Source organism: Pongo abelii, chromosome 3, assembly GCF_028885655.2.
Source record: "Pongo abelii isolate AG06213 chromosome 3, NHGRI_mPonAbe1-v2.0_pri, whole genome shotgun sequence".
NCBI classification, from domain to species: Eukaryota; Metazoa; Chordata; class Mammalia; order Primates; family Hominidae; genus Pongo; species Pongo abelii.
The window spans coordinates 210841209-211129566 of record NC_071988.2 but is presented as its reverse complement, the minus strand read 5'-3'; the positions used below and the strand labels follow the sequence as shown (position 1 = coordinate 211129566).

The window sequence follows — 288358 nt, the reverse complement described above, 5'->3', positions numbered from 1 at the left end:
TTTTAATTCTTGCTCACCAATAGTAGTATCAGGAAACCAATCAGTTCCTCTTCAATGGAATCTTTGCAATAAGACATTTTAGTTTCTTAACCTTGTTAAGCCAAACATATTTTTTCCTTATAAATGTTTGTCTTACTTGCAAGTAAAGGGGAATTACTTTGACAGATCCAAATTTACTATGTGTAATTTTGTCTTGAAGATAAATTTGCTTTCAACAAAAATTTGCTGAGTCACTGGACTCCAGATTTTTCAGATTTGGTTTTCAGACCTTCTAAATGAAAATGTGTTTCATTTTTATCTGCATTAATTTTAAATGGTCACTAGTTAATGAGTTATCTATAGCAGTTCAACTTACAAAAGCACTTCATGTATTTAGGTGAAAATAAATAGTGTTAAAATTTTAAAACACAATTATTGTGTTTCTTTTAGTTACTTTTTGCTGATTTTCTTTTATTTAAGTATATAACATGAAAATGGAATTAAGCCAGAGTTCTGGCGAATATTTCTTTTTGATACATAAAATTTCACTAATATTTATATTAAGTAAAATCTCTATTAAATACTTTGTTTTTAATGGCTTTCCAAGCTAGTTATATAGTTTATACCTTTAAAAAGAAGATTCAGTTAACTAGAATCAATATTAGGGAAAAATTTTATATACATTTGCACATATGTAATAACATTTACAACTTTTTATAATTTATAGATTTGTAGGGAGATTTCTGTTGAACTGATTCTAGACACGTTTTTGTATCTTAAACTATTTAATCTATCTATAAACTATTTAATCTATTAAGACTAGCTGTAAATACAAAGTATGTCTAACCACGACTATCCACATACCTAAACTTTGATGTCTTAGAAACAATATAAAGCAAAAATCCAGACTTCAATGTACTGATTTCAGAAACGCCTTAATATTTACACAACACTCTAAATAATGTGGTTTAGGCCACTAAAATTAAATAAATTCCTATTTTAAAATACCTCAAGTTAAATTGGTTATATATATAGAAGTACAATATATTTAGAGTTTTTTTTACACTTTCTGTTCTTGAGTAAGCAAGATTTTTTTATCCTTTCTTTTTTAGACCAGACAAAAAATTTCACATGAGGAACATTTGAAATTATTAATGAGAGAAAAAAATGGCCTTGTCTTTTATAGTAGCATTTTCTTTTAATAGTTCTCTCTGAAAAATTGTGAACCAAAATGGAAAATAAGTTGGAATGAACTTAGAACAGATTTTAGAAGGCAAAACATAAACCATCACTTGGAAAGTGGTTTTTAAGCATTAATTTTACACATATTATTTGTTAACTCTAATGTCACTCAATTTGTTTCTTACTTTTACATTTGTTTTTCAATTTTAATTTCTCTTAAATGTATAATTACACAAATGCAGTAGCCAGTGAAATTAAACCATCACACAGAGAACTCCAATATTTTTGTCTAACTGTAGCTTCAAAATTATCTAAGTGAGCATTGGCTGTTGTTAGAAGGAATGTGCTATTGTGGAAATAGTCTTAAGCCAAAAGAGTTGGATTCTATTCCTGTGTTCTTCATTTTCTAGCAATAGTGTCACGAATTAGTCACTTTAAGACTCAGATTCTTCCATCTCTGCAAGGAACAATTGTATATTCTTAGTTGATCTTTCAGGATTGTTACAATAAACTGGAATATAAACCAATTAATTACGAATAAGACATTATAAAAGTGAATTATATAATGCTCAACGTCATCTCTCTGCATGGGTGCGTATGTATTTTTCTCCAATCTGTATTCTAGTAGAGAGTGTTTCTGAAAAGACTTGGTGTCTGATGCCCTGTCTATGTCAAAAGCAGTTCTTATCACATGTGTATCGCATATTTCTAAAGTAATACAAACAATAAAAAGAAATTAAAACCTTTATAGGTCATTTCTCTTGTATAGCAATTTAACTATTGATTCTGGGGTGTTTTTTCAGATTAAAATCTGGTGTTTGTGGAAAGACATTTTGTCTTTTCACTGCTTTATTATTAATAAATGACTGTCACTATTTGTGGAACTACCTGTGCCAAGGCCAGCTTAATTTGGATGGAGTATTTTCCCTAGCAACTTTTGGAAATACCACAGGCTTGTGTCCTGATGTTTGAGGAAGAAACATCAATGATCCTCACAGTGTGTGGTCTCCTAATGAGCTATTCCAGTCTCAGATGCTGAATTTCAGCCCTCTTGCTAAGTGTTTTAACTTCTAGACACAATTCATATGTTCTGTAGCTTTATGGAATTACGTACAAAATGTTTAAGTCAAAAACAACTTTCTTCTCAATAAAGTTGGAGTAGATGGTGTGAATTCTTATCTCACTGAAATTCACTTAAATCAACATTTGTTATCTAATGCACAGAATGCTAGCATGGAAACAGCAAAGAGTTTTTTAGTTTAAAACTTAAGAGTCAGTTCTGAGTATTTAACCGATCTATTTTTAACAAGCACATCTGTTCTGCAACTCAATTTTTTAATCTTAATAAGGGTGTAGAACTATATATTTTATAAGTTCCATTTAAAACTGTTGATTCTATGAACTCCAATATTCTAGACAGGTTTTGTTTTGAAAAAACAAACATCTTCTTGAAGTCTGTGTAAGCCATTTTTAATAACCCAATTTCAGCATATATGACAGAGGGTCTGGAATGGGCCTTGGTCACTCTTGGAAAATACTGTTTTTTAGGTAGCTTGCTAAATTGAAATACAACTCTTATTATAATGTGTCATGGCAAAAAAAGGTTATGAAAGACTCTCTGTTCTGTGATTATAACAGCTGTTTTATAAGCATTTTAGAAGAAAACACAGCATATATATATATATATATTTGATTTTCATGGAAAAAGTAATTTACAATTTGGCTTAGATACTTAATCATCATGCTCAGCATGTAGCTTAGAAATTTTCTATCTGGATCAATAAATGCTGTTAAGTTGCATAAAAAGAATTTAATATATTGCATTCTCAGTGTTTTGGAATGAATACAAGTGTGTGTATATACATATATACACACACACACATACACACACACACTGTTTAAAAAATCAATTGTACAAAATATGCATATTTCCAAATTATTATTCTTTCATAAAGTAAGAGCAACAAAGATAGCATTATTTGATTGACAATTTGGCAATGATACTATTTCTTACACCAGGTATACAATCTGACATCTTTGCTGGTCTTTCAATATGCTCAATTATCTGGACCTGTTTAATATGCCCAGGCTCCTACCTGTTGCTCATCCACCTTGATCTGCTATCCTAGTGGTTCTCGTCTTCACCTTTTCTCATCCATTCCTTTCTTAATTCCCGTCTCTACGTTGTTGTCAAGAATGGTGTTTCCATCTGCTGAAAACTCCCTATTTTCATATGAATCATGTTTATTCCTTAAAAAGTATGACCATGCCAGTGATTCCAGTGCTTTAGAAGGCAGAGGCAGGATAATCACTTGAAGCCAGGAACTTGAGACCAGCTTGGGCAACATAGGAGATTCCTTCTCCACAAAAACTTATTTTACAATTAACCAGGTGGGGTGGGATGTGCTTGTGGTCCTGGCTACTCAGGAGGCTGAGGCAAGATGATCTCTTGAGGTGAGGAGTTCAAGGCTGCAGTGAGCCATGGCTGTGCCACTATATTCCATGGCTGGGCAAGTGAGTGAGACCCTGTCTCAAAACAAACAAACAAATAATAAATGAAAAGCATACTATGACGGCTGCAGTCCACCCTGACTTCTCTCTTCTTTGAACTCTCATTGCATTATGACAATGCCCAAATGTTTAGAATTTTACCTGCTCTAATTTTTGTGTTTTCATTTGCAGTTGAAACCACATGAGATTTTAGGTCTTTTGGAGACAGGGACTTGTGCTATATTTCTTTGAATTACCCTCCATCTGCTTTATTTATGACTGACAGTCATTAAGAAACTCGCATTTCTTGCACCCCTTCCCTTTTAGTAACAGTCATTTGAGCCCCTAATAGCCTGATCTGTTGATCAATAACTGGTTCCAGAATGGGCATGTGAACCAGATGGTCCAATCAGAGTAAGACAGAGGATTTTTCTTTGATGGTTAAGGGAAAGGAAACTTTCTGTTCTAAAGTCTGCGGTGTGCAAGGGTGATATGGTTTGGCTCTGTGTCCTCACCCAAATCTCATCTCAAAATCCCCACATGTGGAGGGAGAGACCTGGTGGGAGGTGATTGGATCATGGGGGCAGTTTCCCCATGCTGTTCTCATGATAGTGAGTGAGTTGTCATGAGATCTGATGGTTTAAAAGTGTTTGTCAGCTCCCCCCTCGCTCTGTCTTTCTCTCTCTCTCCCCTGCTGCCTTGTGAAGACGTGCCTTGCTTCCCCTTCACCTTCACCTTCCACGATGACTGTAACTTTCCTGAGGCCTCCCCAGCCATGCAGAACTGTGAGTTAATTAAACCTTTTTGTTTATAAGTTACTCAGTTTCAGGGAGTACTTTTATAGCAGTGTAAAAATGGACTAATATAGGGGATAAGGCTTGAAACCCCTGCAGCCTTTTATCACCACTAGGGAAAGCATCCTGAAAAGATGCCGTTGGAACAAAGTGCATCAGACAAGAAAACAGCAGAGAAACTGAGCTGCTGGAGACCAAGTTGATCCATACACAAAGCTGCCTGCTACCTCTGGTCTTGTCTTGTTTCCTGAGGCAACACATTCTCTGTATTGTTTAAGCTATGTTATGTGAGGTCTTTATGGTACTTGAAAATGGTTCTGTTCTAATTGATACTTAGACACCACGAGCAACAATTTTGCACTAGATAATTCCTAGGAGATATAATACAGAAGGACACATACCATAGTTTTATGTTTGCTTAAGAATAAGTTTTGAGGCTTACAGTAAGAAAACACTATAGAACTTATTCTAGTGTCTCATTCTTGCATTTGTGAGTCTATGTGTGTGTGAGAGAGCGAGAAAGAAGAAACACTATGGTGAGTTGCAATTTATTATTATAAGATTATGTTCTCTGAGAAGCAATTAACCTTATTCTAAGGTGTAAAACAGTGGAGGCTAGTTACTCAAATGATGCTCTTAAAATGACTTTTGAAAAATTCATATAATTAGATAATTGGATATTTAAATGAAATTTTTGAAATATAATACCTATTTTTATTCTTTTGTAAACACTTTGGTTTAAGAAATTTTTTACCTACTTATACATTTCTGTTATCTGAAAGAGAACAATGGTTTTTATAAATAGTAGTCGTGGCTGATAGGCAGTCTTTTTCTTTGACTTTCTTTCCCCTGGAATGTGGACGTGCAACTCTAGGCCAAACACTTTAGATTTTAATGTGTTAAGACACTGTTTTATAAGGGAAGCTGACAGAGTTGGTTTGAGGGAGGAAAATAAAAAAGAGAAGAAAAGATGCATTCCAAATGTAGTTAACTGCTTTTTAATTGGCTACTAAGCATTGTTAGTATACTGCCCATAAATCCAAGCTTTTGATGTCTTAAAATATAAAATGTCATTAGAAAATTAGGACATATTCTTAGGGCTTTTAATGGTAGACATAGAACCTGGTTTAAATTTGGATCCTCAAAGCTTTTTGAGAGTGCACAGATCTCTCAATGATTCTGGAACTGTTTTAAGGTGAGGGGAAGGTAATCAGAGCCCAGGAATTTTGTTGCTTAGAATTACTATCAAACCACTTCTAACAAGAGCAGCTGGATGCCGGCTGGATGGCACTATCTTGGATAAGAAACATAGTTCAGTAATCTTTTAAAAAATAAGATGTGTGTCAACAAAAAGGAATGTTAGTTAAAGGGAAAATTTGAATTTAGAAACCCTACACTGAGTGAATTAATTGACCCTAGTTCTTGGTATTTATGTTGAGGTACCTCATATTATCATTGACTTATTCATTAATAATTATTTAATGAGGACTTATGTGTGCCAGGTATTCCTCCAGAGATTGAAGATAAAAATCACTGTCATCGAGATTGTGGCCCAGTAGGTGAGTCAGACAATAAAAAATATATGTATATATAAAACGTAATGTATATTAGCAACCACTGAAAGAAAAACATAAGAAGGGGATTTAAAGTGCTGGTGTGAGTACAGGATGCCTGTTACTTTTAGAAAAGATGACAAAGAAGCACTTCATTAGAAAAGCTTCTGAGTAAAGATTGGAAAGTGCAAGGAAAAACAGCAGCTGAGGCAGAGTGAAGGGCATGTGCAAAGGCCCTGAGGCAAGAGCTACTTAGCAAACTAGTAAAAAATAGATTATTAGGACATGAGATCAGAGAGGTAATAAGGGAGAAAATCTTCATTAAAGACATAGTGCATATACATGTATGTTTATTGCGGCACTATTCACAATAGCAAAGACTTGGAACTAACCCAAATGTCCATCACTGATAGACTGGATAAAGAAAATGTGGCACATATACAGCATGGAATACTATACAGCCATAAAAAAGGATGAGTTCATGTCCTTTGCAGGGACATGGATGAAGCTGGAAACCATCATTCTCAGCAAACTATCACAAAGACAGAAAACCAAACACAGCATGTTCTCACTCATAGGTGGGAATTGAACAATGAAAACACATGGACACAGGGAGAGGAACATCACACACTGGGGCCTGTTAGGGGGTGGGGGGCTAGGGGAGGGAGAGCATTAGGAGAAATACCTAATGTAAATGATGAGTTGATGGGTGCAGCAAACCAATATGGCACATGTATACCTATGTGTCAAACCTGCATGTTGTGCACATGTACCCTAGAACTTAAGTATAATAAAAAAATAAAATAAATAAAATAAAATAATACAAAAACTCTGAAAAAAAAAGGCATAGCATATATATTGACATTTACTCTGAGTGAATTGGTAAGCCACTAAATGTTTTCATAATCAGTTCTGTTATTTCACTATGTGCAATAGTTTTTTTATTATTATTTTTAACTTTCCTTTTTTTTCCTCCCCTGTGGTGCCTTCTATTTTTAACTGGCAATTCAAACAATCGCTGTTACATCTCAGATAGTTCTTATGTTTCTCTCGATGTTTCTTTTTATAGCTTGTGGAATTCCCAGCAGGTAATTTCTGAACCTTTCTCCTGCTTCCTTCCCCTCCCCTCTCCCTCCTTCTCCCTTCTCCCTTCCCCCTCTTCCTATCCTCCCCTTCGCATTCTTTCCTTGTCCTCCTTTACCCCCACTTCCTCTTCTTCTTTTACTTCTTCTCCTAGTAAATATATTCTAGATATAGTCACTTTTCTAAATCTTAAAGATAATACTGAAACCAATTCAGTAGTCCCATAGATAAGTTCTTTTGGATAAACATAGAAATTGACCCTCTGGTCTTAAAGCTCGAAACTTATATTTGCTTTATCTGAGTTCCTTCCTCAGGCAACCACTTTCAGGCTTCTCAAAAAATATCAAAGAACTGAAACTCACCAGATCACCACATCCAGACAATGAGATGCCAGGCCTTTCATTCCTCATGATTGCTTCCTTGCCCCTCCCCAGTTCCTGCTTTCTTATACATTTCTCACACATCTTCCCTGCTATATAAGCCTGAAGTTTTACTTGGTCATGGAGATGGATTTGAGGCTGAGCTCCCACCTTCTCGGCTGCGGCACCCGATTAAAACCTTCTTCCTTGCCAATACTCATTACCTCAGTCACTGGCTTTCTGTGAAACGAGCAGCAGGCCCTAGACTGAATCCCTCGTGTTTCGGTAACACTACTACTTTTGTTTTTCTGTAATAGATGGCAAAGTATGAAAAGTTCATTTATCTTCCTCTGCACTCATTCCTGGAAAAGGAGTGAGTTACTCAGAATTGGCATTAGCCTGTGCCCTGTGCCACACTCACGGTTCACATAAGTCCTGCTAGACATAGTACCTCTATCACAACCTCAAGTTCAGAGCACTACATCTGTCTATGCTAGACATAGTACCTCCTATTGCAACCTGTGCCCTGTGCCGCACTCATGGTTCACATAAGTCCTGCTAGACATAGTACCTCCTATCGCAACCTCAAGTTTAGAGCACTACATCTGTCTATGCTTCATTTTTGGTGTCCACCAGGATTTGTCCAGGTTAATTCTGCAGGACTAAGGATGTCCTGCTATGAATGCAGAATTGTCAGATATAGGCTGATTTTGAATTTTCTATTTCAAATGGAAAATTGTGTTTAATTCAGAATATTTATTTATTTATTTATTTATTGAGATGGAATCACACTCTGTTGCCCAAAATGGAGTGCAGTGGCACAATCTCAGCTCACTGCAACCTCTGCCTCCTGTGTTCAAGCAATTCTCCTGCCTGGACTACAGGTGCATGTCACCATGCCTGGCTAATTTTTGTATTTTTAGTAGATTCAGAGTTTCACCATATTGGCCAGGTTAATCTTGAACTCCTGACCTTAAGTGATCCACCTACCTTGGCCTCCCAAAGTGCTGGGGTTATAGGCATGAGCCACCGTGCCTGGCCTTAATTCAGAATTATTCTACAATTCAGAGCTATCAAGGACACTTCATTGATACATCCTTAAAATCAGGTTATGATTGTTTCTATTTCATTTTTATTTTATTACCTTTTGTGTGTGTGTGTTCTGAAATGTCTTCTTGAAATTTATTCTTCATGTATATTTTTAAATTGTTTTGCATTAGAAATATTTATAAAGCATTTATTACATATTCTGAAGTACATGTATAAATTTATACTTTATAAACAAATGGGATATAATACAGGTTGATAACATGCTACCAGCTGGCCATTATGTTAAGCCATGTTAACTCAGAAAGCTGCTCTAATAATTTCCAATCAAAAAAGTAACCTGTAGATACACTATTTCACACTCACTAGTATGGATGAAAAAAGTTTAAAATCCAAAAAGGTTTTGTGAGTACAGAGCAAAAGGAACTCTCTGCCCCTGCTGGTGGAATTGCAGTTTAGTATAATGACTGTAGAAAACTGGCAGTTGCTTCTAAAGTTAAACATATATTGATCTTATGACCTTGAAATTCCATTTCTAGGTACTAATCTTAAAAAACAACAACAACAACAACAAAAAAGAAACAAGGCCAGGCGCGCAGTGGCTCACACCTGTAATCCCAGCACTTTGGGAGGCTGAGACAGGTGCATCACGAGGTCAGGAGATTGAGACCTGCCTGGCCAACATGGTGAAACTCTGTCTCTACTAACAGTACCACCAAAAGACCTCTACTAACAGTACCACCAAAAGACTTGTTTGAGACTGTTCATAACAGCTATATTTATAAACTTTTTAAAAAATTGGGTTGACCCAAAATATCTAAATAGGAGAGTATCTAGAAATAATAGCATTTCAGACAGTGGAACATTACGCAGGAATCCTGATAAATGCACCAACAGGAATGACTTTCAAAGCATTGTCTTAAGTTGGTGATGCTAATTGAAAGAAGCGAATTATTAAGAAGAAGTGAATTCTTATTAAGAATAAGCGAAACAAATGCATTGTGATAGAAATAAGCTGCCGTTGCCTTTGGGCCACGAGAGTTGACCAGCAGGGGCATGGGCATGAAGACGCTTTCTGGGACCTTGAAAACAACCTAGATCTTGATTGAGATGCTAATTACATGAGTTTATATATTTATCAAAATGTACGAAAATCAACACTCAAGATCTGTGCAGATGAGGTATATAAATTTTACCTCAATAAGAAATAATTTTTTAAATTATAAGTTTTATATTACCTTTTTTCTAAAATGGATATGAATTGGTAATACTAAAACAGTAGCAAAATTTGGAAATAGAATGTTCATTTCTATTTATTCATATTTGTTCATTTTAGCATAATCTTACAAATTAAAATAACACCATTAAATATCAATATGCCATTTTATTGTATTGCTATTGGATTTTACTTTTTTTGTCAAAAGTGGTATTTTCAAGGGTATCAGAATATATTCCTTTTAAGCAAAGGCTTTTTGTTAATATTATTGTAAATATAAAAATCATACATTATTATTAAACTATTATAAATATATCTCATAAATATAAATGTCATAATGAACACATCCCATTGATTTTTAAAATTGTAGTATTAACATTATTCAAGAAGAATAGCACATATTATTATATATATTTCTCTGTGATTTTAAAATATGAAAGATAGCACAATACATCAATACATCCCCTTCAAGTAGTGGTATTATTATGTTTTTTAAATTCCATTTAAAATTCTCCATACTCACAATTTGGTCCTCACTGTAATTTTGACCAACATTTTAAGTTTCATGGCAGGTGACTGGGACCCAAAATGCTGTCTTACAAACTTATGAAACAAATTATTATGAGTAGAAAGTAAAAGAATGATTTCACTTTACCAAGACCTGTTCTCATCTATATTCTTTCATTGCCCACAAGTGCAGTATGATTGATCAAAACATTTGTGGTGGAATACTGATTAGCCTTTAAGAAAAAGAAAGGCTAAGCTTACAAGACTTTATTTTCCATTAAAAACACATAATCCTAATATCAATGGTTTATATTCAAGGGAGGAACAAGCTTTGTCTTGGAGAGCTAATGATAATACAGTGATGATACCTATTGTTATTGAAATTATTTTATGTGTCACCATAATTGTAACTGCCCAGGTGATTTTTAAATGCACATTTCTAAATTCTCAGTAAAATTCAAATCATCTGGAAAAAAATGAGTTAATAAAAATGTAAAAAGGAGAAGTGATATAGAAAGAAGCAAGACATGATAAATAAGATTTTTTTTTCCAAATTCAGATGATATTACAATATATATGCAATTACCAAATTGTTAGGAGTAAACAGAATAACCCCTTAAAGCAGACCATTCTTCAAAATGGCAGTCACATTCTTCGATACTCAACGGAGGTCCTCTGCCCCAGAATATTATTATGATTATTCCCAATTTCTTATTCCTGAGAGGACATATCATAAATTCTGTTATAATTTCAAATAAATTAATTGCCACACCCACAAAAGCAAGCCTTTAAACTTGAAGCAGTGAATTTTGTTACCATTAAAGAAAACTCTCTAGCTTTAACACTGATGTTACTACTCAGTTTCCTCTGCTAACGGGCATTCAAATTAACCGAAGTCCAATCGTTGGATGTTTTCAGCATTGCCAAATCTAGCATGTTTTCTTTAAACTGAGTGACATTTTTTTTTATAAGGTCTGTATTCATGGACAGGACGAAAGTATGTGCCCTATTTACATTTAAATTGCATATACATTTGATTTCCTACAGTTCCAGCGATGACTATCATCTTTAATAGAGTATTTCCATCTTGTTAGTGACTGATATTTGGAGTGAATAATTTTATCTGAGAATTTTTAGTTTCTCACACTTTACCATTAAATAGTCCCAATTTATGAAATAACACTTTGACTTTTTGAGAATATTATGCACTGTTTATTGCAAATATCTTCCCACTTTAACTTCACGTCAAGTAATATAGGAAGGAAAGATAACTGAAAGTAAAACATTGGGCATGAATGTCACATTTCTTGGCAGATTTTTAATTTAGCTTCTTAACCTTAATGTGAGATAAATGATACAATCCTCATTGCAGGGATTACAGTACCATTTAAATATGTGACAACACTAGCGACAACATCGATCAGAAGCTGTGCAGGTGTGGGGGGGTGTCTTTAATGGACATAGATTGTCCAGACCTCAATCACAAATCTCATTCAAAAGACAGCCTTTCTGGTGGCTAGTGACCCCTCCAGGGAACTCAGAGCTTCCATTTCAGCGTTTCTAAACATGCGATTTAGGTGGGTGGCTTTCCTGACCTTGTGACACTGTGCCACACCAAAAAAAAAAAAAAAAAAAGGAAAGAAAAGAAAGGGAATTTCCATCTTGTTTGTTCCTCGAGCCTATCTTGGAAAATTAAAGAGACTGTGTCATATTAGTGAACATATGAACTTAACATCATTCACTTTTTAAAAAGAATTTTAGTGTAAAATACAACATTGTATTTTCAGTAGTTTGGGGAAATTATGATTGTTTGACAGTTCAATTGAATTGTAGTCAGTAGTATTACTGTAGATGAATTGTCTAAAGATTGGTAAGTAATTTTAATAGCAATGGAAAACAATGTTATGTAAATACAATGTTCAATAGGTAACAACTATTATTCAATAACAGATGAAGACAGAAAACTGTTCACATACATTATGATATAAAGAGAAATGGAGAAAATTGGTTAAGAACATGAACTTTAGAGTGCTACAGCTCTTTTAAAATGTGTCTAGCAAGTTTTCCAGTTTTCACTGGAATCTCCGCTCCCATCAAAAAAAAAAAAAAAAACCCACAAAAGACTTGAACTCTAGAATCAAGTTGGCTGATTTTCTATTCTAGGCTAGCACTTCTCAAGTGCATAACTTTCATCAAGCACCCTGTCCTCTCTGGGCCTCAGTATGTTCATCTATAAAATGGTGGTAACTCTGATGTCAGGAGTTCAAGACCAGCCTGGCCAACATGGTGAAATCCCACCTCTACTAAAAATACAAAAATTAGGCCGGGCATGGTGGCTCATGCCTGTAATCCCAGCACTCTGGGAGGCAAAGGTGGGTGGATCATGAGTCAAGAGCTCGAGACCATCCTGGCTAACACGGTGAAACCCCATCTCTACTAAAAATCCAAAAAAATTAGCCGGATGTGGTGGCAGGTGCCTGTAATCCCAGCTACTCGGGAGGCTGAGGCAGGAGAATTGCTTGAACTCAGGAGGTGGAGGTTGCAGTGAGCCGAGATCGCACCACTGCACACCAGCCTGGGCGACAGAGCGAGACTTCATCTCAAAAAAAAAAAAAAAAAAATGGTAGTAACACTTCTAGGCCATTCTTAGGGCTGTTATTAAGATCAAATTAAGTGATACACATATAGCACATTACCTGATGGCCATCAGTAATTATTACATAAATTATGTATGTTTCTGTATTACTTAATACCTTAAAAGAATACATTTTATATCCACTTATCATGATAGTTTCTAAACAGATTTATAGATTGGTTTAACTCAGGTCATAATCTCAGAAATTTATATACTTAAATTATGTTGCAGGAGTGCTGTTAGAAAACATTTATTCTTCCAACACTTTTAGAAATATCTGTTACTTTAAAAGGGCAGGGATAAATCCACTCTTCCTTTCTCTAATTTCCACTTCCCCAGCACTGTTAAATTTTCTGCATGTTTGTTTACATAAACACTGAAAAAGCACAATGTGACTAGCATTTTCTATGTATATAAAGTATTGAAAATGCCCAATAGCTTTAAGACATGGTGAATGTATTACATATGGTTCAATTGACATGAATGAATTTGCAAAAATTTGTTTCCTCAAAATATTTTTACTAACTGGAAGATTGGCCGTTATCCATGGTGGATGCAGAGAAGTGTTTCTAGAAGGAGCTCTGTCCCCTGAGAAGCTGCTAGATGTCCTGCCTGACATATCCCCTGAATTGGAAATTGCTGATAATTAATGATTTGTGCATCTTTACTGGGTCATTCTCCCGATGTTCAAATTCATCCTCCCTGAAGTCTGAATTTTGTCCAGCCAGTTGATAATTTAATGCACTTGTCAAACATCTTTCACTTATTCTCATCATTGATCTTCCCTTGGGGTTTTTGACTGTCTCCTGCGGTGTTCATACTGAATGTGTAAGATTCAATTAAGGTCTTGGAAGGCATCTCAGTCTCTGTGCCTTTCATCCTTAGTGGCTGTACTTCTGTCTCCTCGAGACAGTTGCTCAGTGTATTCCTTACTCAAACAGCCATCGTCAATGGTGATTATAATTCTTGCTTCATTTCCTATGCTTTGGTTCACCACAGACACCTTACGGATACCACAGGCATTAGCATCAAAGGTGATTTCAATCTGAAGAATGCTATGATACTCATGAGAAATGCCTCAAATGTCAAACTTTCCAACTAAGATTTTCCCTTCTCCATTGCTTCCTCATCTTTATAAATTCAAACAGTTGTCGGAATGTAAGGTCTGTGTCTCCTTGGTGGAAATGGGGCATTATGTTTGATCACAACAATTATGTCTTCATTATCCATTTTAATACCAAGGGAAACATGAGTGATGTCCAGATACAGAAAAGCCTAACATTTTTTCACTTATAATGAAAAACTATAAATGTAAGCCTCTTTGCCAATATCATTTTTATAATGAAGAAACCAGAACGAAGCTACTCTAGGAATTTTCCATTAATGTATTGTAGAGCACTGATCTCAACTGTCTGCACTGACAACTTGATTTCCTGCTCAACTGCTCCATCAAAAACAGACGTATTGCGGCTCATAGTCTGGTTTAATTACTTACTATTACACGAATCTTGCAAAGATTTCTGGAACTTGGGAATATACATACTGCCTTGACTCTATGACTTGTCAGGTATAAAGCTTTCTTTATGGGGTTTGGGGTGCTTGTCTTTACATCAGCTTTCAATCCTCCAAAATGTAGACTTCTTTATAGAAGAAATGTTTCTCAATATTGGTCTGAATGTTGATAGAGTACTTTAACATGTTTGTGAACTATGCAGAGTCAAGAAGCAGCATTTTGTCTCAGTTTTGTCATTTTGTGATTGTATTTCAACTTGGTGATGAAATGGTTAAGCATTGGATTGTCCACCCAAGTGGGTGTACCTAGTTATGACTTGATTTTAAATATTTTGTCCTCAATACTAAGGGTGAACATATCAAGGTGCCATGTTTAAGGTCACAAATCAACGCCAACACACTTTTTAAAAATCAACACACTTTTGGGCCTCAATATTTTGTCCAAATTATGATCAATAACAGTGACAGTTGGCTGATTGGGATTTTAGTTACAATAAATGCAGCAATTATGTAAGTGTCTTCATAACACTGGAAAGTTACTAACATCAGTGATTCTGTGACAACAACTATGATAGGCTTCTGAAGTTTTCTGTATCTTTGTCAAAATCATAGAAATTACCTCTTCTGGGGAGATGCTTTTGTTCTCTCCCTTGTTCTCCACCTGGAACTGGGCATATTACCTATCATTCACTATCATAGATAGCCAATGCTTCTTATCTGAATGGGCTGTTACATAACCAAATCTACATCCAGTCATCTGCTTGGCACCAGAAGCTGTTGGTGGGCTTCATTGAAACATGATTCTTTCCAGCAACAGTGATCAATCATTCTGTCAGTGTAGCAATATGACTCAGAATTGTCTTATTTCACTGATCATTGCCAATGATCACACTTTTCCATGTTGGAAAACACCTAGCCTGATATAGATGGTTTCAAGATCGTTGTCAACTGGCAGCACCTTTGATGTATTAGGAAGACAGATCTGTCCCACAGGAGGAAGATGTAGAGAAGATAGTGGTGCCTATGTCACATTCAATCCGTTGAAGTCACTTTTAATGTAAAATGGTAAAGACATTCAAGAACAACCTTTTCAAACCCTTATCAGATTCTTAAACCACAATAAACCCCATTCCAGTGAAAATGCTAAATGGAGAGAGCTCTTGTTTCTAGCAGGCTAGGGGAAAGAGATGGAGATGGGAGTGCCTCCTACAGTAGCAGCAGTGCAAAGGACCTAAAGGCAAATCAGAAAGTCATTCCGCGATGTACTAAGGGTCAAACTAAGAGAAAAATAATGTGAATATGGCTTAAGCAAAATGAAGCGTGCCAAGAGGTAATGTTTGGTTATATTGAAATCAAGAAACCATAGAATTAAAAAAACAGGTCAAAAGTGATAAAGTGGAGGAACAGTACGGACAACTTCTGTAAATGTAAAGCCGGAACCTTTATGTGATCTTATGAATGCCTCTGATATACGTGGGCCCATGGTTTGGGGCCAATGACATAGCTGTCATTCAATTGATAGCTAAAAACTTCCTATCACTGGAAATCATTCCCTTCTGAGGAACTTTTTTCATATTGATCAAGTTTCTGAAATGGCATGGATTAAATGTCCTCATCAGCCATTTGATTTTCTATAAACTTAAGCCTCTTTTTCAATATCATTTTTATAATTAAGAAACCAGAACAAAGCTACTCTAGGAATTTTCCATGAATGTGTTGTAGAGCATTGATCTCAACTGTCTTCTAATGGATTTATAGTTATAATAAAGTGCAACAAATGTCAGGTGTTTTGACAGCTATTTCACTACCTGGTACTCATGTTGAATTTACTACCAATTTAGTTTATCTTTTTTCACTTCTGCTAAGCTATATACATTTCCTAAATTTGTTGTTATGATTATGATATTCTGGATAAGGTCATTCTTGCATTGCTATAAAGAAATGCCCAAGACTGGGTAATGTATTTTTTTAAAAAGATGTTTAATTGACTAGCAGCTCTGTATGCTTTACACGAAGCATGGTGCTGGCACTTGCTTGGTTTCTGGGGAGGCCTCTGGAAGCTTACGATTGTGGCAGAAGGTGAAGAGGGAGCAGGCACATCACATGGCAAAAGCAGAAGCAAAGGAGCAAGTGAGTGGTGTGGTAAGTGCCACACATATTTAAAGGACCAGATCTCATGAGAACCCACGCACTATTGCAAAGACAGCACCAAGCCATGAGGAATCCACACCCATGGCCCAAACACCTCCCATCAGACCCTGTGTCCAGCATCGAAGATTACAATTGAACATGAGATTTAGATAAAGACAAATATCCAAACTATGTCATATTCCATCTTTTTAAGTTCCATTCAGTTTTCAAGTTTACAAAACCTATATTGCATGCTTGTTCTCTAGGAAGGGAAAAATTTCACAAAAGAGGAACCAAAATTTAGCCTCATGGTCAGAAAAATATAAAGTGTAAAACTATTTTTTACTTTAAATGTAACAGATTTTTTACCTGTTAACTCTTCAAAAGCTGAGAGTGATATTTCTATATGTATTGAACATGGAAATTTGTATTCACAGTGTGTCCAGCCGGACAGGTATTTGCAGAGAAAATTATTCTCTATTTAATCAAATATATCTTGAATTCGGATTCTATCATTCAACATCTTTAGAATTCATTCCAAGTTTGTATGCAGTTAGAACTTCTGAATTGACAGCAAGTCTTGTGAAACTTTTTACTAACCTACCAAATTTTATTAGAATTGATCTCATGTCTTTTCCACAGAGTAATCATTAGAAACACTATCAAATATCTTTTGTAGGTCCTGGGAATCAGCCAAGTATTCCTGTCAAAGAAAGAAATATCATAGTTGACAAAATTATTCTCAGATTTCTTCCAGCAGGTAGAAGCTAACTTTAGATATTTGTTACTAATTATATTTATTTGCATCTCATCTTTTTATAAAAATTGCTTGAAATTGTAGCTAGCTTTAACATTGAGTATTTAATTAATTTATCTGATAATCTTTGAGGATGGTGTGTGGTGGTTTAAACAACAACAAAAATCCACAACCTTTTGAAACTCTCTCCCTTGAGAGCTGGAGGTCCACCCCCAATCCTTGAATCTGAGTGGGCTGGTGCTTGCTTCAACCAGTAAAATGCAGCAGAAGTCACATAAGGTTCCCTGAGGGTGTTTAAAGGGCCATGTAACTTCCTCCTAGTTCTCTTGGCACACTCACTATGAGGGGCGTCAGGGATCATGGAACAAGTCCAGCTGCTCTGGGATTGACAAGTTTTGGGTCTCTGGTGGAGAACCCCTCTCGAAGCCAAACATCTTGGCCATCCCTACCAAGGTGTCTGACGTGAGTGGAGCCATTGTGGGCCCTCCAGTTCATTCCACCCACCGGCTAAGTGTGGCTGAATGGCCCAGTTGAGGCCATAAGCAGAAGACTCACCCCAGTCCCTGCAGCACACAATCCATATGATGTTATAAACATGTATATTGTTTGAAGCTACTAAGTCTTTTTTTTTTTGAGACAGAGTCTCACTCTGTCACCCAGCCTGGAGTGCAATGGTGCAATCTTGGCTCACTGCAACCTCCACCTCCCAGGTTCAAGCCATTCTCCTGCTTCAGCCTCCCGAGTAGGTGGGATTACAGGTGCCCGCCACCATGCCCGGCTAATTTTTTCTATTTTTAGTAGAGACGGGGTTTCACTATGTTGGACAGGTTGGTCTCAAACTCCTGACCTCGTGATCTCTCTGCGTCAGCCTTCCAAAATGCTAGGATTACAGGCGTGAGCCACAGTGCCTGGCCTTAAGCTACTAAGTCTTGCAGGTAATTTGGTTTACAGCAATAGTAACTAGAAAAGGGAGACTGCCTTTTTTTCTTGTTTTAAAATAATAAATGTAGCACTGAACAATTTGGGAGGCAGAATGCAAGTACTATTAATTGATAAATGGTTTTCTTCCATTTAAATTCTTTTTTTATATGATGTCACTCTAACAATTCTTCATTTTTATTTTCATATATGTTTTGAGAGCTGAAAATTATACTCAAATGAAGTTTGAAATTGTATTTATCTTACAAAGCATTATCTCAAAAAGCACAATTCTTTCAATCTTATGGATTTAATAACTCAAACATAAATAATTTCTGACTTGGAAATCCTGTGGGAAATGAATAAATATTAACTGTGATGTTACACTTATGAATACTTTAATTGGTAAGATTTATCAATCTCATAGAGTTCATCAAATTGAGATTTCAGAGACTGTTTGCCAAGAAATTGGAACTTTTCTGTATTCCTATATTAGGTAAGTCATCTTAAAAGGTAATTGAGTCACCTAATCAAATTCTCAGTGTTATCGCCTGGCAACTGAGATACTTCCAACAGATAAATAAAATGTGACAGGCTGTTTTTTTTAATGCCTACTGATAAACTTCATAGACCATTGAGATAACAGAGCAGTCTGTGTACCTGCTAAGAGTTTAATTTAAACCAAATAAAGTTAGAGAAACAATAATTTATAATTCACCAAAAGCTTATTATTACTTCCTTCTGAGCCAGTTCAGTTACTGGCCAGAATAAAACATCTGCATGCTAGAGTTTGGAACCCAGAGTGTTCACTATGACTCTATCATACTGAGTCAACCTTCTCAGTTATCTATGAGACCATCAATTCTCAACTGCTCAAAATATTTGCTCCAGCAATCACTCCTTCTCCTGAAATTTAATATTTTCCCTCTTTCCTGGATTATTCTCATCAGCATACAATACCTGAAAAATTTCTATTATGAAAACAAACATTGTGCCTTTTTTTTGCCATGTCTCCATTTGTCCACTTTCCACTTTCCACTTGTCTATTCCCTCTTAAAGCCATACTCTCTGTCTCCAGCTTCTTTCCTCCTGTTCTCTTTGAGGGCACTGCAATCAGCTGAATATGCTTTCCACTCCACTGAAACCATCGTCAGGGGCACCAGTGACCTTCATGTGGCTAAAATCAGTGATCAATTCTCAGCCCTCAAATTACAAATTACTCTTTCATATCAGCAGCATCTGATGCAGTTAATTGATCTCTTCCATTAAATCATTTTCAAATTTGCCTTTCTGCAATCCACGACCTCGTGGTTTTCCTCTTACCTTATTGGCTACCTAGCGTTCTCATCTTACTTGCTTGTTTATCTTTTTCCCCTAACTCCTAAATGTACTATTTGTGTCCTCCGACGTCTTCCCTCCTGCATTGTTACTTCCTGGATGATCTCTTCCAGCCTCGTCTCTTCTAATATGACTTCTATATTTATGAATCCCCAAATGTGCACCTGCAAACTGAATCTTATCCATGAGCTCCACAGTCGCATATCCAGTTTCTTACCTTGATTTTTCCTTGATGTTACAAAAAAGTCTCCATCTTTAAATGTACAAAACATAAACTTTGACCCTCTTCCCTTTCTTCTTCTCAATCATATACAATAATAACTTGCATTTTATTGAAATTCATTTATTTATACACAGAAGTGGGAACCTGCAAAGACCTAATGACTTTTACCTTCTAAATCCCAGTGATTTATTCTACCAACAATTATAATTTTATATGTAATCCCCAGTTTTCCTCTGTTTATATAAAAAATAATTTTTTCCAGTCTAAACAATATTGCATCCATATATTATTCAATAAATTGTAAAAGGCTTTTACATAGATAATTTTATTTGGTCAATATTTAAAAAAGTGAAAAAGACTTTTAAAAGAATATCTTTCCTATTTCTCCACATCCTCTCCAGCACCTGTTGTTTCCTGACTTTTTAATGTTTGCCATTCTAACTGGTGTGAGATAGTATCTCATTGTGGTTTTGATTTGCATTTCTCTGATGGCCAGTGATGATGCGCATTTTTTCATGTGTCTTTTGGCTGCATAAATGTCTTCTTTTGAGAAGTGTCTGTTCATATCCTTCACCCACTTTTTGATGGGGTTGTTTGTTTTTTTCTTTTAAATTTGTTTGAGTTCATTGTAGATTCTGGATATTAGCCCTTTGTCAGATGGATAGGTTGCAAAAACTTTCTCCCATTTTGTAGGTTGCCTGTTCACTCTGATGGTAGTTTCTTTTGCTGTGCAGAAGCTCTTTAGCTTAATTAGATCCCATTTGTCAATTTTGGCTTTTGTTGCCATTGCTTTTGGTGTTTTAGACATGAAGTCCTTGCCCATGCCTATGTACTGAATGGTAATGCCTGGGTTTTCTTCTAGGATTTTTATGGTTTTAGGTCTAACATTTAAGTCTTTAATCTAGCTTGAATTAATTTTTGTATAAGGTGTAAGGAAGGGATCCAGTTTCAGCTTTCTACATATGGCTAGCCAGTTTTCCCAGCACCATTTATTAAGTAGGGAATCCTTTCCCCATTGCTTGTTTTTCTCAGGTTTGTCAAAGATCAGATAGTTGTAGATATGCGGCGTTATTTCTGAGGGCTCTGTTCTGTTCCATTGATCTATATTTCTGTTTTGGTACCAGTACCATGCTGTTTTGGTTACTGTAGCCTTGTAGTATAGTTTGAAGTCAGGTAGTGTGATGCCTCCAGCTTTGTTCTTTTGGCTTAGGATTGACTTGGCAATGCAGGCTCTTTTTTGGTTCCATATGAACTTTAAAGTAGTTTTTTCCAATTCTGTGAAGAAAGTCATTGGTAGCTTGATGGGGATGGCATTGAATCTATAAATTACCTTGGGCAGTATGGCCATTTTCACGATATTGATTCTTCCTACCCATGAGCATGGAATGTTCTTCCATTTGTTTGTATCCTCTTTTATTTCATTGAGCAGTGGTTTATAGTTCTCCTTGAAGAGGTCCTTCACATCCCTTGTAAGTTGGATTCCTAGGTATTTTATTCTCTTTGAAGCAATTGTGAATGGGAGTTCACTCATGATTTGGCTCCCTGCTTGTCTGTTATTGGTGTATAAGAATGCTTGTGATTTTTGTACATTCTTTTACACTGTTGGTGGGACTGTAAACTAGTTCAACCAGTGTGGAAGTCAGTGTGGCAATTCCTCAGGGATCTAGAACTAGAAATACCATTTGACCCAGCCATCCCATTACTGGGTATATACCCAAAGGACTATAAATCATGCTGCTATAAAGACACATGCACACGTATGTTTATTGCGGCACTATTCACAATAGCAAAGACTTGGAACCAACCCAAATGTCCAACAATGATAGATTGGATTAAGAAAATGTGGCACATGTACACCATGGAATACTATGCAGCCATAAAAAATGATGAGTTCATGTCCTTTGTAGGGACATGGATGAAATTGGAAATCATCATTCTCAGTAAACTGTCGCAAGGACAAAAAGCAAACACCGCATGTTCTCACTCATAGATGGGAATTGAACATGAGAACACATGGACACAGGAAGGGGAACGTCACACTCTGGGGACTGTTGTGGGGTGGGGGGAGGGAGGAGGGATAGCATTAGGAGATACACCTAATGCTAAATGGCGAGTTAATGGGTGCAGCACACCAGCATGGCACATGTATACATATGTAACTAACCTGCACATTGTGCACATGTACCCTAAAACTTAAAGTATAATAATAATAATAATAAAAAGAATATTCTTATTTTTCAATAACCCCTGGCAGAACTAAGGAGTTACACAGGGTCCCTCACCTGAAGTATCAATAGAAAGACTAGAAGCCATTTTCTAGGAATTCTTTCTTTTTTTTTTTTTTTGAGACAGAGCCTTGCTCTGTCGCCCAGGCTGGAGTGCAGTGGCGCGATCTCAGCTCACTGCAACCTCCACCTCCCAGGTTCACGCCATTCTCCTACCTCAGCCTCCCAAGTAGCTGGGACCACAGGCACTCGCCACCACGCCCGGCTCATTTTTTGTATTTTTAGTAGAGATGGGGTTTCACCGTGTTAGCCAGGATGGGTCTGGATCTCCTGACTTCATGATCCACCCACCTCGGCCTCCCAATAGGAATTATATTTCTATGCTCATCTGATAAATAGATCATCTATTTGGCTTCTGAACTCCTACTACTGAACAGGAGTTTCAGGAGCTTCAGGAAATCCTCACCCAGCTTTACATACCAAATTCTAATGGATACTGTATCTGTGGCTGTAGTTTTAAATTCTACTGTTTGGATACGTCTGTATGGTCCTGCACCTACCGACTGCTTCAATTATTGAAGTACGATCTAATAACCTTGAGGCTTATCATTCACTGGACTACATTAAAAATTATTGGTCCTTGGCCGAGTGTGGTGGCTCACGCCTGTAATCTCAGCACTTTGGGAGACAGAGGTGGGCGGATCACGAGGTCAGAAGTTTGCAACCAGCCTGGCCAACATGGTGAAACCCCGCCTCTACTAAAAATACAAAAATTACTAAAAAGAGGAATTTGTGGTAAAAGTACTAGATTGGTCTCACACATCACTTTGGAGCCACCAAAGAAACCTCACTGAAATTATAGCAACGGTGTGAAAAAATAGCCTTACAAAGACAGAAAAAATGAAAAGAGGATGCAAAAATGAAAAGGACAGTGGTTAGAAATAGCAAGTGACCTGCAGGTGAGAAAAAGTTAAAGGCTAACATCCTACCAGTGGGCAAAGGGTAAGGGGAGATGGAAACCAGGACACTAATGTCCATGGCAGATTCCAAGTAGGTCTCAGAAAACGGAGGAAGCCTACGTTGGACACAGAGTGCTTGCGAGTGGGAAAAGTTGAACACATCCAAAGATTTTGAAAGAAGTCAGACCTCTTGGTCTCTACCTTCCAACCCAGAAAACTAGCAGTTAATTACTGGCTCCAAAGGTTGAAGATTTTTCTGAAGAGTTTACATCAGAGAAAATTTTGATTTGTGGAAGATTTAGTTAAATTATTCCTGTGGTCAGTGAGTATCAGAAGCCAGACTGATAGGCCCATCCCAGAGGTAAAGGATTTCTCTGGTAAGTTAACTAGGATAAGAGACAGTCCAGAGAGACACTGCTAGATGTGATTATCCCAAAGAAAGAGTCTAAATTTTACCCACGCACTCTATAGAGAAGCCCATTATTCATAAGCCCATCATTCTTCCTTAGGCCTGGAAGTTTAAAAATTTTATTTTATTTTATTTTGAGACAAGGTCTCACTCTGTCTTCCAAGCTGGAATGCAGTGATGCAATCTTGGCTCACTGCCTCCACCTCTCCATGTCACTATCTCATCCTGAAATATAAGCTGAGGGACAAGACATACCGGATTTTGAGGACAGTTTCAAATAAGAAAAACAGAGTCCAAACCCCAATAAATTAACAAACAAAAAGTATTTGGTGGAAACTGTGATATTTCCAGAAAAGAAAGTAGCCTAGAAATAAGTAACTGATGCACTCGGAAATATTGGAAGAAAGAAAATATCGTACCATGAAATTAAAACAAGATGTTATATTTTTTAAAAATTCAAAAAATCATATAATTAGTTATGCACACACACACAACGGTAGCAGAAAAATCAGTAGGAGATTTAGATGTTTAATTTGAGAAAATCTCAGTAGAGTTGAACAGAAAGAAAACAAACTGTAAAAGTGGATGAAGAAGTAAGTAAATGGGAAGATCCATCTAAAGCATCAATATTCCTAAAACAAATTTTCTCAAAAAAGAGGAGGAAACGGCAAAAATATTCAAGAAACAAAGAAAAAATTTCAGAACATACTCAGACATGAATTTCCAAGTGGAAACTCCACTGAGGGCCTGTCATAATAAATTAAAAAATGGCAACTCCAGCCTGGGGGACAGAGCGAGACTCTGTCTCAAAAAAAAAAAAAAAGAAACTAGAACATGATGTGAAGCCTTCATATTTCTGACAAAATAATTTTTGATTCATAATCCTATACACAATCAACTGCCAATCAAATGTGGGAGTTGAATGAAGACATTTTTTAGAACACAAGAGCTATAGATATTAGCCTTCAGTGCACTGTCACTCAGGGAGCTACTAAAGAGTGCACCTTACGAACATGAGAGGTAAAATTAAGAAATATCTTTTGGAAGCCTGGAGAGGCGACTCACACCTGTAATCCCAGCACTTTGGGAGGCCAAGGTGGAAGCACGACTTGAGCCTAGGAGTTTGAGATCACCCTGGGCGACAAAGTGAGACCTGTCTCCACACACACACACAAAGGTAAAAATTAGCTGAGTGTGGTGTTGCATGCCTGTACACTGAGGCAGGAGGATCCTTTGAGTGCAGGAGGTTGAAGCTGTGATAGCACCACTGTGCTCCACACTCGAGCCTGGGTGGCACAGAGAGACTCTGTCCCAAAATATAAAAAGTAAAATATAAAGAAAATCTTTTGTGGCCTGCGAAAGAGGGGAGACGGCCCAGGAAAAAAAGAATTAAATCATGTGACAAGATTGACAGAGAAAGATTAGTGAGGCACTGTTCAAGATACAAGTGACAGATTTAGGACTCTGGAAATTAGGTCTCTATAATAAAGAAAATTTAAAAAGAAAAAGTAAATAATCATAAATAATTAGGTATTCTGCCATATTTTAAATATTACACATATTTTAGACTAATATATCAGAGGACAAATTTCTGATATGTGCATGTGAAATTTAAGAATAAAAATGCAATATTCATCTATAAGTACAAAATGTTACACAAGAACAAAATTATGCACATTGTACAAGAAATGATTCAGTAACAAGTAATTTTTAAATAGCCCAAAAAATGTAAATATTTCAATACTGATTAGACCAGAAATGATTGGGATATATATATTCCCTATACATAGCTGGTGTGCGCGTGTGTGTGTATCGCATATATAACTGGGATGTGTATGTATATCTAAATATATATATCCACATTTATATACACACACTATATGTGTATGTATGTCTATGTATGTTTGTGTATATATAATATATATTTCATGAGAAAAAGCAAAATGATGTATTTATGTGTATGATTAGATGGATATAATAAATTTAAATGCTGTTTCTTTAGAAGAATGGCAATAGGTAATATCTAAAAGTCACAAATATGAAAACACATTTATTTGTATTCAGTTTCTTAAACTATGGCTATGTATTGCTTTGCTAGAAATAAAACTAAAGTTACATAAATTAAATGAAAGAATAGCTAAAGAATCCTGAGAAACAAGGATGAAATTGGAAAACTCACGCATACCCATTTCAAAAGTCACTACAAGCTATGGTAATCCAAGCAGAGTGATTCTGACATAAGGATGGACAAACCAACAGAATAGAATGGAAACTCTAGAAGTAAATCCTAACATTTATGGTTAATTGATCTTTGACAAAGAGGCAAAGACACATCAATGAGAAAATAATTGTTTTTTCAACATGTGCTACAAACCAAACTAGCAAAAAGATACCACTTCACATCCACAAGAATGGCTGTCACCAAAAAGATAACAAACACAAGTGCTGGAGAGAATGAGGAGAAATTGAGACCCTCGTTCACTGCTGCTGCAAATGTCTTAGGCTGGTGCAAAGGTAATTGCGTTTTGTCAGTACTTCTAATGGCAAAAGCCGCAACTACTTTTGCACCAACCTAATAAAACAGTACAGTCACATTGGAATATAGTCTAGAGGTTTCTTTAATGATTAAACATAAAGTTTCCATATGATCCAAGTTATTTTGCTCCTGGATTTCATATCCAACAGAAATGAAAACATGTGTCCACAAGAAACTCATACATGGGTGTTTGTAGCAAAATTATTTATAATAAACAGTGAAAACAACCCAAAGTCTGTCAACTAAGAAACAGATAAACTAAATGTGGAATATTTGGCCATAAAAATGAGGAACTACCGGTACATGCTACAATATAGATAGACCTTGAAAATGTTATGCCAGGCAAAAGAAGCCAGTCACCACAGGCCACATAAGATGTGACTGTATTTGAAATGCCCAGGTTACTCACGTCCATTGAAATGCCCAGATTACTCACATCCATAGAGACGCAAAGCAGATTCAGGATTGTCTGATTTGGGAGCTGAAGGAGAAGAACATGGGAGGAGCTGGGTTTGCAGAGCAACTGCTGGCAGGCATGAGATTTCTTTCTGGGGTGAGGAAACTCTTCTGACATCCTATCATGGTGATAATTGCACACTCTTTATGCTAAAAATCCATTGAGTCGCACCCACAAGTAGATTTATGGTAAGTAAATTGTATCTCAATAAAGCTGTATGTATTTTTTAAAGAGGTTCAGAAAACAAATAAATTCAGCTCTTGTTCCATAGCTCATAAATTACTTCCCCATTGTGGCATGTCTTAGCTGGCTATAGCCACCAAGTTGCTATCAGCACTGACCACAGCTATAGAAAGAGCTACTCCTCCTAATACAGTTTTAATACCTTTTAAAAAACATAAGGTAGAATAATTCATTCTTACATCAGTATTCTGCATTAGGCATAGTGGAGCCTTCCCCAAAATGGATTTTTCTGCATAGAATGGTTCACGGAATGGTTACAGAATCAAAAGACTATCTTTGATTTAACATGCAGGCTTTCCTGTAAAATCCACTTTCAGATGTTTACAAGGTGTGAAATGCTTTTCACATTATCATATTCTCGTTCATTAGGTGCATTTGGGAAAATGCAACAAGGCATGCTGGATCCACAGGTCATGATACATTGTCCTGTGTGAGAATTCCTGCTGTTTCCCTGGTGATTGAAAGACACTGAATGGAACGCAATGAAGAAAATCCACCATCGAATAAATACAGCTATTTCTTTCCCCCACGTAAAGCACCGTTTGAGGAAGGGTAAAATGTTGATGTATAATAAATCATAATGCTGATTTGAAAAGCTGTATTCTCACTATTGATTTGAGAACTCTTTGACAATCTCATAAATATTAACAGCACATCTTTATTGAGTGCTTATAATATGCCAGACACTATTCCGTCCTTTAGTAGGTCTCTTCAGAGAGTCTGACACCTTCAGTAAGAGACATTCACATCTATTTTCTTTCTTTTCTTTTTTTTTTTTTAAGATGTAGTCTTGCTCTGTTGCCCAGGCTGGAGTGCAGTGGCATGATATTGGCTCACTGCAACCTCTGCCTCCCAGGCTCAAGTGATTCTCCTGCCTCAACCACCCGAGCAGCTGGGACTACAGGTGCCTGCCACCACACCCGGCTAATTTTTGTATTTTTAGTAGAGATGGGGTTTCACCATGTTGGCCAGGCTGGTCTCAAACTCCTGACCTCCACCCACCTCGGCCTCCCAAAGTGCTGGGATTACAGGTGTCAGCCACCGCGCCAGGCCTCACATCTATTCTCTCTGAAGCCTGCGACCTGGAGGCTGCCTCTCTATGACAAGAGCCTTGGCTTCATAACCCCCTTTACCTTAACTCAAGCTGACTTCAACTTTTCAGGCAGAGCTTATCCCTTTCAACCAATTGCCAATCAGGAAATCTGTGAGTCCACCTAGACCTATAAGCCCCATCCCCAGCTTTGCATTGTTCTGCCATTCAGGACCAAACGAATGTATACCTGACATATACTGATTGATGTCTTATGTCTCCCTAAAACATACAAAGCCAAGCTGTCACCCAACCACCTTGGCACGTGTTCTCAGGACCTCCTGAGGCTGTCATGGGTCATGGTCCTTAAACTTAACAAAATAAACTTGTAAGTTGATTGAGACATGTCTCAGATACTTTTGGTTTACAAACCTGTTGAATGAAATTCAGCCTAAAGCTGCCTCCTTACATATTTTAAGTTCGGCCTAAAGTTTTTGTAGCACATAGTGAACTATAAACCTAAAGGACGTGTAAACAGACTGTAATCAGACTGTAATCTACTCTTGTGCCAATCGCCGAGTTTTGGCCAATCCAAGACGTATAACTGTTCAAACTGTGTTCACATAAAGCAAACATGGAGCTGTTTCCAATATTTCTGTTCCTGTACCTCACTTCCTCTTTCTGTCTTCTGTCCATAAGCCCTCTTCCACCACATGGCTGTGCCGGAGCCTCTGAAGCTACTCTGGATTGTGAGGCTGCCCAGTTTGAGAATTATTCTTTGCTTAGTTAAACTCTGTTAAATTTAATTTGGCAAAGGCTTTTCTTTTAACGAACCAGATCCCCTTTCCCCAAATCCAGCCATAAAACCTACAAGTATTACTCGAACTTTCCCTTTGCCTTTTTGTGTAAAAGCTGGCCATAGAGAAATTATCTGGCCTATTTTGTTTGACGTAGCACATAAAATCCCCATTCCAGAGAGGTCCTGTCCCACCCCAGAAGGAAGGACGCTGCTCAGACAGGCCAGAAAGAGTCTAGACCGACAGGCCTTGCTGGGTGACCCCACTCCGTCTATTAACAGTAGATCACACCCTTTGTGTCCGTCCATATTTCTACCTGGCTGTCCATACGCTGTTAAATCTAAGCACAAAATGACAATTTCCCCTTGTGAGTCTTCATTCTGAAGGCTCCTATATACACACATTAAATGGATTTGTATGTGTTTCTCCAATTAATCTGCCTTTTCCAAGTTGATTTTTAGTGAATTTTCAGAGGGTGAAGGAAACCCTTCCTCTTGGCCCATACATATTCTTCTATTGAACCTCTACGTATGTTCAAATTAATAGCTTTAGGTAAATAAACCTAGATTTTTCAAATGTAAAGATTCATTTTAAACTAATACTTACATTTCTGTCAGCATGTAAATGTGTCTTTGGGGTCTTGCAAGCTATTACATTATTTGGGCTAATTTCTATTACGGTACTACAAACTAAAGTACTATTTAAAAATGAAAATCAGGCTGCATCTGAGTTGAAACTGTGAACAAATAGTTTTGAAAGCTAGTATTTATGTTAACATTAAGAGGGGCCAATTTGTAACACCATCGTCCCTCAGAAGCAATAGGAAACAACTTCAAATAGCACATCAAACTTTAATTTGCTCTTTGTTATGTTTACAGCATTTGTAATGTAGTATTTTTACAGATAACAATAGTGATGTGGTTTGGATGTGCGTCCCCACCCACATCGCACATTGAATTGTAATTCCCGGTGTTGGAAGTGGGGCCCAGTGGGAGGTGATTGGATCATGGGGGTTAATTTCTCAGAAAATGGTTTAGTACCATCCCATGATAGTGATAGTGAGTTCTCATGAGATCTGGTGGTTTAAAAGTAGGTGGCACCTTCCCTACCGTCTCTCGTGTTCCTGCTCCTACCATGTAAGATGCTTACTTCCCCTTTGCCTTCTGCCAGGATTCGAAGCTTCCTGAAGCCTCCCCAAAAGCAGAAGCTGCTATGCTTCCCACACAGCCTGCAGAACCATGAGCCAATGTAACTTCTGTGCTTCCCACACAGCCTGCAGGACCATGAGCCAATGTAACCTCTGTGCTTCCCACACAGCCTGCAGGACCATGAGCCAATGTAACCTATTTTCTTTATAAATTATCCAGTCTCGGGCACTTCTTCATACCAATGCAAGAATAGTCTAACACAAATAGATTCTCCTGTTTAAACCTAAAGAAATTTTTATCACAAAAAGTACTTCTTTATAAAGAAAACTAATAAAATTATTTATTTAACTGACATTTTAACATAGAATACTCTCATAATCATAAATAACGCCATATTGGTAATTTGAATGGTAAAGAAATAGTTTTCAAAACTGCATATGAACTTTAATATTTTTCTATTTTCCTAAATTAATCCTTATGTTTTTATTTAACACATAAGACAGAGATAAACTTTTGCAAGTTTATATGTATTTCAATAAAATCTGACACCTACATATTCTTAATACCTAAACAATGCTTTATTCCGTAGGATCAGCTATAGAAAAGACAGAAGAAAATAACAGGTTTTGGATGACCACAGGCTTGAGCACTTATCAAGGAAGAATTAGGGTAACTCTAAGAAATTGCTAGAAACGCTTTATTGCAGTTGTCAACAGCAAGCAAAGTTTTCCCTCATCTCTGTGAGATTCTTTTCACTAGCAGCAATTTTCAAGGCTAAGCACTAGAGTTCTATTTTTACCAAAAGAAATAAGTAGAACGAAGGAAGTAGGAGCTTCAAATATACAAGATAAAACGAATATACGATGACTGAAATAATGGAAACCAAAATATTTTACCCCAAAATACCCTTCTTTGATATATTTTGAGATGGATGTTCAGATGGCCTATGACCACAGGCAGCCCTGCAAAGGTCTTCTGTCGGGGAGACTTGCACCTGCAGGGAAAAATCCACATCCACGCAGCCTGGCTTTCTCTGAGACCCTCCCTTGTCCAGATCTAGAAAAGATTGGCAGAGAGTGATGCCTTTAAAGGTCTGAAAGAGACATTTCCCATCTATTCCCCCTGAGCCCTGCTGCCTGGGAGGTTTCATCTACGTACTAAGACCACCTTTGCAGGCCAGGCCTCCTCTTCTCTCCCTCCCATACCCTGTCCCTTCTAAAGCTGCTTTACTATCATAACCTGTTTTCCCAAGATCCAAGCTTATATACTTTCTGTAACCTCCAGATGGTATAAAAGCATCAACTATCTGGACATTTTTTTGGTGCTCGTGTATTTAGTATGCCTCCTGCGTGTGTTAATAAATTTGTATGCCTTTTCTCCTATTACGTTGTCTTTTGTCAATTGATTTTCATTAAATCTTCAGAAGGCAAAAGAGAAGTTTTCCCTTGGCCCCCACAATGGCAAATGAAGTTTGAAGGTTAATGTTTTGTCCAAAAAAATTCCAGTTTTCTCAAGTCCATATATGTTTTTTCAAGGCAAACCACCAATTCTGAAGCTTGATTATTATTATTGATACATTATGTATTATATTTACATTAACTGATAGGTTGGTTATTGGGAATTTGTAGGAATAAAGCATTTTTTTAAAAAATGAGTAGGACATATAATTTTTTAAGGTCATTCTACTAGTATGACTCATACTAGTACAAAATTCTTTCACCTTTCTGAAATGCTCTAGATAAAAGATACATTTCAAAATCACAGGCCCTTCCCAGATTCAGGTACCTGAACATGATGATTTGTTCTAAGAGGGCTCACCTTATTCAAATGTACTCTCACCGAGCACCTCTGAAATTATGCTAACAACCAAGGTTAGAAAATTTAAACAATACATCCTGTGTGATGTCAAATACATGACTTGGATTAAAAGTAGACTCTAGAAAGATTATTTTTATACTTCATTCCTTCATGTTGTTAATTATATACCTCACAAAAGTATATAGCTTAGATTTTATCTGTAGTTAGATTAAATACAGTGATTATTCTGATGAGTAACTACTGATAAATCTGAATTTATTATAGCTGCAACTGTAAATACACTCTATAGCCTCCAATTCTTACAGTTCATTGTGTTAAAAGTAAAGGGGAAACAATGCAATACTTTAATACTTATTTTTAAAGGGGTAATAATAATTTCCCGAAGTTTTTAAAAACATGAAATTGTAACAATTTTAACCTGTAAATTCAGTATCTACTGATTCTATAATAGAATTATTTGAATGTGACAATAAATAAATCTAATTAGATTACAGGAAATGGGGATTTACTGGTAAAATAATAACTTTCTGAAATAACAAAGTATATGAAGAGTGTCCAGTGTTTTGTACCAGTCTCTAGTGTATTTTAAAACCATAAAACCTGGCTAGGCGCAGTGGCTCACACCTGTAATCCCAGCACTTTGGGAGGCCAAGGCGGGTGGATCATGAGGTCAGGAGTTCAATAACAGTCTGGCCAACATGGTGAAACCCCATCTGTACTAAAAGTACAAAAATTAGCTGGGCATGGTGGCACACACCTGTAATCCCAGCTACTCAGGAGGCTGAGGCACAGAATTGCTTGAACCTGGGAGGCAGAGGTTGCAGTGAGCCAAGATCGAGCCACTGCACTCCAGCCCAGGCATCAGAGCGAAACTCTGTCTCAAAAAAAAATCCATAAAATCTAATAATATTCATGAACTATGTGTACTGATATTTCTGCTGTATACAGAAAGTTCTCAAAAGAAACTGACAAGAATGAAGCCAGAGCTCCGTGTTCCAGTTGTTCCTGATGTCTTCACAGAGATGGCTACACTTCTTACAAATATTACTAGACTTGTTAATAAATGGGTTGATCTGTGGCCTCCACAAGAAAATGGTGAGTAAGAAACCAAATTAATAAAGTGATGTAAAGTGGAAAGATCATTGATTGCACCAAACCCTAATGGGGAATGCATTTATTTTATTTAGAGAACGAAAGGTAAGAGGAGAAAAGATAAATGCAGTTGGACTGTTGATCAGCTATTTTTGGGGGATTGAGGAGAAACAGGTGTGTTCCAGGATGTTGGATAAAATATTGGAAAGTGCAAATGGAATAAGAAGAAGCTACACAACCTCATTAATTATAGCATAAAACCAAAGTAAAAATATGAGAGACAATTATTCACCTGTCAGATTAACAAATACATAAAAGTTTGTTAGTACTTTGCCTTCAAGCAAATGGAGAACAGAACTTTGTTACCTTATTGATAGGTGTATAAATTAGTACAACCTCTAAAGAGGGCGATCTGGCAATATCTATAAAAGTTGGAATGTACATGAATTTGGCTCAGTAATTCCACAGCTTGAAATGTATTTTCTCCTGTATTTATATATCTACATGAAAATGACCATGCCTGGATCACCACTCCCCATAATGTACCTTTATTTGTTTTAGATTAATAGCAACTTACAGACCAATCATGATTAAAGTAGTTCAATCAGTCTTGCTGAATACATGTGATGCAATACTTGTGTAACATTAGAAACATGGCATTTTCCCAAGACATGTTGTCAGTGGGGAAAAAAGTACAGAACACTAATGCAAAATAAGCTGCAATTCAGGTGTAAAGAAATTAGGATGTCTAAGTGTAGCTCTCCATCCAGGTGTAAGATAGCCATGAGAGGATAAAAAAGAACTGGAAAGAGTTTTTGTCTCTGGGGGAAAAAAATTGAAGAATGGAGGGTTAAGGATAAAACCTCATTTTCTCCTGTAAAACCCTTCAATTGTTTTTATCATGTGAACATACAATCTATTTATATAAAATGAAAGAAGAAGGAAGTGAAGAAATGAACGAGGCAAAGTCTGAATAGATTATTGACCATCTAAGGGATCCTCCCACCTCAGCCTTCCAAGTAGCTGGGACAACAGGTGCACAACACTACGCGTGGCTAAGTTTTAAATGTTTTGGTTGAAAATGGGGATCTCGCTTGCGTTGTCCAGATGGGTCAAACTCCCAGCCTCAAGCAATCCTCCCCCTTCGGCACTGGGAATACAGGTATGTGCCGCCATACCGGCCCAGTCACTTTTGAAGTGTGGCATACTCCAATGAGGATGAGCAGCCTGGCTTGACTGGGGATGCTGCAGTCATTTTGGCCTTGTAGACATGGTCAAAGCTTAATGATTCACTTCCTACATAGGTGCTATTTTGTGTGGAAAGAGTCAGGACAAGGCTGAATTACTTTTCTTAGTGTATTTTGGTTAACTTTCATTCACGTTCAAAAAGGTCAAGAGCGATGGAAGACCCAGGTCAAGTTCTCTTCCTATAAAAGGACCTTCCAAATTTCTTAGAAATCATAACTGCTGTCCTTTAAATGGCAAGAAACACTACTCTTATTACCTGTGTGGTTTTTTTGTCTTTAATATCATTCTTGGATTTGAACCTAGAATTGTTTTCATTTTAGTTATTTTTAAGACATTTTTAGTGCCTAGGTAGGAAATATTCTCTTATTTGAGTTTCAGAAATCATATTTTATGTCGTGAATATACTTAAAACAAAACCCATCCTTAGCCACACTAAATTATTTTGAAATTCAGTAAGACAGCTTAAATTTAATGTGTATTAAAATGTATGTGTGACTAAGAATGTCTTGTTTAAAATACACTTGCAATATAAAATCTGATATCTCTCCATATCATGTACTATGACTTAAATAGAGACATATAGTTTACAAATAGAATATACTGCTCAAACTATTTTCTAGAAGTACTGAGACTTTTATTTAACACCATCATGCCACAAAGTAAAACCAACAAAAATGTTTAAGCTGTTTACCTTTACTTCCCCACTTATCATTAGTTCTCTGTGAAAATATTTCCTAACGTAATGCATTTTGAGTCTATTTTAGCAAATCTCTTGAGGTGTTTATATTTTAAAGTAGAGTTTGTCACTTCTTTTTAACATATTCTTGAGCAAATAATTCTAAAATGTGTAAACAAAATCAGGTAGATAGAAAGACAGAAAAATATGTACCTGCAGCTCTCAGATTAAAATCATTACATCTGACTGAAGTGCCATATAAGCAAACGTGTCATTTCATAAGAAAACAATTTTTCTTCTTTGCCAAGGCAATTTCATTTTTTTATTATAAAGTGTTTGGTCTGAAATTAGTTCATGATATGTGTTTTTCAAAAGCCCTAGAGAGGAAATTTATTAAACACAAATACTTTGTTTTTATATCGTCTTAGAAATCACTTTAAACCCTCATATTTTAAATCTTCATAGACTATAAGTTAGTATGAATGAATAAAGTGCAAATTGTATCATGTAATATAGCAATTACTGCACAGAACTCTTGTGTTGCCTTTCTGCAAGTGAGCAGGGCTCCAAGCATAACTGATTTGATGTAATTTTGGTTGTTTCAGTCACAAAGCTCTCTTTATGAATTGGGCTCTATGGAAATCTTACTTAGGAAATGGGAAGTTAAACAGATGAATTCAAACCACCTTCCACCTTGGCGCATGGAGACTTTAGTTAGTTTCACGTGCCTCTGGGAGGCATCCTGAGCTGCCAGTTGTGCAATAAAACCTAGCTATAAATTGCTTGAAATTGACTGCCTTTGAGTCTTCAAGGACTAGATGAATAGGAAAGATTATGGTTTATAACTAGATTATAAGATTCCCATGGGAAATTGAAGATGTAGAAATAACAACCAATAGATGTGGTTTTTTTACAAGGACTTCTGTAGCTTTCCAAAAATGGCCAAGATAAAAAAATTAAACCTAAAATAACCAAGTTGCTTCCCTGAAATTGCATTCCATGGCAGGTTTTGAATATTGCATTATTAAATATGATTGATTTTGAAAATATTAGCATCACAAAATTTATAACACTTATTTCATTTTATTAATTTAGTATTATTCTGCTGCTGATTTACTTTTAAAAGATAACAAATTGTGTCATTGTTTTTACAAGGGTCTTACTAAGATATGCTGAGGTCTATGATACTTTCAATAAGAAATCCTATGAAAAATTTTTATAAGCATTTCAATATGAAAATTAAAAATAACAATACACAAAGTGGCAGTTTAAGAAGAGATTAATCATGTAAATACTCTTTACATATAAGAAAATATTTCTACATCCTCAGTATCTAAGACATACCATGCAACCAAAAATATTAATTGAATACATACATATATATATATATATTTTTTTTTTTTTGAGACAGAGTCTCACTCTGTCACCCAGGCTGGAGTGCAGTGGCACGATCTTCGCTCACTGCAAGCTCCGCTTCCCGGGTTCACGCCATTCTCCTGCCTCAGCCTCCCGAGTAGCTGGGACTACAGGTGCCCGCCACCACTCCCAGCTAATTTTTTGTATTTTTAGTAGAGATGATGTTTCACCATGTTAGCCAGGATGGTCTCAATCTCCTGACCTCATGATCCACCCTCCTCGGCCTCCCAAAGTGCTGGGATTATAGGCGTGAGCCACTTCACCCATCCAATTGAATAAATATTTTAAAATTAGGGGAATTATGCAACTTTATAAGAATGTGAAATCTGGGATATTCAACTGCAAAAACTGGCCTATAGTATGAGGAAAATACAAATAAATGAAAAGGATACGCTAAATATAGCTGATGTAATATCTAAAATGTATTAGTTAAGAAAAAAATCCAGAGACTAAAGGATCACGCATTTCCAGTTGTGTGAAATGAAGACAGGTGCTATGAACTAAGAAAATCCAAAATAGCAAAAAATGCTGGGCTGAAAAGCGGTAGTCATTTTTCAAATGGTTTTGGTGAGGCTACAAGGCCTGGCACAGCTTTCATCTCCCAGCATCCTGTTCTATACACAATTTGGTGTTTAATGTCTAATACCTAAGAAATGAATTTGGTCGGCCCTTTTTAACGCATTTAATAAAATGATGTGACAGTCTGTTTATTCGTTCAATAAATATTTATTGAGAACCTACTAGGCTCTACATACTGTTACAACATTAAATCATTAAATAAGGTGTTTCTACAGAAAAACATAATATTTGTCCAAAGCAGAAACAGCTGTAGGAACACTGAAACAGTGGCGAGATGCTGGAAGAGTAATGCTGCCTTCACAGGGGAAGTGACTTTCTCTTTTCCCCAAGTGGATTCCAGGGGCATCTCTTCCCATAAATATTTACTACCCTAACCAGTCGTGAATCCGGGATCATAAATTAGAAAATTGTGATAAATAACTGCTGCTTTTTAAAAAAGAGTGTATTTCTTCAGAAATGTCTAGATATCATGGAATTATTCAGATGTCTTTATACGGCCTCGTACCACTGAACTTTAATCTCTTTAAAGAATCGAGCTTTAAGGAGAAGGAGAGCTGAAGCACATCTTGGAATATAAACGATTTCTGACATGCATAGTTTCCCCACATCCCTGCTATGAAATGTTCTCAATAACTATCTTTATACAAGTCAGTGGCTCCACAAGTACGACATGGACAATGTTTAAAGGGTAAAATTCTCTCAGCTGCCTGTGGCCTCCTCACTGACGTTTGGCAGTAATGTCAACTGCAAGTGATCTGATTTTCCCCTTCAGTGTACCAGGGCACATTTCTTATCTCCAAGATTCAGTCAGGCAACAAGCTTCAGCTTGTTGGAAGAAAAAAAAAAAACAACTAGGTTTTCTTTTTTAAAAATATCATGAAAAATGTTTCCAGACTTGCAATATGGGAAAAAACATATTTAATCCTTGTTGTAGTTTTGAATACAGAAAGACAAACTGTTCAGAAACTTTTATTCCTATTCCAGTTCTAGGTCTCATTTTTGGGCAATCCAAATTCATTTCCACAATGTCTTGAATCATGATTTCCATAAGGTCAGTCACATTACTTATAACATGCCATTAATAAGGTTTTCCAATTGCTCACTGATGAAATTCAGTTTCCAAGAACAATGCAGGATTTTCAGATTTAAAAATGACAATTTTATTGCCTAGCGAATGCTTTCATTGAATGTATCAATTTTACATTCTGGAATATAGAATATACAAGAGTAAAATATTTTTCTCAAAATATTTCATATTAAAATGGAGGGCAATCTTACAAATTGTAACACAAAGCCAGAATTCTATAAGTAAATGACAATAATATAAGAATTGACAAAATAGAAAATTCTAATTTGTAGTAAAGTTAAAAAGGATACTCAAGTGTAGTTATTATTATCCTCACTTGTTTGATTAGCCAACATTAAATAGAAATATATCATCTACTTTTATTGAAAAGGCATTGTTTTTTCTGAGGTGTGTGCATTGTACCAGCTATTTTGCAATGTAATTAGGCAATGCCTATTATAGTTTACAGAACATACATCTTTTTGATGGAGTCTAGCTCTGTTGCCCAGGCTGGAGTACAATGGTTCGATCTTGGCTCACGGCAACCTCTGCCTCCCAGGTTCAAGCACTTCTGCCTCAGCCTCCTGAGTAGCTGGGATTACAGGCACCCAACCCGATACCTGGCTAATTTTTGTATTTTTAATAGAGACAGGATTTCACCATGTTAGGCTGGTCTCGAACTCCTGACCTCAGGTGATCCGCCTGCCTCAGCCTCCGAAAGTCCTGGGATTACAGGCGTGAGCCACCGCGCCCGGCCAGAGCATACATCTTTGACTTAACATCTTCACTTCTTGGGATGTATGACATAGAAATTAAGTCTCATGTTTTAAATATTTTTATGCAATGGTGCTTAACGCAGTATTATTTATAGTGTTAAAACAAGCAGAAACAATGGAAGCGCCCTTTAGTGGGAAAATAGTTGCAGTTTATAAACATCATGAAATATTATATACACAGTCACTAAAAAAGAATGTTAGAATTTCACTCGCTGGCCAGGAAGGCTCCCGGATGCACTGTCAAGTGAGAAGAGCAAAAGCCGAGGAGTCAGCATAAAATGTGTGATCCCTTCTAATGAAAGGTCAGCATAAAATGGATGGTCCCTTCTAAAAGGCAAACAGCAACAGGAAATGTGTATGTCTGTCTCTATTTTGGATATAACGCTACTGGAATGGAGAAAGCTGTAGTGAATCATACTAAGCTGGTAATCCTGGCTACCTGGTAAATTCAGTGCCTGAAGGGAGACAGTTAAAAGATAGCAAATGTAAAGAACATATATATATATATTCCTGAAGAGTAAAAGAGAATACAAATCCTAACCATTCCAGGTTTCTTCTTTATTCAGTTTTGCCTTTCAGCGAACTATTTATTTATTTGTTTAAAGTAAAGCTGCTTGCAGGAGGGACTTGCTGAAAACTCTCTGAGGGCATTGTGGTATGTAGACCTGGTTCTGTACCTGATCTGACTGTATGAGAGTCATGCAGCCCCAGGGTCCCTGAGTCAATAGAAAGAACCTAGATTTATATTAAGATTGCTCTAAATTTGTGATCTGGTTCTACCCCTTCCTGGATGTGTGAATTTGAACAAGCAAAAAAAAAGTAAAGCTGTTTACAATGATGAATGTACATGGAGCAAATCTATGTATATGTTATTTGTCTAAAAGTTATTTTTGTGAATATTTTTTCAAAAATCAAATTAAAAAACAGATTCATAGAAAAGAATGACCATCAAAAGTGTTATCATTGACTATAGGTAATTTTTATCTTTCCTTACTAAAAAAATTAATAACTTTTTTCACAATTATACTTGTATAATTACACATTTACATTGTTTCCAGTTTTTAACACTATGAATAACACTGCATTGAACATTTTTGTACATAAAATGTTTATGTGTCTGATGATTAAGAGATGAGATGAATTAAAATTAGTTTATAAATAATAGAAAAATAAGTTTGAACTCCATTGTTTTAACTTCAGTGACTTGAAGATATCATAAAATTCCCAAAGTAAATTTAATTTTCATATATATAATGAAATTTAAATGTGCTTGCTATTTTTAATGTACTAGAGTTATTAAAATATTAAGCTACAGTAAGGCAAATGTTTGATTCACTACCTTAAATTTCTAGTCTCATAAGATCCTTCTGAAAAACACTGAGTCTCTGCGAGCTAGATGAAAGTGTAGAGCCACTAATGGCTAAATAATGTGTACGTTTCTAAACTTGCAGGTATGTTACGAGAGTTTATTCATCCACTTTTTCTTTTAATATTCAAGACTTTGTTCAGACATAACAAATAGGATATGTGTATCTGTGAGGAGAACAGGTATCCATGCATCTTCATGGATGAAATAAGAATCTCTTTTTCTGTATTAATTTTTCTACTATCTTGATGAACATATATATGAAGGAATGATCTTTTTCTTGAGACGGAGTCTGGCTCTGTCACCCAGGCTGGAGTACAGTGGCGAGATCTCCACTCGCTGCAACCTCCATCTCCCAGGTTCAAGCAATTCTCCTGCCTCAGCCTCCCGAGTAGCCGGGACTACAGGAGCACGCCACCACGCGCAGCTAATTTTTGTATTTTTATGAGAGATTGGGTTTCACCATATTGCCCAGGCTGGTTTCGAACTCCTGACCCTGTGATCCACCTTCCTTGGCCTCCCAAAGTCCTGGGATTACAGGCATGAGCTACGGCGCCCAGCCATGGAATGACGTTTTTCAATTACATCCAACAAAATAGGAGTGCCACCTGATTTTTACGAAACCGTCATCGAACAGGAAGACTCTCCTTTTTACCTTAAATGTTGTGCTGTGCATTCTGGAATTAGGATGCAAGCATTTTGCTTGGACAGCATGAGAACTTCTCTGGACAGTTCAATGTCTGGGCCACGGCTACCAGGTGTGACAACTTCTGAAACAGCCAGAAAATGCCTGTCAAAAGGAGAGCCTGCCGGAGTTGAGAAAAGTGACTGCCTTTCTCATCTATGCTCATTTATTTTGTTTGCTGTCCCACATCATACTTCACTGAAAGGCAAAATTGAACAAAGAAGTAATGTGGAACGCTTGGGAATTTTATTGCCTTTTACTCTTCAAGAATATTTTTTCTGAATAAATGGAGTTGAAGGGAGTGTTGGATGGTGAGGGGTTTGGAAAATAGGAATGACAAAGACTGTTCTACAGTTGTATAAAGAAGAAGAGAACGTAGAGTAGAGAATTTCATGATACAAATAATCGAGCAAGCTACAAATTAGCACATTTGTAGACAGACTTAGAAATTTAGAGAGACTTAGAAAAATCAGTCTCATGTCTAGACAGTATTCCTTCTTCCTGTATTTTGTGTGTCTGCTTTTGAGTGATTTTTTTTTTAATCTAGGGGCTGAGGTTGTTGAGTTTCTAATAGAGACCATGTTTGCTTGGCTCCTTCATAATCTATGGAAAACGTGGTCTGTTGTAAACTTGAATTCCACCCAGCAGGGCCCCAAGTCTCCAGTCAGCCCTTAAAATATTGACCAGGAATAAAATACAAATAAAAAGATCAATTGTTTTGGCTGTGTTAACAAAGCCATTTATTCTCAAAAAAGAAAGTAAAATGTTGTTTTTCTGTGCTCCAGCCATGCTGTGTGATTGGTTTTTATCTCACTATCACATGCACTGCACGAAGAGAAAATTGGTAATCACATGTTTAAAGAAATTCTGTTCAGCTACTAAAACAGTTTACCTTGAAAACTAGTACAATAAATCTGTGTGAAAAGATATCTGTCATGGCATCAGAATGTTCCCTTCCCGCTACTTTCCCCAAATGTTGCATTGCTAGTAGGGCTGAGGGTGCAGACTCCCCTCTCCACTCCCCAATCCATACCCCCCCCAACACACCATCACTCTCTAGTGGAAATAGTTTATGGCTAATAGCACTTTCTTCCAGATGGAGCAGACAAAGCTATTTATAATTAGTGTAATTACCCCCAGAAATTTAGACAGACTTAGAAGGAGTCTCTGTAGAGTTATAACAGAAAACCAAACTATTTTTTCTATTCTTACACTCAACCTGCAATCCTGAATACTTCATGTCTGGTCACCAAAAGGAATGTGTGAATTTTTCCCCATTAACAACCAATCAATTAATTCTCCAGCAGACATTGGCAGGGTGTCCTACAACGTAACTCAATCCTGACACTATTTACCTGAAATTAGCCTCAGATCCCACAGGTGGAGAGCTCAGTCCCCAAGACTGTCTCCCACTTCAAATGACAGTTGCAAGTGCCCGGTTGTGATCTGTGCTTCTGACTGAGTGGCTGTAAGTTGGGGTCTCCACAATCCCCTCTTTGGTTCGATTAATTTGCTAGGACAGCTCACAGAATTCGGGGAAACGCATTACTGATGTTTACCAGTTTATTGCAAAGGATATTACAAACTGTGCAGAACAGTCCGATGGAAAAATGCATAGGCAAGGTACTCGGGAGGAGGTGTGGAGCTTCTGTGTTCTCTCTGAGCACAGCACCCTTCAGACGCCTCCCTGTGCGCAGCTGTTCAGAAGCTCTCTGAACTCAGTCCTTTGGGGTTTTATGGAAATTTCATTACATAGGCACGATTGATTGTATCATTGGCCACTGGTGACCAAGTCAACTTTCAGCCCTGTTTCTGACCTGGAGGTTGGGGGCGGGGCTGAAAATGCCGACCACGAGTCAGTCCTTGGTCTTTCTGGTGACTGTGCCCTACCTAGATGTTAGTTAGGGGTCCTTAACCACCAGTCATCTCATTAGCATACAAAGGACACTATTGTGTCTCTGGAGATTCCAGGGGTTTTAAGAGCCATGTGCCAGGAACCCGGGGCAGAGACCAAATATATACTTGTTGTCACAATAACCACAGAGTCTCATCCTTCATTTAATGACATCAGGCTATGCTTTCTCTAGTGTAGGACTAGGACATGTTAACAAGGCGAATGGACTCCTCTTACATGAGATTAGATTGTTTTGTCTTCGAGAAGAATATATTCGACATTTGCTGGTTGCATTGACAGCATCTTTAGACGTTCCTGTCTGGGTGGTACTAACAGTGACCCCCCTCAGTGCATGGCAAAAAGTGTCTATTTGTCACCTTCATCGCTAATTGTTGGCCTAACTGTACAGCATGCGTGACAGAAATGCTCTGCAGTCACTGAGCAGATAGCCCCAGCGGAAGCCTGCGGAGTGGGCAGGCTTGCCTCATCTGCAGCAAAGGGTGGCAGAGGGCAGGAGGCTGGCATTCCACCCTGGGGTGTCCTGACTCGTGACATACAATAATGATGTGACCAGCCATTTGTCACTAATAATATTTAAAGTGCTAACATTTGCAAACACTTTATTTTTTAATTATTAATTACAGACAAGCAAAGGTATGAAAGTGACTATGAAGTAATTCACAGTCACTAGCATTACAACATTTTGGGTGGTTGGGGTAGGGTAGAGGAAGGGGAAAGGGAACAGTCTGAGGAAGCAGCAAGAGGATCATGCCCAAACCTAGGAAATTCGGAAAAGATTCGCCCATGTGCTAAGACCATCTTTTGTGTATGTTGAGGTTATGATGAGGTTAAGAAAAAAAGTGTGAGGATTGCTGATGCAGAGGAAAACGGACAACAGAGCTTTGAAAACGGAATTCTATGCAAAGTCTAAGTTGGGTTCTTTCCTTTGTTATATGTTCCCGTGGATAAAACAAATCCCCTAAGAGAGCAGGGAAAGGCAGTGAGGATCGTCTCTGTGCTTGGGAATTATCCATGTACCTCAGAGACGTGGGAGGCCATAGCAGTGCTGAGGGCTTGGCTCCCTGCCTGTCCTGCTGATCAATCAAACCAGGAACGTGAACAGAGCAGAGACCTTCGTTTATGCGAATAAGTCCAGGAATGAAATTCTCAGCAGAAGGGCCGACATATGAAAAAGCACAAAAGTGGAATTCAACACCATATATTTTGAGAACTACAAGCAGTGGATATTTCAATTCTGAGAGAATGAATGCCACATGTAAGTTTTATATGGAGAAAGGAAGTAAGGGTGCATTACAAGATGCATCACACTAGGCAGGTGTGAGGCATTGCTACTCCCACTGTCTCTAAGAGCTGCTGTAAAAGCCGCAGGAAAGAATGCATGTAGAGTTACTTTGTAAACTTCAAACCTAGCTTACAAATTATAATCAACAGAAGATATTTTGTACCGGGTAGATTGTTTCAAACTAGAGAAAAATGTAAAAATATAACCATGTGGGCCAGGCGTGGTGGCTGATGCCTGTAATCCCAGCACTTTGGGAGGCTGAGGTGGGTGGATCACATGGTCAGGAGTTAAGAGACCAATCTGACCAACATGGTGTAATCCCATCTCTACTAAAAATACAAAAATTAGCTGGACGTGGTGGTACGCACCTGTAATCCCAGCTACTCAGGAGGCTAAGTCAGGATAATAGCTTGAACCCAGGAGGCGGAGGTTGCAGTGAGCTGAGGTCGCACCACTGCACTCCAGGCTGGGTGACAGAGCAAGACTCTGTCTCAAAAATATATATGTGTGTGTGTGTGTGTGTGTGTGTGTGTGTATAAAACCATGTGACACTTTTTTTTAAATCTATATTATTGGAACTCTTTCTTTTAAATGGAGAATTATACATGGGTTTCCTTTTTACTTAGGGTATAACACATTTTAATATCTATTAAAAAGATCTATTCATTGGTCATGGCCAATTAGACCATTGGTTTCCAGCTTGGCTGTACAAAGAATTACCTAGGACACTTTTGAAAATACAGATTTCTAAGCTCATCCCAAACCCAGGCTAGTGAATGAGAATATCTGTGTTTAGAGCCTTCATTCTCTGAGATTTTTGCCAAGTGCTCAGCTAGGCTAGAGGTAGTCCTCTCTGCCCTGGTCTGTGATCTGCATTGGGTCACCACTGAATCCACAATGCCATACCCAGGGTATATTAGAGAGGCATTTGGAAACTGCCTGCTTTATTTCTAAAACATGCCTTTTGATATCCTAAGATATCTTCCTAGTTCTTGCCATCATCACATCACATCTCATTACTTCTGAAATATTGCCATTATCCCTGATTCGATTTTTTTAAATTCAGATTTTTTTCCTAGATATCCAAGGTACTAGGCTTTTTTCATAATTGTAACACACATTAAGAGACCTGAGTTATATAAGCAAGGTCATAAGGCAGTAACAGAGTAGAAAATAATGATGATGACAATTGGAGAAAAGGAAATAAAGTTAATATTATTTGAAGATAATATTGTTGTTTACTTTGAAAAGCCAAGAGAATTAATGGAAATTTGTGTATACCAGGGAAGATATATTTTCTGTCTTGTCATCGTAGCCACCAAATTGAGTTCTGGCACTATTTTATTTTTTAATTTTATTTATTACTGTTATTTTTTGAGACGGAGTCTCTCTCATTTGCCCAGGTTGGAGCACAGTGGCATGATCTCCGCTCACTGCAAGCTCCGCCTCCCAGGTTCACGCCATTCTCCTGCATCAGCCTCCCGAGCAGATGGGACCACAGGCACCCACCACCACGCCCGGCTAATTTTTTGTATTTTTGGTAGAGACGGGGTTTCACCATGTCAGCCAGGATGGTCTTGATCTCCTGACCTTGTGATCCGCCTGCCTCGGCCTCCCAAAGTGCTGGGACTACAGGCGTGAGCCACCGCGCCCGGCCAAGCGCTATGTTATTTTTGAAACATAGGCATGCAATGTTCTGAAATAAGGGAAACATTAAATACAAATGAATCTCATCATTAATTTGGAGGTATGCTAAGGAATATACACTTGAGGGAATCAAGCCTCAGAGAGGTTAAGCAATTTGCCAAACATCAAAAAGCCAGAGTGTGCAGCTGAGCCATGATTTGAACCCAAGTCTAACTGACCCCGAGGTCATTCTGAAAGCACAAAGCTGGGGCTTGGTGGAAAATAACTTTCTTCATTTTCCAACTGCTTTATTATTTTTAACATATTTTTTTAAAAATGTGTGCTGTTCAATCCAATAGTATGGCTATTATAAAGTCTAATAAAAATAAAAAACATTGTATCAGCAAATTCTTATAATGCAGCTGAAACCCTATTTCTGTCTAAACTTGTTTATATATTTTTTTTTTTTTTGAGACGGTGTTTCACTCTTGTTGCCCAGGCTGGAGTGCAATGGCACGATCTCAGCTCACTGCAACTTCCACCTCCCATGTTCAAGCCATTCTCCTGCCTCAGCCTCCGGAGTAGCTGGGATTACAGGTGCCCACCACCACTGGCTAATTTTTGTATTTTTAGTAGAGAAGGGGTTTAGCCATGTTGGCCAGGCTGGTCTTGAACTCCTGACCTCAGGTGATCTGCCTGTCTCGGCCTCCCAAAGTGATGGGATTACAGGCGTGAGCCACTGCACCTGGCCCTTAAGATTTTTAATAATGGACTAATATATTATTATTATTATTGTTGGAGACAGGGTCTCACTCTGTCATCCAGGATGGAGTGCAGTGGAGCTATCTCATCTGACTGCAGCCTCGACTTCCCGGTTTCAAGCCATCCTCCAGCCTCAACTTCCAGAGTAGCTGGACTACAGGTGCACACCAGGCTAATTTTTGTATTTTTTGTAGGGATGGTGTTTCTCCATGTTGACCAGGCTAGTCTTCAACTCCTGGGCTCAAGCAATCTGCCTACCTCAGCTTCCTAAAGTGCTGGCATTACAGGCGTGAGCCACTGCGTCCAGCCTACTATATTGTTTTTAACCTTATTAAAACTTTGACCCACAATATGCCTCATATTGCATTCAGGAAATACAAATAATAATACTTGGACCTAGGAAATAACCCTTCCTACTCTTACTTTCCTTTGCATCATGATGAGATACTTTTTTGCTCTTAATGTAATGAATTTTAAACATGCCTATGCATTCTTGCAGTGATTTCTAATAATGCTTGCTGCATTGGTTATTTACTGCTGTGTAACAAACTGCACCAAAACCACCATGTTTTATTTCTGCTAACTCTATAAGTAAACAGGGCATTTGTTCTTCTCACCTCCCCTGGGCTGACTGCAGTGGCACAGGCTGCAGGCAGCATGGCTGGAAGTGAAGGTCTGAGTGGGCGGCTCTCATATTTCTGAGCCTAAGTTTCAAGGCTGAAATGACTGAGACAGCTAGTCGTCTCTCTCCATGTGGTCTTCATTCTAGGCTTCTTCACATAGTGTCAGAAACATTCCAAGAAAATAATATTGGAAGCCACAGGCATCCTGAGTCCAGGGCTTAGAAGGCATGCAATATTACAGATTATTTGAGTACAGGAAATTACAAGGTCCATCCAAATTAAGAGATAGGGAAGTATTTTTCACCTCTTAATAGGAGCTGAAATGGAGTTACGGTCACAGTTAAGGAACCACACTTGAAATAGTCAGATTATTCACATACTGCAGGGGTGAGACCCATAATAATATGAGAGGCAGAGTCATCACTCTTGAAATAGTCAGATTATCCACATACTGCCGGGGTAAGACCCATAATAACATGAGAGGCAGAGTCATGCAGAAAAAACAGCATAAAACGTGGAGGGCAAACGCATGGCATCAAGCCCCAATTTCCCCACTAGATATGCATTTGTAAGCAGTGACTTCAACTGTGTGTGGCTTAAACCTTATTCACCTCAGCTGTACAATAAAGGGGCCATTCCACCCTCACAGCATCGTCGTGATGATTAGGTTCCATTGCATGCACAGAAAGAATTGTAGAGGATTAAGTACTGAGTTAATATGATATATTCTATAAATATCAAGGTGAGAATTGTTTACTTCCCTAGACATCTTCTCAAGACATCTTAGGAAGAGCCCTGTTAAGGTTTGTGTGAAACATTTTCATGAGCCACAGGAGGCGAGAGTGAGATTTTATGCAAATATTCAGATATTAGAAAGTGATTGCTAGATCCTGTATATTACTACTAATAAAGAACAAAGTGGTCAGGCAAAATGGTCCATGAAAACACAAATTTGTGGTAATTCACATAAATTATGACGAGAGCTTTAGATGTACACAGGCTGTAAGTAGGGTGTTCCAAGCTGAATTTACCTCTTTTCCAAAGAACAAGGATTTAGCAGCAGATCGCTAGATTAAGTGCAAACAAATCAGAGAAAAACTTGCCCAATTGCTTTGTGATTAAATTTCAAACAATTGATTCAGTTAAATAAGAGGCTAGAACTTCAATTTCCCTTTTGAGTTAAGTTTATTGTTGCTTTTATTAGAAAACAAATGGTACAAACTTTCTGGACCACAGAAGATCAGCAGTATTTTTTCCTTCCCTGGCAGAACTGAGAATAAAGGTGCAGCTTGGAAAACAGCCCAACTTACTTAACCTTCAGAAGACCAGATGCACCTGTATAACATTAATGCTGCTGAAATTTGCAGTTGTCACTGTTCCTGAGACAGGTCTCACTCACTGCTGACATTGAGTAACAGAGCAATGAGGCTTGCAAAGAAAGGCAAATACAAGTTTTATTGGTACAAAGAGAGCGACATTGCTAACTAATGACTTCTGTCCCTTTAAATTATGGCTGGCAGGGATTTGCTACAGCAAGGCAATATCTTTCAAATAGCCCATCAAGATCCCCTCAACTGCCATAAGTGTCAGCATCCACGTGCCCCCTGCCTGGGCCATCTCTTTGAGGACAATGTCCATGCCTCTGACTTTGGGCTACGTTTTCACTTGAAACATTACAAGGTTTACAGGGGATTGGTGACTTCTTATCTTTTTACTACATTTGTTTTTAGGGAAAATCTGTGAGCCCTTCTCAAAAACTAATGGAGGATGTAAATTTCTCACTGGTCTCAGACCACAGGTTATAAATGGATTAACACTTAGTGCAGCTCTGTCCTCACCCAGCGCCCTCCCCGTTCCAGGCATTCCATTTGTCACATGGACCGTTCCCCCACCGAAGCACCCTGATTTCCATTCTTTCACATTTTTACAGTCTTCCCCTAAGTTCTTTAATTTCTATATAATTTATCTCCTTCATTGGGAGTTACTTCAGGTTGTAACTCAACTAAAAGATTAAACTATTTTAAAACAATGTCTGAGTGGCTAATGTTGATATATCTTTTTTGTTTCTTTGTTTGTTTTTTAATCAGGGTCCATTCTGCCACCCAGGCTGGAGTGCAGTAGCACGAGCCGGCTCACAGCAGGCTCATAGTCGCAAGTGATTCTCCCGCCTCAGCCTCTGAGGTAGCTGGAACTACAGGCCTGTGCCACCATGCCCGATTAATTTTTAAAACATTATTTTTAGAGATGGGGGTCTCACGATGTTGCCCAGGCTGGTCTCGAGCTTCTGGGCTCTCACCTTAGCCTTCTAAAGTGCTGAGAGTACAGGTGTGCGCCACTACACCCTGCCTGAGGTCAATTTTTTTCTTTTTTTTTTTGAGACGGAGTCTCGCTCTGTCGCCCAGGCTGGAGTGCGGTGGCGCCATCTCGGCTCCCTGCAAGCTCCGCCTCCCGGGTTCCCGCCATTCTCCTGCCTCAGCCTCCCGAGTAGCTGGGACCGCAGGCGCCGCCACCACGTCCTGGTAATTTTTTGTAGTTTTAGTAGAGACGGGGTTTCACCGTGTTAGCCAGGATGGTCTCGATCTCCTGACCTCATGATCCGCCCGCCTCGGCCTCCCAGAGTGCTGGGATCACAGGCGTGAGCCACCGCGCCCGGCCCTGATGTCAATTTTTAAAATAAACTTGTTGAACTCTGGGCCAAACCTTAACCTAGCATTCACAAAACAAACCTTCAAGCATTTCCCCAAATGAAGAAGGAAGTGTGGCGAGCGGCCGCATTCCCATTCACGTCTGTATCATGACACTTTGGAGCCCCCAGCTTCCCTGCTTGGGATTTGTGCAGCTCCCGGGATTGTGGGCGCACGTGTTCTGGGCAGAAGCCCTGTGTGTCACTCTCTTGCTGGGGCTTTCTCTGCCTGATATCGGCTCCTCATGAAGCTGCTCAACAGGCACAGGCTCAGTGAGGTTTCTGCAAGGAGTGGCCCTGGTGAGACAGCCACCGTCAGTGCCCAGGGTGTGAGCCCCTGTGCCCATGACAGCGCCCCTGCCTGGGCCTGGGTCTTCCTTCATTACCAGGGTGGGCCCAGCGTTACTTACACCAGAGTCCCACAGTCACCTACACAAACGAGGCTTCACCCTGAGGCCCTCAGCTCCCAATCTCTTACAGGCAACTGAAAAGAAAAATATACATCTCAAAAATACACAACAGTTTTCAGAACCAGAACAAGCCCAATCCTTATTTATAAGAAAATAAAAGCTCTCTCAAGGGTACAAAATAAAATGCAGCTCAGCAGGATACACAGACAACATTTTCCATTATTATATAGAGCAATATTTTCCTTGGGACCAGAGCATTTCAGAGCGATGTCTTTCTTACTGTGGTGTCTAAGGTATATTTGCATAACTGAAGATCTGGTCTTGGGCACATCCCTCTAATCCCTCAAAGGCAGAATCTGCAGAACTGTCTTCCAGCCTTTGTTCCTTAGAAGACAGGAATCTGCGTTTTTCTTTATCTTCCATATCAATGTTTCAAAAATCCGAAGGCCAAGTTGCAGCTGGAACTCACGCTCATTGCACTGGGAGTGAGCTGCTTTTGACTTCAGCAACCTCTGCAAACAGAAAGCAAGTTACCTGGAAGTGGAAACTGAGGCTTCAGAGAACAGCACACGACACTATTGGGAGGCCTCACTGCATGCTTTTACATCTTCCCAACAACTGTGAAAGGCAGCCCCTGGACCACACAGTGTACTGCTGAGTGCTGAGGACAGAGTCTGCTTCACCAGTGTGAAAACGGGACAGTTAGAAAGTACGGAATCCACCCACTTCCAGTCCAGAAACATCTTTAGCACCTCTCACTTTTCCAGCTTCTCCAGCTGCTGCCAGGGCTCAGCAACTCTAACACTTCCCTGCTGACCACTGGTGCTAGGAGAGTGACTGCAGTATCCATTCAGGGTAACTGGCATAATTAACCACATTCTTTTGCCTCTGTTCTCCCATCTCCATCGTGCTGAATTCAGATATTGAACTCATGTTTTTACTTAAGAAATATGTGATTATCTTTTGTGAAAACACAACCATATTCAGAGTACAAGCGTCTGTGCATTTGTGTGCTAACTCTCAAGAGATTCAACTAGGATTCTTAGCTAACTTTTCATACACATAAAAAAAATTTAAAGAACTTTTTGCTACGTTCTTTCTCTTTGGCCTTAAAATTGTATGATATGAAGCACTTTCACATGAATACATTAAATTCGTGTATTCAGAGAAAAGGCTTTGCTTTGTTTTTGCTTCTCTCGGTAGGTCTTTTTGATGATGCTCATTGCACAGGGCAATGTAGAGCGCTAGAAGTTAACACAGGAGCCGCCAAGATCCTAATGCTGTGTAGTTGTTGAGACATTCAGCTGTTAGTGGACAGAGCATTCAACAGAGTTAAGTAGAACTAAGTGCCTTCCTTTTTATTTTAATATAATGACTGAAAGAAGAGAAAAAAAGCACAAGATAAGAGACAGAGCAAATCTGCATGTCACCAACCAAAAACAATGGAGTTAGTATGTTTCCAAGGAGTTGAAATGCTTCTTTTATATTTTTTAAAATTTATAAAGAATAGAAATTTATTATTTATTGTTCTGGAGGCTGGAAGATCCAAGGTGCCAGCAGATTTGGCAATTCTGATTCCAAGATGACACTGCATGCTGCGTGCTTCAGAGTGGAGGAACACTGTTCCTCACATGGCAGAAGAGTAGAAGGGCAAGGAGAAGGTAAGAGAAGGCAAGAGGGGGCCAGACTCTACCAGTCCCATCCATGAGGGTGGAGTCATGGCCTAATCACTTCTCAAAGGTTCCACCTCCTAATATCGTTACAATGGCCATTCAATTTTTTAATAAATGGAAGCACTTGATGTTTTAAAAATGGAAGCACTTGATGTTATGAAAAAACAGATGCATAGATGGATAACCTTCCTCTCTCCTCTATTTTTCTTCCCCCATTGCTCCTTTTATTTATTTATTTGTTTGTTATTTATTTATTTATTTGCTTTAGGTTCTGGGATCCATGTGCAGAACGTGCAGGTTTGTTATATAGGTATGCATGTGCCATGGTGGTTGGTTGCACCTGTCAACCCGTCATCTAGGTTTTAAGCCCCATGTCCTTTAGGTATTTGTCCTAATGCTCTCCCTCCCCTTGCCCCCAGTCCCTGACAGGCCCTGGTGTGTGATGTTCCCCTCCCTGTGTCCATGTGTTCTCATTGTTCAATCCCACTTATGAGTGAGAACATGCGGTGTTTGGTTTTCTGTTCCTGTGTTAATTTGCTGAGAATGATGGCTTCCAGCTTCATCCGTGTCCCTGCAATGGACATGAACTTATACTTTTTGATGGCTGCATAGTATTCTGTGGTGTATATGTGCCACATTTTCTTAATCCAGTCTATCATTGATGGGCATTTGGGTTGGTTCCAAGTGTTTGCTATTGTAAATGATGCTGCAATAAACATATGTGTGCATGTGTCTTTATAGTAGAATGATTTATAATCCTTTGGGTATATACCCAATAATGGGATTGCTGGGTCAAATGGTATTTCTGGTTCTAGATCCTTGAGGAATCACCACACTGTCTTCCATAATGGTTGAACTAATTTACACTCCCACCAACAGTGTAGAAGCATTCCTATTTCTCCACATCCTCTCCAGCACCTGTTGTTTCCTGACTTATTAATGATTGCCATTCTAACTGGTGTGAGATGGTATCTCATTGTGGTTTTGATTTGCATTTATCTGATGGCCAGTGATGATGAGCATTTTTTCATGTGTCTGTTGGCTGCATAAATGTCTTCTTTTGAGAAGTGTCTGTTTATATCCTTCGCCCACTTGTTGATGGGGTTGTTTGTTTTTTTCTTGTAAATTTGTTTCAGTCCTTGTAGATTCAGGATATTAGACTTTTGTCAGATGGGTAGATTGCAAAAATTTTCTCCAATTCTGTAGGTTGCCTGTTCACTCTGATGCTAGTTTCTTTTGCTGTGCAGAAGCTCTTTAGTTTAATTAGATCCCATTTGTCAATTTTGGCTTTTGTTGCCATTGCTTTTGGTGTTTTAGTCATAAAGACTTTGCCCATGCCTATGTCCTGAATGGTATTGCCTAGGTTTTCTTCTAGGGTTTTTATGGTTTTACATGTAAGTCTTTAATCTATCTTGAATTAATTTTTGTATAAGGTGTAAGGAAGGGGTCTGGTTTCAGTTTTCTGCATATGGCTAGCCAGTTTTCCCAGCACCATTTATTAAATAGGGAATCCTTTCCCCATTGCTTGTTTTTGTCAGGTTTATCGAAGATCAGATGGCTTGTAGATAGATGTGTGGTGTTATTGCTGAGGTCTTTGTTCTGTTCCATTGGTATATATATCTGTTTTGGTACCAGTACCATGTTATTTTGGTTACTGTAGCCTTGTAGTACAGTTTGAACTCAGGTAGCATGATGCTTGCAGCTTTGTTCTTTTTGCTTAAGATTTTCTTGGCTATATGGGCTCTTTTTTTGGTTCCATATGAAATTTCAAGTAGTTTTTCTAATTCTGTGAAGAAAGTCAATGGTAGCTTGATGGGAATAGCATTGAATCTATAAATTACTTTGGGCAGTATGGCCATTTTCATCATATTGATCCTTAATCTCCATGAGCATGGAATGTTTCTTCCATTTGTTTGTGTCCTCTCTTATTTCCTTGAGCAGTGGTCTGTAGTTCTCCTTGAAGAGGTCCTTCTTGTCCCTTGTAAGTTATATTCCTAGGTATTTTATTCTCTTTGTAGCAATTATGAATGGGAATTCACTCATGACTTGGCTCTCTGCTTGTCTATGATTGATGTATAGGAATGCTTGTGATTTTTGCACATTGATTTTGTATCCTAAGACTTTGCTGAAGTTCTTTATCAGCTTAAGGAAGTTTTGGGCTGAGACGATGGGGTTTTCTAAATATACAATTATGTCATCTGCAAACAGAGAAAATTTGACTTCCTCTATTCCTATTTGAATATCTTTTATTTCTTTCTCTTGTCTGATTGCCCTAAACAGAACTTCCAACACTATGTTGAATAGGAGTGGTGAGAGAGGGCATCCTTGTCTTGTGCCGGTTTTCAAATGGAGTGCTTCCAGCTTTTGCACATTTAGTATGATACTGGCTGTGGGTTTGTCATAAATAGCTCTTATTACTTTGAGATATGTTCCATCAATGTGTAGTTTATTGAGAGTTTTTAATATGAAGGGATGTTGAATTTTATCGAAGGCCTTTTCTGCATCTATTCAGATAATCGTGTAGTTTTTGTCATTGTTTCTGTTTATGTGATGGATTACATGAATTGATTTGCATATATTGAACCAGCCTTGCCTCCCAAGGATGAAGCTGACTTGATTGTGGTGGATAAGCTTTTTGATGTGTTTCTGGATTCAATTTGCCAGTATTTTATTGAGGATTTTTGCATCGATGTTCATCATGGATATTGGCCTGAAGTTTTCTTTCCTTGTTGTGTCTCTGCCAGATTTTGGTAACAGGATGATGCTGGCTTCATAAAATGAGTTAGGGAGGAGTCCCTCTTTTTTTATTGTTTGTAATAGTTTCAGAAGGAATGGTACCAGCTCTTCTTTGTACCTCTGGTAGAATTTGGCTGTGAATCTGTCCTGTCTTCGGCTTTTTTTGGTTGGTAGGCTATTAATTACTCCCTCAATTTCAGAACTTATTATTTGTCTCTTCAGGGATTTGACTTCTTCCCGGTTTAGTATTAGGAGGGTGTATGTGTACAGGAATTTATCCATTTATTCTAGATTTTCCAGTTTATTTGGGTACAGGTGTTTATAGTATTCTCTAACGGTAGTTTCTATTTCTATGGCATCAGTGGTGATAGCCCCTTTATCATTTTTTATTGTGTCTATTTGCTTCCTCTCCCTTTTCTTCTTCGTTAGTCTAGCTGGTGGTCTATCTTTTTCTTTCCCCCACAAAAAACAAGCTCCTGGATTCACTGATTTTTTGAAGGGTTTTTCATGTCTCTATCTCCTTCAGTTCTGCTCCAATCTTAGTTATTTCTTGTCTTCTGCTAGCTTTTGCATTTGTTGGCTCTTGCTTCTCTAGTTCTTTTAATTGTGATGTTAGGGTGTCTACTTGAGATCTTTCCAGCTTTCTGATATGGGCATCTAGTGCTATAAATTTCCCTCTTAACACTGCTTTAGCTGTGTCCCAGAGATTCTGATATGTTGTCTCTTTGTTATCATTGGTTTCAAAGAACTTATTTTTTCTCCCTTAATTTCATTATTTACACAGTGGTCATTCAGGAGCAGGTTGTTCAATTTCCATGTAGTAGTGTGGTTTTGAGTGAGTTTCTTAATCCTGAGTTCTAATTTGATTGCACTGTCGTCTGAGAGGCTGTTCATTATGATTTCCATTCATTTGCATTTTCCAAGAAGTGTTTTTCTTCCAATTATGTGGTCAATTTTAGAATAAGTGCCATGTGGGACTAAGAAAAATGTATATTCTGTTGATTTGGGGTGCAGAGTTCTGTAGATGTCTATTAGGCCCACTTGATCCAGAGCTGAGTCTAAGTCCTGAGTATCCTTGTTAATTTTCTGTCTTGTTGATCTGTCTAATATTGACAGTGGAGTGTCAAAGTCTCCCACTATTATTGTGTGGGAGTGTAAGTCTCTTTATAGATCTCTAAGAACTTGTGTTATGAATCTGGGTGCTCCTGTTTGGGGAGCATATATATTTAGGATATTTAGCTCTTCTTGTTGATCTCTAAGATTTGTAGGTATCTTAGTAGATCTGTAAGAACTTGTTTTATAAATCTGAGTGCTCCTGTATTGGGTGCACATATATTTAGGATAGTTAGCTCTTCTTGTTGATCTCTAAGATTTGCAGATATCTTTATAGATCTCTAAGAACTTGTTTTATGAATCTGGGTGCTCCTGTATTGGGTGCATATGTATTTAGGATAGTTAGCTCTTCTTGTTTCATTGATCCCTTTACCATTATGTAATGCTCTTCTTTGTCTCTTTTGATCTTTATTGGTTTAAAGTCTGTTTTATCCAAGACTAGGATTGCAACCCCTGCCTTTTTTTGTTTTCCATTTGCTTGGTAGATCTTCCTCCATCCCTTTATTTTGAGCCAATATGTGTCTTTTCACATTTGAAAAGTCTCCAGAATACAACGCACTGATGGGTCTTGACTCTTTATCTAATTTGCCAGTATCTTAATTGGGGCATTTAGCCCATTTACATTTAAGGATAATATTGTTTTGTGTGAATTTGGGCCCGTAATCATGAGGCTACCTGGTTATTTTGCACATTAGTTGATGCAGTTTCTTCGTAGTGTCATTGTCTTTATATTTTGGTGTGTTTTTGCAGTGTCTGGTACCAGTGTTTCCTTTCCATATTTAGTGCTTCCTTCAGGAGCTCTTGTAAGGCAGGCCTGGTGTTGACAAAATCCCTCAGCATTTGCTTGTCTGGAAAGGATTTTATTTCTCCTTCACTTATGAAACTTAGCTTGGCTGGATATGAAATTCTGGGTTGAAAATTCTTTTCTTTAAGAATGTTGACCCATCTCACATGCAGAGACACACATAGGCTCAAAATGAAAGGATGGAGGAAGATCTACCAAGCAAATGGAAAGCAAAAAAAGGCAGGGGTTGCAATTCTAGTCTCTGATAAAACAGACTTTAAACAAACAAAGATCAAAAGAGACAAAGAAGGCCATTACATAATGGTAAAGGGATCAATTCAACAAGAAGAGCTAACTATCCTAAATATATATGCACCCAATACAGGAGCACCCAGATTCATAAAGCAAGTCCTAAGTGACCTATAAAGAGACTTAGACTCCCACACATTAATAATGGGGGACTTTAACACCCCACTGTCAACATTAGACAGATCAACGAGACAGAAAGTTAACAAGGATACCCAGGAATTGAACTCAGCTCTGCACCAAGCAGACCTAATAGACATCTACAGAACTCTCCACCTCAAATCAACAGAATATACATTTTTTTCAGCACCACACCACGCCTATTCCAAAATTGACCACATACTTGGAAGTAAAGCTCTCCTCAGCAAATGTAAAAGAACAGAAATTATAACAAACTATCTCTCAGATCACAATGCAATCAAGCTAGAACTCAGGATTAAGAATCTCACTCAAAACAGCTCAACTACATGGAAACTGAACAACCTGCTCCTGAATGACTACTGGGTACATAATGAAATGAAGGCAGAAATAAAGATGTTCTTTGAAACCAACGAGAACAAAGACACAACATACCAGAATCTCTGGGATACATTCAAAGCAGTGTGTAGAGGGAAATTTATAGCATGAAATGCTCACAAGAGAAAGCAGGAAAGATCCAAAGTTGACACCCTAACATCACAATTAAAAGAACTAGAAAAGCAAGAGCAAACACATTCAAAAGCTAGCAGAAGGCAAGAAATAACTAAAATCAGAGCAGAACTGAAGGAAATAGAGACACAAAAAACCCTTCAAAAAATTAATGAATCCAGGAGCTGGTTTTTTGTAAGGATCAACAAAATTGCTAGACAGCTAGCAAGACTAATAAAGAAAAAAAGAGAGAAGAATCAAATAGATGTAATAAAAAATGATAAAGGGGATATCACCACCAATCCCACAGAAATACAAACTACCATCAGTGAATACTACAAACACCTCTACGCAAATAAACTAGAAAATCTAGAAGAAATGGATAAATTATTCGACACATACACTCTCCCAAGACTAAACCAGGAAGTAGTTGAATCTCTGAATAGACCAATAACAGGAGCTGAAATTGTGGCAATAATCAATAGCTTACCAACCAAAAAGAGTCCAGGACCAGATGGATTCACAGCCGAATTCTACCAGAGGTACAAGGAGGAACTGGTACCATTCCTTCTGAAAGTATTCCAATCAATAGAAAAAGAGGGAATCCTCCCTAACTCATTTTATGAGGCCAGCATCATTCTGATACCAAAGCCGGGCAGAGACACAACCAAAAAAGAGAATTTTAGACCAATATTCCTGATGAACATTGATGCAAAAATCCTCAATAAAATACTGGCAAACTGAATCCAGCAGCACATCAAAAAGCTTATCCACCATGATCAAGTGGGCTTCATCCCTGGGATGCAAGGCTGGTTCAATATACACAAATCAATAAATGTAATCCATCATATAAACAGAACCAAAGACAAAAAACACATGATTATCTCAATAGATGCAGAAAAGGCCTTTGACAAAATTCAACAACGCTTCATGCTAATAACTCTCAATAAATTAGGTATTGATGGGATGTATCTCAAAATAATAAGAGCTATCTATGACAAACCCACAGCCAACATCATACTGAATGGGCAAAAACTGGAAGCATTCCCTTTGAAAACTGGCACAAGACGGGGATGCCCTCTCTGACCGCTCCTATTCAACATAGTGTTGGAAGTTCTGGCCAGGGCAATTAGGCAGGAGAAGGAAATAAAGGGTATTCAATTAGGAAAAGAGGAAGTCAAATTGTCCCTGTTTGCAGACGACATGATTGTATATCTAGAAAACCCCATTGTCTCAGCCCAAAATCTCCTTAAGCTGATAAGCAACTTCAGCAAAGTCTCAGGATACAAAATCAATGTACAAAAATCACAAGCATTCTTATACACCAACAACAGACAAACAGAGAGCCAAATCATGAGTGAACTCCCATTCACAATTGCTTCAAAGAGAATCAAATACCTAGGAATCCAACTTACAAGGGATGTGAAGGACCTCTTCAAGGAGAACTACAAACCACTGCTCAAGGAAATGAAAGAGGATACAAACAAATGGAAGAACTTTCCATCCTCATGGGTAGGAAGAATCAATATCATGAAAATGGCCATACTGCCCAAGGTAATTTACAGATTCAATGCCATCCCCATCAAGTTACCAATGACTTTCTTCACAGAATTGGAAAAAACTACTTTAAAGCCCATATGGAACCAAAAAAGAGCCCACATCGCCAAGTCAATCCTAAGCCAAAAGAACAAAGCTGGAGGCATCACGCTACCTGACTTCAAACTATACTGCAAGGCTACAGTAACCAAAACAGCATGGTACTGGTACCAAAACAGAGATATAGATCAATGGAACAGAACAGAGCCCTCAGAAATAATGCCGCATATCTACAACTATCTGATCTTTGACAAACCTGAGAAAAACAAGCAATGGGGAAAGGATTCCCTATTTAATAAATGGTGCTGGGAAAACTGGCTAGCCATATGGAGAAAGCTGAAACTGGATCCCTTCCTTACACCTTATACAAAAATCAATTCAAGATGGATTAAAGACTTAAACATTAGACCTAAAACCATAAAAACCCTAGAAGAAAACCTAGGCATTACCATTCAGGACATAGGCATGGGCAAGGACTTCATGTCTAAAACACCAAAAGCAATGGCAACAAAAGCCAAAATTGACAAATGGGATCTAATTAAACTCAAGAGCTTCTGCACAGCAAAAGAAACTACCATCAGAGTGAACAGGCAACCTACAAAATGGGAGAAAGTTTTTGCAACCTACTCATCTGACAAAGGGCTAATATCCACAATCTACAATGAACTCAAACAAATTTACAAGAAAAAAACAAACAACCCCATCAAAAAGTGGGCAAAGGACATGAACAGACACTTCTCAAAAGAAGACATTTATGCAGCCAAAAAACACATGAAAAAATGCTCACCATCACTGGCCATCAGAGAAATGCAAATCAAAACCACAATAAGATACCATCTCACACCAGTTAGAATGGCAATCATTAAAAAGTCAGGAAACAACAGGTGCTGGAGAGGATGTGGAGAAATAGGAACACTTTTACACTGTTGGTGGGACTGTAAACTAGTTCAACCATTGTGGAAGTCAGTGTGGCGATTCCTCAGGGATCTAGAACTAGAAATACCATTTGACCCAGCCATCCCATTACTGGATATATACCCAATGGACTATAAATCATGCTGCCATAAAGACACATGCACATGTATGTTTATTGTGGCATTATTCACAATAGCAAAGACTTGGAACCAACCCAAATGTCCAACAATGATAGACTGGATTAAGAAAATGTGGCACATATACACCATGGAATACTATGCAGCCATAAAAAATGATGAGTTCATGTCCTTTGTAGGGACATGGATGAAATTGGAAATCATCATTCTCAGTAAACTATCGCAAGAACAAAAAACCAAACACTGCATATTCTCACTCATAGGTGGGAATTGAACAATGAGAACACATGGACACAGGAAGGGGAACATCACACTCTGGGGACTGTTGTGGGGTGGGGGGAGGTGGGAGGGATAGCATTGGGAGATATCTATACCTAATGCTAGATGACAAGTTAGCGGGTGCAGCGCACAAGCATGGCACATGTATACATATGTAACTAACCTGCAAATTGTGCACATGTACCCTAAAACCTAAAGTATAACAATAATAATAAAAAAAAAGATTGTTGAATATTGGCCCCCACTCTCTTCTGGCTTATAGGGTTTCTTCAGAGAGATATGCTGTTAGTCTGATGGGCTTTCTTTCATAAGTGACCCGACCTTTCTCTCTGGCTGAGCTTAACATTTTTGCCTTCATTTCAACCTTGGAGAATCTGATAATTATGTGTCTTGAGGTTGATCTTCTCATAGAGTATTTTAGTCGTGTTGTGTGTATTTCCTGAAATCGAATGTTGGCCTGTCTTGTTAGGCTGGGGATGTTCTCCTGGATAATATCCTGCAGTGTGTTTCTCAACTTGGTTCCATTCTCCCCATCACTTTCAGGTAATCCAATCAAACACAGGCTTGGTCTTTTCACCTAGTCCCATATTTCTTGGAGGCTTTGTTTGTTCCTTTTCATTCTTTTTTCTCTAATCTTGTCTGCACACTTTATTTCAGCAAGGTCATCTTCAATCTCTAATATCCTTTCTTCTGCTTGATTGACTCAGCTACTGACACTTGTGTATGCGTCAAGAAGTTCTCGTGCTGTGCTTTTTAGCTCCATCAGGTCATTTATGTTCCTCTGTGAACTGGTTACTCTAGTTAGTAGTTCCTGTAACCTTTTATCAAGGTTCTTAGCTTCCTTGCATTGGATTAGAACATGCTCCTTTAGCTCAGAGGAGTTTGTTATTACCCACCTTCTAAAGCCTACTGCTAACAATTCATCAATCTCATTGTCCAGTTTTGCACCCTTGCTGGAGAACAGTTGCAATCATTTGGAGGAAAAGAGGCATTCTAGCTTTTGGAATTTTCAGCATTTTTGCACTGGTTTTTCATCATCTTCGTGGATTTATCTACCTTTGATATTTGAGGCTGATGACCATTGGATGGTGTTTTTGTGTGGGTTCTTTTTTGTTGACGTTGTTGTCATTGTTACTTTCTGTTTGTTAATTTTTACTTCTAACAGTCAGTCCCCCTCTTCCGCAGGTCTGCTGGAGTTTGCTGGAGGTCTACTCCAGACCCTGTTGGCCTGGGTGTCAATAATGGAGGCTGCTGAACAGCAAAGATTGCTGCCTGCTCCTTCCTCTGGAAGCTTTGTCCCAGAGGGGCACTGGTTTGAGGCCAGTTGGAGCTCTCCTCTATGAGGTGTCTGTTGACCCCTGTTGGGAGGTGTCTCCCAGTTAGGAGGCATGGGGACCAGGAACCCACTTGAGGAGGCAGTCTGTCCCTTAGCAGAGATGGTGTGCTATGCTTGGAGAATCCCCCTTGTCAGGATCAGCTGCTCTCTTCAGAGCCAGCAGGCAGAAAAGATTAAGTCTGCTGAAGCTGTGCCCACCGCTGCCCCTCTCCCCAGGTGCTATGTCCTGGGAAGATGAGAGTTTTATCTGTAAGCCCTTGACTGGGGCTGCTGCATTTCCTTCAGAGATGCCCTTCCCAGTGAGGAGAAATCTAGAGAAGCAGTCTGGCCGCAGCTGCTTTACTGCACTGTGGTGAATTCCACCCAATCCGAACCTCTCAGTCTCCTTAGCACTGTCGGGGAAAACCGCCTACTAAAGCCTCAGTAATGGCAGATGCCCCTCCCCACACCAAGCTCCATCATCCCAGGTCGACTCCAGATTGCTGTGCTGGCAGTGAGAATTTCAAGCCAGTGGTTCTTAGCTTGCTGGGCTCCATGGGATGGGACCTGCTGAGCAAGAACACTTGGCTCCCTGGGTTCAGCCTCCTTTCCAGGAGAGTAAATGGTTCTGTCTTGCTGGGGTTCCAGGCACCACGGGGGTATGAAGAAAACTCCTGCAGCTAGCTAGGTGCTTGCCCAAACAGCTGCCCAGGTTTGTGCTTGAAATCCAGGGCCCTGGTGGTGTAGGCTCACGAGGGAATCTCCTGGTTTGCAGATTGCAAAAAATCCATGGGGAAAGCTGTACCCGGGGTGGGTACAGTCCCTCACCACTTCCCCTGGCTGGGGGAGGGAGGTCCCCCAGCTCCGTGCACTTCCTGGGTGAAATGATGCCCCACCCTTCTTCTGCTCACTCTCCCTGGGTTGCACCCAAAACCAGTCCCAGTGAGATGAACTGGGTACCTCAGTTGGAAATGCAGAAATCACCCACCTTCTGCATTGGTCTCACTGGGAGCTGTAGACTGGACCTGTTTCTATTCCACCATCTTGGCCCCTCCCCTCTTTTATCTTAATGGTACTTTTCTTCCCCTTCTCTTGGCCACACTGAATGTTAAAATCAGACTATAAATTGGTTTATGTAGACACAACGTAAATTAGGTAATAACCAAGGATTTTTTTTTTTAAAAAAGGAGTGTTGGCTTATATTTGCTTTCACAAATTCAAAAGCTGTATTTTTACATAAAAGTTCCACTAAATATTAGTTATGTTCATTTCCCTTATGGATACAAAGCAGAGATAAAATCCTTTTTGCCTTTTTTTCTTTAGTTCTGGTAACAAGTGAATTTCAGTTCTAATTTTTTCTACCAACAACTTATAGCCACAACTAAATGTTTTCAAATGAATTTTTTAAAATAAATGACGCTTTTAGAATATGAACTTCAACAGAGGTTTCATGATTGATTACTCATTATTGAATACTAGGATCAAAAAATATTCTGAGATTTCCAAATCAGCATATGAGAACAAAGCTCTTCACAAGTGATATAAAGAAGAAAGGTCTCCTCATCCATTAAATATGCAGATATATATGCATTTATCTTTTTAAAAATATACATATGTGTGTGCATGGTGTGTATATGTGTCAGCATGCACACAAATTCAGGTCCAATAATTCACATTGACTTAAGACCTAGCTTTCATTTTGCTGACAATAGACTGTTACATGCCAACTAGAAAATGTGTAGGGAGTGCTAAAACTGAAACCACATTTGCAGAAATTATGACAGTAAGAGAAATATGACATAGAAAAATTATGACAGTGAAAGAAATCCAACCTAACTGACTCCATCTTGTTTCTAACCTCCAAGCTGTCCTTGTTAATTCTTGGGCATAGGCCAAGCTAAGTGTGGAGGAAATTTAGCTTAACTTTAAAACAAAGATGATAACAGCTTCTTCTGGAAACGAATCTCATCCTTACTCAGGGACCAAAAGCCTCCTTCAGAAAACTAAGAAATTTGGTACAAGTTTAGGGTTGTGTCTCAGCAGCCATTCAGCCAAAGACCACAAGATTTGTAATCTCTTCAATTGCGCCTATAGAAAACATCACTATTGTAAAACCTAAGATTGGTGTTCAGGGTATTTTTCAGACCCTGCATGTGATTGGACCAGCTGTTGCACACCTGAACCAATAAACTGGCTCAACTGGTTTTGTGATCCTGGAAACTAAAGACAGTGAGAAGACAGCTTTAGCCTCCATGATTACATCTCAGACCCAACCAATCAGCATTACCCATTTCCCTAGCCCCTGCCCAGCAAGTTATCCTTAAAAACCTTAGTCTCCAAATTTCCAGAGAGTCTGATTTGAGCAATAAATTCTGGTCTTCTGCTTAGCTGGCTCTGCATTTATTAAACTCTTTCTCTATTGGAAATCAGCTGTCTTGGTAAATCGATTCTATCTGTGCAGCAGGAAAGAAGAACTTGTCAGGCTTCTAGAAACTAGAAATAGAAACTGGAAACAGAACTAGAAAATCATCATTTTATAACCATTGAAATAAAGATTAGTTCAGGCACAAATCACAAAGATATTAAATCCAGAGCAATATTTTGATGAAAAATAGGATATTTGCATGGTCTTAAAGTGTTTCTACCTGGATCACTTATGAGTAGCATGGGAAAATATAATAATTATACAGTGGAGAAATTGGATGACATCTTGACAGAGGGATCAAAAGTAATGTTGCCATTGAGGAACGTGAGGATGTCATGTGGCCCCAGATGTGATATGGTCAGGAATTCATAAATTAAATCTAATTATGAGAAAACACTGGAAAAACCCAAAGGAATATTCTAAGAAGCCAAAATCATAAAAGACAAAGAATCCTGTGGAAGTGTTCTAGCGTATTCTAGATTAAAATAAAATAAAGAGACATAAAAACTAAACATCTGATTTTAGACTACATCCTGTAATGAAGAGAAAAGTACTACAAAAAAGATTGATAGGTCATTTGGCCAGGCATGGTGGCTCACGCCTGTAATCCCAGCACTTTGGGAGGCAGGGGCGGATGGATCATTTGAGGTCAGGAGTTTGAGACCAGCCTGGCCAACATGGTGAAACCCCAACTCTACTGAAAATAAAAAAATAAAAAATAATTTTAAAAAATTAGCCAGGTGCAGTGGTGCACACCTGTAATCCCAGCTACTTGGGAGGCTGAGGCAGGAGAATCCCTTGAACCTGGGAAGCAGAGGTTGCAGTGATCCAGGATTGCAACACTGCACTCCAGCCTGGGCAATGGAGTGAGACTCTGTCTCAAAAACAAAAACAAAACAAAACAAAAAAGATTGATAGGTCATTTGACAGAATTAGAATACTGATGGTAGATTGGATTAAAAGATTAAATCTCATTTCCTGAAGCTGGTAACTGTAATGTAGTTCTGTTAGAGAATATCCCAATTCTTATGAAATATGCGTGGGTATATTTACAGAGAAAGGACAGCCAAATGGAAAATGGAAATAGATAAAAATGTTGAAAATAGATGAATCTTGAGTTCCTCATAAAAAGAGCTTGGAAGTCACAACTTTATTCTAACAAGTATAAACTTGAAAAAAAAGTGAAAAATCAACAAGTATGCCAAGAGCCATAAGAAAAATTAGGTCAAACTGCTGCCTCCAGTTTGAAAACAAAAAGGCATATACAGAGAATCACACCATACTGGAGCAAAAATCTCTACAGGAATCAGTGCCAAGGTAAGGAAATCTGAACTTTAATTGATAAATTGTTGGAGGATAGGTGTGAACACGTCTGAGAGTTAAAAATTCCATGAAGTGCCACTTATAGGGAGCCCCCATGCTTTTGTATTCTTATCTCTCAGGGTTGACCAGGTTCACATAGTAAATATTGGAGAAAAATCCCCCAATGCTTCCAGCAAGGGGAGGGGAAAAGAAACCATTTTGAAGTATGCCATGGCACTGCATTCTGCCTAACGAAGTCTACCCTGAAGAGGAATGAAATAGAGCCTAACTTGACAGAGTTTTAACACAGTCTAACTAACTTGTGAAAGAGAAAATGCACAACTGCAGCCAACTTTAGCTTCCACATGAGAGCAGGGAAATACTCAACTATAGCCCATCTAGCCATCCTGCCCCCACTTAAGTGTGGGAAATCAGAAACATTTGTGAAGGTTACAGTCCAAAGGCATAGGTTCACCAAAAGACTGAGACCTAATTATAGGACTGTAGAACATTTACACTCTTCCAACATTTCACCACTACATTACAAAAGGCCTAATTACAGCAGCTCCTTTTATCCAATACATGTCTGGCTCTCAAAAAAAAAAAAAAAAAAAAATACAAGGCATACTAAAAGGCAAAAACAAAAAACAAATACAGATTGAAGAGAAAGAGCAAGCATGAGAACCAGGCATGATAAAAATGGTGGGATTATCAAACAGGGAATTTAAAGCAATTATTATTAATATGCTAAAAGCCCTAACGAATAAAGCAGACAGCATGCAAAAACAGGTGAGCAATGTAAACAGAGATATGAAAATCTTAAGAAAAAAAAAAAACAAATGCTAGAGATAAAAAAAAAACTCTGTAAGTTACAAGAAATACTAAAAGAACATGGTTGATGGTGGCTCATGTCTGTAATCCTAGCACTTTGGAAGGCTGAGGGCAGTGGGCTCACTTGAGTCCAGGAATTTGAAACCAGCCTGGGTGAAAAATCCAAGACACCTGTCTCTACAAAGAATAAAAATAAAAATTAGCCAGCATAGTGGCATGTGCCTGTGGTCTTAGCTACTTGGGAGGCTGAGGCAGGAGGATTGCTTGAGCCCAGGAAGTTGAAGGTGTAGTGAGCAAGTGCCTGTGGTACTAGCTCCTTGGGAGGCTGAGGTGGGAGGATTGCTTGTGCCCAGGAGGTTGAGGTGCAGTGAGTGTTGATTATGCCACAGCATTCCATCCTGAATGACAAAGCAAGATTCTATTTTCAAAAGAAAAGAAATGTTAAAAGAAAATCCTTAGGGAGAGGATGAATAATTTAGGTCAGAAACTGGAGTTTATAGCAAGAAAGGAAGAGCATTGATTAAATAATGAGTGAAGGTAAATTAAAATTATTTATTTTCCTTATTTTTAATTGGCCTGAGATTACAATTTGTTCAAAATAACAATAGCAATAATGTATTTTATTATATATGCTTATGTATCTATCTTATGTGTGTATATATATGTATGTATGCTTATGTATACTTATATATAAGTGAAATGAGTGACAGCAATGATACAAGAGATGAGAGGGAAGACTTCGGATTGTTATTATAAGATATTCATACTATTCTGAAGTGGTAAGTGTTGTTTCAAAATGGGTTTATATTATTTGTAAATGTGTATTGCCAACTCTATGAGAGGAAATTGAATCCTGTAAAATACTCAATTAAATACACAAAGGGAGAAAAAGAGTGAAATACAAAAATACAAAGAACCAGGGAGCCCAGGTGTGGTGACTCACGCCTCTCATCACAGCACTTTGGGAGGCTGAGGCAGGTGGATCACTTGAGCTCAGAAGTTTGAGACCAGACTGGGCAACATGGCAAAACCCTGTCTCTAAAAAAATACAAAAATTGGCCAGGCATGGTGGCATGTGCCTGTAGTCCCAACTCCTTGGGAGGCTGAGGTGGGAGGATCACTTGAGCCCAGGAGGTCGAGGCTGTAGTGAGCTGTGATTGCACCACGCACTCATCTGGGCAACAAAGAAAAACCCTGTCTCAAAAAAAAAATAAATAAATAAGGCAACAAATAGAAAGTATTACAAATACAGTTGATATTAATCCAACTATACCTGTTATTATCTTGAACATCAATGGTCTAAATGTACCTATTAAAAGACAAAGATTATCAGAATAGACCAAAAAATAAGACCCAAGTATATGTTGTCTACAAGAAACTCACTTTAACTATAAAGACGTATAGATTAAAAGTAAATAGGTGGGCCAGGCGCAGTGGCTCACGCCTATAATCCCAGCACTTTGGGAGGTTGAGGCGGGTGGATCATCTGAGGTCAGGAGTTCAAGACCAGCCTAGCCAACATGGTGAAACCACATCTCTACTAAAACTACAAAAATTAGCTGGGCATGGTGGCAGGCGCAAGTAATCCCAGCTACTCGGGAGGCTGAGACAGGAGAATCACTTGAACCCGGGAGGTGGAGGTTGCAGTGAGCCGAGATTGTGCCACTGCACTCCAGCCTGGGCAACAAACAGCGAAACTCCATCTCAAAAAAAAAAAAAAAGTAAATAGGTGGAGAAAGATACACCATACTAGCACTAATCAAAAGAAAGCAGGAGTAACTTTGTGAACTTTAGGCAGAGCAGACTTCAGAACAAGGAAAGTTATCAGGTGTAAAGAAGAAGAATATTAAGTGATGCTAAATGGGTCATTTCTCCAAAAAGTCCAGTGCTTAACAGGCAGGAGCCTAACAACAGAGCATCAAAATATGTGAGGCAAAAATTGGATAGAAATGCGAGAAGAAATAGATGAATCCACTATTACAGTTGGAGACTTCAAAAAAGATGAATATGGATAAAAGCTATTTCTATTTTTTCTTATTTGTAAACCTTTCTATAAGATTGATATTTTCAAAGAAAATATTCTCATTATCTATAAAGCACCACATATTGGGGCTTACACATACACACACATATACACATATATATACAAATTTGTATTTATATATTTTTTTATTTTTCCTGAATATAGTATCTACATTGTACAGACTATAGTCATTAGAGAGATGTCTGTTTTGACTTAAGTTGGACAAAGCTCACTTTGGGGAACTGTGAGGCATCCTAGGGCATAACTCACCCGAAGGGCATGAAAACTGTAGCATCACAGCAAGTTCAAGCAAGTGAAAATGTGGAGAGATTCTGAGTACAGCATGGGGTCTATACAGAGGTCTAATGGGATGAAAATGTGGAGAGATCCTGAGTACAGCATGGGGTCTATACAGAGGTCTAATGGGATGAGCAGGTCCTATTAATAGAAACCTAAGGCAGCTGTTCCCTGGAAACTGTGACACTGGCACCCTTGCTTGGGGGAGCTCTGACAGTATGTGAGAGAAAGGCACGTCTGTCCCCACTCTCCCCTAACATGACAACGCCCTGAAGCTTCAGAGAGTCATAGCTGAATCAGGGGACAGAGGGTTCTGGTGCCCAGTGGATGGCAGAAAGGGGAGAAAAAAGGAAATATGGGGCATCGTGTGATAGCTGGTAACACAGTTGGCCGTACTTGCTTGAATCACTCACCAACACTCTGAAAACTATGAGCACAGGGGAATAAAGTCCAGCAGAGACCACGATTACAGCCCCATTTAATACCCACAGGTGGATGACCTCTAGGGAAGCTTAGTGCATAAGCTGGATGTGAAGTCTACATCTCTTCATTTTCCTATGAAAAAGGCAACTGGTGCCCCAGTCAAGAGGCAGGCCCAAAATCGCCATGTGAAATACAGGCAGATTTTCTTAATTTTTTCTTTTTACATTTATAAACACAAAGGCCTCAAGCAGAACAGAAAATCAATGTAAAACGAGAAGGTGAATACAAGTCTCCTGCTTTTACAATCAAGTATTCTGCCCGGAGAACACTGCTTTAGGGAACATAAATAAAAAACAATGAAAGCTATTCATCAAACAGACACCACCCCTCTACTCCTCCCTTCGCAAGAACTGCACTGCATGGGAAACTGCTTTCTCCCGTCACTGATCACACCAACACCCACTGAAAAGAAAGAAGAAAAACTCCTCAGCTTTTTATCACCTACCTGTGGGAAAGCTTTTAGAAAGATACTTCCTTAGACTAATATTATTTGGGGAATGAGAATAAGGAAAGCTTGGAGAGAGGGAGATGGTAGTTTAAAAATATCAGGATAGGTAATTAACAAATATTGAAAAGAGTATTTCATCTGAGAAGAAGAAAGAAAAAATAAGAAAAAGGAGAAACAGAAAATAAGATTATAAAGAAATCAATTTACCATGCCCTGGCCTTCTTTAAATTGATATTCTATTTAGACTGCCCATTGCAAACAAACAAAAAGAGAAAGGAAAAAAACTAAAGTTTTGGCAAGACAGTACTTTTTAGTGTGCTAGAGGTAATTTTTAAATATCTTGCTTAAAAACTAATGAACTAGTGAGGCAAGAATGTGGGCTTCTTTCTGTTCCCTATGACTCTGCCTGAGTCAGTGGATTTATAAATGAGCAAAGGGTCGCTCTTAAAGTTCCTCTGATGATGAAATAACCACACATACCCATATTTATAAATCAAATGTTATTTCTTTGTGAGTTCAATTTATAAAATTAGTAATTCAACACACATTTACTAAGAAGGCCTGACTTATTTTAAAAAATGTTGCTTTTCCTTGGAAGTTAAGGGTTAGACATATCTACAAGGAAATCTGAAAAGTTATTTTACTAAAACTTCATATATCCATCTTGTAACCTACCATGTGGCCGTGAAGATACTCTAACGCAGATAAGGTTGAATAAACTTGCAGCGTCCCCTTGGGTTGTTCGTGTAAAGACGCTTGGCTCACCTAGCAACTGTCTAACATCCTCCTCTAGTAACCGTCTGACACACAGGAGTTATTGACCATTGCTGATGAAAAGCAGACAAAGACAAAGTCAGCCCACTAAACACACATGGTGTCCTGCCTTTACCTGGGCCCTAACACACCCTCAATTCTATCATCTATAACGTACATGCCACACCATCCTACCACCAATAACTGTCCTTCCCTAGAAAAACTTTCACAAAACTTTAATATTGGTTCCTTTTAAAAATGCCATCTAAGCCTCTTTTCTTGCAGAAAATAAGCCCATCTCTTTTGAGGGGAAAAATAAGGTCAGTAGGCAAGTCTCTGAGGTTTCTCCTTCTCCATCTCCCTCTATTAAAAAGGGTTCATATTGGTATCTTCTTGGTTGACGTCTCTCTTCAGCCCTGGGACATTGTTGGTAGCCATGTTCTGTGACACAAAATGGAAAACAGAGAACATTAATTTACAACTAGAGAGAAGAATGGAGCAGAGGTACATAGATGAGCAGGAATGAGAAGAAAGGTCTTCCCCAATTCCCTTTAATCTTGCTGTCCTCAGTTTCGTTTTGTTCATAATTTCCAACTCAATTAAATCCTTCTCAAAATATTTCATCTCTGGTTACTTGGTTTTAGATTCATGACACACAATATCTTAACTACCATAGCCACTGTAAAATGTTCTACGTTTAGGAAATGTTACGTGTTGAATTTTATTCTCCAAAAGATATGCTGAAGTCTTAATCCCCAGGACCTGTGAAAGTGGTCTTATTTGGGAATAAGGTCTTTGATGATGTAATGAAGTTATGATGAGGTCGGACTGAATTAGGATGGGCCCTAATTTAATGTCTGGTGTCTGAATAAGATGAGGAAAATTATGACACAGACACATAGGAGGATGCCAGGTAAAAACACAGAAAGAGACTCCCAGAGGAAAGACAGCAGGATAGTGACAGGCGGAGATGGGAGCAATGCACCAAAAGCCAGGAACGTCAAGGATGGCTGGACATTGCCAGAAACTAGGAGAGTGGGAAGCAAAAGTGATGTCACCTTGATGTCAATCTGCCATGGTGACTTCTGATCAACCCCAGTCCTGTGAATGCCTCCTGATTCCTACTTTACGTACTGTGCCTCGTGTAAATGTCAACCTTGACATTATTGCACAAATCATAGGGTGTGACGTACCTGGCATTCTTGCCTCTTCTGGAGGGCTGCCTTTAGTTGTTCATACAGAAGACGTCCACCTTTTCCCTATGAGCCCTGGGTCTGGGGGTAACAGGTGCAGAGATCTGCCTGTCCACCCAAGACCGTGCTTCTGTCTGCACATTCTCCAATAAATCACCCTCTACTGACAAGCTGGATTTGTCTGCCTCGTTCTTTGGTTTCTCAGCTGCTTTGGCATTTGGAGACCACTTTCCATATACAGTCCTTCCATGGAACAGAGAGAGACATGGAACAGATTCTCCGTCAGAGTCTCCAGGAGGAAGCAACCCTGCCCACATCTTGACTTGGAACATCTGTCCGCCAGAACTGTGAGAGAAAACATTTCTCTTGTTTCAACCACCAAGTCTGTGGAACTTTTGTTATAGCAGCCCTAAGAAACTAACACAGGAGGCATATTAAGAAGGTTTTCTACTGGGACGCTGAGGCTAAAGGTCAAAGTGACAAGCTCAAAGCAAAGTCACAGATCTGGCAAGTAGAAGGCCTAGTCCTGTGATATTTCTCGGACGTCATACAACTATTACATATAAATGACTCCAGCTGAATTTCATATATCTATAGATTAGTCTTCGATTGACCTCCTGCTTCTAGGTAATAACTAGTTTATCTTTATTTTAATCAGTCAAGTTTACAAAGAAATAAAAAAATTATTAAAAACAAATATGTTAAGCAAGAGGGCATATGTAAAATGCTATCACTGTCACATATGACATTCTGTGAAATCTCAAGGCAGTACTTGGTGGTGACGATATTATAGGCACTATTGCCTAAGCGATCACTTTAAAAACAAACCAAGCCTCACTGAGTCTTTAAGGTTGTGTGTCTCGTTTTCTGATGGATTTGGGATTGTATTAAAGATTTTCTTTTTCATGAGAACACAAGGCACATTAATATTATGAGGGATACAGGCCGGGCGTGGTGGCTCACACCTGTAATCCCAGCACTTTGGGAGGCCGAGGCGGGTGGCTCACAAGGTCAGGAGTTTAGGACCAGCCTGGCCAACACGATGAAACCCCATCTCTACTAAAAATAACTCCAAAAATTAGCCAGGTGTGGTGGTGGGCCCCTGTAATCCCACCTCTAGGGAGGCTGAGGCAGGAGAATGGTTTGAACCCAGGAGGCAGAGGTTGCAGTGAGCCAAGATCGTCCATCACACTCTAGCCTCAGCGACAAGAGCAAGACTCCGTCTCAAAAAAAAAAAAAAAGTTATGAGGGATACAAATACAAAGAAAGGAGAGGACAACCATTACTTGTGTGCAGGTTCTATACCAAACATTATGCTAAGCATTTTTATATCCTTATGTCTAATCTATGCAGTACATATTATTATTCCGACTTTATTTTATTATTTATTTTTGAGACTGAGTCTCACCTTATTGCCCAGGCTGGAGTGCAGTGATGTGATCTCAGCTCACTGCAACCTCCGCCTACTGGGTTCAAGCCATTCTCCTGCCCCAGCCTCCTGAGTAGCTGGGATTACAGGTGCCCGCCACCGTGCCTGGCTAATTTTTGTATTTTTAGTAGAGATGGGGTTTCACCATGTTGGCCAGGCTGGTCTTGAACTCCTGACCTCAAGTAATCTGCCCGCCTCAGCCTCCCAAAGTACTGGGATTACAGGTATGAGCCACCGCTCTGGTTATTCCCACTTTAAAAAGACCCTGGGTCTCACAAAAGGTATGTGATTGACACTAAGTTGCATAGTAAGTGGTAGACCTGAGTGAAGTGTCTGCCTGAAGCCACAACCCATACCCATTCCATTCTACTGAGCTGACTTGGCACTTGCAATCAAGGCCAGAAGTTAATACACAGACTTCCTGCTCAAGAGCAAAATGGAATAAAATAAATGCAGGTTTAAGAAAGAAAGTCATCATAGCACAGAAAAACCAGAAAGGGTGTTATGAATAGACTAGATTCTTGAAAAGTTCTTGGAAAATAGCAGATGAGATGAGATTGATTTTTAAACAAAAGGTGAAGCCATAGCCCAAGACAGCAGAAAAAAATGTGAGTTTCCTCCCACTCTGGAGTAAATCCATAAAAGGAAAAATATAGGGCTATGACACAGGGTGACCAGGGGATGATTTAATAAAGAGACTTTTTGAGACAGTTGTCTCCCTTCTCTGTATGTAAACAGAATGTCTGGTAGACATTACTTGTGACCTTGGAAACCCCATGACCTGCTCTCTAAGGAAAGGAGGCTACTTGTCCAAGAAGGCCTCTCCTGAAGACAGTGGGACCCACGGAAGAAGCAGAGCCTAAGAATACGATTCTCCCCAGTAGAAAAAAAAAAAGAAAAACAACAAAAAGAAAAGCAAAGATTTCACCCCAGACCAAAGCACTCCTTACTTTGCAAACTCAAAGTCCCCAAATGGCTGCATGCTCCAATTGCAGGTTGAAAGACTGACTCCCTGACTGCTGGGAGAGACGCAGCTGTCACCTGCAGTTCCCCAGACATTGGCGAATTACCTCAGGCTGAAGAAAGCCACTTGCTGAAGTCCAGGCCCCCTCCCTCCGGCATCTGTCTCCCCATGACTAGCATATGCTAGGGTATAAAGACTCTCCCTGTTTGGCCTCCCTGGGCAACCATGAAGAGCCTGTCCAGTTTCAGACTGCCTTGGGGGTTGGCTGAGGCTTGATGTTGATTGCATCAGTGTCCAACTTCTCTCTCTACCCCATCGTATTTTCTTCCCTTCTCCCACAAAAGTTGATTGCCAGAGAATCTGAATGTGCCTGGGATGCAGGGCCAGCTCTCAGCACCCAAGACATCCAAAGATGAAAACCACAGCAATGGCTGTGGTAGAGCAAGGTGGTACCAGGGTTTCTAGAATAACGATAATTTATTATTCCTTGGGTTTGAAATTTCCTGTGTGTGGGTATTAGTGTCAAATAAGTAAAATTTGAATTTCTTTAATGAAAAATATAAATTGCTTTTATATGATGAATATAGCTACTCAAAAACACCATATGTTACAGAATTCAAGGATTTTCCTTGCTGACATTTTCTTCGAGGAAAAGCTATCTTTAAATGTATACCATACTTTCAATAAGTGTTTAAAGTTTTATTTAAAATAGCATAACAAAAGGACTTTTTTTTTGAGACGGAGTTTTGCTCTTGTTGCCCACCCTGGAGTGCAATGGTGCGATCCTGGCTCACGGCAACCTCCCGGGTTCAAGCAATTCTCTTGCTTCAGCCTCCCAAGTAGTTGGGATTATAGGCGTGCATCACTACGCCCGGCTAATTTTGTCTTTTTAGTAGAGACGGGGTTTCTTTCTCCTTGTTGGTCCAGCTGGTCTCCAACTCCTAACCTCAGGTGATCCGCCCACCTCGGCCTCCCAAAGTGCTGGGATTATAGGCGTGAGCCACCACGCCCGGCCAAGGATATTTTTTTGAAAATTCAAGTTGTCATATTTTAATTGAGGTTCCATTTAAAATTAATCATATCCAAATTTCTGACCAGAAATGTTTATTTTCTTATTTTCATCCCATAGGAATATGACCTAGTTTAAGTTGGCCAAATTTATCCTCTTTCAATTAAAAGCACTAGACTTAGAATCTGGCCGCTATGGGAAGGTTGTTTGCTGTCATTTTGTTTTAGTTTGTTTTTTCCCCAGAGATATTCTGAAAAGACTTGATATTATTGGTCAAAACGTAATTGCTAATGTTCTGGCTGGTAAATTCAACCCAGGTATATGGCAGATCCAGCTTTGTTCTGTTCTTAATGTAAGAAAAGGTCATTGACAAAAAAAAAAAAGGCTAGTGTTGGATAATGGTTTTTGCTCAAGGTATTCCATGTTTTTGGCTGTGGAATCGGCTAGAACTTCAGCAGTCGTCCAGGAAAAGCCTGCAGGGCAAGGACTGTGTGTGCGTGTGCGGTGCGCTCAGCGGGCAGTTTGGAGCCGCTTTGCCCTGAGTGTCAGGCCAGAGCTGGCGCGAACCTGCAGGAAGCTCCTGCACTCCAGCAGGGGTGCGCACTGGGGAGGGAGGCAAGAGCCGTCACCCGCGTCTGCTGTCCTGGGGACACGCTGCCTAATTCCCCGATTGAACCATGAGCACTAAACCAGATAAAGCCAGGGTGCTGTGGGACACACACGCGTAAGGAGCTGGCCACCTGCGCGGCTCTCTCGCGCCCTTCCGGAGTCGCATTGAACTCAGACGGCAGATCGCGCGCCCCCACGCGGCGGGGCGGGAAACCTGCTGTCCCCTGCGAATGAACCACGCGAGGGCGCCGCCCAGCGCCTGCAGTCCGGAAGGAGTCCCCGTGTCGCGGGTCCTGATGCGGATCTGAGGCGGAAGCGCGGCCTCAAGGCCCGGGATCCGAAAGGACGAGGAGGAGAGGGGAGGAAGAGACCCTGACGCTCAGCCTCAGCTGCCAGCAGTGGCAGCCTCCACCCCAGGGAAACAGAGCGGCCCTGGACGGCAGAAAGCTCAGGTGGAGCACGTTACAGCGATTTCAGCCCCTTTGCTCCAGTTCTTAATTGACGGCGGTTGGCGGGTTCCTTCCTCATTATACTCAATGAGTTGATATCTCTCAGCAAAGCAGCCCCGCTTTCTCTCTCAAAATTTCTTCCATTAAGAAACTCAGACTTGTTGCAACCTAGCATTTGTCACATGCCTGCTCTGTGTCTGACACTGTGCAAGGGAGCGTGAGGATGCAAAATAAGACTGACATGCTTCCCCCCTTAGGGAGTCTAGTAATTTTGGAAAGACATGATCCATGAAATCTTTGGAGAAAGATGTAAGACAAGATATAATCAAGTGTCACGATGTAGTAGAGGAAGCAAGTGCCACGGCCCATCAGACAAGGTAGAGATCTGGGCCAGGGACGAAAGAGAAATGGCGCAGGGAAGGCACCAGGAAGGAGGAATGGGTCTGGGTAAGAAAGAAATTACACACAATCCATTTAGGACGTGGGATTTTCATAGAGGGGGCACTGAGGACCCCAGGATACCCTGTAGACTCCTGTGGGACAGAAGGGAGAGGCTGCCTCTGCAAATCTGGTCACTATGAGTGATGGTTCCTACCTTTAAAGCTCGAGGTACATGTATCTGACCACTGAGAAGTCTGCTGGTCACAAAAATATCATTAATGAATAATATGGGATGGTCTATCTCACAGGTGAAAAAGCTGAGACAAAGAGATTTTATAAACAGATTGATGCTGCTTACTTTCTTCCCAATTTTATGTACCAATATTTTTGGTGAGGAATCAGGTATCTTCCCTTAAATTTAGCGTGCACTAGTTCTTGGCACATTAGAAACAGAAAGAAATAATTGTGGATAACTGAATGTACACTTTGTAATACACTCAGAGCTATTTACTAAAAAAATTAAATTTTAAGTGCAGGCTTTTATAGAGGCAAGAGGTGTGTAAAAGCAAACATGACACCTCCCACTGCTGTCGTTTCCAGTGCGTCGTCATGTCCGCTGCCGGCACAGGGAAGCCTGTTGTGCTCCCTACGATAAACAAAGAACCGAAGAGTGGTCACTCTCTCTTGTTCTAGTCCACAAGCTCATTGGAGACTTGAGCCACCAGTCCTATAAACTGCTGACTCCATAAGAAAATGACTTTATTCCTGATCTTTACAATAGTGATTATATTATCACTTTCAGATGTGATAATTATATAAGAAATCTATTGTTTTGCTACCATGACTAAACTAGTGATAGCCTTAGTAAACTTGTTGATGTTGCTTCTTTTTTTCATACCTGTTGAGTGGTTTCCACGAAGACAGATGAAATGAGTGTCACTTCTAGCCTTACAACAACAGCAAAACCCTAAATAAACGGTGAGTTAACAACTTTTCTGGAACCCACCAGAAAGCTGAGCAGAACAACCAATGGTCCTGAAATCTAAGGAGAGACAGGAGCCTCCAGGAGGAGATGAAATGCCAGCACTGTTTTACCAGGGTAGGATGAGACCAGTGCCAAGAGCTCAGCACAGGTGACTGGTCGATTGATGAGGACTGAGGGTGCCTTGCTGAGGCAGAGTAAAGCACTAAGGGCCACATATATAGGGGAAGTCAATATTCTCTTGCAGAATTTTTCTACCTGAATCGGAGGAAAATTAAAGAATCTTGAGAAAGTTTGTTTTGTAGTATAGACTGGGGAAAGAAAACTGTAACCACTGTAGGAGAAGTGAGGAATTTCACCAGGATCCTTCCCCCATGTCTCTTGTGAAACCAAAGTTTTTATCTGTGTATATGTGGTGAAATGGGGAGTGGTGGCACAGGATTCACATGGAACCCAGGCCTAGAGCAGCTGGAGGAAAAGTAGGGCACTGAGAAGGCTACCCCTACACTGACACCCAGGGGTTCACTGCCTGCCTAGGACTGAGGCCTATCCAGAACAACAGAAGTTACACCCATCCACACATGCACACTGCCAATGAGCAAGCTGCTAGCAAAATGTAACTTACAAGAAGGAGACAAGCCAGGCCCAGTGGCTCATGCCTGTAATGCCAGTGCTTTGGGAAACCAAGGGAGGAAGACCACTTGAGCCCAGGAGTTTGAGACCAGCCTTGGCAGCATAGTGAGACCCCATCTCTAAAAAAAAAAAAAATTAAAAATTAGCTGAGCATGGTGGCATGTGCCTATGGTCCCAGCTACTCAGGATGCTGAGGTGGGAGGATCATTTGAACCTGGGAGGCAGAAGTTGAGATCATGCCACTGCACACTGCAGCCTGGGCCACAGAGCACAAAGTGAAACCCTATCTCAAAAAAAAAAAAAAAAAAAAGAAAGAAAGAAAAGAAAAGAAAAAGACCCATAGGTGCATAGGTCACAGGGAAGACCAAAAGCAAAAGGAAGAGACATCAAAAAAATGCCCTGGCCCTGGCAAAGCAGCCACAACCCTAAACCCAACATATCTCCAGAGGAAGTTTAAACCTGTGGTACCTACAGGTGACTGTGGCACAGCAAACCTAAGCCCAGTTCAACTCCTAATTAGATTAATAATTCAACTCTCCACACTAAAGACCTACAAGAAGGAAAGGCATGCTCATTTCTAAGCAAGAAATAAAACCTTCATTTTTACAGTTCTAAAGAAGATGTCCAACTTTCCCCAAAAAACTTAAGACACACAAAAAATAACAAGAAGAAAACAATACTCTCCCAAGGAGCCAAGCAGGCTGAACCAGACTCAGCTATGCCTTGGAAATGTATTAATCTCGAGTAACATGTTAAAGGCTGTAATGGAAAAAGCAGACAGCATGCAAGACCAGATAGGTCATTTCAGCAGAGAGATGAAGACTTAAAAAACAGTCAGATGGAAATACTAGAAATGAAAAAGCTAATAGAGATGAAGATTGCCCTGAAGCGATTATTAGTAGACTCCAAACAGCTGAAGAAAGAATTAGTAAAGTTGAAAAGTCTGTAGAAATTACCTAAAATGAAACACAAATAGAAAACATGGGAACAAACAAACAAGCAAACAAAAACAGAGTACCCACGATCTGTGAGACAACACCAGTCTAACATATGTATAATCGAAAGCTCAGAAGGAGAATGGAGCCGGGCACAGTGACTCACACCTGTAATCCTAGCACTTTGGGAGGCTGAGGCAGGTGGATCACCTGAGGTCAGGAGTTCAAGGCCAGCCTGGCCAATATGGTGAAACCCTGTCTCTACCAAAAATACAACAAAATTAGCTGTGCATAGTGGTGCAGGCCTGTAATCCCAGCTGCTCAGGAGACTGAGACAGAAGAATTGCTTGAACCCGTGAAGCAGTGAGCTGAGAGCATGCCAGTGCACTCCAGCGTGGGCAACAGAGCAAGACCCCATCTCAAAAAAAAAAAAAGAGAGAAAGGAAAAGAAGGCAGAAGGAATATTTGAAGAACTAAATATCTTTTTTTTTTTTTACTTGGAAAGTTAGTTCCTTTAAAGGCTGTATCTCCTTACAAAACTTCACTCCATGTATTCTATTTTTTTCAATGCTTTTCTCTATGTATATTTTCTTGGAGAGTGATAGATAACATAACATCTAAACTACATTTCTAGTTTTGGTGTTAAATACACACCTCTCGCCATTCAGATCTTTTTACAGTGTTCGACAACTAATAACGATTTCTAAAGGAATTCAGTGGAACCCTAATCCTGGCAGATAATCTACTAGAAGAAAAAGTTATTCAGGACAATAAATTTGAAAAATTCTGATTACAATCTCTGTATTAGATTGAACACAAATTAAATGAGGAAATGTTCTAAAAAGCTTTACAATAAAAAAAAAGGCTTAATGGTTTTAACCCAGCATTTTCTAAATCTATTTGACCATATGTATTTCTTTCTTTGGAACACACTACTTATTAAAATTGTGTTAAATTGATGTTAAAATGAATCAATTTTTGGTAATTATAATCAAGGCCTTTGTTCTTTTCTAATTTTCTTTCCCTTTTTTCAGGTTTATTTTAGTCTATACAGACCGTCTATCAACTGGTACCCAGCCATTTCTCAAACCACGTCTTGTATTGTTCTCTTTATACTCACCATATTTTAGCTACAGGTTTCTGTTATCCCTTAAACATTCCAACCTCATTTCCTCCATAAGAACTTGGCACTTGCTGTTCTTTCTGCCTCAGATGTTTTTCTGTTAGATATTTGAATGGTTTATTCTTTCTGCCTCAGATGTTTTTCTGTTAGATATTTGTATGGTTTATTCTTTCATCTTATTCAAGTCTCTGGCAAACGTTACCCATCAGACAAGTCCTCATTAGCCACCCTTTCTAAATTACCATCTCACTCTATCATTCTTTATCCCTTTATTCTCTTTACTTTTTTCATATCATTTATTATTACCTAACATTGTATTTCACATTCTTTGCTTCTCTCTGACTCCTAGAGAAGAATGTAGATTTCATAAGGTCAGGGAATTTTTTTTTTTTTTTTTTTGAGGTGGAGTCTCGTTCTGTCACCCAGGCTGGAGTGCAGTGGTGCAATCTCGGCTCACTGCAACCTCCGCCTCCTGGGTTCGTGCCATTCTCCTGCCTCAGCCTCCTGAGTAGCTGGGACTACAGGTGCCCGCCACCACACCTGGCTAACTTTTTGTGTTTTTTAGTAGAGATGGGGTTTCACTGTGTTAGCCAGGATGGTCTCAATCTCCTGACCTCATGATCCGCCTGCCTCAGCCTCCCAAAGTGCTGGGATTACAGGCGTGAGCCACCGTGCCCGGCCAAGGTCAGGGAATTTGTTTCTATCTTAAGGACTACATTCTTGATGCCTAGAATTGTAACTGCTGTTATTCTAGAATGACAGGCACTCAATAAAAATGTTTAAATGAATGAAAGACGAATGGATTTGTCTGAACCACCTGTATTGGGTCTGCGTTCTTCTCTAATTTATCCCTAATTGACCTAGCTAGCCTATGCCGTATCAGACCTGTTCGGCTTTCTAACAGAGGTGATACACAAATTGAAAAACATTCTCTTTCTCTTAGTCTTAATTGTTAAGAGATAGGTCAGTATAAAGTAAAGACTGCCTGGCTTCCAAACTATAATTCTATCAGCTACTTCTTTTTTTCTGGATTGGTCTTGCACTAATTTCTGTAATGTAGGGGCAACTGAAAATGTACTCTGCTAGTAAAAGATCTTAATGCTATGTAGCTTTGCCTAATTTTTAAGGAAAAAGTATATCTTTCTCTGGGTGATTATCTCAGTCTCAAACCATCTTTACCATTACTAAACAATTTTAAGCTACCAGTGCAAAAGAATTTGTGTGCATTTAGAAAATATGAACCTTATGCAAGGAATTCTTTACCTTGGAAAGTAATTTTAAAACAACAAAGTGGAAGAACATCGAAATGTATATGGCAGAAAAAACTATTTAAATCTCCATATCAATTATGAGCCTAGATAAACACACAGAGGACATCTATAATACAATATAAAATAGATCTGGTCTTCATCCCATGGTCCCATGTTTCTGGTACAGAGCTGCAAAAACCCTTGGAATTTCCAGCGTGATGGGAAAATTTCTATTATGTTAATGAGGCAGCTCCTGGTGGGGATGGAGGGTTTCTAGATGGCTTCAGGATTGGGATTGATCCCCAGAAAGGCCAATCTTGTGTTTCAAGAATTGGAACTCTGGACCAGCCTGACCTCTGGGGAAAGCAGGGGTGCTGAAGGTTGAATTTAATCACCTGACCAGTGATTTACTCAATCATCCTAGGTGATGAAACCTCAATAAAAGCTCTGGCCATTGAGGCTCAAAGGACCTTCCTGGTTGGTGAACATGTAAGTGAACCAGGATGCTAGCATGCCATGACTTCCCAGGGACGAAAGCTCCTGGGCTCAGGACTCTCCTAGAGCTTGCCCTATTACTTCTTCATGTGGCAGTTTATGTATATTCTTTATAATGAAATGATAATTCTAAGCAGCACTTTCCTGAGTACTGTGAGCCATTCGAGCAAATTTTATAATGAAATGGTAATTCTAAGCAGCACTTTCCTGAATACTGTGAGCTATTCGAGCAAATTTTATAATGAAATGATAATTCTAAGTAGCACTTTCCTGAATACTGTGAGCCATTCTGGCAAATTATTCAATCTAAAGACATTGTGGGAAGCCCTGAATTTGTAGCTGGCTGGGCAGAAGTATGGTAGCTTAGAGATACCCAAAGCTGTGGCTGGTATCTGAAGTGGAAACAGTCATGTGAACGACTTTGCTCTTAATATGTGGGTCTGTGCTAACTCCAGGCAGTAAATGTCACAATTAAACTAGATTACAGGACACCCAGTTAGTGTCAGCAAATTGATGTCAGAACACAGCATACTAACAGAAAACTTACTTATAAGATATAAATGTTTACACAAGCATTTTGTCTTTCATTCATAATAAAAACTTTTGATCATTCTTATAGAATATTAAATTATTTCTTCTAAAAGTAAAAATCAGAGTTTTGTGAATTATTTCCTCATTCAAAAGTAAACTAATATGTTGCATAGACTTAAGGTAATGGAGAAAGTAAATTCTTTGAACTTTAATGAATTATTTATCTTTCCTAAAATTTAAGACCATTCAAAAACTAATTTGTTTTAAACATTTGACTCAAATTTTTAAATATTTTCTTTTATTTAAGCAGTTGAAAAGTGTGATATTTAGATTTTTCACTTTCTATTGTTGTTTTAGGGTAACATTTTAGAGCAAATAATTCCATATTTCTCTCTAAAATAATATGGAAAAATTTGAAGAATTGATGACATCATTCTTCATTTCTCATTCTGCTGTTCAATATTTTCCTCTTAGTTATTCTTATTTTTATCCTGGCTCCTATACAATAAAGATTCAGTATAGATGGAAAAATAATGCCAAATCCAGAGGTTTAAGGATAAAGTTTTGTGACTCTAGAAGTAAGCAAGGAAAGTTAAAAATTACCATCTCAAATGGAATGACTCAACTAGACATTTGGAAAACAAACAAAAGTTAAAGATAAAAGAAGCTAACTCATTTTTAAAACTAAGCACATGAAAAACCTTGAAATAATGAAAAAGAAAATTCATATTTTTATTTTAAAAATGTATAATTTAAACTACATTTACATAATAAAATCTATAGTATAAATAACATATATTACACATGTATGCTGTGTAGAAGTGAATGAAAACTGCCCATGAATTTGAGCTGAGGATTTGAGACATTTTGAAATCAACTCTTCCTCAATTACAAAATTCAGCTTTTAGAATAATGAGAGTCAGCATAGTGTGATATTAAAGTGTAAGTTTTGAAATCAAACATTTTGATTTCACATAGATTCAGCTATGTGAATCTGGGCAAGTTACATTTCTCCTCCTTGGCTAAGCCATCTGTAAGAAGGGAGGATATTATGATAATTGGGGTGCAGATTACTTATCATGCAAAATGGCTAGCTCATCATTGGCACCTGCAAATGTTAGATAATTTGACCTGAATAACCCTAGACTTCACAGTCTGGGACTGAAACTGATGATGTGAGAGAAATGCTTGGAAAAGAAAGCTGGATTTTTTAAATTGTTGTGAACAATGTAATTGATATATTTTAATCTTTCCATCCATGAAAACAAAGAGTGAATGTTTTGCTATTAAGCTGTTTTTTCTAAACTCCACGCCTCTCTGAGCCTGAACCGCACATGCCCATGCTTTACCAGGGTCACACAAGCAGATGTGGAAATGTACTCTGCTCCATCATCACTGTGAATCACAGGAATCTCCATTTCTACTTTTCATTTTTTTCTGGGAGAATCATGTCAAAATTTTGTAGGGAAAGTGAGAGGAAATCTCTAATGTCCAATATACCATTTTTCTGTGCATTCTAATCCATAAAATTAAAGAACATGGGAAACCATTGAATTGGGTCTGTAATAGAAACATGGGATTGTCTTTATCCATGTCTGTGGTTCAATGGTTTATCATTATTCGTTATTGAACAGAGTCACAAAGGAAGCTGGATGGAGCCTGAGAAGCAGGCGTTTAACGTTAACCTGAATTTAAATAAGAGTTCCTGAAACAATACCCTCTGACATTTCTTAAAGTGTCAGATAATACAGCAAAGTCAATGAAAATGTCCTTTAAAATAGTCACTACCCACTCATTTCAGGGAAAATGCCTCGAAGAGTTGTTATGGCTACTGGTTTTATTTCTGAAAGTCGTTGATTGCTTCTTGAAATGATTATTTTTCAAAGACAAACAAAATGTTTGGCACTTGTTTGTGAAATTAAATTTTTCATAGTCTGTGAAACACCTCAAAATCAAATGAAATATTTCTTAGGCTGAGTAGCTTTTCCCATTTCGGAAAGAATGTTAGGCTGCAAAATCTTATGTGATTTCGTTTTCATGGCATTTGCCAAGTTAAGTGAATCTGAATGTGAAAGTCAGTTAATATTAACAATCCTAAGAAGCAAACTGAACAAATCTGGGTTTAGACTTCCTCTTAATTACTTTGCAATTTATCCTCTTGGCTGGGTTCAACTAAAACCCTGTAAGTGTTGTCAGCACAAAAAATGAAGCTCCCGTCTTTGGCTTAATCTTTCTTAAACTATTCTAACAACTTGGTGTTACAGTTGAGGTTTTTTGAACAATCTTCACGGGCGTATAAAATGTATCTTCTAGGCTGGGATCAACAGCTTTGCACCTGCCCATAACTTTGTAAAGCTTCATAGTCACTTTCTATCTGTAATGAATGGAAAGAGCTATCACTCTGGCAAGCAACAGCATGAAGGATATTGGCAATCCAAGCTCACGATGCAATCTGAATTTCAAAGTGCACAAGAACTTTTGACGAGGATTTTATTTAATTTTATTTTCCCCAAGTATAGTTTTTTAAATCTATGCCGCACCTTCTGCTTTATTTATTTATGTAACAGCACAGTCTATGTTTACCTGAGTAAAATAAAATCTTCTACTTGAAAATTGGAATAAATCGAAGTCCCTTGGATTTCAGCCTCTAACTAAGAAAGATTTTGTTCTGCCTACAAAATAGAATATAGCAGAAATGTTGAGCTGCATTGACATAAAAATCTTACTATAACTTTCACATACCTGACTGCCACACTTTTGTTTCCCTTTCTTCAATATTATAATTTTCTCCCTCTCTGTAAACATATTACTCACAACACAACAGAAAGACATAAATCAGGACTACAAAATGAGACACGAGAGGTCGGGGCACATTAATCAGGTGTGGGGCAGATGATTTAGCAGAAAGTGCGGGAGATTAATGAGGTCTCGGCGCTGTTGTGGTGTGGCTGCAAGGCTTCAGGCGAGTCTTTGTATGCTTTTGTGGTCTCCTCTGGCAACGTGTGGATGAGAATGCAAAAACTGGATGGTTACTCCAAAGAATCGATATGATTATAACTATGTTGGCTGCAATTTATTAAATTTTTATTGTTTGCCAAGGGACTGTTATAAATCTTTATATCAATTAATTTTTAGGACATCCATATAAGGTGGCTACTATTATCTCCATTTAACAGATAAGGCAATTGAAGCACACAGATTCAGCTCCTCTTCCTAGCCGCTGTCGAGATTGCTTCTCAAAAATATATGCAAATGCCACTGGATCAAAATCCATGTTCAATGTTTGTTTTCTTTATTCTTTCACTCCAGAAAGGCCTTGCTGGATTTCTCCCCTCAGTCTATTAGCATTAGGTCTTATCCTATTTTTCCAATCACATCTCTACACAATGGTCCGTTCTTCATCGAAACGAAGCATAAAAATAGCTTCCCCTGGGTCTTTAGGTCCTTATTTTTGAAGGCTCCTATCATGTAAAGCTTTTAAACAAAGTTGTCACGCTTGTCTCTTGTTAACTCATCTTTTATTGTAGAAGTATTGGCCATGACCCTTGTGATGGGTGAGGCGAGGCGTCACATCCTTTAGCACCTATAATATTTTGTGGTATTTCAGTCTCTTTAGAGTTATTGAAGCTTGTTTTACAGTCCAACAGATGGTCTGTCCTGGAGAATGTGCGTTGCACTTCCTTGAAAAGAATCTGTATTTTGCTAGTGTTGAGCAAAGTGCTCCATCAATGTCTGTTAGGTCTAGTTAGTTGACAATGTTGTTAACATTTTCTATTCCTTTTTGATCTTCTCCCTAATCACCATACTCATTGCTGAAATGGATATTAAAAACCCAGCTGTTGAATTGTACATTTTCCCTTCAATTCTGTCAGGTTTTGATTCATGTATTTTGGAACTTGTATATGTGTTTATAATTGTTATGTCTTCCTGATGGATTGACTCTTTTATCATCATGAAATTCTCTTCATTATCTCTAGGTACAAATTTTACCTTATGGACTATTTTGTCTGACTTTAATATAGTCACTTCAGGTTTATTTTGGTTACTGTTTGCTTGTCTTTTTCTATCCTTTTACTTCCTATCTCCGAATCCAAAGTGTGTCTCTTGTGGATAGCATACAGTTGTATCATTTGTAAAAATTTATCTGCTAATGTCTGCCTTTAAATTGCAGTGTTCAATTCATGTACATTAATATAATTACTGATAAGGTAGAATATGTGTCTACTATTTTGTGGTTTGTTTTCTATGCATCTCATGTCTTTCCTTATATCTTTGCTGACATCTTATGTCAATCCCATTGCGGCCCATGGGTGAGATTTATTTATGTATCTCATAGAAAATACAAACATGTCCAAAACTGAATCTATATTGATCTCCATTAGGTTCTCTCTTCAGTGTTTTCTCTTTTAGGAAAAAGTAATAGTATTCATTCACTTATGTATGAAACCTAATTGCCATTGGTTACATTTCCATTCTCACTCACCTCATCTGATAACTCACGAATATCTACATATTCTCCCTGTTGAAATCACGCACCTTTCCTGACCTCTGCCCCGCTCTCTCAGGTCTGACCACCGTCACTGCAGGCTAGTTCTCACTCGACATTCCAGACTCAATTCTACAACTAGATTGATATTTCAGAAATGCAAGTATAATTATGTCAGCATAAAAATCTTGGTGGTTTCCCATTGCTCTAAATTTTGCAATCCTTGGCATGCTTTAAGCTACCTGCTTGATGCATTCCCTCCTTTCTGACAACTCGCTCACCTTGAACCCTGCCCCGGACCTGCAAAGCTTCTTTCCGTTATCTGATCACAGCCTCCTCTCACATATGGCTTTTCCCTGAGAAACACTTTTCTTTTCATCCCCTCCTTTATCTAACCAGTTCCCCTCAGTATTTAAGGTTGTTATCTATTAGTTATTTTGTACCCCCAAAATAATTTCCTGAAACTTCTATTTGAATTATCTTCTAATATTTACTTTCATAGAATTCCGTGCCCTTTTTATCATACCACTAACATCATTTTTGATAATATTTCTTGTCTCTAGTCCCCAAATAATCTCAAATTTCATGAAAGTATGGACTTCTAAAGTTTTGTTTCTTAATATATTTTAGCACATTTTCCAGAACCTAATAAATACTATGAATGGGTGAATTAATTAATTAATGCCCTAATTTTCGTTAATATTTCATTTTAAACTTGTCATCCATAAATTGTTTAACTTTTAAAAAATTCTCTTTAGAATTTCAGTTTGTACTGACTCTTGGAAAAAGAACCAACTCACTCAATTTTTAGATGATATCTCTAATTATGATAACATGGATGGAACGTGGTGCACAAACCTGAGTCTACCCTGCAACCCCTACAGCTAATTTTTTCTGTTATCATAAAGTCCTATAATATGTCTTCTCAACTCTCAAACTTTTGAATTTAAGAGTCATCTCAAGATTTGAAAGCCATTTCTAGAGGGAATATGAATTGCCAATTCTGCTATTATTCTAGGAGTTAACTTTCTTTAATTCTATTACAACTTTTTAAAAAGTATGGCTTCCCAGTAATTCATGTGAGAAGACATGAGTTTTATACAAAGTACATAACAAACTAAATTTTCACTGGAGTAATTGTTCTAGTGACATAAAATAAAGTCTCCAATATACAGTGTGCTATAATGCCTATCAAGCCCCAAGCCTGGCAGGTTGAAGACTATTATTCATATAAGGGTGGAACATGCTTCTTAAATGTGTGAGTCTACACTTATTCACGGTGAAACACATGGAGCCTCAAAACCAAACCTGCAAACTCCCAGGCTTCATTGACTTGACAGCTCACTTTTGAGATGTAGATTTTAACTATTGATAGTTAGAAAATGCAGAATAAAATTTCAATTCTACAAGCCAATCTTGTAGAATTCTACAAGTCATCTGGAAGATGACTACCTGAAAAATCATTTGGGTGATTCATTTAAAATTCAAGTTTATGGGCTTGTATAAAAATGACAGTAGCATGGGCTACCAATGATCAATGTTTTGTAACATTAACAGAGAGAAAAGGCTGTTAGACACTGTGGATCTGATACAACACTACTCTTTATGTGTAACTGTAGGATGTAAGATTTATCTTTGAAATAATTTTATTTATAAAAATTTTGCTATAATTAGTTTATACACAATTTTAACAAATATATCACTTTATTTGAAAAATAGATGGCTCACGCCTGTAATCCCAGCACTTTGGGAGGCCGACGCGGGAAGATCACGAGGTCATGAGATCGAGACCATCCTGGCTAACACAGTGAAACTCCGTCTCTACGAAAAAAATACAAAAAAATTGGCTGGGCGTGGTGGCAGGCACCTGTAGTCCCAGCTACTCGGGAGGCTGAGGCAGGAGAATGGCATGAACCCAGGAGGCAGAGCTTGCAGTGAGCTGAGATCTCGCCACTGTACTCCAGCCTGGGTGACAAGTGAGACTCCGTCTGAAAAAAAAAAAAAAAGAAAAAAAAGAAAAGTAGAATGGTGTGTAATATACAAAAGTTAAAGATAAAAGAATATAGATACACTGTATTTCAGCAAAGACTTATTGAGTTTCAAAATATCCCCAAATATGGACTCTAGCACTTGAGAAAAACAGCAGAAGTAGGAAGGTCACTGTGACCTCTCCCTGCTTCTTCTCTCCTGAAAACCCTCATGAGACAAGCGTCTTGCTGTTTAGCCAGAGGGAAGGACTGTCACACAGGGACTCTAGCAAGAATCCGAACAAACAGGCCTTCATAAGTTCCCCCCAGTTTACTGCCATTAGACCATACCGGTTTGTCCTCCAATCACACTTCTGCATGACTGTCCATAAAAACACACAGTTGTCCCTGGGTTTTCGGGTCTTCATTTCTGAAGGTTCCCATGTCATGTAAAACTTATATTAAATAAAGTTGCATATTTTCTCTTATTAATTTGTATTTTGTTACAAGGGTTTCAGCTATGAACTCTGTGATGGGTGAGGAAAATATATTGCTTTTTCTCTCCTACAGACTAAACATTTGGCCAAAAATTTATTTGAGATAAATTGCTGTCTTATGAGATTTGTTTACTAGAGCGATATTTTTCATTTAGAATACAATTTGCAAAATCCAGTTTGGAGACATGAATGTAAAAACCCATTGTCATTTACACATTGAGAGCTAGACATATATGTAAAAACCCATTGTCATTTATACATGGAAAGCTTTCTTATTGTGTTTTCCAGAAAAACATCACATCAGACAAATTTGGTTTTACAAAACTGAATACCATATTTAACATACTCTATGTTTTAATGTATGTGACTTTATTCATAGTATATATGAATTGGTGCAACACAGGCATGTTACAATAATGTTAAATGTTATAAAACAATTTCTTAATGGCATAATAATGTGCATTTATAATTCTGTCTATATAGGGCTCCAGCTTTTAAACCTTTTTTTTTTAGTTTATTGAATTTGGAAGTTTTACTATTTCTGCTATGGACTAGATGGATATAAAGTACATTGGGGAGAAATTGCAAAAGAAAATATTACTCCTTGTAAAATGTAATAATTGTGTGGCTTCTCAGGTGTAGGAAATACATTTATTATAGGTTAGCTTTTCCCCACAGGAAGGTGGACTCTGGAAATAGCAGGGGAGAGTTGGAAATAATTGGTAATAACAATGGATGGGTAAGGCATTGTTTTGTAGCAGTTCTGAAAGGTGGTTGTCTTCTCATTTTATAATAAGAGGACACATTCTACATAAGGTTAGTTTGCCCGCACAGGTCTTCTCATTTCATTGACTCCTTTCTTCTGTTGAATACTCAAAATAAATAAACCAAGAATGGGAACTGAGTTCTATATGTCTGCTCCCTCTGTTGGAACAATGCAGATACTAAATCTTTTGCAATGTAGGACTGTGACTTTCTTTCTTATTGTTGCTGAAAATTATTATAATAAATGTTATTTATCAAATGCTTACAACATGTCAAACTTATTTTTTACACATTATATATAAAATGTCACTTAATCTTCATGAAGAACTTGCAACCTAGGTTCATGTTATTATCTTTAAATGAAGAAATCAAGACTCAGTGAGGTTGTCACAGTCATCATGCCTTTAAGCTAATGAATCATAACACAAGGACTTAATTTTGGTCTGTCAGACTCTAATGCCAATGATATTTAAAATTATTACCAAAACTATTTTTTTTCAAAATTTTGCAACACTGAATTCTACAGCAGTGATTTTATATGTTGGTCAAGATAGAAGAGTGACTAGGAGATAATTTCCAGCATTCTGCAGGTTAAAATGTGTTATAAATATACAGGACTGAAAATTAAAGATTATCCAGCTGTCATGTGAAGAGTAGCAGCCTGTGGAACTGAGAAACTGAGATTCTGACTCTGTCACAGTCCTCCTCTGCTTCAAAAGTGCAAAGGATGAGTTCATGGACCCTAAAATTCTATTTAGAACTATTATATTAGAATTTTGGATTATATAAATATGAAATAAAATTTTGCTAAAAATACCACAAACACAAGATTTTACATGGCTTTTGACTTTGTCATTGTTTTACAGAATTTTAAATGTTTCTGTAGGAGACAATGGAAAAGTTCCTCTTTGCCCTTTGAAGATTTCCTGAAAAATCAACTCATAGAAGGCAGGCTAATAACAGAAAAGCCATACAAATTTATTAACATGCACAGCATGGAGATTCTTAGGGGAATGATTACTCAATAGCCCAATGGGATACAGATGCATATAACCCCTTCTTCTTATGAGAGGGGGGACAGGAGGAACATGGAAATTTGAGGGCTAGTAATTTTCAGAGGAAAATGAATGGACTTGGAGAACACACAATGGCCCAGGGCACCATCAGTTTGGCCTAGAAACCAGACAATGGTTTGTGACAAAAGTCTGTCCAGTGTGTTGACAGACTTCAGTCCTTCTTCCTGTGATATGGGAGTTAATGGCCCTCAGGTGAGAAACCAGAGGTAACTGCTTTCTTCTTGGGTGGATCTAAACCGTTGGCAAATGAGGAAACTTCAGAGAACACTCCATCCTCTGCTTTGGGAGAGACAGAGGATTGAGAGTTGGGAAGGTGGGGGGAATGCAGAGAGACCTGAGGCTTCTACTTCAGTTCAACATGTCAAAGCGCTGCATTTTGGGGTATCAGTTTCTGACCTCCAATATTTTACATGTACTGTATATTGATTTATGCTATTTAAACTATTCTGAACATCAGGTAAGTGTTGGCTTAACCATTAATTCCTATGCAAAACAAAACTATCACACCTAACTAGGTTTATCACAAATTTACAAAGAGGAATCAACATAGTCCATTAAATTTCTCTAAAATCCAAGCAATTTACTAATTAATACTTTATCTTTCTAAATTTTATTAGCAACCTGATTCTTAAGAAGTAGTAGACAATGGAAAGCTATTTTATTACAAGACTATGAGAATTTGATAGAAAAGCTGTCTTCCAATTGAAATAACAAAGAAAACTCTTTCTTTTATTAGCAAGTTAATAAAATGTTCCCTTTTGAAAATGTACTTTAGGCGGTAAGTGGCAGCAATTGTTGAAGAGTTCTCTTCTTAGCTATTCAAATGTAATCTACAAGCAGGGAACCCACTGCTGGGGGAGGGAGTTTTAACAGGACTCCCTCTTACAGCATGTGCAAAGTTGGTCCCTATGGAGAAAGAAGAGACATTTCTTTGGGGAAAACGGCCCAAACTAAGAAAGGCATTATGACTGCAACTACTTTTCCTGTTGATATTCAATGGGCTTCTACTTGTAGTCATGCCTGGGGTTTTCCAAAATCTGTGGCTCCACTTTACATCATTATCCAGGCATCATCAGGGCAGAAAAAAATGTATGAAACTACATAGAACTAGTCTTCATTAGTGACACCACATAGCTGTTTTAGAAACTTTACCAATAGTAGACTGACAAGACACTAAAGTTTAGAGACAGGCCTGACTTCTTTTGGCTAAATAAGCCCCAAAGATGTGGTAGCAGATTTTCAAGGAGGGGATGCCAGGGTATATCTCTATCTCTGGGGTTCAGGACACACTACCCCAAAATATGGCACCTTGGCATTTGAGAAAACAGCAGAAGCAGGAAGATCACTAGGACCTTCTCCTGCCTTTCTTCAAAGCAGGTTGTACAACTTTCATTCAAAATGTGCCCTTCTATACCTGGAAGAAAAGAGCATCCTTATCTCTGAAGACACAAGGACACAGAGAAGCACATGAACAAACAGGCCTTGCTAAGTTCCCCAAACACTTGTCCTCCAATCATGTTTCTCTACAACTACTCACTCTTCTTCAAACCTAAGCATAAAAATGTACAGATTTACCTGTAAATTTCAATTTTCATTTATGAAAGCTCCGTGTCATATAAAACTTACATCAAATACATTTGTATGTGTTTCTCTTATTAATCTGTCTTTTGCTACAGGGGTCTCAGCCATGAACCTAATAAGATGGGGGAAAAATATTTCTTTTCTTCTATAATCTCCACCTTTACCTGTATTTATTTATATCTGAAATCTGTATGTAACATATTTCAAAAGAGGTACAATTGATTAATTAGAAAAATAACATTAAAATTTTACTGAATGATGAGATTACAAGTAATGTTTTCTACTGATTTCATTTTCCAAATTTTCTGCAGTAAAGGGATAAGGGTTTTCTTTTTAGTTTTTCATTAAGCAAAAGAGAGTGAGAGCAAGATAAAGAGAGAAAGTAAGGAGACAGTATGCAGAATACTTAAACAACATAATTAGCTGATGAAGTGAACATGGCGCCTAATAGTTGCATAATATACATTCTTTTTAATCACTCATGAATCATTTAAGAAACTTGGCAAAAGGCATTTCACAAGCAAAATTTGCCAATTGTCAATTGATTTCTATCTCTAGACCAATGACATTGGGTTAAATTTTATAACAAAAAGATAACATACCTCACAAAACTTAAAAATTATAATGAAAATTAGAAAGTATTTGAGCCAAGTCATATGTATAATTGACTGTAATTCTAAATATGAAAATGTGATGTGGTTAAAACAATAGAGGAAAATTTATAGCATCAAATGTGTATTATAAAATGTATATTATAAAAGAAGAGATGCCAATAATTACATATGCAATTTAAGAAATGTGAAAAAGAAACAAAAAGAGGAATCAATTGATCTAGGCATACAAACTGGCTCTGTGAAAAGACTAACAGATTAACAAATGTTTGCTGAAAGCACAAATAATACTAGAAAGTAAAAATAAATATATATGAAGACATCATTGCAATCAACCAACATACTCAATTTTAACTGATACATTTGAAATTTTGAGGAAATAGATAAAGAGTGAAAGATTAGAAAGAAGAAAACAAACTTTCTTTGAATATTATATAATTGTAGAAAATCCAAAGGAATCTATAGACAATTTGTAAAGTAATAATAAGGCTTAGAAAGGCTAGTGAAAATATATCAATATAAAAAATGTATTCTATAAGTCAACAAACATATATTTTTAAGACTTCATTTATAATAGAATTGAAAATATGGTTGTATTTAAAAACATGATATGTGATACCTATAAAAATGTTTAAGTTTATTAAAAGGTAGTAGGAAGACCTATTTCCAATAAATGAGAAGATATATCTAGTTCATGGATTGAAAGAGTTAATGAATAATATTTCAAACTTCTCTAACTATCTATGAATTTAATACACTCAAAATCCAATACACTTTCAGTGTAAATTTATAAGCTGAATCTGTAATATATCTCGAAGTATAAACATTCATGAATTATCAAAATCCTCTTGAAGAATGCTAATAAGGTGAGAGGGGCTGCTTTACCAATTATTTGTTATCAATTTATTATAAATAATAAATATTATAACAATATGGTAATGAAACATTAATACTCAAATGGTAACAGAGAATAAAGAGCCAAGAAATTACCTCATATAGACAATTTTGGACTGCCATGGTTGTGCAGATCCATAGAAAAAGAATGAGCCTTCCAATAAACCCTGATCATACAATTAGAGATATGACCCAAAAAGAAAAGAAAAGGATGAGAGACAGAGGGAGAAAGTGGAAGGACAGGGAGAAAGAGAATGTGGGTGCAAAAAGGAGAGCAAAAGGGAATGGAGGAAAGGAAGGAAGAAAGAAAGGAAAGAAGGAAGGGACAGATGGAGAAAGGGCAAGGGGGGGGGAATTGAAGAGCAAATGAAAGAGCTTAGACTCCTGCCTCATGCTACTCGCAAAACTCAATTTCAAGGAGACTAAAGACAAAAAAGTGAAAGTATCCTTTCGATCTTGAAGTAGGAAACTCTTTTAAGCATGATGTAAAAGAAAGAAGATACCGTAAAGTTAATAGATGAAGTTGAGTATATCGAATTAAAAATTGTTATTTATTAAAGAATATCACAAAAAGAATAAAAGAACAAGATGAACTTGGAAATAATGCAATTGCTTTTGACAGAATTTACAAAGGAATGATTTCCAGAATATATAAAGAGATCCTCAAATCTATAAGGAAAAGACAGAAAATGTAATTTTAAAACGGGTAAAAGAAAAGAACAAGAATATTACAACTGAGAGATGGAAATTATAAACGAGAGGATGATTTTTTTAAATGCCAACTCTTTAGTGAACTGGAAAATGTAAAATAAAACCCCAATTACAATCAACTCTCACCAGATGCACTGTGATTAGTCTGACAGGATTAGTCTGGCCGTGTGTTTGAAGCACGGAGGAGAGATGTCCTCAAACACACTGCCAGTCTCCCCTCAAGATGGCTGTCAGATTTTTAGCTACATGAGTAAAATCTCAAGAGCTAAATGAAAAATACCCCAAAGACAATAATGAATATCCTTCCATCTTTGCTTGGTGGGGTGAGGAGATAGGGAATTGCCAGGCTCTCAATTAAAAAATTCCATGAAAGGCACATTCACAGACTAGAAGCAAACTAGAAATAGACTGAGCGGTGCTGAAATTGCCTCAGCACAGACCTGATTACATCATAGTGATCAGCTTGTCACCCTATCTTCCTCACACAGGAATGAGGAGAACTTCTAGGGAAAATTAAAATAATCTGCCATCTTTTATATATGTCGGAGGTATAAAATTAAAAATAACCAATTACCATACGTATAAACAGGCAGAAAAATGTGACCAATAACTCAAAGAAAAAAAAACAAAATCAGTAGGTCCATCGATGACAACAGCATTAGAATTACGCCAAAAATTTTAAAATAACTAAAATAATTATTATAAGTATGTTAAATAGAGGAGACAAAATAAATGAACAAAGAAGAATTGTGATGTATAAGTGGAATTGTAAGAAAAAAATAGATACACTAGAACCAAAAGATATAATAACTGATGTTCATTCAATGCATGAATTAATTGATATAAAGACCCATTGGATAGTTTAACAACAGACTGAACACAACAGAAGACAATATTAATAAACTCTACAGTAGGTCAGTAGAAAATACCAAAACTTAGTACAGAGAATAAAGAATGAAAACAAGAAAGCAACACATAACAGATATATAAAATATGTGATCAGAATGTCTGATGTTTGTGCATTGAAGTTCTAATGATGAAGGACGAAGAGAATGAAGCAGTAGCAGTATTTGCAGAGATAAAGGCCTTAAAACTGATAAAATACATGTGTTTATGAAGCTCGGCAACTCCCAAACAAGATAAATACAAATAAAACCACACATAGGCATGTCGTAGTCAAACTGCTATAATTCAAAAGTAAAGAGAAAAATTGTGAGGACATTCATAGGAAAGAGGCACATCATCTTTTAAGGAGTATGTTAAAATTGATGGTTGCCTCGAACAAATTAAATAAACAGAAAAGAATGAAATGGTATCTGTAATGTTCAGGAGAAAAATATACTGTCAAACTGAAAGTCTAAATCCTGCTAAAATAACCATCAAAAATGAAGGCCAAATGACAACTTTTTTTAAGAATTACAAACTGAGAAAATTTAAAGTTTACCAACAGATCTGAATTACCAAGAAATACTACAGGAAATATGCCACGCTGATGGAAAATGATTCAAGATGGAGGGGCAGAACCCTAGCAATGAAGGAAGGACAACTGTGTAGGTAACTTTAAAAGAATATTGACTGTAAGTGGAGTTAAAATGTTGTAGGCCACATACACTTTTTAACAATTGCTAAAATCATTATACTAATTTAGAGTACACTCTATTAAGTTGGAGGTGCATGCTGTAAAGAGCAACCACTAGAATTATAATGTAAAAAACTAATAGAAGGGATAAAATGGAAGACTAAGAAGTGGATTAATTCAAAAGAAGGCAGTAACAGTAGAATAAAGTAACAATTAGATAGTGCAAATAGATAATAAACTGAAACATTCTCTATATAAATCCCACTCTATCAGCAACGGCATAAAGTATAAGGGTTGGGCTACTCTTGGCACACTGCCTATTGAGTATCCCTGCTCTCCAACGAGCAGTATATATATAATAGAAAATAAAAAGTATAAGGGGTGAAAACATTCTACTTGAAGACAAAAGCTGTAAGATAGGATACAATATAGGATCCAATTATGCACCATTTATAAGAAACATATTATAAATATATGGAAACAGATGGATTGAAAGTAAATTATACAAAAAAAATATTCTATCTAGACACCAACCAAAAGCATGCACATGACACTTTATTAGCATAAATGCTAGGTTATACCAGTGCATGGATGTATGCAAAGAGTTATTGTAAAGATTTGTAAATATGTTCACAAATTCCTTGACACCTTCTCCTTGAAGAGTTAGAGCCTAAGTCCCTTTCCCTTGAACGTCGGTGGGACATAGTGGCTTGATTCCAGTGAATATGTGGAAGGAACAGTGGGGTGACTACAGGGACTAAGCCATAAAAAGCTTCCCCTTCACTTGTCCGCTATTGAGAGTTTGCCCACTCTGGTGAAAGCCAGATGCCATTAGTGAGGACACTCAAATAACCTTGTGGAGAGGTTCACACAGCAAGGTAACAGCAACCAAGTGACTTCTTCATTTTATAGCCATGAGAGTTCCAGAGGAGGATGCTCCAGCCTCAGTGGAGCCTTCAGATGACTGTGTCCCATATGCCAGCATTCTACTCGCAGACACAAGAGACCCTGAGCTAGCACTAGTAATACCTGGTTGAGCGACTCAAACCCCTGCCCCACAGAAACTGGGAGACAACAAGTACCAGTTGTTTTAAGCCATAAAGTTCTGCAGAAATGTTATACAGATATCAATAACTAAAATACAGGCATTGGGCTATGCATTCAATATCTGTGATACATACATACACACACACACCTCCCTTAAATCTTACATAGCAGTAAATAACTAAAATCAGCTGAAAACACAATCAGGAAACTGATAAAAGGGGCAACATTTTGGGAAGAAATAAAATTATTAATATTATGTTTTTAATGGCCAGGTACCTAGGTAATGATGAATCATTGCTAATTCTATTATTATTCATCATGGATAAATTTTAAATAATTCTTAACATTTCTCCAAGCTGCACAACCTAATGATGTTCAGTAAATGTTGTTGATTGAGAGATCCAGCTAGGGTACTAATTGCTTACTAATAGTTTCTTTTCTTTTCTTTTTTTTTTTTTTTTTTGAGACAGAGTCTCACCCTGTCCCCCAGGCTAGAGTGCAGTGGCTGGATCTCGGGTCACTGCAAGCTCCACCTCCCGGGTTCCCACCATTCTCCTGCCTCAGCCTCCCGAGTAGCTGGGACTACAGGCACCAGCCACCACGCCCAGCTAATTTTTTGTACTTTTAGCAGAGAAGGGGTTTCACCGTGTTAGCCAGGATGGTCTCGATCTCCTGACCTCGTAATCTGCCCGCCTTGGCCTCCCAAAATACTGGGATTATAGGTGTGAGCCACCGTACCCAGCCAATAGTTTCTTAATAATAGCGAATTATGGGAACATGCCTATTCTATCCAATTAGGGATTTTCTTAAGAGAGATTGTGCCAGAAATTTTTTGAGTACAAGTTCATTTTTAGTTTTTAATATATTTGGATTAAAAAGAGACTAGAAATTTAACATACTTTTTGTCAAGTTGTCATGGCTTTTAGAATAAAAAATTATTGGTAATTTTTGGGAAAAAAATTACCATTTTTTGAAAATGCTATTGCCGATCGCAAATCATAAAATTGTTTCTGGCAACAAATGTACAAGCAGAGGAAGTGGTTGAAGGGAATTATATACATAATATGTCTTTTTTTCCTTTTTCCTGTGGTTTAGCAAGTTGTAACAAAACTGCATAAAATTGAATTTAGGAAAGTGTATGTCTATTAAATTGAAATTATACAGAATTATTTTCAGCTGGTCAAGCCATTTTTGGTACACAAAACAACATTTCTAACCGAAAAATAGCAGCAAATGAGCACCTTGCAAATGTTCCTAAACACAATCAACAGTTCATTATGATATCAAGTATCACACAGTAAACAGGATCAAAACCAGACACAGTAGATAATTATAGCAGTGAGAATCAGCTTAAGTCCAACCTATCTTCCCTGATGCCAACCTCCTTCCTGTTGTTTTTATCACGAGTAAGTAAAAGGTGCCATTCTTTCCCTTTCTTCCTTTTCCCTTCTAATTGTCACTAATTCTAATGTCACTGTTTTCTAATTCTAGTGAATCACAGAATGCTGTCACCTAAAATAGAAAATGGTTATATTTAGGTTCATATTCTTTACATCCCTTCTTTCTCTTGATAAAGACCATGTATGGGGTGAAAATAATCCTGATTCATTAGGTGAATATAATTCTATATTGAAATTTCCTCATTTTATAAATTTAGCCTTTTCTGTATTAATTTTGAAGTGCTTGTGTCTACTTGGAGTTTCTCAATTGGTTTTGATGTTTTCTGTTTGCTTTTGTAAGGGTTGGGGGAGGAGAAATTTACATTTGTTTGGATATTTTAAAAGTCATTATTCTTGTGGTTTCTTCCTGGATTATCCACATTGAATAAAATCCTCGTCCTTGTCTTAGCTTGGTCTATCTTTAATGTTATGCCAAAGTCTCTTATTGGTTGTCTTCTGACTTTTGCTAGGCTTAAAGCTCTCATTGCTGGTTTCTCTGTTCCGGAGATAAATGGAGATAAATAGGATAGCTGCAAGTATGTCTCTGCCTAGGCTGAAAATGAGAAACTTAGTAAGAAATTGTACCCATTTATTTATAAATCTGCAAAATTAAAAAAATGGTGAAGAGTATTTTTTATTCTTTTTGTAACATGGAGTCTCATTCCTTATAAAATTAACCAAATAGGAAGAAAGAAAAGAGTAATGTGATTTCTTCAGAGAAGACTGAGGGCAAGCATGGTTTTGTGTCCATGCTTGATTTTGATATATAGAGGCAACTGTAATTTATTCTTAATTGCCCATCTTGTAAAATCTAATCCAACATTTATTTGTCTGGGTTAAAAAGTGGAGAATTAACCTGAAAATTGGAAATATTTGTCCACATCAGTGCAAAGAGAGTTATCTGACTTTTTAAAATCCCGCAACTTTGTAGGCAGTAAAGACATCAGTTTGTAGGAATTCTTGGAAAAATGAACAATAAAAAAAAATTCCTCAGATTTGCCTTGCAGAAGAACAGAAAGGGCAGAGTGGTACACTTCAGGTAGATGATCCCCAAAGTCCTCATCATGTGACTATGAAGGCCTCTTTATAAAACAGCAAGGACATGAAATAAAACTATGTTGAATGTTTTAAAATGTATCAAACTTCATAAAAGGTCTTTGGTTATTTGTTGTAAAGAATACAGGACCAGTGAGATTTATATTATAATACTGAATCTGCTCTCATTACAAAATGACATGCTGAGGAACTTTATATGATAATGAATAACTTTTAACTCTTTAATCTAAGTTTTCTGGGAGCCAAAGACCATTCTCTGCTTATAATTTTAGAAGTTCTATATACTTAGGAAGAGCTGAGGCACCAGTTAAAAATAATCCAAACGAGAAAAGAAAGAAGGAAAGGAAGGATGGAAAGAAAAAAGACACAAAAGTAAGAAGTGAAATAGAAATAAGATGTTATGAATCATAATTGAGAATTTAAAAAGATAATATTTCAAATACTTTTCTAATGTTATTTTAAAATAAAAATACAAAAATTTCTTCACCTTTGGAAATATAATTAAGTATAATCTCATAATTACATATGAAATGTCTTCACATACATCATAGTATAATAAACATAAAAAACTAGAGAAAAAGAAATTACACATTTCTCAGATAGCTGTTCTTAGAATATGAAATTCCATGTGAAATTTTATATGACAAGGTGCCAGTAGTACTGTTTTAAATGAAAGGTAAACTTCATATTCTTATAAAAGAAGAAATATCTCATTATCCTGGTTCTCATTTAAAAAATAAGTAAAAATAAATAAAATAAAGAAGAAATAAAAATAAGCATGTTTGGGCCAAGATTTAACTAAGTTCACAGAGGCGTGTTCTGAAAGATATCATATATCAGAATTACAAGTTAAATTATAGAAGTAGATTTTCCAGGTAGAACCAAAGAATAATTTTACCAATTGGCACTTTGGAATATAATGGTCATAAAGGGACACTAGTGCCTCTGCTCATTTCTATACCATTTCTTTCTGTAAAGCATGATGTGTACTGTTTTCCAAAGTGGCTGAATGATTCTGATTCTCTTCCCCAATGTCTGAGAATGGTAGTTGTTTTACTTCCTCATCGGTATTTGGGGTTTGTCAATCTTAAAAGATTTAAGCTTTCTACATGTGTGGTGGTGACTCATGGTGGTTTTAATGTGCATTTCCCTAATGATTAATGATACCGTACATCTTTTCTTGTGTTTATTTGCCATTTATACACATTTCTTAGTGAAGTGTCAAACATTTTCCCCATTTCCTTTTTTTTTTTTTTTTTTTTGAAACAGTCTTGCTCTGTCACCCAGGCTGGAGTGCGGTGGCGCGATCTGGGCTCACTGCAACCTCTGCCTCCTGGGTTCAAGCGATTACCCTGCTCAGCCTCCTGAGTAGCTGGGACCACAGGCGTGTGCCACCATGCCCAGGTAATTTTTTTTTTTTTTTTAATTTTAGTAGAGACAGGGTTTCACCATGTTGGCCAGGATGGTCTCTATCTCCTGACTTCGTGATCCGCCTGCCTTGGCCTCTCAAAGTGCTGGGATTACAGGCGTGAGCCACCGCACCCGACCCATTTTCCCTATTTCTTAATTGAGTTGATTACTTTCTTCTAATCAAGATATAGTATGTTTCTGGATACAGACCTTCATCAGATATCTGCTGTGCAATAGTTTCTTTGAACTAGTGGTGGCTTACCTTTCCTTTTCTTAAAAGTCATTTAAAAATTTTTCCCATTTTTACTAATTCAATTTATCAATTTTCTGTTATAATTTGTTCTTTTTGTGTCCTATCTAAGAAATGTTTACCAAATCAAGGTCATGTTTTCTTCTAGGAATTATTGAACTTTAGCTCATAAATTTAATAATCCATGTAAATTTAATTTTTTAAATGGTATAAAATAAGGGTTGAAATGAACTCTTTTTCATATAAATAACCCAATGTCTCTGCATCATTTTTTGAAAAGACTATTCTTTCCTGTTAACTACCTGGCAACATCTTGAAAAATAACTACGTATAAGTCTGTTTCTGACGTCTCTATTCTGTTCCTTTATTCTACATTTTATCTTTATAGAAATACCACACTGTTGTGAATGCAGAACTTTACGGTGAGCCTTGAAGTGTTCCCAGCCCTGTGATTGGCTCTGTCTTTAGTGAGTCTATGCCTCTGGGAAGCCACAATGCTTCTCATCTTCTGCCCTCCTCTTCTTTTTTTTTTTTTTTTTTTTCAAGTCAGAGTCTTGCTCTGTCACTCAGGCTGGAGTGCAGTGGCACCATCTCAGCTCACTGCAACCTCCACCTCCCAGGTTCATGCCATTCTCCTGCCTCAGCCTCCTGAGTAGCTGGGATTACAGGTGCCCAGCATCATGCCAATCTAATTTTTGTATTTTTAGTAGAGATGGAATGTCACCATGTTGGCCAGGCTGATCTCGAACTCCTGACCTCGTGATCTGCCAGCCTCAGCCTCCCAAAGTGCTGGGAATACAGGAGTGAGCCACGGCGCCCGGCCACCCTCCCCTTCTTCTTAAGTGGAACAGAAAAGCTTGAGCAGCTGGAGTTGGGACTCTCTCCTTGCCCACCTCACTTAGGCTCTAAGAAAATCCCAGCAGGTTTGGCTCTGTTAGTTTCTCTTGAGGGGAAATCTTTTCCAAAACAGAATGTTCTGCCCTGTTTCCTATTTCAACCTGGTTCCTTTTCCCCACTCCCTGCTGGAAGTACAAGGAGATTTTTCTCTAATCTTCAATGTCAGGTCTTGGTGAAACTCCTGGAGATACAAGATGTAAATGTACGGCTGCTTCTCTATGACTGGGTCCTCCTGGGAGTTTTAATTCTCACACTTGTCCACGTCTACCTTACAGAAATTCGTCAATTCCAGTTCAGTTTCCACCACTGATTCCCAAAGAGTTCTTGCTCTTGACTTTCTGCTCTGGCACACTGTGATTCTTGTATCAGCCTTTCTGTCTCTCCAATGTGGGGGCAGTCCTTTTCCCCGTGGCTTCACTTCTCTAATGAATCTGAGAAAAGTTGATTTTTCAGTTTAGCTTTTTAGCAGTTGTTAGGACAAAGTGTCCTCTATTTTAGTGCTTAATACTCTGTTTCTAAACTTATAAAATAAAAATATAACAGAATGATCTGTAGAGGCAAGAGATAGCAACAGTCGTTGGAAGTGGCCTCTCGGACCCCTACATTTGTCTCTGTTTATCCAAAGAGCTGCAGTGCTGGCATAAGCGGTGTTAACCTGAGCATCATTTAAATCTCTGGAACAGCAAAGGGCGTACGGTGGAGATGACTTCGTGTAACTCGGGTTGAATAAAAGATTCATCTTGGGATGAGCAAATTGGCACTTGTGTCCCTCAGGGCAGATGCCACGAAATAGTTGAGACACATTATTCTGGGGACATGGCGATATTTCCACGGAGACCAAACTTGGAGTAGAAGTAGCACTCAGGCATCGCAGTGAGGTCAACTGGTGCAGGAACATGGAGTAGAAGTAGCATTCGGGCATCGTGGTGAGGTCAACCAGTGCAGGAACATGGAGTAGAAGTAGCACTAGGGCATCATGGTGAGGTCAACCAGTGCAAGAACATGGAGTAGAAGTAGCACTCGGGCATCGTGGCAGGTCAACCAGTGCAGGAACGTGGAGTAGAAGTAGCACTCTGGCATCATGGTGAGGTCAACCGGTGCAGGAACGTGGAGTAGAAGTAGCACTTGGGCATCATGATGAGGTCAACGGCTGTGGGAACGTGGAGTAGAATTAGCACTTGGGCATCACGGGAGGTCAACTGGTGCAGGAATGTGGAGTAGAAGTAGCACTTGGGCATCATGGTGAGGTCAACCGGTGTGGGAACGTGGAGTAGAAGTAGCACTCCGGCATCACAGTGAGGTCAAGCGGTGCAGGAATGTGGAGTAGAAGTAGTATTGGGGCATCACGGTGAGGTCAACTGGTGCAGGAGCGTGGAGTAGAAGTAGCACTCGGGCATCACGGTGAGGTCAACCAGTGCAGGAATGTGGAGTAGAAGTAGTATTGGGGCATCACGGTGAGGTCAACCGGTGCAGGAGCATGGAGTAGAAGTAGCACTTGGGCATCACGGTGAGGTCAACTGGTGCAGGAATGTGGAGTAGAAGTAGTATTGGGGCATCACGGTGAGGTCAACTGGTGCAGGAGCGTGGAGTAGAAGTAGCACTCGGGCATCACGGTGAGGTCAACCGGTGCAGGAATGTGGAGTAGAAGTAGTATTGGGGCATCACGGTGAGGTCAACTGGTGCAGGAGCGTGGAGTAGAAGTAGCACTTGGGCGTCGCGGGAGGTCAACCGCTGCAGGAGAGTGGAGTAGAATTAGCACTCGGGCATCGCAGTGAGGTCAACCAGTGCACGAACTTGCAGTGGTCGCCCTTCTTGCACAGCCGCCAGAGCTGGTGCTCACACACCACCATCATCTTCCCTCGGTCATGCCGGAAGGGACAGAGTTTCCGTTTCTCACAGAGCCCTTTAGTGAAGAAGTTGCACACAGCTGAGCTCGACTTGTCCGTGCCCTGGAAAGACAGGAGCCCAGTGTTCTTCTGCATCTCGTTGTCTGTTTCAAAAGGACACTTTGTCCTAACTCGTTGTCTAAGGTGTTATCTCAGCTCATTGTCTCATGACTGAGAAAATTAAGGAGCATGGGCGCAAATGGTGAGGTTGGAGTGAAAGTTTAATGAACAAAAAATGAAAGCTCTCTGCAGGGGAGGGGGGAGCCAAGTGGTTTTCCGTTTTTACAGTTGAATCCCAAAAGTTTGTATAAGAAACTCCTCTCAGCTCTGTAGCTGTTTGAGTAACTTTTCTTCATCTGAAAAGCTGTCTGCTCAACTCCCCCTTGTCTGTGTAGTTGTGGGTATGACTCTAGGCAAGCACAATGCACTGCTTCTCTTGTTTGTAAAACTGTGGGTTTGTTTTAGGGAAGCCCCCCTCCTCCCTGTGCAAGTTCCCATGGAGCCCACTGCATACATGTCTGAAAAGAAGGGGAAACTTTTCCCTGGGAGCTGGTTAATCACACGAAGAAAAAAAGGCTTCTGTGCCGGAACTTGCGTGCTTGTCTGTGCAGGTGCATCCTGAGTTTTCCCCAGGCTGCTCTATTTTTGCCTGTAGCTGTGATTTTTCAGGCAGGCTGCTTCTCCGAGGACCAGCCTTAACTGTTTACCTAACTGATTTTTCCTTTTCTTCTCCCTCATTACTTTCAAACTTCTTATACAGAACCAGAAGTCTCAATTTTCTTTTTAAAGAGGCTAAAAATTAAGAACAGGGTCTTTTATATTTACTCACACTTTTCCCATTTTGGTGCTCTTTATTCCTTTGCATAGGTAAAAATGTCAGGTTGGGTGTGGTGGCTCATGCGTGTGTAATCCCAGCACTTTGGAAGGCCGAGGCGGGAGGATCACGAGGTCAGGAGTTCGAGACCATGCTGGCCAACATGGTGAAACGCTGTCTCTACTAAAAATACAAAAATTAGCTGGGCATGGTGGGAGGTGCCTGTAATCCCAGCTACTCAGGAGGCTGAGGCAGGAGAATCGCTTGAACACCAGAGGTAGAGGTTGCAGTGAGCCAAGATTGTGCCACTGCACTACAGCCTGGGTGACAAAGAGAGACTTTGTCTCAAAAAAAAAAAAAAAAAAAAGTCAACCTGTTATCATTCCTTCTGCAAGAGGAATCAATTTTGACATCACCTGTTTACCTAACTGATTTGAGTAACTTTTTTACCTAACTGATTTGAATAGTGCATATGTGTTGATAAAACTCTTCTTGTTAACCAGGAAAAATCTTATTTCACCTTCATTTTTGAAAGACTTTTTCACTGAGTATAGAATTCATAGCTAACATTTTTTAGCCATTAAAGAGGCCATGCAATTTACTTCTGGTTGATGTGATTTCTAGTAATAATTTTCTGCCACATTTATTTTTATTACTCTGTATATAATGTTTTTTTTCTGGTTTATTTTAAAATTATCTGTATTATTGGTTTTCAGATATTTTGTGTTTATGTGCTCAATTTGTTTTTATTTAAACAAATAAATTTTCAAAATTGGGTGAATACATTTTTAAACATTTTCTCCCTTGAACTTATTTATTAGAACTCCAATTGCAAATGTGTTAGACCACTTAATATTGTCTTAAAACTGAATGAAAAGATTGTTCTTTTCTGTTCAACCTGGTTTTCTTTTCATTCTGGGCTTCATTTTGAATAATTTTGATTAGTAGGCTTTCAAGTTTGCTGATCTTTTAGATGCTTTTTCTATAATCCAATGTAATTGTCATTTTTGATAGGTTTTTTATTTCTAGAAGTTCCATTTCAGTCTTTTTATATCTTTGATTTTTCTCCATATTATGTTTATCTTCATTTACTTCACTGAGCATAATCATAAGATTTATAATAATCTTTTGAAATCCTTTTTTACTAATTTGATCATCTTTGTTATTTCTGCATATGTTTCTGTGGGTTTATTTTTCTCCTGGTTATGAGCCAAATGTTGTTACTTTGCATGCCTGGTAATTTTTTACTGGGTGGTAGACATTGTGAATTTTATGTTATTTGTGCTTTTTTTTTTTTACATTTTTTAAAGAGTTTTGAATTTTGTTTAGTCACACAGGTAAGAACCTTATGGGTCAGTTTTATCCTACTTTATCCTATTGAGCTTTGTTAGGTTGGGTCTAGAACATCTGTATTCTTGTGCTAGTTTAGCACAATTAGCTAATTTAACCCTTCTACTAAGGGATGTGTCTTTTCTGGATTCTACACTAACCCCATATATTATGAAGTCTCTACATTCTGGCAGATAGGACCTGAAGTATTCCTAATGCAGCTGATGTAGAATTATTTTCCCTACTGCTTTCTTTCCCTGGTCTCATGGAATTTCCTCGCATCTCTATTTTGCAACAAAACAAAACAAACAAGCAAAACTGGAAGAGTCTCTTCTGAAGATCTTGAAAGTTGTCCCTGTATGTATCTTATTCTACCAAAGTACTTTACTTTTCAACTTCTGGATACATCAGCTTCCTGAAATACTGAACTCATTCTATCCACTGTCCTGGATACCTCAGCCTCCTGAAATTCTGAAGTTGTTCAATCCACTGTTCTGGATACCTCAGCCTCCTGAAATACTGAAGTTGTTCAATCCACTGTTCTGGATACCTCAGCCTCCTGAAATCCTGAAGTTGTTCAATCCACTGTTCTGGATACCTCAGCCTCCTGAAATCCTGAAGTTGTTCAATCCGCTGTTCTGGATACCTCAGCCTCCTGAAATCCTGAAGTTGTTCAATCCGCTGTTCTGGATACCTCAGCCTCCTGAAATCCTGAAGTTGTTCAATCCACTGTTCTGGATACCTCAGCCTCCTGAAATCCTGAAGTTGTTCAATCCGCTGTTCTGGATACCTCAGCCTCCTGAAATACTGAAGTTGTTCAATCCGCTGTTCTGGATACCTCAGCCTCCTGAAATCCTGAAGTTGTTCAATCCACTGCTGGGCTTTAGTTCAGGTTCCCTTCACTTTGCTATAGAAAATTCCTCCAGACATAAATCTTATCTCATTTGTTTTCTTCTCCCATCAGGTGTTTTAGTCTTGTGCTGTTTGTCATCAAAAACTGTTGCTTCATATCTTTTTTTCCAGGTTTCTAGTCATTCACTCTCAGAAAGCAATTTCTGTAGCTGTTAATTCTTCATGGGCGAGGTGGAAGTCTCCACAGTGTGTCCAACTCATTTCAGTATAATCTTATTTAATGTATTTGCTTTGATGTTTTCTGATGTGTTTGATTTGTTTTCCTCTAAATTCTGCTTAAAAGTCTTTTCAGGAGGTGGTAGTGTTGAGCTGAAAATGCAGAGCATACAACTGAGATTCAAAACAGTATTGGGAAACAGCTACCTATGGGTCCACTTCAGTTACTTGACAAAATTGTCCTCATTTTTCTCATCTGCAGAATAAGGATATTCATATCCATCTTGTGGGTTTGCTATATGGAATATAAGACATATTTTTAAGTACCTAGGGAACAAATTTAATAAGCTTAATATAGAAAAAAGAGATATTGTGTATCAGAAGATTGTTAGAAAAAGTATTATGGTAAGCCACTAATTATTTTCAATATATACTAACTTAAAAAACCTAATTTATATATAAACACAAATTCCAAGAAGCAAAACCCTTATACTCTAGATTAGGCCAATGCAATTGACTGGACATTATAATCTTTTTGCAATTGTATCAATGAAGAAAGCTGTTTTAACAATCATCATGATGTAACAGCTGATTTTGCTTATAAAACACATTTAGTGTTTCTTTCTCTCTCCCTCTCTCTCCTCTTTACCTATTGAGGTTGAAATGACAAAATTATTGAATGCGCATCAGGGCATTGTTAATATAAGTGGATGTGTTACCAAACCTGATTTGCAGTGTATTTATTATTGTAATGTTATAACTAAGTACTATATAAATTGATGTGAAATGCATGTGAACGGTTGTATTTAAGACGAAATTAAGTGCTTTGTAAAGACTTTTAAGGTGAAACAAACATATCTGTGATCAAATTTTTGTTGGCCAGACTGAAGAATTAGTGTGGAGGAGATGTCGATAAGGAATCATAAAAAGTGTAAAGAAATTTGTTCTTCACCCAAATTCCTATAAGTGTTTTTAGGTTCTCATTAAACAATATTTTGGATAATACATTAGCTATGATTTGTGCCATAAAATAACACAGAACTCTTCTCAGCAGGTCCAGAGTCAGAAGAAAATCCATGACCTTAAAGTAAAAACTAAAAAAAAAAAATTTCAATCATGTTAAAATTTTCATGTTAGTTGTCTTTTTTTTTTTTTTTTTTTTTTTTGAGACGGAGTCTCGCTCTGTCACCCAGACTGGAGTGCAGTGGTGCAATCTCGGCTCACTGCAACCTCTGCCTCCCGGGTTCACACCATTCTCCTGCCTCAGCCTCCCGAGTAGCTGGGACTACAGGCACCCACCACCACGCCTGGCTAATTTTTTGTATTTTCAGTAGAGATGGGGTTACACTGTGTTACCCAGGATGGTCTCGATCTCCTGACCTTGTGATCCACCTGCCTCGGCCTCCCAAAGTGCTGGGATTACAGGCGTGAGCCACCGTGCCCGGCCAGTTGTCTTTTTTTTAACAGAATTTACAGCTTATTCTAATGGCATCATACAGATGTTTTATATTATTATATAAATGAAACTTTCAACAAATTTCTCTACCCTTACTCTACTTCTCACCCACTTCCTTGTCTTTTTTTCTTGTACAGGTCTACCTCCCTAATCTTCAGTCCCGTTTGAGGGGAACAACTCTTTTATTCAGTTTTCAGCGTTCATGGAATTTTACATGTAAAATTATTCCAATAGTGGTAAATAAATGGTAGCTGCTTTTAAAGCATCAGACTCTTATGAAAAAAAAAATTATGAACTCCCAATGGCCAATCCAAGTACAAGTTCTTGGAGTGAGAGGCATCACAATGAATAAGCACACAGGGGCTCTCAAATGTTAACACATATTGCTGCTATTACCAAGCACTCAGGAGGTTATTTATTTCTTCCATATTGACCATTTCTGATGTTCTAAGCATTGAAATAAATGCTAAAGATACACAGTGATACATACTCCAGAAAGGATTTAAACAAACACATCAATAATTTTGGTATTATGAGTTCTGTGATTATCAATTATATAGATTACTAGGTGAGCTCACTGTAAGGACCCTTGACTCATTTTGATAGGTATTTAAGGAAGATTTCCTAGAAGAATTAACATGTAATAATTTTTGAGGAAAAAAATACATAAAGATACGAACCCTTAGGCACAGAGGGTTAGAAACTGATCTGAGACAAGACACAGAGGGGACAGGGAGAACACGTGTAACACTCCAGGAGTGAAAAGTAGTTGAGTGAAATTGTGTCATAGACTACCAAACTGGCATGGGGGGGTTAGACCATGAATCACATGACCTGGTGTTTTAAAATTACCCTAAAGGTAAAAATCTAAAACTTCTGGTAAGAAAATGAGAACATACATTTTTTGTGTGTTTGACAAAGATCATTTTATTCATCAATTACTGTCTATGAGATTAAGGCATGTGAATCCCGAAACTCTGAGGCAGGTCTCAGTGAATTTAGAAAGTTTATTTTGCCAACGTTCAGGACATGTCCTGACATAGCCCATTAACAGAGAGAAAGGCCCGAGGGGGACAAAGCACAATTTTGTTTCTACATTTTAGGGAGACCTGAGACATCAGTTAACATGTGTAAGATGAGCACTGGTTTGGTCTGGAAGGGCAGGCCAACTAGAAGCAAAGGTGGGAGGACTCCAAGTGGGGAGGAGGCTTCCGGGTCATAGGTAGATAAGAGACAAATGGCTGCATTCTTTTGAGTTTCTGATGAGCCTCCCCAAAGGAGGCAGTCAGGTATGCATTGATCTCAGTGAGCAGGGGGCTGACTTTGAATAGAATGGGAGGCAGGTTGGCCCAGCTTGACTTTGCCCTTTAGCTTAGTCGTTCAGGGGCCCCAAGATTTACTTTCCTTTCACAGGTGTTACAATGATGTTATAATACCTCATGCCAGTTTTGATTGTCCTGATTATACTTTTTAAATATTTGTATGTGTATGTGTTTATAATGAAGGCATGAAAGATACCTCGCACTGTGGCCCTCCTGAAAAGCACCTCCCCTCCACCCAATTTATAGATAATTCAAAGGAAATTATTTTTTACCATATATATGTAAAATATATATATACGGTATGTGTCACCTGGCTCTCTTCACAATGCCCTGTGTTTAGGCTTCTGGGAGCTAGAGTCAAGTGACTGGCTATTGCTTCCAGTAATAAACTGTTCTTTGTCTGTGCCCCAAAACCTCCTGCTGTCTTGAAACAGTCATGAAAATGGAACAGGCTAAAGTGTTAGCTTGCAAACAGGGTGAACTCTCAGACAGTCACAATTATTGATAACAAGTATCTCTTTATCTGTAGTTCAAAATGAATTTCACCTAGGTGACAAGTCCAAAAGCATCAAAAGGTGATAAAGCAATGATTTTAGGTTCTTGGAATTTATATCAAGAAAATTATAAAACCACACTGAGAGACAGAAATAATATCTGAATAAATGAAAAAACATACTAATAACTAATAATAAAACTATGTTAAAACTATAGTAATAGAGGAAGGTTCAAGATTATAAAGATGTGTTGTGCTCAAATTCATATTTTACCTAATTGCATATCAGCTACAATTCTAATAAGCTATTCTATTTTATGGATTTCCTACTGGGAAATCAGAGCTTGAGGGAGCAAGGGCGGAATAAGGGTGAACAGTGACACACCAATTTTTACACTTTCTAAATTTAATTTTACATGGAAAATGTTTTTACATATTACATATATTGCTTTATTAACTTTAAAAATAAGTAAAATGATTAGGAGTTGTTTAACACTCTTACAAATAGTGAAAATGACTAAGAAACTTATAATGTATTATTCTTGGCAATGAAGTTAGAATCCACTATAAATTATACAATAAGGCTTTCTTCTTCACTTTAAAAATGTTAGTAAAAATAGTTTACGTTTTTTTCATGACTATGCACTTTGATAGACAGAAAACACCTATGAGGTTCATATGTCAATGGTTATGATTACATAAGACATCAAAATGCTAAACTCAGTGATTAAGTTCTTTCTTTTGTGATGTCATTAGATAAATTTAGGACATGAGATGGCACATTTTCTGTTTTCTATTTTATGACACATTTTCTACGTTTCTATATTTTTTGTTTCCTATTTTATGTCATGCATTTTCTATTCATAAGACAAAAGATGACAGTTTATTCTGCGTCTTACAAAAGAAGAGCAAAATGTTTCTTGTCATCTTTATTCATTTTTTAAAGAAGAGACAGCATGTGCATTAGGCTTGTCAATGAGCTTTTTGATGCTCTGTTCTCTATTTATGGGTCTCTGACCTTCTGACAACTGTGATTACCATAAAATAAAATCCAGCAGAATACAATGGTAAAACCATTTAAGCATTTTAAAGTTCTTGCTAAATTTCCTATATTCAAAGACTTTAAAATTCTAAGATGCCCAGAAGCTCTAATTTTTAACTTTTAATTCCATTGTTATACTCAGCTTTAGAAGTCTGAGGTTGTATATTTATGTTGCATTTATATATATATATTTATATATTTTATATAATATATTTATATATTATATATAATATATTATGTATATGGATATCTATATCTCTATATATTCATATATATACATATTATATATAATTAAATAAATATATATATTCAATTTTGAATTTTGATAAAGTTCACTGAAAATATCAAGGTATCAATTTCTCTTTGGTTTTGTATTTATCTTTTATCATATTCCATTTTATAAACTTTAATTTGCCATTGAAAATACATATGCACTTAAACCCAAAAGTAGATATTTGACTTGAGTCAATATAACCTAGGCATCTGATTCGAGCCTTAGGTCAGAACATTTGAGGAGCATGATTCGGGCAAGGGCAGCTGTTTTTAGAGATGCAAAGCTCTCACCTAATCTTCTCTTTTAAACTCTGTGTACCATTTTAAGTGCAGAGAAAATGGAGACAACTAGTGACTTCAGAAACCTACTAAAATCATAGATATCTCAAAGAAGAGAGAGCTATATTTATACATATATAAATTTACATATATCGTATATGTATATCTAATATAACACATTTGGAGAAAAATCTTAAAGTGATTTAATAATAGCATGCAAATTTCCTGGAATTATCTTTCATCAAATTAGAATTAGAATTTCATGAAATGTACAATTGAACTAGGACATACCTATGGAATTATTTAATCTCAAGTCTTACTTTCTAGTTACTTACTGAGGTTAGACTTTTTCTCATTTTTTTCTTCTATTCTAGCCTAATCTTATTTTCACCTGTCTTTCTTTTTCTCTTTTAACTATGACTTAATTTATCAAAATTGGTTCTACTCTTTAAACAATTTACTTCTTCCCTTTCTTTGAACTCTAGTTCGCTTTAACCATGCCTCAAAGCTAGTGAATGAAATAATTTAATCAAAACTTTTATTTAGAATATAATATTTTGACACATTTTTAATCAGTTTAAAAAATAAGCTATAAATACTCTTGGGTTCTTTAGTAAATTGCCAAGTCTCTGTCTTCATTGGCCTATAATTTCTATTTCTCCTAAACCATAATGGTTATTTTGTACATGAGAGTAAATTTTCATAAATTTTCAATCAGGTTACACTTAGGGAATTACCCTACTTTCTGGAATTTGGAACAAGCTTTGTTTTGAGTCTGAGTGTTATTTCAGCATAAATAAAATCCAAGCAACTTGACCAAATCATTGTTTACATTCAGTTCAAAGGAAAAACAAACTTATAAAACACAACCCAAATCACAGTTTGTCTTAAGTTGACATTATTGACTGAATGTAATTTCTGGGTTATTTAACTATTTTGATTTCTTCCTCAGATGTTTTGCACATAGAAAAAAATATGTAGGTGTTAAAAACTGAAATAGATTTTTAAAAATTATCAGGAAGCATTTTCCTATGTCTCAAATACAGGTATTCCACAAAAGTTTGTTTCCATGATTAAAGATAAAAGTCATAATGCCTTCCAGAATTAACTTGTTTGAAAATAAATCTCTGGTTATATTTATGTAGAGTGAATTTTTTTATTTAAAAATATATCTTGTCTCCTGAAGTAAAATTAGAATTAGAAAATTTGTATTAGAAATATTAATTCTGTATATAAATACACCAACAAATAAACACAGACCGAAATGATACAGTGTAATAGAAATTTTTAATCTGGACTGACCCTATTTATCCATCAGGTGGTTGGTAAGTTGAACATTAAGCTGTAGCTTAATATTTAGTTAAGATTCACCAGAAACTATCACTGCTTTATATTCTTATTATTTAATTTCTATACAATGTTTTAATTTTTTGGTTTCATTTCTAAGAAATAAGCTTATAAGTAAATTCTGCTTCAATTAAAAAAAGAAGCTTAAAGCAGTGTGGTTCATACTGCAGATTACATACAGCCTGTAAGTTGGCCATGAACAAACATCGGTAAGTTGAGATCAGCATTAGAATAGAATAGAATAGAATAGAATAGAATAGAATAGAATAGAATAGAATAGAATAACAAAGAAAAGGAAATATCAAAGTATCTGCCAAAGTAGTATTGTCTTGTGACTCTTTTACTGAAAGTATACATTTCTGCACTTATGTTTCAAGATGTAAAGTTATGTCTCTTTCAGAAGATTGTGGTCAAAAACCTTGAAAGCCACTGCTTGAGAGAGCAAAGTGGCTGAGACTAAAAAAACCGTGTGATCAGGAAAGCATCTGAAGCCAGGCAGAGGTGACAAGCTAATCCTCTGGCGAGGGACTGTTATTATCTACAAACATTCATAAGAGGTCTTAAACAGAAGAATCTGTGCAACTCCAATAGGCCAAACCTCAACCATTCTAATAAATCTCAGCAGAATTCTGACCTCTCTCTGGTATTTCAGCTTCTCAGTTTAAGAAACACAACAATTTTGTTGGTCTAAGAAATGATACTGAGAAACATTTTTATGGGATTCTGTTTCAGTGTTCTCTGTAACATGGATTTCTCTTTTTGCTTTCACTTGTTCAGCAAGAAAATAATAACTGCTTCACTCTCTGTTTCCTGCTTAGTACAAGAAGACCTTAGGATCCCATTAAACCAACTTCCCATCATTGCCCTTGTGAACTTTTCATTTCTACTTTTAGGACCATCCGTTTTCCAATAACATGGCCTCAGATAATACAGATGGAAAATTGCTATGTCACCTTCATTCCTTACATCCAATTGTGTAGCATGCTGTTTAGTTAACTACAAATGAAGGATTATCTGGCTGTGACCTTTACAAGTACAACTTTTAGTCATTTAATTATTTCACTTGTGATCATGGAAAGTCTAAGGTGGCCCTTCTGAAAACTGAGGCTGGATTTGTTGATGTTTGGATGAGGTGATGCTCTTGGGCAGTGAGATGGTAAGAAGTTTTCCCAGTGCTCTCGCTGCTGTTAGGAAGATGACAGGAAGTTCTTAGCAAAGAAAGTAAGTGGCAACCCCGTCTTCACAATCCCCATGCATGGCCCCGCAGGTGGTTCTGTAACCGGGTACCCACATTTTTCTAAGAGATAGTTTTTAAATATTATTTAAATATTATTGTCTTTTTTTCTCCTTCCAACATTTTCCCTGTTTCTCAGCCCCTCGGAAATGTAAACACAACCTTTCACAGCCCCCTCTCCAGACATTCCCTGCAGAGCGAGTTTAACTGTGTGCTCCAAGAGGGATCTCTCCTGGAGAGTTGACAGTCTATTGATTTGCAGACCAAAGCATGGCCCCCGTGGAACTTTCACCTTCAGGGGTTGCCTCGGAACTTTCATCCAACAAGAGGGCATGTGAAAAGCAAGTCCACTTGGCCACTTTGACAACTTATTTCTGCCCAGGAAGGCACCAACTCAATTGCCTGGTAGATAAGGCACCAAGCTAGCAAGGGGGACCCTGCTCTTGCTCACTTCCTCCACTACCTTATAAAAGTACCACTTTCTGCTCCAAAGGTGAAGTGGCATATTTAAAGGCAGGACACTGTGCCCCTTCCTCAGGCTGGCTTCAGAATAAATTCACTTGCTTCGTACCCAAACTTCGCTCTTGTTAGTTGGGCTGTGCATGCAGCGAACAAGTAACCCACATTTCAGTTACAGTTCCTTCAATGCCCTGTGAAAATGTAATATTGAGTCCAGGCCCCATTCTGACTCCTCAGCAGAATAAACCACTGTGAGTAGCTGGTCTGGGTGCCCGACGAGTCTCTTGCCTTATGCCCTTCTGCTCGCATTTTTCTTGGCTCTATTTTTCCCAGCACTGCTTTTTCCAGGTATGATCATCACTGCACAAATTATTTTACTTATATGGATCACAATTTAAATTTTAGCCAACTGCCTTCTCAACCTTTTTCAGCTGCACAGGCCATTCATATCCATGTGTCACCAACATGATAACTTTCTGCTGCTGGGAGCTCAGGAGCCTGAAACTCAGTCCCCTAGTTTGGGGATGCTCAACTCTCTCGGGATAGCTTCTTACCCTGGATCCCTTCAGTATAAACCATCCACTATTGTTTACCCTTAAAAACAGGTTCTCAGCTGGGCGCGGTGGCTCACACCTGTAATCCCAGCCCTTTGGGAGGCCAAGGTGGGTGAATCAGGGGGTAAAGAGATCAAGACCATGCTGGCCAACATGGTGAAACTCCATCTGTACTAAAAATAAAAAATGAGCTGGGCCTGGTGGTGCACGCCTGTAGTCCCAGCTACTTGGGAGGCTGAGGCAGGAGAATTGCTTGAACCCAGGAGGCAGAGGTTGCAGTGAGCTGAGATGGGGCCATTACACTCCAGCCTGGGCAACAGAGGAGACTCCATCTCAAAAAAACAAACCAACAAACAAAAAAACAAAAACAAAAACAAAAAACAGATTCTCAAAGGCAGACATTAGACAGTAGTAGTTCATTAGTTCTAAATGTAGTTCTGACTAATTCAAACCTTCCTTTGCATATCCATGAACACACAAATCATTCTAGATTTTAACTTCCTCTCTTGGCCCCCATTTTGTGAATAAAATCGCTCACCTCCATGAAAAGATCAAACAAAGAGCCATAGACATAGAAGTTAAACACTGCACCAGATTGAATAGAAAAATAATTTAATCAAAATATGTTTGTTCTCTGTTGTCTGCCAGGATCTAATCATTTGAGATAGCACTCTTCCAGGTGAGAGGGGCCACTGTCTTTATTTCAAAAATAAAACAAGTCTGATATTTCACACACATCTTTCATTTTGAGAATCCAATATCACTCTGTCAAAACCACTAATGGAATGTCATAATAATCTTTTTAAAGTAAAAAATTCAGGCAGAAAAAAAGAATTGAATGATTTCAGAATCCCTCTTGATTTTCACACAAATATGGCATGTGTGAGTCATAAAATAATATTGAACATAAAGTATGTTATTTTTTAAATATCCCATAATATTTTTAAAAATACACTTTCCTTTTAATACTATACTCTAGGTAACCTCTTCAGCCAAAATGAATGTAGCCAGTTCTAAAGTCAACGCAGCTTTCAAAGTCACATTCCAGAACACCGCTACATGGCCCCAGTGTCCCAGTCATTTTAGGGATATCTGCTAATTGAATATCAATTAGCTGAGAATCAAAATAGTTTAATTAGAAATGCATCTAGGAATTTGGGTCTCATTTCTGCCGACAAATATAGAGCATTAAAGTTTGCAGCATTGCTGCAGAAACCACTGAGTGCATGCTAGGCCTAAGGAGGAGCGGGAGAGCACATCTTTTTAGATCCTTCAGCATAACTGGCCACACACAAGCGGAAGCTTGAGGAGCTCTGAGGACTGTGATAATTCAACCAACCCCCTTGCCTCTTGGGATTGCCCCAGGTCACATCATCACCACAAGTTAGCTTCCCAAGTCATCTTATAGGAAGATGTACTTAACTATTGACAGATCATGGTACTATACATCTGTCATTATTCATGATATTCATTAAAATCCTGTCCTTAGTACACTGTCATCTCAGGCACCACTCTCCCCGGCCTCTCCTCCACTTTAGGGTCTTCACATCGCTTGGGAACTGATGACTCCAAACTTCTCTTTTCTATCCTGGCTGCTTCTCTGAGCTCTAAAGGGACATCTCTGTGGGACAAATCTGTGGGATTTGCCAGCACATCCCACAGGCATGACAAGCTCCACATATTCAAAACAGAATTCAGCACCTTCTTTCTACAGCTGCTCCTTCTCCAGCTTTTCTTTCTCCATTAGGGAAATAATAACCCACTAGTCACCCATGCTGGAAAATGGAGCAATTCTTGGCTCTTTCTCTTAGCCTCCATATCCAATAATTCACTATGTCTCAATTTTTCTTAAATTGGATCTTCCGTCAACTGGGTGTGGTGGCTCAGGCCTATAATCCCAGCACTTTGGGAGGCCCAGGCGGGCGGATCATGAGGTCAGGAGATTGAGACCATCCTGGCTAACACGGTGAAACCCCATCTCTACTAAAAATACAAAAATTAGCCAGGCATGGTGGTGGGCGCCTGTATTCCCAGCTACTGGGGAGGCTGAGGCAGGAGAGTGGCATGAACCTGGGAGGTGGTGCTTGCAGTGAGCCGAGATCGCACCACTGCACTCCAGCCTGGGCGACAGAGCGAGACTCCGTCTCAAAGAAAAACAAAAAAACAAAAAAAAACCTGGACCTTCCATCTTCATCTTCTTCATTTATTAAGCTCATGTTTACTGAATGCCTAGTATGTGCTAGCACTCCTAAAGCTGAGTTTTGAGTTTGATTTAGCCAAGAAAACAAAGCAAAATCCTGCCTTTCTCTAGCTTAATTCTAGTTGGGGAAGACAGAAAATAAACAATGATTATAATACATTGGCTATCGGAAGCTGGTACCCAGGATAGAGTAAGATAAATGGAACAGGGTAAGGAGGATTAGGAATGTAGAGGAGATTAAAACTTTAAATGGATTCTGGGCATGATGGTGGGCACCTGTAGCCCCAGGCAATTAGGAGGCTAAGACAGGAGAATCACTTGTGCTCAGAAGTTTGAAGATGGCATAAGCCTTGATCACACCACTGCACTTCAGCCTGGGTGAAGGGGAGAAATCCTGTCTCAAAACAAACAAACAAAAAAGCAAAAAACAAAAAAAATCCCAAGCTTTAAATGGGTTTGTCAGTGTAGGCCTCGTTGATGAAGTCATAACTGAGTAAAGACTTAAAGAATGTATGAGCTAGCCATGAACAAATGGGAGAAGAGTGTCCCAGAAAGAGCACAACCAAGTCAGGGTGGGTGTGTGGTTGGAGGAACAACAAGGAGACCAGTGAGGCTGGAGATCATGGCCTTGGGGTGACCATCCTTCTTACTTAACTTCCAAATAGCCTCCCTCTCTACATTCTTACCAGCCGTCAGGGTTATCTCTCTTCAACTACAATTATCGTGATTCTCCCCTTTTTAGACCTCTCAATGGCTACCCACAGACCACAAGAAGCAATAAAATTCTTAGCTGGTGTATAAAGGTTTCCATCATCTGCTTTATGTTTTATATAGGTCAGTCTCATTCTTCCTCCCATCTACTTTATGTCCAACAATACCAAACTCTTTGTGGTTTCATAAATACTAGTTTTTTGCCCGTATAGCTTGATGTTGTGCCTTCTATACAGAACACCTATCCCTCTTCCATTTGGCTAAATATAATTACTATACTTCATCATTAACAATCTCTAATACAGATTAAATTCACTGAACCCCCTTTTTCCACCTATGCATATCTTCAATATTGCTCTTATTAACTATGTTATAACTACTGAGAGGTGAAGCAGGCTGGGCTTCTGGGTCAGGTGGGGACTTAGAGAACTTTTTGTCTAGCTAAAGGATTGTAAACACACCAATCAGTGCTCTGTGTCTAGCTAAAGGTTTGTAAACACACCAATCAGGACTCTGTAAAAACACACCAATCAGTGCTCTGTGTCTAACTAAAGGTTTGTAAATGGACCAATCAGCACTCTGTAAAAATGGACCAATCAGCACTCTGTAAAATGGACCAATCAGTGCTCTGTAAAATGGACCAATCAGCAGGACGTGGGCAGGGCCAAATAAGGGAATAAGAGCTGGCCACCCTAGCCAGCAGTGGCAACCCCTCAGGTCGTTTTTTGTGCTGTTGAAGCTTTGTTCTTTTGCTCTTCACAATAAATCTTGCTGCTGTTCACTCTTTGTGTTTGCACTACCTTTAGGAGTTATTAACACTCATTGTGAAGGTCTGCCACTTCACTCTTGAAGTCAGCAAGACTACAAACCTATTGGGAAGAATAAACAACTCCCAACGTGCCACGTTTAAGAGCTGTAACACTCACTGCGAAGGTCTGTGGCTTCACTCCTGAAGTCAAGCAAGATCACAAACCCACCAGAAGGAAGAAACTCTGGACACATCTGAAGGAACCAACTCTGGACATACCATCTTTAAGAACTGTAACACTCACTGCAAGGGTCCGCGGCTTCGTTCTTGAAATCAGAGAGACCAAAAACCCACGGAAGAAACCAGTTCTGGACACACCATGTTATAAATGTACACCATAGGTATATGTCATAAACATATGTCTGTATGAAAGTCTTTTTATCAGGACCTGTCTAAGCTTCTGAATTATAAAGATTGTGTACCTTGGGTATAGTAGATGCCCAGTAAATATTGTAGATGAATGATTATTGTCATGTCTAACTGCCTATAAAACAAAATAGTGATATCTTACTTGGACTTTAAGATGAACTTTTTTCCTGTTGAAAGATAAAGTTACAATTGTTTTCTGGCTGCCATACGACTCAACCTTTTAGTCCCATTTAGCTGTCAAAATGTGTGTGCATGTAAAATCATCTATTTAACCATTTTTTACTAAAATTCTAAGCATAAGGCATGCATTCTTTTTCTTTTTTAAGGGCACATGTGGTTTAACTTTTCTTTTTCTTTTTTTAACTTTTAAGTTTAGGAGTAAAAGTGCAGGTTTGTTACATAGGTAAACTTGTTTTGTGGAGGTTTGGTGTACAGATTATTTTGTTGCTCAAGTTTTAAGCCTAGTACTCATTAGTTGTTGTTCTTGATCCTCTCCCTCCTCCGAGCCTCCACCCTCCAAAAGGCCCTAGTGTGTGTGGCTCCCCTCTATGTGTCCGTGTGTTCTCATCATTAGCTCCCACTTATAAGTGAGTACATGCGGTGTTTGGTTTTCTGTTCTTGTGTTAGTTTGTTAAGGATAATGGTCTGCAGCTCCATCCATATCCCTACAAAGGATGGGATCTTGTTCTTTTTTATGACTGCATAGTATTCCATGGTGTATATGTACCACATTTTGTTTATCCAGTCTACCATTGATGAGCATTTACGTTGATTCCATGTCTTTGCTGTTGTGAACAGTGCTGCAATGAACATACATGTGCATGTGTCTCTATAGTAGAATGATTTATAGTCCTTCGTATATATCCCCAGTAATGGGATTGCTGGGTCAAATGGTATTTCTGTCTTTAGGTCTTTGAGGAATCACCACACTGTCTTCTATAATGGCTAAGCTAATTTACACTCCCACTCCCAGTGTATAAGCGTTCTTTTTCTCTACAATCTTGCCAGCTCTGTTATTTTTTAATTTTTTAGTAATAGCCATTCTGACTGGTGTGAGATAGTGCCTCATTGTGGTTTTGATTTGCATTTTTGTAATGATCAGTGATGTTGACCTTTTTTTCGTGTGATTGTTGGTTGCATGTGTGTCTTCTTTTGAAAAGTGTCTGTTCATGTCCTTGGCCTACTTTTTTATGGGTTTTGTTTCTTGTAAATTTAAGTTCCTTATGATGCTGGATATTCAACCTTTGTCAGAAAGCACGCATTCTTTACATTTAAAGAGGTCACTACTTAATAAAAATACATTATATATAAATATATGGTGTATTTACTTTCCATTTATCAATAACCTCTTTTCCATTTGTGAAACCCTTTTCCAACATACCTTCCACAAGCTGACTGATAATCCTGTCTTCCTTGTTTCCACAAACACACGGTGCTGGTTCCAGCCCCTGCACCACTATGCTAATGCTCTCCTCCTCCCTTTCTTGGTGCATCAGCTTCTTTTTTCTCTATCTTAAGATTTATCTCTAAATGTTATCCCTCTTATAAACATAACGGAAGCTCTGCTTCTTCACTGAACCCCCTTTGCTACTCACATCCTAATGAGGTCTCTCTCTCCACCTTTGTGTTTCTATTCTTCTTTCACAAAACATACTTTTGGGGTCACTGTTTGGATTTCCTATTTATCTTGTGTTTTGGCTTCATCTTCTGATTTTAAGATATAAGAAAGCAGAAATTAAGTGTTATTTTCTATATGGTAATCAGAGTAAATATTTGCTGAAGAACTTGGAGTGCCTAATACTAGAATGAGATAAAGAGTTTTGTTAGTTATTTGCATTTGGAGATGGTTAATTAAAGCATAAACAGTCATTGTCCCAAGCCAATCTGGAATTCACCTCTGTATAAGAAGAGTAATGGGCAAAATAATTCATTGAAGACAATTCTAGTATCAAGATTCTTACTTCAAGCTTCAAAAGGAAAGTACATGAATATATCTTAATGAGAGCAAAAATCAATGAGAAGAAAATGGCCGTGTGATTTTGTCTATAGTAGGAAGACAGCTTTATTTCCTTTCTATTTTTTCTTTTTGTTTAGCAACTCTAAGTTCCAGTTAATCTCTTCTAATTGCAGTTGCTTAGTATTGATTAATGATGATGCCAAGCAAGGGGCAAAGTCAGGATTTCACCTCCATTTGAAGGGTTTATATTTCAATTCTCTCTTTTCTTTCTCTCCTGACCTTTTCTGTGGAAAGTAGAATATTCTATGTACCCAGATGTGCCATAATTTCTTTGTTGAATACCAGAGTCCTTGCATTAACAATATGTAGAAATACAATAAATCAGAGGGATATTGCAGCATATTTTCCCCAAGAGGAACATTATTATGTTCAATAAACAGGTAGAGAAGGACCCGCTGACCTGGAACCCAATGAGCTGGTTTTCAACTGCCTGGGTCTGAAGAGCTAGTTCCTCTTTTAACTATTGTATTAGCAAAAGCTATGAAGAGAACAGTGGAAAACACTGTTCTACCAAGTGGACATTGCTGACAATTACTTCATTTTGCAGGAGAAAAGCCCTACAACCTGATTTTCTCAGATAGTAAGTTTGTATTTTATGCCCCTTTATCATTTTCTAATCTTTGTAAAGTGAATTGATCTTAATGGCTATATGTGCTTATGAGTTGATTAATTTATCTTGAAGTGACTTTAAGACATCATGTTGTCTGTCTTTTATTGGTTTTAAGTCGACTACAACAAATCCCTCTCAATAAGTCAGCTCTAGACACTTAATCTGTTATAGATCTGAATGTCAGCCATAGAATTAGTGTTAGCATTAAGCAGTCTCCCACACACTGTGTTTTGTAGCCTGGTCATTCCTCTGCACAATGTGATTGCCTTCACACAAATACTAAATGTTTGAAAATTTACCAAGGGAAGTGGTGTGGTCCCGAGATCGAGCATACACGCTCTGTCACGAGAGCTTGGGTTACATTCCTAGTTTCATTGTTGTTCACTTTCTCTTTGCCTTGTTTTTCACACCTGTGAAGGGCAATAAGCATACTTATTCCTGAGGATTAAACACTAAATAAAACAATATATGTACCTACTAATCACTATACCTGGTCAATAATAAATGCTTTAAAATTTGCTACTGTTACTATGATAAAATATTCATCGTTTAAAAAATTTAAGTTGTTTTGGAGGCGGGATCTCACTGTGTTGCCAAGCTGGAGTGCAGCGCCATGATCCTAGCACACTGCCTTCCACTCCTGCGCTCAGGCAATCCTCCCTCCTTGGTCTCCCATGTAGCTGGGACCACAGGTGCGGACCACCACCCATGGCTCTCGAATATTCACCAGCTTCACTTACTGTATTTGTACCCTGTACTTAGTGACCATGTAGCTGGGACCACAGGTGTGGACCACCACCCATGGCTCTCGAATATTCACCAGCTTCACTTACTGTATCTGTACCCTGTACTTAGTGAGAATAAAGCCTCAGACTCATTCACACCAACATGTTATTTTCCTATTCCATGAAATCACATTGAATTACTTTTGTAAACTGTAAAGTGCTCTGTGAAAAAAATGTTAAATGTAATTAGCATTTGAAAGGGCAATATGAGGACAGAAATGGTTTTGACACAAGGAAACGGTAGAAAAAGATGGAAGGCAAATTCAACTCCAGCATTCTTTTTCCAGTTCCCTCCTTTATAATGTAGATTATATTTAGAGAATATAATCTAAGTTCATCTCTTTGTGGTTATCCAATGAGAAAAGGTCCATGAGAGGTTTCTCACCAAACAGGCTGAACTGAACAAATCCGGGCCAGTCAGCCCTTCACAGAGGGCAAAGGACACTGCTGCCCTGGGCACAGGCTTGGCCAAGTATGTGCACATCCTGACCAGCGTGCGAAGTGTGCCTAAGGGAACATGCAAGGCCCTGACCCTACACCACACATGCCAGACCTGCTGTTCACAACAGTTCTAGGTGCCCAGCTCCACTGTAAACAAATCTCAGCAGCTGTAGAGCGATTTGCAGAGGGCATAACCTAGGGTGGGAAAAAGCTTGAGGGGCTTGGATCTATTTAAATTTTAAGTCTTAATGTACATATTACCTCATTTGTGTCTTTAGTGTGGAAAAACTTAGTTACTGATGTTTAGTTTTGTTTCTGGTTTTTCCCCAGTATCTCTTTTTTGTAGAATATTGTGAACTCGTGGAGAAAAATAATTAATGCCATAATCATTTCTTTTTTCTCAATACCTTGCACACATCCTGGCACAAAATAGCTGCTCAATCATTTTTCAGTATACAAATAAATACAAGAAATTTTGCAAAAGATTGTCTTTGGCATTTCTTCCAAAGGTATATACGGAGTGACTTCAAAATGTGGTCAAAGCTCAGATTTCACCGAGAGAAATCCTTAGCAAATTTCTACTGTACCATGGTAAGGATGAAGAGGGGGACTTACAAAACAGCATGCTCATTGTGAACCCTCTAGCATTTCTGTCTCATTCTGAGTGATTCTGAGAAGATTCTAGAGGCTATCTTAAGACACTATTATTATCTTCCTTTCCAATTGGAAGATCTTTAGACTTTACCAATATTATAAACCCAGAGAAAGATAATTATTTTATGAAGCACTATTCAAATGTTTTTTTATTCATGATAAAACATTTAATATCATGCTATTTTCTAGAGACTTCATTTTGTTATTTGCCTGTGAGTGCCACATATTAAATACTCTAAGCTAACATACTTTTAAACTGTATAACAACATACATATAATAAAATTATATTGATTCAAATTTTTAATGCATAGCCTGAAAACTCTTATAGTTAGGCACAATAATATATTTAACTGTATTTTGAGTTCATTAAACAAAATGAATCATAACAATTTCATATTTATGCACAAAAATTGCATTCTGTGCAGGTTATATGTATATGGACAAATGATCTCTTATTGAGACTGAGTCATCTCAAGAGGAAAATTCACTGTAAATTTGGTATGAGCGGCACTATGCAAATTGTATTCTGATATATTATTCATTGATAATAAAGCTGAATAAAACTTCCTTTTGTGATGTGGAAACACTCGCTAAGTATATTTTGCTGTATGCAAGCACAAAGAGACAGGTGTCCAGCTGATGATTGCACATGGCTGTCATTCTAAGAGCTGCTCATATAAGCTATTTACGCTTTTGGGTGTGGATCATGTCTGCCTTGGAACATATGGTCATCCTTAGAGTCTGTTCAGCATCTCTACAAATGGAAATTATTCTTTGATAATTTAAATTATTTGAATTATAATTTTATCAAAACAAAGATATCATGACCAAATATGAGTACATATGCATCCCAGGAAGGCTTTAATTAAAAAAGAGAAGACAGAAGGTTGAGAGCCAGGCAAGAAATAATTATAAAAGAGACAGATATTTGATATTTGGTTTCCTAGTTCACCTCAAACTCAAAAATTTCTTAATGTTTTAGGAGATTTATAAAAATCAAATGTTCCTTATTTCCCTACTACAAAAACTTTACTTTTCTGACAGTAGATGAAAAGAAAAAAAAATTGGCCTGGGATCCAGTTTATATTTTACTATGGATTTGAGTCATATTTAATTTATTTTCTACTCTGCCCAATTTATGCCTGAAATTTAGTACATGCATTCAACGGGTATTAAATACCCCTCTTCCATCTGAGCTCAGCTTTTCCTTCCCTCCTTCCTTTTTTTCTCCCTCTCTCTCTTCCTTTCTTCATGTTTTCTTCTCCTTACATTCATTTCTTTCTTCCTTCTCCCACCCCTTCAATCCTTTCCTCTTTTTCTATATCTTCTTTCCTTTCTTTTTTTTTATGCCTTATATTCTTTGCAGTCCATCAGCTGCTTTCAACCCTCGAGCTAGGAACCACAGCTTAATCACAACTTAAAGCTATCACTTTGTACCCCTTATTCAACAACTTCTCATGCGCTCCCCCCGTGCTGCACAACAGAACAACTCCAGTCAGTTCTATACCGCATATTTCAAGATGACTGAAAGAGCACATTTCAAATGTCTCACCATAAAGAATGATACGTAAACGAGATGATGGATATGTTAATTAGCTCGATTTAATCATTTCACATTGTTATATATCAAAATATCACATTGTACCCCATAAACATACAAAATTATGATTTGTCAATAAAAATAATACTAATTTTAAAAACGCAAAACACAAAAGCTCTCACTTGACACATTCCTAGTCCCAGTGCAAAGACTTTTGCTGAGGCGAAAGTTCTGTTAGTGATCTGCAAAGGCAGTGTTTTCAAAACTTCCAGATCGTAAAAATTACCTCAGAATCTAGCTGATACACAGATAGCCAGAACCACGGGAAAATATATTTTAATAAACTCCCTAGATGATTCTTATGAGGAAAATGCTAGAAAAGACTAATCTAGATCCACCCCTCAGTCGATGCAGGATTTTTCTTCTTGCCAGTCTGACCTGCAGTCATACAATACCAGCTTCAGCACACCTAGAAATATTTCTTTTAGGAGAAAGCCTATTCCATTGTTAGACCGCTCTAATTATAGGGGAAACAAAAGTCTTCTTATATTGTTCTTAACTCCATTTCCTATTTTGCAGATTGTAGTTTTATCATGGGCACATACTGCTATCATTAAAAAACTAGACTAATTGTAGAGGAAATCAAAAGCACTGTAATACATATGATTTGACAGGAACAGGGCTTTGCTATCAGGGAAGAAATGAAAATGGGATCAAGTCTTCCCAGCAAAGGAAATTAAGCAACAGGAGTCTGACAATTACAGGCTTATTTTTAGAGACAGGTGATATGTTTTGAAGGTTATTAAGATGTAACCTCTTATTCATCTAGAAACCTAAATTTTTCTCCTTGAGAAAAAATCTTTAGGAAAGCTACAAAATGTTATTACCTCTGACAGGTGAGTTCCCAGAGAGTAATGCTATTATCACATGATTGTAATCAGAAAACTTCAGTTTAAATTTCGATTAAGACACAGTAATCCTGCCACCTTGAGTAAATGATGGAACTTCTCTTAGAATTAGTTTTTCGTGTGTGATATATAATAAGGCAATTCTGACATACTTAGTTGTAATAAGGATAAAAGTTGCTATGAGGATGAAAAATTATAAACTTCGTGCAGTAAGTATGTGAGCGTTGTCAAGCAATGTCACTAAACTGGCTATAAGATGTGTCTCTGGTAGAATTCTAGTACTGATTAATTGAAGAGAAAAAAGAGCATAACAATCCATGGGCATACAGCATGCATATGTCTAAACTCACCTATCTCTAGAAGTCACACCTCGTGTTTTTAAAATATCGTTCTACTCCCAACAGAATTTTTTTGTCCTTATTAGGTTTCACGTATTTATTGGTGTGGGAGAATAGAAACAAGAAAACCAGGGTGAGAAAAGACTGAGACTTCAAATTGAAATCAGTCGTCACTTCTCTATATTGGCCAAGCAAGACAACGGAACAATAGATTAAATTAAAGTGTTATGAATGTAAAAGACAATATAGGAAGCTGCATGAATTACTGAGGCTCCTGAAGTCATCTTACATATGTCTGCCCAAAGAAAATGCATTCGGGAGAATTGCCTTATTGCACTTTGTGTGTGTGTCATTGTACTTAAAAAGTCAATTTTTAAAGGAGACAAAGTACATGTTCATTTTTCTCTTTATACACAATATATCAATGTACGTATTCAGGAGGATACTTCAGTGTTGGATTTTTTAGTAGGAAAAAACAGAACCTCCCCCATCCCTGCCCCGGCCCACAAATTAAACCCTGATTCTGACATTAGCTAGCTGTTTATTCTTGATAAAGACACAGATAAAGTCAATGATCACTGAAAGATGCGTCTAGCTTCAACCTTGATTTGTACACGCATTTTTAATTAAAGAAAATGTTTTAAAATAGAGACAAACAACTTGAGCACTGAAGTAAAACTGAGGAAGCACACAAAAATAAACATGGAGTCGTATTTTGAGTTTATTATGTCAAGTATTCCTCTCAGAGAACAATGGCAGGTAAAAAACAGATTAGATAAGATTTCTGATATAACATTAGGACAAGTGATGTCAAAATTTTAAAAAAATTATTTACTTACTGTTGTTCCTGATAAAATATTTTTATAGTAAACCTAATATTAGCATTTCTCATTTAGTAAAACAAAGGCAAATTTGATTGCGGTTTGAATCTCTTTTAGCTTTTAAAATATTTTTAATATGTGTAAAAAAGAAATTTAACCCTAAATTATGTATCTCATTTTAAACATGTTATTTAACATTGCTGAGGGCTGCAAAAATATGAAGAGATTAGAATCAATTTTCTGAGCACGTTCTGTAACCAGGGTACCAGAGAAGAAAGAAGAGGTGTTCAAAGTTCAATGTATTGCTTATTGAACAAATAGAGGGTGGGAGTTGGAAGACCCGAGAACCAAGAGCTCTGATCTCCAAAGGCAGAAGATGGAAGTCCCAGCTGAAGGGAAGACAGAATTCATCCTGTCTCTGCCATTTTGGTCTATTTGGACCCTTAATGGATGGGATGATGCCTGCCCACATTGGTGAGGGCAAATCTTTACTTGATCTACTGATTCTAAGGCTATCTTCTTCCAGAACACTCCAGCAAACTCACCCAGAAACGATGCTTTATCTGCTCTCTGTGTATCACTTAACCCAGTTAAGTTGACACAAAATTAACCACCATAGCAAGACACACTGTCTCTCGCCAAGCTCCTGCTTTGTAATTTGCTTCTTTGGAATGCTTCCCCTTCCCTGCAGCTATCCAACCACTAACCCATCCTGTAAAGCCAACACTGAACCTCACTTACTCTAACGGTTCCAGCACATCCCAATGTTCTTTCCTTTTCTGAATTCCAGTAACATTTATCATCAGAATCTCATGGCTTGTGACTCAATTGCTCCTGAAAAAGGCACTGGAATCAAACACAGACACACTGAGTTCACAGTTCAAAGACACACATCATTCACGGTTGAGCCTTCAGACCGTTTCTGCCTCCCTTGTCCTCTGGTATGGCAGTCACCACAGCCTCCCAGTGATGGATGATGTTTCCTTCTTCTCCCCTACTCTGGAAGCCCATGGGAGGCACCCTACTTGTGTTACCTTCCCATGCCCAGTGCCCCCAAATCACTGCTGACACATAGCAGTCTCTCGATACGTGTTTGAAGATTGAATGTCTGCCATGAATTCTGATCTAGGGCTGCCTTATCTGTAAAATAGAATGAAGCCCTGCCCTGCTGAGTTCACAAGATCATTTTGAGTAGGAAGAAAAGGAGGGGAAGTGCTTTGTAGTTGTAAGCACTATAGAACTATTATATACTACATGATATTGTGTATATAATGATGCTTTCCTAACTACTCTCTTTGAGGCTAGAAACTGTCTTATTTTGACACCAATGTGCACACTTGACTACTAATATTCTGTTGGCTGGTCATACTTTTTTAGTAAAATTTATGCAAATTTGTCAATTAATTATAATTAATATAATATTAAAATCATTCCTTTCTATACTGTTAGTATATCTAAGTGTCTCCTATACATCACAGTGCTTAAAACAATAAAATCACTGACATTCCAACTATGAACAACCTGAGTGTTTCCATGAATTATATTTGTATATGTTGTATCCTCTGCACATAAAAATGAAAAAAAGATACAATTTAAAACAGAAAATCATTAAGATAATCACCTCCTAGGATAGATAACAGAGCCAGGGAACTCTTGTTTGGCATTAGGAGGAATCTCTACTTTGAAAATAGAAAGAGTTAGAAGAACTGGATTTTGATCTCAGTTCTACAGACATACTGGCTAGATGCTGGTGAGTAAATTACTCATGTTCACAGAACTTCACTTTCTTTCTGGGAAAAATATAAATTTCAATGTAATTCTTGCTCTCATGTTGATATCACAGATTAATGTAAATAAAAGGAGAAAATATATGTTATGTTACTTTATGAATGCAAGTTTTTAAAAAATTTATGTATCTGAATCTCACACTATATACTAATATATCAATAACACTATTAAATAAAATATTTTTATAATGGTGACTATACAAAAATACTGACTACATGAAAAATTTTGGGATGGAATACACATATGTTCAGGGTTATGTTTCTGAGTACTTTTGGTGAAATGCGTTGATTTGAGTAAATGACACATACAAACCATTTTTACAAATGAGAATGCCTTGGACACAAGGATGTTTTCCTTTTTCTTGATTATCTTTCTAAGTGGATTTAGCAGATTAGCTAATAGCAATTTATTTCTGCTTTGTGTGAAAAGGTAGGTGTTAGGTGTGAAGAAGCCAATGAAAAGTAATTGTCAACTTTTTTTTTTTTAGACAGAGTTTTGCTCTTTGTTGCCCAGGTTGGAGTGCAATGGCGTGATCTTGGCTCACTGCAACCTCTGCCTCCCGGGTTCAAGTGATTGTCCTGCCTCAGCCTCCCGAGTAGCTGGGATTACAGGCATGCACCACCACGCCTGGCTAATTTTGTATTTTTAGTGGAGACGGGGTTTCTCCATGTTGGTCAGGCTGGTTTTGAACTCCCAATCTCAGGTGATCCGCCCACCTCAGCCTCCCAAAGTGCTGGGATTTCAGGCGTGAGCCACCGCACCTGGCCAGTAATTGTCAACTTTTGATGGAACAACTTTAATAGAAAGTAATGACTCTAAAGCAAGTCCTGCTGTAAAGAATAATAGAGGAAGTGAGTAAAACATTACAAAAACCCCAAAACAACAAAAAAGTATATGTCCACAGTGTAGACATGAAGTGGAGGTGCTGAAATTAGCACATCAAACCTTATCATTAACTTTTGTCAAAACAAAAGACTTTAATTTTGGAGGTGAGGTGGGGTAGGCAATTCCTTCAAGTTGTGTTCCAGCAGGAGCAACATCATGTCTTTAGCATTGCATCCAACATAGGGAAGGACACGGGTGTTCTGAGTCATTGTAATAAAGGAGGAGTAGTTGATATCACATTTTTCTTAACACAGCTGAATATTATGCTTCTTTTGTTTTTATAAGTTTCTAATGTTAAGTGCCTAATTGAATTACACAATACAGGTTGATAAACATGGATTAGGATAGACTAGATTTAATTCCTCTGGATTGCTGAGAAGGAATCTATCATCATCATCATGGCCAGGTACAGTGGCTTGCATCTGCAATCTCAGCACTTTGGGAGGCTGAGGTGGGTAGATCACGAGGTCAGGAGTTTGAGACCAGCATGGCCAACATGGTGAAACCCCGTCTCTACTAAAAATACAACAGTTAGCCGGGCATGGTGGTGGGCGCCTGTAATCCCAGCTACTCGGGAGGCTGAGGCAGGAGAATAGCTTGAAACCAGAAGGCAGAGGTTGCAGTGAGCCGAGGTTGTGCCACTGCACTCCAGCCTGGGCAAAAGAGCGAAACTCTGTCACAAAAAATAAATAAGTAAATAAACAAATAAAAATAATCATGCTCACAAGGGCCCTTCTGAATCATTAGAAATAGAATGTGTTTATCCAGTAAGGTCTGAATTCTATGTATTATTTACTTTGCAAAATTTGGTAACCCATGCCATATTTCACTTTGTGTACCAAAGACCTAAAGTAGAAAATAACCTTTTTTTGGGAAAAAAGGGAAAAGACCAATCCTGAACTTTGCATTTAGCTGGATTTTCATTCATATCTAGTTTAGACCTTTCCATGGCAAGAAAACTTATTGCCACTGATTATCCTACTGTCTCTTTTTCATTTCCTCCGATTAATGTGGGCACCCAAGACCCTTCTACCCATTAGTTTTTCAACAACCTACTTGGGCCCATTTTGCTTTGCATTCATTTATATGGTACTACGATGTGAAGGTGCCTCCTCCAAAATTTATCAGTTGGAAACTTAATTGCCATTACAACAGTATTAAGAGGTAAGGCCTTTAGGATGTGATTAGGATGTGTATACCTCGTTTTATTGCATTTTGCTTTATTGAGCTTTTGAGTAATTCATTTTTTAGAAACTGAAAGTGGTGGCACCCCTGCATTGAGTAAATATATCAGTACCGCTTTTCCAACAGCATGTGCTTAATCTGTCTCTGCGTCACATGTTGTAATTCTTGCAATATTTCAAACTTTTTATTTTATATCTGTTGTGGTGATCTGTGATGAGTGATCTTTGATGTTACTATTGCAATTGTTCTGGGGCACCATGAATTGTGCTCATATAAGACACTGAACTTATTAAGTGTTGTATGTGTACTGACGGCTTCATCAAACAACTATTTAACTATTTCCCCATCTCTGTCCTTCTCCTCAGGCCTTCCTACTACCTAAGACACAACAATATTGAAATTAGACCAATTAATAACCCTACAATGGCCTCTAAGTTTTCAAGTGACTAAGTGTTTTTAGTCTAGAAATGATTAAGCTTAGTGAGGAAGGCATGATGAGAGCTGAGATAGGCTGAAAGCTAGGCCTCTTATGTCAAGCAGTTAGCTAAATTGTGACTGTAAACAAAAAGCTTCTGACGGAAATCTTTTCCACTGAGTACACAAATGATAAGAAAGCAAAACAGCCTTATTGCTGATACGGAGAAAGTTTGAGTGGTTGTGAAAGAAAACCAAACCAGCCACAATATTCCCTTAAACCAAATCCTAATTCAGTACAAGGCACTACAAGGCACTACTCTTTTCAATTCTGCGAAGGCTGAGAGAGGTGAAGAAGCTGAAGAAGAAAAGTTGAAAGCTAACAGAGGTTGGTTCATGCAGTTTAAGGAAAGATACTGTCTCCATAATATAAAAGTGCAAAGTGCAGCAGCAGTGTTGATGGAGAAGCTGCAACAAGTTATCCAGAAGGCCTAACTAAGATAATTAACGAAGGTGGCTACACTAAACAACAGATTTTCAATGGAGACAAAGCAGCCTTCTATTGGAAGAAAATGCCATCTAGAACTTTCATAGCAAGAGCAGTCAATGCCTGGCTTCAAAGCTTCAAAGGACAAGCTGACTCGCTTGTTAAGCGCTAATACAACTAATGACTATAAGTTGAAGTCAGTGCTCATTTAGCATTCTGAAAACCCTAGGTCCCTTAAAAAGTACATTAAATCTACCCTACCTATGCTCTAGAAATACAGTAACAAACCCTGCAAGATTGCACATCTGTTTATAGCATAGTTTACTAAATATTTTAAGCCCGCCGTTGAGATCTACTGCTAAAAGAAAAAAATGTGCTTCAAAACATTGCTGCTCATCGACAATGTACCTAGTTACCCAAGAGCTCTGATGGAGATGTACAAGGAGATGAATGTGGTTTTTGTGCCTGCTAATACAACATCCATTCTGCAGCCATTCTTGATCCATTCTGCAGTGCATGGATCAAGGAGTAGTTTTAAATTTCAAGTCTTATTAAGAAATGCATTTTGTAGGGTGATAGCTCCCATAGACAGTGATGGATCATTCCTCTGATGGATCTGGGCAAAGTAAACCGAAAATCTCAGAAGGATTTACCATTCTAGATACAATTAAGAACATTCATGATTCATGGGAGGAAGTCAAAATATCAACATTAACAAGAGTTTGGAAGAAGTTAATTCCAACTGTCATGAATGGTTTTGAAGAGTTTAAGACTTCTGTGGAGAAAAATCACTGCAGATGTGGTGAGAATAACAAGAGAACTAGAATTAGAACTGGAATCTGAAGATGTGATTGAATTTCTGCAATCTCATAATAACACTTTAATAGATAAAGAACTACTTCTTATGGATGAGCAAAGAGAGTGGTTTCTTGAGATGAAATCTACTCCTGGTGAAGATGCTATCAACATGGTTAAAATGACAACAAGGAAATCAGAAAATTACATAAACTTAGTTGATAAAGCAGTGACTGGGTTTCAGAGGATTGACTCCAATTTTGAAAGACGTTCTTCTGTGAGTAAAATGCTATCATATAGCATCATAGACTACAGTGTAGTCTTTTGTGAAAGAAGAGTCAGTTGATGTGGTGGCTTCGTTGTTGTCTTATTTTAAGAATTGCTACAGCCATGTTAACCTTCAGCAACCACCATGCTGATCAGTCAGCAACTGTTAATATCAAGGCAAGATCTTCCACCAGCAAAATGAAAATGACCTGCTGAAAGTTCAAATGATTATTAACATTTTTTACCAATAAAATATTTTTAAATTAAAGTATCTATTTTTGTTGTCGTTGTTGTTTTTCTTCTTTATTTTGCTCTCCTGTGAGGGGCCAGTTAAAAGCCTAATTTGATAGTTTGAGGAAAGCATGATGTTGGCTTAGACTATGATGGTACTGATGGAGACAAAGAAAAGTGGGTGGATTGGAAGATATTCTGGAGATAAAGCTAACAGGATTTTTTTTAAGTATCTTTTTTTCATGTAATGATACTGAATACTTAATAGACTACAGTATAGTGCATACATAACTTTTATATGTACCAGGAAACCAAAAATTTTGTGTAACTCACTTTATTGCAATATTCACTTTATTGAGGTAGTGTGGAACCTGGCCACAAATATATCTGAGGTATGCCTGTGTTGATGCTGTTATCTCAGAACTGGGCTATCATGGGAGTTGGTTCCTGAAAATAAGGTGAAGTTCTGCCTCCTCCTGTTCTCTTACTCTCACTCTCTCTCTCTCTTGCTCTTCTGCCATGCGTGAGGTAGTAAGAACACCTTAATCAAATGCTGAGCAGATACTAGTGCCATCATCTTGGACTTCTCAGCCCCCAGAAACATAAGCCAAATAAATTTCTTTTCTTTATAAATTATCCAGTTTGTAGTATTCTGTATAGTAGTAGAAAATGGATGAGGACATATGGTTTATACAACTGAATGAATATAGAAGTAATTCACCCCTCTCTCTTTCAAACTTCCAGCACCTAACATACCTGTTAGGGAAGATGGTAGTGTGTGAGAGGAGATTTTATTTGATTTGATTTATTTTGAGATGGAGTCTCTCTCTGTCACCCAGGCTGGAGTGCAGTGGCCTGATCTCAGCTTACTGCAACCTCTGCCTCCCGGTTTCTTGTGCCTCAGCCTCTCGAGTAGCTGGGATTACAGGCGCACACCATCACACCTGACTAATTTTTGTATTTTTAGTAGCACAGGGTTTCACCATGTTGGCCAGGCTGGTCTTGAACTCCTGACCTCAAGTGATCCACCTGCCTTGGCCTCCCACAAAGTGCTAGGATTACAGGTGTGAGCCACTGCGCCCAGCCAAAGAAGAGAATTTAATATGCTAAGGTCTGTGCAGTCTACCCAGAATACTTTATGTATAAAGATACAGATTAAAAATATACCTATATAGGGAGATAAACATTTGATACAGAAAGATAGATATAAGAATAGATGTAACTATATATAATAACAGAAAGATGTAACTTTCTGTTACTTTCATTAATATTGAATTGGGATGGGGGATTTCCAACATTTCAGATATTCCCATGACTGTTACTAATAAACGTAACAGTTGACCTGGCAAAATATCATGTACTTAATTAGCTATAGGAGTGATTACATCAATATTATGTACAATATTATATATTTTTATATGCATATTATATATGAAACACTAATTCTAAGTTAACATTCTTAACTCATCAGATATCTCAATTCTTAGTCATTCTGAATCAATAAAAGCTTACCCTTTTGCTCACAATGGGCCCTTGAACAGTATTACTGATTTTGAATTTTATGATTTTCTTTTTTAATAGATCATCTTACTTTCCACCTTTTCTGTGCCTTTATTAGCAACTAACTTGAGCTTTGTTCTCACTGTGAGGTCTACTCCCTTGAACTGGTCTTATATTTCTGATTTATCAACCTCTGTCTGGCTTCACTTTTCTCCTTAACTTAGATTGTCAGATCCATATTAAGCTTATTTAATTGTCTTCTCATTGATGCTCTCAAATCTCTTACCTGTTGGACTTTTGCTCCCTGTACTCTAATTAACCCCAACTCTGAGATCATTATGGTGTTTCTTCACTGCCAGCAGCCTATTTAGCACTGCTGGAGAAAAGTGGATAAGAAAAATCATACTAATTCACTACAGATCCCTACTGTCCAGTCCTATTTCTGTAGCACTACTACCGTGTGTCTCCTGATTCGATATGACTTCATCTTCTAAAAGACTTTCCTCCTTCTCCTTATATCCTAATCTATTTTCTCCTTCTCAGGTTGAAATCTTCATTTTTTTCATTTGACCATGTGTATCAACACCATCCCAGATAATCTGTATAAATCTTCTCTATACAAAGGCATCCCGTATATCCAGCCTTTTATTCTTTTTTACTGTCTCAAAAAAAAGATAAAAACAGACATATTGCCTTCCTATTTTAGTGCTTAACTCACTATCTGGACTTCGATATTAACCCTTTTTTTCTGTTCTTTAAAACTCATTTCATTAATTAATCATTGTCCATATTTCTGCCTTTCTTCTTACATTTGCTCTGCCCACAAATGTGCCTTCATTTCTCTGTCTCCTGACAAAGCCTTTCCTCACGCTGGCAGTCTCCCAAGGTTCAATTTGTCTTGTCTTCTTGCTACTAAACCTTGTGAAACAGTAGTTATGATTCTTTCCCAAAATCCTATCATTCTTTCACTTCTTGCATAGTAACTTTCACTACAAATACTTGATAATAACCAGTCTGTAACCCTTTGCTCAGCCTTAACTTCGATCGACTTCTCTTCAATATCTGACCAGGGTAAACATCCCTTGTTTCTTGAACCTAATTCACCCTTGATTCTGCACGATAGTTTTAACTTTGACCATTCCACTATTTCTGTAAGAAGAATGGACACGATCATTTATGAAGTTCTTGCATCAGTTTGTATATTTTAAAATGTGCTCTAACAACTATCATCCTCACGTAGTTCCCAATAGCAACCAACATCTTACATTCTCTATTGTTGGTGCTGCCAGTTTGTGAATAGATCTCATTTCTTTTTCATAATCTCAGGACCTCTCTCTCTCTCTCTCTTTCCCCTCATCTTTTTTTTTTTCCTTTTTTTGTGGAGACAGAGTCTTCCTCGGTCATCCAGGCTGGAGTGCAGTGGCACGATGTCTGCTCACTACAACCTCCACCTCCCAGGCTCAAGCAACTATCCTGCCTCAGCCTCCCGAGTAGCTGGGACTACAAGCACCCACCACCACGCCTGGCTATCAGGACCTATCTCTTAACCTCCAAACTCATATCTCTACCTACTTGCTCATTACCATTACTTAAATATTTTCATATGAGCAGCATAACCAAAACAAACCTTATCATTTCTATGGCCCTTATCTCTAAATTAGTTTTTTCTTCTTGCTTTGAAAATATTTATTCACAGACAGTACTTCTTAAAGGAATTGCAACTTGAAACCTAAAAGCAATTCTTGATGCCACTGCCTTTTTTCTCTCCTTTAAAACATCTAGTTTTATCCTTTGTTTCCCTGTTTCAATGACTTCCTTTTAACCTTTCTCCTTTTCCACTTAACTGCCACTTTCTTAGATTTAGTTCTCTTTTTCCTTTACTTGGATAGTGACCAAACTTTTTTTTTTTTTTTTTGAGACACAGTCTCTGTTGCCCAGGCTGGAATGCAATGGCGCAATCTCAGTTCACTGCAACCTCCACTTCCCAAGTTTAACTGATTCTCCTGCCTCATCCTTCGAAGTAGCTGGGATTACAGGTGCCCATCACCACACTCAGCTAATATTTGTATTTTTAGTAGAGATGGGGTTTCACTGTGTTGGCCAGGCTGGTCTCGAACTCCTGAACTCGTGATCTGCCCACCTCGGCCTCCCAAAGTGCTGGAATTACAAGCGTGAGCCACCACGCCTGACTGGTGACCAAACTTTTTATACCTTATGTGGTGTGGCTTTATCAAGAATCATCACAAATGTTCTATTCCTCCATCCCACTATATTTTTCAATTCATGCATAATTTTATCATTTTATTTGCTTCAATAAATCTTTTCCAAAAAGAGAAATATTTGTAGGACTACAAGACTTCTGAAATTTCTTTTATTCAGTTATATTGTTTATGTGTCCTAAGGCCCCCATGCTATTTGTTTCTGAAATATGGAGTGCCTTCTGGGTGAGTTTTCATGAAAAATTCAGGAAGCTACATTTGTGTTTTCTTCTTTGCAATGTAACTATCTTTTAGGTATTTTCCTTTTCTTCATGAGAAACTCTGTAGTGTAACTCTTAATTTACATAAAAATAATAAATATATGCAGGAAAGGATGAAAAACATTATTATTTTCCTACTGGGGAGAAAATACAAATGTGAATAATGAAAGATGAATCCCTGTTAGTAACAGCAATAGCCCTTCGTACTCAGCTTGTGGATGAAGGCAGTCCACATGCCCTCACCATGTGATGTCCCAAGAATGAGCACTAATTGCCTTTTGTCGGGTGCTAACAGGTGTCTTCTCTTAAAACTATTTGCCTGAGGCTCAAGCCCAGGTATGAGCCTTGATCTGTCTTTTGTCTTGTTTCTTATTTAAAGACGTGTACTGGCAAAAAGATGGAGCACCAAAGGGTTTTGTTTTTAGCTGCACAGCTCCTGGGATCTGTGACAGCAACTGACTTTCTAGTACACCAGACTCTTAAAGAAATATCTGCCTTCCTTCCACATCAAGGATTGACTTAAAAGGTTTTCTGGGCTAATAGATTAAATTACTCTTTAAGGCCAAAGGGCTGAGGTATGGAATTATACCTGATGTAAGAAAGAAATAAATTAATAAGAGGATATGAAGGTAATAAATCTTCCTTTATATGTAACACATGAAGTGCGATTTTATCGCTGAGACTGAAATATTCACACCAGGTTTTTTTGGAGGTGTGCACCTGACTCAGAGCTCTCCACATAATGCTGAAAACATGACAGATAATGTTCATTGGCCTAATACTGGTGAAATATTCCTGACGGTGCCACCTCTTCTGATACACTATTTTTTATTAGGTACTTAATAACTTCAGTGGGCATAAGAAATATAATTGAGTGTACTCAAGAGCTTTAAAGGCTATTCTTTAAAGTAAGTGCACAACGTCATAAAATCTGCAACATCATAAAATTGCCTTCATATAGAGCTTGGCTTGATAGAGAAAAAAATAAAGAAACACAAGTCTGTGAGATGCTCAAGAGCAAAACTTGTTGATTTTTGCTTGTCGATTCCAGCCCCTTGCCTAGAGTTCAGCAGGTATGCCTGGGAATGTATTGAATAAATGAAACTAGAAAAATTATTTCACAATCATCTTTCAAATATCAAAACTTAAGATATACTAGATATTACTGCAATGTCTCCTAATTTGCATGTCAAAGCTCAGCTTAAACCTTCATTAAAAGACCGTGATTTTTGTTCCTCTGATTAAGTTTCATAAGGAGCTCTTTGCACTTCTACTTTTCCAGTAAAATCACAAGAGGTATGACTTACTAAAAGCATAAAGAACATTCTTTGACATCATATTTTTAACTCACCAGTTTATTTTATAGTTGAGCATGCTGATGCCACAATTTCTGAAATGGAAACACTCAACTCAGGGCCCAATTAGGCTCAGAGAGGCTCTAAGAACAGAAAAGATGACATTGTCTCATCCAAATTTTGAAACTAGATAAACAACTCTGTAAAACAAATGTAATGCAGTCAGTTCCATATTACTAATTTTACTCATAATGAGTACCTTAGTGATATCAAGCATCAAATTATTCCTTGTACAGGGACAAGAGTGACTTTATTTTAGATGCTAATCCACCATGTGCCTCCTGATGAATCTCGAGCCCAGGAATGCCTCCAAGATATTTAGTTGATGTATTACTCTTTATGTAGAAGCACCTATTTACTGAAGTTTTGCCTTTTCTCCAAAACCAGCCTTGGTGTTGCTGTGTCCCTCATAGGCTGTGGTGCCCACAGCATTCTCTCAGCCACCTACACATTCTTCCAGAACACACATACTTTTCCGCAAGATGTAAGTTCTGAGTCTTGGGGATTATAGTGCAGAGATCTACCTGTCTTGTGCTTGCCCAAGACCACACTTCTGTCTTTAAGTTCTCTAATAAATAAATAGAATAAATCCTTTATGGGCAAACTGGATTTGTCCAACTCTTTCTTTGGTTCCTTGCATTTGAGGGGACCACTTTGCATTTATGGCCCTTTCACGGAACACCTTATATCTAGATCTACATCATTTATATCTGCACCTAGATAGAGGTAGCTATCTCTCTCCATCTCTATCATCTCTATCTCTGTCGCTCTGATGGAGCCCTCAGCACGTACTTAGTCAGATAAACCAGCTTTGAAAAGCCACAAGCACAAAAGAAAATAGCTGATTACGGGTTGGATGTGTACATTGTGTTCTTCCCAGAAAAGCATTTTGGTAGTACCTAGAAGAAAAAGAAGTAAGTCTTTTTTCTTTTAGTTAAAAAGGCAAATAATTTACTAATCACAGAAACAAAAAATTAAATATGAAAGCAGTCTTTTTAGGGTTTCTAAACAATAAACATTGATTATGAAATTCTAAATCATGTATTATTGGCAGAAGATCTTGCGAAAGCTTTGAAGAAAAATATATTCCTACTCACTTGAGAAACTATAATGATTCAGAAGCTATTAACTTTTGTTTGTTTGTTTGTTTTTGTTTTTGAGATGGAGTCTCCCTCTGTCACTCAGGCTGGATTGCAGTGGCATGATCTCAGCTCACTGCAACCTCCACATCCTGGGTTCACGCCATTCTCCTGCCTCAGCCTCCCAAGTAGCTGGGACTACAGGCACCTGCCACCAAACCCGGCTAAGTGTTTGTATTTTTAGAAGAGATGGGGTTTCACCATGTTGGCCAGGATGGTCTTGATCTCCTGACCTTGTGATCTGCCCGCCTTGGCCTCCCAAAGTACTGGGATTACAGGCATGAGCCACTGTGCCTGGCCTTAGAAGCTATTAACATTTTTAAATCTCTATATTCATTTACAATTTGAAGATATTATATACTATAAACATATTTGACATAAAATAGGGGTACATTTTCTTTCTCTTACCCATTATAAAATAAACTCACCCATGAAACTAATTATAATAATCATTTAAAAATCAGTGTTAAATGAAATCTAGAGTAAATAACAGTATAGATGATAATTAAGTGTAAGTTCAAACTATTCTGAGTAAGAATTGATTTTTATTTCTTTTCTGATGAAATACGGTCATCTAAAGGTAAGGTGAAAGTTAGTTTGAAAAGTACATTAACATTCATTCTCATAGGTAAGAATTTCATATTCTAGGGAAAAATTGACTTATACAATCTAAGAGCCCTTCAAATATAATGTCTTCATGTTTTAATTTATGAATTTCATTTTCTTTATTATTTTTAATTTCTCTCCTAATGTTAGTTCTGTCTTTAAAGCAGTGGACATGAAGGTAAGGAAAGTTAGAAATCATATTATTATCCCACCATTTAAAAAACAAAAGAAAAACATTAAATTATCAATACTTTCATATTGTTATAATTTTTTTATTTTTATTTTTTGAGACAAGTTCTCACTCTGTCGCCCAGGCTGGAGTGCAGCAGTGTGACCACAGCTGACTGCAACCTTGATCTTCTGGGCTCAAGTGATCCTCCCACCTCAGCCTTCCAAGTAGCTGGGACTACAGGTGCGCACCACCACGCCAGGCTAATTTATAAATTTTTGTAGAGATGGGTTTCACTATGTTGCCTAGGCTGGTCTCATACGCCTGGGCTCAAGAAATCCTCTAACCTCAGCCTCCCAGTGTGCTGCAATTATAGATATGAACCACCATGACCAGCCATAAAAAAATTTTTAATGCAATTTTCTGAAGTATTTAATTACAATTACAAAGTACTATAAACTATATGTCTACATTTATTCTAGTTGTGCTGTTTTTTAAAATTGCAGATTTATATATATATACACACATACATATACACAAATATGTATATATGTGTGTATATATTTAATAAGTGGATGGAAAATGCACTTATTTATTAAATATACATACACACATTTATACGTATGTGTTTGTATATATGTATATATTTACACATTTATATATGTATGTGTGTATATGTCTACATGTTTGTAGACATATACATGTATGCAAATGTGTGTATGTGTGTGTATATATATATATATTAAATAAGTGCATGAAAAACGTTTAAAGCTCTTCAGGCTAGATATGAAATACCACTTGGATGGGCTGGGCGCGGTGGCTCACACCTGTAATCTCAACACTTTGGAGGCTGAGGCGGGTGGATCATGAGGTCAGGAGGTTGAGACCATCCTGGCTAACATGGTGAAACCCCGTCTCTACTAAAAATACAAAAATTAGCCGGGCATGGTGGCGGGAGCCTGTAGTCCCAGCTACTCAGGAGGCTGAGGCAAGAGAATGGCTTGAACCCGGGAGGTGGAGGTTGCAGTGAGCCGAGATCGCGCCACTGCACTCCAGCCTGGCAACAGAGTGAGACGTCGTCTCAAAAAGTTAAAAAAATAAAATAAAATACCACCTGGATTAAGGTCTGTTATAGAATATCCATCAATTCTCCATCAAGCTACTTTCTTTTCTGTGAGACTATCATAGGATGAGATGTAAAGCCTTTCTTTAGGAGAGTTTCACTCTCAGTAAATTTCAGAAAGAAGCTCTGAAGTCTAGACAATATTCTGGTGGATCAGAATACTCTAGATGTTACTAAATATGTACAGAAGAATCATTAATTCCCACGTGACAATCTAAGGGCCACTTACTTCCAAATTACCTGAGACCGGGTTTCACCATGTTAGCCAGGATGGTCTCGATCTCCTGACCTCATGATCCGCCCATCTTGGCCTCCCAAAGTGCTGGGATTACAGGCATAAGCCACCGCGCCTGGCCAGATCTGTACTTTTAAAGGCTTTACAGGATGATTCTTGTGCACCTGCTAAAGTTTGAAATCCGTTTCACATTTTGTGGTCCCACTAGAATCAGTTGCAATAAATGTAGGGATAAATTTATTTTTAAATAAATTTTAAAATAACTGCCGTTCACCATTCTCTCATTCAGTCATCCTCACTTGCTTTTGGCAATCACTTTTCACATGGCCTTCTCAAAAGTATCTAAGTATCTGCCATTATCATCCCTCATTGTACAACAGAAGCTGAAGCCTAGCCTCCAGAAGAGCTCCAGGAAAATGCACCTAGGAGGTGTACACGAAGGAGTCTGATTCCGTGAAAATGCACATAGGTGGTATACACGAAGGAACAAAGGAGTCTGATTCTGTGAAAATGTACCTAGGAGGTGTACACGAAGGAACAAAGGAGTCTGATTCCGTGAAAATGCACCTAGGAGGTGTACACGGAGGAACGAAGGAGTCTGATTCCATAAAAATGCACACAGGAGGTGTACACAAAGGAACGAATGAGTCTGATTCCATAAAGCAATTCCCAAGAGCTTTCATATTGTGCAGTTTCCAGCAAGGAGACATTTCACCCTCCTGTGTTCCATCTGTACAATTTAGTCATGGATTGAGAGTTGCTCCTGAAGGAGATAAGTTAATAACAAGTGCATTTCATTAGGCAGAGTCTGGCACTGACCAGCCTGGTTGACAGAATTCGAGCTCTATCAGACATGAGAGTTCTGGGGAAGACAGCTTGGGGTAAATTAGAATGCTTAGAGGGAGGGAGGGGGAAACAGAAAAAGAAAAGAAACAGGAGCCTGAAGATGCTACTATAGTGAGGTGAGGCCAGACCAGGTTCAGGACATGCCACCCCAAAACATGGTGCCTGGGCGTTTGAGAAAACAACAGAGGCAGGAAGGCCTTGCTCACCTTCCCCTCGCCCTTTCTCCCTGCCGCAGCCATGAAACCTGGGAAGGTGACTCTCTGACCTTCTCCCTCCCTTCTCTCCTGAAGAGCCTCCTGGGAGAGCATCTGGCTTGTCCTATATCTGGGAGGAAAGCACGTGACATGAGGACAGCAAGAGGAATCTGAACAGCCTCCCCTGTCTATTTCCATTAGACCATTCCCTTTGTCCTCCAGTCCAATTTTGCACAACCGTCCAAAAAATACACAGACTCCCTGTTTATTTGCATCATTTCTGAAGGCTCGTGTGTCATGTAAAATTTATATTAAATAATTTTCTATGTTTTTCTCTTGTTAATCTGTCTTCTGTTATTGGGGTCTCAGCCATCAATCTTGTGATGGGTGAGGGAAATCTGTTACTTATTTTTCCCTGTAGATCGAAGGTCCGTATAGGCTCTGATGGAATTTTGCTCTTCATCGTTTCTATAAGAATCTATTTTCTCTATAATTACAAATAAAGAGGCTTACGATACAATATTAATTTGAAAATTCAACTGAACAATAATTTGAATAGATAGGCAGAGTAGAAAGGCAAGCACATAGACAAGTAATTAAAATACAAAGAAGGATGTAATTTTCAAGGCTGCAATTCTGCTGCGTGCGATTGAAGACTATGTAGGAGGAAGCATTTGAGCTGAATGGGTGAAATTTTGACAGCTTGAATTTAGGAGAAGGGCGAAAAGCAGAGAAGTGGAAAAATGGAGTATACTTTAAGTCAACGCCAGGATGTTTTGTATGCCAAGAATGAATTGTGGCTTAGTAAGATCATGATGTGAAAAATAAGACAAAAAAGACGGAATCATAGATCAAGTTAAAAAGTTTGCATTTCATCCTGTAGACAATGTTGAATCATGTGAAGTGTTCAGTAAGAATATAACATGAGCAGAACTGTGCTTTAGGAAAGCCTGAGAAAAAATGGGGGTAAGAAAACCATTTTAAAGTCAAATGCAGCAGTCTGCATAAGAGGTCTTACAACTTATCAACTAGAAACCAACCAAAACCACATATTATCATTTATGTGTAAGTACAGACACTCTTCAACTTACAATGGGGTTACATCCTGATAAATCCATCACATAACTTGAAAATATCACTAAGTTCAAAATTCATTTCATACACTAACATACCACATCACAGCTTAGCTTAGTCTGCCTTAAACATGCTCAGAACACTCACATTAGCCTACCGCTGGACGAAATCAGGTAACACAAAGCCTATGTTATGATGAAGTGCTGAATATCTCCTGTAATTTATTTAACGTTGCATTGAAAGTGAAAAACAGAAAGGTTGTGTGGGTACTGGAAGTACCGTTTCTACTTAAAATGTATCACCTTCTCACCATCACAAGGGCAAAAAATCATACTTTGAAACGTCATAACTCAGGGACCATCTGTATTGGACCAAAACTGGATGAGGGTTCAAACTATGACACAGACATAATGGATGAAAAGAATGGACAAGATTTAAAAGTCATTGCAGAGATAAAGAGAACAGCATAATTTGTAAATACCTTACTTGAAATGAACTTTACATATCGTAAAGTACAACAACTAGCTTAAAGTGGGAAACAAGAGTTTTTAGTACACAGAGTGGTGCATCCATTACTTAATTTTAGAACATTTTCATATTTGCCAAAAGTAATATCATACCCAGACTGGTTGCAGTGACTCACACCTGTAATCCCAGCACTTTGGGAGGCCAAGGTGGGAAGATCGCTTGATCCCAGGAGTTCAAGACCAGCTTGGGCAACATAGTGAGACTATCTCTACAAAAAAAAAAAATCAGTAAATAATTAGATGGGCATAGTGGTGTGCACCTGTAGTCCCAGCTACTTGAAAGGCCTGATGGGAAGATCACTTGATCCCAATAGGTGGAGGCTGCACTGAGTCATGGTCGCACCACACACTTCAACCTGCATAACAGAGCAAGATCCTGTTTCAAAAAGAAAAGACAGAAAAGAAAAAAAGAATCTCATACCCATTAGGAGTCACACTCTATCCCTCCTCCCTCGTCTAGCCATAAGCAACCACTAATGTACTCATCATTTTTTGCTTGTATTTTCTATTGAGCTGTAAGCTATTATGAAAAAGACTTAGTCTTTTAATTAATACATAATACTTAATGCTAAACATTTGTTTGTGGGCTGGGAGCGGTGGCTCAAGCCTGTAATCCCAGAACTTTGGGAGGCCGAGGTGGACGGATCACCTGAGGTCAGGAGTTCAAGACCATTATGGCCAACAATGTGAAACCCTGTCTCTACTAAAAATACAAAACTTAGCTGGGTTTGGTGGTGCATGCCTGTAGTCCCAGCTACTCAGGAGGCTGAGGCAGGAGAATCGCTTGAACCCAGGAGGCGGAGGTTACAGTGAGCCAAGATCGTGCCACTGCACTCCAGCCTGGGTGACAGAGCAAGACTCCGTCTCAAAGAAAAAAAAAAAAAAAAAAAAAAAAACAGAAACATTTGTTTGCATAAAACATGATATTCAAGCTCATGTCCCTTCACTCAATGTCCATCTTACACACACACACCCCCCACAGGTATTTCCAGTGCAAGAGAAGAAGTTCTGCTTCTCTTGCTCTTGAGAAGAGCAGAAAGGCCCTGAGGTGGCTGCAGAGGCCCACAGAAGCCACCAGTTTATGCTGTAGGAACATAGGATGCCAGAGCTTAAAGGTCTCATTACTTTTTTCCATTTCTCACCTTGGGGTTTGCAATCTTGAGCTCTGTAAGGAAACAATGGAATATTACCAAATTGTGGACAGAGCTGGCTCTGGAGGCCTGGAGGCCCTCGGCCCACACCAGACCATGAGACACACTAGAGTTGGCTAGAGTCGGGTCCAGATGAACCAGTCCAGACTAAGCCATGCTTGGTATATAGTGAGAGCCTCTCTTCAAGCGTGTGATGGACCTAGCATAAGGCTGCCAAAATTCCCAGCAGAATCTGAGCATCCAGAGGCTTCACGCTAAAGCCTGTCCTCTCCTCTCCTCCCCTCTCCTCCCCTCCCCTTCCCTCCCCCCCTCCTCTCTTCTTTCCCTTCCTCCCCTCCCCTCCCCTCTCCTCTCTCTTCTTTCCCTTCCTCCCCTCCCCTCCCCTCTCCTCTTCTCTCCTCTCCTCTCTTCTTTCCCTTCCTCCCCTCCCCTCCCCTCTCCTCTTCTCTCCTCTCCTCTCTTCTTTCCCTTCCTCCCCTCCCCTCCCCTCTCCTCTTCTCTCCTCTCCTCTCTTCTTTCCCTTCCTCCCCTCCCCTCCCCTCTCCTCTTCTTAAGAAGGTGCAAGCTCAGGGGCTTTCTGACCTCTCCAAGCTACTGCTTGATCCTAGGGTTTTACAGAGCTTGATAAATTTAGATACACTGCTACATATTTTATCATCTTACTGGTTGATTTTATGATCTTAGCTTAAAAGGACAAGTATGATAGACACTGTCTTTAACTTTGAGGAAATTCATTAAGCAAGACGCAGCACACTGACAATAATGTTTTACCATCTTCCATATGAATTTACCAAGTCACTTAAATTTCTTTCAACTCTCAAGGATTTTCTTTTCAAGACTGTTTTGAAGATTAAAAACAAGACAATGAATGAGAACATAATCTGTAAGTGATAAGTGATACTTGGTATAAATGTGGCATTAATGCATGAAATAGTCTAGGTTGCCTTGGACTTACTGACAGGAGGATTCATGTTTAGTTCTTTGAATTTTTCTGGAGTCTATGAAGCTTTCTAATACACAGCACACTACATTTCTTACTGGAAAAGTGGGTGTTTATTAGCTCTGCAGATTCCTTCTGAACCATACCACTAGCTCATCTGCAGATTCCTTCTGAACCATACCACTAGCTCACTGTACACACTCATCATTTATACTCCTCTAAAAAATAGTCATTTGACACTTGGGTCCAAATTCTCTCGGCTGCAGAAGGCAACACAACTCCAAAGTCACTCACTGTCTTTTTTATCTTTGTATGCAAAGAGCTGTCATTCTATTGGTCCCTACATGTCAGCAGTCCTCTTATCTGTGTTTCAGAGTCGAAGGATTTGAAGAACATGATTTCATATTTCCTTGCAATTGTTCCTCTTGATTTCTTACAGGAATCAGAAAAAAAAGACAGTATTCACACATTATTTATAATTATTAGCTGGTTACAACACCTCTCTTGATGTTTAGCTTGCTTGCAACATGACATAGAATTACAGCAACTCCTGAATTTAGCAATGTAAGACCCTTTCAAAAATGTTCATCCAATAATTGAATGGTTTTCACTTCTTCCCAGTGCTTTGAACCTGAGTGGCAAAGAAAGTTCAGTCATATTCTCGAAAGAACAAACTATTTGGAAAACTCCAGGTTCTAAAAAATGTTATATTTTATTTTCTAAAATAACTTATTTTCCAAAATTATTTTTTTGTTGTCTTGAAAAATAAGCTGGAAACAATGCCAACTCTGGACTTTTCTTTTAGAGATGGTAAAGTTAAGTAATTTCTTCTATGATTGCAGAAGCCAGTATACACAAAGCAAATCATAATTAAAGATTTTATATATGAATTTTTTAAAGTATCAACTGTACTTAAATAGAAATGCTAAATTTTATTCCTACTTAAAGTTTTCAATAATATTAGATGTTGAACAGTTGACTTATGTTAATTAGGGTTTCCATAAAGGTTTCAGAAGGAAATAAAAACAAATTACTATAGCACTGTAGGATTAGAGTAGAAGAGAAAATGCCATATTTTTATATTTATATTTGAATACTCATTTAATTTTTTACCATTATCAAATAATCTTTATCACATGAACTTGTACATGTATATTTTATAAACCCTGTCTACAGGGTTTAATGTAGAATTCAGCTGCACAGAGTCAACAATTACAGCTTTTTCATAAATATTAAAGTTATAGCTTGATCTAATGCGGTTCCTATTTTTCCAAATAGATCTGTGGTCTCCCCAGCACAGAAACTACAAAAGCTGTAGGACTTGGCTATGGTTTCCACTTGGTTTCATTGAGCCTACAGAAGCATTTTCTGTTAAGAATTAGAGATAAACAAAGGCAACCCTGCAAACACAAAATGAGCAGGGCTTTCCATAGCTTGATTGCCTCTGCGAAAGCAGCTCTGGGCTGGGTTATGGCCACTCAAAGGAGAAAGCGGCCCATCCCAGGGAGACAGTAGATTGGTTCAAATGCAGAGATCTTCCAAGGTTGACCCCCCAGCAACATGCCCTAAAGTCTCTGAGTGGAAGGTGAAGAGGGCGAACTGGAATTAAGTTTGCTGATAGCGTAAGAGGCACCCACTAGTTACAAAGCATTATGGACACTGTATCTTATTTGGAAATTGTCTTCTCTTTGGAAAAAAGAATGTTTTCTCTCAATCTGCAATGCTTTACTGCCCAAAGTCTATATTTTAGAAAACAATTTATATTTCTTTGAAGCCATGTCTATTGATAATATTTCTTACTAGTTCTGTATTTTGGGAGTATATTGTCACATAATAATGCTGTTATTGTGTTTTGTGTGATTTTAAAATATTCTTAAATTGACAAATAATAATTATGAGTATTTATGGGGTACATAGTGATGTTTCAATACATACAATGTATGGTGATCAGATCAGGGTCATTAGCATATCCATCAACTCAGACATTTATCATTTCTTTGTGTTGGGAACACTTAATAAACCTTTTATTTCCTTTTACTGTTGAATACTTACTTTGTCTTAAAAACATTCCTTCTTAACTAATTTTGTTTCCTGCTCTCCTTCTCAAAATGGTTTCTTTACAAGGCAAGTCATACCCTTATGGTTTTTTCCTATAGTTTTAATCACCTATTTTCTTGATACCCGAAATTCTCCTTTCTGTCCCTTTGCTAGTACAAATACTCTGCTCTCCTTCAGATCCACATCCCTGTCCAGTTAACCATATACCAAGTTCAAAATGCTGCTTTTGCTCTAGACCTTTCTGTAATAAATCAGGATTTTTTTTTTTTGAGACAGAGTTTTGCTCTGTTGCCCAGGATAGAGTAGAGCGGGGCGATCTCAGCTCACCATTTCCTCCACCTCCTGGGTTCAAGCGATTCTCCTGCCCCAGTCTCCCGAGTAGCTAGGACTACAGGCATGTGCCACCACACCCGGCTAATTTTGTATTTTTAGTAGAGATGGGGTTTCTCCATATTGGTCAGGCTGGTCTCGAACTCCCGACCTCAGGTAATCCCCCACCTCGGCCTCCCAAAGTGCTGGGATTACAGGTGTGAGCCACCGTGCCTGACCACAAATTAGGATTTTTAGATATGATATCAAGAGATTTGAATGTGACTTTCTGTCATCAACCAGAACAGAGCTGGAATCACGTGTCCCAAAACTTAAGGGAGGTAAAACAACTCAGTTTTGTATTCCTAAAGTTGGCTAAAGGGAAACATTAAAAGAAATAATAGTTTATGTTTTTCAGTATTCATAAATCTTTACATTTTTAGATAATTTCCCTCCAAGAACTAACCAATGCAAATTACTAACAATTAGCAAAAGATAAAATATTCATTTTGATAATAAGTACACGTTTATTCCAAATCTTATCTTCAGTCCCAGTTTATTCACAAAATGGAAAAGAGAGAGCTCAGTAGCATGAGTATAGGGGTAAAGCAATCATGAAGAAAATGCCCAAAGGAAAGAAAGACCTTTCCTGTAGTGTCCTCAGGTTAAAGGGACACTTTTGCTGTTTGTTTCTAATCCCAGATGGTCTGACCAACCTTCATTTCTGGGAAAAGATGAGACTAGTACCTGAAATAGAAGGAAGAAAGAAACACGGCAATGCATACATTGACTCCCTATTAAATTCTCAAAACTTGGTAATGATGACTTCACAGGGACTGAGAATCTCCTTGCCAATAAAATCAGATATTACCTACATGACAACTTTCTGGAAATTCATATTTTATAATCATTCAACAACAATTCCCTAGCAACACAGCATCTGCTCACTTACCTCCAAATGCAATTATATGCTTATTATTTTATTGATCATGCATCTCTAACTTTTTGTTGGAAAAAGGAAAAAGCAACACTATCATGGGGTTCCTTCCAGGCCTGAGTTCCTGCCCCACGCACATAGGGCAAAAGAAGGTCGTTATCCTCCAAAGGTTTACAGCTGAATTAAAACATCTACAGTAATGTGAGTATATGTTCCACTTTTACTCATTTTTCTCAAAGCCTATAGATAATTGCTAGTTATGTAAGAAAACCACGATAATTTTTTAAAATAAATTATTTTAAAAATACATTAATAATGCTTTTCTCAGCTCAGGTATAATTTTTTCTTATGTCAACATTTGGGAAAGTTATTTAGTATTAATTTTCTTAGATTCTTGGGCTTACTGAGTCTTTTTTTTTTTTTTTTACAAAATATCAAATATATTGTAACTTATACACAATCCATCTTTCAAAATTACTGATCAAATAATCAGTGTCAACCTGGACAGGAGATGCCCAGCAGGTCTGTCCTCAATCATTTCTGGTTGCATGTCTTTATTAATGGCTAAGGGAATGGTAGTAATGGCAGGCTTGGGACATTTTTAGTTGACGCAGATATGGACATATCCAGAAATATAAAATAGAAGAGAACCAGTATTCAAAACATTCTTAAATTTAACAACCTGTCAGCTTTAACTAGAAAGAAAATGTGACAAAGATAAAATATTTGGCACTATTTTGGGTCTAAAACACCAAGTTCAAGAATTCAGCATAAAAGAGTCTAGACACAGCTAAAAAAACCAACTCTATAAAGGGTTTTGGTTGCACATGAGCTTAATATAAGTGACAGCTGCGATGCAGCTTCCCCAAAATCATCTGTGAGTGAGGAAAGAGAAGTGGAGACACTCCCTGGCACGACAACTCTAAACACCACACTTTAAAGGTGGCATCAAGAAACAAGAAACTTTTTTTTTTTTTTTTTTTGAGACAGAGTCTGGCTCTGTCACCCAGGCTGGAGTGCAGTGGCACGATCTCTGCTCACTGCAACCTCCGCCTCCTGGATTCAAGTGATCCTCCTGCCTCAGCCTCCCGAGTAGCTGGGATTACAGGCATGTGCCACCATGCCCAGCTAATTTTTGTATTTTTAGTGGAGACGGGGTTTCACCATGTTGGCCAGGCTAGTCTGGAACACCGACCTCAAGTGATCCACCCACCTTGGCCTCCCAAAGTGGTAGGATTACAGGCGTGAGCTACCGCGCCTGGCCTTTTTTTTTTTTTTTTTTGAGACAGAGTCTCACTCTGTCACACAGGCTGGAGTGCAGTGGCGAGATCCTGGCTCACTGCAACCTCTGCTTCCTGGGTTCCAGTGATTCTCCTGCCTCAGCCTCCCGAGTAGCCGGGACTACAGGCGTGTGCCAGCACATCCGGCTAATTTTTGTGTTTTTAGTAGAGACATGGTTTCACCACCTTGGCCACGCTGATCTCAAACTCCTGACCTCGTGATCCTTAGCCTCCCAAAGTGCTGGGATTACAGGCATGAGCCACCACGCCTGGCCATGAAACTTAAAACATTTATGTGTAGCATTAAAGATGGAAAGAGAACTTGACATATATTCATGTTCAGAATTTATAATATTAACATTGAAGAGAAAAAACTAAGGACAGAAACTAATATTGTCTTTAAAATATTTATAGATCTCTCACGTGGCACAGTAGTGATTCCGTGTGGAATTCTAGCTCAAAAGGGAGAAGTCCCAAGAATACAGATTTTTGATGTGAGGAGTGAGGTGGAGGAGAGAGATATGAGACAGGGAGAGAAATACTAGCTGTAGAGTTATGAAATGGGCAACTGACAATCTTGAGATATATTTCACAGAACCTGGAGGGATTCGTGCAGAAGTCAATGTCCTCTGAGAAAGAAAGAGTGATTAGAAAAACTTCAAGCATTAGATGGCTGGCTGAACTAGACAAAATGGAAAATCCAATCTAACATTGAAATGTTATGATGTAACAAATCTAACTCATGGCTAGGTGATTTGTCTTTTTCTCTTTGAAATTTCTCTTTTTTTTGAGACAGAGTCTCACTCTGTCACCCAGGCTGGAGTGCAGTGGCACAATCTCGGCTCACTGCAAGCTCCGCCTCCCAGGTTCAAGTGATTCTTCTGTCTCAGCCTCCTGAGTAGCTGGGACTACATGCGCCTGCAACCACGCCCGGCTAATTTTTTGTATTTTTAGTAGAGATAGGGTTTCACCATGTTGGCCAGGCTGGTCTCGAACTCCTGACCTTGTGATCCGCCTGCCTCAGCCTCCCAAAGTGCTGGGATCACAGGGATAAGCCACTGAGCCTGGTCTGTCTTTGAAATGTCTATCAGGAGAGTTGAATTTTTATCCATTGGAACAGGAAAGCAAAATGCCTGTAATGGTTAAACACGTAAATTACTCAACAGAAAATTGCATGATACCTATATTATTAATAAATGTGTTCCCAAATACCAGAGAGAGAAACAAAAGTGAAAGTGGCTGTCTTTGAGCAATGGGACTTGGCGTGGCGTTGTAGTGAGGGGGTATTAGATAAGTATTCAATAATGGTACCACTGATTTCACTTTATTCTCACATTATTATGATTTTTTTATTAAGAGCAAAAAATAAAAATGACTGTTATGGAAATATCAATTGAGAAAAATAAATATTTTACTTTTAGATTTTCCTGAGCATTTCTTGTTATTTCAAAGGGACTTTGAATGTTATCTAGTACTTCTTGGCTTTTATTGATTTTTGTTAATATTCAAACCGTAACCTCAAACAAGTCTATAGTATTTCATATGGATACAAAACTAGGCCATACAAAATACATTATCTTTGCCTGTTGGCAGAACTTGCAGTATTTGGTCAGAGAAGAAGGAAATGCGTAAAACTAAACAGCTGACCTTCAGGTTGCTTTGGAAAATCTGACTTGTTTGAGCTTTAACCAAATTTCTAACAGACACTGGCCAAATTCTACCAAGTGCGAAAGCAGGTAGAAAACTGGCTTCTGTGTAGTGAAAATAATAGGATCATAAATAAAGAAGTACTGGCTAAATTTCCTCTAGTCCACTGCATTTTCTGCACAGTAAGACTCTAGAAGTTTTTCTCGGTCTGTGATATGACTTCAACCCCGCTTTTTCTCATTATTTTATTCAGTAAAATATGATAATGTCTCTTCTCTGGCATTACCATCAGATCTTTTTAGAATGGGTGGTAAATGGATAGATAATAAATAGAGAAGTGAGGTAGACAAGGACAGACACAGAGCCATACAGACACACATGTACTCCCCTTTGACAGCACCCACCTACTAAAGGGGGGTGAATTCTACCATTAGAAATGTATACTGTAAGTTGAACACATTTCCATATTTGGGAACAACCTCTCATAATATAAATGCTTTGGGAGACTCCTAACACCTTACATTATCATAAATTAAAACCCCACAAAAGATTATAGAATCAACAACATCAGTGAACCTCAGGAAAAAGAGAAAGCTTTGATTGCAAGAACAGTGTGGGCTTCCACTTAAGGTCCCTTGTGTAGAAAGCCTAAGGAGGCGGAATATAGGCATAAGATGGAAGAAACACCTGCTGCCTGTAACCAGGGCTGAGAGAGACGTGGCTGCTTTAACAGTGGCCCCACTAAGGATGCGCGCCTCTTATGAAGGGCAGAAAAGCCCCAGTAAAAATGCAAAGTGCAAGTAGGAAAGATAATTCAGAAAATCCTGGCCATAGCTAATAATGGGGATATTTTCCTTGGAATAAAAACTGGCTGGTAACATGGGCCTGGTTTAAAATAAAACCCCAATCTGATCAGGAAAAAATGAGACCTGGGTTGATGTCTGTTAGGTTGGAAGAGGGTATATTAAAAATAAAATGGAAGGACGTCAAAACAAATGTGTCTTACTTTAGTCCAGAACTTGCTGATGTAGTTTGGATGTTTGTCCCCTGCAAATCTCATGTTGAAATGTGATCCCTGACGTTGGAGGTGGGGCCTGGTGGGAGGGGTTTGTGCCATGGGGGCGGATCCCTCACAAATGGCTTGGTGCCCTCCCTGCAGTTATGAGTTCTTACTCAGAGTTCACATGAGACCCGGTCGTTTAGAAGAGCCTGGCACCTCCCCCTCTCTCTTGCTCCGTCTCTCACCATGTGATGCACCTGCTCCCCCTCTGCCCTCTGGCATGATTGTAAGCTTCCTGAGGCTTTCACAGAAGCAGACACTGGCACTATGCTTCCTGTATAGTCTGCAGAACCATGAGCCAAAACAAAAAATAAACTACCCAGCCTTAGATATTCCTTTATAGCAATGCAAAACAGACTAATATACTGGCCTTCTGTTATCTATCTATGATAATAACAGTGCAATAATCTTCTAGCGTGTTATGACCCTGTATGAAATTAATTGTTCTCAGTGATAGGTAAATTCTTTTCTTTCTTCTTCTTTTTTTTTTTTGAGATGGAGTGTCTCTCTGTTGCCCAGGCTGGAGTGCAGTGGCATGGATCTCGGCTCACTGCAACCTCCACCTGCTGAGTTCAAATGATTCTCCTGCCTCAGCCTCCTGAGTCACTGGGATTGCAGGTACCCACACCATGGCCAGCTAATTTTTTTTATTTTTTTATAGAGATGGGGTTTCACCATGTTTGTCAGGCTGGTCTTGAACTCCTGACCTCAGGTGATCCACACGCCTTGGCCTCAAAAAGTGCTGGGATTACAGAAGTGAGCTACCCCGCCCGACCAGGCAAATTTCAATGATGGTGTTAAAGTCATAATAACATAATAGCAAAGGCTAAATATCCATTCAAAGAAATGGCTCAAAAACAAGAACACTGTGGATTTTTATTTTCTTTATTTTGTTTTATTATCTTCATCATTTTGCATTATTTTGCCAATGGGCATATTTTCTGTAGGCATATGGGAAACTAATACCTTCAAAAAGGAAAATGGATAAGATTTTAAAATAGAGGAATGATAAAAAAGTATTGAAGGTGTCATCGAAATAAGAAAGAGTTTGTTTCCTTTACCATATTAACTGTATAATGGAGTTATTCATGTACTGAAATATAACTTTAAAATGGAGAAAGAAAACATTTGGAGAGAAACTATAGAAGAAGTACAAATTAGTAGATGAAGAAATTGGCATTTTGGCCGCTTGCTGCCATTTGAATTCAAATCCATGGGGTTGTTGTCACGTAATTAGGACAGAGCAATAATACCACTGGGGGAAGAGAAGCTTAAAGTGGTATATGATGGGTTGTGGTTTTGCATGGATGCTAATCAGTACGTTAGGAGAGCACATGTGAGAACTTGGGTACAAGGAGAGTGACTTCCATGCCTAATTAGCAAAATGTGATGTGCAGTTTGAACAAAGGCCTTTCTCTATACTTTTGAGTAGAATCCTCCAGTGAACTGGATCCCTGAGTGTCTTAAAATTTTAGATCATCTGGAATTAGTAGACTTGCCGTGGGTGTTGACATTCTCATAATGAGCAGTATCTTAGCTCTAATTCCTCAGACACCAGAGCTAAGGCAAAGGCTTAAGGGCAAGTATTTTATTGAGGAGTGGAATCCAGGAAGCAGGGGAACAAAACAGGGGAGAAGGGAGGGTGAATATAAAGATGCATTTTTAAGTTAGTCACAACTATTGGCAACTGGTTTCTTCATTTCGTTGATCTCTTAAGGAAGTCTATGGACTATGTCTCAAGACTTTCTGGAGAAGTTATAGGAAAACGTGTATCCATTTTCTCCCAAGTTCCTTTGGTCAAAAGATTTCTCTAAAAGTTTAACTTCCCAAACCTCCAGGTAGCACATTCTTGAGCACACAGCAGCTCACCATGACATTACTCTCCATGTGCCAACAGAAAAGTCCAGAACAGGAAGTCAGAGACGAACAGTGTAAGGTTGACGAGAGCAGTTCCAGTGTCACTCACAGGAAGAATGACAGATCTCTTTGTTTGGTCTGGGTTGCTGGTCTATTGCGTTGACTCAAACCATCACCCCTAAAGAGTCGAACCCATACTTTCTTCCTCTTACTGGACCATGACTGCTATAAGTGCCCGTTCATTGTTCTCACTGAGCAGATAAGTAACAGGAGATGGCCATATTAGTCTTTTGGATTCTACAACATTTGTCACTGTCTCTCATAATAACCTGAACTAATTACCTCCTTAGCCTAGTATCTTCTTTCTTTGCCTCTGAGTACATTGGTATGAGAAACCCAAAGAAATCAGACAGCAGTTCTAACTTGAAGTAACTTTATGTTATGTGGAATTCTTTCTATATTCCCTATAGAAGCAGTTCCTTCTTGGGAACCATTATCCCTAATCCAGGAGAGCCTAATGTTGTGAGACTGGAAAACAGAGTGATTCTTCAAGTGGAATACTCACGTGTGATGGTGAGGGGGCAACTCTTTCACCCTGTGGTCCTGAGACCTGTGTTTTCTAGACATGTCAGTCTCAGCACCATGTATTGCCTGCTGGCTCAGTAAATATTCTGTTTTCTGGAGGAGAGAGTCTCGAACATACAGAGTGGTGTCCCAAGTTCCATGAGTTGAACCTATTACAGCTATTTGACCTTTCTAGCAGTTGCTTCTCAGCCCTGTGCATCTGACGGCCATGCACACATGTTGCCATACCTCCTTTATTCTAAAATGCACTCTTTGCCCTGAGCCAACATGCAAAATACCACAAATTTTTTCTTCCTCCATAGGCTGATCCTAAGATGTCTCTCCTGACACCTTCCTTAGCTGAGGAGAAGACACTGGCGCTACAGAGGTATATGATATTGCACCTGGGCTACTCATGGCTACAGCTTACTTATGTCTTCTGGATCTTTTCAGGCCTAACTCTGAATTTATCTGTAGCAGGCAGACTCTAAGATGCCCCCATGATCTCCACCTCTTGTGCTGAATGCCTTGTGTCATTCCATCCCCTGGAATGTCAATGGGACCTTGACTTGCTTCTAATCAGTAGAATTTGGTGAATGTGATGGGATGTCACTCACATGACAGTTACAGTATATTACCCTGCTTTGCAGGCTGGCTTGTCACAGAGGTTCTCCTTATTGGCTTGATGAAGTATAAGTGGCCGTGTGGCAGGAATTGCCGGTGGCTTCTCAGAACTACTGACAGCCTCCAGAAGCTGAAGGTGGCTCCTAGCCCCAGCTGGCAAGAAGCTGGAGACCTTAACCTTGTGACTGCAAGGAAATGAATTTTTCCAACTTGGAAGTGGATTTTTTCCAGTAAACTCTAGAGGAGAAAACAGTCTAGTCAACACCTTGATTTCTCAGCCATTGAAACCCTAAGCTGAGGACCCAGTTAATCTGTGCCCACACTCTTCACCCATAGAATCTGTGAAATAATACATGTGTGTTGTTTAAGTTGTTTAAGATGATAAATTTATGGTGATTTGTTACACAACTATAAACATCCATACAATACCTTTTCCATCAAATATTGTATAATATATTGATGTTGCAAACCCTCAGTGTCATAAAGGGACAGATCTGAACATATCCAACTCATGATGAAAAAATATGATTGGAAAATCACTTGATATCCCGCATTACGGTGCTCAGTCTGCTGGGGTCCAGTTGCACGCTAAGGAAGGCATGGCTTTTATCTAAAACCCTATGGGTCTGTTCTGCAACCCTTATATTTGGGCTTGTCAAAGACTCCATGTAGCTTCATTATCTATTATAGATACATCTAGCATCTCTGCATTTACTGAGTCATGTGGCCTAAGAGGCAGGACAGATTGTGCTACAGAGCCCTCTGTTTCTCTAGATTCCACTTAAAACTGATAGTTTCCAAGTTCCCAATGTTTTAGTCTGTTTTCATGCTGCTGATAAACACATACCAGAGACCAGGTAATTTATAAAGAAAAAGAGATTTAATGGACTCACAGTTCCACGTGGCTGGGGAGGCCTCATAATCATGGTGGAAGGTGAAAGGCACGTCTTACGTGGCAGCAGGTAAGAGAGAATGAGAGCCAAGAGAAAGGGAAAACCCCTTATAAAACCCTCAGATCTCTTGAGACTTATTCACTACCATGAGAACAGTATGGGGAAAACTGCCCCCATGATTCAATAACCTCCTATAGGCCCCTCCCACAACACGTGGGAATTATGGGAGCTACAATTCAACATGAGATTTGGGTGGGGACACAGCCAAACCATATCACTGAATAAGTAATGCTACTTCCAAAATCCATGAAGATCTGGGCTTCTGCCTTAGTAACTGGAGGTGCAACATGCAACCATTTCTTCCCTACCTGTGGCATACCTCAATCCTCTAAGTACATCAGTTTGTCAAGCCCCTGATTCTCCATGAAGTTTACCTACCATCTTCCATGATGCATGTATATTTCCAGGACATTTTGGATTATTTGTACTTTATTTTATCAAGGCTCATAAAGATGATGTAATCATTTAGTGAATCAGCATGATGCCTGCCTAATATCCAGATTAACGAAGTTCTCTATAGATTGCATTTTGATAAGGAATAAGATTGTTAACACAGACCAGTGAATTTGTACTTCTGTCCTTACCAGGTACAGACAATTTGTTTTTGAACCTCCTTATTGATGTACATTGCTCCTTCCTGGGAACTACCCTCTGGACTCACTAATCAGTAGCTCCTCCCACTTGGAAACCTTCCCCATCATCGTGCCCCAGGTTTCTGTTTCACGCCTGATAAACTTCCATCACTTCTTTATCTTTATGTCATTTTACCTCTAACTCATCCTCATCCCAAAATACATCTCTTTTAATTTCATAGTGTATGTTTAAAATTTATTAAATCCAGGACTCAAATCATTAATAAAACAAAACTTGTTTTGCTCTATCCTCTTTCCTAGAGGGAAAGGAACATTAATCTTAAAACGCCACAAGGAGTTTTTCTAATACAGCAAGAAAAATAAAGAAAAAAGAGACAAATTTCCATATTATACATATTGAACATTCATAGTCTGTCACTGTTGTTTTAAATATTTTCTCTGAAGAAGAAATAGTTTTACAGAGTAGAAACGGTCTAGGCTTTGGACTCAGCCAGCCTTGGATTTGGTTTGTAGCTATTTTACAGATTTCATAACAGTAAGTTATGTTACATAATATCCCTGTTGAGTGGTTGCAAGAATAAATGAGATATATATGAAAATCATATATCACATGGTAGCATTTCATCAAACTTTCCATCTACCTATGCATGTGTTCCCAATGCATATTAGAATTAATTATCAAAGTTAGACTGCTTTGTGTTTTTAGAAGAAAAGATATCATTTCTTAGGAAATATATGATTTCATTCTCAAATCCCATGAAAGCTGTATGGTTCAGTATTTTCAATCTAAAACAGATACATAATCCACAATGCTTAGAAATAACCCTGAAAAAGTAGATCCAGAAACGTGACTCCTAGGATATCATTATACAGAGCATATATATCGCAATTTTGTCAAAAAGCAAAAACACAAAAACAAAACAGAAACCACCTACTGCATTTGAAATAAGGATAATTTAATTTTTATTTTTACAGATTTAGAAGGTACAAGTGCAGTTTTGTTACATGGATATATTATGTGCTGGTGAAGCCTGAGCTTTTAGTGTAATCATCATCCAAATAGTGTACATTGTACCCAAGAGGTAATTGCTCATCCTTCACCCCACACCCACCCTCCCACCTTTCCGAGCCTCCAATGTCTATTATTCCACTCTCTATGTTCATGTGTACACATTGTTTAGCTCCCACTTACAAGTTAGAATATGCCCTATTTGACTTTCGTTTCTGAGTTACTTTACTTAAGATAAAGGCCTCCAGTTCCACTTATGTTTCTGAAAAAGACATAATTTCATTCTTTTTTATAGCTGAGTATTTTTTCATGGTATATATATACCATGGTGTGTGTGTATATATATATATATATAATCACGAAAATGTGTTTTTATATATGTGTGTGTATATATATATATATATATATATATATAATAACACATTTTCTTTATCCAGTCATCCTTTGATGGACACTCAGGTTGATTCCCTATCTTTGCTGCTTTGAGTAGTACACATATGAGTGCAGGTATATTTTGGTGTAATGATTACTTTTCTTTTGCGTAGATACCCAGTACTGGGATGACTGGGTCAAATGGTACATCTATTTTTAGTTCTTTGAAAAATCTCCATACTGTTTTCCATAGAGGTTGCACTAATTTACACTCCCACCAACAGTGTACAAAGCATTCCCTTGTCTCCACATCCTCACCAACATATTTTTTAATGTTGTAAGATAGTATCTTATTATGGCTTTAATTTGATTTTTCTCTGATTAGTGATATTTAGCAGTTTTTCATATGCTTGTTGACTATTTGCATGTCTTCTTTTGAAAAATATGTGTTCATGTCATTTGCCCACTATTCAATGGGGCTATTTGTGTTTTTTCTTGTTGAGTTGTTTGAGTTCCCTGGACAACAATAATTTCGAGTTGGGGACTGGCTGCAAGGGTAATGGAAGGGCTGAGACACCAGTGAAATCACTAAGAGAAAACCCAGATATCAGGAACCCCAGTAAGGAATTATTTCTCCGAGGCTAGAGTAGCAAAGAGAAGAGGCATTTACTAGAGCTCAGGGGCAGGGATTATTTGGTTAAAACTGAAGTAACAGTGGACCTTTCCAGATGGAGCCGTGGAAAAACGTAGCCAGTGTCTAAAGCTCTCAGACAGTGGGGAAGAGGATAGGGTCAGGGTGGACGGGTGGGAAGGTGTAGGGAATATCTACCTCTTCCCACTCTCCCTCTGTGCTTCACAATATGAAACTAGATTGAAGTAAACAATATGGAACCAGATTGAACTCTGGGCAATGCAGCCTGCAAAGAATGCATGAGAATAAACACGTTCCTGACCACAACCAGGAGATTCCCGTTAAGTGGCAATTGTATAGAGAGTAGGTAAGTAGTTTTAATTCCAGATGATGGGTTTAGAAATGTGCCATTGTGGACAAATATGTGGACCTAAAATCAATTAACAGATAGTTGATATTAAAGTTGGAGACCTGAATGTAGTTGATGTTTTGATTTGTTTATGTGTATGGTCTGATTTGTCAACACAGAAATAAATGCTGACATTCTTGACACTTCACGTGGGCTTAAATTTTAAAGACAATTAAATTATCCATCTTTATATTTGGAAATTAGTATCTAGATCATAAAAAAGGTTTATTAGCTAATTTAAAAAATTATTTTAAATTGTGGTAAGAAGGCTTAACATAAGATCTATCTTCTTAACAAAATTTTCAATGTACAGTACAATATGGTTGCCTATAGCTGGAATGCTATACAGAATTTGTCTAGAATTTATTCATCTTGCTTAACATAAAATTTTCACCCATTGGCTAATAACGCCACATGATATGGAGAGCAAGACTAGGTAATTGTCTGGAACCATTGTGCTGTGCTGTTAGAATGAACACTGGACACGGTGGTATCGGTAAGCTTTGATCATTATTGATCAACATATCTTTTATTGGTTGATCAACATGTTTTTGATATTGGCTATATAGTATTGATGATTTCATATTTTAGATTAAATCTATAACCATGGTACTCACATATAGGGCACTATGTTACCATCAGAGCATCATTTTTAGGAATTTTATGACACGAAAAAATTAGTGCTTTTCCTTCTCCATATAATAAAAGATTTCAGCAACAGCTTTACATGTGTGCAAAGTTTTTGCAGATGCTGACTGATGCCTATTAAAATGGTAAAACTCTCAACAGGATTTGGTGCAACCAAAAGGACTCTACAGTATGCAGCAAGTGTACACTTTGTGATTCTGCAGTTTCAAACTTTAAAGGCGGCTTATTAGAGAGAAAACTTCACAAAGGCAATGTAGGAAAAGAAGTTATTAGGAATAAATCCAAATACCAGAAAGCTTAGTTTTATCATAAACATTTAGAGTTTTGAAACAAATTCTAAAGTATATTAATTAATTATGAAATTTTCTTAGTGGCCAAGTAAATGTTTGCACTAGTGCTTTCAATTTGAGAATCTTATTTTTCTTTCAACAAATGCTTCTTGAATTCATACTAATAGCCAGGTAAAATGCTTAGAAATTCAAAAATATAGACCATATTTCCATTCTAGACTGTTGTATATTGGAGAAAGTATAACAAAAGACTGAAATGCAAAGATTAAAATAATAATGAATGGTAAGCCAGCATTTTGGGACATCTATTATATTTCAAAAAATTTTAATTGATACTTTGCATTAAAATATTTTAGCTAACACCCACAATAATACTATGGATTGTCTTTATACTCCCTAGTTTACTGATGAGAAGCTGACAGGCAAGAATTTAGTTAACTTGTGCAAAGCCACACAGCTGGTAAGCAGAAGAGCCCAGAAGCAACCCACACACATTCTGTTGTATTTCAACATGTATGTGACTGACCTCTACATTTCACAGCAAGACTTCTTAACACCATGACTTGGATACAGATAAATTCAATGAGAGTTTATGTGAGAGACAACTGAGGTCTCAAAAGTATCAGGTGTTTTTCTATGTAAAAATAACACCATATTACAAAATAGAAAAATTTTTAATCACCATAGAAATTCTTTAAAATATGCTTTACTATCAACAATGCCTCATTTTAATAGTAAAAATTGAGAATATCAATAATAACCACAAAGATTTAAAAACTATTAAAACCTAAACTAGAAAGTAGGAAACAGATAGATAGAAAACTCATTGGCTTGGATGTAAAGGGCAGTGCCTGGGAAAAAAAAGTACTTGTCAAATAACAAGCTGATAAAACTTAAAGTTTAGTTTTAATTTTCTAGTTTGATATAAAAATAATAATTGATTTTGAGGAACCAACAACTTCTTGTTCATTCTGTTCAACAAAAAACAAACTCAAGCTACAAAAAAGCAGAAAAAAGTAGAATTCAAAAATAGAAGCAAAGGGCAACAAATAGAAAACAATAAAAAATATTATAGACACTAATCCAACTATATCAGTAATCGCTTGGAGTATCAATGGTCTAAATGCAACAATTAAAAGTCAGAAATTGGTAGAGTGGATCAAAAAACAAGACTCAACTATATATTGTTTGGAAGAAATCCAATTTAAATATAAAGATACCTATAGATCAAAAGTAAATAAATAGAGAAAAATACACCATACTAACATTAGTCAAGAGAAGGCAGGAGTAGTTATGTGAATTCAGAGCGGACATTAGAGCTATGAGACAAACACTGATAGAACTGCAAAGAGAAACAAATAAATTCACTATTATAGTTGAAGACTTTAATGTCCCTCTACCACAAATGGACAGAACCTGCAGGCAGAAAATTACTAAAGACATAATTAAATTTTAAAACACCATTAATCAACTGTATATAATGAACATGTATAGACTATTTCATCTAATAACAGCAGAATACACTCTTCTTAAACTCACATAAAATATTCACCAAAATAGATCATCTTCTGTCATAAAATACACCTTAGAAATTTTAAATAGTAGAAACCATACATCTGCTCTCAGACTGCAATAAAATTAAACTAGAAGTCAATAACAAAAATCTTATACATTGAGATATTCCCCAAATATGTAAATATTAAAGACACACTACTACATAACATATGAGCTAAAAGAGACCCTCAAGAAAAATTTAAAAATATTTTGAACTAAATAAAAATGACAACAGAACTTGTCAAAATTTGTGAGATGCAGCAAAAGCTGTACTCAGAGGGAAACTGATAGCATTGAATGTATAGATTAGAAAAGAACATGGTGGCTCATGCCTGTATTGGGAGACCAAGGTGGGAGGGTCGCTTGAGGCCAGAAGTTCAAGACCAGCCTGGGCAACATAGCAAGATCCTGTCCCTACAAAATTGTCCTAACTATTTGGGATGATGCAGCAGGAGAATTGCTTGAGCTCAGGAGATCAAGGTTACTGTGAGCTATGATCATGCCACTGGACTCCAGCCTGGGTGACAGAATGAGACCCTGTCTCTAAAAAATAAAAAAGAAAAGAAAAGAATAAAGGTCTAAATGAATCATCTCAGCTTTCACTTTAGGAAACCAGAAAAAGAAGAGCAAATTAAACACAAAGAAAGGGGGAAAAAAAGGAAAGAATATAAACTAGAGCAGAAATAAATGACATTGAAAACAAAATCAATAAAGAAAATCAATAAACCAAAAGCTGATTTTCTAGAAAAAAAATCAATAAGTGCAATAATCCTCTAGCCAAGCTAACTAAGGAAAATAGAGAGAAGACACAAAATGCTATTATCAAGAATGAAGGAAGAAACATCACTTCAGATCCCATGGTCAGTAAAAGGATAAAAGTGGGATAATATTAATAACTATGCCCACACATTTAATAACCCAGATGAAATGAGAAAATTCCTTTAAAGACACAGTTTTCCAAAACTCACACAAGAAGAAACAGACAATCTGAATAGGACTATTTATTGAGAATTTTTTAAAAATAATTTATAACCTTCTAAAACAGAAAGCATCAGGCCTATGTAAGTTCACAGGTGAAATGTGCCAAACATAAGGAATAAATTATACCAATGTTTTTATAATCTCTTTTAAAATATAGAGGATGAGGGAATATTTTCTACCTCATTATGTGAGGCCAACATGATCTTAATACAAATATCAAAGACATTATAAGAAAAGAAAAGTCCAGATCAATAGCTTTCATTAATATAGATGCAAAATCCTTAACAAAATGTTAGAAAATCAAATCAAACAATGCATGAAAAGAATGATACACCACAAACAACTGGGATTTATCCCAGTTATGTAAGGATAATTTCACATTTTAAAATCAATTAATGTAATCTATCACATCAAAAGGCTACAAAAAAATCACATGATCATATCAATAGATGCAGAAAAAGCATGTGACAAAAGTAAATACCCATTCACTATAAAAACTCGCAATATACTAGGAATAATAGGGGAACATTTTCACACAGCAAAAGAAACTACCATCAGAGTGAACAGGCAACCTACAGAATGGGAGAAAATTTTTGCAATCTACTCATCTGACAAAGGGCTAATGTCCAGAATCTACAATGAACTCAAACAAATTTACAAGAAAAAAACAATCCCATCAAAAAGTAGACAAAGGATATGAACAGACACTTCTCAAAAGAAGACATTTATGCAGCCAAAAGACACACGAAAAAATGCTCATCATCACTGGCCATCAGAGAAATGCAAATCAAAACCACAATGAGATACCATCTAATACCACTTAGAATGGCGATCATTAAAAAGTTAGGAAACAACAGGTGCTGGGGAGGATGTGGAGAAATAGAACACTTTTACACTGTTGGTGGGACTGTAAACTAGTTCAACCATTGTGGAAGTCAGTGTGGCGATTCCTCAGGGATCTAGAACTAGAAATACCATTTGACCCAGACATCCCATTACTGGGTATATACCCAAAGGATTATAAATCATGCTGCTATAAAGACACATGCACACGTATGTTTACTGCGGCACTATTCACAATAGCAAAAACTTGGAATCAAGCCAAATGTCCAACAATGATAGACTGGATTAAGAAAATGTGGCACATATACACCATGGAATACTATGCGGCCATAAAAAATGATGAGTTCATGTCCTTTGTAGGGACATGGATGAAACTGGAAACCATCATTCTCAGCAAACTATCGCAAGGACAAAAAACCAAACACCGCATGTTCTCACTCATAGGTGGGAATTGAACAATGAGAACACATGGACACAGGAAGGGGAACATCACACACCAGGGCCTGTTGTGGGGTGGGGGGAGGGGGGAGGGATAGCATTAGGAGATATACCTAATGTTAAATGACGAGTTGATGGGTGCAGCACGCCAACATGGCACATGTATACATATGTAACAAACCTGCACGTTGTGCACATGTACCCTAAAACTTAAAGTATAATAATAATAATAAAAACACATTTTCAGACTAACAAGTGATATTTACAAAAACATACAGCTAACATTATATTTAATGGTGAGAAAGTGGAAGCTTTTGTGCTAAGATGAAAAACAAGGCAAGGATATTACCTCTCACCACTTCTTTTCAACAGCACACTGGAAGCCCTAAATAATGCAACGAGAAAATAAATAAATAAATAAATAAATAAATAAAACACACCGACAGAGTAAAAAAAGCTGTCTTCGTTTGCAGTTGACATGATTATTTATGTAGAAAATCGAAAATAATCAACAACAATAACTTAATAACACCAAAAAAACCTCCTGAAACTAACTTATCACAAGGTGGCAAAACAAAGTTAATATACAAAACCCTATTGCTTTCCTATATACCAGCAATGAACAAGTACAATTTTAAATTATAAGCATAATACCATTTACATGAGCACACCCAAAATGAAATACCAAAGACATAAATCTAAGAAAATATGTACAAGATTTATAGGAGGAAAATGACAAAACTCTGATGAAAAAAAATCAAAGAACTAAATAAATAGAGACATCTCATGTTCATGGATAGAGAGGATAAATCCTGGCAATTCTTCCCATCTGAATCTACACATTAAATGCACCCCCAATCAAAATTCCAGCAAGTTATTTTAGTGCATATTGACAAACTGATTCTATGGAAAGGCAAAAGACTCACAATAACCATCACAATACTGAAGGAGAATAACAAAGCTGGAGGACTGATATTACCAGATTTCAAGACTTACTATAAAGCTACAGTAATCAAGATAGTGTGGTATTGGTAAAACAACAGACAAACATGTGAAAGAAACAGAATAAGGAGCCCAGAAGTAGACCTACATAAATAGAGCCAACTGATCTTTGACAAAGGAGCAAAGGCAAGACGATGGAGCAAAAAGTCTTTTCTACAAATAGTAGTATAACAACTGAACATCCACATGCAAAAATAAATAAACCTAGACACAGACCTTATACTCTTCACAAAAATTAACTCAAAGTGGATTCTGAAACACAAAATTATAAAACTCCTAGAAGATAACATAGGAGAAAAATCTAGATTAGCATGAGTTTGGCAATGACTTTTTAGATATACCAAAAGCAAAATCTCTGAGAGAAATAATTGATAAACTGAATTTCATTACAATTAAAAAGTTCTGCTCCGTCAGAGGCACTGTCAGAAGAATCACATTCTCATGTGGGAGGCCATATCTGATAAGGGACTGCTATTCATAATATAGAAAGAATCCTTAAATCTAAACGATAAAAAAAAAAACTTAATTAAAAAATGGTCCAAAGACGTAAACAGACACCCAACCAAAGAAAATATATAGATGGCAAATAGGCATGTGAAAGAGGCTCCATATCATACATCCTCAGGGAAATGCAAATTAAAACAATGAGATATTACTACTCACTTATTGTAATGGCCAAGCTCCAGATCCATAACGCCAAATGCTAGTGAGGATAAAGAACAATGAATTCTCTTTTGTTGCTGGTGGGAATGCAAAATGGCAGTCACTTTGGAAGAGAGTTTGGCCGTTTCTTACCAAACCAAACATTCTTTTATTATATGATACAATAATCACTCTCCTTGGTATTTACCCAAAGAAGATGAAAACATGTCTACATAAAAACTTGCACTTACAGCATTTCTATTCATAATTGCTAAAACTTAGAAGAAATTTAGATAGCCTAGAATAGGTGAAGGAATAAACTGTTGTACATCCAGACAATGGAAATTTTTTCAGCGTTAAAAAGAAATAAGCTATCAAGCCATAAAATCATGTGGAAGAAACTTAAATGCATATTACCAAGTGAAAAAAGCCAAACTGAAAAGGCTACATAATACATGATTCCAACTATATGACTTTTTTTTTTTTTTGAGGCGGAGTCTCACTCTCTCGCCAGGCTGGAGTGCAATGGTGCGATCTCGGCTCACTGCAACGTCTGACTCCCTGGTTCAAGCAATTCTCCTGCCTCAGCCTTCTGAGTAGCTGGGATTACAGGCACGCACCACCACACCCAGCTAATTTTTGTATTTTTGGTAGAGACAGGGTTTCACCGTGTTGGCCAGGATGGTCTCGAGCTCCTGACCTCATTGATCTGCCTGCCTCGGCCTCCCAAAGTGCTGGGATTACAGGCGTGAGCCACTGTATGACATTTTTTTAAAGGCAAACTATGGAGAGAGTAAAAATAATCAATGGTTGCCTGGGTTTAAGAGAGAGGGAGACTGAATAGGTGGAGCACAGGGAACGTTTAGGACAAGAAACCTATCCTGTATAATGCCATAATTGTGGGTACACATCGTTATGCATTTTCCCAAGCCCACAGAATGTCTAACACCTAAGGTAAGTTTGGGGTGAGAATGATGTGTCAATGGAGGTTAGTCAGTTGTAACACATTTACCACTCTTGTGGGGCTTTGATAATGGGGGAGGCTATGCCTGCATGGGGGCAGTGGATATATAGGAAATCGCTATACCTCTGCTTAATTTTGCTGTGATCCTAAAACTGGTCTAAAAAATAACGTCTGTTCAAAATAACAAGCAAAGACATTCAAGAGATAATGCTGAATTTCACAAATCACAGTTTTCTCCCCTTTGGCAATTTGTTTGTGTGGGGTTTCACTCCACGTTCTGGGAAACATCAATAACCACAACCCCGAGGCTTTGATGAAATATGCAGGATCTTCTGCAGTCAGAAGCTGCACAGATTTGCAGCTGTGAGTTTGCACATCACTGATATTTTCTTTATTTCTACGGGAATGGATTTAGTGAGAGCATTTTTAGATGAATTTAGCAAAGGTCACTAAAAATTAGTAGCGCGATGTGTCATTTGAAAGTTCATGGCATGCCTGGTGGTAGGTTTCGGGGTGTTTCTTTTTTAAAGTTCCCTAACAGTTTCTTAGAAATGTCAGCACTTTTCATCAGTCAGAGAAAGATCAGAAATATCTACCAAATGCTTTTTACTAGGTTGAGCAAGTGTTAACCTCGAATCTTATAATTTTGTCTTCTTAAGAGAACACTATCGTTGCCTCTTTTGCATGACTGTGTAAATTCTTCACATTCATCCATCAAAAAAAAGAGTAATAAGGTAGATTGCATGCTCATTTTACTGAGTACTAAACTGTTTTTCCTGTGCTCTAAAGAATAGCTGATAATTAACTGTCTTTAAATTTAACACTTGAGAAGAGCTTAGTGTGAGGAAAAAAGGCAAATTTAGGTTTTACAAAAAATAATTCTTCAACTGTATATTCTTGTTTTGTCAGAGAACAGGCCAGGACAATTTACATTCTCGAAAGCCCTGGGCCTTCCAACTAAATAGCAAAGGTTAGACAGAAGGTTGTGACCCTTTCTGCTTGTTTTAGCACAATCTGCCCATGTCATAGAATTAAAGCCTTACAAAAAAATCTACACTGGAAATAGCTCCAATGTGGAGCAAATGCTCTGAAGGACAGAGCAAAATTGCTTTTAATATGTGCCATTATTATAAAAATAACTTTATTAATACCAAGTTGAGAAAATAATAATTGTAATAAACTAATTTTGCTTTTTCTAACTCTATGCAATTTTATAATTTAATTTAAATAAACATATCAATACAAATTCTTACGCTTTTTTCTATACGTCAACTACATATTAGAATTATGATTCATATCTGATTATGGTCATTGATATATTTTACTTTACACAAAGGTTATTTTTCTCTGATTTTGAGTTTTAGAGAATAGTCTACATGCACACAGGCTCACATGCATGAATATATACATACACGTATCTAAACACACATATGGAAATATATACATTTGAATCTTGAACAGCATGGGGGTTACAGGCACACAGTTGAAACTTTTGACTCCTCAAAAACTTAACTACTAATAGTCTACTGTTGACCTGTAGCCTTACTGATAACATAGTTGACTAATGCATATTTTGCATGTTATATGTATTATATACTATACTCACTATACTTTTACAAAAAACCTGAGACTAGAGAAAAAAAATGTTATTTTAAAAAATCACAAGGAAGCCAGGCATGATGTCCTGTGACCTGCTTCAACATCCCAGCTACTTGGGAGGCTGAGGCAGGAGGATCGTTTGAGCCCAGGAGTTTGAGGCCAGCCTCGGCAAAATAGACAGACCCCACCATCTCAAAAAAAAAAAAAAGAGAGAGACACAGGAAATATATTTACTATTAAGTGGAAGTGGATCATCACAAGGGTCTTAATTCTCATCCTCTTCACATTGAGTAGAAGAGGAGGAAGAAGAGGGCTTGGTCTTGCTGTCTCAGGGGTGGCAGAGATGGAAAAAATCTGCTTATGAGTGGACCATGCAATTCAAACCCATGTTGTTCAAGAGTTAACTGTTTATAAATATATATATATATATATATATATATAAATGTGTATCTGTTGATGATTTCTTATAAACAACCATGTTCTCATACCATGGGCATTTATTGACATTCAACCAAGTAATGGTTAACAAAAGTAGGATTTTGTACTTGGACAAATTCCAATCTTTTAGATGCTGCCATTAAAGAAAAGGGCAGCAAGAACTCAAATGTAATTTATAAATGTATATTTACATATATAATATTTTGTAAATGTATGTTTTATAGTTTATGGTTATATCATATATATAATGATATGATATATATATATTTGAGATAGAGTCTTGCCCTGTCACCCAGGTTGGAATGCAGTTGTATGATCACAGCTCACTGCAGCCTTGAACTCCTGGGCTCAAGCAAAGCTCCTGCCTCCGCCTCCAGAGTAGCTGGGATCACAGGCATGCCACCTTGCCTGGCTATTATATTTTTATTTATATTTTATAGGTATTTTGTGTGGTCTGGATTTTTGTTGTTGTTTTAAATTACTTTTTATTGTACATGCTTATGGGATACAACATGATGTTTTGACATATGTGTACATTCTGAAATAATTAAATCAAGCTAATTAACATATCACACATACTTATTTTTGTGTTGTGGGAACATTTAAAACCTACTTGCAGCAATTTTCAAGGGTACAGTACATTATTGTTACTACCTCCACCAAATGGATCTCCAGAATATATTTCTCCTAACCGAAACTTTGTACACTTCGACCAACACATTCTTATACCATTCTGCTTTCTGCTTCTATGCGTTGGACTTGTTTACATTCCACATGTAAGTGGGATCATACAGTATTTGTGTTTCTATGCCTGGCTTATTTATCTTAGAATAATGTCCTCCAGGATCATCTATGGTTTTGTGACTGACAGGACTTTCTCCTTTTTTCAGCTGAATTGTATTCCACTGTGACAAAGGGGCAAGGCCAAGACTGAATGTCCTGGGGGACCTGTCATTGGACGCATGCAAGTAATGGAAAAGAAATACATTTTGAAATGTACATAATTAAAAATTGAATGAATAATGTATGAATTGAAAATTTTATCTCAAGTAATGGAAATTCTCTCTTTTCAGAAATATATTACATAATAAAGCATATACAAAAATCAGTACATTAACTTTGGCGGAAAATTTCATAAAATAGAATTTATCAAAATTACTGCATGTGTAGGGCACAAATCTGAAGCAGTTCCAAAAACAGCAAGCATGTAAGTAACAAACCCTGTGTGAAAAAGCGAGATCAGCCGGGCATGGTGGCCCACGCCTGTAATCCCAGCACTTTGGGAGGCTGAGGTGGGGGGATCACCTGAGGTCAGGAGTTCAAGACCAGCCTGGACAACATGGTGAAACCCGTCTCTACTAAAAATACAAAAATTAGCCGGACCTAGTGGGACGGGCTCCTATAGTCCCAGCAGGAGAATCGCTTGAACCCCAGAGGTAGAGGTTGCAGTGAGCCGAGATCGCACCACTGCACTGCAACCTGGGTGACAAAGCGAGATTCTGTCTCAAAAACAACAATAACAAAAAAAGAAAAAACAAGATTTTCCTAAATTTGAAAACAATCCTTGAAATTTTTATGTTTCATTAACAAGTTGAATGCTAAAAATACTTTTCTAAACAACGTTTAAAATAAATCAACCATACTAGTAGAAAAATAGAATTATCTTTCCTTTTTATAGAAAGTGACATTACAAAAGCGCTGCCATTGGAAGAGGAGATTAAATACTATTCAGCCAAAAACATAGGAAAAGAAGGATTATGGAACAATATCCGGCAAAACCAACATAAAAACACGTTATTTTCTAGACTTTGTGAAGATTAGGTATTTGTTAGTTTTTTAAATCTAGAATTTATTATTATTTCTCTTCTCATTCCAAATAAATACGCATTTCTCGATGTAATTTGGCATTTATGATTATGTATGTTGCAAATTGTACAAATACATCCTATTAGAACCAAATCTAATGTATTCTAATTCAATGTCTCATTAGCTGTGTCCCAAATACACTTTTTCATATCAACTAACATGAGATGAGTGGAAGAGGGGAAGTCAGAGTGAAAAAACCAATTGTGGTTAAAATATCTTATTTTGTAGCAATATCTGACTACATGAAGGCGCTTGAACAATGGAAGCAAGTCCATGCGCTCCTCTGTCCGCCCTGCTCTGCTGCACCTGAGTATCTGCCGGCTCTCTCCACAGTTCCACGGCCAGGTGCACAGTTACTCAACTGCCAGCGCGGTTAGTGCGCATCAGGCACTGTGCTAGACGCAGGGTCGCAATGGCAAGCGAAACCAATTTTCTGTTCTCATAGAGCTTTTCCCTCAAGTAGAAAGCAAGTAAATACGAAAATAACCACGATCATTGTAAATAGTTGTATAAGTTTTGCGGAAAATAAAACATGGCGTGACAGAAATGACCAGGGTCATGCAACCTCGGATGGTCTCAGAAGGTGACTCTGCCAAGATGATCTTCGGAGACTCCATAAACTGAGGCTGAACACATATAAACCAGCCCTGTAGATGTTTGAGGAGACACTGTTGCCAGTGGAGCAAACGGCAAGTGCAAAAGCTCAGGGGCGGGCTAGTTTTAGGGGATCAGGGGGTGCAGGAACGGTGGAGTGGCCCGGGGCAGGATGAAGGGGCGCAGCAGGAGATGAGGGCTGAGCAGCAGCAGTGGGGCTTTCAGGGCCAGGCTAGTAAGGCTTATGGATGTTATTCTAAACGCAATGGGCTATTCCTTCTGAATGCCCCAAAGGCACTTCAAATTCAATCTATCCAAAACCAAATTCATCATCTTTCTACCACAGGTATATTTATGTTTCCATGTGGCTGGTATCTGTTAAGAAAATCATCTCCCCTCACTTGGACAACCTAAAAAAGTGCCTATTCTTCCCTGATGTTCGATGCTAGTCTATTACCAAATGCTGTCGATTGGTTCTTCCTCCTAAATGTCCTTCACTAGGAACTCTTTTACATGCCACTGCCCAAGCTCCAGCTTACCCATCTCTTACCCCTCCCTCTCTCACCTGGATCTCACCTCACTTTGCTCTCAAAAGGCCCACTGCTCCTAGTTTTATTGCCTTGAGTTCCGCCTTCCACAGCAGCTGCCATGAGCTTTTGAAACCAGCATCTGTCATCTCTCTCTGAGTATAGACTGTAGTCTGTACCCTCAGGCCTGGAATCCAGGAACCTTTAGGTCGGCCTCTTACCTACAGCTCCAGTCTCCAACCTCTCAACCTGTCAAACACAGTAATTCTCCAACAAAACCTAAGTGCTTCCAATTTTCTTTATGCCCCACTGTTTCTAAACTCGATGCTTTTGTGCGTGCTGTTTCTGACATTTGGAATGACCCACCCCCTGGCTGTGCCCCTGCAAAATTCATCCTTAAAAACTGAGTTTCAGTGTCACGTTTTACAAATTCTTCCCCTGAACAGTCACACTTTCTCTCCATCTCTCTCTCTCTCTCCCTCTCACAAATGCACGCACACATACACACACACACCCACACCCCACCACCTCCACGTGCCTCCTCTCTGCCTCTGTGCCACCTCTGCTGTATTTTGTGTCCCGCATGACTTTAGAATTACAGTCTCTCGGTGCCGATATCCTTATAATGATTCTATACCTGTGCCTCAGGCCGCATGTGATGAGGACCCTGCAGAGCTTGTGCCTAAGCAGTACTACTATCAATCATCATGATAAAATGTTAAACTTACAGGGAATTTAAAGACCATTAAGGCGATCCCTTCGTATTACAAATGAGGAAACTGATAACCAGAAAGTTTAAGCAGCTAAGGTCACCACAGTGTTTTTAGAACCTAGAATGGCCTCAAATTCCCTAACTGCTGAGCTTTCAGGCACCACTTCCTTGTCTCTCATCTTTACTCCCATGGATGACACCCTAAATGAAGGGCTGATGGACAGCTATGGATCCAGGTTTTTTATTTATACCAAGAACTCCATCAATATTTGTAGAATGAATGAATGAAACAACAGGATTTGCTTGTAATAATCTAGTTGATTCCGTCCACAAATGAGGGTTACAATGAACTCACTTATTGCTTCACTCATTAATTCTTTTGTGAAACGCTTGTTCACCACTTTTAACATGTTTATACGCCAAATACCATACTTTGTGTAGAAAAGGAAAATCCAACAGGGAACATGGTCTTTGCGCTCCAGAAAACTACAGAGAAACAGACACATAATCCAAACTTTAAAGCAGAGTTAAAATGGTTATATAGAAGTGTGAATAAACCAAGTACATAGTTATTTTTAGGAAAGAGCAACAAAGTTTTTTAGAGAAGGTAATATTTGAGCTACCCATTTATTATTGCCAAGCACTAAGCTTGTTAACAAAAATAAAAAAGAGGGAAACAAAAGCATAAATAACGAAATGATCAACCTATGTTCTTTATAGTCAGCTTGAATTAATCTCATCACTTATAACACTAACTTTTTATCATTCTATAAAATTAAAGATGAGTCAGTGATATTCACATGCCCATAACATTTAGATTTACTTAATTTTCCACTTTATGTATTATTGGTCTAGTTTAGTCTTGAGCTCTTCAGCTTTGAAGTTTAATTTTAATTTTCTTTCTGAACCCCAAAGCATAAATAATGAAATGATCAACCTATGTCCTTTATAGTCAGCTTGAATTAATCTCATCACTTATAACACTAACTTCTTATCATTCTATAAAATTAAAGATGAGTCAGTGATATTCACATGCCCATAACATTTAGATTTACTTAATTTTCCACTTTATGTATTATTAGTCTAGTTTAGTCTTGAGCTCTTCAGCTTTGAAGTTTAATTTTAATTTTCTTTCTGAACCCCTTGAAATTGGAATATGTCCAGAATCTGTTTCTGATTCCCCCTCTACTGATAGGAACAACATGCTGACTTTACTTGCCACAAGAATGTTGCTATGATGAGGTTCTACAAAAATTGGTTTGGCAAATTGAAATAAAATACAAATTTTCTACTGCTCTTAAAGTAAGACTGTATCCTGTTTCACCGTTTAACAAAGCCTGACAAACATTTTTCACTTGGTTTTTTATATTTGTTTGCTTGATCTGTGTCCAAAGGTAATATACACATGAGCTAAACCACTCTTGGTCATGAATTTCTGGAAATCTAAAAAAGAAATGATTTTTGGACATCACTAGCTTGATTTCCCAACATAAAAGTTTATAGTGTGTGCATAAACAACCCAGAACTCTAGCCATATATTTGAGTTTGGCTTGTTTATCCTACAGAGAGCCTCTCATCATTCTTCAACAGTCATTTTAAAACAATTAATTATCTCATTTGTTCTTACTACTGAAGAGAAAGACGTCGTGGCATTTTTCTTCCTTTAATGTGAGAACCATTTCATAAAATTAAGAAATATTGTCGGTTCTAGTAATTGAACTTTTCAAAAGAACACATATAAATATATTTAACATAGAAATAGAAGAGTATAACCATCATTAGATATGCAGCTAAGTTATATCTATATACATATATAATGCACATGTATATAATGTAAGCATTTATAATAACGTTTAAAATAATGTATCATAAATTTGCATTTTTTTTTAAGTACTATGAAATGCATGCCTCAATATACCCTCGCAACTCAGTTATTTATGTGAAAACATTGAAACTAAATGACTTACCCAAGGTCACACAGCTAAGTTATTTACTAAACCGGGCTGTATTAAGACAACGTTTAGACCATGTTGAAGATTATTCTTATATATGCAGATTTACTCCTTACGCACAATTTTTTGTTTTGTGATTAAATTTCCAAAGGGCATTTTTGACTTTTACGTTGGCTTAGTTCAAGTGGAATTAATTTCCTCTTGACGAGCATTATGAGTTTTTAAATATTCCCTGTGCACACATTTGCCGAAAAGATTATTTGGATTACATATGTTCATGGCAGAGATATCTAAGCTATTTTTTTTTTTTTTATTGAGATGGAGTCTTGCTCTGTTGCCAGGCTGGAGTGCAGTGGCACAATCTCGGCTCACTGCAAGTTCCGACTCCATGGTTCAAGCAATTCTCCTGCCCCAGCCTCCAGAGTAGCTGGGATTACAGACACGTGCTACCACGTCCAGCTGATTTGTATTTTTAGTAGAGATGGGGTTTCACCATGTTGGCCAGGATGGTCTCCATCTGTTGACCTCGTGATCTGCCCGCCTTGGCCTCCCAAAGTGCTGGGATTACAGGCATGAGCCACAGCGTCTGGCCCTAAGCTTTGATCATGCATACATATCTTTATATAACTAGCACCATTTGAAGTTAATGAGATCAGTATTCTATCGTGACTTTTGGAAACGAGTTTACAACTTTGTGGTTTTGCTACGTTTTACATCTTACTTAAATATTATTTTGGTCTTATATTTTTAGTCCTGTACATTTGATAACTGTGAGACAATTTTATATAAATAGCCATATCAAAAAAATCTCAAAACACAACCAAATGGTACTAATTCATGTAATTAAAAGTAGCTATTCTAGTCTGCTGTCATGATCAGTATTTTAAAACCCAAGCCCAAGTGCGTGATTGACAGAGCTCCTCTGGACACACCGCATGTGAGGTCACAGCTGTCGAAAGCCCTCAGAACATGGCGACAGCACTTCTGTGGAGTAAGTTTCTTCATTCCTCAACTGTGGAACAAACCAAAATGCTGAAGCGTCTGGCAGGATCTGTGGCAGCTGGAAAGTCCCCTAACTTGTGGTTTAACCCATAGATATCATTATTCTAACATCCACGAAAATAAAATTCAATTACACGTTACTGAATATTGACTTTATTCCATATCGGGATGATTTTGTTTGTCAAAATATCCTCAAATAATATCCCAGAACTTCCTGGCGTGCTAAGCAGAAAACCTGGAGAATAATTTACCTTGTTTTCCAGTTCAGTAAAGATTTAAATAAACCAAAAAACTTAAACAAAAGGCAAAATTCCCAAAAACTGATTATTCTTCTCATTTTAGCCTGAATTCTTCTTTTGTTAAAAACAGCTTAGTATTCAAAGAGTGTTTTATCTTTGCTCATAAAATGTAGTCTTCCTTTCCAGCGCAGCTTTGTTTTTAGAAAGAGAAAAGATTTCCACGAAATAAGTTAAATATGCAAATATATGTACATGTGTGAACATACACATTCAGTAAGCTATTTTGTTGCTCATTTTTTGACGAGGAAGAGAAAGTGAGTGTGTATATGAGTGTGTTTTAATCTTTTCAGCAGCTCCACAAAAACAGTTGTTTTTCACTTAAGAAATCATATCCATCCTTCACCCACCCAGATAAGGATATTTCCATTTAAAAAAAAAAAAAAGAGGAAGACTCGGTATGTCCAGCGTGATGCCTTGTTTCACACCAGTGTTAAAGAAATAATCTGCTCGGATGTGTGCAGCTGTTTTCCTTCAGTGCGTGTGGTTCTCAGCAGGGGCTTCCTGCAGTTTCCTTGCTGATGACTTCCGAGGCCATAAATCACTCAGAGAGATGACGGTGCCGTAAGTGAGCACTGCACACTGGAAGTCACCGCAAAGCTGAGGTGGCCGAGACGACGGCTTTGGAGATGAACTCTTAAGACTCAAGGCAGCCCTAACGAATCTGACTCTTACACCTTGTTACTCAACCTTGGTGGCATGTTTATGCTGGTTGGGTCATTTAATTTTATTTTACATTGAGTGCTTTTAGTATAACACGAAACAGTAGTTAAGCACTGTTAATTCTATAAAATAGTTTCTTATTCCATTTCTCTTCTAGTGGTTATATAATGGTTATTATAGTCTGTTTCTAAGATGCCTTGCTTTCTTCTTCATTTTTATTGGACTAACTAGGGTGATAAACCCGAGTTTTTTCAACAAAAGAAATTCTTAAAACTTTAGGTAGTCTTATAAAGTTCAAAATAAGTTACTAAATAAAGGGTAGCATAAGAAAATAGAAAAGTAAAGAGATAGTTATTGAAGAAAAATGTGTGCATACACACACACATGCATAAATATACAGCCACAGTGTTACTAAAAGTCATCTTCCAGCCTGGGGTAGCTTTTCAAAAGAAAATAGAAACATATGCTACTAATTTTATAGCATTTTTCCTTTTTTTAATATTAGCCAAAAAATTGGGTTTTTATAGAGTTTTCTCAAAAGAAATACTTAAAACCAGTATCAAGACATCTTCCTTTATAAGAGGAACTGCAATCTTCATACTTGAATTGTCTGTAGCCAAATCATTCTATTTTCTATTTGTGTATTGAATCAATACAACAGTTAACTCAGTGCTATTTTATCACATATGAAGCAAGGGAGAGTCATTTTCTTTCCCTTAGACAAAATGAGTCTGGTTGAGAGTAAGAAGACTTTTGTTTTAGTTTTATTATTAAGCAATTGAGAGAATTCCCTGTGTTCTCTGTATCTCAGGAATAAAACAGATCTTCTCAGAAGACGATTATTCCCCAAAAGTGATAGGTGGCTACAAAGTTGTTCTAAAGCACAGGAACCATATTTTTGTTCTTTGTAACTCCTAGATGCCCAGTTCAGCTTCTAACAGACAAAGAGTGTAATTCAAAGCATCCCAATGATACTACACTTGCTGAACTTCCCATGCGATTTCAACAATTGGGCTCTTTATGTCCTCGGGAAGCTCTGTTAAAAAGTCTTTTGCCATTAGAGATGGACCTGCCAAGGTGGAGCTCCCCAGCCATCCTGGAAAATAATCATGACCACCTCTCTGTTACTGTTGATGACCATCCCACCTGTCTCTCCTCTGCAACATCATTTCATTCATTTTGTTTACAGATTATCTAACATTTCAAACCCAATTCTCAGCTCTGAAAGTAACAAAGATGAATGAGACACATTCCCTGAGTTTAAGGCATTCATGGACAATGGGACAGTCAGACCAAAACACATGACCAAAACCCAGTATTGTAAGTAAGGTGGCAAGCGTCAATCAAAAGACATGAGACAAACAAAGATGCAGAATACAAACCAAGATCTGAACTAGTGAGGTGACTATTTCTGTGTTAAAGAATGAAGAGCGATTATCCAATTAAGGCAGGAGAATGAGATGAGACATTCGAAATTAAGGAGAGAGCATTAGAATAAACAACACAAACAGGACCCTGTGAACCTGAAGTACAGAAACAGTATTGAGTATAGAAAATCACAAATGTAACTGGCATATCGAACCAGCGACACTTGGGATGAAAGTATCACACAGCCTCTTCACTGCTCATGAGTCCTTACATTTACCTGGTGGGCCTAGTTCTTCCTCTGGGGATAACTGAAACTCAGAGAGACCTCCTGATTTTCCCAGTCAGTTCTTTCAGTTAATTATTCAAATGACATAACATAATCAAAATTTCCTAAAACTTCTTCCCGTCCCCACCTTTGCTTGCAGATAAGGAGAGGGGTGTGCCAGCTTCTTCTCTCACACATGAGGTAAGGAAGATTGGAAGTTAATTTTGAATAAAATGTAGAGCCATTAAAAAAAACACTTCAGAGTCATATTATGAGACTTGAATTGATACGTAAGACTTCTTTGGAAAATGGATTTGGAGAAAATAAGACTAGAGGCAGAATGCTAGATTTAGTGAGGGCCTGTATTAGCAAAGCAGCAGTAAGATGGAAAGAAAGAAAAGTTAAGAAAAACTAAGGAGGTAAAATCTGTGTACACTGGGTTAGTGTTTGGATGAGGGGAAACAGGTATAATTTGAGATCAAAGGTAAATCTCAGGTTCCAAGTTTGGATGAATGGGTGGAATCTGTTGCCATCCACCTCTGGGGAAGCATAGCCAGAGGCAGAGTGAGCTCAATTTTAAACATGTTGAATTTGAGAGCACATGTAACAGAAGTAATGAAAGCCACTGGGCATTCGTATGTACTAGAATAAACCACATGCTGGAAAATGCAGGCTGACAGTACTATATCAGCAAAACTGTAGATACAGACATATGTTTAAGGAGTAGCCAGAGATTGAGTGGTCTGAAAAAAAAAGAAAAAATGAGAATAACTAAAGGTTATGTTACCATACAAACCACACAATTATCTCTTAGAAATTTATTGATTTTTAAAAAATCTTTAGCGTCTCAGTTCTATCAAGATTATTTATTCATTTTCATTTCACTATAAATATCCTACATGTGTGATAAAACATTTTTTGTAAACAGATTCATCATTCCATAAATTTAAAAAATATATTGCGTGTAAATAATGCAAGGAAAAATAACCTTGCTTTTTAAGAAACTTCCATAACTGCCTGATAAATATAAATTACCACCTTTTTTGGAGGGTGAGGGGAGTGTTAGTAACTGTTTTGTGATCAGCACCTTTTCATTCTCTGCTCTTTACCATACGTGAATTAAGCTACTTGAGAAGCTGGGTTTTGTTGTTGTTGTTGTTTTCAGTTATAGGAAATCTGATTTTCTTTCAGGTGTTCTCTTGCACATCCTCATTCCATGGTTATATGTAAAGACCTTGGATTTATTTCCCTCCCTGGAACTCTATATCATTAGGAACATAGGCTGCCTTGAAATCCTCACTATAAAGTATTATATTGGTGGTACTTGTTTGCTCTGTTTTGTTTTGTTTGTTGAGACAGAGTCTTGCTCTGTCGCCCAGGCTGGAGTCAGTGGCGCGATTTCAGCTCACTGCAACCTCTGACTCCTGGGTTCAAGCGATTCTCCTGCCTCAGCCTCCCAAGTAGCTGGGACTACAGGTGTGTGCCACCATGCCTGGCTAATTTTTGTATTTTTAGTAGAGATGGGGTTTCACCATATTGGCCAGGCTGGTCTCAAACTCCTGACCTTGTGATCCACCCGCCTCAGCCTCCCAAAGGACTGGGATTACAGGTGTAAGTCACTGTGCCCGGCCACTTGTTTGTTTTAAATAGTCTGTAGTGTTTTCTTTTATACAAGAAAATCGAAAGCCTCTTTATCTGAGTAATTAAATGAGGTACAAGTTGCTGGTTATGAGAAGAGACATTTAAACTCTACAAATAAAAGCCTTTCTGGGATGAGTCAATTATTTTTCGGGTTGAATAAGTGCTGTAGGCTTTATTGCTATTAATGAGAATGTTATCAGCTTAGCACTTGAATTTTGATTCTAACTGTGTTTGTAAAAGAAACTTTTATCTTTTTCTTTATAATTTATTTGAATGAATTAATCATTGTGAATAGAAACTGAAACATTTATTTTATAATAGAACCTAAAAGGTTTATTTATCTAATGAGCTATAATAATGAGTCTCTACTATTTATATAAAACCTACTATTATTTTGTCCAGAGTATTCAAGGAATAACATACCAAATTTAACAATAAATCCAGAAATGTTGAAGTACATTTCTATCTATATTATGGTATATTATGGTACATTTCTATCTATATTTTGGTATGGTATTATGGTACATGGTATATGGTATCTATCTATATTATGGTATAGCATGCCTGGAATGGATGAATGGATAGAGAGACCAACAGACAGATAGATACAGATTAACCAATATCAGTCATCAGGTGGGAGGACAAGTCCACTTCTGAAGCTGGTGAATAACCTGTCCAGAGTTTCGCACGGTCATAGCTGCCTGACTACTGGTTTTATAAACAGAGTAAACCTTTATCACTGTCCTCAAGGACATTTCACCCAATAGAGAGACAAAGCTAACACATAAAATGAAAAACAATTTCTAAGAGGAAAAAAAAAATCACTCTTCTCTTTTCCAGCAGTAATATCATTATCGTAACCCAAAACTAGTGCGTCAGGAAAGCCTCACATGATAACAGAACTATCTAGTTTTACCAACTTGGACATTTTTAGAAAAGTAGGTCAAGATACGGATCCGAAGCACATAATCCTGCTGCGTGGTTTCAGAGTCAGATTTCTAACACATTTTTAACCAAGTGTGGATATCTTTCATTTTTCCTTGCAGAAAACAAAATTGTGATCCCCATAAAAACAGACTACTTTATGCACCTTATACCACTCAGACATTCTCATATTGTGCCGAGACAGTAGAAGACATGGCAATTATTAAATATGTCTGGAGTAAGAGTGTCATTACTGTCTAACCAAATCATTCTGCTGACCAAATTATTCTGCGTTAAGGGACTTCAAACCAAGCAGGAATTGGAGACAATCGTGAAATACTATTGGAGAGAAATATAGGCCTGCCTCACGTTTCTAAACTTGGGGTTATCTTTGTCTCCCAAACATAAACATGTAATATATTGTTTTTCATCTTCTTATTTTCAAACTGTCATCTTCACAAACATAGTGAAAATATACAGATCTTGGTAGTTTAACAAACATTGCAAAGTGTAAATAACTTTTCAGAGCAAAGTAGGTCTGAAGACATCTCAGATCCTACCACATGGCAATCTCCTGAAAATACTGGTAGTCAACCTCAGCGAACACTCAAGATTTACATCATTTTAAATTCAACACTGACTATATACATGTTAATAGCAAATAAAGGAGACCAATGTTTACACACCTCTAATACAGGTCTCTCCAAACCAGATTTTAATGCTGATTATTATACTCTTCATACTTCAGATGTTACAAAATCAAATTTAAAAAAATAATAATTCATTTACTTAACATGTATGTTTGAACATTAACTATGAGATAAGCCTTAATCTGAATGCTAGAGATACCACAGAGAACAAGGCGGACCAAATCCCCTATTTCCTTAAGGCTTGTATTTTTGTGTAATATCCATACGTGTCATACCTTCCCTGCAAGACACACTAATGTTCATTTTTATTGAGTTATATTATAAATATTCATCATAGGCTCTTTAAGAAAACATCTTACCAACTAAACTATAATGAAAGAAAATGACTTGTCACAATAAATATTTGGCCAATTAATAAATCAATTATTTTCCCAAATATACATATTATTAAAAATAGTTCCCCTTACATTTCAGGATTTGGGTGTGAGTCAAAATTAATTTTTATGCTGGATTTTACTGAAACCAAATAACAGCATAATTTTCTTTGTATATATAATGTCATTTAAATATTCATAACTTTGACCACAAGTCTTATTACATTTCTTACATCAAATATGTCCTTGTGCTGGCTTTAAATTCTGCTATAAGAGCAAAAACCATTCACAATATATGGTCAGAAAGCATCACGTGCTCTATATTATATAATTACCATAAAAATATAGGGGAGAAGATTTTAGGCAGCCTTACCTAATATCATGTTTACGTATCTGTGGCAACTAATGCAAACATGAAATGATAACTTTCTACTAAAGGGCATTTTCTAAAATATTATGGCAAATTAAGTGACAGCGAAGTATTACCTGTTTTGTCAGCTAATAATCAGATTTCAGTTGGACTACTAACTTTACCCAAAATAGGGTGTCACTTACTTGTTTTATCAGCTGTATTCTAGTTTTTCTCTCCATAATTGTAGCTAAGCTTATTGTAATGTAATTTTATTCATCTTTTATTTTCTTCTCACTTCAACTTTTCCTTCCTTTCAGTAGTTTTGTTATATCTTGGCAGTCAAGTGAGTGATTATATAAATAACAACAGGTTTTCTCAGCTGCAATCCAAAAGACTTACAGTAAGACTGATAGTTGAATTCTCCACAGAAATGGAAGAAATGGCAATGACTTCTTTAAACAACATAATTACCCATAGAAAATTCTGTGTTCAATGAAACCCTTTCAAAGGTTAAATAAAGATACTCCTAAAAAAATTAAAATAAAGAGTATTCACCACCACTAGATCTGCATTAAAATAAATACTAAAGGAGGGAGTCCTTTAAGTAGAAGTAAAATAATCCTAGACATAAAGATAGAGAAGAGTTAAAGTGCTAAAAATTAAAGATGAGAAAAATTTTGTTTAAGCACTATCCAAAAGAATTTTTGTGCATTATGACAAGACCAAACAAGATAGATTTCATCAGAGCTAGAAAGAGACATTTCCTACTGAAAGAGTCAATTCTCCAGAAAGAAAAATTCTAAACTTGTATACACCTAACAACAAAACTTTCAAATACAGTGGTGTTTGGCTTAACAGTGGTAACATATTCTGTGAGATGCATCATCAGGCACATGTATTGTTGTGCAAACATCACAGAGTGCACTGACACAAACCTAGATGGCATAATCTACTACACACCTGGGCTAAATGGTACAGCCTACTGTTCCTAGGCAACAACCCTAGAAAGCATGCTACTCCACTGCCTACCCTAGGCCAAGCTTGTCCAACCCGTGACCCAGCCTAAGATGACTTTGAATGCAGCCCATCACAAATTCATAAACTTTCTTATAATATTATTAGAATCTTTTGCAATTTTTTTTTTAGCTCATCAGCTATTGTTAGTGCTGGCGTATCTTATGTGTGGCCCAAGACAATTCTTCTTCCAGTGTGTCCCAGGGAAGCCAAAAGATTGTACACCCCTGCTCCAGGCAACTGTAACGCAACGGTAAGTATTTGTGTATCTGATCATAGCTAAACACAGAAAAGGTAAAATGCACCACACTTTGACATTATGAAGGCTCAGACAGCACTAGGCTACGGGAGTTGTTCAGCTCCATTATATACGCAGTCTGTTGTTGAAAGAAATGTTGTTTGGAGCATGACTGTATATACAAAACAGAATGACAGAAGTAAAAGGAGAAATGAATATATGTATAATAATAGATTTTAAAACACATTTTTCATAATTAATAGACCAAATAGAAAAAATTCTGTAATCATATAGACCAGTAAGCATACAGAAGATCCATTAGGCTGAAGAGAAACCTGACCTGAAGGATGCCTGGGAAGTACTATAGTACAGCATAGAAGCACACTCAGATTCTATTGAAATTTACACGGAGCATTTTCCAAAATGTATTTTAAACTTAGCTATAAAGCAAGTCTCAACAAGTTTGAAATACTACAATAATTTGGAATCTGTTCTCTGACCATGGTGTAGTTACACTGGAAAGCAATAATGAAAAAGTGATTGGAATATGTCAATATGTTTGAAAATTAAGCAATGTATTTAAAAATAACCCACTAATAAAGAAAGACAACTCAATGAAAAATCAGAAAATCTTTTGAACTGAATTTAATAAAAATACATCTCAAAATTATAGAGAGGCAGGTAAAACTGCTTAGAGAAATGTATATCTATGGGCAGGGCCGGGCACGGTGGCTCACACCTGTAATCCCAGCACTTCGGGAGGCCAAGGTGGGTGGATCACAAGGTCAGGGGATCAAGACCATCCTGGCTAACAGGGTGAAACCCCCGTCTCTACTAAAAATACAAAAAATATTATCCAGGCGTGGTGGCGGGCGCCTGCAGTCCAAGCTACTCGGGAGGCTGAGGCAGGAGAATGGCATGAACCCGGGAGGCAGAGCTTGCAGTGAGCTGAGATCGCGCCACTGCACTCCAGCCTGGGTGACAGAGCGAGACTCCGTCTCAAAAAAAAAAAAGAAAGAAAGAAAGAAATGTATATCTACATATTAGCAAAGAAGAAAAGCTAAAGAATGTTCTAAAGTAGTTGGAAAAATAAGAACAAACTAATCCTAATAAAAATGGGAAGAAGGAAATGTAGTTTAATCCAAAAAAATTAAATTTAAATTTGATGACGTAACAAACATATAGTAGAAAAATTAAAAAGCAAAAATTTATTTCCCTAAAAAGACTAATAATTTTTATAAACTCCTTATAACAATTGCTAGGATCAGGACAGAAAAGAGAAATGAATAATATATGGAATTTTTAAAAAGGTACATCACAACAGACATTACATATATTAAAAAGATAAGGACATACAATTTTTTGTATGTATGACCTATATATTGTATTGTATGACCTATATACCAATATATTTCAAAATTTAGAAGAAATTGTCAAATTCCTAGAAAAATATAGCTTACCAAAACTCATTGAAAAAAATCTATTTGGAATAGATTGTATCTATTAAAGAAATTAAATCTGTCATTAGGAAATTTGCCACAGAGAAAACTCTAAGCCCGTATGGCTTCACCAATATGTGAATTTTTCAAATGATTCCTTAAAAGAATGGTAAAGTAAGAACTATAACTGTCAATATTCACAAACAATGTAAACCATCAAGGAGGGAACTACAGAGCAACTGAACTGAATAGAAAGTTGAAAACCAGACCGACTCGATACTCAGTCACTTGGGTCATGACATAGGTACCACCCGAGAGTGGCTGAAAGAGTAGTCTTTTCATTAAGTGGTGCTGGATCAATTACATATTTATATGTAAAAAAAGAAAAATAAACTTTGACCTTCACATCACACACACACACACACACACACACACAATTCTAGCTGGAATACAGATCTAAATTTGAAAGATAAAATAATTTAAAATTCTGGAGTAAAACATAGGAAAATATCTTCATGGTAATGGGCTTGAAATTATACTCTGTGTGATTCGTATCAATGAATAAACACTTTCTTTAAATAAAATTTTATTCAAGTTAAAAGCCATCAGGGATCAGCTACAGAATTTTTTTAAAAAGAAGGAAAGAAAGAAAAAGAAAAGAAAATATTTCGGCTGGGTGCAGTGGCTCACGCCTGTAATCCCAGCACTTTGGGAGGCTGAGGCAGATGGATCATGAGGTCAGGTGTTCGAGATCAGCCTGGCCAACATAGTGAAACCCCATCTCTACTAAAAATACAAAAAATTAGCCAGACATGGTGGCAGGTGCCTGTAATCCCAGTTACGCAAGAGGCTGAGGCAGGAGAATCGCTTGAACCTGGGAGATGGAGCGTGCAGTGAGCGGAGATCATGCCACTGCACTCCAGAGCCTGGGTGACAGTGTGAGACTCCATCAAAAAATATATATATATATATATCAAATTAAGGTCTACTTCAAGAAAACCACAAAGGTAAGAGATTTATTCAGAATTCAGCAGTTCAAGATTGGAAAGGAAGCAGTAATAGTATTTAAGAAAAAGTAAATGCACAAGAAATTCATTTCCAACATTTTCCATTTTTTAATATACTCACAGATAGGCAGAATACTTCCACCATACTGCCCTCTAAGCCTATCAAAGAAAAATAATGAGCCAGAAAAGATTAATAGAAATACGGATATCTTTTGGGAGAAAAAAAACCTTTCTTTAATAATAAAATAGAGTGTAAATCCAGCAATGCAGGCATCTCTACTGCTGTCAACGAACTTACTTTATTTTGGAGATTAGAGGAAGAAGCAGGCTGACAGTGGCTAAGCATGAGTATTTGCTGAGGCTCAGCCCTCAAGAGGGTATATTTTAAACTACAAAGCACCAATGTACAGATACCTATATGGTTGTAGGCATGGGTTTCAGAAGGCGTGTGTGTCAGTATGGATGGAGACACAGTATGGATGGAGACACAGTATGGATGGAGACACAGTTGTGCTCCACACAGTGACATTTCAGTCCATGATGGACTCTGCATATACAATGCTGGTCCCATAAGATTGTAACAGAATGGGCTTATGCAGGTCTTCCATTTTTAATCTTTCATATCAAATTTGTACTGTACCTTTTCTACATTTAAATACACAAATACTTATCATTATATTACAATTGCCTGTGGTATTCAGTGCAGTAACCTGCTGTACATGTTTGCAGCCCAGGAGCAATCGTCTATACCATATTGCCAAGGTGACTGCTGGGCTATGCCAGCTAGGTTTGTGTAAGTACATTCTATGATGTTCACCAACAAAATTGCCTAATAATGCATTTCTCAGAACATATCCCCATCATTAACGAATGTTTGTAATGTGCTAACTCCGATAGCCTAGAGTGGTGAGGTTGGATGAGGTTCCTGAAAGGGGCTGAATGATAGAATGAAGATGTTTCTCTCCTTTCACATTACTCATAATTTAAAAATCTTACATTATAAAAGTTTGATATTATTTTTAAGTCAAAACATTCCTTATTCAAAATAATCCATATCAAAACAGGGTTACTAGAAAAATGCAAAGGTCCCAAGGTAGCCAAAACAACTTTGCAAATGAACAAAGCTGAAGATCTTGCACCCATATAAATCAATAATCATTATAAAGCTACAATAATCAAGACAGTGTGATATTTGCCGCAAGACCAACAAATACATCAATAACATAGAAGAGAAAGTTTAGAAACAGACCTACACATATATGATCAATTCACCTCTTATAAATGTACAAAGGCAGCTTAATAAAGAAAAATAGCATTTTTAACTGGTACTAGAGCAACTGGATACCAATATACAAAAGCAAAAGCAAACAAACCAAAAAGAAGACTTTATACCTTACATAACATGTGAAAGTTAATTCAGAAAGGACTATAGACCCAAGGTAAAGACTAAAACTATCAAACTTCTAGAAGAAAATGTATAACAGAAACGTTATTACTTTGGGTTAGAAAGGTCGCTTCATAGAAAAACACAATCCATAGAAGAAAATAGTGATAAAGGAAATTTCATAAAAATAAGAACACCTGCTCTTCAAGAATATTGTTAAGAGAAGAAAAGATAAACCACAGACCATGAAAAATAGGAATCATATATCTGATAAATTCATTGTATCCAGAATAATCTTCAAAAATTGATAAGATCAAACACATAAAAATTAGACAATAAAGATGTGAACAGATGGTATGCCAGAGGCATGCCATGACAAATAGGCCTATGAAAGACATTTAGTATTATTAGTCATTAGGGAAATGTAAATAAAAAACCACAATGAGATACCACTACATACCTATTAGAAAGGAAAAAATTTAAAAGCCTGATCATACTAACTGTTGACGAAGATGTGGAGGAACTGGAACTCCTATATTCTGCTAGTGAGACTGTACATAAAAGCCTGATCATACTAACTGTTGATGAAGATATGGAGAACTGGAACTCCTATATTCTGCTAGTGAGACTGTACATAGTATGTTTACTTTAGAAAGTTGTTTGGCAGTTTCTTTAAAAGTTAAACATACGCCTGTTACAGGACTCGGCTGTTCCACAATTAGGTGTCTACCAAGAGAAACAAAAGTGTATCTCTGTTCAAATAGTTGCACATGTATATGTGCACATACAGCAGATGCATTCGCGATAGCGAAAAGTTGGAAACAATTAAAATGTCCATAAACAGGTGAATGATAAACAAATTGTGATATATCAATACAAGGGAGTACTGCTTAGCTAAACAAAGGAGCAAAAAAATGAATGTTCAAAAGAATGACGAATAAACCTCCAAATAATTATACTGAAAGCAGCCAGTATATACCACATGTATACAGTAAATATATTTTCTATAATTTTGGGATTTATATAAATTTATGTAAAATTTAGATTAATTCTACAAAATATGGTCTACAGTGACAAAAGAGTTCAGTGGTTTCCTGAGGATGGAGGTGGGACTTGGGAAGGTGTGATGGGAGGGCCTTCAGAAAACTTGTTGAGGTGAGGGATAAGTTTGCTATTTTTATTTTCAGATGGTTTCATGATTGTAGATTGGATCCATTTCCTGAGGCTATTTCACCACAAACTGGTTGGCTTAAAACAACATAAATTTATTGCCTTACAATTCTGGAGGCTGGAAGCCCACCATCAGTGTTGTTGGCAAGGCGATGCCAGTCTGAGGCCTCCATGAGAGAATCCTTCCTTGCCTCTTCTGACTCTGGTGGCCACAGGTGCTTCTTGACGTGTGGCAGCATCACTCCACCCCCTGCCTCCTTGTCATGTGGCCATCGTCCCTCTGTGTCTGTATCTGTTTGCGAGTGTCTTTCTTATGATGACACCTCTCATCTAGGATTAAGGGGATTAAGGACCCACTCCACTCCACTACAACCTCATCTTAGCTAATTACATCTGCAATGACCCTATTTCCAGATAAAGGCCCTATTCACAAATGAGAAACAGGGTTTAGGACTTTAACGTATCTTGTGAGGGACATAATTCAACCCATTATATGTGCATATGTTGAAGCCCATCAAACTGTACACCGTACCATGTGTGGTTTATTTTAGGTCAGTTAGGCCTAAATAAGTCTGTTAGGAATTTTTGAAAAAACACAAGGTTTTATAAGCAAAATATATAATAGTAGGACAAACTCTAAATCAGATTTTTAAAAAACCCTACCCTGCAGTGTGAGAACATCACGTGCATCTTTTTTTCAGAAGAAACTGAAAAAAAAACATACAGGGCACAAAAAAAGAGTGACGTCATTAGAGAATTCCCCAGGAGAGAAGGGAAACCTGTCAGGAAGACAGAGTCTCATGATTTTGTCCATGGGTGTCCCAGTACATGTGCGATGCAGGACAGGCTTACTGCTTGAAAAATATTCAGCTAAAAGAGGGTCCTATACAACACTAAGTTTTGAAAGCACATAACAATACTCTATGTGTTCAAATTTCAAAGGGTCCTCTCAGGGCATAGAATGTATTTCAAACTTCTACATAGAGGAAACAAATTGGCATATTTAAGTATCTTTAAACATTAGCACCTGTAAAATAAAAAGGTAAATTTATATAGAGAAGTTGGGCCCACAGTGACCATTAAAATAGTTGTACATATATTTATTAATACATTTTAGAATTTGGAAGAGTTAACTCTAAAATAATTGAGAGAGTTTTTAGTTGATCCAAAAATTTTAAATTTTTTTAGATACAGTATATTTAGAAAATGACTCATATCACTAAATGTGCCTTAATTAGACACCACCTGGAAAGATTAAGATTATTTTACACCAAACAATACAGAAATCACAAGAAAAACAAATTAAATATAGGTAGTTTAAAGCATATTCCAAGCATTATCTGGATTCCATTTCTAAGAAATATTTTACATCATAAATGATTGCTCACTTCCAAACTGGATTTGTTTTTTTCTTCTTGATCATTATTAGCAATATCTTTCCAGGTATAATTTCCAAGACTTTTTCTTCCCAAGAGCTCCTCTGTTCTAGTTTTATGATGTTACCTCTAAAATGTTTGCGTATCTGCTGACTTAGCTCCTGACTGGTAGTTAATTTAGTATCTTATTACAGTCAGTCTGGCTTGGCTCAGTCATTACCAAGTCTGCAACTGTACTCTGAGCCGAAGGAAAGCCTGGTTTATCTCGGTATCCTTGCATTCAGCGCAAGGTGAGGCCGGGAGACACACTTTCTTCTGAACGAGGTGGAGCCAGGCTGAGGAGCGTTGGCTCTCGCCTGATGGGAGGCCTAGTGTAGAGACAGCCAGGCTGGTCTGGGGTAGCCTGTGTGAGGAGCCAGCAGGGTGGGACTTCAGCACTAATCTCTGGATTTATCTTTATGAAATGTCATTCCATGTTCCACGTGCCACTTTCACTGGGCAAAAATCTTGTAAGGGTTGTCTAAGAGTAAATCAAAAAAATATATGTTATCTTCATCAGTCTTAGGAAATGAATTTTTGATTTATCGTTCTTTTCTCTGTTCCTAGTTCTCCCAACGAAGCTTCAGTGATCATGAAAGTCAATTTATTCCAATTCTTATGCGTTTACCAATGGCAAACAGTCCTGGGGGCTCCTTTAAGATGACATTAACTGTAATTATCTGGTCTCAAGTGAGTAAGACTTTAATTACTTTTGAAATAAGGTGCCTGAATTATATACATTGAACATACATCCAATTTATTTTACTCACAAAACAACTAAGGAAAACATTCAGTGACAGAAATACAATGTATAGTCTAATTTGGTATGCAATGAATATTTTCAGCCAAGCTAATCCAGTCTCCTAAAGACCCATCTTCTCTTGTCACCAGCACAATAGGTCAATAACCATATTTACATTTCTCATATGGCTTCTGCTATGCTCGCCAAGAATAAAATCACCAGTAGATATTAAATACTTAGGCATAATGAGGTTTAAAAATATAATATTCTATTTATCTATTTCTTAAAGCAAGCACGTAAGCTATTTCTGTGTTTTTTCACTAATTAAAAAAAATTGGGTACAGAGAGCTCAGGAATTTATCTAAACACAACATAAATTACGGCCGGTACTAAAACTAAGAGTTGTGGCAAGTCGTTGTATGAAGCCTGCAGTTTAGTGTGGAACTATAATTATACCTGAGCTTGATACATAGGAAAGCAATTTTGTCTTTTTTTTTTTTTTGTCATCTTCATTGGGTTTCTAGTCCTTGTCTGATAAAAAGTTCGAAATTGAAAGATTAAATTTCATGTTTTTCTGTTGTATTTTTGCCTCCTTCTTTTCTTTTTGTTTTCTCTTTCTGACTGCCTGATTTAATCCGATAGTTGGCTATCATACCTGTGTATGTCTGTGTGATAGCAAATGAGTGACTTTTCATTCCCATGGGTAGAAACTATTTTTCCATTTGTTTTGTAGAAATGGGTCTTATGATGTTGCCCAGGTTGGTCTCAATCTCCTGTCTTCAAGTAATCCTCCTGACTTGGTCCCCAAAGTGCTGGGATTACAGGCTTGAGCCACTGCGCCCGGCCAGTATTAACCTTAATGTGTTTCATTTTAGATTTCTATTCTCCCTTGGGCCACGTTTTATGTACATACTCTGACTCAGTCACTTTGAAGTCTGCAAATTGTCTTACAAAACTTCATGTGGCTCTTTCAGATTGAATTTTTCTTCCCCACGTCTCCCAGGGATAATTTCAAAACATTGATCAGAAGTCACAAGCTGGCAGTCCATGAGCCAAATCCATTCATCAGATGTATTTCTATTGCATGGTTACTGTACATTGTATAGTTTTTTTCTATAGTATGTTTATTTGAATCATTTCATATTTAAAAATTAGGAAATTTCCTGCATTAACCTGGCTTTTTCTGGAAATGTGTGAGATTCAGCAATACAGATTTTACTTCCTATAAGGCAGGAATCTTCTGCAGGTGAGTAGTGACTGACCCAGGGCAAGTACACATCAACTTATCACATACAGCAACAATCACTATTTTTCTGACCTTGACCCACTTCATTCATACATGATGTGCCTGTTCAAGCGCCAGTGGAAAGTGCACTGTGTGGTTAATATGCATCAGAAAGCAGGTGTGTGGCAAATTCTAAAAGTTCTCTCTCCTCACTCTGAGTTTCATGCTGGGGAACTCATTTCCGAGTAAACGTGCCTTTACTCAGCCTCTCTTCTTTCTACTGAGATGGGATTATTTCTCTGCCTCTCTTCTTTCTACTGAAATGGGGTTATTGTTAAGTTCAGAGCTGGTTTCTGGCAAAATTCGGAAGCTGTTTAAGTTTACTTTATATTATCCCCCTTCTAATTTCTATACTCATTGCAAACTATTTTAGTGTATGTGTATATATATGACATAGATGTATGTATTTTATGTGTATTCAAACCCACATTCTATTTTTGTTTCTGTGCCCTAATATTTGAATTATAAAATAATGTTGGACCAGGAAAATACTTAACGAAAAGAGATAAATCACTAATAAACCTGAAGAAATATGGCAAGAGACAAAATGGTAGAGAGAGAACAACAGGTCTTCAGAAGTCCGTAAATGGTACATAATAGATGTGTGCTGTTGACCACCTTGCTCTGTTTAAATCTTTCTGTTATTGAAATATGTGGTTAAATAGGGTTAAATGAACCCAGAGGAAACATCATAGCAACGTTGATGACCCCTGTGTTGACATAAATGGTGCCCAAGTTGTTTCCTGAGGTCAAGGTCCCTGATACCCATTCAAAAATTTAATGAAATGGAGTCTAGGGCCCTCTGAGAACTTGAGTTTGTCCTAGTTCCCTAGAAATGTCAATATAGGAGGAGCTTTCGAATGAAATGATCTTCTATTTGATTGGAGGGTCATCCTCCTGGCATTGGTGAAGTCAGGAAATTCAGAAATGTCACAGAAATGATTGAAAGGTTCTGAAATCAACTGAGGTTGAGATGTGCTGGGGTGGAACTCAGGCTCAACTGTGCTCTGGAGAGTGCAGATAGTAAAGAACGCTGCCTCGGATGACTGTCCACTTGTGTCTACAGCAAAAGAGCTCAGAAATCACAAACAGGGCTGGGCAGCAGAGTGGAGGTCCACTGCATTGGATTTAGAGGATGGGGATGGGGTCATGAGGCCATGAAAGATAAGTCAAAGGGAACATGGAGGACAATCAGTAGTGATTAGAGGAAATAGCTCCTATGTCACGGGATCATGAGATGGGGTTTGGGTAGATGAGCCACTTAACCAGAAGCTTAAGGGACTTAAAGCCATATGCAAATTTCCTCCTCGTCCTAATCCTCCTCCTACTCCCCCCCGCCGCCGCCGTTCCTATTCCTCCTAATTCTCGTCCTCCTCCTATTCCTTCTTCTCCTCCTCCTATCCCTTCTTCTCCTCCTCCTATTCCTTCTTCTCCTCCTCCTAATTCTCGTCCTCCTCCTATTCCTTCTTCTCCTCCTCCTATCCCTTCTTCTCCTCCTCCTAATTCTCGTCCTCCTCCTATTCCTTCTTCTCCTCCTCCTATTCCTTCTCCTCCTCCTCCTATTCCTTCTTCTCCTCCTCCTAATTCTCGTCCTCCTCCTATTCCTTCTTCTCCTCCTCCTATCCCTTCTTCTCCTCCTCCTATTCCTTCTTCTCCTCCTCCTAATTCTCGTCCTCCTCCTATTCCTTCTTCTCCTCCTATTCCTTTTCCTCCTCCTCCTAATTCTCGTCCTCCTCCTATTCCTTCTCCTCCTCCTCCTATTCCTTCTTCTCCTCCTATTCCTTCTTCTCCTCCTCCTATTCCTTCTTCTCCTCCTCCTATTCCTTCTTCTCCTCCTATTCCTTCTCCTCCTCCTCCTATTCCTTCTTCTCCTCCTATTCCTTCTTCTCCTCCTCCTATTCCTTCTTCTCCTCCTATTCCTTTTCCTCCTCCTCCTAATTCTCGTCCTCCTCCTATTCCTTCTCCTCCTCCTATTCCTTCTCCTCCTCCTATTCCTTCTTCTCCTCCTCCTATTCCTTCTTCTCCTCCTATTCCTTCTTCTCCTAATTCTCGTCCTCCTCCTATTCCTTCTCCTCCTCCTATTCCTTCTCCTCCTCCTATTCCTTCTTCTCCTCCTCCTATTCCTTCTTCTCCTCCTCCTATTCCTTCTTCTCCTCCTATTCCTTCTCCTCCTAATTCTCGTCCTCCTCCTATTCCTTCTCGTCCTCCTCCTATTCCTTCTCGTCCTCCTCCTATTCCTTCTCCTCCTCCTCCTATTCCTTCTCCTCCTCCTCCTATTCCTTCTTCTCCTCCTCCTCCTATTCCTTCTCCTCCTCCTCCTATTCCTTCTCCTCCTCCTCCTATTCCTTCTCCTCCTCCTCCTATTCCTTCTTCTCCTCCTCCTGTTCCTTCTTCTCCTCCTCCTATTCCTTCTTCTCCTCCTCCTATTCCTTCTTCTCCTCCTATTCCTTTTCCTCCTCCTCCTAATTCTCGTCCTCCTCCTATTCCTTCTCCTCCTCCTCCTATTCCTTCTTCTCCTCCTATTCCTTCTCCTCCTCCTCCTATTCCTTCTTCTCCTCCTATTCCTTCTTCTCCTCCTCCTATTCCTTCTTCTCCTCCTATTCCTTTTCCTCCTCCTCCTAATTCTCGTCCTCCTCCTATTCCTTCTCCTCCTCCTATTCCTTCTTCTCCTCCTCCTATTCCTTCTTCTCCTCCTATTCCTTCTTCTCCTAATTCTCGTCCTCCTCCTATTCCTTCTCCTCCTCCTATTCCTTCTCCTCCTCCTATTCCTTCTTCTCCTCCTCCTATTCCTTCTCCTCCTCCTATTCCTTCTTCTCCTCCTCCTATTCCTTCTTCTCCTCCTCCTATTCCTTCTTCTCCTCCTATTCCTTCTCCTCCTAATTCTCGTCCTCCTCCTATTCCTTCTCGTCCTCCTCCTATTCCTTCTCGTCCTCCTCCTATTCCTTCTCCTCCTCCTCCTATTCCTTCTCCTCCTCCTCCTATTCCTTCTTCTCCTCCTCCTCCTATTCCTTCTCCTCCTCCTCCTATTCCTTCTCCTCCTCCTCCTATTCCTTCTTCTCCTCCTATTCCTTTTCCTCCTCCTCCTAATTCTCGTCCTCCTCCTATTCCTTCTCCTCCTCCTATTCCTTCTTCTCCTCCTCCTATTCCTTCTTCTCCTCCTATTCCTTCTTCTCCTAATTCTCGTCCTCCTCCTATTCCTTCTCCTCCTCCTATTCCTTCTCCTCCTCCTATTCCTTCTTCTCCTCCTCCTATTCCTTCTCCTCCTCCTATTCCTTCTTCTCCTCCTCCTATTCCTTCTTCTCCTCCTCCTATTCCTTCTTCTCCTCCTATTCCTTCTCCTCCTAATTCTCGTCCTCCTCCTATTCCTTCTCGTCCTCCTCCTATTCCTTCTCGTCCTCCTCCTATTCCTTCTCCTCCTCCTCCTATTCCTTCTCCTCCTCCTCCTATTCCTTCTTCTCCTCCTCCTCCTATTCCTTCTCCTCCTCCTCCTATTCCTTCTCCTCCTCCTCCTATTCCTTCTCCTCCTCCTCCTATTCCTTCTTCTCCTCCTCCTGTTCCTTCTTCTCCTCCTCCTGTTCCTTCTTCTCCTCCTCCTATTCCTTCTTCTCCTCCTATTCCTTTTCCTCCTCCTCCTAATTCTCGTCCTCCTCCTATTCTTTCTTCTCCTCCTCCTATTCCTTCTTCTCCTCCTCCTGTTCCTTCTTCTCCTCCTCCTATTCCTTCTTCTCCTCCTCCTATTCCTTTTCCTCCCCACCCCCTCTTTCTTCCTTTCCTGTTTCTTCTATACTGAGCGCTCAGCATTTATACAAATACTACATGAAAAGGCCTCGGTTCCTTAATGAATTAGAATCCCAAACCTGAAGTGTAATGGGATTTGGATAAAGGAACTACAGGGTGTCTATGGCATCCTAGCACCCAGAAGAGCAGGTACTGGGCTAATTCTATGAGACTGAGGAACTGTATATCCTAGAGGGAATTACATGAATGTGCATGTGTCTTTAAGGTAGAACACTTTACACTCCTCTGGGTACACACCCAGTAATGGGATGGCTAGGTCTAATGGTATTTCTGACTTCAGGTCTTTGAGGAATCGCCACACTGTCTTCTACAATGGCCGAACTAATTTACACTTCCACTAACAGTGTTTAAGTGTTCCCTTTTCTTCACAACCTCACCAGTTGTTATTTTTTGACTTTCTAATAACAGTCATTCAGACTGGTGCTAGATGGTATCTCATTGGGGTTTTGTTTTGCATTTCTCTAATGGTCAGTGATACTGAGCTTTTTTTCATATGCTTGTTGGCTGCATGTATGTCTGTTCCTGTCCTTTGCCCTCTGTTTAATCAGGTCGTTTGATTTTTCTCCTGTAAATGTGTTTAAGTTACTTATAGATAGTGGATATCAGACGTTTGTCAGATGCATAGTTTACAAATATTTTCTCCCATTCTGTAAGTTGTCTGTTTACACTGTTGATCATTTATTTTGCTGTGCAGAAACTCTTACGTTTAATTAGACCCCGTTAGTCAATTTTTACTTTTGTTGTGATTGCTTTTGGTGTCTTTGTTATGAAATCTTTGCCCGTTCCTATGTCCAGGATGGTATTACCTAGGTTGTTTTCCAGGGTTTTTATAGTTTTAGATCTTTAATCCATCTTGAGCTGATTTTTGTAAAGAAAGGGTCCAGCTTCAATTTTCTGCATATGGCTAGTAAGTTATCCCAGCACCATTTATTGAATAGGGAGTCTTTTCCCTATTGCTTATTTTTGTCAGCTTTGTCAAAGGTCAGATGGTCATAGGTGTGCGGCTGTATTTCTGGGGTTTCTATTCAGTCCCATTGGTCTATGTGCCTGTTTTTGTACCAGTACCATTCTGCTTTGGCCACGGCAGCCTTGTAGTGTAGTTTGAAGTCAGGTAACATGATTTCTCCAGCTTTGTTCTTTTTGCTTAGAATTGCCTTGGCTCTTTGGGCTCTTTTTTGGTTCCATATAAATTTTTAAATAATTTTTTCTAGTTCTGTGAAGTATGTCGCTGATAGTTGGATAGGAATAGCATTGAATGTGTAAATTGCTTTGTCCAGCATAGCTATTTTAGTTATATTGAATCTTCCTATCCATGAGCATGGAATGTTTCTCCATTTGTTTGTGTCTTCTCTAACTTCTTTGAGCAGTGTTTCATAATTCTCATTGTAGACGTCTTTCCCCTCCCTGGTTAGCTGTACTCCCAGGTCTTTTTTATTTTATTTTATTTTTTCTGTGTGGTGGCAAATTATCTTTCTGATTTGGCTCTCAGTTTGGTTGTTGGTGGTGTACAGGAATGCTAGTGATTTTTATAAACTAATTATTAATTATGAAAATATCTTTCTGGTTTCCATTCAAACATCCCTACTACCACATTTAATTACCAAAGTGCATGCTCTTGGAAACACATAAAACAGGCTATGATTTTAAAAAAGGTAATTATCCCTAAATTACCCAGAAAAACAACCTGTTACTTGGACAGATTTACAGTTTTTAAAAAACTATACCCAAATATTCATATTCAAAGTATAATTAAAGTTTTAGGGATATTTACTACTTTTATGTTTTCTTTCTTTCTTTTCTTTTTTTTTTTTCTTTTTTTTTTTTGAGACAGTCTTGCTCTGTTGCCCAGGGTGGAGTGCAGTGATGTGATCTCAGCTCACTGTAATCTCTGTCTCCCAAATTCAAGAGATTCTTCTGCCTCAGCCTCCTGAGTAGCTGGGACTACAGGTGCCCACCACCATGCCCACCTAATTTTTGTATTTTAGTAGAGATGGGTTTCGCCATGTTCATCAGGCTGGTCTCCAACTCCTGACCTCAGCTGTTCTTCAGGCTCCTAAAGTGCTGATTACAGGTGTGAGCCACTGCACCCAGCCTACTGTTATGTTTTTTTTCTGTTTCTTCCAAGCTACCACTTCTCCTCATTAATTATCTCCCTATTTTCTAGTATATATGTGTATATACATGTATTTATATATATACATATATATAAATACACATATATATACATATATACATATATACACATATATACATATATATACACATATATACACATATATACATATATATGTGTATATATATATATATTTTTTTTTAGACGGAGTCTCGCTCTGTCTCCCAGGCCGGAGTGCAGTGGCACAATCTTGGCTCACTGCAAGCTCCACCTCCCGGGTTCACGCCATTCTCCTGCCTCAGCCTCCCGAGTAGCTGGGACTACAGGTGCCCGCCACCACGCCTGGCTATTTTTTTGTATTTTTAGTAGAGACAGGTTTCACCGTGTTAGCCAGGATGGTCTCGATCTCCCGACCTCGTGATCCACCTGCCTCGGCCTCCCAAAGTGCTGGGATTACAGGTGTGAGCCACTGCGCCCGGCCTCTAGTTGATATTTTTACTGATTTCCAATAGCTTACTTATTTTATCTCAAAGATCAGATCTAACTGGACGTCAGATAGAGCCTATGGACTTGCTTGGCAGCAAGTGGGGGCTACTAGCTGCACCTTTGGAGAAAGGTCACAGGCCTTGTGCTTACAGAAGCATGTGACCAGGAAGCAGGGGAAAGATGCTTCATATCATGGCTAAGAAAATCCTACCTAGTAGGCCGGGCATGGTGGCTTATGCCTCTAATCCCAGCACTTTGGGAGGCCAAGGCGGGCGGGTCACAAGGTCAGGAGTTCGAGACCAGCCTGGCCAACATGGCGAAACCCCGTCTGTACTAAAAATACAAAAATTACGTGGGCATGGTGGTGCACATTGATAATCCCAGCTACTAGGGAGTGTGAGGCAGGAGAATCGCTTGAACCTGGGAGGTTGCAGTGAGCCGAGATTGCACCATTGCACTCTAGCCTGAGCGACAAGAAGGAAACTTTTTCTAAAAAAAAAAAAGAAAAGAAAAGAAAGAAAAAGAAAATCGTACCTAGTAAAGTTCCTCTGTACTAGTAGCTAACCATCTCGATGTGGTTCTGAGGCAGACAACTTTAAATCAGTGTTGCACTACAGCATGTGACCTTAGAGAGAAGCTGCCCCGTGCCTGCTTCTACTGCTCTCTCCACCTCAAATTGAAAGCCCTAGGGAAGAATTCTCATTAATAAGACATGCCATTGGCAGTTACTCTTCAGTAGTCTACATTTTTCTAAATTTTTTAATTTTACCCCTTTTGTTGTTTTAAATCTTACCTCTATTTGTAATACATAAAAATAGGAACAAAAATAAACATTATCTTGAATATTCATTTATATATCTCTGACATTTGGAATTTGCTTCTTTGAAAGCAATTAATTACATAAAAGGGCATTCGAAATTTTTTATTTGGTTTTTCCTATATTGCTCCATGTGGACTAAATGTTCTAGTTTTCCTTTTATTTTCCACATCATTTCAAGGGCATTAAGTGAAATTGAAATATTGATTAAAAGTACATCATTTAAGTCAATTACAGAGACTAGCTACCTTTGCGGGTAGAATTACTCATTTTAAGTAGCTGGATATAATCAGTACAGGAGACCATTTAGATGACTAAATTAAAATTTTAAAAATCTGAATCTTATATTCACATACAAATCTCAATCCTCTCTTTTACTCTATGTCAAGACTTATTTATATGCTTCAACTTACCCTAAAGATTTACATTTAGTTCATAGATTTTAAATAATTATTTCATTTTACCAATATCTCCCAAGAGGTCTAGCACTGCAAGAATATTTGGGGGTCTGTCCTATAAAAGTCCTCTAAACTATGTGTTCTTTCTCTGATTTAACTGCACAGATAGAGTTCTTTCTTTCTCTTTTCTTTCTTTTCTTTCCCTTTCTTTCTTTCTTTCTTTTTTTTGTAATGTGTCTACATTATCCTTAAAATAACATTGCCAAAATTATAAAATTTTCTCAGAAGATATCAGAATGTCTCATATTGTCCTTATCACTTTATTATTATTATTATTATTATTATTATACTTTAAGTTTTAGGGTACATGTGCGCAATGTGCAGGTTAGTTACATATGTATACATGTGCCATGTTGGTGTGCTGCACCCATTAACTCATCATTTAGCATTAGATATATCTCCTAATGCTATCCCTCCCACCTCCCCCCACCCTACAACAGTCCCCAGAGTGTGATGTTCCCCTTCCTGTGTCCATGTGTTCTCATTGTTCAATTCCCATCTATGAGTGAGAACATGCGGTGTTTGGTTTTTTGTCCTTGCGATAGTTTACTGAGAATGATGATTTCCAATTTCATCCATGTCCCTACAAAGGACATGAACTCATCATTTTTTATGGCTGCATAGTATTCCATGGTGTATATATGCCACATTTTCTTAATCCAGTCTATCATTGTTGGACATTTGGGTTGGTTCCAAGTCTTTGCTATTGTGAATAGTGCCGCAATAAACATACATGTGCATGTGTCTTTATAGGAGCATGATTTATAGTCCTTTGGGTATATACCCAGTAATGGGATGGCTGGGTCAAATGGTATTTCTAGTTCTAGATCCCTGAGGAATCGCCACACTGACTTTCACAATGGTTGAACTAGTTTACAGTCCCACCAACAGTGTAAACGTGTTCCTATTTCTCCACATCCTCTCCAGCACCTGTTGTTTCCTGACTTTTTAATGATTGCCATTCTAACTGGTATGAGATGGTATCTCATTGTGGTTTTGATTTGCATTTCTCTGATGGCCAGTGATGATGAGCATTTTTTCATGTGTCTTTTGGCTGCATAAATGTCTTCTTTTGAGAAGTAAACCTAGGCATTACCATTCAGGACATAGGCATGAGCAAGGACTTCATGTCTAAAACACCAAAAGCAATGGCAACAAAAGCCATAATTGACAAATGGGATCTAATTAAACTAAAGAGCTTCTGCACAGCAAAAGAAACTAGCATCAGAGTGAAAAGGCAACCTACAGAATTGGAGAAAATTTTTGCAATCTACCCATCTGACAGAAGTCTAATATCCTGAATCTACAAGGACTGAAACAAATTTACAAGAAAAAAACAAACAACCCCATCAAAAAGTGGGCAAAAGATATGAACAGACACGTCTCTTTCTTTCTTTCTTTCCTTCTTTCTTTCTTTCTTTCTCTCTCTCCTCTCTCTCTCTCTCTCGTTTCTTTTGGTTTTTGTTTTTTTTTTTTTTTTTTCAAAGTCTCACTCTGTAGCCAGGCTGGAGTGCAGTGGCGCGATCTTGGCTGACTGCACCGTCCGCCTCCCAGGTTCAAGTGATTCTCCTGCCTCCACCTCCTGAGTAGCTGGGACTACAGGCGCCTGCCACCATGCCCAGCTCACTTTTGTATTTTTAGTAGAAGCAGTGTTTCACCATGTTGGCCAGCATGGTCTCGATCTCTTGACCTTATGATCCGCCCACCTCGGGCTCCCAAAGTGCTGGGATTACAGGCATGAGCCACTGCACCCGGCCTATAGAGTTCTCTCAGAGGGGAATGTGAGTATAGTTTTTTATTTTAAAAGGTGAAAACCTATTGTCACAGAATAACAAACTCATGAGTCTATAGAATATTCCCTCAAAATATCACTATTAGCTAACTGTCATAATAATGTTTAAATTAAATCTCCGTATTAATAATTTATAAAAGAACATACAGATCTCTGTGCAGACATTTCCTTATAAATCACTTACATAGATTTTTCATGTCACCAGGAAAATAAGGAAAATCCTTCCTAACATATATAATATAATTATGAGGCTTTGAGTCCACGAATAGAAATCATCTATCAAAAAACTATACTATCTCAGTAAAATACAATACCACAAAAGCTTTTACACAGTAAGCGTCATAATATGGCAGCCAGATTAAGCATATGTAAAATATTTTGACAAATAAAATTCCAATTCTCAATCACGTTCAAAAGAATGTACCTACATTTTTTATGTCTTAATTTTAGTTGAGTGCTTTAGGATAACTATTGGGTAACTGGGATGCATGCCACTTTCTACTGAAAATGAGAACAAAGTATCCTTCATGCCAAAGATGGCCTTATCACTTAAAACCAGAAAAAGCCTCAGACACAATAGACCCTTTTTCTAATGCCTGTACATTGAATATCAACCACAAAAAAAGCTGAATTTTTCTGAAATTTAAATAGGAAACACTAAGTTTTCCAACAGGACAGTTTTTGTTTACCTGCATGATGATATATTTTGTTCGTATCATATCATTAACTGACTTAAGAAGACAAAGATCAACTGATAATGAAATGCTTCAGAAAAGTCGTATTGGCCAGTAAAAGAAAGCTATTGGCAAACTTCAGAAAGAGTTGTTAGACAAAATTTTTTTCTTTCATATTCTGGTAATCAAATTAAATATTTGTTTAAGAAAATTCAGTTAATCTTTGAGAAAGTACCCGAAGACAGGTCTATAGCCCACTCTGCAGAAATCAAATTACTCTGACTGAGAAAGAATCTGTCACAGTTTTCACATTTTTAATCATCCACAAACATTACTGACTCTTCGAACTTTACCAGTATTTCATATTTGACAGGTGCATTTTTTTTAATTTTGAGAAGAGTCTAAAAGATATATAATCTTCTTTCCAGTAAGTGACATACCAACATGATGCTACATTGTTGCCTGAAAACATTTTACTGACGCTTCTGTGTTACTTTCTCAACTTATATAAAGAAGAAACATTTGAAATGTCCATTTGAAGATACTTTTGTTTGTTTGTTTGTTTGTTTTTGAGACGGAGTCTCACTTTCTCGCCCAGGCTGGAATGCAGTGGCGCGATCTCGGCTCACTGCAAGCTCTGCCTCCCGGGTTCACACCATTCTCCTGCCTCAGCCTCCTGAGTAGCTGGGACTACAGGCGCCTGCCACCACGCCCGGCTAATTTTTTGTGTTTTTAATAGAGATGGGCTTTCACTGTGTTAGTCAGGATGGTCTTCATCTCCTGACCTTGTGATCCATCTGCCTCGGCCTCCCAAAGTGCTGGGATTACAGGTGTGAGCCACCACGCCTGGCCTGAAGATACTTCTAAACATTTAATTTTTTGGAAAAGCTAACTTATTTATGCTATTCATCACCACTTGTATAGGCCCAGCATCCTACTTAGAATTAACTGCTAGGAAATGGACTTTCTTTATCACAGTATATGTCAACATGTTTCGTCTTTACATTCGTTATTAGAAAACTTGGAGTGAAATAAGGTATTAACTACAATAAATGAATCTAAAATAATAAACTTGTTTATTTGCTTTTTGAAAAAGAATTTTCTTGTTTTTACTCAAAAGGCATATATAGTTTCATATATACTTTAACTTTTTAATTTATCTTAAACGTTGTGATGTGGACAGGAACAATGTAATTTATTTTGGTATATATTGATCCCCAACTCTTATGTAGTACATACATCATAAATAAGTGCAAACATGCATATGTAAATAAATAGGACTATATTTCTGTAATGGGTATCTTTAGAGAACAGTTCAAAATATTAGACTGACAATAACTAGAAAGAACAATACAGCAATATACAAATAGGAATTATGATGTAGTTTTGATAAACTAAAATATTGCTAATGTGCAGAAATTTATTATACAATAAAAGTGGCATTTCAAATCAGTGGAGGAGGTGGTTTATTTTATAAGATAGATTGTAATAAATAAATTACCATCTGGAAAAGAAATAAAGTGAGATACATACCTCACACTTTACCCTAAAATAAATTACAGATGTTAAATACAGGATATAAGGCTAAAATAAATTGGGAAAAAAGAATTTTAAAGTTTGGAATCGGAGAAGGATTTTGTAATATGACAAAATGCTCCAATATACAAAATAAACATGTTTAATTGCATCAAAATTAAAATCTATATATAAAATAATTCCATAAACAATACAAAAAAAACTTGGAAAAAATTACAACCATTTTAATAGCTAAGGGGTTCATATTCTTAACATGTCCAGCTTTCATGAATCATTTGGGAAAAGACTAATAGTCTGGTGAACAAATGGGAAGACCATACGAAAGTGGGGGAAACCTCAGCCTCACTTATAAAGGAAAAGTTACAAATTAAAACTTAATTATATAACATATTTTATCTCTCAGGTTAATACAGTTCACAAATGTTGATGACACAGTGTGTGGGTGGCACTGTGAGGAAAACATGCAGTCATGCATTACTAGTGGAAATATAGATTTATATACTATCCACTGAAGCAATTTAGGAATATTTCTTAAAATTGAAAATGCGTGATTTCTTTTGCCTAATAATTTTGCTTCCAGGAATTTATCCTATGGACATACTACACACATTCTAAATGATGTCTGCACAGCAAGATTCACTTGCAAATACTTAAATGTTCAACCGGTCAAATCAATTATGATATATTTTTACAGCCATTAAAAAGACGATGGTAACTCTTTCCGTGCTGCTGTGGAATAAAGAGAGAGAAGAAAAAAGTGTGTGTGCATGCACATGTGCTTATCTTTGTGTGAATAGATAAATGATAAAAGAAAGGCTGAAACTAACCTGTAGGATGAAATCATTTGTGTTAAAAAAAGAAAAGGAAAACAGAAAGAAATCATGCTCAATATCTTCTCTAGTGGTGTCACTGTTGGGCTGGACTGTTCACCTGGCTACCATACACAAGTGGAAAACATACTTTTTTCTTTGAGACGGAGTCTCACCCTGTCACCCAGACTGGAGTGCAATGGCTTGATCTCAGCTCACTGCAAGCTCTGCCTCCCGGGTTCACACCATTCTCCTGCCTTAGCCTCCCAAGTAGCTGGGACTACAGGCGCCCGCCACCACGCCCGGCTAATTTTTTGTATTTTTAGTTTCACCGTGTTAGCCAGGATGGTCTTGATCTCCTGACCTTGTGATCCACTCGCCTTGGCCTCCCAAAGTGCTGGGTTACAGGCGTGAGTCACTGTGCGCAGCCCCAGAAAACATACTTTTCAATTATGTGCTTTTATATCTTTGAAAATGTGTGCCGTGTGTGAGTGTAGGCATCTGTGTGTGTATTAACTTTAGTAGTATTTCTGATCCTTCCTTTTAGATATTTACTAAATGTTGTTTATAGGAATTTGAATTACATTATACTTACTTTACTAAATTTATTTTGTTGTATACTGAAAGAAAATTTGATGCATACCCATACTAATAAGTCTTATATATCAAAAGGTATCAAAATACTTTTATAGAATCATAAAACAGATTTTTTTCTTATACAGGATACCTACATAACTCAGGAAAACATAGCACAGGATACATGACCCAGTTATTCAGCTTATTATGTATGTTAACTACAGCAGATCGCTGAAGCTCCATTTCCTCATTGTTAAATAGCTAAAACTTGCTCTAACACTTAATATTGTAGAGTTCAACGATAAAATGTCTGTAAAATGTCTTCATCATCTAAAAAGAAATACAAATGAAAACTATTGTTACAAAAAATGTAAATTTTATAGAAGGAAAATGTAATAAAGTGTATTATTCTGTTTTCACACTGCTGATAAAGACATACCCAAAACTGGGAAGAAAAAGAGGTTTATTGGACTCACAGTTCCACATGGCTGGTGAGGCCTCACAATCACGGTGAAGGCAAGGAGGAGCAAGTCACATCTTACATGGATGGCAGCAGGCAAAGAGAGAGCTTGTGCAGGGAAACTCCCCCTTTTAAAACCATCAGATCTCGAGAGACTCATTCACTATCATGAGAACAGCACAGGTAAGACCTGCCTCCATGATCCAGTCACCTCCCACCAGGTCCCTGCCACAACATGTGGGAATTCAAAATGAGATTTAGGTGGAGACACAGCCAAACCATATCATTCTGCCTCTGGCCCCTCCCAAATCTCATATCCTCACATTTCAAAACCAATCATGCCTTCCCAACAGTCCCCCAAAGTTGTAACTCATTTCAGCATTAATTCAAAAGTCCACAGTCCAAAGTCTCATTCAAGACAAGGCAAGTCCCTTCCACCTATGAGCCTGTAAAATCAAAAGCAAGTTAGTTACTTCCTAGATACAAGGAGGTTCAGGCACTGGGTAAATACAGCCTTTCCAAATGGGAGAAATTAGCCAAAATAAAGGGGCTACAGGCCCCATGCAAGTCCGAAATCCAGCAGGGCACTCAGATCTTTAAGCTCCAAAATGACTTCCTTTGACTCCATGGCTCACATCCAGGTCATGGTGATGTAAGAGGTAGGTTCCCATGGCCTTGGGCAGCTCCACCCTGTGGCTCTGCAGGATACAGCCTCCCTCCTGGCTCCTTTCATGGGCTGGTGTTGAGTGTCTGTGGTTTTTCCAGGTGCACAGTGCAAACTGTCAGTGGCTCTACCATGCTGAGGTCTAGAGGATGGTGGCCCTCTTTTCACAGCTCCACTAGGCAGTGCCCCAGTAGGGACCCTGTGTGGGGGCTCCGACCCCACATTGCCCTTTCACATTGCCCTAGCAGAGGTTCTTCATGAGGGCCCCACCCCTGCAGCCAACTTCTCTGCCTGGACAACCAGGTATTTCCATACATGCTTTGAAATCTAGGTAGAAGTTCCCAAACCTCAGTTCTTGACTTCTGTGAACCCGCAGGCTCAACACCACGTGGAAGCTGCCAGGGCTTGGGGCTTTCACCATCTGAAGCAATAGCCCAAGCTGTACCTTGGCCCCTTTTAGTCACAGCTGGAGCATCTGGGAAGCAGGGCACCAAGTCCCTAGACTGCACACAACACAGGGATCCTGCGTCTGGTCCACAAAACCACTTTTTCCTCCTAGGCCTCCTAGCCAGTGATGAGAGGGGCTGCCATGAAGACCTCTGATATGCCCTGGAGACATTTTCCCCATTGTCTTGGGGATTAACATTTGGCTCCTCGTTACTTATGCAAATTTCTGCAGCCAGCTTGAATTTCTCCTCAGAAAATGGGAATTTTTTTTTTTTTTTGAAACCTAGTCTCACACTGTTGCCCAGGCTGGAGCGCAGTGGCATGATCTCGGCTCACTGCAACCTCTGCCTCCTGTGTTCAAGCAATTCTCCTGCCTCAGCCTCCTGAGTAGCTGGGATTACAGGCACCTGCCACCACACCTGGCTAATTTTTTGTATTTTTAGTAGAGATGGGGTTTCATTATGTTGGCCAGGCTGGTCTCGAATGCCTGACCTCATGATCCATCCACCTCGGCCTCCCAAAGTGCTGGGATTACAGGCGTGAGCCACCATGCCCAACCAGGGTTTTCTTTTCTATTGTTTGGTCAGGCTACAAATTTTTTGAACTTTTATGCTCTGCTTCCCTTTAAAAACTGAATGCCTCGACAGTACCTAAGTCACCTCTTGAATGCTTTGCTGCTTAGAAATTTCTTCTGCCAGATACCCTAAATCATCTCTCTCAAGTCCAAAGTTCAACAAATCTCTAGGGAAGGGGCAAAATGCCACCAGTGTCTTTGCTAAAACATAACAAGAGTCACCTTTGCTCCAGTTCCTACAAGTTCCTCATTTCATCTGGGACCAATTCAACCTGGACTTCATTGTCTATATCACTATCAGCATTTGGGGCAAAGCCATTCAACAAATCTCTAGGGAGTTCCAAACTTTCCCACACTTACCTGTCTTCTTCTGAGCTCTCCAAATTTTTCCAACCCCTGCCTGTTACCCAGTTCCAAAGTCGCTTCCACATTTTAGGTATCCACATTTTTGGGTATTTCAGCAGCACCCTACTCTACTGGTACCAATTTACTGTATTAGTCCATTTTCACACTGCTGATAAAGACATACCCAAAACTGGGAAGAAAATGAGGTTTAATGGACTCACAGTTCCACATGGTTGGGGAGGCCTCACAATCATGGCAGAAGGCAAGGAGGAGCAAGTCACATCTTACATGAATGGCCGCAGGCAAAGAGAGAGCTTGTGCAGGGAAACTCCCCCTCTTAAAACCATCAGATCTCGAGCAACTCATTCACTATCATGAGAACAGCACAGGTAAGACCTGCCCCCATGATCCAATCACCTCCCACCAGGTCCCTCCCACAACACGTGGGAATTCAAGAAGAGATTTGGGTGGGGACACAGCCAAACCATAACATAAAGCATGTGTTCAGGGTAGATCATCAGCAAAATTAATACAGATGTTCCTATTTCCCAGTTCCCTGGTTCTGCCTCTAGGCAAGTGTCCTCACACTCGCTATGCATCAGATGGAAGCTTTACTGCACTACCTCTCTCTCTCTGTCTCTGTCTTAGGAGATCCTGAAGAACTTGGCTAATAAATTAATTGTACCTCTGTGTTTCTTTCAAATCTCTCCAGACTACCTCCTTTGTGTTAGGAAAAATATAACAGGTTAATTCTATACTCAAGAAAAATGCATATTGTATTAGTCTGTTTTCACATTGCCGATAAAGACATAACTGAGACTGGGCAATTTTCAAAAGAAAGAAGCTTATTGGCCTTACAGTTCCATATGGCTGGGGAGGCCTCACAATCATAGTGGAAGGCAAAGAGGAGTAAGTCACATCTTACATGGATGGCAGCAGGCAAAGAGAGAGCTTGTGCAGGGGAACTCCCCCTTTTAAAACCATCAGAAACCCATTCACTATCACAACAACAGCATAGGAAAGACCCGCCCCATGATTCAATCATCTCCCACCAGGTCCTGCCCACAACACGTGGAATTATGGAAGCTACAAGATGAGATTTGGGAGGGGACACAGAGCCAAACCATATCACATATTTACTTATTAATAAACTTCTTAATAAGACATAGTATCCCTTCTTCTATAATTGTGTCAGACTTCCAGGGGAGCTATTTCAGGGCAGGGGAGTCTTAAAGAATCAAGGAAGATGCATGATTACCTTAGCTGACTTAAGAGAAACTACTTGCATGAAAGTAGTTAAGTTCTAAAATTGAAGCACATGTGGATAATTTTTGATACAAAAAAGTTCCATATGAATATCAAATTTTCTAAATGGAAATGACCTAATGTGATGAAAGATTGAAACAATGTCACTATTAAAGTGTAACATGATTTTTAATGCCTTCCATGAAAATCTCATCTTACTAGTAATGGCCCTGGGGTTATGAGAAAGCCATACACAGTCTTTAAAGTAAAATAATGTCTAAGTAATCTTATAATGTCTATTAGGACAAGTTTTAACATAGGCTATACTATTTTAGGAAATCTGCAGTATAGGCTAGGCACAGTGGCTCACGCTTGCAATCCCAGCACTTTGGGAGGCCAAGGTGGGCGGATCACAAGGTCGGGAGTTCAAGACCAGCCTGGCCAACGTGGTGAAACCCCATCTCTACTAAAAAAAATACAAAAGTTAGCTGGGCATGGTGGCGTGCGCCTATAATCCCAACTACTCAGGCGGCTGAGGCAGGAGACTTGCTTGAACCTGGCAGGTGGAGGTGGCAATGAGCCGAGATGGTGCCACTGCACTCCAGCCTGGGCAACAGAGCAAGACTCCGTCAAAAAAAAAAAAGAAAGAGAAGAGAAGAGAAGAGAAGAGAAAATGTGCAGTATATTTCCAAGCTCTTAGAATAGTAGTACTCTGTGAGTACGAGCAGGATTACCATTGAATGGCTGCAATAGAGCTTCCTTTTGGTAGACAGAACAGATCACAGAGCTGAGAACAAAATAAAGGTGATTACATTGATCAGGTACATGCAAATTCAGTTTTAAGGTTTTAAATGTTCACTTTTCAGGATTGGCAGCATTTATCTGATGTGTGCAAGTTTTGTTTGGGCACAAGGGTCCTTGGAAAGAAATTGGTGATGATGTCCAAATGCAGGATGACAGGGACACACTCTGGGCAGTCCAGACTCCCTTGCAGAAACACTGAGGTTAGCGCTCCACCCACTTCACATACTGTTATGATATATGTTGTATCCCAATGATAGCCTCCATTTCCCTCATTCTTATATGGACAACCAACTGCTTTTTACAACACCAGACCAGAAAGTTCAGAAGAGCAATATTTAATGTGATTTAATGGTAGCAATTTAGATATTTAGCTAGTTTTCTTTGAAGGGAATGGGAATTGGGGGTCAAAGACATTTAGCCTTTCTTTTTCACTTATATGAGGCTACACCAGAGGTAAAACCCTGCCCCAGAGGATATAGACTGTTTCCTGTAACAGTTACTGATCTCTGTAATTTAGATTATTGATTTCTGAATCACGTAAGACTTGGTTACGAAGACTACTGTGTTTATATTGTTATTTTCATCTTATCTAGTATCTCAGATCTGTTTCTAACCAATCTCTGGCATTCCATTTTCTAGGTGATCCTTAGAACCACCAGCCAGCCCAACATTACTACTTATTTAATGTTCCTCTCTCAACCACGTGGGAAAATGAACAATTGAGTTGGTGTTAAACAGAAACAGAAAATAGAGAGTTCAGTTGGTGTTATCTTTATCTTGCTATTGTATGGTAAGCATTTGCTATTCATGAAAGATGTGTCTTGAATTTGTAAATACCATTATTTTAGAGACCTACAATGAGTCACTAAGAGCTTAGCATGATTCACTGATGTAGTGGGTCCCACCTACAGACCAGCCCATGGGTCACATATACTTGGGGCATTCACATACATTAACACAAGAAACTTATTTAAAAAACCCTTGAGGCAAATAGTTTTAATACTATCCCAATTTACTTTGCAACATAGATCTCAGTGCTGCCTGTGAGAAGTAGAAAAGGAATTTTACATCCTAAAATCAAAGAATGTATAACAGACTCAATATTCATTTTTTATTTTCAGAGTAACGTGGTTATTTAGCTTCTTCTAGTGATGAACACTTTGAGAATCTGATGAACTAAAGTTATCAGATGGTCTGATGCTCAGAGCGCATTACCTCTAAATTATAAAGATCGATAAATATCCCCAAAGCTTAGCGGTTGACATTTGTATAACATTTTCTACTCTTGAAGGGCCCTAGGTCTTTGTTCTTCCACTAAATATCAGTGTGACCTCCAGCAAATCATTGAACTTTTATCTGTCTCCTATTTCTTATCAAGAAAAGTATGTGTTAAATCCTTTTGGCTCTAGCATTCTATGGTGTTATCTGCACTATCTTATTTGATCCAACATCCTTCTACTCCTCACCACTGTTGCTATTTCTATAGATCCTGCTGACAATAACTCTTCCCTATCTACATCTGGTTCACTCTGTATAACTGAGAAATGACAGTCCAGGAGCAAGTACTCACACCCACGCAGCCTCACACACAGTGTTCCCTGGCCTTCATTTAATAAATACATTTTTCATTACTTGGCCTTATTAATAAGCACATTTTTTTTTTACCTTTTGTCAGCAACCCTAAAGTTTTGCAGAATATTTCTCATTGAAATCTTGAATCCTGCTAGACTTCTGTGAGATAGTCACCTAGCTAGCAAGCAAGCCTGGCTATCAGCTCAGTATTCATTCCTTCACTAGCTAATGTCTGTATATTCAGTATTTGAATAGTACAAAGAGACTTTTTAAAAAAAGTAAAATTTTGTTTCATTAGGAAAAAAATTAATCAGTTGATAAATAAAGCCTAATACTTAAAAAATTTTAATGAACTACCATGTGAAAAATAACCTTTTTTTTTTTTTGAGACGGGGTCTCTCTCTGTCTCTGGGCCAGGAGTGCAGTGTCTTGATCTCGGCTCACTGCAACCTCCACCTCTAGGGCTCAAGCAATTCTCCTGCCTCAGCCTCCCAAGTAACTGGAATTACAGGCGCACGCCACCACACCTGGCTAATTTTTGTATTTTTAGTAGAGACGGGGTTTCACCATGTTGGCCAGGCTGGTCTCAAACTCCTGACCTCAAGTGATCCACCCACCTCGTCCTCCGAAAGTGCTGGGATTACAGGTGTGAGCCACCGTGCCTGGCAAAAGTAACCTCTTTTTTTTTTTTTTTTTTTTTTTTTTGAGACAGCGTTTCACTGTTGTTGCCCACGCTGGAGTGCAATGATGCAATCTCGGCTCACTGCAACCTCCGCCTCCCAGGTTCAAGCAATTCTCTTGCCTCAGCCTCCCAAGTCGCTAGATTACAGGCACACACCACCATGCCTGGCTAATTTTTTGTATTTTTAGTAGAGATGGGGCTTCACCATGTTGGTCAGGCTGGTCTCAAACTCCTGACCTCCAGTGATCCACCCACCTCAGCCTCCCAAAGTGCTGGGATTACAGGCATAAGCCACTGTGCCCAGCCAAAATAACCTTTTTTATTCACCATTTCTAATCCTTGTCCACCTGAGACAAGTAACAGCATGTCATGAATCCTCTAGAATTGTTTTAGGGATAATGAGAAATACGTAATATTGTTTTGTGTGAAATGTATATAAAAGAATGCTTTGCACACATGGCATTAAATCATCAGATTTTGCACCTTGATTTTTATAATTGTTATGACTTCATGCCATAACAATCCCATATTTCTAAATACTATATCTTTCTAAATACTACATACTTTCTCAACTTTCTAAATACTACTACTTTCCCATCTTTCTAAATACTACATAGTCTTCCATAACGTGCTTAACTAAAACGTATTTGCCGTCCTCCCACACAGGGTCATGCACAATACTGTGTGCCTGACCATTGGAAGATGTGCCGCACTTTTCTCTGACACTCATGTTGACAGATGGAATCGAGTCATAGAGTGTATACATATTTCATTCTTCTAAATCTAATCCATTTTCTTTAAGACGTTTTATCAATTCTCTTTTTTTCTGAAGTTTAGGAGTACACATTTCTCCCTGCCCACTTGCCCTTGACACGATCAATGATATTTGGTCATCAAAGAAATGCCATTGCTGTTTTAACATGTAGTCCTCGGATTATTGGTGAGATTGAGCATATTTTTATAATTTTAAAAATAATTTTGTGTCTCATTGCACAGGTCTTTCTGAATTTGCTCTTGGTATATTTACTCATTTTCCCATATTTAGTGTCCTGTCATTTCCTTAGTAACTTACCATGTTATACTCAAAACAAACAATATTTTCTCCACTCTGTTATTTGTCTTTAGTTTTGTTTATGGTATCTTTTGCCACATAGAAGATTGTAAAGAATGTTGAAAAGGTAGTTAACGTGTAGTAGTAGGATACACAGTGAAAACAATTCTTGATCGCAATGCAAGATAAACCCAAGAGCTTATCAAAACATGGTTATCTGCAATATCGGTGATGTTCAAAGGTTTCAGAAGGTAACTCCCATAAATATAAAAGAATACCTACATACATGTATTCCTCTTTCTAAAGTTGTAATATTGACAACCATCTTCTTCATATTAACATTATCCTCAGGTGAAGGAAGAAAAAAAATGGGGCCCAAAAATTGTTAAGTCACTGATTCCTTCATATTTTTCACTAAATCATCATTGCCATAGTAACTTTCTGTTATTTTCAACTTTGAAAATCCAGAGTGTGATTGAACAGGTCTTCATGAATACACGTATTTCAAGGGTCAACATGAAGAAAGGATTTAAGTCTGGGGACAGACAAAGAGGGTGAGTGAAAGCTTATGGCTGCAGGTTGATGACCATAAGGAAAGTCCACGGCCGCGCCGCAAACGGCCTTGATGTGCCCACAGTGGCGTCTAAGGCATGAGAAAGGACAGCTCTGTCCACACAGAAAGTTTGTGTAAGTCCATGGCCACGCCGCCAATGGCCTTGGTGTGCCCACAGTGGCGTCTGAGGCATGAGAAAGGACAGTTTTGTCCACACAGCAAGTTTGTGTTAGAAGATGGAGACAGATGGTATGGAAGTTGGCAAGTGGGCCAGGTGACAGATGTTGATGACTTGAACTCAGATTAAAGGAGTAGACATAACGAGGAGAGAATCCTTTCAGGACACATTTATGTGACAAGAAGAATCTGCCTCCTGCCTCTCCAGAGAGGAACTGGAGAGAGACGTGCCTTGAGTAAGATAAAAAGAGAAAGCAGGTGAGGTGGGGGAAATTTCAGCCAGAGTTCTTTGCAACTAGAGTACTGTAGCCTTTGGTGCTATGTTCATGCCTTAGCAGTGGATTATTTTCCTATTCTCAATTTGTGTTTGTGTTTGGACCAGAGTGAGGGGGTCACGGGGGGTACATGACTGAAAGCAGCTGGATGAAGGAGAAGAAACACTCTTCCACCAGCACTAACTCAAGTGTGGAAAGAACATAGCAAAGTAGACAGCAGTCAGGCAAATGGCTCCCTTCCTTTTCATGTGTTTAGACAAAAGGTCACAAACTCCTTACCCATTGATTAATCCTCCTCATAGAAATTTTTTGTTTGATCTGCACAATATTTAACCTTTTGAGTCAACATACAAGCAATTCCAATGAGGATTGCAGGCTTCTATTTAAGAACTGGAAGTTTTGGAACCCTGGCCCTCCCTCCCACATAGCAGCAAGCAGTGAAGCTGAAGGGGCTACTCTCATTCCTCCCAGAGTTCTACACAGTTCCTCACACCTGGCCACACAGCTTCCTGCTTATACTTCACTACCTCAGTGAGTTTCTGTTTCCTGATTTGCTGTTGTTGAATTTTTTTTGTTTTATCTGCCTGACTTCAGTAAGCATTTGAGTCTAGGGAATCCGTAAGATAAGGATCAATGTTCATCTTTGGGATACGTCTGTATGTATAAAAATATATATTTAATAGTTACCAATAAATACAAAATAAAGAGAAAGGTCTTCTGCTTACCATCATTCCCAAAGAGAAACAGGCTTTAAGTGACTCTGGCTAACCTAGATGCTTCTGTTAAGCTGCCTCCCCACATGAGAAGTGGTCTTCAGAGTGACACACAGGACCAGAAGTAACTGCAGATGACCTGTGGAAGCTTTCCCCACCACTACCGCCAGGGGCACCTTCTAGAATAAATAATTCGGCCCTGGGAACTCCTGCTGAAGAAGTGAGGAATCTGTGTCTGAGGCACATCTAGTCTTGACAGTAGGGAGCAGAGAGTCCTGATAGCAGGTGGCGAGTGTGAGGGAGAAGGCAGAAACAGGCCTTCCGGAGGGCAGGGGATCAAGGATAGGAACTGAGTGTGCTCACTCAAAGACTCTGGAATGTATCAACTCTTGAGATGTTTTTACCCTGGAATATTAGCAAAATCATATGTTCTGTACAGTTTTGTGTGTTTGGCGTTTTTGTGTACTTGCTTGTTGTGGTTTTTTTTTTTTCTCGAGATGGAGTCTTCGTCTGTTGCCCAGGCTGGAGTGTGCAATGGTGCCATCTCAGCTCACTATAACCTCCGCCTCCCAGGTTCAAGAGATTCTCCTGCCTCAGCCTCCCAAGTAGCTGGAACTACAGGCATGCCCAGCTAATTTTTGTATTTTTAGTAGAGATGGGATTTCACCATGTTGGCCAAGATGTTCTCGATCTCCTGACCCTGTGATCTGCCCATCTCGGCCTCCCAAAGTGCTGGGATTACAGGTGTGAGCCACCATGCCCAGCCTTATTTTTCACAGGCACTGGGATTACAGGCGTGAGCCGCAGCACCTGGCCTTGTTTTCCACAGGCGGTGGGTTTACAGGCGTGAGCCACCACGCCCGGCCTTGTCTTCCGCAGGCGGTGGGTTTACGGGCGTGAGCCACCACACCCAGCCTTGTCTCCTACAGGCATGGAAGCATTGTGCACATCTGCATTTTAGTTACCTGCAAATATATCTTGGCTGCTTTCTATGTCCTTACACAGAGAGGTGCCTTAACAATGTTTTCACCCCTTTTTATATTCCAAGTACGAAATGAATATGCTATAATTTATGTAACCTGTTTTGTTTTTTTTTTTCTTAACAATGTGGGGATGGAAGAGGGCAGAAGGCCTCTTTGGTGCTATGATGCTCCTAGATAATCAGTACGTTTGTAGGAGACGCTAGACATCCCCTGCTAGACGGCAAGCTGGTATTGTGAAGACAAAGCACCAAACTATAAAAAGACATGTGGTCCACTCTGACAGCCACCTCTCTTCTTGTAACATATTTGTACACCTTCCTGGTGCAAAGAGTGTGCTGGTATGATTCTCTGGGAATATTCTGGTAACTATTAATTGAGGTGGGTAATTGGACAGATGTGGAAGCAAGGAAGAAAAGTGTTCTAGAACCACCTCTAGGTTCTAGGCTTGGAGGATGTTGCACGTTTGATGTGCCACTAAAACTCCTGCCCTAAATGGAGAAGATTCAGGATTCTTCCAGCTCCTCGGGCCGAGGGACAAACGCGATTTTGGCTCTACATGGAAGGAGTGTTGTTGTTTCTTCTACACTGGGCACACTCTCCTGGAGTCACTTTCTCTGCATGGGGTACAGTGGGATTGACTCTGGGCAGCATTCAGAGGATGAAATCGTTATTTTACTCCTCTACTCTTTCATGCATTTGTCAGCTGCTACTTGCTTCCTGGACTTGCCATTTGCATTCTTCCCAGTGCCTATGCATTCATGTTGCCAATTGCCTATGAAAATTGACCAGGGCTCATTCTCTGGAAGTGCCCCACTGCTCCAAATTAATATCTGCTTTCCACTGAAAACTCCACTTCTTTCCTCTTGACAAATCACAGCTGAGAAGGAAGGTTTCTTGGAATGACTACCACATCTTGCTTAAGCTTCCGAGAAATGCCTGCCCTTAATAGCCTACATGAATGTCATCGTGGGTGAATTTCTGGCTGCGAGACAGAGGGAGGAGTTGTAGCAAGGGCAGAGACACATGGCCGGGCTCTAGAAAGCCTCCCAACTTCTTTAAATTGACCCAAACTGAGGACATGTTTCTGGTCCTGCTGGCTCCCACCAGATTCTGCTGGTCAGTGCTGACCCAGCAGTGAGGAGAGAACACCAATACTGATGTTACCCATTGTACGCTCACCCGATTCATATGCTTTCAAGGATACATTTTCCAGTTTCTCCGCTGTGCGGACACTTTGTTTTTCACCCCCAGTTCTCACTAAGTCCTTATTATTTCACTCTGAATTAACATCTTGGCAACAGGTTAAACAGGAAATACAGCACAACACTGTAAACCCTGCTTCTGAAACCAGCTCAAGGAAACATTCAGTAGCAGGAGGGTATGGTCACAAAAAAATTACTTTTGAGTATTTGCATATTTAAACTATGCAAGTTCTCTGAGTTCCCCATTTGGATTAGCAATCCAGAATTATTTACATTTCGCTCTTTGAATACTAAATCTAATCTTTTCTGGCATAAATGGTCTCAAGATGTGTATGAGGTGTCATAGCAGTGATATAATAAATGTAGATGATTTGTATATTCAAAAAGGCTAGAATTACTATGTGAGAATTACAAAATAATTGCAAGAATGTGGTATCAATGTGTGAGGCTAAATTTTATTGACAGACCTGGAAAATAGTTACAATAACAATGTAAATGTATATAATGAAAACATTGACCTTGTTTGAAAAACAGGGAACATGTGTGACACATATGTGTACCAAGAATGTGGAAAATATGAAGAAAGTTATTCTGGCTACAAATGTTCAGAATACATAACTTTACAGATTCATGTATTCTACAGAAGTTTCATGGGTTCAGGTATTGTATTCATATATAATTAGATTTTTTTGTATTCTTAAAAGGCGAACATTTCAGTAACATTTTTTCATTTAGTTGGAATACATTTTGTTTTCTTTGCCTCTTCTTGACTCCTAAAAAACAGTCATTCCTTACAGTGAATCAATCCCTTGCATTTTTTTCAAAGCCATTTTCAATACTATTATCTCATTTTAGACATTTACATGTGATATACATAGTAGGGTGTGTGTTTTCATTTTACAGATACAGAAATTGATGCCCAAAAAGTTATGTGTCTTGCCTGAGGCACTAAAATCAATATTAGAACCTTATTTTCTCCTTTTTCTGACTGAATAAATTTTCCACTGGGTTATATTGCATTTTGGAATAGCATTTCATTATATATATAGAGAGAGAATTAAAATAGTGTATGTATAAAGACCTTACATGTCTATCAAATATTATAGTTAAAATCTACTATTTCAGCTGTTGCAATAATTAGAATAGTTTAGATTTTATTTATTCACTACTCTTTCTCTCTTCTTGTATTTCCCATATATGCCCCTTATACCTATATTTCTCTTAAACAATCCATTTTTCAGATAACATCTGTGTTTCACTGTATACAATTTTATTTTCTTGGTCTCTTTCTCTCTCTGTCTGCTTTATCATTTTTAAAAGAAAAATCAAATATTCCAGCCTGTGTCTTATATTTCAGCACACACACAAAAAAAACTAAACATTTTCACAACTATGGACTATTATGTGACTTTGATTGGGGATAGTATTTAGTCATATTTTAGAAGACAAATATAAATGTTTTATCAGATCAAACAACCCAGGGAGTAGAGATAATATGCAGAGAAGTGTGTTTGAGATAATACAATACATATTGTTACTAACGATACAACTAGATCCATAAGTAAATGCCTCCTCAGAATCACAATGTATTTTAAACATAACATCTGTAATCTCCATTAGAAAGAAATACTCGTAATAGGATAAGCTGAACTATAAGTGAATTTTATGTATTTTTTCTCTTCAGTCACCACCAAAATCTAGAACAACATCATTTTTTACCTGAACTGGTAACCCTAATTTCATTAATAGTTGTCTCTAAAACACCTTTATACTGGCCCTAGGATAACCTTTGTAAATTGAAAGGTGATCCTCTCACTCTTCTTCAGTTATACATCTCAACATCAGGCCTAACTTCATAATCAGTTTTCCATGATAATGACTAAATGTATGTAGCAGCCATCCTGAACCAAAGGCTCGCTATGACTGGAACACATTCTCTCTTCCAGGACCTTATACTATTACCTTCTATTTGGACATCAGGTAATCTACGACACGTTTCTCTTCCCGGACCTTATTCTATTACCTCCTATTTGGACATCAGGTAATCTACAACACCTTTGTCTTCCAGGGTCTTATGCTATTACCTCCTATTTGGACATGAGGTAATCTACAATACCTTTGTCTTAAAAGACCTTAACCTATTACCTCCTATTTGGACATGAGGTAATCTACAACACCTTTGTCTTAAAAGACCTTAACCTATTACCTCCTATTTGGACATCACGTAATCTAAAACTCCTTTGTCTTCCAGGACCTTAACCTATTACCTCCTATTTGGACATCAGGTAATCTACAACACCTTTGTCTTACAGGACCTTATGCTATTACCACCTATTTGGATATCAGGTAATCTACAATACCTTTGTCTTCCAGGACCTTATGCTATTACCTCCTATTTGGAAATCAGGTAATCTACAACCCTCTCTCTTCCAGGACCTTATGCTTTTACCTCCTATTTGGACATCAGGTAACCTACAGCCCTCTCCCTTCCAGGACCTTATGATATTACCTCCTATTTGGACATCAGGTAACCTACAACACCTTTGTCTTCAAGGACCTTATGCTATACTACCTCCTACTTGCGCAACAGGTAATATACAACACCTTTGTCTTCCAGGACCTTATGCTATTTCCTCCCATTTGGACATCAGGTAATCTACAACACCTTTGTCTTACAGGAACTCATGCTCTTACCTCCTATTTGGACGTCAGTTAATCTACAACACCTTTGTCTTCCAGGACCTTATGCTATTTCTTCCCATTTGGACATCACGTAATCTACAACACCTTTGTCTTACAGGAACTTATGCTCTTACCTCCTATTTGGACGTCAGTTAATCTACAACACCTTTGTCTTCAAGGACCTTATGCTATTACTTCCTATTTGGACATCAGGTATTCAACAACCCTCTCTCTTCCAGGACCTTATGCTATTACCTCCTATTTGGACATCAGGTCATCTACAACCCTCTCTATTCCAGGACCTTATGCTATTACCTCCTATTTGAACATCAGGTAATCTACAACACCTTTGTGTTACAGGACCTTATACTATTACCTCCTATTTGGACATCAGGTAATCTACAACACCTTTGTCTTTGAGCACCTTATGCTATTACCTGCTATTTGGACACTGGGTAATCTACAACACCTTAGTCTTCCAGGACCTTATGCTATTTCCTCCCATTTGGACATCAGGTAATCTACAACAACTTTGTCTTCCAGGATCTTATGCAATTTCCTCCTATTTGGACATCAGGTAATCTACAACACCTTTGTCCTCTAGGACTTTATGCTATTACCTCCTAATTGGACATCAGGTAATCTACAACAACTTTGTCTTCCAGGACCTTATGCTATTACCTCCTATTTGGACATCAGGTCATCTACAACACCTTTGGAAGGTCCTGGAAGCAGGACCTTATGCGATTACCTCCCACTTGGACATCAGGTAATCCACAAGCCTCTCTCTTCCAGGAATTTATGCCATTACCTCCTATTTGGACATCAGATAATCTACAGCCCTATCTTCCAGGACCTTATGCGATTACCTCCTATTTGGACATCAGTTAATCTACAACCCTCTCTCTTCCAGGACCTTATGCTATTTCCTCCGAATTAGACATCAGGTAATCTACAACACATTCGTCTTCCAGGACCGTATGCTATTACCTCCTATTTGGACAACAGATAATCTACAACTTTGTCTTACAGGACCTTATGCTATTACCTCCTATTTGGACATCAGGTAATCTACAACACTTTTGACTTCCAGGACCTTATGCTATTACCTCCTATTTGGACATCAGGTAATCTACAACACCTTTGTCCCCCAGGACCTTAGGCTATTACCTCCTATTTGGACATCAGGAAATCTATAAACCTTTCTCTTCCAGGACCTAATGCTGTTACCTCCTGTTTGGACATCAGGTAATCTACAACAACTTTGTCTTCCTGGACCATATGTTATTACCTCCTATTTGGACATCAGGAAATCTACAACATCTTTGTCTTCCAGGACCTTACACTATTACCTCCTATTGGACATCAGGTAATCTACAACACCTTTGTGTTCGAAGACCTTATGCTATTACTTCCTATTTGGACATCAGGTAATCGACAACAACTTTGTCTTCCAGGACCTTATGCTATTACCTTCTCTTTGGACATCAGGTCACCTACAACACCTTTGGAAGGTCCTGCAAGAAGGACCTTATGAGATTACCTCCTACTTGGATATCAGGTAATCCACAACCCTCTCTCTTCCAGGACCTTTTGCGATTACCTCCTATTTGGACATCAGATAATCTACAGGCCTTTCTTCCAGGATCTTATGTGATTACCTCCTGTTTGGACATCAGGTAATCTACAACCCTTTGTCTTCCAGGTCCTTAAGCTATTTCCTCCTACTTGTACATCAGGTAATCTACAACACATTCGTCTTCCAGGACCCTATGCTATTACCTCCTATTTGGACAACAGGTAATCTACAATAACTTTGTCTTACAAGACCTTATGCTATTACCTCCTATTTGGACATCAGGTCATCTACAACACCTTTGGAAGGTCCTGCAAGAAGAACCTCATGAGATTACCTCCTACATGGACATCAGGTAATCCACAACCCTCTCTCTTCCAGGGCCTTATGCGATTACCTCCTATTTGGACATCAGATAATCTACAGGCCTTTCTTCCAAGATCTTATGAGATTACCTCCTGTTTGGACATCAGGTAATCTACAACAACTTTGTCTTCCTGGACCATATGTTATTACCTCCTATTTGGACATCAGGAAATCTACAACATCTTTGTCTTCCGGGACCTTACACTATTACCTCCTATTGGACATCAGGTAATCTACAACACCTTTGTGTTTGAAGACCTTATGCTATTACTTCCTATTTGGACATCAGGTAATCGACAACAACTTTGTCTTCCAGGACCTTATGCTATTACCTCCTCTTTGGACATCAGGTCATCTACAACACCTTTGGAAGGTCCTGCAAGAAGAACCTTATGAGATTACCTCCTACTTGGATATCAGGTAATCCACAACCCTCTCTCTACCAGGACCTGTTGCGATTACCTCCTATTTGGACATCAGATAATCTACAGGCCTTTCTTCCAGGATCTTATGCGATTACCTCCTGTTTGGACATCAGGTAATCTACAACCCTTTGTCTTCCAGGTCCTTAAGCTATTTCCTCCTACTTGTACATCAGGTAATCTACAACACATTCGTCTTCCAGGACCCTATGCTATTACCTCCTATTTGGACAACAGGTAATCTACAACAACTTTGTCTTACAAGACCTTATGCTATTACCTCCTATTTGGACATCAGGTAATCTACAACACCTTTGTCTCCCAGGACCTTATGCTATTACCTCCTATTTGCATATCAGGTAATCTACAACACCTTTGTCTCCCAGGACCTTATGCTATTACCTCCCATTTGGACATCAGAAAATCTACAACCCTCTCTCTTACAGGACCTAATGCTGTTACCTCCTATTTGGACATCAGGTAATGTACAACAACTTGGTCTTCCTGGACCATATGTTATTACCTCCTATTTGGACATCAGGAAATCTACAACACCTTTGTCTTCCAGGACCTTACGCTATTACCTCCTATTTGGACATCAGGTAATCTACAACACCTTTGTCTTCCAGGAGCTTATGCTATTACCGCCTATTTGGACACAAGGTAATCGACAACACCTTTGTCTTCCAGGACCTATGCTATTTCCTCCTATTTGGACATCAGGTCATCTACAACACCTTTGGTCCTTCTTCCAGGACCTTATGCAATTACCTCCTACTTCGACATAAGGTAATCCACAACTTTCTCTCTACCAGGACCTTATGCTATTACCTCCTATTTGGCCAAAACCTAATCTACAACACCTTTGTCTTCGAGGACCTTATGCTATTACCTCTTATTTGGACGTCAGGTAATCTACAACCCTCTCTCTTCCAGGACCTTATGCTATTACCTCCTATTTGGACATCAGGTAATATACAACCCTAGCTCTTCCAGGACCTCATGCTGTTACCTCCTATTTCGACATCAGCTAATCTACAGCCCTGTCTTCCAGGACCTCATGCTATTACGCCCTATTTGGACAGCAGCTAATCTACAACAACTTTGTCTTCCAGGAACTTATGCTATTACCTCTTACTTGGACATCAGGTAATCTACAACACCTTTGTCCTCCAGGACCTTATGCTATTACCTCCTATTTGGACATCAGGTAATCTACAACACCTTTGTCTTCGAGGATCTTATGCTGTTACCTCCTATTTGGACATCAGGTCATCTACAACACCTTTGGAAGGTCCTGGAAGAAGGACCTTATGCAATTACCTCCTACTTGGACATCAGGAAATCCACAACCCTCTCTCTTACAGGACCTTATGCTGTTACCTCCTATTTGGACATCAGGTAATCTACAACACCTTTGTCTTCCAGGACCTTAAGCTATTACCTCCTATTTGCACATTGGGTAATCTACAACACCTTTGTCTTCCAGGACCTTATGCTATTTCCTCCCATTTGGACATCAGTTAATCTACAACACCTTTGTCTTACATGACCTTATGCTATTACCTCCTATTTAGACATCAGGTAATCTACAACACCTTTGTCTCCAGGATCTTATGCTATTACCTCCTATTTCGACATCAGGTCATCTACATCTTTCTCTTCAAGGGACTTATGCTATTACCTCATATTTGGACATTAGGTAATCTACCACAACTTTGTCTTCCAGGACCTTATGCTATTACCTCCTATTGGGACATCAGGAAGTTTTCAGCCCTCCGTCTTCCAGGACCTTATGCTATTACCTCCTATTTGGACATCATGTAATCTACAACACCTTTGTCTTCGAGGACCTTATGTTATTACCTCCTATTTGGACGTCAGGGAATCTACAACACTTTTTTCTTCCAGGACCTTATGCTATTACCTCCTGTTTGGACATCAGGTAATCCACAACACCTTTGATTTCTGTGACCTTATGCGATTACCTCCTATTGGACATCAGGTAGTCTACAACATCCTTGTCTTCGAGGACCTTATGGTAGTACCTCCTATTTGCACATCAAGTAATCTACAACACTTATGTCTTCCAGGAACTTATGCTATTACCTCCTATTTGGACATCAGGTAATCTACAAAAACTTTGTCTTCGAGGACCTTATGCTATAACGTCCTATTTGGACATCAGGTCATCTACAACCCTCTCTCTTCCAGGACCTTATGTTATTACCTCCCATTTGGACATCAGGTAATCTACAGCCTTCTCTCTTGCAGGACCTTATGCTATTACCTCCTATTTGGACATCAGGTAATCTACAACACCTTTGTCTTCCAGGACCTTATGCTGTTACCTCCTATCTGCACATCAGGTCATCTACAATGCTCCCTCTTCCAGGACCTTATGCGATTACCTCCCACTTTGACATCTGGTAATCTACAACCCTCTCTCTAGGACCTTATGCGATTACCTCCTATTTAGACATCAGGTAATCTATAACCCTCTCTCTTCCAGGACCTTATGCTATTACCTCCTATTTGGACATCAGGTAATCTACAACACCTTTGTCTTTGAGGACCTTATGCTATTACCTCCTATTTCGACATCAGGTAATCTACAGCCCTCTCTCTTCCAGGACCTTATACTATTACCTCCTATTGGGACATCAGGTAATCTACAACACCTTTCTCTTCCAGAACCTTATGCTATTACCTCCTCTTTGGACATCAGGTAATCTACAACACCTTTGTCTTACAGGACCTTATGCTATCACCTCCTATTTGGACATCAGGTAATCTACAAAACCTTTGTCTTCCAGGACCTTATGCTGTTACCTCCTATTTGGACATCAGGTAATCTACAACCCTCTCTCTTCCATGACCTTATGCTATTTCCTCCTATTTACACATCAGGTGATCTACAACACCTTGTCTTCCAGGACCTTATGCTATTTCCTCCCATTTGGACATCAGGTAATCTACAACATCTTTGTCTTCGAGGACATTACGGTAGTACCTCCTTTTGCACATCAAGTAGTCTACAACACCTATGTCTTCCAGGACCTTATGCTATTACCTCCTATTTGGACATCAGGTAATCTACAACAACTTTGTCTTCGAAGACCTTATGTTATAACCTCCTATTCAGACATCAGGTCATCTACAACCCTCTCTCTTCCATGACCTTATGTTGTTACCCCCTATTTGGACATCAGGTAATCTACAGCCCTCTGTCTTACAGGACCTTATGCTATTACCTCCTATTTGGACATCAGGTAATTTACAACACCTTTGTCTCCCAGGACCTTATGCTATTACCTCCTATTTGCACATCATGTAATCTACAACCCTCTCTCTTCCACAACCTTATGCTATTACCTCCTATTAGGACATCAGCTAATCTACAGCCCTCTCTGCCAGCACCTTATGATATTACCTCCTATTTGGACGTCAGGTAATCTACAACTGTGTCTTCTAGGACCTTACGCTATTACCTCCTATTTGGACATCAGGCAACCTACAACACCTTTGTCTTCCAAGACCTTATGCTATTACCTCCTACTTGGACATCAGGTAATCTACAACACCTTTGTCTTCCAGGACCTTATGCTATTACCTCCTATTTGGACATCAGGTTATCTACAACCCTCTCTCTTCCAGGACCTTATGCTATTACCTCCTATTTGGACATCAGCAAATCTACAGTCCTCTCTCTTCCAGGACCTTATGCTATTACCTCCTTTTTGGACATCAGGTAATATACAACCCTCTGTCTTCCAGGACCTTATGCTATTGCCTCCTATTTGGAGATCAGGTAATCTACAGCCCTCTCTCTTGCAGGACTTTATGCTATTACCTCCTATTTGGACATCAGGTAGTCTACACCACCTTTCCCTGAAAAATACAGTGTGGGTAGACTGTGCCGGAAACACACAGAATGATTCCCTATCTTGTATTTTATCTCACTAATTGGGATTACTTGCTTGTATTTGTACCCACTTGGCTATAAGCTCTTCATGATTACACAATGACTTGTTTACCATTGCATCACGGGATCTAACAAATACACGTTCAATAAGTATTAGATTAATGAATGAATGTCCATAGCTACATTTTATTTCACTTTTATGAACTGTGAAAACCTTAGCAAATACAGTTGCTATCTGCATCATGGACACTGCGTGTAGAGAATGTAGGTCACCTCTGGCCAGTTAAATTTGTGCATATTTATGTGACAGGGGGTGGAGAGAAAATGAGGGAGGAGTAAAATTAAAATAATGTGTGTACAGATATCTTGTTTGATATGTATACCAAATATTATAGTTAAACTCTACTATTTGAGCTATTGCAATAGATAAAATAGTTGTAGGTTTATTCCAACTCTGAACTTTAGATGTGTGGTATTTTGATACATTTCCCAAATTATTTCAGTTTTAATTGTAACACAGAAGACAATAATACCAAAGGAAATATTACATGAATTAATAATATAATACAATGAAATAGCATAAGACAACATATTTTAAAACAGGTATTCATGGCCTAATAGTAGTATTCCCGATCAGGTTTCTGTCAGGGCTAAGCTAAAACTAGTAAAATAATATGTCTGCTTTATGGAAGAGCATCGATAAAACATTTTCATGACTGATGATAAATTTGAGCTAGCTTCCTAAAAAACAAATTATTCAGCTACACAGTGATGTTCCCAAAGAACACGTCTGCATGATCCTCAAGTTCACTGCTAGAGAGACTCTAAATAATAATCAGGTCATAAAGCCAGAGAAAGGCATTTTAGATTGCCATATATTAATAATTTGCACCGAGAACTTTAAGAATTACAATAGAGGCTGAGCTTTAGTAATCCTTCTTGGCTAAGAATGGAAATAATTAGGAAGGCTTCAAACAGTCTGTCTCTGTAAAAGTTTAGCATCGTAAATGGGAGAGAGCAAGAACATCGAAAGTTGTTCAATGGCTTCAGTGAACAGATCTAATCAAGCAAGTTTCACCCTCTGACACAAATTGGGTTTTGCTGATGAAAATTGAAGCTCCTTTTGCAAAGAGCATTTTGATTCTTGCATACTTTTCACCTGCTTGAACAAATCGTATTGCTAAGTAGTGATGTACCTGCCTTAAATCACTTGGCCTTTCAAATTTGTTCTTCGTTTAGAAGCAAACCAGAAATCTTTTCAAAGTGAGCCAAAAGACAGTATTTCAAATGTTTATATTAATTTTATAACTTTTCCATAAATTATATATGGAAATAATAATAATATAATATATATTATATATAATTCAAGCCAGAATCTTGATTATATTTGAAAAACTAAGTCATTCAATTGTCAGAGGAGCCTTGAACCTTGAAACTGAATTTCTGAAATCTTGAATCTGAATTTCTGAAACATATCACTATAGCTTCCACTGAATTATGTATGTCTTTAAGATATTTTCAACTAAACATGTTTACAGAATTTTCATTTTATTACAGTAAATGAAACCCCTTATCTGAAGTTTTGCTTTTTGAGGTTTCAGTTACCAGAAGTCAGCATAGGCTGAAAATAGGTGAGTACAGTACAATAGTATACTTGAGAGAAGGAGAACACATTCACATAATTTTATTATAGTTTTTTTATAATCGTCCAATTTATTAGATACTGTGAGTCTCCTACTGTGCCTAATTTGTAAATTAAACTTTATTAAAGACATGTATGCATAAGAAAAAACATAGAACATGTAGGGTTCAATACTGTCTGGGACTTCAGACAATTACTGAGGGTCTTGGAATGTATCCCCATGGATAAGAAGGGGCTACTGTATTCTACTCCAAAATAATCCTTATCAGCATTAGGAAGAACAAAATCAATTCGAGTTAATGTAGGAAACCACTCACTTCACAATTTGGATATCTGCTTTTTTACACTGTTGACAACTTCAGAAGTGTGCTCCTAGCTTGTGAGCAAGACAGCAATAAATCAATTCCAACTAGTACTTGACATAACTCAGACCCAACCTGGAAATCTTAGGACGAGCATCCAGTCAACCTGAGCAAGGCCAGCTGCTAAGGGACCTTTTCTGAGCACTAGAGTTACCCTCACGTCTACTGAAGCCACGTTCCGAAAGGTGTCTGCTACCATGCATGATTCACTCAGCACACTCACTCAGGAGCCCAGATCCATGAAGAAGGAAGCATTTTAAAAAGTCTTGGCTGGGCGCGGTGGCTCATGCCTGTAATCCCAGCACTTTGGGAGGTGGAGGCTGGAGGATCACGAGGTCAGGAGATTGAGACCATCCTGGTTAACACGGTGAAACCTCGTCTCTACTAAAAATACAAAAAATTAGCCAGGCGTGGTGGTGGGTGCCTGTGGTCCCAGCTACTCCAGAGGCTGAGGCAGGAGAATGGCACGAACCCGGGAGGTGGAGCTTGCAGTGAGCCGAGATCGCGCCACTGCACTCCAGCCTGGGCGACAGAGTGAGACTCCATCTCAAAAAAAAAAAAAAAAAAAAAAAAAAAAAAAATTCCTAAAAGGACTATTCATTCAAACTAACCAATGCTAGCGATTTGACTATTACACTTTAAGCTCTCTAATAAGTTTGGATGATGTGAAGAATGTTCAGCTTTATTACATACATCTAAAAGTTGTAGAAAGGCTTTCCACATGTCCTCAAAAATAGGACAAGGCAATTTTGTAGAACAACTTCAGTAATTTTCACCAAAGCACTTATTGAAAATATTCAGGTTGAGAATTGTTCCTGTGCTTTTCTAATAAAGAGTAGTCTCTAGTACATAAGCATATCCTCCTTTTCTTCTTTCTTCTGAAAAATATAGGTAGGAAGATAAACACTTGACCCTTAACAAACTCTGTGTGTGTGTGTGTGTGTGTGTATGCATACATTTTAGAAACACCTATCGGTTTTAGTTTCCAGGAGTAAACTAACACTGTCGAAATCAATAAGTGATACAGTGGCATTCCCGTCTGACATGGGATGTCAATTGAAAGCTTCTTGGATTAAGCAACGATTCAAGGAAACACAAACACACATGCAAAACACACTAAGGGAAAGAAGTAAAGAAGAAAAGAAGTAAAAGCAGAAATTGCCTTCTGTCATATTTCCCATATAAATTAATGAGTTATTGTAAAGTTCCTAATGGTTCTTTGGATAGTAGGTCTTATAATCCCAATAAAATATTTATTTCACTATGAGATTTGTTATTATTTTCCAAATTTACCAAGATTTTGCAGTGGTGCTTTCTCTTACTACTTCTTGGATGTGACTTATGGCCTCTCTATTAAATTTCATATATTTCAAACACGTAGATAATTAACAATCAACTGAAATCTGACCAAAATCTCAGAGTATAATTGTCTATAGGAATAAGAATAGTACTTATTCTAGATCAATTATGTTTCACAATATGGGACCCACTAAATCTTTGTTATTGCATTTCTTCCAAAATTATGAACAAAATGCCTGGAGATTTCCTGTTAGTCCAATTTTAAGAGCTGTCAATGTTTTATAAGCTACTTATTCTCCACCTTTCTGATGCTACTAAATAGCTTCAGAGCACACTCAAGAATATTATCCTTCTTGTACTTCTGAGTTAGGATTGCTTGAACAAAGAGCTACACAGAGGAGTTTTGGAAGTACTAAAGTCTTCTTTTTTCTTTCTTTTTTTTTTTTTTTTTGACAGAGTCTCACTCTGTCAACCAGGCTGAAGTGCAGTGGCACAATCTCAGATCACTGCAACCTCCACCTTCCGGGTTCAAGTGATTCTCCTGCCTCAGTCTCCTGAGTAGCTGGGATTGCAGGTGTGCACCACCAAGCCCGGCTAATTTTTGTATCTTTAGTAGAGACAGGGTTTCACTATGTTGGCCAGGCTGGTCTCGAACTCCTGACCTCATGATCCTCCCACCTCGGCCTCCCAAAGTGCTGGGATTACAGGCCTGAGCCACTGTGCCTGGCCTAAATTGCTCTTTGAGGCTAAAAATACTTCCCCCATGCCACCTGTGTTATTTTGAAGCTAAAATAAGCTTCCTTAGAAGATCTGAAATGTCACCATTGGTATGAGTCTTTCGAGAAAACAGGACATAGTGTCTCTAGAGTGTTATCTAAGTAGAATAAATAGTGTATATGGGGATATCTGTATAAACTCTTCACCCAGATAGCCCACTCTAGCCGGGGGCAAGTCTAGGAATTAGAAAGCTTTTTGGTATTTTGAATATAAATCCTCACATTTTCTTTCACATCCTCCATGTCTTTCTGTCTCACTTCACTCTTCTTTTCCTTCTGTCTCCTAAAATGTTCAGCGCTGTCCAATCCTTTCATTCCACCACCATGTCCTGACGCGTTGTTCTCTAGGCACAAAGGCCTTTCGCATTCCCCAGTATTCTTCCCCAAATCTGGCCATTTCCCCACCGATCTCCTAGGACCACCTTCCAAACCAGACAGTGCTCCCCTGCTCAAAGGATTTTCTTCATCTTCCACTTTCTCCAAGTCTTCTGGCTAGTCACCCTCCCCTTCTGAAATAGGACTCCTTCATGCTCTCTGGACTCTGGGCTTTCTTGCTTTGTCTCATTGGCCTCTGTCTTCTTACTGGTAAACCTTTGTTCTGCTGATCCTTACTCATGGGAATCTTACAGGGTCTGCCCTGGGCCAAGCACTCTGTCTTCCCTATTAACACATCCACTTTCTTTACTCAAATGACTTTTCCACTAATATCATTTTTTGCCCTACCCTCACATCTGGGCCCCTTCACAATACTTCTTTTTCCGTTGAATACGACCTTGATATTTCAAGCTCAGCATATCCTGAACAATTCATTTTTTCCATCCCATACCCATCTCATCTTTCAAATGTCTCTATTTTTTTTTTTGGTACTTCTATATTCGTCACAAACTCCCTGGCCAAAAGACTCAGATTCACTACATATTATTGTGATTATCTTCCTTCATCACTTACATTCCATTTGTTACTGGGTCCTGTTGTTTCTTCCTTTAAAGTTCTTTTAGGGATCAGGCCCTTTTATTTCATCTCCATTGCTACAACCCTGGTGTCATACGCCAGTTCTGCCCAGTCAGTCGCCATCATTCTGCACATTAGCCCAAATAATCTAATTCAAAAGGCCACTTACTGTATATCCTCCTCAGGATTCAGACCCCTTTTCTCAGATATTAAGACCTTATCCTTACTCAGCACAGACAATTTTGAACATGCATCCTCACTCCTAACAACAAAGGCACATTTGCTATTTGCTTTCCTTTTCTTATTATTACGTCTAATATGAATTATTTATATTTTATATCAAGTTTTCAGGGTGTGTGCATGTGTGTGTGTGTGTTTGTGTGTGTAAAACGGATGAGTCTGGCACCAAAGGGTGAACATTGGTCATAGGCTGGGGAAGAGAAACTACAAGAATTTGGTACATTGGTATATATTTCTTTTCACACAGGAGTATGTTTTTTCTCGTTTGACTCTTTGTAGGAAATACGGCTTTCAAATCAAGGTTTGTAATCATGAGGTGTAAGGGAGGGAATTCAGTGATTCCGATTTAAAACTTGTACTCAGGCTTTAAAATGTTTTAAACGTAATAATGTTTAAACATTCTTTAAAAAAAAAAAAAAAAAAAACTCTGTCCAAACTAGCAACAGAATTAACTGAGAGCAATGTCAGATATAAAGATCATTTGCAATTTTCGTATTATTATTGTTTCCACATGAGACTGTATTCAAGTTCAAGAATAAATTCAGCAGAAAAATAGGTAGGTTTTGTGAGTATAACTCAGTCAAGATATGTGAAAGGCTTTTAAAAAAATTTAATATGTGTAAATGAAAGAGGAGAAATTAATGGTAAGTCTTTTTAGTTTCTATGTGAAAGGCACATGACACTGTAGGAAGATCAGAGGGCTAAGAAAGACTTAGGGCAAGGCATTTCATCTCAGCTTGGTGGCTTGAAAGGGTGATTATAACTCTTTCACATTCCTCTCCAACCCTAAAATTCTGTAACTCTTTAAATTTGGCCCTATTACTCACATTCACTTTTCAAATTTTTACCGCTTGGTTTATTGGAACGACTGAAAAAAGATCCAATGTGAAAGGCAGATGATAGAAATGGCAAGGGTGGGCCGGGCATGGTAGCTCACACCTGTAATCCCAGCCCCCTTTGGGAGGCCGAGGCGGATGGATCACCTGAGGTCAGGAGTTCGAGACCAGCCTGGCCAATGTGGTGAAACCCTGTCTGTACTAAAAATACAAAAAAAAAAAAAAAAAAAAAGTTAGCTGGGCGTGGTGGCAGGTGCCTGTAATCCCAGTTACTTGGGAGGCTGAGGCAGGAGAACCTCTTGAACTTGGGAGGCTGAGGTTGCAGTGAGCCAAGATCGCGCCATTGCACTCCAGCTTGGGAGACAGAACGAAACTCTGTCCCCACCCCAAAAAAAAGAAAAAAAAAAGAAATGATAAGGACAACGTATGGATTAAACTGAGTGCTTAGGGATCCAGTTCCAGGAAGAAATGCAGGGAACAGAGGCTGGAGGCTTCTGAAAGCTGGGTGGTAGTTGACACATTAAGGAAGAAGACAAGATTTTGAAGAACTACCAAAGTGGAGGAAAGCATCCTATTTGTCTGCAGAATTCTCTGGCTTGGATTGAAGGTAACTTGGAGACAGGAGCTGCCCTTTTAGCTCTGGCCCCCAAAGCTCAGAGCTGGGAGGGCCATCCACCATCCCAAGTTCGCCCCTCTCCTCTCTCAAGCCACGCTCTGCAGGGTGAGGACTGTGAAGGCAGCAGGTGGAGGGAGCCTGCGCTCCAGGGCAGGGGACCTCTCTTTCTAAGGTGGTGAGGAAAAGACTGGCTTCTTTTTCTCTGTATCTCCTGCTCTGAGCAGCCGCAGTTGCAGGATGTGCACAGCAGAGCTGAGTAACTAAAAGCCCAGCTTTCTGGCTAGAGGATCAAAATGAGGAAAGGAGAAGCTGTGGCTGGGGAGATCCTGGAAAGGGAGGAGCTTGGGAAGACAGCCTCACAGCGTGGCTTGGGCAGAGGAACGGATCAATGGCACAGGATAAAGGAACTGGACCATAGACCTGCACAGGTGCAGTCAACTGAATTTTTTAAAGTGAAAATCCAAAGCAATGCCACAGAGGAAGATTAGAAATTGCAACAAAAGATGTTGGGAAAATTAAACACTGTAGGCCAAAAAAGAAAACACACAAACAAAAAGTTAGACTCAAACTTCACACTTTCTATAAAAATTAACTCAAAATAGATCATAGATCTAAATGTAAAATGTAAAACTACAACATTTCTAGAAGAAAACACAGGAAAAAAATCTTCCTGTGCGAGAGTTAAACAAAAAGTTCTTAGACATGACACCAAATGCGCTGAAAGAAAAAAATTGTTAATATTGACTTCATCAAACTTTCAAACTTCAGTTCTAAGTAGGGCTTTGTTAGGAGGATAAAAAGTTAGCTATTGCCTGGAAGAAATATTTACAAATCACATATCTAAGAAAGAACTTTTATCCAGACCATATAAAGAATTCTGCAACCTCAACAACAAGAAAACAGGCAAAACATTTGTTGACACCTCATCAAGGAAGGTATAGAGATAGCAAATAAGCACATAAAAAGATATTCATCTTCATTAGCCATTAGGGAAATGCAAATTAAAGCTACAATGAGACATCAATACACACCTAAGAAGCAGCTAAAATAAAAATACTGACAGTACCGGGTGCTGACAAGCATGCAGAGCAGCAGGCTTTCTCACGCACTGCTGATGGAAATGGAAAACAGCATAACCATTGTGGAAAGTGGTATGGCTGTTTCCTACAAAGCTAAAAACATACTTGCAATGCAATCCAGGCCTCCTGGGTATTTATGCTACAGAAATGAAACACACAGTCACACAGGAATGTGAACACAGATGTTCATTGCTGCTTCATGTGTAGAAACCACACAAAAATCCTTTAACCTGTGAATAAATAGACAAACCGTGATACAAAACAAAGAAACAAACTATCAATGCAGGCAACAACTTAGGTGGATTTGCAGGGCTTTATGCTGAATGAAAAAAAAAAAATCTCAAAATGGTGCCACCAACATTATTCTACTTACATACTTTTTTTTTTTTTTTTTTTTTTGAGACAGAGTCTCACTCTGTCGCCCAGGCTGGAATGCAGTGGCAAAATCTCAGCTCACTGCAAGCTCCGCCTCCCGCATTCACGCCATTCTCCTGCCTCAGCCTCCCAAAGTAGCTGGGACTACAGGCACCCGCCACCATACCTGGCTAATTTTTTGTATTTTTTTAGTAGAGATGGGGTTTCACCATGTTGGCCAGGATGGTCTCGATCTTCTGACCTCGTGATCTGCCCGCCTCGGCCTCTCAAAGTGCTGGGATTACAGGGATGAGCCACTGTGCCCGGCCCTTACATACCATTCTTAAAGTGTAAAATTAGAGTGTGAAGACTTAGCAGCTGGTGCCAAAGGTCAGAGTCAGGGAGAAGGCGTGACTGAAAGGACAAAGGAGCATCTTTGCACTGCTCCTTTCTGTCACACCTTCTCATGAGACTGATGAAGCAGTTCTGTACCCTGATTCTAACTGGGACTGGGTGATGAAGGCTGAACACATCTACAGAAATCTGTGGAAACATCTTTATCCAGGAAGATTTTCAAAGGAAGACAGAAAAAGAACTATACACACAAAACAAAAGACAGAAAGAAAAAACAAAACTTAAATGCTGTTGAAATCTGTATGTACATGTGTTAATAGTATTGTACCTCTTAATAGCTTCCTCATTTGGACCATGCACTGAGGTCCTGGAAGATATTTTCATTAGGGGACACTGGCCTAAGAATACGCCAGAATTAAGTCTGGGCACAGTGGCTCATGCCTGAATCCCAGCGCTTTGGGAAACCAAAGCAGGAGGATCCCTTGAAGCCAGGAGTTCTAGATCAGCCTGGGCAACATAGCAGACCTCATCTCTACAAAAAATTTAAAAATTAGCTGGCATGGTGAGGGGTGATTGTAGTTCTAGCTACTCAGGAGGTTGAGGCAAGAGGATTGCTTGTTCCGGGGAGGTCGAGGCAACAGTGAGCCATGATCACACCACGGCACTCCAGCCTGGGAGACAGAACAAGTCCGTCTCTCCAAAAAAAACAAAAAAAAAGAATACACCAGAACTCACTATACCATTTTGCAATGTCTGGGAGGCAACATATATTTCAAAAGAAAAGCGACAATAAAAAAAAAAAGAAAGGGAAAATGAATACTTAGGGACAATTAAGAGTCTACCACATTCAATAAAATGACTTTACTGAACAACAAGGTCACACTTTCAATTTTCATATTTCCCTAATACTTAGTACAGCAGCTTAAATGAAATTGCATTTAATAATATGTGAATATCAGAGAAAACCAGGTAATTTAAAATTAAATTGCCAACTAAATATCTTAGTAGGATGTCAAATAGTAATTATCCTATTATCACCTTTTTATTACTTCTTAAGTTTAGTTTTAAGTTTTACTACTTAAAATTATTAGCATAGGTTCCTTAAAGTCAGTATGTTACTACATGCTTTTCCGTTTCTGAAAGAATTCTTGTTAAGAAAAAAAATTAGTTGAAAAATTTAATATGTCTGTATTAACTAATCAGATAAGATATCAAATTTTGTGAGGAATATTTTACTCCTAAGATTCTAATGCATCATGTTAAGCTTTATCCACAAAGATTTTCAAAGGAAGACAGAAAAAAAATCTATTTCATATTCAACATTCTGTCAAGGACTCCATATAAACTTCTCTGAAATGAAACATTTTCATTTTCAGACCGTGTGAATAACTGGTTGAATTTGGACACTCAACCCTGACCTCGGGTCCTTAGGTATATTTCACATGTTTCAGACGTGACTGATTGCCTGTTGAGTTCAATTATTCCTCCAACGCCTGTGGGATGCTGAAGAACCCTAACATTTGCAGGAAGTGACCTTGCTCCCACTCCATCACGCAACAGCTGTCAGAGATGTTTCTGTGGCCCCCTCTGTCAGACGAGAAGATGATTTATCGGGTAAAGCCTCTGTTGTTGGACAGTGAAATTGCAGGGCTTCATTCTTTCAAGACTCTTATTTTGGCATAAAAGAAGATTCCAGGTGACAATAACAAAGATAAGTGTTAGTGGTTACAATATGAGATTTATAGATGGTGTCTGTGTCCTGCAGTGGTGGAGATAGTTGGAAGATATATAAATCCTACAAATCCTACATTTTTGCTGTATTAATAAATATTTGGATGGAAACTAGGAAACATTTTCATTGTCAATTACTTGACATTAGACTGAAAATTCCTCATGGACAAAACTTCTTATGAATCCAATTGCCCCAGCCTTGTGCACACAAGATGGCAGTAGCTTGGGGGCCTGAATAGGGTTGCACTGGTGAGCAAATTAATGACAGGAAACCTATGGGAAAGGGGGTTATCAGTTGCTTTTTCTTCCCAGCACACAAAATGTACATTTAGGTCATACTATTCAGTGTCAACTCGGGTAAGGAAGAATAGCCTAGGTGAGTATATACATTTCCATTAAAAAGTAATCTTAATGCTTCTCTTTCATACCCCTGGTTTTCCTCAAGCATTTGGTGTTTTCTGCCTACCTGTCACATTGATAACTAAGCGATTAAAATGTATGGCATATGTAACTGGCACAGGTTTCCTTGACAACTGTGTAGGTCTCCTTCCTCATAGTCCATTCCCAGAATGAGGGTCCCGGCAGCAGCTCTCTGAAAATGAGAGTGGGGAGCGCCGGGGGTGTCACCTGTAGGGTGACTGACTGAAGAGCAGGCAGGCTGGAGGCTGGGAGTCCATAGAGTTTCCAGTTTCAGGAGCACTTTTCTCTGTGGCCCAAGGGCTTGAGTGCATTTCCTCTTCAAAGAGAGTTGCTCTTCACCTGTTTTATTTTTGCCTCTTTGCCTTTTGAGGAAGTTCTGCATTACCCAAGGCTGTGCTCAGCCTTCTCTCAGAGTCCAACATCCGCACCAGGAGCTTTCTACACGTAGAGCACCTGCTTTACTTCGAGGACAATTCTCTAGGCTTAATTCTGGGGACAAAGGCCCATCGTAGCCAGGCACCATTTTGAATCAGTACTAGTCTTTGTCCTGTAATTTCTTTCTACAAATTGGAGTTACACTGCTTTACAAATTATGTCCGTATCCCCATGCCAATGACTTTATTTTCTAAAAGGCATTTCTAATAGATGCATGATATTCTATTTACTGTCACTACCAAAGTTTATTTAGTCATGTTCCTATTAGTGACCACTTGAGTATCCCCAATTTTATCATATTTAACATTGTAATGAAAAGCTTTATATAGAAATAGTTGCCATCTATAATTATTTCCCAGAAATAGAACTGTTGTTACAAAGTGAATGAACAATTTGATTGTAACACAGATTGACAAATTGTATTCTAATAGTTTATACAAAGTTACCCTCCCACTAGCAGTCTAATAGGCTCCCTTTTTCCCCATTTTCTTCTGTTCACTTTATTTTGGTTTTTCTCCCCATCAATTGTATCAGTAGAAAATAATATCACTTTATTTAGACTTTTTTATTCCTTATGCAATTAAGGTTTTTGCATTTATAGGCCACTTATATACAATTTGTAATATCACTTTATTTAGACTTTTTTATTACTTATGCAATTGAGGTTTTTGCATTTATAGGCCACTTATATACAATTTGTGAATTGGCAATGCTATCTCCTTTTTTAAATAGAGAAATTATAATTCTTTATACTGATTTGTAAGAGCACCTTATGGAAAAGAATATTGACACTCAGTCTTGTTTATAATAATGTTTGTTTAGTCAAGTCTATCTATTTTTTTTTTTTTGCTTTTCTTTTGTAAAAATACATATTTCACCAACAGCATCCAGGCTGAGAGTGAAATCAAGAACACAGTCCCACTTACAATAGCCACAAAGAAAATAAAATACCTATAGGCATACAACTAACCAAGGAGATGAATGATCTCTACGAGAAGCACAAAACACTGCTGAAAGAAATAAGAGATGAGACGACACAAATAAATGGAAAAATATCCCACGCTCAAGGATTGGAAAAACTAAAGCTGACCCAATTGTCCCATAGACAGTTCTATTCTGGTGTTTGTTTTTTTGGTTTTTTTTTTTGTTTTTTGTTTTTTTGTTTTTGAGATGGAGTCTGGCTCTGTCACCAGGTTGGAGTGCAGTGGTGCAATTTCAGTTCACTGCACCCTCCGCCTCCCAGGTTCAAGCAATTCTCCTGCCTCAGTCTCCCAAGTAGCTGGGATTACAGGCATGTGCCACCACGCCCGGCTAATTTTTGTATTTTTAGTAGAGATGATGTTTCACCATGTTGGCCAGGATGGTCTCGATCTTCTGCCCTCGTGATCTGCCCGCCTTGGCCTCCCAAAGTGCTGGGATTATAGGCATGAGCCACCACGCCCAGCCTACCAGTTTTTTTCTTTTTAATAAACATAGAAATTGACCCTTCTGGTCTTAAAGCTTGAAACTTATATTTGTTTTATCTGAGTTCCTTCCTGGGGAAATGACCTTCAGGCCTCTCACAAAAAGTGTCAAAGAACTGAAACTCACTAGATCATCACATCCAGACAATGAGATGTTGGACCCCTCATTCATCGCAATTGCTTCCTGACACCTCCCTAGTTCCTGTTTTCTTTCACAATGCTACATTCCTTCCTTGTTATATAAACCCCTGGTTTTAGTAGGTCAGAGAGATGGATTTGAGACTGAGTTCCCATCTCCTCTGCTGCAGCACCGGATTAAAGCTTCTTCCATGGCAATACTTGCTGTCTCAGTCATTGGCTTTCTGTGCAGCAAGCAGCAGGACCTAGACTGAGCACCTGGTGTTTCAGTTCCAAAACCACTATTGTAAAAATGGCCGTATTGCTCAAAGCACTTTACAGATTCAATGCTATACCTATCAAACTGCCAACGTCATTCTTCACAGAATTAGAACATTTACTTTAGAAAATTTACTAAAATTAGAAAACTACTCTAAAATTTGTATTGAGCCAAAAAGAGCCTGAACAGCCAAAGCAAGCCTAAGCAAAAAGAACAATGCCAGAGGCATCACTCTTTCCAACCTCATACTATACTATAAAGCCACAGTAACCAAAACAGCATGGTGCTGTTACAGAAACAGACACATAGACCAATGCAAAAGAATAGAAAACAAATAAAGCTGCATAGCTACAACCATCTGATCTTTGACAAGGCCAACAAAAACAAGCAATGGGAAAGAACTCCCTATTCAATAAACACAGCTGGGATAACTGGCTGGCCATATGTAGAAGAATGAAACTGGACCCCTCCCTTTCATCTCACACAAAAATTAACTGAAAATACATTAAAGATTTAAATGTAAGGCCTCAAACTATAAAAATTCTGGAAGGCAACCTACGAAACATTCTTCTGGACATCAGCCTTGGCAAATGATTTTTAGCTAAGTCCCCAAAAGCACTTACAACATAAACAAAAAATGGACAAGTGGGACCTAATTAAACTCCAGAACTTTTACACAGCAAAATAAACAGAGAGTAAAAATCAACACAGTAAACAGACAGTCTAGGGAATGGGAGGAGATATTTGCAAAGTATGCACCTGACAAAGGCCTAATATCCAGAATCTATAGGGAACTTAAGCAGTTGAACAAACAAAACCCAATTAACCCCATTAAAAGATGGGCAAAGACATGAACAGACACTTCTCAAAGAAGACATACATCAAATGTGTGAAAAAATGCTCAGCATCACTAATCATCAGAGAAATCCAAATCAAAACCACAATGAGATACTATCTCATACCACTCAGAATGGCTATTATAAAAAGTCAAGAAAACAGATGCTGGCAACATTGCAGACAAAAGGGAAAGCTTATATGCTGTTAGTGGGAATGTAAATTAGACCAATCCACTGAGGAAGCAGTCTGGAGATTTCTCAAAACTTAAAACAAAGCTACCATTTGACTCAGCAATCCCATTACTGAGTATACACTCAAAAGAAAATAAATCATTCTGCCAAAAACACATGTACAGTCAGATGTCCACTGCATCACTATTCACAACAGCAAAGACATGGAATCCACGCAGGCGACCATCAGTAGGAAATTGGACAAAGAAAATGTGGTACATACACACCATGAAATAGTATACGCCATAAAAAAGAATAAAATCATATTCTTTGCAGCAACATAGATGGAGCTGGAGGCGATCTAAGCAAATGAATGCAGAAACAGAAAACCAAATACCACATGTTCTCTCTTATAAATGGAAGCTAAGCATTGAGCACATATGGACATAAATATGAGACACAATAGACACTGTGGACTACTAGATGGTGGAGGGAGGGAGGGAGGGAGGTTAGGTTAAAAAAGACTACCTATCGGGTACTATGCTCACTACCAGGGTGATGGGATCCGTACTTCAAACCTCAGCATCATGCAATAGTCCATTGTAACAAATATGCCCATGTACCTCCTATATCTAAATTGCAAGTTGAAATCTTTTAAAAAAGAAAAAACCCTATACAATAAAAATACATATTTGGTTTGAGATAAGTCAAATATTTTCTGGTATATTAGTTAATTTAGAAAAATATTTCACTGATTAAGCCATTCAAATATTATTTTAGTTTTGCATGTGACATAAAAAAGGGAATCTGATGTGTGTGTGTATCTGAAATATTTATCCAATTTACTCTCATGGTTTATTAAATTTTTCATCATTTTCTACATGTTTAAAATGCCACCTGCACACTACACACATGGCATACATATTAATATTTTTCTAAAATGTATCTTAGGTTCTATTGACCTATCTATTCTCCAACTAGTGTCATAATCTGGCAGGGCCAGATTATGTACTTAGCTCAAATCTTACTCTGATAGCAGTGGGAGGGTGTGTATCAAAAGGCTAAGACCAGGTAGGAAAGCAGGAAGCAAAGTTGTAAACATCAGCAGACATTCGGGAGCCAGTCAGACGGTGTGCGTGTCTGAACTCAGTGTCCGCCCTCCCTTGCAGGCTGCAACAGTCTCAAAACAGTGCCAGTGGGTTCTCCAGAGCTACAGGTAAATGTGGTTTTGCCTACACTCAAAACCCACTTGATATGTCTCTCTCTTTCTGTTATCTCCTGTGTCATTTCTGATTCTCCGCTCAGACCTTTGAGTAGCTGTTTGGCTGCACTGGGTTCTCCATTTTGCCTTTGCTCCATAGATGTCCCCTTTGAATAATCTGTAGGTCTAGGTGACCTCCAGCTGGTACCCTCTTACCCAATATCCCATTTCAGGAGGAAAACCATATAGGTAATAGCGTATAAAAAATGTTAAACAACAGAAAATCATTTCTTAAAAAGATACTAATGATTGGGGTATGGGGAGGTTGGTGAATGAGAGATGGTAATTTTTATAGGGAGGGTAGAGAAAGCAGTTACCTCCTGCAATTCTGCGCAGGACAACGGGACAAGAGATGGTATCACTCACTGATTTAGAAAATGCATAAGAAAGAACTGGCCTCATACTTAAGGATCATAAGTTCAGTTTTGTGTATGTTAAGATGGAATTGCCTTTTGGTGATTCCCTAAAAGGCAGTTAAATATGTGAATCTGTAGAAAGAGAGTTGGGAGTAAAGAACATATTAGCGGTAGTTGAACCCATAGCAATGGATGAAATCACTTAGATAAATCTCATGGAATAAGAAAAAAGGCATATATGGAAATCTAACTTTGCAAGTGTGGGCAAAGGAAAGGGAGCATAATAAAGTGTCTGACAAGCAGTGGTCAGAAACTCAGGAGTAGGGTAGCAATTACTATCATAAAAGCCCGCCAAGAAGAGAGTACTCAGAAGGAGGAAGTGATAAACAGCATCAAATGCAAATAGCATGTAAATTGCCACGTGTTCATCAGAATAGGCCACTGGAAAGTTCCATCGGTGACATGGGAGAAAGGGCTTTCTGCAAAATTACTCAGCCAGAAAGCTGGATTAAACGGGAAATGATGAAAGGAAGCATTGCAGGCTGTTCTTTAGATTAGATTGCCCGCATTAGTAGGTTAAAAGGTTGAAGGGGAGAATGTTTATCATTAAAAAATAAAAAAGATGTTGTTTCTATATTGAGTAGCATAATCTATCAATGAAGCAGAGATTGAAGATTTGGAAGAAAGTGAGTATCATGAGAGAGGCTATTCTCCCAGGAAGTCCAGATGAGACACACAGAGAACAGGGGTTGGAAGTGACCCAAAGATAAAGTGAAGGATGGCAGCTCCCCTCAGGCCCGAGGAATGATTTGGCATTGATGAATGGAACAAAGGTAGCATCTCAAAGAAGAAGGATTTGATCTTTAGCAATATAGGGTGAGAGAAAAAATGTTTTATCAGTCCTAAAGCAAAATAAGTTACAGTGATGAGAAGTATGTCGTTAACAGACTTATTCATTTCTTCAGGTCACATTGATTATCTACCACGTACTAGACACTACTATTTAGACATAACAATTAAAATCTAGCCTATAAATTAATGAGAAATTAATTATGAAAAATAACATTTTAAAATAATAAGTCTTTGGTGTGATGAGTGTTACCAAAAAAGTAGTATGAGAAATCAGGTTTGATGACTTTTTAAATAATTTTTTATTGAAAAATAAAAGTTGTATATATTTATCATGTACCACATGATGTTTTAAAATATATACACATTTTATAATGGCTACACTGAACTAAAATAATTCAGATACTACCTCTTTCTTTCATATTGTTACCACAAGGAGGAGAGTTGGAGCTGAATGCTTGCTATTTGCACTGAACCTTGTGCGTCCAGTCCTCAAGTACAACATACAGTCACAGGCAGAGTGAGACATCTGAAATCGTAGAAATGTCTGAAATAGTTGCTGGCCCAAAACTACTTTGATGAGAGAACAGATGGGTGACAGCCTGGAGTTTCTATAAGCAGTTAGGAAAAATAGTCAATGTTAGCAAACAACATCCATAGTAACAAGCCTGAAATCGCCAAGAGAATATTTGTCATTACTGATATGTAAACATTTGCCAAAGTTATGACGAGCAGAAGCTGCTTCTCCTAACCTCGTGGTGTCCACTCCGCTGAGTGTCTTTCCAAAAGCGTTTCACTGAGCTCATGGTACCTGTAAAACATCTCGTCCAGGGAGCCTTACCTTATCAAAGAGTATGCGACACTTTATCTAATGGGGTGTGCTTCTAGGACGTGTCCCCAGTCGTATAGGCTTCTTCCTTTCGGGTTCCTGAGAGAGACAACAGAAAAAACAAAATATTAATGGATTCATAAGAATTAGTACAAAAGCCCCGAAAAACAAAAATTCATTTTGTTTACAAGGTAGGATTTGAGAACAAAAGAATAATAAGTAATTATTTCTGTGTGTAATGATATTTACATGAATTCCCCTTCTACTGGTTTTCTACTGATACTGGAACAAAGTACTACAGACCTTGTGACACAAACCACCAGGAATGTATTATCTTCCAGCACTGTAAGTCGGAAGCCCAACAAGGATCTCCTGGGCTAAAATAAATAAATTAGTTGGACTGTGTTCCCTTCTAGGGGCTTTAGGGAGAGTCGATTTTCTTGCGTTTTCCAGTTTCTGAAGGCCAACAACGATCCTTGGCTCAAGGCCCCTTTCCTCCATCTTCAAAGACAGGAATGTTGTATCTCTCTGACCAATCTCACATCAGCACGTCTCCTTCCGACTCTGTCCTCTGACTCCTTCTTCTACCTTTAAGGACCCTTGTGATTCCACTGGGCAGGACCCTCTCCCTAACTCAACATCATTAAGTTTAATTACATCTGAAAGTCCTTCTGTCATGTAGGGTAACATATTCACAAGTTCTAGGGAATGCCCTGCCTACCATGGCGCCATTGCTTAATTAAAAAGTTGATAACAGGTAAAATGGAAAAAATACAAAAATAATTTAGGCTTGATTATTTTAACATGTATGTTAAAAGTAGATTTTTATCAGTGGGATGAAACCAAGCTGTATATTCTACATGGCCTTTCAGTACTCTTCTACTCGAGTAACAACTACAGAAGCTAGAGAGCATACAAAAAGATGGTGTAGGAAATGGTCAGTGCACAAGACCAGAAACTACACACCTGTGTAGTGGTATTGGCTTTTTTATGTGCTGTGAAAACTAGGAAAAGTCATAATTTTAAAGGTCTTTTAAATATGTAAAGTGGGGGATATTAGGCATCGTTATTGGCATATACACAGATACTTTATACATATAATTTCTCACTCTGCCCACTCAAAACATAAAAATCACATGAGAAATCTGCATGTGAAAGTTCTTTGTAAATTGTAAAACACCATATAATTATGAGGGATTTTTACAAGTTTTTGAAAGCTTTTCACATGTATTAATTATCATTGATTCCAAGAGAGTTACGATGTATGTAGGACAATTGTTATCATTCTCTTTTCAATTATACAGCAATTGAGACTGACAGGATGTTTGTTGTCCCAAGCCAAAATGGTAACAGATTTGAGATTCCAGTGCTCCGTCAACGGGATTCTTTGCCCTCACCTCCTGGGTATGCACTCCTACATCCACTTGTAAATTAAGGGATTAAACACTCAGGAAAAAAGCACACAATATAATTTCAGTCCATAATTGAAAGCTTGGCCTCTAACAAAATGATGACTTGAAGAATCATGAGAAAGAAAGAGACTGCCAATGTGAGCAGAGGGAACTCGTCAAGAGTGACTTGACAGGAAAGAAAAAATTTTAGATGTAATTAATTTCAAAGATTTATACTCAGCCTATGGGTGGGCAGAGGAGTAGACCAGTAATCTTGACAATTTGAAGTTAGATTTAGTGTTTGCTTTTGTGTAGTGTTAGAAAAAATTGTGTAGAGTGTAGAACTACGCCAATATAATGATATGTGTTGTACAATGAAGAAAAATTCCCACGTCATCACAGAAGTATAAGATGCTCAATAATAATTAGTGACTATCAGAGAAATGCAAATCAAAACCACAATGGTATATCACCTTACTCCCATTCAGATGAATACTACCAAAATAAATAAGTAAAATCACAAGTATTGACAAGAATGTGGAGAAATTGGGACTCTTGTGCACTGTGGGGATTGTAAAATGGTACAACAGCTACGGAAAGTGAAGTATTAAGGATTTACCTAAAAAGACTCAGTTATTCCAAAGTAATCATTTAAAATTGAATGGGGGGTGTATTTTAAATAGAGTCCATATTTAAACTGAAGGGAGACAGTTGAAACTGGAAGAAATTGTAATATTGTTCACCAAAAATTCTAAATTATTCAGCTATCTGTTGAAACATTGGCTCAAAAGCTATAGTGGTTTTTCAAAAAATTGAATATATGATCTAGCAATCTCACTTCTGAGTATATACCCAAGAATTAAAAACAGGGTCTTGAGGTCTTTCACACCTACATTCATAGCTGTACTATTCACAACAGCCAAAGGTGGAAGCAACCTAAACGTTCATCAGCAGATGAGTGGATAAACAAAATGTGGTATAGGCACACAGTGTGATATTATTCAACCTTAAAAACAAACGAAATTATTTCACATGCTATAACATAAATGAACCTCGAAGACTCTGTGCTAAATGAAATAAGTTACTTACAAAAAGGCAAATACTGTATGATTCCACTTATACAAGGTATTTAAAGTAGCAAAATTTATTGAAACACAAGGTAGAATAGTGGTTACCAGGGTTGGGGAGAGTTGAAAAGTGGAAATTGTTGTTTAATGATAATAAAGTTTTACTTTGGCAAGATTATTCACGTGAATATGCTTAACATTACTGAACTACACACTTTAAAAAGAGCCCAAATAGCCAAGGCAATCCTAAGCAAAAATAACAAAGCTGGAGGCATCACATTACTGGACTTCAAACTATACTACAAGGCTACAGTAACTAAAACAGCATGATACTGGTACAAAAACAGACACATAGACCAATAGAACCAAATAGATAATCCAGAAATAAGACCAGACATCTAAATCATCTGACCTTAGACAAATATGACCGAAACAAGCAATGAGGAAAAGACTTCTTATTCAATAAATGGTGCTGGGATAACTGGCTAGCCATATGTAGAAGACTGAAACTGAATTCCTTCTTTATAGCATACACAAAAATCAACTCAAAATGGATTAACGCCTTAAATATAAAACCCAAAACTATAAAAACCTTGGAAAATAACCTAGGAAATACCATTCTGGACATAGGAAGTGGCAAAGATTTCATGACAAAAACACAAAAAGCAATTGCAACAAAGCACAAATTAACAAATGGGATCTAATTAAACTAAAGAGCTTCTTCACAGTATAAGAAACTATCGGCCAGGCACGGTGGCTCACGCCTGTAATCCCAGCACTTTGGGAGGCCGAGGCAGGCAGATCACAAGGTCAAGAGATCGAGACCATCCTGGCCAACATAGTGAAACCTTGTCTCTACTAAAAATACAAAAATTATCTGGGTGTGGTGGCACATGCCTGTAGTCCCAGCTACTCAGGAGGCTGAGGCAGGAGGTGTCCAGAGTGACACTCCAGGCTGCTGTGTGGATGCACGGACCCACTCTCCTCCTGCTGCAGACATAGAAAGGGTCCTCCTCATAGACACAGCCACAAACCTGGAGAAGTAAAGGAGAGTGAGGCTGGGCGCGGTGGCTCACACCTGTAATTTCAGCACTTTGGGAGGCCAAGGCAGGCTGTGTCTCTACAAAAACTACCAAAAAACATTAGCCAGTTGTGGTGGCACATGCCTGTAATCCCACCTACTCCAGAGGTTGAGGCACAAGAATCACTTAAACCCAAGAAGCAGAGGTTGCAGTGAGCCAAGGTCAGACTATTGCACTCCAGCCTGGGTGACAGAGTGAGACTCTGTCTTAAACAAAGAAACAAACAAACAAACAAAAAGAGTGAGAGAAGTGAGAGAAAAGTAGAATATTGAAGATTTATCTGAAAAGACTCAGTTGTTCCAAAACAATCCTTTAATATCTAATAGGGAGTTGTATTTATTTTAAATATACTCCATATTTAAACTGAAGGGAGACAGTTGAAACTGAAATATTATTAACTAGAAATTCTAAACTATGCAGCTATCTGCTGAAACATTGGCAAGAGCAGGCCCATGATAGAGAATAACAAAACTGTACGTTCTGTGGATACCTAAGTTGGAGTGCATGTTAAATGGGTATTCTCTTTCTCCATTTTGACTGAGGCCCCAAGATAGTAACTGTCAATACTACTCATATCGTAGAACAATCTGAATCCATCAAAGCAGACCTTGCCAACGAGGCAGCTGGGAATAATTTGAGGACCCTTAGAAGACCACTTGTCTCCATTCTTTCAGAAATATTGGAGAGGAAATTAGAAAGGTTTTTTGTAGGGAAGATATTGGTATGCTGCTGTTCCACTACTGGGCCTCCAGGACGTTTCTGAGAGACAAAGATGCCTGCTAGGGATTCACTTTACATCTGTGTCAGGAGATGATGGGTCTGTTAGTCTGTTTTATGCTGCTGTAACAGAGTACCACAGACTGGGTAATTTATGATGAACAGAAGTTTATGTGGTTCATGGTTCTGGAGGCTGGAAGTCCAAGAGCATGATGCCAGCATCTGACAAGGGCCTTCATGCTGCATTATGTCATGATGGAAAGCGGAACGGCAAAAGAGGTCAAGAGCAAGAGCAAGAGGAGGCTGAACCTGCTTTTATAACAAGCCTACTCTCTTAATAATGAACCCACTTCCACGATAATGGCATTAGTCCACTTATGAAGGCTCTGCCCTCTTAAAGGTCTCATGTCTCAAAACTGTTGCACTGGCAAATAAGTTTCCAACACATTCAGACCAAAGAAGAGTCCTCAGATCCACCCAGAGTCCAGAGGTGCCTACTGTGGAGTCGGCAGATTGGTCTCATTTAACCCTTTGTTGTGACTTGCTGGCGCCTGTTCGTAGAGCCCATGGCTCTGACCATTTGACATGCATTTGAAGTCCTTACCAGTAGTGTCCTCTTTATTGTGATTCCAGATATGGTAGACAGATAAGAGATAGAAAGTGTGCCAGTTTGGGGTTCATCTCAGATGCTACCCAGGAAGACTACCCAGAAGGACTTGTCAAGAAAACGGTGAGTCAGCAGCTTCCTAGGAGCTGAGGGAGGAGACAGAAATGGTTGAGGTAAAGAGATACAACCCTGCATTTCTAGCACCACATCCAGAATGGAAGCAATAGTTGATTTCCTGAATGTTCAAGGGCATATGCTCTATGTGACATCATGGGTAAAAAGAGAGGGTGCAACTGTTGAAATTCAGCAGTCACTGGAGTTGAGCATCGTGGCTTACTCAGTTCCTGGGGAGGAAAGATGCGCTTGCCTGCCAGGCTTGCACTGCAACAACCAGCATTTCCTGTTCTCTCTGCCCACTAAGACAGAGCTAGAAGAAGAAGGGAAAACGGCTGCATTCCGAAAGTGGAAACATTTATGGAAGCAGAGATTTTACTATGTCCCCCAAAGAAAAAATTGGTAGACTGAAAATAGCTGCCAATGTCCACCATGTGAATTAGCATGAACCACCCCAATTAAATAGAGAAATATTTCAATAGTGATTCCAAACATACATATCACATTGAATGTGTTCATATGAATTTTAAGTAGTCTGCTCTCCAGAAAGCACTAAGGGCTGCTTTGTAAAGCACAAGAAATGGCCCTGAATGCCAAAAAGTTCTTTCAAAAACCACAAAACTACTTGATATACAGTTTATCTGAAAAAGATTCCCACAAGGTATAAACTGAATTCCTTAAACACACTGCTAACAGATGAAGAAAACAGTGGTTTAATAAATGCTGCATTCCTTTCTATAAAAGTATATCCAAAAGGAAAAAGTTGAAATTAAAGATGTTATATTAAAATATGCCATTGTAAGTTGAAACATTTTTGCATAAATTTAAAAAATTTTCATATTCAGAGAAAGAAGTATGTGAGAAATTATCCATAAAGTGGCTGATATGGCATTCTGAATCTTAAAATTGGGTATAAAGAAAACAAGTTATTTTAACTTCAAAATGACTATTCTTAAAATTAAGCCCACCTTATACACAGAAGACTTGGAAATTTAGGGCCCATCAACAAAAAGGGAAAAGTAGGTTTATTCAATCTGTCCATTGGTTACATTTGATTATTTTACAAAAATTTAAAAATCATTAAGAATTGAGGTTGTCTTTTTAAAAAATCATTCCTGAAATGTGTGTAGAATTGTGATGCTATCATGCTACCTAATTTCAAACTATACTACAAGGCTACAGTAACCAAAACAACATGGTACTGGTACCAAAAAAAAATATATAGACCAATGGAACAGAACAGAGGCCTCAGAAATAACACCACACGTCTACAACCATCTGATCTTTGACAAACCTAACAAAAACAAGGAATGAGGAAAGGATTCCCTATTTAATAAATGGTGCTGGGAAAACTGGGTAACCATATGTAGAAAGCTGAAACCAGATCCCTTCCTTACACTTATACAAAAATTAATTCAACATGGATTAAAGACTTAAATGTAAGACCTAAAACTATAAAATCCCTAGAAGAAAACCTAGGCAATACCATTGGGGACATAGGCATGGGCAAAGACTAAAACAGCAAAAGCAATGGTAACAAAAGCCAAAATAGACAAATCGGATCTAATTAATCTAAAGGGCTTCTGCACAGCAAAAGAAACTACCATCAGAGTGAACAGGGAACCTACAGAAAGGGAGAAAATTTTTGCAATCTATCCATCTGACAAAGGATTAATATCCAGAATCTACAAAGAACTTAAAACAAATTTACAAGAAAAAAACAAACAACCCCATCAAAAAGTGGGCAAAGGATATGAACAGACACTTCTCAAAAGAAGACATTTAAGCAGGCAACAGACACATGAAAAAATGCTCATCATCACTGGCCATCAGAGAAATGCAAATCAAAACCACAATGAGATACCATCTCACACCAGTTAGAATGGCAATCATTAAAAAGTCAGGAAACAACAGGTGCTGGAGAGGATGTGGAGAAATAGGAACACTTTTACATTGTTGGTGGGAGTGTAAATTAGTTCAACCATTTTGGAAGACAGTGTGGCGATTCCTCAAGGATCTAGAACTAGAAATACCATTTGACCCAGCGATCCCATTACTGGGTATATACCCAAAGGATTATAAATCATGCTACTATAAAGACACATGCACACGTATTTTATTCTGGCACTATGCACAATAGCAAAGACTTGGAACGAACCCAAATGTCCATCAGTGATAGACTGGATTAAGAAAATGTGGCACATATACATCATGGAATACTAAGCAGCCATAAAAAAGGATGAGTTCATGTCCTTTGCAGGGACATGGGTGAAGCTGGAAGCCATCATTCTGAGCAAACTATCACAAGGACAGAAAACCAAACACCACATGTTCTCAATCATCGGTGGGAATTGGACAATGAGAACACTTGGACACGGGGTGGGGAACATCACACATGGGGGCCTGTCATGGGGTGGGGGGCTGAGGGAGGGATAGCATTAGGAGAAATACCTAATGTAAATGATGAGTTGATGGGTGCAGCACACCAACATGGCACATGTATACCTATTAACAAACCTGCACATTGTGCACATGTACCCTAGAACTTAAAGTATAATAAAATAAAATATAATATAATAAAAAAGAACTATGATACTAAAAGAACTTCCAGGTGTAGTTCCGGACTTACTCTTCCACGCATGCCGGCACCGCATAACAGAGTTTCCATCTAGTGCAGATTTGTTTACAACAAGGCTTTCTCAGGGACTGCATATGCGTTTGTTTTTTATGGACTTCCGGAATGCCAATGTGGACAGGCTCCTTCCAGGACTGTGAATGTGCAGGAGTCCACTGTCATGGGGATATCGTTCAGATAACTGTCTTGAGACTTGAAAGAATCATACCAGAGTCTCAGCAAATACTTAGCAGATACTGCCTTGGTCATTTTGATGTCCCAAGGGTAACCTGAAATACAATTCAACACTCACATCCTCTCCTGTCTCCAAAAATAAGGATAAAACTCTTGGCTTGTGAAAGAAACAAATATTTAGAGGCCCTAAAGCAAGTCTGTAGTGAGCATGAGTTCTGGAAAGTTAATATACAAAGCCCAAGACCAGTAGGATACTGTGGAGCAGACCAGCTGAGAGATTCCAGAGTGATTTCACAGCAAACCTTCAATACATCTAGAAACAAATCGATGACCAAATTCTCTGGTATGAAGAGTTTTATCGTTTATTACCTAGAAAGCAAGCTATGCATTTACATAATAACATAGTCCTCTCAGACTGGGATCACTGTGGAAACATGTTGATGATTTCAAGTTCTCTGAATTGGGTATGCATTGAAAACTGTGGGGTATTTCATTTAAAATTTAAAAAGTATAAAATCATAATTTTCTAAGAACTGTGGATTGGAAGAGTTACTTTCCTTCCACAGTAACTTATCTTGGCCAAAGGAAACCTTCAGCTTGGCAGGACCCACGGTATCACAGATCCATGCCCTTTGGCATAAATATCTAAAATGTTTTGACTACCTTTGGAAACAAAAAAAAGCTGTGAAGGCAAGATGGAGTGGAGAAGAGGAAAGAATTGAGGAGAGATTCTGCTATTATTATTTTTAAAATCTTGGTTGATTGCTTTCTTTGATTTTGTTTTGTTTTAAAGTAACTTTGCAATAAGTAATAGAAGAAAAAGTATATAACTTAGGACAAAAGAAATAAAAATGATATTTAAAATAAAATTTTGATCAGAAGCAGATTTCCCCTCTTGGTACCAACCTATATTGCATATTTTTCATATTTTAAACATGGAAAATAAGTATACTTTATCTAATAATTATACTTACTAATAACTGGCTTCTGTCAAACAGAAAAAGATGTCAGTAAACTGCATTCTTCAGTGTTTGTGAATAGCTAGAGAAAAATATTTTTAATAAAACAATGTTTCCTAGTTTCATAATTTAAAAAATATTGGCCGGGTGCGGTGGCTCACACCTGTAATCCCAGCACTTTGGGAGGCCGAGGTGAGTGGAGGCAGGCAGATCATGAGGTCAGGAGATTGAGACCATCCTGGCTAACACGGTGAAACCCCGTCTCTACTAAAAATACAAAAAATTAGCCAGGCGTGGTGGCGGGTGCCTGTAGTCCCAGCTACTCGGGAGGCTGAGGCGGGAGAATGGCATGAACCCGGGAGGCAGAGCCTGCAGTGAACTGAGATCGCGCCACTGCACTCCAGCCTGGGCGACAGAGCGAGACTCCGTCTAAAAAAAATAAAAATTGATAGTAGTCTTGAGCACTAAATAAATGTGACTGATAATATTTCGGAGAATAAACATAAGTAACTTTACTAAAAATTAAAAATTCATACAAAAGTTATCTCATTCACATAATTCTTCATTCAAAAAACTGATGAGTAAAACATAACTTTGCTCTTGAACTGCAATTTTTCAAAATATTTAACCAACAAAAATCAAGACTTTCATTTTATAAACTTGGAAACAAAATCAGCACACCCCAAATTAGTGATGAGAATACAACTTCTGTTATTTATTGCATAAAATTATACTCAGATACCAAGACGCATGTAAAGTTCCACCTTAATGAATATAATGGATTAGGAGACACAGCATTCTTGTGGCATAATGCACTAAATTTCATAATGTAAACCCAAATTATATTTCAGATTCTGTCTCTAATAAGTCACATAGGATAAGCACTTCACCACTCTTACTTTAAAGAATGTATTATCTCTTCTTCAGCAACCCAATCCCAGAGTCATACTTTGGGTAATTTCATCACCTACTTTGCCTTGCCTCTTATCCCTCTCCTTCTGACTTCCGTATTTCCATTTGTTCTCCATGAATCCACTAAGTCCTCCAACCTCTTGCCTCCCTCCATTTTCTCCTAAGCTTTCAAGCCCTATTGTATTCACTTGTTTCTGCACTCAGCCAGGACCAACAATCTATGTATTATTTCATCCAAGCACACCCAAGAACCCTCGATATCCTTAGTCCTTCCCTATACTACTCCTGAAAATTTCCAGTCCTGGAGCCAGTAAAGTGTCGTCAAAAATGGAGAGTTTTTGTTTCACTGAGGCCAGGTTCGTATCTGCCTCACCATTCAGCAGAGTACTTTCCTGCCACGATTCTCATTGATTCCCCATAGAGTGGTGACAAGAATGTACAGATTGCAAGAGCTGTTGCAGAAACGAACCATGTGAGCTTGGGCCACATTCTCCAGTGTCTGATATGACAGCTGCTTAATCAAGAATAGCACTTTTCTACTTCTTTTTAAAATTCTCAGGCTGGGCACAGTGGCTGACACCTGTAATCCCAGCACTTTGGGAGGCCAAGGAGGGTGGATCACGAGGTCAGGAATTCAAGACCAGCCTGGCCAAGATGGTGAAACCCCAACTCTACTAGAAATACAAAAAAATTAGGCAGGCATGGTGGTGGGCACCTGTAGTCCCAGCTCCTCAGGAGGCTGAGGTGGAGAATTGCTTGAACCCGGGAGGTGGAGGTTGCAGTGAGCCGAAATTGTGCCATTGCACTTCAGCCTGGGTGACAAAGCGAGACTCTGTCTCAAACAAATGAACAAAAATTCTCCAAACACTAAGCACAAGAGGAGGAAGGCACACACCCTATGGCTAACAGTACTATGACAAAGGCATTGTTTCCAGAGCTGCATTCCTGACGTTGTGCACGCAAGAGGATGTTTATTTGATTAGTTACCATCTTTTCTGATTATCTTCAGCTATCTTATCAAAGCTTTTCCTTCTCTAGTTTCTTACCCTCTGTCAGTGCTCTGTAAGTCTCAGCAGGTGTGGTTGACATATATTTTATAAAGATGACCAGGACAACCTTCAAAGCATCATAATGTCTTCCTGCAACTAGCCCTAGCCATCGATGAATCTCATAACCTTCCACTGCTGGTGTCTTTGGAAGCTGCAGGAAAGTGTCCATGTTAAGGGATCTGTGTTTATTGAGAAATATATTTTCTTTCTCTTATAATGATTGTCATGCTTCCTATTTTTTCCATCAAAATAGTTGAATGTTTGTAATATTAGGATTTAGGAATTTTACAACTGAAGTTTAGATGTTGTTTGGATAGTTCTACAGTATTTACAGGGTCCATGGTAGGAATGAATACAGCTCAGCAGTGAGGCCTACATTTACGTGCATAAGGTTTATTTTTGTGTATTGAAAACACAGAACACTGTACATTTCTGGTCCTTAAAATACCATTTTCAAAGACATAAGTACATTGAAACTCAAGGTATAATTTTGATTATAGCCAAAACATTTGAGTGTTTGGTTCTCTTATGTGCGTGCATCATTACATACCAACTGGACACATTATGCAGAACGGAGACTGCAAATACAGCCTGGGGGCTGCCCGTGGTCTTCTGACATGCTACCTTCTGTTATTCTACTTATTTCATGACTCTAGACACTAATGACTCTCTAAATGCCCTTTTGAGGAATGATTGATCAAAATGAAAATGGCAGCCCCCATTCCCAGCTGCATGGGATGAGAGAAGCATGTACGGCCAAAGTAACCGGGCTAGGAGGAAAAGTTCTGTGCTGCCTTCTGGAATTTGACCCTATTTGAACTTTACTCATGTTTTACATACCAAGGGCTTTTCCAACATTGAAAAAGAAGAAAAGAATGCTAAATGATGACTTCATGTGGAAAACAGAAAAGCAGACACTTCTTGGGTCTGGATTGTGACTTGGCACCTGATTTCTTCTTTGATTATTGAGAAGCTCAGCATGTACCAGTCCACAAGCAGCAGATAAGCTGTAATAATACAAGAAGCGAGTAGAGCCAATTAACCAGCACATACTATGTGTTTCTGCTACTGTGGCCACATGCTGGGCTATCATCTAATCACAAAAAGATCAAGGCCACCATCATTAAGTAAGTACATCTCTAAGGTCATTTTGGAAGCCAATTCAAATATCTATTTATGAAGATAAATCTCATAAATGATGTGATTATATTTCTGCTTGGAGTCTGTACAAATTGTAATAATCTAAATATATTTATAGCTTCCTGAAAGAATAAAATATTACTATTTATATCCTGTCTCTGATATCCCCTATGTAGACAAAAAGAGTAAAAACAGGTGAGAGAACTGATTTTAAAATCCTGCAGGAATCACTGTGAAAAATATCTGACAAATACAAGGACATCTGGGCCAAAGTGAAGAAGCACAAAGCACAAAAACCTTACCTTTTAGACCCTGAACATGGCATCAATGTCCCTGCGACCTCCAGGGACCTGAGAACCCAGAGAAGAATATCCTAATTAGAGGAGAGACTTAAGGGTGCGATGACGCCGTGGGAGAAGTGGAGAACATTGCTCTGGAGTACTCCATTCTGAGAGAGAAAGAGAAAGAGGGAGCATCCAGATGTAAGCGCGACTCCGCAGGTTATTACAATTCTTTACTTCAACACAAATCCTAATTTAGAGGTCAAGCACAGAGAAGAAAAATTACAAACATTGAATAGAGAAGAAAAACTGCAGTCAGCTTTGCACCGACCAGAAACAACTGAGTTGAAAAAAAAAAGGCTGTGGATTAAAGAGCTTCATTGAGAGACATGCTGACATTTTGTCTGAGGGCAATCTGCGCAAACCAAATGAGGCTGTAACAATCTGCAGAGAGATGTGTCCCTAGAAAACAGACCCAAGTCGCTGTGCCCACCACTGATAGACTTGATAAAGAAAATGTGGCACATATACACCAGGGAATACTATGCAGCCATACAAAAGGATGAGTTCATGTCCTTTGCAGGGACATGGATGAAGCTGGACACCATCATTCTCAGCAAACTAACACAGGAACAGAAAACCAAACACCGCATGTTCTCACGCATAATTGGGAGTTGAACAATGAGAACACATGGACACAGGGAGGGGAACATCGCACACTGGGGCCTGTCAGAAGTTGGGGGACTAGGGGAGGGATAGCATTAGGAGAAATACCTAATGTAGATGAGGGGTTGATGAGTGCAGCAAACCACCATGGCACGTGTATACCTATGTAACAAACCTGCACGTTTTGCACATGTATCCTAGAACTTAAAAGAAAGAAAAAATAGACCCAAATTGAAGTGCCCTAAATCATCCCTATGTCCCACTAAAGTATCTATATATTAAAAAATAAAACTTTTTTTTTGAGACAGGGTCTTGCTCTGTCACCCAGGCAGGAGTGCAGTGGTGAGGTCTCGGCTCACTGCAACCTCCACCTCCCGGGTTCAAATGGTTCTTCCGCCTCAGCCCCCGGAGTAGCTGGGATTACAGGCGGGCACCATTACGCCCGGCTAATTTTTTGTTTTTAGTAGAGACGGGGTTTCGCCATGTTGGCCAGGCTGGTCGTGAACTCCTGACCTCAGGTGATCCCAAATTGCTGGGATTACAGGCATGAGCCACCACGTCTGGCCAAAAAACAAAACATTTTAAAAGAGATAAATTAGAGTAAATATGTACAACATATATTAACAACAGAACTAATTTCCTGATAAATTAAAATTTCATGAAAGTCAGTAAGAAAAAAAAAACCAGTTATTTAATTATAAATCTGGTCAGAAGAAAAACCAGGCAAGACGTATAAAAGTAGTATAAGGGGGCCGGGCGCAGTGGCTCACACCTATAATCCCAGCACTTTGGGAAGCCGAGGCGGGCAGATCATTTGAGATCAGGTGTTCAAAACTATCCTGGCCAACATGGTGAAACCCCATCTCTACTATAAAAAAATACAAAAATTAGCCAGGCATGGTGGTGCACGCCTATAATCCAGGCTACTCGGGAGGCTAGGCAGGAGAATCGCTTGAGCCTGGGAGGTGGAGGTTGCAGTCAGAAGAGATTGCACCACTGCACTCCAGCCTGGGTAACAGAGCAAGCCTCCATCTCAAAAAAAAAAAAGTAGTATAAGGGTGGGCACAGTGGCTCATGCCTGATTCCCAGAACTTTGGGAAGTTGAGACAGGCGGATCACTTGAGCCCAAGAGTTCGAGACCAGCCTGGTGTTCTCTAAAACAAACAAACAAACACACGATTAGCTGGGCATGGTGGCTCACACCTGTAGTTCTAGCTACTCAGGAGGCTGAGGTGGGAGGGTAGCTTGAGCCCAGGAGTTCAAGGCTGCAGTGGGCTATGATCATGCCATTGCACTCTAGCCTGGGCAACAGAGTGAGACCCTGTTTCAAAAAAAAAAAAGAGTGGTAGTATATGAGAAGATGATTCCCATTCAGAAAGTGAGATACATTCAGTAGTCGTGTATGAGAAGATGGTAATCCTCATTTATAAATTGAGATCCATTCATTTAAACATTCATTAAGCTTATTGAAGTGAGCCATTTGGCAAAGTCAGAATCCCGCTGCGTGACCATGTTAAACAGGTTGTGGGACAATGGGCAATTATTCTATTGATATGTGGGAACGGAAATTGAAACAGCTTTGGAGAATCAGCTTTGGAGACAAGTTATATTTTATCCAGGGATTTCACTCCTAATAGAAGCTAGAGCTACACTTGCAAAGAGACTTGTTATTAAAAATTATGGTACATTCATATAATAATACAATATATCGTCACCAAAAATTAATTAGGCAAGTATGTATGTAATATATATGTAATACTTGTGAGAGTATAGATATGTGAGATATTCGAGATATTGTTTAACTTAAAAAGTAACTGTCAGAGTGTTTATAGAGTAGTTCATTCATGATAAATTTTACATTGTTATATATAACATACTTTCTATGTATAGAAAATAACTGGAAGTCCATGCAAGAAACTGTTTCCTCTGAGAACTGGAATAAGAGTAAAAAGGGACATTTATTTTTCACTTAATCCTTCTCTATTCTGTTCCAAAAATATTTCTTACCAGCATACAAAACCCTCAGAAGAAAAACATTTTTTGGAAATACTTGATGTACTTAAGATAATTTTAGGAAGGCATCCTTAAATATTACTATCTTCTAGTTTTATAATTTTTGTCTGAAGTCAAACTTTGAGAAAATAAAACACATTAATGTTGAAGTTGGTTGTCTCTACTGAGACATACAGATGCATATGAAGTGGTTAACTTATGTAAGTGATGAAAGTAATAAATTTGATAATATTTAGATAAAAACTTTTTTCTCTTAAAGAAAAATATATTTTGCTATGACAAAAAATAAACTTTTATTTCTAATAATCTTCTATGAATCTGTAGCCATTGCAAGCCTGTTTTTGTTTTTATGGTAATAATATCCAAACAAACCAACCAAAAAATATAGAGCAGGGCCAGGATTTGAAACTAAGCACACTAATGATGAATGTCTATTAAACTATAAAATCCCAGTAGAAAAATGATACTATATTAAAAATGGCACTATATAAATAAAAATTTGTATTTATTACTTAAATTATTATTTTACTTTAAAAGGGAAAACATGTTAAACCAATTGATTTGATAGGGGTACCGGACTCTTGCTTTCTTCTGTTCCAGATAGGTAATTTTAGAAACCCCTTTTACAAGTGATATTATTTCTTCATTACTTTAGAAATCTTGGCAAGAAGAGTTTTTGTTTTGTTTTTCTTTTATTTCTTCTACTTTTTTGCAAACCACCTTCATTGTGACTAGGTGTGACAGGAATCAAAGAGGAGCCATGCTGAATAAAACTCCTTGCATGGGCCTCTGGTTGTGCAAAAACCACAATAAATAATAATCCTACTTCTCTCTGGTAGCACTTGCCATATGATAAAATACGCTACATTACTCCAAACAGCAGAAACTCTAAGTTTCTGCATTTGCTGAATAATGAAATTGACAAAAGAGAAATTTATTAAGAAATATAAAACAACTGATGACATTTAAAACATATTTTTATTTAATTCACATATATTTATTATTACCCTCACAAGTTGTTTTTTTTTTTTTTTTTTGAGATTGAGTCTCACTCTGTCGCCCAGGCTGGAGTGCAGTGGTGCAATCTTGGCTCACTGCAAGCTCTGCCTCCCGGGTTCATGCCATTCTCCTGCCTCAGCCTCCCGAGTAGCTGAGACTACAGGCGCCGCCACCACGCCCGGCTAATTTTTTGTATTTTTAGTAGAGACGGGGTTTCACCGTGTTAGCCAGGATGGTCTGGATCTCCTGACCTCGTGATCCACCTGCCTCGGCCTCCCAAAGTGCTGCGATTACAGGTGTGAGCCACCGAGCTCGGCCCTTACCAGTCTTAGTAATTATTATTATTCCCCAAAATGAGTAAGTTGAAGCTTTGAGCATGTCTGATGTTACACAACTAACAAATAGCAGGACTGGGTCTGTCCAACCCCAAGCCTTCTTAATCATGGGGCCACATTCATGGAGATGAAGCCTTGGTCTACAAACCTGTAAAATTCTACCTTAGTTAATAGGAAAACAAGAACTCCAAAATGCTCATATATATTCTGATTATATGACAATTAAATTTACTTTTTTTCTTAGAGAGCTTTTCCCTTTAACTACTGGGTGATCAATATTTATCTCCCATGTCCCATATTGGTATGTTTTTTACTATAAAAGTATAAGTACTTTTTTCAGAATAAATGACACTTAAATGTCCAAATTTTGGTATGTTTTGCATATAATAATGCAAATTTAAGTACAAATTAGAGAGAAATGCTTTAATCATATTTGTAACTAAACCAAACTTTTAATTAATTACATTTAAGTTTCCAGTAAATTTTATTACTTAAAAAGTCCGTATAATTCTGGACTAATTATGCTAGCTGATTACCAAAATCCACACTGCTATTAACATGCCTGTATTAATGATATTTTTTTAAAGTTCATTAGCATGGACTATTACATAACGTTCTTCTTGAAATAATCCATTGTTGCTCCTTCCTTTAAGGAAATTGGATCAATTCATTGCAACAAAATATTTCTATATAATCTGAGTAACAGTTGATACCAAACCGTGTCAAATATGTACGAAAGTGAAAGGGGTATTTAAGTGTGATTTTCCTAAAAAGTAGACATCTAAGTCTGTATAAATAAAATGAATATTTCAAAGACTTACTTATTTGCTTCCAGGCATCAGAATTACTCACCACAGTCCATTTTAAGAAGAGCAAGAGTTAACACCTTTCTTGATGTATAAAAGCAATTCAGTGTGAATAAAGTACCCAGTGTATACAGAACATTGACACTTGAGCTAGACAGAAGTGACCAGCATGATTTCCAAATGATCATTTTTATTAGATAACTGAAGTATTATTAAAGAGAATGTTCCAGTCTTTGAAGTGTAAGTGTCTGCCAAACCAGAACCCTGCCCCTTTAATCTGCATTTAATTATATTTTCTTCATGGCTTCTTGGTCTGCTCTTTCTCATACTTAAATAATTTTATTAGTTGTAATGCATCATGAATCTAAGCGTAAATCTGGATGTGAAAGTATTACTAAGAGATATCTCAGCTTAATTCTTTTCCAGGTCGACTCAACATAATTTTAGCAGTTGGGTTTGTTTTCAAAATACATCCCGAATACATTTTCATAACTCCCGGAATTGCATATTTGTCTTTATTTTCTATTCCTACTTTATTAAGCACACCTTTAGATAAAAAATCATGGCCATTTTTTCTTTAGCATCCTCACAGTCACCCCATATTCCATTACAGGGGGGCCTCTCTATTGCTGTCTAATGAATATAACTTATCACACTCTCTATTTGGTTTTGACTTTGGAAATTTCTGCATGGTGAAAGTTCTTATATTTGCGTTTGCTTATTTGAAATCACCAAATATTCAGTTAAAATAATAAAAGTCAAAGTATGTTTTATGAGCATTCAGAATGATGGAATATACTTGATAATTTGGACTAATCTTATGGAGTAAATTTGTCTTTGGCATAATGATCTCAAGAGTTTCCTTTACACTTAGTGCTGTCTTAAAAAAAACACTCTATAGCAAAACAATTTGAGATTAATCAAAATTAATATTAATTGGCCTAAACTTATTAAACTGAACATTTTACTGTTAAGTAAATCATACCTCAATATTAAGTTCATCCATTTATCCACCTATCCATCCACCCATCCATCCAGCCATCCCAAGTCTTCTTTACTGGAGACCAGTCTTCGATCACAAGCTATCTAGGAATTCCACTCAAACCTGCTTCTGCACGTTGGACACAGTGTACGCTACTGGTGGCAAGTTACTAGCATCTGAGGACTCTGCTGTTGGCTGAGAAAGTTTTATCCTACTCAAGGGAAACTCCTCTTTCCTCTTGGCCACACACGTCCCCAAGTAAAGGCAGCCTGCATCTGAAGTCAGGTTGGGTGTAGTTCAAGGAAGGGGAGGACCTTTTATTGGCTGCATTTTCATAGACTTTGTTCTCTTCTTCAAGGGCCTCTATGAAAATTCATATGTTGAGAATTGCACCTTAAAATCTGGGACTGAGTAACAACACCTTATAAACCAGTTGGCCTCAATGGTATGTTTCTTGTTTCCTGTCTTTCCTAGTTAAAATTGTTCTTTTCTATAGAAACAATATACCTTCTTAATTTCTAGCTTCATGCTAGATTTCTCTATCTGTCTTACTGAGCATGGGGTAAGTAAGAGCATTCAATGATCAAAAATACAAGTTAAATAAAAGATAATGCAATTTTTCAGATGAGAAAACTAAAAGTCAAGTACTTGAAGTGCATATACATAACTAGAGTAGCATTTAGAGAGAAAAAATATTAATTGACCTGATATTATAAATATATTTTTATACTTTTCAAAGTGTGCACACACCACACTTATGCACATAAAATTTAACCAACATTTGCATATATGCCAAATACTGTTTTACACGCCTCATAAATATTAACTCATTTAATCCTCATGATAAACTAGAACACAGATACTATTATTAGGTAGCTTTACAGATGGAAGTGTAAAGAGGTTTGCCTATGGTTATGAAAACAGTAAGTGATTTGAACCTCTATGTCATACTGAGTATCATGGTCTAGAAAAAGTAAGCTTACAACGTAGGCCAGATAAATATTATCATCTCCATTGGGGAAATGCACAAATCCAGGCAGGGAGCATTTAAATGTTTGGCTCAAGGGTACTTGAATAGATTGGAGTTATTCCAGGAACCCATAATGAAGGTTAGTTCTGATTCCTGTCCAATTTTTTTCCCATTATGTTATATTGCCAAAGTTTCTGCAGTTTTGATAATCACACCAAGCAAATAGGAGTTTGTTAAATTATTTCTCCAAGATATAATTTATTGATATTAAATTTTAGCATTAGAATAAATGTTTATGAAAACACAATCAGGATGCAAAATAAAAAAAAAACTGAATTTAGTACATAAATGATATGAACAAAATGCATAAAGTACCAAGCTTCAAATGCAGTATTTCAGATCAATAGTTTATACCATTTTAATTCAACAAATGTCTATTGAATGCTTAATATATTCATGGGCTATAGAATAAAACTAAAAAACAGAGGAGATATAATCCCTGACTTCAAGTTACGAATCATCAGACAAGCACATAGGATTCTATCATTTTTTTTTATCTTAGGAAGGAAAATAAAATGATTTTGAAGACACTCAGGAACAGGTATGGTTTAATATAGGGCTTGGATTATTTTTTCCTTTCCTAGTTGTACCGTATAAATAACGATGAAATTGAAATAAGAAAATACGGTGCTGAATCACAGCAATATATGATCTTAATCAAATCCTGTAATCTCTTTTATATTCAGATTATCCATTGTTAAAATATGATTCATAATGCTTACCTCAAAAGTTAGGAAAATAAAATACTATATAAAGGATTGTGTAAACCATAGCATGCTGTAAAAACTGAATTAGATCATCTAAGTGAAATTAATATTTACATTTAAAGCATAGAAACCTATTTGTAGTCAATTACACCTTACTATTACCTGAGGAAAATGCAAAGGAAGATTCATTGCAGTGTACCTGTGGAGATCCACAGGCTGTGCCAGAGACTGTAAATAACATAATCTCAATTACTCTTCATCATGCCTCTATAAGTGGTCATCGCATAATATGAGGAAGCTGAGTGTCAACGTGACTCTATGACATCTTTGAGGTCATAGCATTAGAACGTAGCAGAACTTAGGTCTCATTTCAAACTTAGGTCTTTCTAGCTGGAAAAGCTCTTTCCATACCTCCATGCCGTCTCAGCAATCTGTGTTGGCTGAATTTCTTAAGATGTGTTAATATTTTTAAGTGTGATAAAATATACCTATATAAAAGTTACATAAGTTATCTGAGGTCAGGAGTTTGAGAACAGTCTGGGCAAACTGATGAAACTTTGCCTCTACTAAAAATACAAAAATTAGCCAGATGTGGTGGCAGGTGCCTGTAGTCCCAGCTACTCGGGAGGCTGAGGCAGGAGAATCACTTGCACCCGGGATGCAGAGGTTGTAGTGAGCTGAGATCGCACCACTGCACTCCAGTCTGGGCGACAGAGTGAGACTCTGTCTCAAAAAAAAAAGTTATAAGCCAGGTGCAGTGCCTCATGCCTGTAATCCCAGCACTTTGGAGGTCAAGGCGGGCGGATCATGAAGTCAGGAGTTGAAGATCAGCCTGGCCAACATGGTGAAACCCCATCTCTAACTAAAATACAAAAATTAGCCGGGTGTGGTGGCCCGTAATCCCACAGGTGGTAGCCTGTAATCCCAGCTACTCGGGAAGCTGAGGCAGGAGAATCTCTTGACCCAGGAGGTGGGGGTTGCAGTGAGCCAAGATGGTACCACTTCACTCCAGCCTGGGTGACAGAGACTCCAACTCAAAAAAAAAAAAATTATATAAATTATCATCCTAACCATTTCTAAAAGTACAGTTCAGTGAACAACATTACATTGTTGTGCAACCATCATCAATATCCATCTCCAGAACCCTTTTAATCTTGTAAAACTGAAACTCTAACCATTAAACAAGAAATCACCATTGCCTCTCCACCAGCTGCTGACAACCCCCATTCTATTTTCTGTCTCTATGAATGTGACTACTCTAAGTACACTGTGTAAGTGGGATGATTAGTGAAACACCAGTTCAGTCTAGGTTCTTCTACTGGCTGCACAGAAAGCCAAGAACTGAGACGATGAGTATTGCCAAGGAAGAAGGCTTTAATCAGGTGCTGCAGCCGAGGAGATGGGAACTCAGTCTCAAATCCATCTCTCTGACCAACTACAACTAGGAGTTTATATAGCAGGGAAGGAATGTAACAATGTGTAAGGAAACAGGAACTCATGAGGGGCAAGGGAGCGATCTTGATGAATGAGGGGTCTGGCATCTCACTGGATGTGGTAACTGGGTGAGTTTCAGTTCTTTAATACTTTTTTTTGAGAGGCCTGAAGGTCATTTCCTGAAGAAGGAACTCAGAAAAAACAAATATAAGTTTCAAACTTTAATACCAAAGGGGTCAATTTCTATGTTCATCAAAAAATTTTAAAAAATGGGACTATTGGGTCTGTTTCAGAATCATACAGTATTTATCCTTTTATGACTGGCTTATTTCACTCAACATAATGACCTACAGTTGTAGCATGTGTCAGAATTTCCTTCCATTTTAAGGCTGAAAATATTTTATTGTAAGTAAATGTCATATTTTGTTTATTCCGCCAGCAATGAACACTTGGCTTACTTCCACCTTTTGACTATTGTTAGTAATGCTGCTTATGAACATAGGTGCAAAAATATCTGTACAAGTGCTTCATTTTAATTATTTTTGATATATACCCAGAAGTGAAATCACTGCATCATATGGTAATTCTATTTTTAATTTTTTGAGTAACCACCATACTGTTTTCCATAGTGGCTGCACCATTTTATCTCCCACCAAAAATGCAAAAGTTTTCCAGTTTATCCACATCCTTGCCAATGCTTGTTATTTTCTGATTTTTTTTAATAGTAGCAATCCTAACGGGTATAAAGTGGTGTCTCAGTGTTTTGCCAGTCAGGGTTTTGACTTCCATTTCTCTAACAATTAGTGATATCAAGCATCTCTTCATGTGCTTATTAGCTATGTGTGTATCTTTTTTGTAGAGATGTCTATTCAAGGCCTTTGTCAATGGTTTAATTAGGTTGTGTGTGTGTGTGTGTGGTAAGAGTTCTTTATATATTCTGAATAATAACTCTAATCAGTTATATTATTTGCAAATGTTTCCCATTTTATGGCTTGCCTTTTCACTCTGTTGATTATAGCCTGTTTTGCACAGAAGTTTTTAACTTTGGTGTAGTCCAATTTACTTATTTTTCTTCATTATCTATGCTTTTATTGTCATATCCAAATAATCAATGCAAAATCCAGTGTCATGAAGCTTTCCCCTTATATTTTTGTTTAAGACTTTTATAGTTTTATCTCTTATGGGTTAGGTCTTTGATCCATTTTTAGTTAACTTTTTGTATATAGTCTGCGGTAATGCTTCAACTTAACTCTTTTGCATGTGGTTATCTTGTTTTCTCAGGACCACTGGTTGAAAAGACTGCCCTTTCCCTATTGAATGTTCTTGGCACCCTTGTTGAAATCATTTGACCATGTATGTGAAGGTTTATTTCTAGGCTCTCTATTCCATTTTGTTGGTCTATACTCCTGTCTTTATGACAATAACCACTGTTTTGATTACTGTAAATTTGCAGTGAGTTTTTAAATCATGAAGTACGAGACCTCTAACCTTGTTTTTCTATTTCAAGATTATTTTGGCTATTATAGATTCATTTAATTTCCATTTGAATTTAACAATGAATTCTTCCATGTCTGCAAAAAAGGTTGAGATTTTGATAGGGATTGCATTGAATCTGTAGATCATTTTGGGGAGCACTAATATCTTAACAATATAAGTCTTCTAATTCATGAATATTGATGTCTTTCCACTTATGTATATATTTCTTTTATAGTTTTCAGTGTACAAGTCTTTTGCCTCAGTGGTTAAGTTTGTTCTTAAGTGTTTTATTCTTTTTAATGCTATTGTAAATTGAATTTTCTTAATTTCCTTTGGGTTATTCATCATTAATACATAGAAATGCAATTGATTTTTGTGTGTTGATTTTGAATTCTGCTACTTTGCTAAATTCATTTTTATGTAATAATTATGGTTTTCTACACATAAGATTATGTGATCTGTGAACAGAGATAAATTTACTTCTTCCTTTCTCATGTGGATGACTTTTATTTCTTTTTTTTGCCTAATTACTCCAGGTAGGACTTCTAATCCTAAGTAGAACAGAAATGGTGAAAGAGGGCATCCTTGTCTCGCTCCTCTTGATCTTAGAGGGAGACCGTTCAGTCTTTAACCACTGAGTACGATGTTAGTTGTGGGGTGTTTATATTTGGCCCTTACTGTGTTGACAAAGTTTCCTTCTATTACTAGTTGTTGAGTGTTTTGTAATAGAGCATCTTGTCAAATTTTTTCTTTCTGCATCAGTTGAGATAATCACATGGTTTTTGTCCTTCATTCTGTGAATGTAGGGCATTACTTTGATTTTCATATATTGAACCATTCTTGCATTCCAGGACTAAAGCCCACTTTGTCATGATGTAAAATCCTTTTAATGTGTTGTGAATTCTGATTGCTAGTATTTTCTTGAGGATTTCTGCATCAGTATTAATCAGGGATATTGGTCTGTACTTTCTTTTCTTGTAGTGTATTTGTCTGATTTTGGTATCAGGGTAAATCTGGTCTCGTAGATTGAGTTTGGCAGTACTCCCTCCATTGGCTTTTTATTACGTTTGAGAAGGATTTGTTTTCATTGTTCTTTAAATGTTTGCTACAATTATCCAGTGAAGCCATCTAGCCCTTAGCTTTTCTTCGCTGGGAGGTTATTACAGAGTTAATTTCCTTACTGTAAGTCTGTTGAGATATTCTGATTCTTCATGATTCAATCTTGGCCATTTGTGTCTTTCTAGGAATTTGTCCATCTCACCTAAGATGTTCAGTTTGTTGGTATACAATTGTTCACAGTACTTTTTTACAATCCTTTTTATTTCCGCAAAATTGGTAGTAATGTCTCCTTTCACTTCTGATTTTCAGTTTTTTGTCTTCTTTCTTCCTTAATCATTCTAGCAAAGATTTCTCAATTTTGTTAACCTTTTTAAAGAACCAATTCTTTGTGTAAAAAGTTTAATATTTATATTAACTTTACTATTTTGTTTTTATTCAAATTTATTAGCTTGAAAATACATTTGTGTATTAAAATTAAAAGATACGGCTGAGTGCAATGGCCTATGCCTGTAATCCCAGCACTTTGGGAGGCTGAGGCAGGCAGATCGTCTGAGGTCAGGAGTTTGAGACCAGCCTGGCCAATGTGGCAAAACCCTGTCTCTACTGAAAATCAAAAAAAAAAAAGGCTGGATATGGTGGCTCATGCCTGCAGCCCCAGCTACTTGGTAAGCTGAGGCAGGAGAATCACTTGAACCCGGGAGGCGGAGGTTGCAGTGAGCCGAGACTGCACCACGGCACTCCAGCCTGGGTGACAGAGCGAGACTCTGTCTCAAAAAATACGTGTGTGTGTATATATAATACAACTAATCATACATTTAGTAAATGGCACACCCGGGATTAAATACAAGCTTTCCTGACTTAAGGGCCATGATCTGCTCACCCAATATATTGTATTGTGTCTGGAATTTATTCCTTCTGGTGGATTCTTGGTCTCGCTGACTTCAAGAATGAAGCCACCAACTCTCACTGTGAGCGTTACAGCTCATAAAGGCAGTGCAGACCCAAAGAGTGAGCAGCAGCCAAGATTTATTGTGAAGCATGAAAGAAACCTTCCACAGGGAAAGGTACCCAAACCGGTTGCTGCTGCTGGCTCTGGTGGCCAGCTTTTATTCCCTTATTTGGCCCTGCCCACGTCCTGCTGATTGGCCCATTTTACAGAGTGCTGATTGGTCCATTTTACAGAGTGCTGATTGGTCCGTTTTTACAGAGTGCTGATTGGTGCATTTACAAACCTTTAGCTAGACACAGAGTGCTGATTGGTGCGTTTATAACCCTCTAGCTAGACAGAAAAGTTCTCCAAGTCCCCACACGACTCAGAAGCCCAGCTGGCTTCACCTCTCAGTATGTAGCTTTCTAACTCCACTTTTAAAACCTTAAATATCATATTTAATATAACTGATGGTACGGTAAAAGATGAGGTTGTTTAAAAAATAAAATCATCATTCAGTGAACATGCTTACTTTTAACACATAACTGAGGCAACAGACAATTATGAAACTACCCAGATATGTAGATCCCAGGGAAGAGGCAGGACCAACAACTTAGAAAGCAGGTCAGTAAAAATGTTGTTCCTAAAGACAGACTAAGTCTATACTAGTGTGTACATAGGGGAATGGGAGAGCTTGACAGGACTGTGTTTGCCTCTGCCATTTTGGGGCTCCATCCCCAGTACCACTTTTCTTAGCAATAGTGGACTTATTCCTGTGAAATGTCAATTTGTTCTACAGAGCAATTTCTCTCCAAAACTTTACAGACAACATTTTCCAGGATAAAATGAATAGTTATAGAATGAGTATTATATGGCCAAATCTGTAAAACGCCTCTTAAAAATCAGGCAAGGCTCCATCTGTATGTGTATGTGCCAGACCTGTCATTTCTATCAGTATTTGTCAAAGGATTTCCAGACGATTAGCATAGTTGGCATTCGTTTAATTAACACTAGAGCTTGTAAATCAAAGTGAAGACTTAAATGTACCCTGTGAGACTCATGTTTCTCACTGCTAAGAATAATTGCACTTTCTAAAGAACTGAAAATTGGCAACTAAGAGTACAAATTTGGATAATTTCACAACAGTTGTTATGCCTATTATCTTCTTCTAAAAAATACGTAAAATATTTTATTATCTGCAATTAGTTGACACAAATTTTATAGAATTGGGAATATTGATATTTTTATCTTAAATTTTACATATTTGGTTTATATTCATATTGCCCAGCAATTATATTTAAAAGCAGAACTTAATCCTCACTCATAAAATCATATAATCATTTAGTTAGGAGGAAGACTAGGGGTTTTCTTGTTCTGCTTTGGAGAGATCTACCCACTGTTTTAATACAATCTTATTTAAAAGGCTCTTCAGTAACCAAAAATTTGCAGCCTCTTTTTTTTTTTTTTCCAGTGCTAAGTCATTTTAAGGTCAGTTTTGTACCTTTATCAGATGGGCATTCTTTCTTTCTATTATTTAATAACATGTTCTCTAGTAGTTTTGTTTTGTTTTTGAGACGAAGTCTCGCTCTGTCGCCTAGGATGCAGTGCAGTGGCGCGATCTCTGGTCATTGCAAGCTCCGCCTCTGGGCCTCAAGCGATTCTCCTGCCTCAGCCTCCCGAGTAGCTGGGACTACAGGCGCCCACCACCACGCCCGGCTAATTTTTTGTATTTTTAGTAGAGATGGGGTTTCACTATGTTGGCCAGGCTGGTCTCGATCTCATGACCTCGAGTACTCCTGCCTCGGCTTCCCAAATTACTAGGATTACAGGCGTGAGCCACCGCGCCCAGCCCGTGTTCCCTAGTTTGTGGAGATTTCATAAATTTATCAGCGTGTCCAGTTTCGAAGTCTTTGTGTTGCTCTGTGCCAGCAGGGGGCGCCAGTGAATCTGATCCAGGGGTATCATTCAATCCCAAAGCCTGGCGTGAAACACAGCGCTGGAACATGTGAGGGAAACGAGTTTGCTCAAAGATCACCATCCCTTAGATCTGTTCTGTCTTTGGCTTCAGTGGAGCAAGTCACAGGACCACCATTCTCCCAATCATCAAGCTTGGGTTCAGCGTCCTCTTTTCTCCTTTGGACTCATATGTCATCGGCTCTAATTTACCGGATATTGCCTTCCTCCTATCTGTTCACATTGCCATTGTCTTCACCAGCCCCTGCTTGGCACATGGCAGTAAACACTGAACACATCTCCTTTCTTCAGCTTATGTCTCTAATCAAGTCTTCATGCTTCTTAGTGTGGATTCTTCCTTACTCTCTATTTTTGCCTTTAGTGGTTGATTGATCTTATTGTTCTTTGCGAACCACAATATGTTTACATTTGAAAATTAATTACCAACTTGAAAATTAAGAGTTTTGCATGAAATTCTAGATTTTTAGGTTCTTAAAATGTAACCAAATACCCCATTTTTCTTTTTCCTTTTTTTTTTTTAAGATGGAGTTTTGCTCTTGTTGCCCAGGCTGGAGCACAGTGGCACGATCTCAGCTCACTGCAACCTCCACCTCCCAGGTTCAAGCGATTCTCCTGCCTCAGCCTCCCGAGTAGTTGGGATTACAGGCACCTGCCGCCACACCTAGCTAATTTTTGTATTTTTAGTAGAGACGGGGTTTCACCATGTTGGCCAGGCTGCTCTCGAACTCCTGACCTCATGATCCGCCTGCCTTGGCCTCCCAAAGTGCTGGGATTACAGACGTGAGCCACTGCCCCTGGCCCCAAGTTCCCCCTATTTTCCTACGGGTGGTTTAATTATGTTTTTCCCTCTCACTCTGTTTTCTCCTTTCCCTGGCTCTCTGCTTTCTGCTTAGCTCTGCTGAAATGCATATATAATCTCTCACCTCTCTCTCACAGGACATTGCCTACACAGCAAGTTCCTCTAACTTTGTGCTCCAAGACAGATCTCTCCTCCAGAGCTGACGGTGGATTTACAGACCAAAGCATGTCCCCATGGAACTCTCACCTCCAGCGGCGTGCCTCAGAACTGCCATCCTCCAGGAGTGACCTAGGAACTCACACCCACCAGGACAGCACGTCGAAAGCATGACCACTTGGCTACTTTTACAACTTAACCCTGCACAGGAAGGTGCCAGCTCAACTGCCTGGTAGGTAACTGACCAGAAGCAGTGGGACGCCTGCCCTTGCTCATTTCCTCCCTTACCCTATGAAAATGCCCACTTTTTGCAACAAAGGAGAAGCGGCACATTCAAAGGGGGGATGCTTTGTGCCCCTCCCCCCAAGCTAGCTTCGGAATAAATTCACTTATTTTGGATCAGATTTCCCTCTTGTTAATTGGACTGTACGTGCAGTGAGCAAGTAACCTGCATTTCAGTTACAAATTACAGAAGACCTGGCCACTCAGAGTAGATAGCCTCATCTAGTTTCAGATCAGAGAGAGCAATGAAAGTTTCTGCTTTTTTAAAAAAACAAACAAAAAAACCTGGCTTGTCTTGAGACTAGGAGAATCTGCATTCTACCCCTTTTTGGCATGACTTAAACTTACTACCAGTGTAAAGCCTTAACTTGTTCTCAGATACAAACAAGCTCTTAAGACCAAAGGCTGCCTGAGCAGCTTATTGCACGGAGGAAGTAGAAGAGAAAAGATTATGTGAATATCATGCAAGTTGTAATGAAGAATAAAAACAGGAAAGTATTAATCCAAGATGTGATTTTCCCTATGTAATCAAGAATTTAGTCATTCTTACTCCATGAGGCAGGTAAGTACGGAGGAAGGTAACGGTGGCCAGAAGATTCCCTTTAGTAAACATCTCCTCAGGGATCTGTGAAGTCAGGAATCTCAGCTCCTGTTACAAATCAAAGGCCATTAATTACCATGGTGTCTGAAGTTGTCAATAGCCCACCCCTTTAATTCTCATATAATCACTTCAATTATTGTGCTCATTGTATGTAGTTATTGCTTGTCTCCTCCCACAGAATGTAAGACCCATGACAGAAGAGACCATATCCATCTTTTTAGAGAAGTCCTTGACCTATAATACTCATTCAAAAATGGTTATGGAATTGATGAATTCTACAACCCGAAAAAAAAGTTAATACTCTGTCTTCTGAAAAACAAAAACAATACAAAACAAGTGCATTATCTTCAATGGCCTGCAGTATAATAATATTAAAACCTGTAGCTTTATTTTCAAGGTCTTGAGGACCTGAATGATCTGGTCCAAATCTAGTATCCTGTGTTTCTTTCCAAATCCTTCTGTCTAGACATCCTGTGCTCCAGCTACAGAAAGTACTTTCATTCCCTTGGCTTATTCTTTTTTTTGTTTTTTGTTTTTTGTTTTTTTTGAGAGAGAGAGTCTCTCTCTGTCGCCCAGGCTGGAGTGCAGTGGCACGATCTCGGCTCACTGCAACCTCTGCCTCCCGGGTTGAAGCGATTCTCCTGCCTCAGCCTCCCGAGTAGCTGGGACTACAAGCGCGCACCACCATGCCCGGCTAATTTTTTGTATTTTTAGTAGAGATGGGGTTTCACCGTGTTAGCCAGGATGGTCTCGAACTCCTGACCTTGTGATCCACCCGCCTTGGCTTCCGAAAGTGCTGGGATTACAGGCGTGAGCCACCATGCCCGGCCCAGGTTATTCTTTTAAACTGTTCAGACCATCTCACATTGCATCCTTTGCTCATGCACTGTTTTGCTCAATCTTTACCTTTTCTCTTCCACATCATCTTGCAAGAACCACCCGGATGGTATGTTCTCACTGACGTTTCCACTATTCCCCTTAGAATGAACCTCTCCTCTGATTTCCTGTGGTATATCACAACATGCATTTTAATCTTTCCCACACTTACTGAGTTTTATTACTCTCTCCTCCATCTAGCTGGAAACTCATTGCAAAGAGAGAGATTTGGATATCCACCTTCCTGTCGACTTGCCCAGATGTCTATCATGGTGCCTTCCGTATCCCAGGAGGAGGATGAACACTGGCAGGCATGCCCAGCTGAAAGCTGATTCAGTGAGAACACTGGCAGGCATGCCTAGCTGAAAGCTGATGCACTGAGGCCTGCTCCCTGCTAAGGCTGTAATTCTTCACCCCACGAATCTTCATTCTGGTCTTCAAGTATTCAAGGTGTAGCAGGACGAGTTGCAGACAAAACTCCTCAGACACCAGATTAAAGAAGGAAGAGGTTTTTTATTCGGCCGGGAGTGTTGGCAGACTCCGAAAAAGAAACTCCTAGCCCTTTTAAGGGCTTACAACTCTAAGGGGTCTATGTGAAAAAGTCATAATAGATCAAGTAAGCGTGAGGAACGTGACTGGGGGCTACATACATCAGCTAACAGAACAAAAAGTTTTACAGTGCTTTCTCATACAATGTCTGGAATTTACAGATAACACCAGTAGTTTTGGTCAGGGGTTAATAGCCACCAGGGCCAGGTGGTGGTGCCAAGGTCGTCTAGCTATTTATCTTACTTCTGTTTCTTTCCAACTTTTTGCTTTCTCCCTTTTTCTCCTGTCTTATAAACTAGGGAAAAGGGGAGGTTGGGGAGAAACTGAGAAAGACAACAGGAGAAGTGGTAGCCTCATACCATAAAGGTAAACAGTCAGTTGTAGGCAATAATGTTATGTGACTTCTTCTGTAATTCCGTCTTCTTTTGTGTCTACTTTTGCCTGGGTGGGGGTGGGAGAAAGGTGTGTGAGAAACTCAGGTCCTGATGTCATGGCTCGCTCTTCCTTTTCAACATTCATAGACCCCAGGTCCCAGTGCCCAGAGAGTCTCTTTCTTTTATCTACTCATTATTAACTGGAGATGCAAAGCAGAATCTCCAGCTTGAGGCACCCAGACAGGTGTCTCCTGTCAGAGCTCCATTTCAATGGTACATGTTACGGTTTGAATGTGTCTCCAAAAGTTTATGTGTTGAACACAGGAGTAAATTCATTATCGGGTGAGTGGGTTTGTTATACAAGTGAGTTCAGCTTTCTCTTGCTGTCTCTCTTATGTGCTTTCTTGCACTGCCACCTGGCACCGTGGAAGGATGCCGTGAGAAGCCCCTCACCAGATGCCGGCCCCTAAATCCTGACCTTCTCAGCCTTCAGAACTGTGAGGAAGCAAATTTCTGTTTATTATAAATTACCCATTCTGTGGCATTCTGATATAGCCCCTCGAAACAAAGACAGAACTCCTCTGAGCGTCCACACTCTCCTCCCTGAATCCTGATGAGCATATTGTCTGTCCTCCCTCAGGCACAAGTGAAGCAGCCTACCCTGTGACACAGTGGCTCCTGGCCCTTTGGCATTAGGGAGGGAGACATGGAGCAGGGAGCCCCTGAGTGTGCTGCTTCACAATCCCCAAGTGCTGGGAAGCACTGACAAATAAGATCAGAAGGACAAATGAGAACATGGGGACAAGTTGTGAGATGAGGGGCCTGTGGCTCTGGAATTGTATTTCTGGGAAACTACAAGCAAGCTGTGTGTGTGTGTGTGTGTGTGTGTGTGCATGTATTTGAAAGAAAATAAAAATAGAGAAATTCAATCATACTAGTATCTCCAACTGCTTCTGAGTCTGTGATTAGACCAATGATAATAAATGATAAAGAACTACCATGCATTTATTTATTCAAGAAACATTTACTGAATACCTGCCCTCATTCAAGTAAAAGGCTTAATGGTAGGAAAGTAATATATTAAATAAGTTCAATTTTTGTTACAAAGAAATACAAGACTACCATTAGAGAATACACAGGGGACCTGATGTGTCTGCTCTGTGAGGGAAGGTTCTCCCTAAATATAAAGTTTAAGATGAAACCTGAGGGATAAGTAGCTGTTATGAGAGGGAGGATTAGAGGAACATTACAGTGTAGGGGAAATCTTTGTGTCAAGAGACATTTTGAGGCCGGGCAAGGTGGCGCACGCCTGTAATCCCAGCACTTTGGGAGGCTGAGGCAAGTGGATCACCTAAGGTCAGGAGTTCGCAACCAGCCTGACTAACATGGTGAAACCCCACCTCCACTAAATACAAAAAAATTAGCTGGGCATGGTGGCGCATGCCTGTAATCCGAGCTACTTGGGAGGCTGAGACAGGAGAATCCCTTGTACCTTGGAGGCAGAGGTTGCAGTGAGCCGAGATGGCGCCATTGCACTCCAGCCTGGGCAACAAAAGCAAAACTCCCTCTTAAAAAAAAAAGAAAGATTTTGATCAACCACTAGAATTGAATTGTGGTTGGAGCAGAAAGTAAGAAGAGTGATCGGGCTACTGCGGTGGGTAGGGCTGGAGCATGGAAGCTGTTCTGGAATGGACTTGGTCTGCATCCTTAAGGAGATGGGGGCCAACAGAGATGCTTAGCAGGGAAATGACAGGTGCAGGCCTGCATTTTTAAAGCTAAATCACTATAGCAAGGCAACAGAGGCAAGGACAAAACTAAAATTATGTTTCAGAAGTTGAATAGCAACACCATGGCAGAGTGTGTGAACTGCAAGGCCATTCAAGCCTATTTGCTTTATCATATTGTAAGTTATGTGTGTCCTTATATATATCAGATTAACAGTATGCTTGCTTGCTTGGCTGCAGTGCTAACCTCTGAAAATGTGTACTCAGCCTGCATCCATAATATGGTAGTGGCAAGGTATTAACAGAACTAGGTATAGGTGAAATGTTTTCTGAATTTTCCTCTTGTTTCCTCTCAAGATTGTGATCCAGCTTCCCTCATCTAATTTATTTGCTCTACTCATTCATATGGATGAGAAATCTTTATTTATTTTTTAAGGCTATATATTACTGATTATTTGTAGGCTTAAGGAACCTGTCCCAGAAACTCTTCTGCTCAGTGCAAGGGTCAGATAACAGCTATGAAAACATTACTGACTGCAAAAAAAAGTACATGTTTCCTGCCCAAGAGAAAGAGCACAGTGGCCCCAATTCAATCTCCTAATACAGCTATTAGAAAAAGAAGAATGAGTTTTCTGCTCAGAAAATATTCTTTCTTCTCAACAGCTCACTCCATGGCTAACTGTCCACTTTGTAGAGCAAAAGTTAGTTCTGTCCAAGTATTTCAATTTGGCAGAACAGACTTTAAGGCCAAAATAATTTAGTAAAAAATTCACTAATCTTCCATTTCATGGCAGGGAATACTGAAGATCAACTGATAAAAAGAAACATTATAAACGTTAGGTAACAACTATCAGGAATTGAACTGTGTGATTTGTTAAGGGAATTCACCTATGCCTTATTTCTTCTAAACCGAAATTCAACCACATCTCAGACTTAGAAAAATAGAATTTTAAAGATTATAAGATTTATAATAAATAGAAATTTCAGAATAGGAAATACAGAATCTTGAGATTGAAACAAATGATCACTAGTCCAACACCATCTGCTATTTCAATCTTCTCACAGGCATTCTAATCAATTGGTAGTTTTTCCTGTGCTTAAGGATTTGAAGTGTCAGAGGTCTCAATAGTTTCAGAAAAGGACTTCTAGAGAGAGCTGCTATCTCTTCAGTTACCCCCAAGATCAAGCAAATCGAGTCTACTTCCTCTGGACCTAACAGTCTCGTGGCACACCCCCCGCTCTCCACCTGGGCCACACTGGACACGGTAGTTACTTCTCGTTTCATCCTAGCTGTGCTCCTGCGCATGAAAACTTCATCTGCTCCCTGCAGCTTCCTTGATTTTGCCAGGCCTGGCTTTTAACGCTTACTGTATAAGCAATTAACAGGATTTGAAAGGTCAATGGGAAACAGATCTTCAAGAGCATTCTCTGAATACCAGCACCCCGTGAAGCGGTTTCAAAATGTGCAGGGTCGCCCTAGAGACACTCTGACCCCAGTCAATTATTAGGGGGATTATGAGAGTCCAAACAGCATTTATCAAACTGACAGAAAGAAACAAAATCCCGAACTAGTACATACCTTTTATAACAAGTTATTTTAGTGGAAGAAGTTTTGCTTTTGAAAATGTGGATGAAACTACAGGTTCATTTCTCTGCTTTAGTCAGAATATGGAATAAGAAGAATGAAGGGGCCACTTTTTACAGAAGCTTTCCAACAGCCTCACTTCCTACTGTTCCTCCTTTTCACCCTGAGTCCTAAACTAACTCCAAAGATAAATTCCCAGCCCTGGGCAAATAGTCTCCCAGAGGGTAGCACCGTTACAAGAAGATAGAACATATCATAGGTGCTTCCTCATAGCGTGGCCCTCGGGGACACCTGATGTGTGCCCTTAGTGTTGATTAAAAATTCCCCTTCCATCGTATAGCACCCTTAGCCTTGGGTTATTTCAAATTAGACCTGCTGTTTTCCCAATTGAAAATGGAGTACCACCTGTAGACGCTTTTTTCTCTTGTTAGCATGGTATAATGATTTAATGAGAATCGCTGGGTTACAAATGCACAGGTGACTTTCCTTTTATTCCTTTTTTCTATTTGATAAAATTATCTCAACAGAACGACACACTTTTATTTCCTTTGGGGGGAAAAGCGTGTCTTTCTACTTATCAGAATAGCTAATTTCAACTTTACTTTGTCATCGTCCTGGTATCTCTTTAAGCTACGACAATCCAGTACGTACCTGATACCCTCAGTAATTGTGATAAGTTGAATAGAAACAGTGCCTTCATCTCAAAAACTGTTTAACATTTTACTGTTCAATATATTCTACTACTCATGGGAGTACCAAGAAATAAGATTTTAGAAATCATTATCAGAAGAAAGATACTCATCAAATATATAATCATTCTTAAGGAGAAATAGTGGATTGATTTTTTTCTCATTTGAAGCATTGACTCTAGACTCATTTATAGCAAAATGATTTATTTATCATTGCTGAGCAGAGGAAATTGCTTTTTAAAAAATCAGCACTCCTTTATTTTCTAAAATAATCATTGTAGCACACAAGACACTAAGAATTTGCACTGTCACCTGAATTCTCCTCTCCACCCTCCAAACCTGCCATTTCCCTGGGAGCCTTAAGATCAGCTTGAATTGACTTTCCCAAGAGTTGTTTTTCTGTCTTTTCCCTAATTTCCTGAGGTTTCTGTATGTATGCCTAAAAGCCAATAATTGTCTTGAACAGACCAACATAAAAATAAATGAGATGTCTAAAATTCATTTTTATCTCGTAAATGTTACACCTTGTCAATTAAAACAAATATCCCTTTTCTGTGCCAAGAAAACATTTTCTGTTACATTCACAATCTGCTTAAACTGCCATCGGGTACAAGAAAAACCTCTAACAGATGGGAATTGGTAAATGGCAATTGCAGCTAGAGCTGACTATATGAATAACAAACGGAAGAAGTATTCTGTGAGTTACCTTGGAAGGCAAATATGGTTATGAGGGCTTTGTACGATGTTGTGACATCGGTTCTGAGAATAAGATTGAGGCCTGCAAATCGAATCAAAGGAAATGTTATATATATGTAAATAGATGTAATATATATATACACACACACACACACATACACATCCTGTGTGTATATATGATTGTGTATGTATGTACACACACCATATATGTATAGATATATGCACACATATGTACGTATATATGTGTATATATATACATATATATATGTGTGTGTGTATATGTGATGTGTATATATATCGCCCTTTATCTCACATTCCATAAAGTCATCAAGGTTGTCAAGACCTTTCTGTTGTTTTTAGAAATATTTTGGATGAGTAAAAAAGGTATGACAATGTTCAAAGCTGGAAGGATTATACAGTCATCCTAAATTTATGGGCTGCAATGTTCTTACATGAATCTTTAACCTCACTTTTCATGAGAAATGGACAGAAATATTTAGTTGGGTAAATGCAGTGATTATTCTCTTTCTAGGACCATAAACTGCTGTAAACTTGGGGCCTAGAGAAAGGCTTAGATCACAGTCATTCTCTTGGCTTTGATTCCAGATGTTTGTACAGACTCAGTAAAGTGAAGTCTCTGTCCTCTTTCAGGGCAAAACCATAGGATTCTCCAACTCTGCTTTTTGTTTCTCCCCAAACCCGCTGCCTGTTGCTCCTCTTGACACTTTTCTTTCGAGTCTTCCCAGCACTTGCTTAAGAATGCCAGTGGCAAGAGGTGTCAGCCCATGAAGAACAGTCATGGGTGAATGCTGGGCTCGGGGAGGAAGAAAGCACAGGGTGGATTTCCTCCATGGCTTTTGCTTTTCCCCATTCACCTGTGCTTATGTAATCACAGCCTGGAGTTTTTAGGAATAAAGCAACTAGTTATCACTGCTGGTTACATGGGCTGGTCCCAACCTGAATTCTGTACTACCCTTTCAATAAGAGACGCAGGTCTGGGAGAAGGGACTTGACAGGAGACGCAGGTTTACTTTTCTCCTAGGACCCTTTGTTTCTTTTCAGAAATTAAAAAAACACACACACACAATAACCACAATCATATAAGATGTCTAAATTCAAAATATGAGCATGCCATTATTTTCATTGATCTTTGAAATGGATTCAGTACATTCCTATGAAGCAATGGAACATAATTTGGGATGAAAATTTCTCCAAGTGAGATTCACATTATCATTATGGCTGTCAAGGATTTAGAAATTAGGTTTTTTGCTGATTGCTCTTCAATCGTTCAATCAACAAAAAGGTATGCTGGGAATATAATGAGTTTTCTTAACCTCAAATTGATGATGAACATCAGTTTGTTTTTTATTTTTTTGGTTTCACACATCATAATTGAAGAGATCATCACAATCAAAGTATGTTTGCATTCAAAATCATCATCATCATCATCATCATCATCATCATCAACACTTAAAAATACTTTTTCAAACTTTATCATGCTTTTCTATCCATGCAGTACCCATGTATGCTGAGTCACACAGATAACTAAACAGAGACCCTGATTTTCCCTATCATCTCCCTATGCTGAGTCACACAGATAACTAAACAGAGACCTTGATTTTCCCTATCATCTCCCTATACTGAGTCACACAGATAACTAAACAGAGACCCTGATTTTCCCTATCGTCTCCGTATGCTGAGTCACACAGATTAACTACATAGAGACCCTGATATTCCCTATCATCTCCCTTGTGTTTTGTTTTTCAGTTTCTTCCCTTGAACAAGTCTCCTTCTATTCCCAGGGGCTCCCTGTCCTCATGCTGTTTCCTGACTCCCCAGATGCCCTCTGCACCTCATCCCATCTCTCTGTGCCCCTCACGGGGTATTGCCCAATGGCTCAGCAGATAATGCTAAACCAACCTGTGCTTTGTAGAGCTTCATAAATGTGCAACCTTGCTCAATTGTATGGTGCTTACGGCCCAAGTGAACATTTTTAGGAACCTCCTTACATTTGTATGGTATGTTTCTACCATCCCATCTGGGAATGATCTGTAAGACGGTGTAGGCGATATTCTTTATCTAGCATCCTCCCCTATGTACAGCATAGGTGCACCTGCTCTCACACCTCGCAAGAACACTTAACTATAGGCCATAGGAAAAACTTTAATTCGTAGAAATATAGATACGTATTATAAAGATTCCATGTGTTGATTACACATAGACAACAACATGCCCATAAATCACATCTCCGTTTTGAAGTGACCTAGCAGCACTTCTCACCATCATCAGCTGACAGAGTCTTCCTTGTCCTTGGTACCTGATCCACAGGCCTCTGATCTGCTCCGTGACTTATGCATCCTACTCTTCACAACTTCTGAAAATGTTTTGCTGATGGTCCCCTGGAGCTCATGCTCAATTGTCCTTTGTCTGTGAGTGTTGTTTCCTCACTTTCCTAAAGTTAGGCAGGAGCAAAAAGCACTTTAATCTTAGGCTAGAAAAGAACTAAATGCCTAGTACCTCATTTTTTCTTCTCTTTGCATTCCAAAACCAAACAGACAAAAACCCAGCCTACAGATTACGTGTTCTTTTCTTTGTTTCTTTTAAGTTTGTTGTTGAAACCCAACATCACTGCTCCCACTCACAATCTGCCCAGTACTATTTTACCAGAAAACTCCTTACGTGTAGATTAATAAAGACATTGTGGCCAGGTGCTGTGGCTCACGGCTGTAATCCCAGCACTTTGGGAGGCCGAGGCAGGCGGATCACCTGAGATTGGGAGTTCGAGACCAGCCTGACCAACATGGAGAAACCCCGTCTCTACTAAAAATACAAAATTACCCGGGGTTGGTGACACATGCCTGTAATCCCAGCTACTCGGGAGGCTGAGGCAGGAGAATCGCTTGAACCCGGGAAGCAGAGGTTGCAGTGAGCCAAGATCACGCCATTGCACCCGAACCTGGGTGACAGAGCGAAACTCTGTCTCAAAAAAAAGAAGACATTGTGCTATTCTCCCCAATAAATTCCTGTTATTCTAACAAGGGCTTTCTTGAAATACATACCTTGAAACATAGAGGAGTGTCACTAATGGTGGAAGTTAGATATCACTTCCAGATAATGGGGGGATGTTAGATATCACTTCCAGATAATGGGGAGATGTTAGATATCACTTCCAGATAATGGGGGGATGTTAGATATCACTTCCAGGTAATGGGGGGATGTTAGATAACACTTCCAGGTAATGGGGGGATGTTAGATAACACTTCCAGGTAATGGGGGGATGTTAGATATCACTTCCAGATAATGGGGTGATGTTAGATAACACTTCCGGATAATGGGGAGATGTTAGATATTCACTTCCAGATAATGGGGAGATGTTAGCTATCACTTCCAGATAATGGGTGGATGTTAGTCATCACTTTCAGATAATGGTGGGGATGTTAGATATCACTTCCAGATAATGGAGGGATGTTAGATATCACTTCCAGAACACGACCCCTCCAGTGAGGCTGCATCTAACCCTCCCCTCCCAGCATCTAGCCATGGCTCCCTCTGAACCTTTACCTACAGAATTCTCCTGAATGGGAAATTTCTTGACACCTATTATAAAGATTCCACGTGTTGATTACATGTAGACAAGAACATTCCCATAAATCACATCTCCATTTTTAAGTGGCCTAGCAGCATTCTCTCTCTTTCTCTTATGTCCATAATATTTATTAAAGATAGCAACCATAGGCCAGGCAGGGTGGCTTATGCCTGTAATCCCAGCACTTTGGGAGGCCAAGGCGGGCGGATCACGAGGTCAGGAGATTGAGACCATCCTGGCTAACACAGTGAAACCCCAGCTCTACCAAAAATACAAAAAATTAGCCAGGCGTGGTGGCGGGCGCCTGTAGTCCCAGCTACTTGGGAGGATGAGGCAGGAGAATGGCGTGAACCCGGGAGGCGGAGCTTGCAGTGAGCCGAGACTGCACCTCTGCACTCTAACCTGGGCGACAAAGTGAGACTCTGTCTCAAAAAAAAAAAGATGGCAACCATATTCCTCTGTAACATCACATAATCATTTTGGTTGCTGTTGTGGTTTAAAATCAACTTTTATAACAATCCTTTAAACTACTATATAAATATTACCAATATATAAATATATAATATAAATAATATGATATAATATAACAATATCAAAGAGAGAAAGAGAGAGACATCCCTCTGTATCCATGTGGAATTCGTTCCAGCATCTCCTGCTAACATCAAAATCTGTGGATGCTCAAGACCCTGATATAAAATGGCATAGTATTTGCATATAACCTATACACATCCCCTTGTATATTTTAAATCATCCTTAGATTACTTATAATACCTAATACAATGTGAATGCTATGTAAATAGTTCTTATACTGTGTTGTTTAGGGAATACTGACCAAAAGGTCTATAGATATTTGGTAAGGATGAATTCCTTTTTTACAAACTGACACTATTAGCAAAGAAAATAAACTTTTTACACCAAAAAAGAGTATTTTTCACCACACAAATAAAAGATGGTATATATATGTGTGTATATATGGTGTATATATGTATATATACATGCACACACCATATATATACCAAATATATGCACCATATATATACCAAATACATATATACACACACACTATATATATGCACCATATATATACACCATATATATTTATATTTATATTTTTATATATATACTATGTATATATATAGTATATATATGGTAAGGATATACAAATCCTTCCATATAAGGCCAGTCAGTAAATCTCAACAATTAAAAAGGTCATTTTCAATGGCCGATTAATCACAGAACAATTTAAAAACTATATAAAATTAAACCTACACACATATTAGAAATACAGTCCAATTCACTTATATACCCAACACACTTTAAAGTGGACACAGAAAAATGTTATTTACTGGCTTTAAAAAATATGTATTAAACTCATGTACTATTGTTTAAAGAGTACCCACAAAATTCTCACCTCAATGTTTCTTTGTAAAAGAAGTGGAAATCTATAATCCAAATACCCTTTTCAAAAATGAGCTATTGATAAACGCAATGGATTTATAACTTCTGTAACATTTCATTCATGTTGTGAATTTTCTTGAGCATTATATTATAATTAACTTGCAGATGCAATTTTTAAAAAATATTTTTATCCTTGGTTGGTTGAATCCATGGGTGCAGAACCCGTGGATATGGAGGGCCAACTGTATTTTTTTCACTACAGAATATGCACCTGTTAAATTTAATCGCTATTTGAGGCAGATAGATACCTTCACACCTTCAGATCACACTGTGCAGGTGGCCACCTGACTTACCTATATGCTCAAGCACTACACAGAAAGTGCTTCTACTGAGAAGGCAACATAATGAATTCTAATATGAAAATGCACAGTCACTTAATTATAATAGTCATATTTATATTCACCATATACCCTAAGAAAACTGACACAATAGAAATATAAACTGACATATTCCAGGGTCCCACACACGCTGGTCTTTGTATATTGTCAGTTTCATGGAAACAGCAGAAATGGATGAACAATGTAAAACTTTGCCGTATTTTTTAAGAGCATGACGTAGAAGGATCGCATAGTGCTTGTGTCTCTCGTGTCCAGTTAGGAAAACAAAACCAATTCTAAGCATTTCAAACACATTGGATTTGAACATTGGTTTTAAACGTCACAAAAAAGCAGCCAGGTAGGAACAAGAAGCGGATGAGGCTCCCCAGAGGCTGGTACCTGAGGAACTGCTGTTCGGAACTGCTGTTCATAACTGCAGGATGCCACAACCACCCCATGAGCCAAAAACAACCCCAAAGAGCAATGGTGTAGCCCCAAGTCCACGCGGCTGTGGGCTGAGGAGGCTGGCGTCCTTCTTTAGCCACTGCCGGCTGCAGTGAGCACTGCTGCTGCCACTGCGCAGGAAGCCAGGAGCTCACACTCCTGATACAACAACAGCCAGGGCCCAGGAATACTGGTGCTTACGAAGCTGTCAGAGCAGCCGCTGCTGCTGCTGCCATTGGAACTGTGCCGCCTTAGAGGGAAACCGGGCTTGCATCCACTTGTCACTGTGGTTACTGCTGCCAAGTGCACTACCAGGAAAAACAATGACTAAAAATATGGATTTGCCCTTTCTCCCACCTTCCCATTTCTTGCCAGTGCCTCCCATTATCAAAATCTTATTAAATATCAGTCAGAAGGGAGTGTGGAAAATGTAGCTTGCAGATATCCAGTCCCCTGTGATACAGAAAAGAGCACAGAAGGGGGGTTGCGCACCAACAGACAAATCACTGACCTGGTGCTGTGGGTGCGGAGCTCTGTAAGTAGACAGCTCTGTAAGAAGCCTGTCTGGACACAGGTCCCTCTCCCCAGATCCCAACTCATCTCACTACCAGATGCTTTTTCTATTTCTGTGCTCCTTACTCTTCCCTCTCTCTCCTCTCTCTCTCTTTTTGCTACCATTCCCTATCCCTGAATCCACCTAGATTCCCTCTTTTTTTTTTTTTTTTTTTTGAGACAGAGTCACGCTGTCATCCAGGCTGGAGTGCAGTGGCGCTATCTCAGCTCATTGCAAGCTCTGCCTCCCAGGTTCAAGCAATTCTCCTGCCTCAGCCTCCGGAGTGTAACTGGGATTACAGGTGCCCGCCACCACACCCAGCTAATTTTTTGTATTTTTAGCAGAGATGGGGTTTCACCATGTTAGCCAGGATGGTCTCAATCTCCTGACCTCGTGATCCACCCGCCTCAGCCTCCCAGAGTGCTGGGATTACAGGCGTGAGCCACCGCGCCCGGCTGGATTTCCACTCTTGTTCAGGAACTATGTCAACCACTCTAAGACACCTGGAGGGCCCAATGGCCACTTGCCACATTTTCTCTTACTCCGTTGTCAGGAAAGTATGTGGATCCTCATAGAAACTGTAGTTTTTTTACTTTAGCTGGTTGGTTCCCTCACAAGAAATCCACCTTATTATAGTAAGAAAACTGGAATTGGAGATCAAAGATTGGCTCTAGTATCATATCCACTGATCATGTGTAATATTAACTTGGGAAAATCTTTTCACATTTTGAGCATCAGTTTCTTTATGTGTAAGATCAAGGAGTTGACTGTGATATCTAAATTTTTTTCCCACTCAATGTTATGAGGGTTTGTAAAATTCAATTGTTTAAAATACCTGATTACTGTCTTGTTAATTTTAAAAACTTTTTACAACTAAGTCTATAACGAGGTATTGCTCCTCACACTTGAGGGCATGAGCTGCGGGGGTATGCCCGCAGACCCTGACCCAAATGACGGACGAATAAAACGTACACTGACACACAGATATTCTGCTTTGCCAGTCCTGCTGAATGTCCGACCGCCTGCACACCAAGAGAGGTTTGTCACCGCAGCCGGCCCTGAGCAGCTCGCACTCCAGGCATTTATTTGGTATACAATTAACAACAGAAGCTCTGAGTCAACACACTTGTGGATAATTAACATGGTTAAGAGAGTAGTTCCAGGAATGATTAAAGGTCAGGTACCGAGGTCTAAGGTAAATACCATTAGGGGGCGATATCCCTAGTCAACCTCCCCGCAAGAGGGCCATCTGGCTCAAAGGTTAGTTAATGGAGGTAGGGTAAACAGACTTAACTGGGGAAGCCTCTGTTGTCCCTAGTATTTACCCTATGACCTAATGCTCTAAGGTAAGAACCGGCTGCCTCAGCCTGTTCAATTATTACAAGCTATGCAACCTTTCAGCCTTCCGAAAGGTTTGTGACTATTCCCTACAACTTTCCCTAATATTTCCCTTTAATATTTCTGCCACCATGTGAGTGAATCCCAACACTACCACGTATAAGAAGAAAAAAAAACAGAGACCGAGGCCAAGAATAAAAACTATAAACCCATCATATGATCAAATACATGCTTGGAGTCCAAACCACGGTGCAAAATATCCTTTACTGAGTTTCCTCATGTTCTTTATTGCTCCACTGAAAGTCTACTGTTAAAGCCACAGAGGACCTCTCTCTCTGGGCTCCCACATTCTTTCCTCCCTACCTTACAGTTCCTAAGTCTCTTTGGCCTTTTACCCTTACCATAAGATTTCACGTTTTTCTTTTTCTGTCCGTCTCAGAAGGCTTGTCCCTCAGTTTCGCCTGGGCTTCCCCTTGGAAGGCCTAGTGAATGGTCTCAGGTGATTGTGTCCGGAGGATAAGAGGAGTATGACAGCCACCTGCCCTTTCTTTTAGGGCTTATAGGAACACATCTACCAAGCAAGGGACTTCTTGCCAATGTGGAACATACCTTATGGCACAACCTCTGGGCATTATTATTTCTCTGGCTCTTTCCTCATCTTTTCAAAAACTTTATGTATTAGCTTACATTTCTATGACTCATGATGCAAAAGAACATGTCATGTTAGAAGACGAAAAGGGTGAGAAGAAATTCTGACCTACCTCAGTACACAAGGTGAATAGGATTAACTACGTCATAAATTGTAAAAGTAAGAACAATAGACGTCGAAAGTTTTCTTTTTAAATGCATAGCACAAGTAAGGGGGTGGGAGAACAAATTTAGTTTCCTTAACTCTTTGGCCTGTAAGCCATACATTTCAGTACACATGGTTATGTCATTTTTTTCTCTTGATGGTAAATGAATGCTTCAATAAAATATATAACTCAAGGGAGTTGAGAAAAGGAAATTAAGACTGTTAGAAGAGGACATTAATATTTACTGGTAACACTGAAATCAGAATTATATATTAAAATGAAGTTTCTAAACTAATTTCCATATTTGACTAGAACAAAAACAGCTACTTTGCAAGACAATACCACACATTTCCAGAGCTCATCCAGGATTCGTAACAGCTGCATGTTTTGTTG

At 38.4% G+C, this 288358-nt stretch overlaps 1 long non-coding RNA gene and 1 other non-coding gene across 3 annotated transcripts; one reads left to right on the top strand and one right to left on the bottom strand.

Annotated features, from left to right (window-relative positions):
• The first annotated feature begins 12236 nt into the window (after positions 1-12236).
• Positions 12237-12297, top strand: LOC112133254 (U7 small nuclear RNA). Its single transcript, XR_002914926.2, has one exon. It is a non-coding gene; the product is annotated as a U7 small nuclear RNA (small nuclear RNA).
• A 56761-nt stretch (positions 12298-69058) lies between these two features.
• On the bottom strand, positions 69059-274161 carry LOC112133116 (uncharacterized). Of its 2 annotated transcripts, none has more exons than XR_002914784.2 (4): positions 274031-274147; positions 272932-273030; positions 244620-244706; positions 69059-70034 (listed from the first exon to the last, which is right to left on the bottom strand). It is a non-coding gene; the product is annotated as an uncharacterized LOC112133116 (long non-coding RNA). The 2 variants fall into 2 exon arrangements; XR_008524928.2 differs by lacking the exon at positions 69059-70034 and adding an exon at positions 244060-244389 and having other exon boundaries at positions 274031-274161.
• Between the last annotated feature and the right edge of the window lie 14197 nt (positions 274162-288358).